The sequence below is a fragment of the Bos javanicus genome, chromosome 5 (assembly GCF_032452875.1).
Source record: "Bos javanicus breed banteng chromosome 5, ARS-OSU_banteng_1.0, whole genome shotgun sequence".
In the NCBI taxonomy this organism is placed as follows: domain Eukaryota; kingdom Metazoa; phylum Chordata; class Mammalia; order Artiodactyla; family Bovidae; genus Bos; species Bos javanicus.
The window spans coordinates 31,458,894-31,743,130 of NC_083872.1; the positions used below are offsets into that span (position 1 = coordinate 31,458,894).

Here is a 284,237-nt window from a genome sequence, read left to right on the forward strand (position 1 = left end):
CGTCTCCAGTCTTGTATTAAAATTGAGGCCCAGGAGAAACCACTCTCTTAGATCAGGCTTCCAAGATCACCTAACCAGATCTGACCTCTCCCTTCTCAGCACTCCTACTGCGCTTGTTTCAGTTACCTGCCAGGCTCTTGTTTTATCTCCTCCTCATAAGCTGTAAACTCCATGAAGATGGGGACTGAGTCTTAAAATCTTGTTTAGCACTCTAGTGAGTGCTCCAGCTAAAAGGCCCCGTCAAAGGGTCAGGTATTCCCATGGCTAGGAGCCAGAGATCCCTGAGATCATGAGAAGTTATGGTTTAGAACTGAGAAGTGGAGCGCCTGAGTTGTATTAAGGAGGGGTGAGTGGGCCTTGCCTTCTAGACTCCTGGGGGACACAGGTGGCAGTGTCCCTGGGAGCTCTTTGTAAGGATCCCTAGGGCAGAGAAAGTCCTGGGTTTGTGTACTCTGTGCTAAGAGTCAGAGTGGATTTGAATTTGCTACCACCCTGAACACCTTGGTGTATTACATCACTGTCCTAGATAAGGACCTTATCAGAGTAATCAGAGTCAAAAAAAGATAGGACAGCCCTGAGCTTTGAAGGTGTGGTACACACACACACACACACACAAACACATACACACACACGCATGCACACGATATCCAGGCTAGTGGCTTTTAAATTGTGTTCCCTGGAGTTTGTCCCCTAGAAGTACCCTGGGAGGCTGAGTGAGTCCCATCCCAAGTCCCTAATTCTGATTTAACCACTGAAGTTTTGTTTTTCATCTTTTTGTGTTTGGGGATACTGCATGAGATGTAATTTGTAAAAGTGTTTAATGTATGTTAACAATACCATGGAGATGCAATCAGCAAAATCCAGAATATGGAAGACACTGTAGAATAAACAATGTGGTTTCTTCATCAGGTAAACTATAGGGGAAAAAAAGGAAATGGAACCTATGAAATAAAAGATGCTTAAGAGCCATACCAATGAAATTCAGTGAGTGGACTTTGTTTAGATTCCAATTTAACTAAATCAATGAATGACACAATTGGGGAAATTTTAGCACTGACTGACTGGTGATTTTTAAGGAATTATTTATTTTTAGTGGGAATAATGGTATTTTGATTATGTTTATGAAGAATCTTTTTATTTTTCAGATAAGTACTGAAATCTCTATGGATTAAATGATATGACATCCAAAATTTGTCTTACAGTTGTCCAGTGAGGAGGTGTACGGGGAGAAGCTGGATGGGGTAGAGATGTAGGGTTGTGAGGATGATTGTTGGAGCTGGGTGATGGTTACAGATGGGTTCGTTGTATTTTTGTATTTCTTTAAATGTTTGAACATCTCCACACAATAAGTTTTTTTTTAAGAAAAAAAACCAAGTTAAAGGAGATTGTAAAGAAAATTTGAAATTATAAACTTACTTATTTATTTTTTAAGTAACCGCTTTGGACTTCCCTGGTGGCTCAGTGGTAAAGAACCTACCTGCCAATGCAGGAGACATGGTTCCAGCCCCGGTCTGGAAAGATCCTACATGCCGAGGAGCAGCTGAGCCCGTGACCACAACTACCGAGCCTGTGCTCTAGAGCCCGTGCTCTGACACGAGGGAAGCCACTGCAATAAGAAGCCTGCTCATCGCAACTAGAGAGCAGCCCGCACAGCAACAGAGACCCAGCACAGCCAAAAATAAATAAATAAATAAAATGTCAGAAAAAGTAACAGCTTTATCAAGATTTAATTCACATACCATACAACTCACCAATTTAAACAATTCAGTGGTTTTTAGTATATTCACAGAGTTGTACAACCATCACCATAATCAAGTTTAGAAGAGTTTTGTCACCTCAGAAAGAAACCTCACACCTATTGGCAGACATTCTACATTCCCCCACAGCTTTTACAGCCCTGCTGCTGCTGCGTCGCTTCAGTCGTGTCCGACTCTGCGACCCCATAGACAGTAGCCAACCAGGCTTCCCGTCCCTGGGATTCTCCAGGCAAGAACACTGGAGTGGGCTGCCATTTCCTTCTCCAAGCCCTAGACAACTACTAATCTCCTTTCTGTGTCTTTGGATTTGTTTTGGATGCTTCATACAAGTGAAATCATATAATATATGGCCTTTTGTGACTAGCTTCTTTTACCTTAGGATAATGTTTTCAAGTATAACCTTGTTTTAAATTTTCCTGCTCTTATAGGAGGGCTTCCTTGGTGGTTCAGTGGTAAAGAATCTGCCTGCCAATGCAGGAGACCTGGATTTGAGTCTTGGGTCAGGAAGATCCCCTGGAGAAGGGAATGGCAACCCACTCTAATATTCTTGCCTAGAGAGTTCCACAGACAGAGGAGCCTGGCGGGCTATAGTCTACATGGTTGCAAAGAGTCGGTCTTATAGGAAAAAACAACAGTATACAATTATTACTCTGGCTTTGGATTTTTAAATAAAGATACATGGAAGAGGTTTAAACAAACTTGGGGGAGGTAGTCTAACTGCTAAAAAAAAAAAAAAAAAAAAAGGCTAAAAACCCCTTCGTTAGTCCAAACCTTTCACCTTACATTCAAGGAATTAGGGGCCCAGAGAGACTAACCCAAACACACATAGTTTGTTAAGGACAGAGCTGGTCCAACATCTAGACCAGCTGAATTTTGGTTCCATCCTCCTTTCATGTTGCCACACTGCCTTCTGAACACACACACCCCCCACATGTCCCACCATAATTCATAAACATGTGACCCACAAAATATCTTCGGAGACACATCTTGACAAGGTGAAGGGACCTAGAGAAGAAGTCTGGAGAGCTCTCCCTTCTGCTCAAGGTCAGTTTTACTTCAGCCCTGATCCCCAGGAGGCCCCATGATGGGGGCTGCTCCGTCTCACGGCTCAGGCTTTCTGCTTTCCTCTCCTGAAATGCAACTGCTCAGGGAAGAAGCAGTGTTAGCACCAGTTCCCCGAATTTCTACCTCAGTGGACCTCAGGAGTGGCAATCTTGTTAGAAGTTAGAGGAAGTTGTTTGCATAGCAAGAACAGTTTTTACTTATTTGAATATTATTTGGAGTGCCTCGGGAGGGGGTCCGTGTAGGGGCAGGCTGGGAGAGAACATGGGGAGAGAGAGGGCTAAAGCCTTTGGGGCTGCCATTGGAGGGAACCCAGTTAAGGGTTAAGAGGCTGTATGGGAACCCCACTGGTGCTTCCAGAACTGAGTTCGGATGAGACGGAGGGAGGGAGACACCAGGAAAAAGTCATGCTGAAGGAGAGGACTCCAGGCTGAGGCAGTCTGTGATCTTACAGCTGTTCCTGGAACATTCCCAAACCATGTTTATGGGCAGCTCAGAGAGGCTGTCAGGCTGCTGCAAAAGGGCAGAAAGAGGACAAATTCTACAGACAGAACATTATCTTAGGGCTGAGGATGAGACCTGGGGAATGGTAGGGGAAAAGAAGCTTCCAGAGAGCCTGCCTGGGAGAGGAGGGTAACCAGCCAATGGTATCACCCTGTAACTGTCTTTCTACCCTGGAGATTCCCTGAAGTGATCCCTGATCCCTGGAAGGGGGGCCTTAGGGCAGAGGACAATGCAGGACTTAGCCCCAGGACCCTCAGCCAGGCAACTTGGACTAGACGCAGGAGACCTAGGTTTGATCCCTAGGTGGGGAAGATCCCCTGGAGAAGGGAGTACTACCAACCCCAGTATTCTTACCTGGGAATTCCATGGACAGAAGAGCCTGTCTGGCTACAGTCCGTGGAGTCTGGGAGGTCCCAAAGAGTTGGACACAACTGATTGACCACCTCTGTTGGGGCTTCCCAGGTGGTGCTAGTGATAAAGAAGCCGCCTGCCAATGCAGGAGACATAAGAGATGCAGTTTCAATCCCTAGGTCAGGAAGATCCCCTAGAGGAAGGCATGGCAGCCCACTCCAGTGTTCTTGCTTGGAGAATGCTATGGACAGAGGAGTTTGGTGGGCTACAGTCCACAGTATTGCAAAGAGTCAGACGCTGAAGACTGAAGCTACTTAGCATGCACGCACATTGATTAGGCCACAGTCTCAAAATACTCTCCATTCTCCGTCTATAGAGGGCGTTGGCAATCCTGTCCGTTTGGGACCAGGGAAGATTTTAAACATCGTATGTAACAGGGAACACACCCCCCTCCCTGCCCCAGGAGGGTAGCAGTGATGGCAAGTCAGAGTAAAGCTCAAAGGGAATACGGCTCAGCCTGTGTCCAGAGGCACTGGGCTTCACAAGGTGAAGGGACCTAGAGAAGAAGTCTGGAGTGCTCCGCTTTTGCCCAGGGTCAGTCTCACTTCAATCCCTGATCCCCCAGGAGGCCTGATCTAGACTGTTTAGGTTCCTGAATAATCAGTAGGTTATTCAAGCTGGTTCTGTCTAGTGGAGAGGCGGTAACATGAAGGGCTCTCAGGGCCAAGGGCTGGCAGGCAGTTACGTAGCTCATCTCAGCCTCATTTTGCCCTTCAGCTTCCGAATCCCAAAGTCCCAGGCCCATTCTTCCCGTCTGGACTTCAACCAGCTGACACACGCAGTACAGCAGCGTCAGTAGGTGTCAACCTGAAACTGGACCTGTGCCTGATTCATCCAGGAAGCTGAACCCAAGAGGTAGAACAAACACCCCTAAAGCAGCTCCTGCTAGGCCTGGGGTGAGAGGTTGTCTGGCCAAACAGACAGCAACTTTGTTTGTTTTGCCCTCTTCATACCCCTCCCCACTTGCCAGACTCCCTCATTCCTTTCTCTGTGCCCATCTCTGGGTCAGAAGCTCTGTGGGTTTTTTCCAGATGACGCAAGAAGGTTGTTTAATTTATGTACTTTTTAGTGAAGGTGATTTCTGAGGAAGAGACTTGGGTGTTGAAAGGGGTCCAACCGAGTTGATAAGGGGGTCCAGCAGGAGCTTCTGTGAAGAGAAGCCAGAAGTGGGAAGTGGTCCGAGTGGGGATTGGATGGAACAAAGGGGTCAGAGATTTCTGGGACCACCCCTTCCCCAGGGAAGTGCCACCAGTCCTCAATTTAGGCAAGTCCTGTTCTCCTGGGACAATTCCAGCTTGACTTCACTATCCACATTCTTGGCTAGTTTGTTGTTTTTGACACTAATTGGTGGACACTCAAGACCATTAAAGTTTGGTTGATTTCCCCCCACCCCAATCCCGATAGAAACGCAAAACAACGTGGGAATTCCCTTTCAGAGGAAGCAAGAAACGGTGCAGCTTTAAGAGAAAGGGAAGGGAAGAAGAGGGTTCTGACTCAGATCCTCCTGCCATTGGCTGCTAGAGGGGATCCCACTTCAGGGATTGGCTGTGACAGAGTCCGCCTTCTCTTGTGATTGGCTCAGCCAGGGCAATATAAGGTGGCCGTACTGGCCTCTTTCTCAGTTGGAGAGAGGCAGGGAATCCGGGTGGTAGTGTGCTGAGACGCACCTGGCATAACCCTCTCCGAGTCCAGCTCCCGCGGAGGCTGCAGCCATGAAGGAGAGACGGGCCCCCCAGCCAGTCGTGGCCAGATGTAAGCTCGTTCTGGTGGGGGATGTGCAATGTGGGAAGACAGCAATGTTACAGGTGTTGGCGAAGGACTGCTATCCCGAGGTGAGTTGCTCGCCCGCCCGCTGGCCACCTTTCCTCTTGACCGCCTGCTGCTGCGGGTAGATTCCCACCTGCCCAGGGGAGCTGTTTCATCCCACCCCACCCTCCCCATCCTCAGCCGCTTTCTGGCTGGAGGACCGCCCTGCCTTAGCTTCCCCTGAGACCTGTTCCACTTCTGCCGCCCAGCTGGCTCCTCCTCACCTCTTCACCCATAGGTCCCTGATCAAATCCCCTCCTACCTCTCTCCATCCTGGAGTCTGCTTTTGGGAGAGGGAACTGGAGGCATTTGAGAGTCAGGGGTTTCTTCTTGACGTAACACCTGCCGTCCCTTCACCCATTCTGTGCGCTTGTCCCCAGGCAGGCTTCTGCCGCCCTGCTGGTCCAAGGGACCTGTGGGGAGAAGAAGAGCTAGAATTGATTTGTGGCTCTGAAATTTGAAGACAGGCAAATCTGGGGACAAGAGGAATCCGTGTGTGTGGTGTCTCCCTGACTGACAATGGGGAGATTGTCCCTGGCAGGAAGTCTTTTACATTTCTCACTTTGATGGAGCCAAGTGCCTGAGCCTCTACACCCGTCTCTCCTGTCCCATGTGGTCCCTCCTGCCCCAGGTATCCTCTCCTTTCCTGCCACGTTAGTGTCTCACTAGGGTGAGTGGCTTCTTGTGTAGCCAGAACTAACTGGAGGGTTCTGAGGGTTGGTACGTCCAAGATGTGAATAGTTCCTCTCTTTTCACAGACGTACGTGCCCACTGTGTTTGAGAATTACACAGCCTGCTTGGAGACAGAGGAACAGAGAGTGGAGCTCAGTCTCTGGGACACTTCAGGTAAGACTGCTGGCCCCAAGTGCCCCTTTCCCACCCCCACTGGTCTGTTGCAGTTACTGTCTCTTAGAAATTGTTTTTCTCTCTGACGGGGAGAAGGAGTATGGTGCTTGCCTGTAAACTGAAAGAAAGAGACCTGAAGATTCTTTGGTGGGGGTGGGGCTTGGCTAACTCAGTTGGCTCATCCAGGGGTGCAGAATGGATGAACCCCAGAAGCTATCACTTTTCTTGGTCTGGCTCCATCCTTTAGAGAGCTGGAATGGGGAGGTGAATGGACCCCAGAAGACTACTGGAGGAGGCAGTTAGGGCTTCTGCATTTCCACACTCTGCCACCCAACACACGCACTCACAGCCTTTACTGCCCCAGAGCAAAGCCAAATAAAAGGCAGGAGGCAGTGGTGGTTGTGGCAGGGAGACAAGTCTGTTTGGGGGGAAATGTTGCTCCTGACTCAGTTTTCTCTTCTGCATTTCATCTCTGGCCACTGCTGCCTGCCTGCCTGCCGCAGCTCAGCCCCACTGTCATACCTCTGCGGCTGAGGGATGAAGCGATGCATCGTCAGTGTTTTGGAGGGTGGGGGCTCAATATGGGTCATGGTCATGTTGTACATAGCAGGGGGGTGTTGGCTCTGACTAGGCTGAGGTAGAAGATGCTCTATCTTTCTGGAACGTGGAAAGCAATGTTTTAAGTCTCTCATTCCTAAACCTTCAGTGCTAGGCTATCGTTTGCTTTTCACTCTGACCCCCTTTCCATTATCTCTTTACCCCAGCCCTTTTAAAATAGACTGAGCTCAGAATCATAATTAAGGACTGAAAGCCAGAAATATGAGAAAGAAAATAAAATCCATTTTTCTTCAAAAATGCTGAGTTTAAAGAGGAACTATAAATCACTAGGGGTTTCCTGTTACATATAAATATGCCATCCTACTCCTCCAAAGATCTATTATTCCCATCATCCAATTTTGAGGATTGGAAAGACTGGAGGTAGGATATGGGTAATCAGAAATGAGACACCCCCTTGCTCCCCACTCCCCAAACCAGGACAGAAATTCCTCCACCTGATATGCTTCCCTCTGTTGCAGTTCCAGGGGTTGGGAGCCAGGATTCTGATTATCTGGACTGTGCTATGCTGGCTGGATTGAGCTGGAATGCAGCTTGGCTGCATGATATATGGTTTTTCATCTGCTGTACTCTGCCCACCTCTCAATCTTCCCAGAATCTTCCTGCAGCTCGTCTCTTTTCACTACCACCGCCCCCAAAAAGCCCCTCCCCCTCTTCCCACAGTCAGAATGCAGTCCTTGAATCCCAGTTCAGATAATGGAAAATCAGCAAGGTGGTCTCTGTTCCCTGTGCCGCATCCCCACCCCCCAAGTTCCAAAAGGATGCCGGCTGTCGTTCAGCCTCAAACTCCCTCTTTCAAATGAGATGCCCGTAAGGAAGGAGGAATGGCAGGGGTGTGTGGGATGGGGCTTCCCAGCACTGGGGCCATTATTCACTTGCTGGTCTTAGAGGAGGGGGATCGCTTAGAGCCAGAAAGGAGGCCTCCTCTCCTCCTTCCCCAGTGCTGCAGTGTTCCTTTTGCTCAGTGATACTGTGATGAGACCCCACTTTATCCCTCAGAGAGGGATGGGGGCTGATTACTGAAGGAGCAGGCAGTTATCCCAACTCCCCTCTACTCCCTTTTTTTGAACCACCACCCCCCTGCCTCAGCTTGGATTCCCCCCAGTTTCCATGGCGATTGCGGTTCAGGGAGAGGGGCTGCTTGCTATTCTGAGCACGGATTGTCTGGGTTCCAAAGCTGCTACTGTTCCTTCTCCAGGGTGGAGGGGGGCAGGTTCAACCCCCAGCCTTCTCCCACATTGCACCACCTGGGTCTGCACTGCCTACTCCCCTCCCAGCCATGGACCCTTATTCGAGAGCCTCTAAATCCCAGCTGTTGGTGCTGCTGTCTTTGAGAATGCCTCCCTGAGATCTTGGGACAGGGGGCTGCAGCTTTCCTTTTGCTCTTTCCAGTGTAAGCTGATTTGGGTGGGAGGACCAGTGGGACCCTGAATTCCTGATGCTCTCCCTCCCCTGCCTGCCTCCTAGAGTTCTGACCCCATGGCAAAGAAGCAGGGCAGCCAGTTATATAACAGGCAGATGTGTTTCTTCACTGGGGAGACCCTGAAGCAGAAGCCAGGAGCAGAGGTTAGACAGCAGGCAGACTCTAGAAAAGAGACCTTAAACAAGGCCTGATCTCTCTGCACGAGTAGGAGCCGCTTCCCCAGGGACTCGGAAAACTGGTGGACCTTCAATGAAGCCCACTGTAGGAGACCCAGATAGGGCCCGATTATACTTCACCTCCCTTTTATTTTGCCCCTTTCCCTTTTTCAGGATTAAGGAAGATGACCTTGCACTGTCTCTTGGCAGGTGGTCAGGTCCCAAGCTTCCCACTGCAGCACGTTCCCCTGGGAGATAGGTGGGGCCCTCTCCCTTAAGGGACCAAGCGTGGTGTCCCAGTGCTCTTTGGGTTTAGGCCTCTAGGGGAGGGAAAGTGCCATGATTTACCATCAGCTCTCTCTTCCCGCTACCAGGGTCTCCCTACTATGACAATGTCCGTCCACTCTGCTACAGTGACTCAGACGCAGTATTACTGTGCTTTGATATCAGCCGTCCAGAGACTGTGGACAGTGCACTCAAGAAGGTAAGACTGAATGAATTCTACCATCTCTAGCTCAGCTGGAGAACAAAAAGGAATCTTGGGACCTTGTCATCTAACCCCTCTTGTGTAGGAAGAAATTGAGGCCAGGGAAGGAAGAGATTTGCCCGAGGCCACACCATTAGCTACAGTTCTGGGACCAGAGGGGCTTCCCAGGTGGTTCAGTGGTAAAGAATCCGCCTACCAATGCAGGGGCATGGGTTCAATTCCTGGATCAGGAAGATTCCCTGGAGGAGGACAGGGCAACCCACTCCAGTATTCTTGACTGGACAGTCCCACTGACACAGGAGCCTGGCAGGCTACAGTCCATGGGGTCACAAAGAGTTAGACACAACTGAGCGACTAAACACTGGAACTAAACCCAGATCTCCAGTCCCTCTTCATCCTGCCTTTGCCCCTATCCTGCACTGATCTGCCAGAGGCCCAGCAGGGGAGGGTGGTGCTGGAGACTCAGGAAGTGAGGGTTGAGAGTAGGGAACTTTCTGGTGATATGGTTTGAGGGTTGGAGAAGGGGCCTTTGGGTGGCAGCTTTACGGACCTTGATCCCAGGCCTTCTGGGACTTAGCCAGGCAGGCGTGAGCTGAACTGTTGGTAGGAAATGCCTCAGTCATGGTAGTAAGGTCTACCCATACTGAGGAGTCCCAGGAAGCCTTGTGTAACTAGCCCAGTTTCCCAGAAGACTCTGGGATTATCTCCTTCCCTTGGAAAGAGACTGGTTGGCTTCTTCCTGGCTTTCTGGACTTGTGCAGCCCTTTGGGTTGAGGGGGTGGACCCATGCCCCATATGCTTGGCGGAGAGTGAGAGATTTGTCCCTGTGCTCTCTTTGGAGACTGGGCCATTGAATTTGGGGACAGGCTCTTGGGTCAGCACTCCTGTGACCCCAAAGGCTGGGCAGGAAGATGATGTAATTAGTGCAGTGGCGATGCTGTGACTCACAGGGAGGGCTGGGCTGGGGATAAGCGGAACGGTGTATGTGATGTTGCCAACTGGGTTCCTCCGGTTGTCTGTCAGCCACTGACTGTCCCTCCTTCCTCCTTCCTATCTTCTTGCGCGGCTCTTCAGTGGAGGACGGAAATCCTTGACTATTGTCCCAGCACCCGTGTCTTGCTTATTGGTTGTAAGACCGACCTGAGAACAGACCTGAGCACTCTGATGGAGCTGTCACACCAGAAGCAGGCACCCATCTCTTATGAGCAGGTAGGTGTGTGTGTGTGTGCACGCGGGCCCATGTGTGGGCTGGGAGTTGAGCTGGGGAAGGCTACAGGAGAGGGCTTGGGAAATGGCTCTTGCTCACACTCTTTCACTATAGCAAGAGAGAATTGGTATTCTGGGGTGCCATCTGTAATCAGCAAACTAGTTACCTGGATGGAGGTAATGGATACCAATTTGCTCAGATTCATACTTCCCAGGTGGTGCTAGTGGTAAAGAACCTGCCTGCCAGTGCAGGAGACATAAGTGATATGGGTTCCATCTCTGAGTCAGGAAGATCCCCTGGAGGAGGGCATGGCTAACCCTCTCCAGTGTTCTTGCCTGGTGAACCCTGTGGACAGAGGAGCCTGGTGGGCTACAATCCAGAGCTGCACAGGGTTGGACACGTCTGAAGTGACTTAGCATGCACGCAGGCACATACTATAGTTTTTCAGGTGAGCCATTCCTGTGTGTGCCAGTGTTTCTCAAGTGGTTTTTTGTGTGTATGTGTGGACCACCTTCATTAGAATCACTAGAGGTGTTTGTTAGAATTCCTGACTCCTTATCTGCAGAGTCATTCTGGGAGAAAAGTATGGAGTTACATTATAAATTAAGTCCCTGGATAATTTCTTATGCACATGGGAAGGTAAAGATCATTTCTTTAAACCAGTCTTTCACATTACAATCATCTGAGGAGTTCTTAAAAATACTAATTCCTAGGTCTACCCCCAGAAATTCTGATTTACTTGTTCTGGCATCAGTATGGTTTAAAAATGTTCCAGATGACTTTAAGGTGCAGTCAGGCTTCACCTTCAGAAAATAATCAATAGAGGGTGGTGGTGGGAGCCTGGCAGTTGGGTCCCTTGGAGCAGCCCTGGGGAGGACCACTACCCTGAGAAACCAGGGTTTCAGAGCCATTTTGGATCACTGCATGGATGACCTCACTCCCCCTGCAGGGCTGTGCCATTGCCAAGCAGCTGGGTGCAGAAATATACCTGGAAGGCTCGGCTTTCACGTCAGAGAAGAGTATCCACAGCATCTTCCGGACAGCATCCATGGTGTGTCTGAACAAACCCAGCCCAATTCCCCCGAAGAGCCCTGTCCGAAGCCTCTCCAAGCGACTTCTCCACCTCCCCAGCCGTTCTGAACTCATCTCTTCCACCTTCAAGAAGGAAAAGGCCAAAAGCTGTTCCATTATGTGAAGTGGGGGTTGGAGAGGGGAGACAACCTCCCACTTCCTCCCTTGGGTTGCAGAGGCACGGGGAGAGGGAGGAGGAGACAATTTAGGACTCTGGACATGAGATTTTCAGATGGCCATGGTGAGGGCTCGGAAGGAGACAGGAACGAGACAAGGAAAGAGCCAGGCCCGGCTTGAGGACCTGACACTGAGAAAGAACCATCACACCCCAAGCCAGGCACTAGGTGGTGGAGGGGGCGGCTGCCCCAGTGCCCTCTGCTCCAGTGGCAGAAAAGGTGTGGGGGTTTGGGGGGCATGCTGGCCTCACGGCTTTGGTTGGGGGGCCTACAGGAGCCTCACTTCAGCATCATGCCTCTTCCACACAGCGTTTCCATGCAGGCCAGGGGATGGGAGGGGTCCCTGAGCCCTTCCCTTCCCCTCTGAGGAGGCTGCAGAGGAGTGGAGAGTGGGGAAGCCAAGAGGCAGCTCCCTTGGGAGCTGAGCCCAGGTGCTTCATAACTGGTAACTGAAATCAGAAGGCAGGAGCTGGTCAGAGCCACTGAGAAGGAAACCTCATCTTTGCATAGCCCATGCCTCATGGAGAGGTGACATCATACATTCGCATGCTTCTCACCTGAGTCCCCAGGGTCCAAGGGAGAAGCCCCAGACCCCCTTCTCTTGCAGTGTGGGGGTGGTGGTGCTGCAGGAGGCAGGGCTGGGTGGGGATCACCAGACTTTTTCTGCCCTTAGGGCAGTATAGCTGGCATTTGTTTTATAGACTCTTGTCTTTGGAATCGGGGGGAGGGGGGAGTGTTTCAATCTGTTATATGTTCTGTGTTTAAAGAAGAAAACCTATTTATTAATTAAATATATAAGACATACAAAGAAGTTGACTCCATTGTCTTGGTTTCTTTCTTGGTTTCCTTTGGTCTCCGATACTGAGGAGAAAGTGGTGCTGGGGTCCTTTCTGTGTGTTGCAGAGGGGCTGCCTCCACTGTTCCCTGGCACCTCCAGCAAGGAACTGCTCCCTCTCCCCACATCCCTGCTTCATCCCTTTCCCCACCCATTTCCTGCTAATTGAGTGATGATCTCCTTACCTCTGGAGCAGGGTTTCTCAACCTGGGAACCAATGACATTTTGGAGTAGCTAATGCTTTGTGGTGGGGGCTCTCTTGTGCACAGGAGGATGTCTAACAACATCCCCGGCCTCTCCCTGCTAGGTGTGTATAGCACCCGAGTTGTCCCAGCCAAAAATGTCCCCTGCGTTGCAGGTAGACTCTTTACCATCTGAGTACCAGGGAAGCCCAAAATGTCTCCAGATGTTGCTAAATGTCTCCCAGGGCAAAGTCATTTGGGGTTGACAACCATTGCTCTAGAGAGTCTAGAGGAGAGAGACAAAATCCAGTGAAAGCATCAGATGGAGAGCCGACCGCACCCCTACAGAAAGTGGACAGGCTGAAGCCAAGGCTGGGAGGTTCCAAGGGTTCAGGTCTCCTCTGAATTCAAGGTGAGGTGATGCCTTTTGCTTTCTTGACCTTCTAATTCCAAGGCCTGTTGATGGCAGCTCAGGGGCCTTATCATCTCTTCTCTTCAGCTGCCTATAGCTCCTTTTTTCTAAGGTTCATACTGTACTGGAAATAAAAATTTACTGTGTATTGCGTACTTACTATGTGCTCAGCATTGTGCTGAGTGCTTTACCTTATCACATTTTTTTTGATTTAGTACTAAAAAAATCTTACGGTAGTTTATTTACAATGTTGTATTCCAGTGTACTGCAAGGTAATTCAGTTATATATTATTTTTCTTGTCCATTATGGTTTATCACAGGATATTAAATATAGTTCCCTGTGCTTTACAATAGGGCCTTGTTGTTTATCCACCCTATGTATAATAGCTTGTATATGCTGATCCCAAATTTACAATTCTTCCCCCTACATTATCACATTTCACCTCATAAATGAAAATAACTAACATTTATTAAATGTTTACTATGGGTCAGGTGTGCTTATAAGTTCTTTATGTTACTTATTCTTGTGATAATCCTATGATGTACTAATGCCATTCTACAGACAGGAATACTGAGGTTCAGAGAGATTAATGTGCTTAAGGCCACACAGCTAGAAAGTATTAGAACCTGGATACAAATCCAGGTAACCTGGCTGTAGAACATGCACTTAAAAAAATGAACCATTTAATTTTTTTTTATTAAAAAAAATTGAATGTCTTTAAATTCTTTAGTGCTGTGCAATTTTTAAGTTTCACACACATGATTTCAAATAATCCCATATTCTTCCCCCCACACCAATATTGCCCCTTCACTCTCCCCACTGGTAACCAGTAGTTTATTCTCTACAGAACATGGACTTTTTACTGGTCTGCTATCCTATGGTTGTAGTGGTGTTAGTTGCTCAGTTGTGTCTGACTCTTTGCGACCCCATGGACTATAGCCCGCCAGGCTTCCCTGTCCATGGGATTTTCCATGCAAGAATACTGCAGTGGGTTGCCATTCCCTTCTCCAGGGGATCTTCCAAACCCAGGGATTGAACCTGGGTCTCCTGCATTGCAGTCAGATTCTTAAGTATCTAAGCCACCAGGGAAGCCCATGCTCTCCTATCCTGTGAGGCAAATGGTCTTATTATCCCTATTTTACAAATGAGGAAATAGAAAAGCCAGAGATGCCATGTAACTTGCACAAGATGGTACTCTAGTAAATAGTGGAGTCAGGATTTAAACCCAGTCTCAGTGTTAAACTAATTCCATGGGTCCTTTACTGCTAGCCATGTGGTACTGAAATAGGAGACTATACTTATGAACCCTAAAAGAATGTAGTCCCTTTGTCTCCATCTCCAAAGATGCATATTTGTGAAAGAGCTAGCAGGGTAGGACAAACCATGCAAGTATCCTTTAAAAAAAAAAATTTTTTTTTTTTTTTGGCTGCACTGCTAGGCATGTGGGGTCTTAATTCCCTGACCAGGGATAGAACCCCTGCCCTTTGCATTGGATATGGAGTCTTAACCACAGGACTGCCAGGGAAGTCCTGTAAGTATTCTTTAATGAACTCAATGTCTCACAAGTATCATGAGAAAGCTATGTGCAAGTACTAGGGAACTCTGCCTCTATGCACTTGGACAAGCTTAATCAGTTTTGTGGGCCTCAATTTATTGATCTTAAAGATGATTGAGAATGGTAGCCTGAACATGGGGACAGCATCTACGCTGAAGTTAAATGAACTTGGAGTTGAATCCTGGCTTCATTCTTTGAACTATGTGGACTTCAAAGGTATAATTAATCTTTCTGGGCCACAAATCTCCTTATCACTAAAATGCAGATAATGCCCATCTTAAAGTGTTAGAACAAGTGAAGTAAGTAAAGTAATTAAGTATCCAGCACAGAGTTGGGCAGTAGAAGGTAACTTAGTAAAGAGCAGCGGCAGCTCTACCCCTTGGTCTGATTGTTAGTTCCAGTCTGTGAGTGGAGAGCCCTCCAGTGTTCACTGGGTGAATTACACCTAACTGATCTTGGACAACTTTTCCCTTCCCTTTTCTGAGGTCCAAGTGGCCAGATACTGTGGGACTTTGTGCAGTGAGGTTCTGAGTTTTAGGTTATTTGGGCTTACTCCAGGCTCTGCTTCAGCAGCACTGAACACATTCAGAGAGAAAAACCAGACCAAGAGCCATGTGGGATTGAAACCCAAAAGCTTGTGATGGGAAAAAAGGAAAGGAAGGAGACATTAGTTACTTCCTGGTCCATGGTGCTGCAAAGAGTCGGGCACGACTGAAGCGACTTAGCATGAACGCACCTATCAAAACCGTCCTAGAAGTTGTCAAGATTTTTGTTTTGGGGAGGAAGGGAGGTAGAATTATTAACCACAAGACCAAAGAGAAACAAAATGAAAGTACAGTTTTTGGGGAAAAAAAGCTCATTGGAGGACTGAAGAGAGGGAACTAGAGAGAGAAAGAATAAAAAGTATTAAGATAACCCAAACAACTGGCGAGATTCCAAAGAGCAAGAATGTGAAAAGGGCAGGTCCTATCTGGGATGTTTTGAAAAGCAGATGCCACAGCCCGGAAGATACTGTCTTTCCAAGAGGTGCAATCCATTGTGTGAGCTCATTTCAAAATGTTCAAAATGTTGTAACAGTAACTACGGTGTTACTGACGGGGCCAAGGTTGTTAATATGTTCTCCCAAAGCTGGGATAGTCTCACACAATGAACTGTCCCACCCTCACTGGTAAATACTAGGCTGCTCCTGTAACTTAAATTTTCATTTGTCCATCTGTAAAATGGGGCTAATAATCTATCTCAAAGATTTTTTTTGTTAAAACCGGCTTTTCCACAAATGGTATTTATTGCTGTTAGTATAGTTGCTAGTTATAACTACGTGCTATTGATGTATAAGTTCAGTCCAGTTCAGTCGCTCAGTCGTGTCCGACTCTTTGCAACCCCATGAATTGCAGCACGCCAGGCCTCCCGGTCCATCACCAACTCCCGGAGTTCGTATGTAAGGAAAGCCTTAAATTTCTCCGTTGTAAGCCACCGGTCATGATGTCGTTAATTACAGTTTCCAGGAAAACCAGCATATTCTAGGAGGGCTGCGCCCACAGAGAGAATAACCTTCTGATGAAAGTCGACCTATGAAAAACTCTTGCTCCCACAGACTCAAATGTTTGACAAACCACATTGCCCAGCGGCCCCCGCGTCCCGGGACCGGCGCTCGCGCCGTGCATTCTGGGATTGGTAGTTCTCGGCCATGCGTTGTTGGCCTGCGCTGCCCAGGACCAGGAACTCGCCTTCCCGGCTTGCCGCGCGGCCGAGGGAGCAGCCCGGCGACCAGGAAACGGGAAAGATGGCGACTACTCGGCGACGTTGAGGCCGCGTTGGGCGGTTTGGGCTCAAGAGTGGTGAGTCTCGGGCGATGGAAGCGGTTTCCACGAGCCTGCAGAGAAGGCGAGAATGAGGGTACAGCGGTCGACCCTGTCTCTGGGACGAGGCGAGGAAGAACGCCATAGGGAAAGGGCACGAGCTTGGAAAGATCTATCCAGCAGGAGGGAAGGGGCGCGGGCCCCAGTGGGAGTGTTGGCTCCGGCGGGGATAGGGCAGGTCCCTGGACGGTGTTACGGGTCAGACCTTTGCCCATGCGCACAGCACCCGTGATATCCTCAGTCCGATCTTACTCCTTCATGTTTGGAGTAGCCCTTGCTCCAGCCAAACTGAAACTTTGGCTTTTCTCCCATAACTAGTCATGCTTTCCCGCCTCTGCGCCTCCTGTATTATTTCTTTTGCCGGGAATGACTTCTTTCCGGCACCCTCAATTACACATCTTCAAATTCTACCTTCATTTTAATACTCAAGAGCCACTTCCTCTACACTCTTTGCAGATTTCCTTTTTCAAGTGAAAGGAAACTTCTTTGAACTCCTGCAATAATTCATCTGAGCCTGCATCTTGGTATGTGCCTCATATCCTCTATTGTTTTGTAAGCTTCCTGTGGACAGGATCTTCCTGATTTCCTTTTGTAACTCACACTGTGCCTAGCACTGTGCCTTGCATATGGTGGTGGTTTGATAAATGCATACTTCATTGAATGAAAAAAAAGACTGTCTCTGTCCTGCAAGCACTGAGGAACTCAAAGATCCGGAGGTTTGTGATGAGTAGAACCTATAATAAAAGTTGCCTGTGTTTACTGTCTGCTTATTTGCACTTCTCATTTTCTTCTAAACTCATTGCACTCGGGCTTTTACTCTCACCATGCCAGCTCTTGTCATCTCTGTTTTTACAAAGGCGAGGGTGACTCCTTTATCTTCCAGTCTTTCTCCCCTTGACACAGATCAGCATTCCCTCCTTGAAACACATTTTTGGCTTCTGTGATGGCATACCTTACTATTTCTTCTTTCCATGGTATACTTTACTATCTTTTCTTCTTTTCCACTGGCTATTGTTTCTTTCTAGTTTTCTTCTGTGGCTTCTACGCCTGACTTCTAAACGTTACAGTGTTTCAGAGCTTAATCCTGTGTCCTCTTTTTTTAAAAAATATATTTATGACTGAGTTGGGTCTTAGTTGCAGTTAGCCTGGCGGGGGGCGGGGGCGGTGTGGTGTAGGTTTTTCTTGCCAGCGCTTGGGCTCTCTAGTTGTGGCCTGTGGGCTTAGTTGCTGTGTAGCATGTGGGATCTTACTTTCCCGACCCGGGATCCAACCTGTGTCCCCTGCATTGAAAGGTGAGTTCTTAACCACTGGGCCACCAGGGAAGTCCCTGGGTCCTCTCCTCTGTTTTGTTCCTAACTAGAATGCCTACTTAGGTAATAATCATTTAGCGTCCTACGGTTTTAAAAGCCATCTGTATATTGATAACTCACATTACTGTCTCCAACTCTCTCCTAAGTTCCAGAATTGCATTTTCAGCTGCCTTCCTGGAATCGCTACTTGGTTTTCTTACTGACATCTTACATTCACCGTGATCAAAATGAAACATTAAATTTCTTCCTACATCTTCTCCTTCCCCAGTCTTCTGCAGTCGCTAACGGCGCTGTGAGCCATTTAAGTTGGTCAGGCCATATAGGAGTTTGAGTGTGTCTCCTCTTTGCTTCCTCCCTTCATCAGTAAGTCCTGTCAGCTCTGTCTTCAGAATCTGCCTTGGGGCTCTCTATTTCGTCCCATCTCCACTCTCACTTTCCTAGAACAAACCACTGTTACCTTTTTAAAAATATCTATTTATTTATTTGGCTGTACCGGTCTTAGTTGCGACACAAGGAATTGTTTAGTTGTGGCATACACACTCTTAGTTGTGGCATGTGGAATCTAGCTCCCTGACCAAGGATCAGAGGGCCCCTTGCACTGGGAGTGCAGATGGTGGTTCTTGGCCACTGAACCACCAGAGAGGTCCCCGCTGTTATCTTTTGTCTGCTGCTGCTAAGTCACTTCAGTCATGTCCGACTCTGTGCGACCCCATAGACAGCAGCCCACCAGGCTCCCCCATCCCTGGGATTCTCCAGGCAAGAACACTGGAGTGGGTTGCCATTTCCTTCTCCAATGCATGAAAGTGAAAAAATAAAGTGAAGTCGCTCAGTCATGTCTGACTCTTTGCGACCCCATGGACTGCAGCCCACCAGGCCCTTCCGTCATGGGATTTTCCAGGCAAGAGTACTGGAGTGGGGTATCTTTTGTCTAGACTACCATAATAGCATTCTCAGTGGTTCCGTGTGCATTCTTGCCTTTTGCAAGTCACCAAAGTGATTCTTTAAAAATGTAAAATAAGACCATATTACTTCCGGTTTAACACCTTTCTAAGGTTCCCACTGCAGTTAAACTAAAATCCAAGTTTTTCTAGCCTGCTCTAAAACACGTTTCCGTGATCTGACTCCTGCCTACCTCCTTGAACGCATCTTGAGCCAGTTTTCCCCTTGGTCATTGCCACTCCTGACCACATGAGTCTGTTTTTTTGGCAGTGCTGCACAGCTTGCAGGATATTGGTTTCCTAACCAAGGAGTGAACCTGGCCCTGGCATTGTGAGGGCCTAACTATTGGACCACCAGGGAATTCCACGCGTGTCTATTGTTAGTTAGCAAACATGCTAAGCTAGCTCTTGCCCCAGTGTCTTGCTGTTCCTTCTACACAATAAATTCTTTTCCTTGATTTTTATGGACTCTCTCTTTCCCATCATTCAAATCTCAGCTTACATGTCATTTAAAAAATTCTTTCCAGAGCCCTCTTGTTCATGCTGCTCCCCATCACACACCCTGCTTTGTTCTCTTTATTAGCACTTACACTGTTTGAAATTCTCTTATTTTCTGCCGAACTGCTGTCGTCTTCACTGGAATTTAAGCATTATGAGTTCAGAGGCTTTGTTTTGTTTCCTGCTGTATCTCTAGTACTGGAATAGTTTCTGGCACCTCTCAGGTACTCAGTGAGTATTTGTTGAAATAATGGTGATGTCCAGGATTGCCTTTCCTCTGATTGTTTTCTGAGGGCTATAAGTGAAAGAGACATAAGTATAATGTCCATGGTCTGTGCATGATGTACTGGCAATTCTGAGGTAAAATAGGTTGTCTCCAACTTTTTTAAAGTGCTACTTGTTCATTTTTCTTTTCTTTACCTATTCTCCCTTCTTAAAGATACATGGCAGGAATTACATGGCAAAGGGGGATTGTAAGCTGTAGCTTAGGGAACTGTTATTGCATGGGAACCATTTGGAGATAAAGTAAATTTTGAGAAATATATCCCGAGGCTTAGGAATGATGATGGTGGTCGTAGAATAGAGGCAGATTCAGACTTGCTGTCTGAATTTAGCACCTCGCTGAAGTAGATTTTGTAGTCTAAAGGGCAGTTGACAGTATGGTATGGTGTTCAGTGTCCCCCAGGCAGGATGGGGACAGAACAATTCCTGCTCAGACCTTTTGTGGGACTGGATCATAATCAAGGCTGTGAAAATCTGAGTATGGAATGTCAGAACGTCTGTGACCTCTGGTTTCTGGTACACTTCTTCCTCCCTCCCTCGCTCCCTCCCTCCCTCCTTGCTCTACTCCATCCCTTCCTCCCTTATTTTTAATTCTAAGATAATCATAGATTCACAGTTCAGTTCAGTCGCTCAGTCGTGTCCAACTCTTTGTGACTGCATGGACTGCAGCATTCCAGGCTTCTTGTCCATCACCAACTCCTGGAGCTTGCTCAGACTCATGTCCATTAAGTCGGTGATGCCATCCAACCATCTCATCCTCTGTCGTCCCCTTCTCTGCCCACCTTCAATCTTTCCCAGCATCAGGGTCTTTTCAAATGAGTCAGTTCGAATCAGGTGGCCAAAGTATTGGAGTTTCAGCTTCAGCATCAGTCTTTCCAATGAATATTCAGGACTGATTTCCTTTAGGATGGATTGGTTTGCTCTCCTTGTAGTCTAAGGGACTCTCAGGAGTCTTCTCCAACACCACAGCTCAAAAGCATCAATTCTTCAGTGCTCAGCTTTCTTTATAGTCCAACTCTCACATCCATACATGACTACTGGAAAAACCATAGTTTTGACTAGATGGACCTTTGTTGTCAAAGTAATGTCTCTGCTTTTTAATATGCTGTCTAGGTTTGTCATAGGTTTTCTTCCAAGGAGCAAGCATCTTTTAATTTCATGGCTGCAGTCACCATCTGCAGTGATTTTGGAGTCCAAAAAATAAAGTCTCTCACTGTTTCCATAAGATACAGATTCACAGGAAAACTTAAAACCAAAGTGCATGGAGGTCCTATGTACCTGTCACCCAAGTTTTTGCCATTCCATAACTAGAAGTACATTTCTTTTAATCTGTGTAAAAGTGAGTTTCTCTTCTCTTTGAACTTAGGTTTTCCTTGAGGTGCTGATCTTAATCCTACATCTCAAAATTAAACTCCTTTTTTCTCTTTTGAGTTTTCTTTATGCGCTCAAGAGAACTTATCTCCCTTAGATGTAGTTTATTGATCCTGGTGGGCTGGCAGATTCAGTAGATTCCTAAGTTAAGTAATATAAGTTATTTCTAGAGATAGTATACTATTCATTTGGTAACATTTTTTTAATACTTTTGCAGTCTAATTATAAAAATTAGGTATGCTTATTGTACACTTTTGGAAATAAATATGTACAAAAAGGAATCCCAGAGAGAGAGTATTAATGAATAAGAATGGGCCTCTGGAGCCAGACTGCCTGAAACTCTGACACTTAACGCCCAGGTGTCCTTAGGCAAGTTACTTTATATATCTGAGCTTCAGTTTCTTTAACCATAAAGCAGGCACACCACTATATCTACTTCAGAGCATTGTTTTGAGATTAAGTAAATTGTTTGTAAAAAGTTCAGAAAAGTATCTAATACATAATAAATACTCGTCTTATGCACGATAGATGGCAGGAGAGCTGGCTGATAAGAAGGACCGTGATGCATCACCTTCCAAGGAGGAAAGGAAGCGATCTCGGACTCCTGACAGAGACCGCGATAGAGACCGAGACCGGAAGTCTTCCCCATCTAAAGATAGGAAACGGCATCGTTCAAGGGATAGGCGTAGAGGAGTCAGCCGTTCTCGCTCCCGTTCCCGATCCAAGTCTACGGAAAGGTAAAGTAACTTGCTGTGTGTTACCTGGAAAGGGAGTGTACATTTCAGACTCCTTTATTCTTGGTTCCTCTGATGCCTCCATATGGGGACATGAGTCTGTAATAGGTTTCTCTACACCTGGGACCCAGTAGCTCTTAAGGGTAAAGAAGAAACTTGTAAGATGAAGGTCCTAGTGATTGAGGAAAATAGTTCATCTCTTCACACAGTCCTATCATTGTCATTAATACTTAGCAGTAACGCTTGGAGCTATAAGACCTTATTAATAGAATTCTCTCATAACTTCTTGGGAAACACATTTTCTAATTTGTAAAATATTACTTTGGGAAGAAAAGGGCATGGGAACCTTCTAAGATAGGGCTGCAGTGCAGGTCCACAGGAAATATCACATGATTTCTTAATTGCTCTGTCTTCAGAGATCGCCGGCACAAAGAGCGAGAGCGGGATAAGGAACGAGATCGGAATAAGAAGGACCGAGACAGGGATAAGGATGGGCACCGAAGGGACAAGGACCGCAAGCGATCCAGGTACCTGACGGGTTGGATTGGGCTTTATGGCGACGCCCTCACTGCTTCCTCTCTGCATCTCAGCTCGCCCAGCTGCATGGGAAAGTGAATTTTCCACAGTGAATCCTGTTGGTAGTTATTGCAGAGTTGTCTTTTAGAAGGCACACATCTTCTTTAGAATGTATAACCAGTTAGTGAAGTCACAGCCCCTTGAGGATCCACTTGTTCTTAGAATTTTGAAGTTAGTTTGAAAAGGTTACCAGCCAACAGAACATTCCTATAGCTTCATCAGACCATTCAGTTTCCTACCCAGAATATACAACATGTACTTGTTGGGTTAGCTTAATGTGACAATATCTTGATGTCTTTGTTCTGGAAACTTTCTGTACAAAGTTTTTATTAGGCCCTGAATATGTAGGTTAGAATTCAGGGTGAAGGATAGCATCCTTATAACAAACACTGTGGTTATTTGAGATCTCTTGTATATTAAGCTTATAGCAGATGTGGGGAAAAGATTGCTGGGACCGATAGGAAGGAGGAATGAGCAAAGGACATATATAGCAGTATCTGGGAAGGGTGTGGGTGGTGGCCATGCTGGCTGAATTCATTGTGCATTACAAAGTAAGGCAGGGTCTTTTTTTTTTCCTTCTGATGTGCATTTGCTATTTGGAGGAATTTTTTTTTAATTGAAATATAGTTGATTTACAATATTGGGTTAGTTTCAGGTGTACAGTGAAGTGATTTCAGTACACACACGTATATATTTTCTAATTCTTTCCATTATAGGTTACTATGAAATATTGAATGTAGTTCCCTGTGCTACAAAGTAAATCCTGTTGTTTATTTTCTATAGAGTAGTGTGTATCTATTAATCCCATACTCCTAATTTAGCCTTCCCTGCCCACTTTCCCCTTTGGTAACCATAAGTTTGCTTGCTGTTTCTGAGTCTGTTTCTGTTTTGTAAATAATTGATTTGATTATTTTTGCAATTCCATGTATAAGTGATATTACCTAGTATTTGTCTTTCTCTGTCTGACTTACTTTACTCAGTATGATAATCTGTGTCCATCCATGTTGCTGCAAATGGTAATATTTCATTGTTTTTTGTGACTAATGTTTGGAGAAAATATTTTTGATATCAGTAGTTAAGACCCACTTCCCAGAGGAGATTGGTTTCAGAAAAGGACATTCAGGTATCATGGGGCCAAGACAGGGCCATCATTCGTTTCAGAGCAGGCAGAGTGACCAGGCCTGCAAAAGGAACTTCAGGACTTGTTGGATGACCATGGGCCAGCCTTGTTGAGTCATGGGAAAACTTCCATTCTCTTTTGGGGGCTCAGTCTGATTCTCATCCAGGGGCTAGAGTAACAGTGATATGGGGAGTTCGCTGGTGGTCCAGTGGTTAAGACTCCTCACTTCCACTGTAGTGGATCCCTGGTTGGGGAACTAAGATCTCACATGCTTCACAGCATAGCCAAAAAATAGTGATGTGGACTGTTCCCCTGTTCCTTTGCTTTAAAGTTTATCTCCTGGCCGAGGAAAAGATTTTAAATCTCGGAAAGACAGAGACTCTAGAAAGGATGAAGAGGATGAACATGGTGATAAGAAGCCTAAGGTAAAAAGAGGAAGAATTTTTTTTTCCCCTTATCATCCTCTTCAGTTTAAGCCTGACTTTGTTGTTCTTCAGAGGGAGAGAGCCTCTATGGACTGAAGTCCTGTGTTTTATCTTCAGGCCCAGCCATTATCCCTGGAGGAACTTCTGGCCAAAAAAAAGGCTGAGGAGGAAGCTGAGGCCAAGGTAAGAGCTTGAGGGTCTGTATTAGTTGCCTAGGATTCCCATGACAGAACATACGGACTGAGTGACTTAAACAACAGAAATTTATCTTCTTACAGTTATGGACGTCAGAAGTTCAAGATCAAATGGGGTTGTTTCTTCTGAGGCTTCTCTCCCTGACTTTTAGGTGGATGGCTTTTCCATCTTCACATGCTCTTCCCTCTGTGTATAGGCCCCTGGTGTCTCTGTGTGTCCAAGTGTTCTTATAAAGATACAGTTAGATCTGTGTGGGGCCTACCTTTGGAGCCTCATTTTACCTTAATCACCTCTCTAAAGGCTCTGTCTCTAAATACAGTCTACTCAGAGGAATGGGAGTTAAGGGCTTCAACATCCAGATTTTGAGAGAGACATAGTTTAGCCTTTAACAGGGTCCCAGGCCTGTTTGTGTTTTCCTCACACATTTAATGCCTGAGCAGGTATTTCTGGGCCCTTTGCCATCTCGCCATCAGTGACGTGAGTCTACCCTGTCCCCAGATCCTTGTTAACAGTTGTAATCTATTTTGTAGCCCAAGTTCCTCTCCAAAGCAGAACGAGAGGCTGAAGCCCTGAAGCGACGACAACAGGAGGTGGAGGAACGGCAGAGGATGCTTGAAGAAGAGAGGAAGAAAAGGAAGCAGTTCCAAGACTTGGGCAGGAAAATGTTGGGTTCGTTTTCTTACCCCGTGGCCCTCGATGGGGGTAGGAAAGGGTGGGACAGGATTGTGGTGTCACTCAGAAGGGCTTGAGACCTGTTTGAGTTTGGAAGAGGGTGGCTGGGGCACGTTCATGAGAGACATCTCTTTCTGTTAGGTCTTCATTCCCCTTGTATCACGAATGTCCCCCCTTCCTTTTTACTCATTTGGTGTCTGTCATTTGGATGATCTCCATGCCTCTTTTTTCTTCCACTGAGTTCTCCTGCAGCTTTGTTCTCTTTGGTCTGCAGAAGACCCTCAGGAACGGGAACGTCGGGAGCGCAGGGAGAGGATGGAGAGGGAGACCAACGGGAATGAGGATGAGGAAGGGCGGCAGAAGATCCGGGAGGAGAAGGATAAGAGCAAGGAGCTACATGCCATTAAGGTTTGGCCCCACCCTCCACACACACAAATGAGGTTTAGCTGTGTGGCTGTTCTGATCTCTGTATGTGAGGTTTGGGCCTCCTGCTTGAAGGGCTTTGTGTTCTGTCCCTGGGCAGGAGCGTTACCTCGGTGGCATCAAGAAGCGGCGCCGGACAAGGCATCTCAATGACCGAAAGTTTGTCTTTGAGTGGGATGCGTCTGAGGACACTTCCATTGACTACAACCCCTTGTGAGTGGTTTCATGCCTCAGTGCTAGGTCTTTTAAACTAGGCAGTTGCTAGAGAGAATCAGTGATACAGAAATAGGAGTGAGATAGGCTGGGATGGGGAGATGGGTAAAACAGTCATCAGCCGGCCCTCTGGGTGGGGAAGACTCTGACCGAAAGGGGAACTGGTACACCTTCAGCCTTGTGCTTAGCAGCTTCTTCTCTTTTCCTCTTCCTCTGTCTCAATCCCAGGTACAAAGAACGGCACCAGGTACAGTTGTTGGGGCGAGGCTTCATTGCAGGCATTGACCTGAAGCAGCAGAAACGAGAGCAGTCGCGTTTCTATGGAGACCTAATGGAGAAGAGGCGGACGCTGGAAGAAAAGGAGCAGGAGGAGTGAGTGATCAGGGCTGTGGGTGTGGGGGCACAGGTGAGTCTACAGGAAGGAGATGGAGGATATGGACCCCATTTATTCCCTGTGTCCTGCTCCAGGGCGAGACTCCGCAAACTTCGAAAGAAGGAAGCCAAGCAACGCTGGGATGATCGGCATTGGTCCCAGAAAAAGTTGGATGAAATGACGGACAGGGACTGGCGGATCTTCCGCGAGGACTACAGCATCACCACCAAAGGTGGCAAGATCCCCAATCCCATCAGATCCTGGAAAGACTCTTCTCTGCCTCCACACATCTTGGAGGTCATCGATAAGTGTGGCTACAAGGTGAGAACAAGCAGACTGGCCCAGAGATCTGACATGTTGCCAGATTCTAGGGGGTACATACTTAATTTGAGAACAGAAAACTTTGTTCCTTGACTGTTTGGTGCCTCCTCTGCCAGTGGGCACCAAGGTGATGTTGTTGTCAGTTTCTGAAGTATTGTTTGTTGATTGTGTTTCTTCTTGGGTCCCATACCTTTTCACTCTGCTTGGTTCCTTCCCATTGTGCCCACCCTGACAGCAGTAGCACAGGTAGCATAACTCTGTACCCATTGTCTGTACCCACTGCTATCTCTGGGTCTCTGCAGGAGCCAACGCCTATCCAGCGTCAGGCAATTCCCATTGGGCTACAGAATCGTGACATCATTGGAGTGGCTGAGACTGGCAGCGGCAAGACAGCAGCCTTCCTCATCCCGTTGCTGGTCTGGATTACCACTCTCCCCAAAATTGACAGGTGAGAGCATCTGACATTGGTTCCACGGGGTGGGAAAGGTGAAAATGGCAGATGAGCATTTGGTCTTCTTTTTAAGTCTATAATCAGAAGGCCCCTTCTTTATTTAGCCTGGGTCAGATATTAGGGAATAATTGGATCATGATATTAAAGAAGCATATGGTTATTTTATTGCTGGTACAGATCACTCCTTGGAGTGCTTGGCTGTCCTGGAGTCTTATTTTTAAGAGCACTTGTTGCATTCTTTTCCCACCACCCTCCCCATTCTCATAGCTGCCCTTAAGAGTGACTTTATCTTGCTCCTGTTTGTGGTTGGATGAGAACCAAAGCTCATGAAACTGCGGGCTGCCCCATTTACCACAGGATCGAAGAGTCCGACCAGGGCCCTTATGCTATCATCCTGGCCCCCACTCGTGAGCTGGCTCAGCAGATTGAGGAAGAGACCATCAAGTTTGGGAAGCCGCTAGGCATCCGCACTGTGGCTGTTATTGGCGGCATCTCCAGAGAAGACCAGGGCTTCAGGCTGCGCATGGGTTGTGAGGTTGGTTCACCTAGCCAGCAGCCAGCCCGCTGTTAGGGGCGGAACTGTTTCTAGTTCTGCCATAGATGTACAGTAAATGAAAAAAGGGGCTGGTTTATAGATATATGCTGTTATTTATGGAGGACTTAGGCACCGGGGATTGTACTTTGCACATCACCGTCACAACCACCTTAAGAGAATGGATAATGGTACTTCCATTTTGCAGATGAAGCTGAGGATCAAGTTAATAACTTGCTCAGAGTCACAGCTGGTGATGGGCAGAACTGAGATTCATGTCTGAAGGCTGTGCTCTTAATCACTCTGCCAGACTGCATCATTGATTTTGCTTTGCATTCTTCTCAGGGTAGGGAAGGAGAGCTTTTTACAAGGAAGTCTGCTTCTGCAGGCTTCCTAATCCTACTATCCAACCCCCTCCCCTGTATCACTTAGTCTCTCTTCCACCTAAGAAGGTTCCTGTTGATGTTCCCTCTTCCATCTAACCCCTGGACCTTACCCAGAGACCCCATTCACTCCTGAGGAAAAAAATCCAAGTGATTTCATGCAGTTCTCTGGAATTTTCACTCGCAAACCTAAGTGGAGTTTGGGGGCCAAGTTTCTTAGCATTGGGGATCTGTTGCCCAAGTAGATGGATATTTGACAGGAGGGGAAGGAAAGGGTACCTGCTGGGGCCACACGTGACTCCCCTGTGCCCCCCAGATAGTGATCGCTACCCCGGGACGTCTGATCGACGTGCTAGAGAACCGCTACTTGGTGCTGAGCCGCTGCACCTATGTGGTTCTGGACGAGGCAGACAGGATGATTGACATGGGCTTTGAGCCAGACGTCCAGAAGATCCTGGAGCACATGCCTGTCAGCAATCAGAAGCCGGACACAGATGAGGCCGAGGACCCTGAGAAGATGCTGGCCAACTTTGAGTCAGGAAAACACAAGTACCGCCAAGTAAGGCTGCTTCCCCAGGCCGGGAGAAGTTGGGCAAGTTGCCAAACCTGCTCCAGGGCCCTTCTTGCCCTTGGTGGGCTAGAGTACATGTTTCCAGAATGGTGAGGCATGGCCGTGTATGATCCTCTCACAGTGCTAGCAGTGTAGCCTCTTAGCCTGGAAAGATGATTCTGGAGAGTCACGCCGCTGCCACTGCAGGTACTAGCAGATCACTCAGCCCTTCCTTCTATCATAAGGTAGAAAGTACTCTGCTGAGTAGCCACTGAGGAAAGAAGTGGGAAGGCGAGGGGCAGTTTTCTGAAACACTGTTTCCTGTCCAGGCTCATTTTCTGTTCTTTAGTTTGGGCTGCGCTGCTTGTGCTGATGGTGGGATGTGTGGTGTGTCTGCCTGAGCTCAGGGCTAGACCTCTTGTTTTCACAGACAGTCATGTTCACGGCCACCATGCCCCCAGCGGTAGAGCGTCTGGCCCGGAGCTATCTTCGGCGACCTGCTGTGGTATACATTGGTTCTGCAGGCAAGCCCCATGAACGTGTGGAACAGAAAGTCTTCCTCATGTCAGAGTCTGAAAAGAGGTATGGGGGCACCTGAGTCAGGGGAAACAGAAGGGAGAAGGGGCTCTTTTTAGTGTGAGTGGTGGCTGGAGGGTGATTGTCTGCCACATTGAAGAGTTCTGTTTTCTTGTACAGAATTCCATGGGCATTGGAGATTCTGGAATTGGTGTTTGTAGATCAGGGTTGGGCATTTCACTTGGAGTGGAGGGGTAGTATGTGTGTCATTTTTCTCATCCTTTTCTCTCCAGGAAAAAGCTGCTGGCAATCTTGGAGCAAGGCTTTGATCCACCCATCATCATTTTTGTCAACCAGAAGAAGGGCTGTGATGTTTTGGCCAAATCCCTGGAGAAGATGGGGGTGTGTCTGGCAGGGGAGGGCAACGCCTCGTCTCTTTGGTGCTGCTTTCTGAAGCTAGTCAGGCCCCCTGGGCTTCTGCTTTCAATGCCGACCCATTCTTGAACCTTTACAGTATTTAACAAGTCAGGGTCAGAGGGAAAGGGGTGGTAGATGGGGATAAAGAGGACTTGGTCAATTGCTATGACTCCCTGTCCGTTCCAGCAGTGCCAGCCACAGCTGCCTTGGGTTTTCCTCCAGGTGGGCTGGGGCCAGGAAGACACATATCCTGGCAGGATCTGAGGGTGTGGAATGGAGTGGTTTGGAGTGTTTTGTTATGAAGTATTTTTGGGAGAGGGGATGGCGTGGTCAGGAGGGAGATGTTAGTGATCAGCGTCCTTTACTCCTGAATCTGGTGTTTGAGGGGAAGGGTGTGTCCTTTCCACTCAATGCTGAAATGGCCTTAAATTTCTTGGTCCCTGCTTTCCACCCTCATCTCGCCCTCATTCTCTCTTCCACTGCTTGTCATCTGTCTGACTCCATATCTCACCCTGATTGCCCTACCCTTAACCTTGTCCTGTCTGTCTGCCGCACCCCCGTCTCTCCCATCCCTTTCCTCAGCTCATCTGCTCCCTTCTTCACTTGCCCTTGTTCTCCCGCCTCCTTCCCCTTCCTTCTCCCTCTCCTGTCTGCAACCCTTCCTCCCTGTCCCCCCCTCCTACCTTCTGCGTCTCTGTGTGATCCCATTGCTCTTTCTTCACCTCACCATTCTTCCAACAGTACAACGCTTGTACGCTGCATGGTGGAAAAGGCCAGGAGCAGCGAGAGTTTGCACTGTCCAACCTCAAGGCTGGGGCCAAGGATATTTTGGTGGCTACAGATGTGGCGGGTCGTGGTATCGACATCCAAGATGTATCTATGGTCGTCAACTATGACATGGCCAAGAACATTGAGGGTGAGTGCAGGGGAAAGAGCTTCACTCCAGGGAAAGGGTGATTCCCTGCCTGCTTCTTCTCAAATATCTCCACCGAGGGGGCCGCTGCCGTCAGCTGTCTTAGCCTCGAGCCTGGGGTTGCTTGTTCCCGTGAGAAGAGCCCCTGCCCTTCATCTCACCTGGGTGTGTTGTCTCAGCACCTGGGACAGCACCCTGGTCTTCTGGGTGTGAAGAGTGGAGCTGGGCCACACTGTCCGAGTGTGAGAGAGTGACCTCCATCAGCAGTGCTGCTGGGGAGAGCACCGTGGGCCCTGCAGGGTCAGGCAGCACGAGCTGCGTTTACTGCCCTGGGTGGGGGTGGCAGGGAAGAGGATGCCTTTAGAAGTGGAGGCTTCAGACACTGCCCACCAGGGCATCTGGCCTGGTGCACTGATGTTTCTTCCCCTCCCCAGATTACATCCACCGCATTGGCCGCACGGGACGAGCAGGCAAGAGTGGTGTGGCCATCACCTTCCTCACCAAAGAGGACTCTGCTGTGTTCTATGAGCTGAAGCAAGCCATTCTGGAGAGCCCGGTGTCCTCCTGCCCCCCAGAGCTGGCCAACCACCCTGATGCCCAGCACAAACCAGGCACCATCCTCACCAAGAAGCGCCGGGAAGAGACCATCTTTGCCTGACACAACACTCGCCCCGGGGTCAAGGCCGTGCTCTGGAGCCTGTTCGTCAGGACCCTCACATCTCTTCCCAGGCCCTCACTCTTCCAGGGGCTTAGGAAGCAGTCAGACTCCCTGGCCTAGGCCCTCAGGTCTGAGGCCTGAGTGCAGGTCTGTCCAAGGGGAGGAAGCTGCTCTAGGAGGCAGGCAGAACAAACTACCAGGGTTTTGGCCCAGCTCTGCCCCTTAGGCGGGCTTTGGGACTGCATCAGGCCATCAGCTCTTGCCAGTTAAAGGGGCAGCCAATTGGCATAGCCTCCGACTGAACAAAAACCTGGCTGCTGGGCTGGGATTTCTTTGGCACAGACTTGACTGCCTAAGCTACGGCACCATCATTGCCCTAGATGACCCAGGGAATCGGGTACTGAGGATTATGGACCTTGGACTCTTATCGTCATTTTGACAGCTGTTTGCCCTTTTGGATTATAAAACAAGTCGAGAGCCTTGTTTAGAGTTGTGCACGGCCCCTGTGCCAAGGGGTGTTGTGCACTTGAGACGTCCCTCACCCAGGGAGTTTTTATAGTAGATGAGGGGACAGAGTGAGCTGGCTGAGTCCATCTTGAAGTCAGTGAAATTTCTGTTTTCTATTCTCTGAGAAGATGAGTTTGTATGTTCTGAGAATAAATACACGAATATGAAGGCTGTGTCTAGTTCTGGCTAAACTCATCTCCCAGGTCCTCCCTAGTACCACAGGAGACGGAAGGACAGCACTGGGCATGGTGGGTTGACTTGGGAGATGAAGGAAAGTCACATCCGGAAAAGATCCTTGGGTCTAGGCTGTTAGCCCTAAGTCTCTAGGAACTACTTGAGGGGAGATGGGAAAGGCAGTGACGGTGAGACTGTCGTGCATCTTCCCTCCTCAGCTCTGGCTTCATAAAAGTTGTAGCTCTGGCCTGGGCAGCCTCCTGGGGTCTTCACACAAGGGTGAGGAAGGAAAGCAGCTGTGAAACTCTGGCAGGAGCAGCACAGTCAGAACCGTTCTCCCACCCTGGAACAGTGTGCTTGACCCCAAGTCTTCAGGACCATTGTTTGTGGCTCCCAGATTGCTGCTCTGGAGGGTGAGGAGATGGGTAGCAGAGACAGCAAGGAGAGAGGAGTTGGGCCCGGCTGAGTCTCCGTGTGGGGAGGGGGCTGCAAGGCCTGGGTCCTCCCCCGTCTTACTCACATGCTCTTCCTTACCCCTCGAAGAGCTGGGCAAGGACGTGGAGTTCGAGTTGCAGCTCCTTCAGGGCCTTTCTGGCCTGAGGCTGGGACAGTGTGAGGCTGTGACTCAGCCTCTTCTCCACCTCCCTGAACAAGTCCCTTCTGTGCTGCTGACGGTCTCCCTCCAGGGGCTGGGCATGAGCGGGTGGGTAAAGGGGCGCCCGGGAGTCTAGTGCCTCCCCCAGCTCTGTCCTTTTCTCTTCCCACTCAGTGGGTCTTTTTTGAGAGAGCACATCGAGGATACATCTTCAACTCCAGACTTGGGCCATGCAGTGAGGGCCTTGGCTCCCTGAGCCAGCAGACAGAACAGGAGCCCAAGGGTCTGCGCATGGTGTTTATTAGTGATGACAGGTGGGGCAGGGGCTTGTGGAGCATGCTCTGTAGGTCACACACGAGAGCCTCTTAAGACAAGGGTAGCCAGGCTGACAGGGCCTCTGGGGGCTGTCCGCTGGGTCCTATCTCCCCCTCTAATCCTAACTTAACGAGCAGCAGCTATAGATCAGGGAATAAAGTCTGAGGCCCATATCCCATGGGCATGGGAGGCATGAAGACCAAGAACAGAAAAGATAGGATGCAAGAGCAAAAGAATGAGTGGGGCAAGGAGGCGCCCGAAGCAAGCCGTCCATATATTCTCTGCTACACTCGCCCTCCCTTCCCCAGCCCCCAGTCCACCGTGTTCCTAGTCCCTGGTCCCTTCAGATGTTAAGCTGCTTCCTGGCAGGTGAGCAGAGCCCTTCCCTTCTGGAGCTTCAGCTGGCCCTAGCCCAGCCGTCCGTGCTCCAGCCTTTGTGTGGATGCCCCACCCCAGCTGATGCCAGGAGTGCCACCTTGCTGGGCTTCGATTGTCTCATGTCTCATGTGTGGCAGTGAGGTGAGTAGAGGCCCTCAGACCCCAAAGCACAACCCCTGAGTCCCTCAGGTTAGGACAGGACTGTACCTGCTCAGGGACCTTGTTTCTTCCTTATGCCATGCTGCCCACGCCCCACCCTCTTGTCACTTTGAGTGGCATTCCTTCCCTGAGTCTGGTGGGAAGGCCCCTGCTAAGGGGGTCCTGGCCTGAGGGCACTGCCCAGTGGGGCAGTTTCTTGTGCAGGAGGAGAGGAAAGGTGCCAGGGTGCAGCACACACAGCTATTTCCTGGAATGGGAGCCTGGGGAGGGGTCACTGTGCCCAGGAGGTGAAGGGGCCCCCTGCTCTTCTCCCAGAACCTCGGGACTGCAGACAGGCCTGGAGCTGGGGCTGGGCAGGGGGTTTCGGGGGCTGAGCCTAGTGCCAGCCTCATGCCAGTCTAACTCCAACCTGCCTGGCGCAGGGGCCCCAGCCAGCCTGTGCCTGCCGGGGCAGGGTGGCAGGAGGCTGTGTCAGTAGCTGTCCTTGGGCCAGGGCCGGTTACGTTGCCAGTTCCGCTCATTGTGGTTGTGCTCCGAGTCCTGGGCCAGGAGGCGGTCTTGGGGGTCGTGCCCGTTTGCACTAGGCAGCCCCGAGGTGTGTTGGCGGTGAGGCTGGTACAGGTCGTGATAGGCATCTGCATAGTCCTCCTCCAGGTGGCGGGAGCTGCGCTGTGAAGATCCCGTCCAGGCTTGGCGGGAGCTCTCGCTGGCCTCATCTGAGGGCATCAGGCTGTCCCGCTCCAGGGGCGAGTGCTCCTCGCCACGCTCCCCTAGCAGCTGCTGGTTCTGGGGACAAGATAGCAGCTCTAAGTGAGGCCATGCGGACCTCGCCTCAGTCTCCCTTCCCACTCTGGCAGCGTGAGGATTCCTGCCCTCAACTCTTGTTCCCTGCGTACAGGAAATGATCCAGAAGGAGAAGCACTCCGGAGCATTCTTCCACTTCAGACAAGGAAAACTGGAACTTTTGACTCCTGCCAAATCCAAACTCTGCCTTCAAGACAGACTAGGAGAAGAGTTTGGAGAGCGTGTTTCTTTGGAATCCTAGGAAAAGTGGCCTCTGATTACCTGTCTCATTGCTTTCTTCCCTCATCAGGAACTGCCTTCACCCACACCCCCTTGCTCTGCTCTCTGATCCTTTGGCCTTCAAATTGGAGGTCAGGAATGATCCGCCAGGTGGGGAGGGGGCATTGCTTTGGCTGGCTCAGCCTGAGCATCAGTGCCCTTGGAAATGGTTACCTGAAGTCCGGGGATGGCACTGGGAGGGCCCAGAAGCCCAGGGCCAGGGGCTGGGTGGTGGGTCGCCCTCCAGTAAACCTCCAGGTACTCAGCCAGGTGCTCGCAGGCATCTTCCAGCTGGTTTTCATCCAGAATCACATCAAATGACTCCTGGAAGGAAGGGAAAGGAGGAATGTTCCGTCTCTATCAGCCCACCCCAGCCCTGGAAAAGCAAGAGTGGGCACAGGAATGGTGCCCCAGCCACTTACGGGTGGGCACTGAACCAGCTTATCGTATGCCATCATCTGTACGGTCAGGTGCTTCATCTGCGACTTCCCCCGGGAGCGGATGAGACGCTGGAGTACCTGAGGGGCAAGGGCAGAGCTGGGCCCAGGAAGCACTGGGCATGTCCCCAACTCATGGCATGGGAGCAGGCAAGGAGGACTCAGAGCGGTGTTAAGCAGCAGCAGGAAAAGTGGCCTGAGGAGCCCCTGGGCAGGGACCAAGCAGAGTTGTACCGCATTCTAAGAGGGCAGCCCTGTAGGCCTCCTCTATCGCCACAGCTGCCTTACCTTCGGTGAGGACACTTTGACAAAGACGATGATGGGGGCCAGCGAGGTCTTGGCCAGCTGTGCCGGGTGGTTGATGGTGTCGGCATCCAACACTACTAGCTGCAGGGATTTGGCCAGCTCGAATATGCGCTCAATCTCACTCTGTACTTCAGCTATGAAGGGAGGGACAGGGGAGCCGCAATGCTCACTGGTGGCTCCACCCCCGTCCGACTCCAACAGGGCTTTGGGGTCTCCCAAATGGTGGATGGGAAGGGATGGTGGAGGGAGAGGATGTTCATCAAGGCCTGGGCAGGCAGAGGCACTGGGGCATTGAGACTAGGGTGGGTTCTTGCCAATCCTGGGGGAGGTGGAGAAGGGGTTGGGCAGGAATGCAAGTTGCCAGGAAAGAGGAAGGTATGAGGAAGGTTTTCACTAATGCATGAGTGGGCAAAGAAGCAGGACTGGTGACTTCTCACCAATGCTGGAGCGGGCAGAGGAGCGCTCGATGATGGTCCTCTTGCCAGGATTGTTGAGCACGGATCGCTTTGCCAGTGAGAGGTCTGCGGTGACTCGGGTGATAGAGATCCTGGCGTGGGCAGGGAGAAGCACAGCCCGCCTCTAAATTTCAAGCCTAGGGCCCTCCCTACCCAGGTCCCACCAACTTTCACTTTAGAGGAGACCTGGCTACAGCACCTGGAAGGAGGCAAGGACTTCTCCCTGATTCTCATGCCTCCCCAGGCCAGAGTAGCTTACCTGCCATCAAACCTATGTTTGAGGAAGTCGAAGAGCGCCTTCTGCATCATGTCTGTGACCTGGGTTGGGGTGGGGGGAGGGTGAAGGGAAAGGCGTGTAATTGACTGGAGCCTTCTTGGAGATGGGCAGCATCCCCAGGTACGGCCATGGAGCTCACCCCCTCCACACAGACCTTGACGGATGGGCAGTAGGGAACATCCCTTCCCACTGTTTTTGTGGCAAGTTTGGTAGAAACAACTCTGGGGTCAGGGACCTCTCACCTCATAACCTTTCAGAGAGGGTCCCACCAGCACCACAGGCCGCATGGAGGGTACCACGTCATATGGAGGAATATGTTCTGCCTGCAGAATTGACCTGAGGTCAGGCAAAGTCATGGCCATGTGGCCTGCCCTTCACTTGAGTGGGGTGGGGCAGATGCAGACATCTGGGCCCCCTCCCCTCTGTGTTTTCTTGCCCGTTCAACAATGACTGCCCAGAAACCTGTCCCCACAGCCAGAAGCCATGAGCCCCCCAAGCCCCAGTCCCTTCCTTGACTCACCTGCTTTTGCTTCTGCTTGGCTTTTTGGAAAAGGAAATAAAAGATTAAAGTTGGTGAAGGGGGAAAGACCCCGAGGGCACGGTGTTCCCGTCCCCAGGGGAAACCCTGGGCTTCTCCCAGCTCCAACCCCTTCCCACACTGTTCACTGGGAGAATCTCCCTTCCCCCTGTGTCTGAGTGGCCCACCTACCCAAGATAGATGGGTGGAGGGGAGGCTACCTAGAGATGGAGGTGGGGAGCGTCGGCTGCCAATGTCACTCAGGCTGGATGGGTTCCCAGATCTCCTGAGAGCAGAGAGGGAGATCAGTGAGAGTCTTTGTGTGTCTGCTCTACACAGTACTCAATAGCTGTATACATCTCATGTTTCTGCTAGTGAGAGAAGTGCATGTGATGTGAGCCTTTGTGTGTGAGCTTCAATACGTGTGCATTTGTACCTGTGCATTGTGAATGTACACGTTAGGTCTGAGTGTGCACACTGCACATTGCGGAGAGGGGGCGGTATGCATGCCTGTGTGGTGATGTGGACTGTGGGTAAAGAGCACACGTGGGGAGGTACTTACTGAGTCTCAGCCCTGCTCTCACCTGGCCTTCTGCTCCTGCTTGAGTCGGATGCTCTCGAGGCGCTGGGGGCTGGGGATGAAGGCGATGTCTCCGCCCTCTTTCACTAGCCGCCCGATCCACCAGTCATTGCTGTATTTCTAGGGGTGGGGTGGGGCAGAAGGGGTGGTAGAGGAGGCGGTCCAGGCCTCAGCGCTGGCTCTTCAACGGAAAAGGAGGCGTTGGGAGAGCCAGGCAGCGCAAGGGGAGGGGGTCAAGAGAAGGTGCCAGAGGGGAGGGCAGCCATGTCTGAGACCCCCAAGATTTGCGTGTGAGGCCTCACACTGGTCACAGGGAGCCACAGAGGCAACTAAGCTAACTGCTCACTTGTACAGATTGGAGCTGAGGCCCAGGTCTCAGGAGGACAGAGACCCTGAGGACTAGGTCTCGGGTATGAGGGGTATGTGTATGTACAGAGGGGTGTTAATGATGAGTTTCGGAGTTTCGGGACTTGTTTATTAAAGAGGACTGAAGCAAGAGGCCTGGGAACTTGGGTAAGAGCAGAGAAACCAAGCAGCTTCTGTTGGGAGGGGGTCAGTCACCTCTTTAATGTGCAGAAAGTCTTTGGCCTCAAAGTTGACTCCAGAGCCCTGGACCGGACACTCCTCATCCAGTACACCACAGTAGCTGACATTGGTCCTCACAGCAAACGCCACAGGTTTGTGCTGGGGAACGCAACAGTTGGCGCAAATGAGGGGAACCTCAAAGCACCCCTTCCAGGCTCAGGGCCCATCCATCCACCCAACCACACACATACTCATTCGCACATCCTGTCTGTTGACCCCTCGAGACTTAGGACCTGGCACCAGTTTCCACCCACCCTGGCCCACTGTGCCCCCAGCCGGCAAGAGGATACCTTGGCCCTTTCCAGCTGCTGCTGAGCCTGGCTCTCCACTTCACGCCGGGCACTCTCCCGGTCCTCCTCCAGGGAGACGTCTGAGTCCAGAGATGGGCGGCTGGTATAGGAGTCGGCTGAACCCTGGTGTGGGGAGACGCGGTGACCTGTGGGCTCAGGAGTGCTGGGCACTAGAAAGGCACCTCCAAACCCCATGAACCTCAGCCTCTCCAGCTCCATGGGGGTGGCTGGCCCTGTCAGTCCCTCCTGTTTCCCCAGGAAAGGCACCAGTGCTTCTGGGGCTGCGGGAAAGCCAGTCCAACCCATATGTGCTGAGATCTGGGCTCTTCCTCCCAAACCTATTAATACTGCAGCCGTGAATAGAGCCTTCATTTCACTCCTTCCTCCCTTTTCTCCCCTTGACCATGTCCTGTGAGGCAGAGGGAGGTGAGATGTACTGAAGATGACATACTAGGGATGATTCGGAATCTTTGGAATCCAGAAGACTCAACCCTCTTTCTTGTTCACATCAGCATGCAAAGCAGCCTGGAAACTATTTCCTTAAAATGCCTGGCAGGAGTATAGCCAGCCAGGAGCAGTCAAGAGACACTGGTTGGCACGGCGCTGGTCCTGAATGTCAGGATATAGCTGCCTACCCCCTTAGATCCCCTCTCTCATCCATGGTGAAGGAGAGGACATGGGGCTCCCAACTTCTGGCAGTTACTCCCTTCCTGCTCTCCCTACCCCTACTTTCTTTCCTCTCACACCTGCTGGGACAACTGGCCAGGTGTGGGCAGCACAGACTGAGGAGGCAACATAAAGCTACCTCCTTGAGCCCAGATGAAGCCTGGCCATGCCTACCACCTGGCCTATATCTCTCCACCCCTTGCCCGGGGGGGATATCAGCCCTGGAGGAAGGCAGTGCTGGTGCCCAGCAACCCAGCCAGGAGCAACCCTGGGGATGGAGGGAGGGGTCTCTGGTAACCTGAGGAAGGAGGGTGTCTGAGTCCTGCTCAGAGGAAGGGCCTCTGAGCAATGAGGGGCCTTAGGAGGGTGGTAGAGCTCACCTTCAAGGCCATGAGGGTGATGAACAAGGGAAGCTGGACCTCAGGGCAGGAGGGAAGAAGTCAGAATGTCTGGGTTTCCCCCTCAGTCTAGGGAAAAGGGAGTCTTTTGTTTCCTGCTTCAGTTTCCCCTCTTTATGAGCAGAAGCCTGAAGGGATACTTGCATCAGTTCTGAGGTCCAGGGGGCAGAGATCAGGCAGGAGCCTAGATAAAGGGACCGTGTGGGAATGTACACATGTGTGCGTGTGTAGTAGAATGTTCTCAGGCTGAGGAACATTCCTTCAGACCCACTGTGCATGACCACCACAGAAGGCAGCGGAGGCCTGATTCTGGGTGGGGAAGACAAACTCACACACCAGCCCACCGTGGGCAAGAGGACTGGTCAGCCTGTGGGCAGCCCAGGTCCTAGTGTGGAAGCTCACGACAACGTCCGTGCTAGACCCAAGGCATGAAGACAGCACGAGGAGGGACGGGCCTCCATTTCACAGAGCACGTTCCCCATCTCCCTTGAGAACTAAATAAGCCTGGCCTGGGAGCAGGATAAAGAGCAGCTGAGCCCCGGGAAGAACCTTAGCTCTATCAGCTGAGGAGGGGACCTCGTCCCAGGGGCCCGGGGCACAGGAGATGCCTCTGTGGGAAACAGCTGTGTGAAGTGAACAGGGGCCAGCAGGCAAGGGGGCAGGTGAGGCAGGATGACCACATGCATTGGTAAGTACACGCCAGATGCTTCCTAGATGGGAGAGGAGCCTGACCCTTCCTCTCTGTTCTCCAGGCTCTCCGCCTAACTGAGTCATTGTGCTCCTGCCTGGGGCACCTGGGTTACCTGACCTCTTGGACTAAGACGGGGATGACGGGGTCTCTCCCTAATGTTCCGTGAGTCATGCTCAGAATGCAATCCCCTCTCCATCTTTCCCAGGTCCTCAGAGCTCACCCATGACTCAGGGAAGCCAGGGCTGCCCCACCAAGCAGACCCTGGGGTCTTGCCTCCCCCACCCCCTGTTATGCCAAAACAGCCAGAGGCTCAGTGCTTTGGAGCTGCCAGGAGTTGGCACTGTGCCCTGGTGGTGCCCCCCTCGCCTGGTGAGTGTGTGGGCAGGCTGCAGCTCTACTCTTGCCTGGCACGGGGGAAGGAGAGGAGGGAGATGAGCCGTTGGATTTATTTAGAGCCTGATTTCCCTCCTACTGCTTCAGAGGGGGCCTCAGGGAGAGCAAGGAGCCAGGCAAGAGAAAGGAAAGTGGGGGAGGGTAATCCAGGAACCAGAGAGGGGTGGGGAACCAGCAATGGGTTAGCAGGCTGCCCCAAACACCATCCCTATGTCAGGCTTTACCTTGAAACAGTCCAAGCCTTCTCAACTAGGGATGGGAAGAACCTTCTAGGGCCCTCCAGCCCCACAGAGGGAGGTTCATTCTCCAGCTCACCTTGGCACCCTGGGCCGTGGCCAGCTGTCCCTTCAACTGTCAGGAAGAGGTGTTCACCAGAGCCTTGAAAATCATCTGCTCTAGCTGCAATGTAATTAGCCCCAGAGGCCCAGTGGGGAATTGGGCCCAGCAGGGGCCCAGTCCCCGAAAAGGACTGATAGATAGGTGTCTTTCCTGAGCCCCAGAACTCATCTATCCTGGGCATGGCAGCAGGAGATGGGAGAAGATGCCAACACTCCCCCTTTGACCCTGGAGCACTCTACCCTTCATATCAGATCAGAGACCCCTCTCAAGCCATCCAGCTGCTTTCATAAGGAGGCCTTCTTGTAGGATGCTGGAGAGAAGGGACTGAGACAGTGCTGCCCATCCTTGCCCCATCTTTCCAGGCACTCTCCCTGCCCTCTTGAGCTCCGGGAATCACTGCCTAATGAGCTGATTTGTCTCAGTGGGTCAGGAGATAAAAGCAAAGAGGAGAATTAAATATTTATCAGTTGCCTGGTTCTCTGAGCAAAGAGCTTTCTCTCCATCCCCAGGCCCTGGGCTTCTCTGGCTTCATCTCCCGGCCTTCCTGCTGAGCAGGTGCTCAGGATGCCCCCCTGCTTGGGGATGCCTCAGCAGGAGGAGTGGGATGGCTGGGGCACAGTCAGCCGGCCCACCCATGTGCTGGGCACCCAGTTTCCAGCCTGGGAGAGAAGCTGGGCTGAGGGGGGAGAGGAGGTAAGGCAGTGCCCGGGGATAGCCAGCTGAAGGCGATAATGGAGGTCCTCAAGTTTTATGATCCTTCTGTCTGAAGGGGCTGGTATGGGATCCTCTGCTCTTCTCCAGGTTCCCTAATCTGTTCTTTACTAAGGCACAGGAGGGCTGGATTGTCCCCCTCTGTAAGAACCCCCGCATCTCCTGTGTCTGCTGAGTTCAGACCCCAGAAACCCTCCCTCGGGGAACTCCAGACGTTGCCCGAGGCCTCTCTAATGCCTCCGTGCCCTCAGTCTCCAGCCCCGCCTCCCTCTACCCTTCTGTCCTGGGCTGTGGAGCCACCTGCTCTGAGCCTCCCCCCACCCGAGCCCCTCTCGGCACACACCGGATGCGCCCTGCTCTAGGACGGGGGCACCGGGAAGCCTCTGGCGTGAACATCCATCGCTCCACTTTGCTGGAGCGCCACCACCCCCCACCCCCCACGACATGCCCTGCCCCGCCACAGAGGCGTTCCTCAAAGTCCTGAACTGGGGGAAGGGTCCGAGGGACAGGAGGTGTCACCCCAACGTCCCCACCCCCACCCTCCCCGTGGGCACTCACCGCCTCCGAGTCCTCAAACCCGGGCACGTAGGAGTCGTCATACATGGGGGAGTCCGGGTGGGGGGAAGCGAGCGGCGCCGGGGGCGGGAGCGGCCCGGAGGCAGGGGCGATGACAGCGGGCCGCGCCCGGGAGATGCCACCGAGCCCCGCAGCCCTGCGGGCGGCGGCGGAAAGCGAGAGAGCGAAGGAGGGAGCGAGCCGCGAAGACCAGCTGCTCCGAGCTCAAATCACCGCTCCCCCCACCCCCCAAAACCCTGCCGGTCCCACCCCGAGCGCGGCTGAGGAAATCTGGCGCCGGCTCCTACAACAATAGCGCCCGCCCACCTGACCCCCCTCCCCGGGAGCGGGCGAGGGGGCGGCGGCGGGGGGCGCCGGCCGCCGGGGGAGCCCGAGGCCCGGCCTCCGGGGGGTGGCCGACGCCAGCGGGGTAGAAGGTGGGTCCCCGAGCACCTACGGGGCAGAGGGGCGGCGGGGAGGAAGGGGAGGAGAGACTGCGGGCGGGGCGGATCCCGGCGTGGAGGAGGCGGGCCGAGGAGGGACGCGGAGACCGAGACGCTCGGCAACCCAGGAAATGTTCCGCCGGGAAACAAAGGGCTGGCGCGGGGGAGGGGCGGGGCGGAGACCGCCGCGGAGCCGAGACCCTGCGAGCGAGGAGCGGGCGCAGGTTAAGGGGAGGCCGGAGAGAGGGAGACAGTGCAGGGGCAGAGGCCGAGAGAGGAAGAGGGGAGGCAGGGTAGTGGGAGCCTGGAGAGACAGAGGAGGCGGGGCGGGGGCGGGGGCGGGGGCGGGCGGCAGGTGAGAGGGCGGCGTGTCTGCGCCCTGGAGGCCCGGGAGACTCCAAAAGCAAACCCGCAGGGGTCCTGGGGGGGAGTGGCTTTAGCGACCCCCGGCCAAATGCCGAAAAGTAGCCCCTGTCCCCCGCCTCCCCAACCCCCTCACGCCAGACGCTCGGCCCCTTTAGTGCTGGGACTCTCTCGCAGCAAAGGGCCTCGGTGGTTGCCCAACCCGGGCGGATTGGGGCCCGGCCACCCTACTACACCTGTTGCGCGGGCAGATTTCATCCTAGTCTGGCCAGGATGGGGGTTCCCTTCCTCACTTCCTTGCCAAGGACTGTGCCAGGCATTGCCAAGGCATCGTGGGAACTGGCGTAGGGAGGGGCTGCTTTAGGAGAACCTAAAGGGAGGGGGAAAGAAGCCAGAGAGTGGAGATAGGGGGACGGTTGTGGCTGGGACTGAAGGAGGGAGCCTGGCCACACCGGGGTTGGCGTGGGGAGCAAGTCTCCTCAGAGTCACTAGTCTAAGGCCAGATACTCTCCTTAGCAAAAGGATGAGGGTGGTCCGGGTGGCCAGTGTGTGGGTTGGAGCCACATTTACCACTCTTCCAGTCAGTCTCCTTCAAAGGGGCACTAAGATTTGAGGTTAGAGATCCGAGGAGCAGCCCTTCTCTTGAGGAAACTTCCTCAAAGATCCACCCATTTGAACTCCAGAGAAAAGTTATTCCTTTGAATTTTGATTGCCTCCCTACCCTTTCCTCCCCTCTCTGCCTCCTCCCAGAGATTGGGGCCGGTGGCGGGGATGAGGAATGTGAGATAGAGGGGTGCTCTTGGACAGCTTCTGGGTCTCAGTCCTTGTCCTCTCCCAGAGTCTCACACCCAGGAGGGTGAATCTGATATTTGCTCATCCCTTTTCTTCCTGGGCTTCAGGGGAGTTAGAAAACCAAAAGTCTGACAGGGTTGGGTGAGATCTGTGGTAGGAAACACTGTGCCTGGGAGAGAGAGGAAGACCACCCAAACCAACTGGCTTCCCACTTAGGTCACTTGTTCGTGTTCCTTAACAAGAAAAAGAGAAGGGGGTCTCATCTTAAGACTGTCTTGGTCTGCCTTTAGTCTCTCACCACCCTGTGAATGGTGCAGTCCAGCCCTGCTCAGCATCTACCTCCCGCAGGGATTTGGCGAACAACTTTCTTGGAGCCCCTGTGGCCCACTATTGGGGGAGGCAGTGTACTTTCACAGCTCCCACTCCTGAGTCCAGCACCATTTGGGGCTTGGTTATATGTTGGATTCTTCTGTATCGGAAGTTCCCAGACACTGTCTTCTCGCTTTGTGCCCTCTCCCAGTTGCTCAGTATTTCTCATAGCCTCTTTTATTCTCTGTCTCTTCTGTCCTTCCAGAGGGGCAGAAAGGGGGCATTAAATGTGACACAATAAGACCTTAAGGTGCTCTTTCCTGGGAGATGGTTCTAATGAAGATGACAGCTACCGGGGCATCTGCTTCTCTCTCCATCCCTAAATTTACTCTCGTGGCCCCTCCTTTTGGGACTCTACCCACTACCGGAGTGTCCAGGGGACTGTAGGTAACAGTGGATCTGCTATCAACCTCACTCTTGTCTTACACACCTTGTCTTCATCCCCATCTGGGACAGTGGTGTCTTAAGTCTGCTCATGAAGCATGAATTGCCATGCCAACCACCCCCAGGAGATGTATTCAAGTTCCTCATACCTGGGCCATCTCCTGGGTCCTGCAGGAGCTTCAGAGCCTCTCCCTGGTTCACTTCTCTCCGAGTTGCTACTCACTGCTCTCTTCCATTTCTCACCTCACCCACACCTGCCTGCTCTAGTTCTCATGCCAGCCTAGTGCTTCCTGTCCTATAACAAGACATGTGCCGGTCACTATCCATGTGGTCCCTTATCCATTTTCTTTTCCCTGGCTAAGCATAAGGAGAGCGAGCTGGGGATTGGGGTGGGAGGAGGATTCATGGACAGGATTCCTCCTGCCTTCCTCTTTCTAGGAGAGCGTCATTAGACTGGCAGCTGGCAGATACCCAAGGCATGGAAGCAGGACATGGGGTCGGGGCTGGGGGGAAGCCTGAATAACCAGGTTTGGGAGTTGGAATTCTTGGCAATCTCCAGAATACATTCTAGCTTCTCCTATAAGTGCACCAGGAACCTGGGTGGATCCCAGTCACAGAGTGTTGAAGAGAGGAAACTGAGGCAGAAGCTAGGACCTCTAGGAAGTCCTTCCCAGCAGTATTTAAGATCTGGAGAAAGCCAAAGCCTCTAGGATTCTAGCTGCTGGGCTGCTCCCAGGGAATGCAGGCAGGAGCACCAGGGGAGCTTTGCAGAGTCCTCCCCTCAGTCCTCACATCTAGACCCCTTTCTGGCCCCCACACTGTCCTCCCCACCCATTCCAGTCCCAGTGCTCAGAGGCTGCCAGCACTGGCGCTCCGTCCTTTCCTACCTGCCACCTCTACCCTTAGCCTCACCTACTCCGCCTCCCTCCCCATCACTGCAGTCTTCCCCCAAATGCCAGCCCTCTCCCTAGCTCGGAGTGGGCTCTCCTCCCACCCACTGGGGAAGGGGCCCTCGCGTTTACCTCATTCAGCAGGAAGGTTGCACTGGAGTCAGAAAAAGACATAGACTGGGCTGGTGGCCTCTCCCCTTCCCCCGGGCCAGGGGCTCCGAGGCGGGAGCAGGACCGGGCAGCTGCTCTGCACACTGGCTCCCGCCTGCACGCCTGGCCTCGCCCCACGCCCGGCTCCCACGGCGCTCTCTTCCCTCTCTCCGGGCTCCCTCCCTCTTCCCTCCTCCCTCCCTCCCTCCCTCCCTCTCTTCCTCCCTTTCTCTTCCTTTCTCGTCGCCTCTGTCACACTCTCCCTCCCCTGTCGCTTTTCAGCCCAGCTTTCTCCATTTCCGTCTCTTACCCCCTCTACGATCCCAGTTCTCTGTTTATCTGGGGGCCTGCCGCTGTCCTTCCATCCACATATCTCGCCTTTCTTCCCTGACCGCCCCCCACACCACCTTCTCTTCCTTAACCCTCTCCCCAGAAAAGGTAGGGGCTCCGGAGCTCCCACTGCCGCAGGCAGAAGGGCAGGAGTAGCCGAAGGGCTGCCCGGACTCCGGACCTTTAGGCGGAAGGTTCCGCTCCCTCCCGACACCTGCTCGGTGCGCCCGGAAAGAAAGGCGCCTCGGTCCCAGAGACGACTCCGACCTGTCCTCAGCAGAGGAAATGATCGGAAAGGAAGAATGCTTGTGTACGGCTCGCTAGCCCCAGCGTCCAGCGCTCTCTCTGGGTTCCGGGGAAGCTCCGTCCATCCACCCGTCCCAGGCCCAGACCCGGTGGCTCCTATGGGATCCAACTGGCGACACCCCAGCGGGGATGCGCCCGGCACCCGGGGCGTCTCTACTGTCACTCTTCTCTCCCGGGTTCCGGGAGCCGTGGGACTCAGCTCGCACTGGCGGAGAGCGAGGTGAGGCGGCTCCTCCCGGCCGGCTGCAGCGCCCCCTGGGCTCGCTCGCCCCGCGGTCGCGGTCGCACACGCCCTCCAGGTGGTGGCACCCGTCCGGGGTCCGCCTGTCGGCCGGCAGGGCTCCGGCCCTGCCAGCAGGAGGCGCTGCCCTGGCTAGAGCAGAGGCAGCGCGTTTCGGAGCCAGACCCTCGCCCGCCAGAAGCCTAACAGGGCCCCCTCATCCGCTCTTCTTTCCAGAAACTGCGATCCCACCTCCAGACCCCTTTGGGATCTGCACTCTACCCCTCCCCCGAGGGGCTTCTTTGAGGTCTTTGGCCCTTCTGGGTCCCTACGCTGCTCCTACCTCCATCCTGCTCTCCGGGGGCGGTCCTGCTGAGTCCGGCGGCGTCCTGGCCCGGCCTGGGTAGCAGGGAGTACGGAGTCGTGGGACCAGTCCTTGGGTCAGTACCCGCTCCCGCCCGCTTAGGCGGGCACGTCAAATAGGACAAGCCCAAGTTCTGGCGGGGGAAGGGGGGAGCAGGGGTGTAGCCCCAGCCAGCTCTCTCCCTGCACCCTTGTGAGCGGATCAGCTTCTCATTGGTCCCTCTAAACCCCCAGTATCCCCAGGCTGGACTCTTCTCCATACCAAAGACCGCTGAGGGAGGGAGGGGGCGGCCGACTCCTACGCAGAGACAGATACACCCTGAAGCCCAGTGACCCGGCGTCTCCAACTTTCCCCTCGGCATCAATTAGAACTCTTTCCTTTCGGATCCAGGGTATTCCACTCTCCTTCTTGGCCCTTCTTCTAACTCCTTTCCTTTGGGGAGTTCCCGCCCCCGCCCCCCCCCCCCCCCATCCTCCTATCCTCTGGGGATCTTGGAAGACTTCTCCCCACTTCCCGTTCAGCTTACCCTGTCCTTGCCCCCATTCTGGAGGGAGCTAATCTGAGGGAGAATCAACTCTCCTCTTTCCACCCCCAGCTCCTCCTCATGCTTAACCTGCAAAGTCCTTTGGGAGAGCACCTCCTCTCTCTGTGGTCTAGTCCCTGCATCCCCTCCCACCCACCTACCCCTCAGTTACTCAGCTTCAACTATTCAGAGGAGATAAAGAGGTTGCATGTGTGCTTTAAAATTGTGCATGGAGGTTTTTATGGGTTTTGTTTTGTTTTGGCTCTAACAGAGGGAGCAGAAGCTTTGCTATCATTTGACAATAAGACCTGGAGGGAGAGAGGCCCCTCCCTACACCCCTGCTGACCACAGCTAATGGACTAGCTCCTCTGGGCCTTGGGGCAGCTTAAGTTTCCATAGGAGAAGGAGAGGGGGGGGGGTGTGCTGGCCAAGGCAAGCAACTGTCCCTAGCTTCCCCCTCCCTCCCTCCTCTTCAAGAACCTACAGCCTCTTCATCCCTTACTTTAAAATAGAAATATCAACGACTTCTCTCTGAGCCTATCAGAGGGAATCTAGGTGCACAGGGACAGCTGGGCACCCTCACTTGTTCTCATTTCCACTCCAGCTGCTGGAGCACACACCCCTCTCTCTTCTGCTACTGGGAAAAGGTAGGACGCTTAGAGCTGGAGCTGGGAGCCCAGCCCCTGGGTCCCCAGAGCAGTCCTCTTCCAGCCCCCTCCATGTGAGTTGACTGCTTAGAGGACCCGCACAGTCTTCCTCCTTGCTTTACCTCCCTTAGTGCCCCCACCTCTGGCCCTGACCTCACAGTGTCTGACACCCTGCTCAGAGGGGCCTCAAAGCCTGGATGCACTCCTGTGTCCCATGCTCTGGGTTGGCCCCTTCCGGGCCCTAGCTCCAGCATCTGCCTCCCACCCCACCCCCGCCCTCCGGGCAGCCTCTCCAGACAGCCTTCATCCCTTCTCCCTGGTGTCACCTCCTCTCTGACCTCTCAGGTTGTCAGGACCTCAGGATATTTGACAGGACTCTGCTAGCCTTTTTGGTTAGCCTTTGTGCAGACACTGCCCTGCACAGGGTGTTGCGCTCCTGACCTAGAGCTAGATTTCAATCCCCACTTGCCTCCTCAGCAAGGCGTAACTCACATAACTGTACTTAGTGGCCCTAACATTTGAAAACCCCTGTACCACAAAGGACAGAGAACAGAGATCACCGTGTCTGTCCCTCTGTGTCTACCGAGAGCTTCTGAGAAAGCTCTGTGGGGTAGTTTCCACAGGGAATCCCTGTTGCCAACTCCAGATATTACTCTGGGGAAGTTCCTCTACCATCAAACCTCAATCCCTCTTGCTGCAATCTCTGTTTTCTTTTTCTGGGCTCTGCCTCTAGAACCGTGGTGATATTTGATGCTTCTGGGCACTTTCAGGCTCCATCCCCTGACGCAGCATTTGCTATAAATATGTCTGAAGAGTTTCTTGCTGACAGTGCCCAGCAAGACTGCACCTTCCTTCCCACACAAGGCCTCTCTAGAGGGACTGGGCTCTCAGCTATGTCTCCCAGACCCAACTCTTGCCAGTTCTGAGGCAAGTGGTGTGGCTGCTCTGTGGACTTGGGGGTTCCTTTTCATCCCTGGGAAGAGGGGAAGCTGAGAAGGCTGAGATGCTTAGCTCTCATTCTCTTTCTCCCTGGAGTCTGGCTCAGAGTAGGTGGCACATAGTAGGTGTTTGACATATGTTTATTTTAGTTTTAGATCCTAGTTTCCATTGAATGTGACTGGTGATTCCAGTTCCACAAAATGGATTGGAGAGAGGAACAAGGCTGGACATAGGAGAGTAACTCTAGTGCTACGCCAGGTGGAGGAAGGGGTACGAGAGGCAGGCTCCCTAGGGTGGCCTGGGGAAGGGGGTGCTGGCCTAGACTTTACCTCCTTTGCCAAACTCTTAACACTTCCAGATACTGTATTACAGCACCACCCAAGGGATCAGGTCAAGTCCTTTCTCCAGTCTCACATATTTACAAGCTTTGTAAACATCAGAGGTTGGGTAGGGAAGCTGGGGTTGAAAAGAGATGCGATGGAGGTGGGGAATTCCTGGGAGGCATGCTGAGGCCTAAGTGGGGGCAGGATTCCCCCAAGTGGAGGCAGTGGAAGCATCCCAGGCCTTCCAAAAGCTGGGACAGAGAGGACTTGGGCATCCTTTAGAAAGGTGGGGCTGCTGATGAGAGGCTGAGGTGGCCTCAAGAAGGCTCAGGGCAATGGGAATAAGGCCAACCCTGATGTACATACAGCTGGAGTGAGAGAGCTGAGACTTGGGTCCTTTCTTTCTGCACCCCTGGGCTTACCACAGGTCCTCGGCTCCTTTATCTCTCATAGGACGCCTGACCTCCACCCAGATCAGTTCCCTTCTCTAAAATAAGAATTAGTGGGGGAAGTGTCTGTGGTGGGGCTGGAGGCTGGGTACTCTTCTACTTGCTTACTCTAGCTCTCTCACCCACCTGTGACTCCCACCACTGTCAATTCAGGATCTGAGCTGTGGTAGCCATCTCCAGCTCAGAATGAGGGCCTGGCGCCCTCAGCCTCCCCGGGAATGAATTATTGAAGAAAACAGAGTGCTAGCTGCTTGGGCGACTGCCCCCTGGGGCTTGCCATTGCCTCTCACTCCACTTCTCACGGCTCCTTCACCAGCTGTGAGGAAGATGAGGTCTGGCTGCCTGGGATGGGACAGGCCTTAGGAGATATTAAGGAGAGGCTGGAACTTTGTAGGGATGTGGAAGTGCTGACTCAGGCCTTGAGGAGAAGCCTTCTGGGGGGGATGGCAGAGGACTGGTGAAGAGTTGTGGCCCCTCATTGTGGATCATGACGGGGTGCTCACCCTGGAGCTGGGTTGGGAAATGAGCCTGGAAGACCCTGACTTGAGGGGCTGCATTGACGAGGGGTGGATTCCTACATGCCTTTCTGAGTAACATAGAGCCAGGAGTCTGGATCCTTCTTTGAATTAGCATCAGGTCACTAGGAGTGCTCTGTACAGAGCTCTCTGTTCCCCTGTGGGGCCCCCCCGCCCAGAAATAAGGCCCTATCAAGATTGCAGGAGAACCACAAAGCGGCTGGAAGCAGGTGCTGGTTTACGGTTGACAGGGAGGAGGGCAACAGTCGAGGGTCAAGGTTCTAGGTAGGCCATTGGTGGAAAGAACACAGGATGTGGAGTCCGAAAACCAGCAGCCAAGTCCTAATTGTATCACTCGCTGGTTCAAGCGAGTCACTTGGAAACAGTTTTCTTACTTTTAAAAGGGACAAGAGCAGTGCTTGCTCAAGAGATTCTGTGAGAATTCAGCAGGAATATTTGCGTTTCATAAAATGTAAATTCCTATGGAAAAGTTAGTTGTTGTTATAAACAGGGAAGCAGTGCAGAGTGGAGAGAACCTGTCCAGAGTCATGATCTGGGTTACCACCCGTGCCCTGTGACTGACCCCTCGTCTTTCCACTTCTGTGCTTACAGGACTTTTCAAAAGGCCACACTCAGTGCTTGGATCTGGATTTAGACTTAGATCTTCAGATTCTATCTCCTGGGTTCTTTCCATTACACCACGTGGGCTGGACACTCTGGTCCACTCTGACCTTTGACCCGTGCTCAGCACAGGGGACTCCCCCGAAAAGTCCCCCACACCCTGATGCCACAGCGCTGAGTACTTCATTCTTTTGTCTCATGTCTGGCCACACCCCTCTCTCCTTCAGAAATAACACAGCAAATACATTTCTTAGCTTTCCCCTGAGAAAGCATAAATGATATTATCAAGCATTTGGAATGTAGTTTAAAAATAACTTTTTATCATTACAGAAGTAGGGGTTATGTATTGGAGAAAGGAAATACAGACAAGCAACAAGATGAGACGAATCAAAACACAGTATTCTCACCGCCCTGTTATTTCCACCATTAATGCTTTTGGTGTAATCCTTCTGGATATTTTTTCCTTAAAAAAACTGGGATATAACTTAGTTGTATATGGCGTACTGGTTTAAATGTACAATTGGGTAATTTTTTTGCATATACGTACCGATACATCAATGTCTGTGTAACCACATCCATGTCAAGGTCTGTGACATCCTCACTCAGGAGCTGTCCTTGTACCCCTTCATGGTCAGGATCCAGACTCTTGTGGTGATGGCTCCTTAGGCTCTTATCACCATAGATTAGGTTTGCCTGTTCTTGAACTTCATATAAAAAGGATTGTGCAGTGTGTACTCTCTCATATCTGGTGTCTTTCCCACAATATTACATTTTTGAGATTCATCTCTGTTGCATTTATCAACAACTTAAAAAATGTCATGTGGTATTCTATTGTTAGAACACACTATAATTTATTTTTCCATTCTCCTGTTGATGAGCACTTAGGATGTTTCCAATTTTGTTGTATACTGAATAAAATTACTATGAACATTCTTGAACATGTGTCTTTTGGTTAGACACATGAACTCATTCCTCTTGGAGGTATATAGCAAGAAATGGAATTGCTGAGTTATAGGTTAGGCTGTATCTTTTTTTTTTTTTTTAATGTACACACACACACACACACACACGCACAGAGAAATGAATGCTTTTTTAACCTGCTTATTTTCATCCAATGTTTTCCATGATTCCACTTCATTAATTTTCATTTTATCTAATCCCAGTCAATATTCAGATCTCCCAATTGGCCCCAAAATGTCTTCTATAGCTGTTGTACCCTAATCAGTATCCCATCAAGAATTCACACTGCATCCTGCAACACCTCGCCTTGGGTCCTTGCTGGTTGGTGGCTGGAGACATGAGTTCCTTGCCACGTGGACCTCTATGCAGGACTGCACACACATGGCAGCTGCTGAGAGAGAGAGAGAGAGAGCGAGAGAGCAACAGAGAGAACAAGAGCAGGTCTTTTTGGAACCTAATTTTGGGAGTGACTTTTCATCTTTCTTGCTGCATTTTATTCCTTAAAAGCAAGTGACTAGATCCAACCTACACTCAGAGGGTAGCGATTAAACAAAGACTTGGATACCAGAAAGTAGGGATCGTGGGGAGCCATTTCAGAGCTGACGGGAAGATATATAATAATTTAAAGGGAACTTTAATGTATACATAAGGACTTCTTCCCTGATAGCTCAGTTGGTAAAGAATCTGCCTGCAATGCAGGAGACCCTGGCTCAATTCCTGGGTCAGGAAGATCTGCTGGAGAAAGGATAGGCTACCCACTCCAGTGGCTTGTGGCTTAGCTGGGAAAGAATCTGCCTGCATTGTGGGAGACCTAGGTTTGATTCCTGGGTTGGGAAGATACCCTGGAGAAGGGAAAGGCTACCCACTCTAGTATTCTGGCCTAGAGAAATTCCGTACACTGTGTAGTCCATGGGGTTGCAATGAGTTGGACATGACTGAGCAACTTTCACTTAATGTATATATGATACACACACACACACACACATATATGTAGACCAATACTTCTATTCACATTTTATGAGTGAGAAGACAGCCTCCTTTTTCATTCTATTTAAAGTAGTCCCTTTGCTCATAGACTTAGAGAACAAACTTACAGTTACCAGGGAGGAAGATGGGAAAAATGAGGAGGGGGAGGGATAGTTAGGAAGTTTGGTATCAACACGTTCACACTGCTATATTTTAAATGGATAACCAACTGTATACCACAGGGAACTCTGCTCAATGTTATGTGGCAGCCTGGATGGGAGGGGAGTTTGAGGGAGAATGGATACATGTGTATGCATGGCTGCCCACTTGAAACTGTCACTGCATTGTTAATCAGCTGTGTGTGTCTGTGGTCTGCTGCTCAGTCGTGTTTGACTCATTGCAACCCCATGGACTATAGCCCATCAGGCTCCTCTGTCCATGGGATTTTCTCAGCAAGAATACTGGAGTGGGTTGGCATTTATTCCTCTAGGGGATCTTCCTGATCAGATCAGATCAGTTGCTCAGTCGTGTCCGACTCTTTGCGACCCCATGAATCGCAGCACGCCTGGCCTCCCTGTCCATCACCAACTCCCGGAGTTCACTCAGACTCATGTCCATCGAATCAGTGATGCCATCCAGCCATCTCATCCTCTGTCTTCCCCTTCTCCTCTTGCCCCCAATCCCTCCCAGCATCAGAGTCTTTTCCAATGACTCAACTCTTCACATGAGGTGGCCAAAGTACTGGAGTTTCAGCTTTAGCATCACTCCTTCCAAAGAAATCCCAGGGCTGATCTCCTTTAGAATGGACTGGTTGGATCTCCTTGCAGTCCAAGGGACTCTCAAGAGTCTTCTCCAACACCACAGTTCAAAAGCATCAATTCTTCGGCAAAATCACTGCAGATGGTGACTGCAGCCATGAAATTAAAAGACACTTACTCCTTGGAAGGAAAGTTATGACCAACCTAGATAGCATATTGAAAAGCAGAGACATTACTTTGCCAACAAAGGTTTGTCTAGTCAAGGCTATGGTTTTTCTTGTGGTCATGTGAGAGTTGTGAGATGTTGAATGTGAGAGTTGGACTGTGAAGAAGACTGAGCGCTGAAGAATTGATCTTCCTGATACTCCAATATAAAATAAAAAGTTAAAAAAGAAAGTAGGTCCCTCCAGTTACCTTTTATTATAATTACCTTTTATGCTAAGTTCTCACAACACCCTTAAAAAATAGACTATTTTTAGAGCAGTTATAAGTTCACAGAAAAATTGAGGGGAAAGTAAATTTCCCATTAACACCCTCCCCCTACACGTGCACAGCCTCTCCCATTATTAATATCCCCCACCAGATTAGTACAGTATGATTTTGTTAAAATCAATAGAGGCTGATTTTGACACATCCTTGTTACCCAAAAGTCCCTAATTTACATCAGGGTTCACTCTTGGTGTTGTACATTTTATTGTTTTTTTTTAATTTATTTATTCTTTAATTGAAGGATAATTGCTTTATAGAATTTTGTTGGTTTCTACCCAACGTCAACATGAATCAGCCATACATTCTATGGGTTTTGACATGTATAATGGAATATGCCCACTATATGGGAATACCAGATCACCTGACCTGCCTCTTGAGAAACCTATATGCAGGTCAGGAAGTAACACTTAGAACTGGACATGGAACAACAGATTGGTTCCAGATAGGAAAAGGAGTACAAGGCTGTATATTGTCACCTTGCTTAAACTTATGTGCAGAGTACATCATGAGAAACTCTGGGCTGGAAGAAGCACAAGCTGGAATCAAGATTGCCGGGAGAAATATCAATAACCTCAGATATGCAGATGACATCACCCTTATGGCAGAAAGTGAAGAGGAACCAAAAAGCCTCTTGATGAAAGTGAAAGAGGAGAGCGAAAAAGTTGGCTTAAAGCTCAACATTCAGAAAACTAAGATCATGGCATCTGGTCCCATCACTTCATGGGAAATAGATGGGGAAACAGTGGAAACAGTGTCAGACTTTATTTTTCTGGGCTCCAAAATCACTGCAGATGATGACTGCAGCCATGAAATTAAAAGACGCTTACTCCTTGGAGGCAAAGTTATGACCAACCTAGACAACATATTGAAAAGCAGAGACGTTACTTTGTCAACAAAGGTCTGTCTAGTCAAGGCTATGGTTTTTCCAGTGGTCATGTATGGATGTGAGAGTTAGACTACAAAGAAAGCTGATGCTTTTGAACTGTGGTGGTGGAGAAGACTCTTGAGAGTCCCTTGGACTGCAAGGAGATCGAACCAGTCCATCCTAAAGGTGATCAGTCTTGGGTGTTCACTGGAAGGACTGATGCTGAAGCTGAAACTCCAATACTTTGGCCACCTGATGCTAAGAGCTGACTCATTTGAAAAGACCCTGATGCTGGGAGGGACTGGGGGCAGGAGGAGAAGGGGATGACAGAGGATGAGATGGCTGGATGGCATCACTGACTCGATGGACATAAGTTTGGGTAAACTCTGGGAGCTGGTGATGGACAGGGAGGCCAGGCGTGCTGCGATTCATGGGGTCGCAAAGAGTCGGACACGACTGAGTGACTGAACTGAACTGAAACTATTCTAGTAGGATGTTATCAGTTCAGTTTAGTCGCTCAGTCATGTCTGACTCTTTGCATCCCCATGAATCACAGCACGCCAGGCCTCCCTGTCCATCACCAACTCCTGGAGTCCACCCAAACCCATGTCCATTGAGTCGGTGATGCCATCCAACCATCTCATCCTCCGTCGTCCTCTTCTCCTCCTGCCCGCAATCTTTCCCAGCATCAGGGTCTTTTCAAATGAGTCAGTTCTTCACATCAGGTGGCCAAAGTATTGGAGTTTCAGCTTCAACATCAGTCCTTCCAGTGAATACTCAGGACTGATCTTTAGGATGAACTGGTTGGATCCATTCTTTGGCGTTCAGCTTTCTTTGTAGTCCAACTCTCACATCCATACATGACCACTGGAAAAACCATAGCCTTGACTAGACAGACCTTTGTTGACAAAGTAACGTCTCTGCTTTTCAATATGTTGTCTAGGTTGGTCATAACTTTGCCTCCAAGGAGTAAGTGTCTTTTAATTTCATGGCTGCAGTCACCGTCTGTAGTGATTTTGGAGCCCAGAAAAATAAAGTCTGACACTGCTTCCACTGTTTCCCCATCTATTTCCCATGAAGTGATGGGACCGGATGCCATGATCATAGTTTTCTGAATGTTGAGCTTTAAGCCAACTTTTTCACTCTCCTCTTTCAGTTTCATCAAGAGGCTCTTCACTGCCCTTAAAATCCTCTGTGCTCTGCCTTTTCATTCCTCTCTCCCCAAACCTTGGCAAACACTGATCTTTTTACAGTTTCCATAGTTTTACCTTTGCTAGAAGCTCATATAGTATTCGTTTTGTTGTTAGCAACTATAGTACAGTTGATAAGTTGTGTCCCCATGGACCACAGCAGCCAGGCTTCCCTGTCCTTCACTATCTCCCGGAGTTTACTCAAACTCATGTCCATTTAGTCGGTGATGCTATGCAACCATCTCATCCTCTGCCAGCTCCTTTCTTTTCCTACGCTCAACCTTTCTCATCTTATTGGGTCTTTTCCAGTGAATCGGCTCTTCAAGTCAGGTGGCCCAAGAATTGGAGTTTCACCTTTGGTGTCAGTCCTTTTAGTGAATATTGAGTGTGGGTTTCCTTTAGGCTGGACTGGTTTGATCTCAATGCTGTCCAAGGGACTCTCAAGAGTCTTCTCCAGCGCCATAGTTCAAAAGCACCAATACTTTGGCATTCAGTCTTCTTTATGGTCCAACTCTCATACCCATACATGACTACTAGAAAAACCATAGCTTTGACTATATGGACCTTTGTCAGCAGAGTGATGTCTCTGCTTTTTAAAATGCTGTTTAGGTTTGTCATAGATTTCTTTCCAAGGAATAAACATCTTTTGATTTAATGGCTACAGTCACTGTCTGCAGTGAAATTGGAGCCCAAGAAAAAAATCTTTCACTGCTTTCACTTTTCCCCCTTCTATTTGCCATGAAGTGATGGGACTGGATGCCATGCTCTTAGTTTTTTGAATGTTGGGTTTTAAGCCAGCTTTTTCACTCTCTTCTTTCACCTTCATCAAGAGGCTCTTTAGTTCCTCTTTGCTTTCTGCCATTAGAGTGGCATCATCTGAGTGTCTAAGGTTGTTGATATTTTTTCTGGCAATTTTGATTCCAGCTTCCGATTCACGCAGCCTGGCATTTTGCATGATGTACTCTGCATATAAGTGAAATAGGCAAGGTGACAGTATACAGCCTTGACATACTCCTTTCCCAATTTGGAACCAGTTCATTTTTCCGTGTCTGGTTATAACTGTTGCTTCTTGACCTGCATACAGGTTTCTCAGGAGACAAGTAAGATGGTCTAGTATTTCCATCTCTGTAAGAATTTTCCAGTTTGTTGTGATCCACACAGTCAAAGGCTTTAACATAGTCAATGAAGCAAAAGTAGATGTTTTTGTGGAATTCCTTTGCTTTCTCTATAATCCAACGAATGTTGGCAATTTGATCTCTGGTTTCTCTGCCTTTTCTAAATCCAGTTTGTACATCTGGAAGTTCTCAGTTCGAGCATTACCTTGCTAGCATGTGAAATGAGCATGGTTGTTCAATAGTTTGAACATACTTTGGCATTGTCCTTCTTTGGGATTGAAATGAAAACTGACTTTTCCAGTCTTGTGGCCACTGCTGAGTTTTCCAAATTTGCTGACATATTGAGTGCAGCACTTTGACAGCATCATCTTTTAGGATTTTAAATAACTCATCTGTAATTCTCCACTTCTACTAGCTTTCTGTGTAATAACACTTCCTAAGGCCCACTTGACTTCACCCTGTAGGATGTCTGGCTCTGGGTGAGTGACCACATCATCATGGCTACCCTGGTTATTAAAACCTTTTATGTATATTTCTTCTGTGTACTCTTGCCACTGCTTCTTAATCTCTTCTGCTTCTCTTAGGCTCTTACCGTTTCTGTCCTTTATCGTGCCCATCCTTGCATGAAATGTTCCCTTGGTATCTCTAATTTTCTTGAAGAGATCTCTAGTCTTTCCCATTCTATTGTTTTCCTCTATTGCTTTGCACTGTTCACTTAAGAAGGTTTTTTTTCATCTCTCCTTGCTCTTCTCTGGAACCTTATATTCAGTTGGATATATCTTTCCCTTTCCCCCTTGCCTTTTGCTTCTCTTCTTTTCTCAGCTATTTGTAAAGCCTCTTCAGAAAACCTCTTTGCCCTCTTGCATTTCTTTTTCTTTGGGATAGTTTTGGTCACCACCTCCTGTTCAGTGTTACAAACTTCCTTCCATAGTTCTTCAGGCACTCTGTCTACCAGATCCAATCCCTTGAATCTATTAATCACCCCTACTATATAATTATAAGGGATTTGATTTAGGTCATACCCGAATGGCCTAGTGGTTTTCCCAACTTTCTTCAATATAAGTCTGAATTTTGCAATAAGGAGTTCATGATCTGAGCCACAGTCAGCTCCTGGTCTTGTTTTTGCTGACTGTATAGAGCTTCTCCATCTTTAGCTGCAAAGAATATAATCAATCTGATTTCAGTATTGACCATCTGGTGATGTCCATGTGTAGAGTCGTCTCTTTTGTTGTTGGAAGAGGGTTTTTGCTATGACCAATGTGCTCTCTAGGCAACTCTGTTAGCCTTTGCCCTGTTTCATTTTGTACTCCAAGGCCAAATTTCCTGTTACTCCAGGTATGTCTTGACTTCCTATTTTTTTAAAAAAGAGATCTTTTTAAAACAGCACTGGGTCTTAGTTGTGGCATGTGGGATTCAGGTCCCTGACCAAAGATAGAACCCAGGCCCCCTGTGGGAGCATGGAGTCCTAGCCACTGAACCACCAGGGCACTCATTGACTTCTTACTTTTGCATTCCAATTCCCTATGATGAAAAGGACTTCTCTTTTTGGTGTTAGTTATAGAAGGTCTTGTACACTTTCATGGAACTGTTCAACTTCAGCTACTTTGGCATTTGTGGTTGGGGCATAGACTTGGATTACTGTGATGTTGAATGCTTTGGAATGCCTTGGAAACCATCAGAGATCATTCTCTTGTTTTTGAGATTGTACCCAAGTACTGCATTTCGGACTCTTTCATTGTCTATGAGGGCTACTCCACTCTTCTAAGGTATTCTTGTCCATAGTAGTAGATATAACAGTCATCTGAATTAAACTCACCCATTCCTGTTCATTTTAGTTCACTGATTCCTAAGATGTCGATGTTCCATTTTGCATCTCCTGCTTGACCGCATCCAATTTACCTTGATTCATGGACCTAACATTCCAGGTTCCTGTGCAATACTGTTTTTTACAGCATCGGACTTTACTTTCACCACCAGATATATCCACAACTGAGCATCGTTTCTGCTTTGGCCCAGCCACTTCACTCTTTCTGGAGCTACTAGTAATTGGCTTCCACTCTTCCTCAGTAGCATATTGGATGCCTTCTGACCTGGGAGACTCATCTAGTGTCATATCTTTTTGCCTTTTCATACTGTTCATGGGGTTCCGAGGTAAGAATAGTGGAGTGGTCTGCCTTTCTCCTCTCCAGTTCTATAGTATATTCATATAATATATAGCTAGATTATGCAATATACTTTTCATGATATATAGTTTTCTATTTCATTTGCCTGTTTGTTTATTATCTGCCTCCTTGGACTCGAATGCAAGTAGTATGAGGCCATGAACCTTGTCTACCTTTTTTACTTCCCATTATATCCCAGTACCTAGAATTGTGCCTGCTACCTAGTAGCATCTCATACGCTAACAAAGTAACGCTCAAAATTCTCCAAGCAAGGCTTCACCAGTACATGAACTGAGAACTTCCAGATGTTCAAGCTAGATTTAGAAAAGGCAGAGGAATCAGAGATCAAATTGCCAACATCCATTGGATCATCGAAAAAGCAAGAGAGTTCCAGAAAAACATCTACTTCTGCTTTATTGACTATACCAAAGCCTTTGACTGTGTGGATCACAACAAACTGGAAAATTCTTCAAGAGATGGGAATACCAGACCACCTAACCTGCCTCCTGAGAAATCTGTTTGCTGGTCAAGAAGCAACCGCTAGAACCAGATGTGGAACAATGGACTGGTTCCAAATTGGGAAAGGAGTATGTCAAGGCTGTATATTGTCACCCTGCTTACATGCAGAGTACGTCATGAGAAATGCCGGGCTGGATGAAGCACAAGCTGGAATCAAGATTTCCAGGAGAAATATCAATAACCTCAGATATGCAGATGACACCACCCTTATGGCAGAAAGCGAAGAACTAAAGAGCCTCTTGATGAAAGTGAAAGAGGAGAGTGAAAAAGTTGGCTTAAAGCTCAGCATTCAGAAAACTAAGATCATGGCATCTGGTCCCATCACTTCATGGCAAATAGATGGGGAAACAATGGAAACAGTAACAAATTTCATTTTCTTGGACTCCAAAATCACTGCAGATGGTGACTGCAGTCATGAACTAAAAGATGCTTGCCTTTTAGAAGAAAAGCTATGACAAATCAAGACAGCATATTTAAAAGCAGAGACATTACTTTGCCAACAAAGGTCCATCTAGTCAAAGCTATGGTTTTTCCAGTGTCATGTATGGATGTGAGAGCTGGACTATAAAGAAAGCTGAGAGCCAAAGAACTGATGCTTTTGAACTGTGGTGTTGGAGAAGACTCTTGAGAGTCCCTTGAACTGCAAGGAGATCAAACCAGTTAATTCTAAAGGAAATCAGTCCTGAATATTCATTGGAAGGACTGATACTGAAGCTGAAGCTCCAATACTTTGGCCACCTGATGAGAAGAACTGACTCACTGGAAAAGACCCTGATGCTGGAAAGATTGAAGGCAGGAGGAGAAAGGGATGAGATGGTTGGATGGCATCACCAACTTGATGGACATGAGTTTGAGCAAGCTCTGGCAGTTGGTGATGGACAGGGAAGCCTGGCATGCTGCAGTCCATGGGGTCACAAAGAGTCAGACACGACTGAGCAACTGAACTGAACCTAGTAGGCAATTAATAAATGTTTGCTGAAAGGATGAATACGTTTTACAGTTTGTCCATGTTACATTCTGATTGGAATTCAGGTCTTCCTGACTTCACAGCCCAGATGGATGGGTGTTCATTACATCACATGCGTGCATGCTCAGTCACGTCCGAGTCTTTGTGACCCCGTGGACTGTAGCCCTCCAGGCTCCTCTGTTGCTAGGATTCTCCAGGCAAGAATACTGCTGGAGTTGCCATTTCCTCCTCCAGGGGATCTTCCCAACACCGAGACTGAATCTGCATCTCCTGCAGTTTCTGCATTGGTAGGCAGATTCTTTACCACTGAGCCACCTGGGAATCCCTCATTACACCTCATTGGGAAGGAAAAAAGATGATGGGAGAGAGAAGGGGATGGGCAGAAGGAGTGAAGGCAAGAAAGGAAAAGGATAGGAGGCAAATAGCTTTTATTTAAGCACACTTAGCCAAGGGAGAAGCTCTGGAAGGCTCTCCTTTCCCCTGAGAGCCCTGCCCCAGCAAGAAAGCTAAGAGTTCACCTGCCTCTGCAACAAAGACTGAAGATCCCAAGTGCTGCAACTAAGACCCGGCACAGGCAAACAAACAAATATATATATATGTGTGTGTGTATATATATATATATATATTAAAGAAAGTTCCCATTCTCACTACAGCTGGCTTTATCCTTGGACATCCAGGCTTGGCTTCTTTATAGATCTTGCCCCCCAGATAACTGCTACCCAATTTAAAAGTTAGTTTCTTTCTTTCTTTCTCTCTCTTTTTTTTTTTAATGACTGCAGTCACCTTATATGCCTGCTGGGTTTCCCTGCCTCCCAGCTCCTAGCCTGTTTGCGCTGGTGGTGGGTGTGAGGACATGATAAGATGCCCTAAGCATGAAAAAGATTATAATGATCCTTGTACAGTGAAAAACAATTCAACCCTCAAGAAATTCAGCTCCAAAAAAATTTTAGAGGTTTAACAAAATTCTGAAAATTTCCATGACAAATTTGACGTGTCGGGGAAAATATCAAATATAAAGTTATTTCTAAATAAATATTTTTCAGTGCCCTGTTTTGCTGACACCTAGCCCTCAGCATGTCTATTGAGTAAACAGTCACACTGTTAAATCCCCAAAACCCCACCTTGGCAGGAGGGAAATGTGAAATTTAGGGGAATTATAGTATATTGGGTCTTTCCTTATTTGGAGTATTTTTCTGAACTGGCATTTCCCCAAAAGTTTGTCTTGAAAATTTCTAAACCTTTCTGTAGATTTAAAGTTGCAAGAATTATATGACTATATATGCCTTTCACTTAGATTCACTGGTTGTTACAGTTTTCCCACATTTGCTGTGTAGACATGTGTTTTTGCTGAACCATTTGAGTTAGTTCCAGATATCAGCTTCATTCCTAAATACTTCATCATGTATTTGCCAAGAACAGAGACATTTCTACATAAGCACAAAATGTTATAACATTCAGAAATTTTAACATTGTTACAATATTATCTACTATATAGTCTGTTGCAAATTCCCCCAATGGTCCCAACAATTTTCCTATGATTAAAAAAAACAAACAATAAACCAAAAAAACCCTCCAACCCCCCGGGATCCAATCAAGCATCATGTATTACATTTAATTATGTCTCTCTGGTTTCCTTAAAACTATAAGATTTCCCTGTTCTATTTTTTTTTCTTGCATAACATTGATATTTTTGAATGGTGCAGGCCAATTATTTTAGAAATATACCTCAATTTGTCTCCTTGGGATCAGATTCAGTTTAAACATTTTTGGTAGGAATACTATAAGTGACTTTGTGTCTTTCCTGCTGCATCCTATGGGGGACAAGTGATGTCAGTTTGTCCCATTTTTGGCGACATTAAATCTGATTACCTGGTTGGACTTCTCTGGTGGCTCAGTGGTAAAGAATCCGCCTGCCAATGCAGGGGACACAGGTTCCATCTGTGGTCCAGGAAGGTTCCACATGCTGCAGAGCAGCAAAGCCCTCGCACCTCAACTGGAAAGGCCACACCCTGGAGCTGGTTATTGCAACCACTGAGCCCACACGCCTGGAGCCCGCGTTCCACACGAGAAGCCACCCCAGTGAGAAGCCCATGTACTACCACCAAGAGGAGCCCCTGCTCGCTGCAACTAGAGAAAGCCCATGCAAAGCAAAGAAGACCTAGAGCAGCCGAAAATAAATAAAAGCATATAAAAATTTAGTCATCTGGTTAAGGTGGCATTCATGGCATTTTTCTTAATTAGGGAGGATGTCACCTCAGAGAGGAAGAGAGGGATGAGAGAGCTGGAGGGAAGAGTGAGAAGACCAGGGAGGAGGGGGAAGGAAGGGCTAAGGTTGGCCATCATTTTTCCTGGGGCCAACACTGCACAAAGTGAAGGGTGCTTCCTGCTCCCTGCCACGGAGCCTTGGAGCCAGCCTGCGCCAAGGCAGCAGCAACTCAATGACTTTCTCTTCTCCCTTCTCTTGCCTGATGCCCAGGTCCTGAACTAGGAGCTGAGATGCACCTGGGTCAAAGCCAAGTTCAAAGAGAATCCTTGTCTTGAGTGTCTGCCACCCACATCTACAGAGTGATAGCTGATTCCTAGTTGCTGGGTCTCCATCCTGGGATTTCTCTAGGATCCTTTCTCTTGATCTTGATCTGTCCTGAAGAACTAAGCACAATACAGATGGGGAAATGCCATATGCTAAACACCATTTTTTTTAATGATAATATCTATAAGCCAATGACAATCATCTCCACCCCACACCCTTCTATTCAGGGTGGATGAAAGCATTTTAGTGAGGTTGTATATATCTATCTATGTATATTTATGTATTTATGGGGGTTCCCAGGTGGCGCTAGCAGTGAAGAACCCACCTGCCAATGCAGAAGACCAGGAGATGCAGGTTTGATCTCTGGGTTTGGAAGATCCCCTGGAGGAGGGCATGGCAACCCACTCCAGTATTCTTGCCTGGAGAATCCCATGGACAGAGGAGCCTGGCAGGCTATAGTCCATAGGGTCGCAAAGAGTCAAACATGACTGAAGCGACTTAGCGCACAGCACACACACACATATATTTACAGCCTTACACACAACCCTCTGAGGCTTATGAGATGAGGAATTCTGATATTTATTAAATATTTTTCCTTTTAGTCCCACTCCCATCTTAAACACATATATAAAGCTGACTTTCTAGACCATTTTTTGGCAAGAGCAAAAGCAACTTTTTCCATGGCAACCACTCAGCCAGGGAGATTGGGAAGCAGTGGGAGAATGGCCTTATGACTCTCTCCTTACTACTCTAAAATATTTTTTTAAAAGTGTGGACATCATAATATTCTACCACTAAAAATTTCAGTAGTATTTCTCAAAAGGACATTTTCTCATAGCACTGAAATTACATTATCCCCCAACACAATTAAAAATAATTCTATGTGACACCCAGTACATCAAGCTTCCTCATTTGTAAGAAAGGTTGATTGGGAGGAGTTTGGGTTGAGGAGGGACTTGACAAGCCCTCAAGAAGGAAGTGGGATTCTGGGGCTTCCCTGGTGGTAGAGTGATTAGGACTCTGCACTTTCACTGCCTCAGGCTAGGGTTCAGTCCCTGGTTGGGGAATTAAGATCCTGCAAGTCGTGGGACATGCCACACCTCCCCCACCCCACCCTCCACCCCCCCAAAGAAGGAAGTGTGATTCTGAACAAGGCCTAGAATGAAAACTAAAAGCTACCTCACTGTGGCAGGCTGACTCCAAGCTGGGCTCCAAAGGAACCCTGTTTCTGGTATCCACTCCTCTGGCATAAGGGCCAGCCTTGTGACTTGCTTCTAGTTCACAGAACATAGCGAAAGGGATGAGATGGCATTTCTTTGATTAGGCTACAGGAGCCTGTGACTTCCATCTTGCTAGCAGACTCTGTCCCTCCAGTTTTGATGAAGTAAGCTGCCATGCTGGAGAGATACATGTAGCAAAGAGCTGAGACCCTCAGTCCAACACCCTTCAGGAACTGTCAACAACCACCTGAACCCGGAATTAGATTCTTCCTCATCCAAGCCTCAGATGAGACTGCAGCCCTGGCTGACACCTTGATTACAGCTCAGAGCACACAACTAAGCCACGCCCCGAGTCCTGATCCATAGAAAATGAGATTGTAAACATGTTTAAGGTGTTAAATGTGTGGTAGTTAGGCAGCAATAGACAACTAATACACTCATTTAGTAAAACAGCCTTGAAAAAAGAATTCACTTTCATCCCTTTTTACCAAAGAGGAAACTAGAGCTAAGAGAGGCTGGATCAATTGTCCAACCAATATATCAGTCATCTTCTTGGTTGTAAAAGCAGAAATAGACCCGACCAATGTGAACAGAAGAGATATTTATTGGAAGGTTATTGGAAGGTTAGGGAATACCTTGAATTTCCCTGATGGCTGATGATAAAACTCCGCCTGTAATGCAGGAGACCTGGGTTCGATCCCTGGGTTGGGAAGATCCCCTGGAGAAGGTAATGGCAACCCACTCCAGTATTCTTGTCTGGGAAATCCCATGGGTAGAAGCGCCTGGCGGGCTACTCTCCATGGGGTCACAAAAGAGTTGGACATGACTGAGCGACTAACAACAGGGAATAACTTGCTCATAGAATTGATGGAAAGGTCAGAGTACCAGGCTTAAAAAACAGGCAGGAACAAAGGGAAATTACTTCCCAGGTGGCTCAGTGCTAAAGAGCCAATGCAGAAGATGCAGGTTGATCCCTAGGTTGGGAAGATCCCCTGGAGGAGGAAATGGCAACCTGCTCTAATATTCTTGCCTGGAAAATTCCATGGACAGAGGAGCCTAGCAGGCTTCAGCCTATGGGGTCATAGAGTCAGACACGACTGAGAGACTGCACGCGTGTGCTCACACACACACACACACACAACCATGGAAGTGTCTGGTTCCCATAGTGTCCCCTGCCCTGCTCCAGCACGGATTGCAGATTGTATGGTGAAAAACTGGAGAGGCTAACTGTGGGCTGCAGTGTCAGGAATATGCCACCAGAGGGCACACAAGACTCAGAAATCAAAGGGAGCTGGAGGGCTTGGGGCAGTAGAACCGGGTGGTAGAGAGAAGTCGGGCTTGGCTGGGGCTCTGATGTGTTGAGGCTGTAGGGACTCAGGAAAGCGCGAGCACTGGTGTGGGCACCATCTGGTTTCTCTTGTCCTCATGGCCCTGACTGCCCCATCTCCCCATTGTTGGAGCTTTGGGCTCTCTCAGTCTTTGCTCTGAGATCTTGGGAGGACTTTGGACTCATTTTTTATGGCATCAATTCTCCAAGTGTAAACACTCCCCCCACCCCCATCCCATTAACTCCAGCTCAGCATTGGAGTATAGTGCAGGGGTGAGTGAGGGTGTGGCCATGGCCCTGAAAATGGGACAGGGCCTGGGGTGGGCAGTCGCTTGCCCAACCTAGAGCTTGATATGGTGGTGGGGCAGGAGAGGGTAGGTTTGTCTTCTCTGGACTGTAACTTCCAGCGCCTAGCACAGTGTCTGGCATACAGTGGCTGCTGAACACATATTTGTCAGTTTGGGATTATTATTTGTTGTGGATCAACCATGCAGAGGGAACCAAGACAGGTCATTAGGGTACTTCAACTCCAAACCTTTCACTTCTCAATAGCCCACTATTATCACCACCCTTGTCTAAGACTGTTTTCCACCTGAACCACTATAATAGCTTCCTAAGTGGTTTCCCTTGCATCTCTTGATCCCTTGATTTATTCTTCGTCTAGCAGCCAACCTGATCTTTTAAAACCATAAATCAGATCATGCTGCTTCTGAGCTTAACATATTCCAAAGGCTTCTCATTACACATTGAATGCAGTCCAAGCTCCTCACCCTGGCCTCCGAGCTTTTGCACTAGCTAGGGCATGCCTCCCTCTCTGACCTCATCTTTACTCTCTTCCTCCAGCACACGGGGCTTCAACCTCATTGACTTGCTTTCTGTTTCTTGAACCCAGTGAGCTTGCTCTTGCCTCCGGACTTTTACATTAGTTGTCCCCTCTGCCTGGATGCTCTTTACTCATATTTTTTGCGTGGCTGATTCCCTGTCATTCAAGTCTCCATGAAAACATTACTTCCTCAGAGAGGAACTTACTTCCTATCTGTTCCCGCTTTTTTTTTTAATATTTATTTTTGGCAGTGTCAGGTCTTAGTTGCAGCACTGGGGAGCTTTCAGTGAATTGCACAGACTCTCTAGTTGTGGCACGTGGGCTCAGTAGTTGCAGAGCATGAGCTTAGTTGCCCCGAGGCATGTGGGATCTTAGTTCCCCACCAGGAATCAAACTTGGGTCCCCTACGTTGCAAGGTGGATTCTTAACCACTGGACCACCAGGGAAGTCCCTGTCCCCATTTCTAATGGTTATCATTGCAACTATCACATCAACATATCTTCTCATCTATTCATTTGTTTCTTGCCTCCTCCCACTAGAAGGAAAGCTCCATGAGAATAAGGACCCAGTCTACTGAGACTGTAGCCCCAGTACCTATGAACAGAACAGGACCCGGCCTTAGTAAGCACTTGATAAGTATTTGTGGAAAGAATGAATGAATGATGGGGAGCTAAGGGATGAGGAAGTTTGTATCCATCTTGGGTTTACAGTTAATCGTTCCATTCCCATAGATGGTAGAGGCTGTGGGACTGGTGGTATCCAAGGGCTCCTCTAATCTGGGCCCTAGAGTAAGCCAAGAGTCTCTGGGGTGGTGACGGTGGCAGTAGCCACGTTCCAGTGGGGTAGTGGACAGGGGATATACGAAAGTGGGTTGTCTTGACACATTTTTCTTACTTTCCAGAAATGAAATACACAAAAATCTGATATTGAAGACAGAAAAGTCAGCGAATGGTTGTTTGCACTGTAAAGGAATCCTTGCCTTGTAAAAGGGAGTAGGCAAAGGCTCGCTTAGCTGTTTTCCAAACAACCCAGGGAAAGCTCAGGGGACCCAAGCTCTACCATTAGTTATGTTCCAGGGTGCTTTCAACACTGGATATTTATAGCATTGTCCAGATACACTTACAGTGATATGGAACTTGCATTTACAGATGATGCACTTTTCTCATAGGAATTTCCTCTTTGTGAAAATGAGGGGTTGAGAATATATCACTCTGTGACTGTGGTCTGTATTAGAAAAAGCCACAGTCATTGACATTAAGCTAGACTTGGACAATAGAAACAGTTCATGCCAGCTGCCTCTCTCTTTTTAATTCTCTTTGTTAGGGTTAAAACTTTCCAACTGATTCCCGACTGGTTTTATTTCCCACCCTGGGATAAGAAGGTCTTTTCTGAATATTTCACTTATTGTAGTGGTTCTCAAACCAGGCTCAGCAGGGCTGGTGTTCCCTCAGCTGGATCAAGGTGTTCTGCCATGAAAATTGAGTAATAGGCATTATGTTCTGGCTCAAGGACTAAAAATTAATAGAATTTTCTCAATTTTAAAGTTTCTCCAATATTTTTTTCTAAAACATTGGTGCTTGTGATTCTAGAGTCTATTAGATCTGGCAAAGCACAACATTATGTATTTTAATATATTAATATTTCATCATGGTCTGCTAAGAGTACCATTTCTTCCAGGGGCTCAGGATTAAGTCTGAGAACCACCATCTCAAAAATTCCATGTTTGCTATGCAAGCTCTTTTAAATAGCCTTGGTGCATTTCAGAGGGAGGTGATTTGACTTAAAAATGTCCCACACGTGGAATCTTCTCTCTCACTGAGGGGCTGGTGAAGGGCCCAGACTCTAACCCGTGGTCTAATCTGGAGTCCCTGGCCCTCTACAGTCAGTCACTAGCAGCAGGTCTCACTCTTCTGGGGTCAGGAAGCTACAGATCAGGGGCCCACTGTCCTTACCCTTCAATGCATTCCCCACAGCCAAAGGGGAGAAAAATGTTGCCATCTGCCAGCAGGAGAATGTCGTGCCTCTGAGGGAACATAGGGAAGGATAACAACTCACGTCTATATGATCTTGGGTTGGCTAAAAGTTCATTTGGGTTTTTCCTTAAGATCGTATGGAAAACCCCAAACTTTTTGGGCCAACCCAGGGAAGCTGAGTGGAAAGGGAAAGGAACCGGGGCCAGGGGCTCTGTGTTCTGGTCCTCCTTCCGTTGCCAATCAGCTGTGTGATCATTTGCTGTTGTTCAGTCCCTAAGTTGGGTCTGACTCTTTGTGACCCGATGGACTGCAGCACGCCAGCCTTCCCTGTCCTTCACTATCTCCCAGAGTTTGCTCAAACTCATGTCCTTTGAGTCAGCGATGCTATTCAACCATCTCATCCTCTGCCACCCGCTTCTCCTGCCCTCAATCTTTCCCAGCATCAGGGTCCTTTCCAATGAGTTGGCTCTTTGCATCAGATGGTCAATGTGTTGGAGCTTTAGCATCAGTCCTTCCAATGAATATTCAGGGTTGATTTCCTGTAGGATTGACTGGTTTGGTCTCCTTGCAGTCCAAGGACTCTCAAAAGTCTTCTCTAGCACCAGAATTCGAAAGCATCAATTCTTCGGCACTCAGTCTTCTTTATGGTCCAACTGTCACATCTGTATACAACTACTGAAAAAACCATCGTGCTGTGCTAAATCACTTCAGTCGTGCCCAGTTCTTTGTGACCCCATGGACTGTAGCCCTCCAGGCTCCTCTGTCCATAGACTCCTCCAGGCAAGTATACTGGAGTGGGTTGCCATGCCCTCCTCCAGGGGATCTTCCCAACCCAGGGATTGTACCTGCGTCTTTTACGTCTCTTGCATTGACAGGCAGGTTCTTTACCACTAGTGCCACCTGGGAAGCCCATAGCTTTGACTATGCGGACTTTTGTCGACAAAGTGATATCTCTGCTTTTTAATATGCTGTCTAGGTTTGGGTGATCATAGGCAAGTCAATTCCCATCTCAGGGGCTGGGTTTTCCAGAGTCAGTAGAGGACAGTGGTGAAACACGCAGACTCTGAAGCCAAGCAGCCCGTGCTCAGAATCTGGACCTACCACTCTTTGACCCTGAGATTACTGAACCTCTCTGTGGCTCATTTTTCATGGGAAAGGTGAGGTACATCCTCACTGCAAGGTGAGCATAGTAATAGCATCATGAACTTAATTATGAAGATTAAATTAATTATTTTAAATCAAGGGCTTAGAAGACTACTCAGTGCACAGTAAATGATATGAATGTGCTTGCTATTTTGTTTATGGAAAGTACGCTGCTGCTGCTGCTGCTGCTAAGTCGATTCAGTCGTGTCCAACTCTGTGCGACTCCTTAGATGGCAGCCCACCAGGCTCCCCCGTCCCCAGGATTCTCTCCAAGCAAGAACACTGGAGTGGGTTGCCATTTCCTTCTCCAATGCATGAAAGTGAAAAGTGAAAGTGAAGTCGCTCAGTCATGTCCGACTCTTAGCGACCCCATGGACTGCAACCCACCAGGCTCCTCCATCCATGGGGTTTTCCAGGCAGGAGTACTGGAGTGGGGTGCCGTTGCCTTCTCCGATGGAAAGTATAGCAGCTGAATTACATAAAGATTTCTTCCTGCTCTAATATCGTATAGATTAAAATGTTTAATGATTGAATATTTCCCACATGCCTAGCACTAGCTCATGTTTCCTATGTGTGAAGTAAAGGGCTGGAATCATTTTTATGGCCCCAATAGCGCTAGAAACAGATCCTCTGTGTAAGGTGCTGATAGTGGGGATCAAAGAAACATGCTGGTGACAGCCTTGGCCTTCAGAACCCAGAAAAGGACTGCAGGAGGCCAGACTGCCCTAGCAGCTCCACAGGAGGCAGAGGAGGCCAGAGATGCGCCCCTAGCATATTTCTTCAGCTTGTTTGGTTGGTGTCCCCCAAATTTTCTTTTTCATTCCAAAATAAAATGAAGGATCAAGGCTTCCATTCTGAAATATAAAATTTCGTAACACACACATTTCTTTCCCTCAATGTCTTTTGTATTTCCCCAATACTGTCTGTAAATGTATTATTCTAAGAGATAAATGGCAGATACTAGATTCAGATTGGAGAGGAAATTTTGACAGTGGTCAGAACACTGGCTACTTGAAGGGAGAAGTCAGGCAGAAAGGCCCCAAAGGTCAAATTACAGGCCAGGCGTGCACCACTGAGACTCATACACGGAAGAATAAACTGTCCCTTTTTTACTTTCAATTTTCAAACATTTAAACCAACATTTTTCTAGCTTATCCTGAAAATTCTGTAAGACAAGACAGATAGTTTTATCCCTATTTTATAGATGAGGCTCCAAGAGAGTAAGTGATGATTAACTGCAGATGAAGAGTTTGCAATTATATATGCCTGATAAGTGACTGAAATAGGCTTTTTTTTTCTTTTTTTAAAAAATATTTATTTGACTGCACCAGGTCTTAGTTGTGGCATGTAGGATCTAGTTCGGTGACCAGGGATGGAACCCAGTCCACTGGCATTGGGAGCGCGGAGTCTCAGCCACTGAACCGTCAGGGAAGCCCCCTGAAAGGGATTTTCTTAATTCTTCCCCTCTCTTTCTGGCCTCAGACTCTGTCCTGGGCTGCGAAATCCTAGTAGGAGTTTGGCAAGGACAAGAGTTGGGCCCTGAAGCACAGGGCAAGGGAGGGCGGGAGGGCAGGAGGGCTGGGTCTGAAGAGCAGCTTCAGATACCCAGGCTGGGACCTCGGGTGGGGAAGGCGCTGCCAAAGGAAGGATGAACTACTGGTCTGGTTGAGGACCCTGCGAGCCGCCTTCAGGGGAAGGCTGACAAGCCGCCCTCTCTCCAGCTCGGGAGGACTGGCACCCGCTCTAAAGCCAGAATCACCGACATCCTGGGTGAGTTCACCCACCCTCTTCTCCTTTCTGGCTACACCGTCTTTCTAACCCTCAAAGGGTTAAAGCGGTTTCCACGTGATTTTCCCATCATCCAGGTTACTCGGGCTGCAGCTCCCAGCTTGAAAACCTGGGAAATAAATAAAAGTCCCAAACAATTTCTCAGTACCCTAGCAATGCACCCTCTCTCCACCCCAACCCCCACTCCACAGAGAAGGACAACCCTTTGGGTAAAAAGTGTGTGTGTGTGTGTGTGTGTGTGAAAGGTGCAGGTGTGTGTCTCCGTATGGGCAGGTGCTGGGGAGCGGCTTCCCAGAGAAAGTGGGGCCACGTGGTGAGTGCCCCTTCCCTCAGTCCCCCTGGGGCTCTGGGTGCAGGAGATTCACGTGGGGCCAACGCTCTGGAGGGAGGAGGAAGAGGAAAAAAGTGGTGTGTGGGGAAGCAGGCCGCACACACCTGGCGCCTTGTGGAATGAAATCTTTATTAATTATTAAACCGAGTTCCCTCGGGAGCGAGCAGAGCCGTGGCAGGCGGGGCGGGAATGGCGGGGTGGAGGCTGGGGTAGGGAGGAGGGGTGACGAGTGGGTGCTGGGCACCCGTTCAGTCCCAGGGTACCCCGACAGGAAGGAAGCTGACCCTCTGGGCGCGGGACGGGGGCGGGAGGGGGATCGGGTAATCGCTGCTAGAGAGTGGGTTTCCCCTGCGCGTGGGGGGACCCCGGGAGTGAGGGTGGGAAGAGAATGCTAGAGGAGGCAGCCCGGGGGTGGAGGGAAGTGGGGAGAGGGCCGGCCGGCCGGCTCCTCCCCGGGGTCTTGATCCCAGAACAGTAGCCGCCTGTTTTCCCAAGACTGGGGGAGGGAGCGGCCGGAGGAGAGGAGGGGGCGTGCGGAGGGAGGGTTTCCATTCTTCTTCGGTCTCGCTCGCCCCTACCCCGTTCCTCCGAAGGGAATCGGGCCGCTCGGCCGGGCGTCCGGGGTGGCGGTGGGGGGGAGGGGGTGCCCAGACAAAAGGAGCTTGTGCCTTTAAGGCGGGGAGTCCGGGAGCCGGCGGGGAGGGGACTTCTGGATCCGGGGTAGAGGGCGGCTGCGCTGGACAACAAGGGAGGGGGCGCGGGCCCGGCGCACAGCGGACGGCGGGCGGCACGGCCGGAACGCCCGGGCACGGAGCAGGACCGCGGGACTGCCGGCCGGCCGGCCGGAGCCCGCGGGGAGGGCGGGGCGGGGGCTCCGGGGAGCCGCCGACCCCGGCCGGCAGGTGAGACCGCGCGGAGGAGCGTCGGGGGAGGCGGCGGCGCCCGGCGCTCGGGTCTCCGCGCGGCGGCGGGCGGACTCCCGCGCGGCCCCCGGAGAGTTCTGTGGTCGCGGAGGAGCGGGGAGCTCCGGGCCCTAGGGACTGGCGGAGGGAAGTCCGGGAGGGGATGGATGGGGGACGGTGGACTCAGGTCCGGGGCTGCAGGCTCTCACCCTCACCCCTCGCCGGGCGCTTCTCTTTCTCCACCCAGAGTGAGTTCCCGGCCGGCGGGGAAGGTGGGGAGAGGCATGTACGGCGGGGAGGGGCTGCCCTGAGGTTTCTGCAGCCGGGCTGTGGGTGCGTCTCCGAGTTTGAGGTAGAGTGTGGTTGTGCTTGGGAAGAAGGGAGGGAGGGGTGCCCTCTGCCTGCAATCACCCACCTCACCCCAGACCTTGGGAACAGAAAGGGTTGGTGTGCTGGCTGGCTGCTAAGGCAGACTTTATTCAGAACAGCTCTGGGGCCCGACTGAAAAGCTCGAATCAGGAGTCAGGCGGTGGACTCTCTTCCCCCAGCCTCCCCTGCCCCGAGTGCCTTGTGACTGGAGGACCCTGATGGGGCTTTTCTGGCTGTGGCGGAGGACGGAGCTCAGTGCCATCTTCAGGGAGACCAGGGGCTACGGAAGGGAGGGGAAGGGTCGCCGGACCTCCTGATACAGGCCCTGGCCGGGCTCATCCACATCTGGATAGGCCTGGAATTGAGGCCCACGTCCCAGCCTGATGGGTGGTGCTGGCACTGAAGTGCCCAGCCTGGGCAGCGCCTTCTGCCATGAACTTTCTGAAGTCCTTTTAAAGTCCCCCCGGAGCCTCCTTTTGCCAAGGAGGGCAGGGGCAGAGGGGTCCTGGGGACAGGAGGTGGCCAGGAAGAGGGTGTAGAGGAAGGGTGTAGGGCGAAGCAGCGACTACAGCCATCCTTGGGGCTGGGGCCTGGCCTGCTTCAGGCTCCAAGTCGCAGACCCACTGGAGGATACAGATTTGGGGTCAGGGGCCCTGGGCCTGGGTCTGCCAGGCTGCATGGACACAGCTCCCAGATGGAGCTGGAGGTGCCTGTATCTGCGTTGGAGCAGAAGATCAGTGAGAGAGAGCAAAGAGACCAGGAGCCTGGGGAGGAGGGGTCTGGGGCATAGGCTCAGGAGCCTGCATCTGGGGAGGAGCGGGTGGTCTGTGGTTCACAGAGTTGGGTTCCTGGACGTGTAGGGGTGGGGGCCCATATAGGGAAGTTTTGTGGCTTTGAACAGTACCCTGCCCTGTTCCCTGCCGTACCAGCCTGGCATGGGGTGCCAGGAGTGAGTTCTCCCAAGTTGGGCAGTGCTTGGAGTGGAGCCCAGGGTGGGATGGTTGAAGTTGGTTGGACAATTACAGATCTCCGAAGCTATCCGCTTGTGGGGTCAGAGTGTTCTTGGGAGGGTCATGCGTTCTGCTGGACAGTGTCTGTCCTTCCTCTGTGAGTACAAGCCACATGCTAGAATGCACTTCCAAGGGGCGGGAACATGGCCAGAAACGGGTCCTGTGGGAACAGAGGTCTGGCCAGTGGTGGGGGGGGTGGTGGTAAGGACAGGTCAGGGGATGGGTGAGGGTGAGGAGACTGAAGCTAAATATCACAGGGAGTGGGCAACCTGCTCACTCTGGGCTGTGTCTCATGCAGCTCTGGAGACTGACAGTTGAGGACATAGCGACACGTGACTGGCTGGCATGCGTGGGGTTTTGCTCATGATTTTTCCTCTCTTTCCATCTCTTGGACATTGACAGGCTTTTGGGTGCAAAGTGGTGGAAGGCGGGGAGAAGAGCTCATGTTTATTAAATGCGTACTACGTGTGTGGCAGGAGCTGTTATTCTTTCCTCGCAACGTTTCTTATTCCCATTTTACAGATGAAGAAAGTGACATAGGGAGGTGATGTAACTTTGTCCAAGGCCGTGAACCTAGCAAATAATCACAGTAAGGTTTGAAGCCTGGTCTCATTCCCAAGACCCCGTTTCCAGGGAAGTGTTTTGAAGTTTTGAAGGCTTTCTTCGGTGACCTTTTCCAAACGCCAGCCTGACCAGAAGTCGTAGGTTTTGGATCTGTTTCTCCAGATGGTGCTGTTGGTGATGTTAAGGGGTTGAAGGACACCGAGGGAACTTGGCAGAGTGTGCTTGGGAATGGGGGTTTCCCATGTGCAGAGAGGTCCCCAGGCTGCCTTTTGCTCTGTGGGTCCCTGGGTGTCAGCTTGAAGCACTGCTTCTGTGGCCACCTGGGGCAAGTGCTGGGTACTCCTCTTGTGAGTACAAATGTCAGTGCTGCTAGCTCTGCAGGTTTAAGTATGAGGAGCCCCTCAGGGTGCCCCGTGGCCATGGAGGAGTGTAGCCCTGGAGGGGACACAGGCATCCATGGTGGCAGGGCTCTCACCCTCACCTTCTGAGCTGGGCTCAGCTGGAGACACGTCCAGGGTTTTGTCAGGGAGTCCTCCCACCCCAGGTCAAGACACTTCCCTCCCAGAGACGTGAGATCTGGGGCTGACTTGATTACTCGTGATCTCTAGAGTCTGGGCCGGCTGTGTAAGACTACAGTGGACCTCAGTTTCGTTTTGTTTTGTTTGGCTGTCACATCTGTCCTGTGCACTGGGTGGCCACAGGACCAGCCTCACAGGGTTTTGGTTCAAAGCAGAGGGAAAGTGCATGGAAGTGTTGTCTATCCATCCATCCCCCAACCCATCTGTCCACTCAGTGAACATTCATTTAGACCCTTCTAGGTGTTGAAGATGTGGCAGTGAGCAAAACCAGCCAAAATCTTTGCCCTCGTGAGGTTGGCATTCCAGTTAGGAGAGACAGACAATGAACAAATAAGAAAAATATATAGAATGGCAGTTGCCGATAAGAGTGGTGGAGAAAAATAAAGCATAAAGCTCGGAAGAGAGATAGGGAGCGCCAGGAAAGGGGGTTGCTATTTTAATAGAGTGGTTAGGGAAAGCTCACTGATAAGGGGGTGTTTGAGCTGTGACCTGGAGGAGCCCTTGTTCTAGGCAAAGGGGACAGCAAGCACCAAGGTCCCAGGCTGACTTGTGCTGGTGTGTTGGGGAACAGCAAAGAGGCTAAGTGAAGCAGAGTGCAGAAAGAGAGATGGAGAATCATAGGATTATCACTATTATTTCACGTTAGCTTCTCTGAACTAGTCCCTTGAGCTTGCTTTTTTTCTATCTTTTCAACATATAAATTGGTTGAATACCTACTATGAGCCAGGCTCAATGCTTAGGGTACTTGGGGCTGGGGATAAAGTGCTGAACAAACTAGGTATCATCCCTCCTTTCATAACACTTGGAGTCTGGGGGCAGAGTCACACAATAAACGAGGGGTGTTGTGGTTGCTGTTCAGTCTTTAAGTCTTGTCTGACTCTTTGCGACTCCAAGGACTGCAGCACACCAGGGTTCCCTGTCCTTCATCATCTCCTGGAGTTTGCTTAAACTCATGTCCACTGAGTCAGTGATGCCATCCAACCATCTTGTCTTCTGTGGCCCCCTTCTCCTCCTGCCCTCAGTCTTTCCCAGCATCAGGGTCTTTTCCAAGGGATGATTTAGTTTCAGTTGTGATCAGTACTACGGAGGGAATGCATGGAGAGTGAATAGGGACCAAACCTAGTCTGGGTGGGGGCGCTGGGACACCTCCCTGAGGAAGTTACGTTTAAGCTGGAACCTGAGGGAGAGTTTGACTTTCACTTGGTGAAGTGTGTGGTGTGTGTGCGTGCGCGCGCACACGTGCAAGATCCCCCCTTGTACAGAGGTCACCAATTGGCAGCTCACAGGCTGAATTCATTCCATAGATGTGATTTATTTGGCTTGCAGTATTGAGAAATGTTGGTTACTTGCCAAAGTTTAATTTTTTTTTTTTAATCTTTTGACCGCACCACATGGCATGTGGGATCTGGTTCCCTGACCAGGGATGGCTCCTGGGCCCCCTGCTTTGGGAGACTGGAGTCTTAACCACTGAAGCACCGGGGAAGTCCCTTGCCAACATGTAAAACCAGGAGATGGCGTGTTAAAGTCTACTTTTTTTTTAAAGCTTCTGTTGAAAAATCAGATGGGATTCCCCTGGGACAGCAGTGGCACCGGTGCCCCAGTGCGGGGTGGTGCTAGCCCCTGTACCGGGTGTGCCCTCTCTCCTGAGCCAGGCGGCTTTTCACACTGAGAGGCGCTCGAGTCTGTGACCACCAGATCAGTGCCTTGTAGGGAAAAGGTGGATGTTTAAGTGAACTGCATCTCAGCTCTTACACTTGTGTGGCTGCTTGACCTTGGGCAGGTGACCCCACCCGTTTGTGCTTCGGTTTCCTCACCTGTTGATTAGGGCTACCCTGGTCTTCCTCAGAGTCATCTTAGGAGGAGGATGTGCCTGAAAGCGCTCAGCTCGGCAGCAGGAAGTGCTCAGGTAGTGAGAGCTGCTGGTGGCCGCGGCTCTCACTAACTGAGCAGGGTATTGACACCGTCTCATTCCCTTCCTCCCCGCAGGATGTCGTGGTTTAGCGGCCTCTTGGTCCCCAAGGTGGATGAACGGAAAACAGCCTGGGGGGAGCGCAATGGGCAGCAGCGGCCGCGCCGTGGGACCCGCACCAGTGGCTTCTGCACGCCCCGCTACATGAGCTGCCTCCAGGGTGCGCAGCCACCCAGTCCGACGCCCGCCACTGCCCCTCGGTGCCCCTGGCAGGATGAGGCCTTCATCCGGAGGGGGGGCCCAGGCAAGGGCCCGGAGCTGGGGCTGCGGGCGGTGGCCCTGGGCTTCGAGGACCCTGAGGTGGCCGGGGCCGTCGGAGCAGCGGAGGTGGCGCCTGCCGTGGCCACCAGGAGCAGGCGGGCCTGCTGGCGCCAGCTGGTGCAGGTGTTCCAGTCGAAGCAGTTCCGCTCGACCAAGCTGGAGCGCCTGTACCAGCGCTACTTCTTCCAGATGAACCAGAGCAGCCTGACGCTGCTCATGGCGGCGCTCGTGCTGCTCACTGCCGTGCTGCTGGCCTTCCACGCAGCGCCTGCCCGCCCTCAGCCCGCCTACGTGGCCCTGCTGGCCTGTGCCGCCACCCTCTTCGTGGCACTCATGGTGGTGTGCAACCGGCACAGCTTCCGCCAGGACTCCATGTGGGTGGTGAGCTACGTGGTGCTGGGCATCCTGGCGGCCGTGCAGGTCGGGGGCGCCCTGGCAGCCGACCCGCGTAGCCCGTCTGCAGGCCTCTGGTGCCCTGTGTTCTTTGTCTACATCACCTACACACTCCTTCCCATCCGCATGCGGGCTGCAGTCTTCAGCGGCCTGGGCCTCTCCACCCTGCACTTGGTCTTGGCCTGGCAGCTCAACCGTGGTGACGCCTTCCTCTGGAAGCAGGTGGGTGGTCAGGGAGGTAGGCCTGGGGGCATCAGGCCAGGAATGAGAAGGGGTCTGGTGATCAGGGCGGTGGCTGAGCCCTGGATGGACACTGGGTGAGGGATGTCTGGCTGGATCTGGAAGGAGGGCTTGGGAGGCCTGGTTTCGGGGGTCAGTCTCCATCTGGGATCTAGGGCAGAAGGCCCTGCTGATGGGGAGGAAGGCTGCAGACCCTGTGCTCTGCTCCCATGGGCCGCCGTCCGCAACTCTTTAGCCTGAGGCTCTTGAAATAGTATCATCTGCAGAGACACCGTGGAGGGCTGGAGGAGGGCAGGTGATGTTTAGCCCCTGGGTGGGGGCAAGTCTGAGAGGGCAGGGGAGTCTACATCCTACCCTGACCCCTGACCCCAGCCTGAGACTCCGAGCTTGGTGCCATCCTTCTAGGCAGTTCTCGGCGGTAATGCGGGGGCATCGAGTAGGTTTTCGATGGAGTTAGCAAGGGAGGAGTCACCTGTCACCTGGACCGAGGCCAGCTCCAAGAGGACAGGGGAAGTGATGGGTGGTCTCTTCTCTCCTGGGCTGGGAGTAGTTTGGGGTGGGACTGTACACAAGAGGGGCATTAGGCTCCGACCTCATCTCGCCTACTTCCCACTGAGCACCAGGGCTCTGGCAACTGCCTTGAGGCTCTCTGCCCATGTGGGCTTCCGCCTCTGGGTTCTGAGTGGTGTGTGAGGTGAGGCTCTCGTAAGCGCTTGGCTGCGGGCAGACCTGGTTGTCCAAGGGGCTGAAATCTTCTCTGTGAGAGTGCAGACAGCACATCTTGCCTCTCCCAGTCTTACTTTCCCTTTCTGTAAAAGGAAGATACAGACGGTGTCCACCTCGTGATGCTGCTGTCAGGGCCCTGCCCTCTGCCAGCGTGGAGTAGAGCCTCATAGGGTGGTGGTCTCACCTGCAGCGAGGTGTGGGGAGGCTGGAGGGGATGGTACCCAGTGAAGGGGCTTCCGGGACGTCCATGGCAGAGAGACGTGAGCCAGTGGAGTCGACTGTCTCGTGTCGTCCCCTGACCAGGCACAGGGGCTTTTGCCCAGCTGAGCCTTTGGGGCTGCTGTCGATACAGCTCCCCAGCACTCCTTGTGATCCCTCCATTGGCCCCTGCTTTAGATGGTGCTGCCCTCTTTCTTGCTCTGCCTTGCCCAGAGCTTGTGGCCTGTAGCCCACCCAGCCCCACCCACAAAGAGGAAGTTGCCTGGGGCTCCCAGGGTGAGAAGCTGGGTGCCCTGGCATGATGCCCTTCCCTGCCTTGCCTGTGGAACAGAATGTACCTTTTTAAGAGTAACCTTATAGCCACTTTGTTTGTGGAGCACATACCCGCAGGGCGCTGTCAGATCTCTTAAAGGGCCAGGGTCCTTCTGCTGTTGCTAGCCCCCCATCTCTCTCCAGGGGAGCTGTCACACTGGGCATTGGAGTTGGACTGCCCTCTTGGGGAAGGAGGAGCTTGGAGGTGGGACCTCCCATCCCCCATCCTTTCTAGGGTAGATGGGTGTCTCTTCCCTCCTCTCTGCTGGCCTGGTGCCCAGAGCCAAGCCCAGGGCCTGACTAGGGAGGCACAGTTCCATGGAGGCCAGGACTGCACCAGTCTCCCGCCTCTCCAGGGTGCCCAGCCAGTGGGGCTCAGTGCACATGTTCCTGGGGCAAGTGGAAGAAGCTGCCCATGGCCCATGCCAGCCCTTGGGGCCAGGGCAGCCCGTACCTCTCTCTGAACTGGGGATTCCCTGCACCCAGTTGGCTTTCAGGTTTCTGGGTGGGGCTCTGGCCTCCTTTCTATGGTCCTTGGGCAGCCCCTTCGCAGATCCAGGCCCTTCATCCTCTGACCCGCTCACCCAGACACACTGAGCGGTTCCACCCAGTGACCCAGTCCAGCCTGGCGTGTCCTGCAGTGTCCTGGCAGCCATTTTTTCTCACAGTCGGATGGGGGTCTGTGTACAGATCTATTTCAGTCTCTTGTCCCCCTTCCCCTTCCCTCCACCATGACTCACATTTTCCTCTTGGGCTCCTGGGGCCAGGAAGGGAAGTTGCCTGTTTTACCCCCCCTTTTCTTCTCCCCCACTGGGGGCTATTCTTAGAAACCCCCGAGGGAGATAGTGTGCCCCCCTTCTTCACCCCTGCTGCTGGGAAGGGGGGGCTCTTGTGAGCTAGACAGAGAAGGGAATCTGGGAAACCAATCCTAGAGGGCGGGAGCTGGGAATGGTGGGGGGTTAGCTGGCCTACCCTCCGTCTTACCCAAGGAACAAGAAGCCGAGGTCCCAGAGACTGAGTGACAGGCCCAATTTTGCAGGATGAGTCCTGGTTCCAGGCAGAGCCCAGAACTCCTGGCTTCCAGTTGGTGCTCTTGCCCTCCCTTCTCCCAAAACCAGAGCCCTGCCCCAGCCAACTCTGGGGTGGAGCCACAAGTGCCAGGTTAACCCCTGAAGTTCCAGAATCACAGAGGCCAGCTTCCCTTAGACTCGCTCTCCAGTCACTGTTGCTGCTGCTGACTGAGGATGGAACACCTTGGGTTGGGGTCCTAGGGTGTAGGGACCTGGCTGGACCAAGTGTTGGGGGTGGCCAGGCATGGTGGCACCCCATCCCAGTTCAGAAGAGTTCTTTGTGTCTGTGGAATTAATGACTCCCAAGCCTGGGTTCTGAGGTGGGCCTCAAGAGCGTTGGTGAGTGGAGTGAGTTGGCATCCTGGGAACGTGGGCTGTAGTGCACGGTAGGGTTAGGACACAGCCTGGAGTCTGACTGTCCTGGACTTGAGTCCCACACCAGCTACTACCAGCGGTGAGATCCTGGGCAGGTATATAACTTCTATGCACCTGAGTCCCTCACCTTTAAAATGAGATCATGCTCCCATCTCATAAGAGTTGTAAGAAATAACATTCATTAATGTATAGAGCACACCTATAGAATCCAGGCACGTTGTAAATAGCCAACAAATTAGCTCCAGTAATAATAATAGTAGTCATTATTATCATATTAATTTATGTCAGGGTAGGGAGGAACCTTGGAGATCTTACTGTCCCTCTCCAGGTTCTAGACAAGCAGACAGGTCCAGAGAGATGAGGTGACTTGTCCTGGGCACGCACAGGAAGATTTGGAGCTCAGATCTCCTGGGTGTCGACCTGTGAGGAGAACCACGTGCTGGAGCCGCAGCATGTGTCTTTTGTTTGGGGTGTTTGTGGGGCAGGGAGTCAGAGTGCTGGGCCCAGGCCCTGTGACCTACCTGGCCCTGGCTGATGCTTCCACTCCCAGGAGCTGTGAGAAGATCATGTTTCTCAACACGGGTGAGCCAGGCAGGGAGCTGGACCCCTATGGGGAATGGAGAGCTGGACTGCAGGGCTGGGGCTGGCTTGGGGAAGACAGGGCACAGGATTCTGGCTTCCTCCCTGAGGCAGTGCGTCTGCCGAGAGCCTAGCTAGTTGCAGCTGTGTGTGGGGGGGGTGGTCACCATTTGCCTCTGCCACCCCTTTGCAGCTTGGAGCCAACATGCTGCTGTTCCTCTGCACCAATGTCATTGGCATCTGCACACACTATCCGGCTGAGGTGTCTCAGCGCCAGGCATTTCAAGAGACCCGCGGTTACATCCAGGCCCGGCTGCACCTGCAGCATGAGAACCGGCAGCAGGTGGGGCTGCTCTCCCTGGTCACGGCCTTCCCCCGCCCCACCTGCCAACAGCTTGCAGGTTGGATCCGCCACCTTGTGCAACTCCATGGAATAGTGTGAATTGTTCCCCCTGACTGTGCAGCGCAGAGGCGCTCTGACTTTGGAGTTGCTGGCCTGTCAGAGGAGGGGAGGGAATAGATGGAGTGCACCTGAGGGGTTGAATGGGCTGTTGTCAGAGAAGACTGGGGTGTGTGTCTACCGAGGGCTCTAACGGAGGAAGGTCAGGCTAGGTCCCAGGAGGGAAGCTCAGGTCTCCAAAGAGGTCAGGGAGGGTTCCAGGGATGTGGAGGGACCAGGAGGGGTTAAAGCATGAGGCCAGGAAGATAGTGGTGCCCTGTTGAAACCACTGGTCTAGGAGCGGCTGCTGCTGTCTGTGTTGCCCCAGCATGTTGCCATGGAGATGAAAGAAGACATCAACACAAAGAAAGAAGACATGATGTTTCATAAGATCTACATCCAGAAGCACGACAATGTCAGGTAGGCTGGGGGTGGGGAGGATACTGGGAGAGGTGGGGGGTGGTCTCTGAGGGCTACACCGTCCTTCCGTCTTCTGCCATCGTCCACAGCATCCTGTTTGCGGACATTGAAGGCTTCACCAGCCTGGCGTCCCAGTGCACAGCGCAGGAGCTGGTCATGACCCTGAACGAGCTCTTTGCCCGGTTCGACAAGCTGGCTGCGGTGAGGGTGCTGGGGCTAGGGGGCAGGGCCGACCGGGTGAGGGCGCACCTTTCTGGCAGCAGCTTGGGGATGAGAGCCCGTGGAGTCTGCACTGAGAGTAGTGGGCTAGGTGGTAAAGGTGTAAAGTAAAGGTGCTGATGCTGCTAAGTCGCTTCAGTCGTGTCCGACCCTGTGTGACCCCACAGACAGCAGCCCACTAGGCTCCTCTGTCCCTGGGACTCTCCAGGCAAGAATACTGGAGTGGGTTGCCATTTCCTTCTCCAATGCATGAACGTCAAAAGTGAAAGTGAAGTCGCTCAGTCTCTCCCCTAACTCTTTCTGCTTCAGGAAAATCACTGCCTGAGGATCAAGATCTTAGGGGACTGTTACTACTGCGTGTCAGGGCTGCCAGAGGCCCGGGCAGACCATGCCCACTGCTGCGTGGAGATGGGGGTGGACATGATCGAGGCTATCTCGTGAGCACCGCCCCCCCGGCCTTCCTGGGACTGAGGGGGGCTCCGCCTGCCCCTCCCTTTCGAGGTGTCCTTAGGACCTTTCCTTAGTCTTGGCTGTCTCTCTGTCTTGGAGATCCACGCCTGGGGAGTGGAAAGGCTTCAGCCCATGTGAAGATCCATGTGCACCTTAGACTCCAGCGGCTGGGATGGGGCAGGGGGAGTCAGGGTGAGGGGGGATTTACGCTGGAGAGAATGCCAGTTGTAGGCCTGCTGGGAGGGTGGTGATTCCTCATCTACTCGCCCAGTCCCATAGGACGCTGCTGGACCCCTGCTGGTGAACAGGGTTCCCAAAGGTTTGTCCTTGAGCCCTGTGCAGCCTCCTACCTGTGTCCCGCCAAGGGTGTGCCATGTGCCCTGTGGCTGGGTCTGTCCTTGGCCACTTGGCTCCAAGGCGAGCTCAAGGCCTGGGCTCTGGGCTGGGAGTGGGGAGGACTACCGAGAGCTAAGCCAGGCCACCTCCTCCCAGGCTGGTGCGCGAGGTGACAGGTGTAAACGTGAACATGCGCGTGGGCATCCACAGTGGGCGTGTGCACTGTGGCGTCCTTGGCTTGCGGAAATGGCAGTTTGATGTGTGGTCCAATGACGTGACTCTGGCCAACCACATGGAGGCCGGGGGCCGGGCCGGGTGAGTGCGGGTCCAGGGGGTAAGGGGTGGTAGCCATCGGGCAAGCTGGGGTCTTACCCGCCTGTCCCACGCAGCCGCATCCACATCACCCGGGCCACGCTGCAGTACCTGAATGGGGACTACGAAGTGGAGCCGGGCCGTGGTGGGGAGCGCAACGCCTACCTCAAGGAGCAGCACATTGAGACCTTCCTCATCCTGGGAGCCAGCCAGAAACGGGTCAGGGTCGGGTTGGGGAAGGTGGCTGGGGGGAGGGGCAGATGGAAGGAGCAAGCAGAGGCCTTCTCTGGGCGCCTCTTCCCAGCCTGTACCTGTGCTATCCACACAGAAAGAAGAGAAGGCCATGCTGGCCAAGCTGCAGCGGGCACGGGCCAACTCCATGGAAGGGCTGATGCCACGCTGGGTGCCTGACCGTGCCTTCTCCCGGACCAAGGACTCCAAGGCTTTCCGCCAGATGGTGAGGGTCCCACCGCGCCTGGGCCGGGCCTTGGTTCTTATTTCCCTGAACACTCAGTATTGCCCTGCCCTCTTCTGCCTCCCTTGTTGAGGCTGTTGTCTCTGCAGTTTCTGGAATTGGGAATGGGAAGGCTGGTTTCATCCCAGGGGTCCCAGGCTCCCCAGAGTCTCTGGGGAAAGCCCTCAGCACAGTGTTGATGGTGGGGAAGGAAGGGACTGTAGAGGTGAAGGTGGCCTGCCCGTCACCTCATTCACACTCTGTCCCTTTCTCCAGGGCATCGATGATTCCAGCAAAGACAAGTAAGTCAAGTTGTTGAGGAGGGCGGGTGGGGGAAGGCACTTGCAGCCTGGGGTGAGGAGGTGGGGAGCTGAGATACCCCTCTTCCCTGGACTTCAGACATGTCGCGTGGGACTGGGTGGCACCTGCCCCGCTCACACTTCTCCTCTGAGTGCTGCCCGTACCCCTCCCTTCTCATCACCTGTCACGTGGCCGTGGTCAGGCGCCTGGTGAAGCCATGTCCTCTGCCCTCAGCCGGGGTGCTCAGGATGCCCTGAACCCTGAGGATGAGGTAGACGAGTTCCTGGGCCGGGCCATTGATGCCCGCAGCATTGATCAGCTGCGCAAGGACCATGTGCGCCGGTTCCTGCTCACCTTCCAGAGAGAGGATCTTGAAAAGAAGGTTTGGGGGATGCAAGGGCAGGAGGAGGAGGTCCTGGCAGGGTGGTCTGAGCACAAGTGAGGGAACAGGAGAAGTTTCTGGGGAGCGGGGGGGTGACCACAGGGCACTGTGGGGATTCACCTCAGCTGGGCCAACTGGCAACACGCGGCCTTCCGAGGGCAGTGGCAGTGCCCAGCTCAGTCTCCTCTCCCTCAGTACTCACGCAAGGTGGACCCCCGCTTTGGAGCCTACGTGGCCTGTGCCCTGCTGGTCTTCTGCTTCATCTGCTTCATCCAGCTTGTTGTCTTCCCACGGTGAGAGCTCTGCCCCTCCTTGCTGGGCTTCTCTTCCCTCTACCACTTCCCAGGCCCTTCTAAAACACCCTTGCAAGCACACAGTCCTGGGGCCTGCCCCCTGCCTGCCCAGGGAGTGGGAAAGGACCCCCAGATCTCCCAGAGTAACATCTTCCCTGGCCCTCTCCCGCCCAGCTCAGCTCTGATGCTTGGGATCCACGCCAGTATCTTCCTGCTGTTACTGGTCACCGTGCTGACTTGTGCCGTGTACTCCTGTGGCTCTGTACGTGGGGGACCTTCCAGGGCTGGTCGGGGAGGCCAGACTGGGAGTGGGGAGGGAGGAGAAGGCGAGGCCTCTGCCACTAGGCTGGCCCTGGGTGGCCTTAACCGTTGGGTGACGTGGTCTGTCTCTGTCTCCTGCCTCCTGACAGCTGTTCCCTGAGGCCCTGCAACGTGTATCTCGCAGTATCGTCCGCTCGAGGGCACATAGCACCGCAGTTGGCATCTTTTCTGTCCTGCTTGTGTTCACCTCCGCCGTTGCCAGCATGGTAAAGGTCCAGGGAGAATTCTCCTGCTCCTCCTCTGTGCCAAGCACTGTTCTGGGTGCTGGGGCTACAAAGAGGAACGAGACACATTTCCTCCCCAAAGCAGGAGTGAGGTTAACCCCTGTCCTCCTGGCTTGCTCCCTTTGCCTCTTGTTATCCCTCAGTGAGAACTTGGGCCTCTGGCATATAAGGTACTTGGGCATGGCCCTGGTAACCCCTCCCCTCCTCAGTTACCCTAATATATACCTCCTCTCCCCCTGTTTTTGCAGTTCACCTGTAACCACACCCCCTTACGAACTTGCGCAGCCCGGATGCTGAATTTAACCCCTGCTGACATTACCGCCTGCCACCTGCAGCAGCTCAATTACTCTCTGGGCCTGGATGCTCCCCTGTGTGAGGGCACCGCACCCACCTGCAGCTTCCCTGAGGTGTCCAGGCAGTGGTCAGGCGGGGTGGAGGGGTCCTGATCAGTACCAGTTCTTGACCTTTCTGTGCCAGGCTTGGTGGTGGGCACTGGGGACCCAGGATCTCACCAGAGTCTCCAACTCCAGGAGCAGCTCTGGCGTGGTGTGGTGTTGGGGTGTGTGGAGGGAGAAGGCGGCTTGGGTTTGAGGTGGTCGAGGGGGGCTCAGGTCAGGTGACGGCGTGCCTCGTGCTCTGCCCTCACCCAGACTTCCTCTGCCTTCGCTCCGCAGTACTTCATTGGGAACGTGTTGCTGAGTCTCTTGGCCAGCTCTGTCTTCCTGCACATCAGTAGTATCGGGAAGTTGGCCATGATCTTTGTCCTGGGGCTCGTTTATCTGGTGCTGCTTCTGCTGGGTCCCCCAGCCACCATCTTTGACAACTATGACCTCCTGCTGGGCGTCCATGGCTTGTGAGTTTATCCTCAACCCCTTTAATCTCCCAGGAGCCTCTTGACCCTGCTAGGTCGTTGAGAGACCTTTGTACCCTGGCGTGCTACCACTCATCCCTCACACGCGGGGAAAGGAGGTAGCACCTGACCCCCAACAGTCTCCTCAAGGAAACCCCAGACCTGGGAAACCCCTTTGTCTTTAGGCTAGACATTAAAAATAAAAACTCCCTCTTGCATTTGCGTGTTGCTTTCATATCCACTCTTAACTACTTGTAGGTCACATAGCTGCTTGGGGTAGAGCCCCGGCTAGGAAAGGAACCAAAACTCGGGCTCCTGCTTCAGGGCTCTGCCTGGGACAACACTGGCTTTTCCTCTGTAAAAGCCCACACCTTATATGGCAGAAACATATGGTGTGGTAGAAAAAGCCTCTGCAGCCTGCTGAGTTTGAATCCCTACTCTGCCACTTATTAGCCGTGTGACCTTAGATCGGTGAGTTAACTTCTCCGAGCCTCAGTTTCCTCATCTGTAAAATGACAGTGCCATCTATATCACAGGGTAGCTGTAAAGATTATAGTAACTGACATTTATCGAAGACTTGCTGATGCCAAGCACTGTGCTAAGTCTTTTTTTTTAATTAAAAGCATTTTTTAAGAATTTAGACTGTGCTGTGTCTTTATTGTGCTACTTGGGCTTTCTATAGCTGTGGATTTGCTAAGCCTTTTGCTCACATTGTTTAGATCTGATCACTCTTGTATTGATGAGGAAACTGAGGCTTACAGAGTTAAACAGCCAGGTCACATAGTTGGTGGGTAGAGGAGCCAGGAGTGGAATCTCTGCTCTTAATATAAGCAAATGCCTTGGCCTGGTCCCTGATCTGTGGTGCTCAGTAAATGCAGTTTCTGTCTCCTCTTCCGTGCCCTGACCTGGCGACCCAGAAAGAACCAATGACTTTGTCTCTTCTATCTTCTTGCCAGGGCTTCTTCCAATGAGACCTTTGATGGGCTGGACTGGTGAGTGAGGGCTCCAGGGCAGCAAAGGGCTGGGCTGCCAGACGCCTCTTTCAGCCACTGAGCCCGCCTCTGCTTCCCTCAGCCCAGCGGCCGGGAGGGTGGCACTCAAATACATGACCCCCGTGATTCTGCTGGTGTTTGCACTGGCGCTGTACCTGCATGCCCAGCAGGTGGAGTCCACCGCCCGCCTGGACTTCCTCTGGAAGCTGCAGGTGACAGGGCAGGCCTCTGGGGTGGGTGGGTGGTTCCTGGGGGCGGAGCCTGGGCCGTGTCAGGCATCTCTTAGGTTGGTCAAGGTTTAGCCTGCCCTGAGCCCACCCTGGCTCCATGCTTTTTCCCTGTGCCCACCCCCATCCCCCGCCTCATTCTGTCCCTGCCCCCTCCGCCCCTCTGCCTGTTCTTTGGCCTCATCTCTCCCTGGTTTTCTTCTCCCATGCGGTTCCCTTAGATACCCTTCTCCAGGTGTTGGCTGCTGTACCCACGCCTTGTGGATGTTGGGCAGTGGGTGATGGGTGTGGTGTCCACAGGCAACAGGGGAGAAGGAAGAGATGGAGGAGCTCCAGGCCTACAACCGGCGCCTGCTACATAACATTCTGCCCAAGGACGTGGCCGCCCACTTCCTGGCCCGGGAGCGCCGGAACGACGAGCTCTACTATCAGTCCTGTGAATGTGTGGCCGTCATGTTTGCCTCCATTGCCAACTTCTCTGAGTTCTACGTGGAGCTGGAGGCCAACAACGAGGGTGTTGAGTGCCTGCGACTGCTCAATGAGATCATTGCTGATTTCGATGAGGTACTTGTCCCTTAGGTTGGTGCTGGCAGAGGGTGGGGGAATGTGGGGACCAGAGAAGTGGGAGAACTTTGGATAAGAAGGCAAGGATTGGAGGGGCTCATCTGATGAGACCCAGAGATGTGAAGGGCAGGAGTAAAGGTAGGCACAGTGGAGTTGGGGACAGATATGAGTGTGTCACAGGCAGCAGGGTCAGCTCCAGTGGGGCAGGGTCATTGTTACTGGGGAGCAAAGGAGGATGTGAAGATCTGTGGAGGGGCCAGTAGAGTTAGCAAGTGGATGTCATTGAAGAAGGAGCTGGTAATCTGTAGACTACGGCCTCATGAGGCCAAGTAATCAAGATGATCCCCTGAATAGAGAAAATGGAAGTAAAATACGAGAAAGCGTCCTGAACATCCAGGTCAGGTCTGGAGAGAAGGCACTTCCTCAGTCTGGGACTCTTTCCCCCAAAGTGAGGGCTGGAATCATTAATGCCTGATATCCCTTCTGTGGTTCTGGGTTCTGTAGCGGGCTGTCAAAGTTGTCCTGGAGTTGTGTGCTCAAGTTCCTGCTTGGGTTTTGACGGCTGCCTAGTAAGGGAAACGTTTTCCGGGTTCCTAGCCCAGCACCAAGAGCAGTAGTTGGAAGCGGGGCTCACTTACTGGAGGGAAGTATTGAGACAGGGAAGTGGGGCAGGGGGCCAGAGCATGGGCAGGAAGGAGCCTTGGGGCAGGACTGGGTCTGGCCTTTCTGCCTTGACAGCCAGGTCCCCCTATGCTGTCCAGATCATCAGTGAGGAGCGCTTCCGGCAGCTGGAGAAGATCAAGACAATTGGTAGCACGTACATGGCTGCCTCTGGGCTGAACGCCAGCACCTATGATCAGGCGGGCCGCTCCCACATCACTGCCCTCGCCGACTATGCCATGCGGCTCATGGAGCAGATGAAGCACATCAATGAGCACTCCTTCAACAATTTCCAGATGAAGATCGGTAAGAAGGCCTGGATCATGGCACGTTTTCCCAGGGCTGTTTTTGGGGTGAAGCTGAGGCAGCAGGCTGGGGATGGTGTATCAGGAGTCCTGTGGGGGTTTCCTTTTCTCCTGCTCCCTATATCATCTGATGTTAAGAATAGATACCATTTATTAAGGGCCTCCTATGTGCTAAGCATTGTCTCAGATTTTTTTTTTTTTAAACATATATCAATTCTCACATTATTATCCCCTTTTACAGAAAAGAGTTAGATTTTCAGAATGGGTAGATAACTCAGCCAAGGTCACACAACTAGTTATGGCTGAACCGGGATTCAAGACCAGGTTTATGTAGATACCAGTACCTATGTCCCCATCTGTGGCTGGTCTGATAAGAGGAACTTGCTCCCAGATGAGCCGGTGGATGGGAGTTGTTAATAGCGTGGGTTCTCGAGTCAGAATGTCTGGTTTGAATTCTGGCTCTTCCACTTATGGGCTTATTTAGCAAGTCACCTAACTTCTGTAAGCTTCAGGTACCTTTTCTATAAAATGGGGATGATGAGCCCTACCTTGTAGGGCTGTTGAGAGGCTGAGATAGTATAGAATGCTTATAGAGCGGTTGGCACAGCATGAACCTTTGTTGGATTAGCTGCTGTTTTGGCATAGCCCTTCTGACTCAGGGGAGCTCCTTGGCATTCTTTACAACCAGGAGACTTGTCCCTTTTCCATTCTTCTCTGGGTCCTTCTAAAGGTGCCAGGAGGTGGTGCCTCCCTGGGCTGACTGGGGAACATCCACTGCTCTCAATTTCTTACTTTTACCCACCCCAGGACTGAACATGGGCCCAGTTGTGGCAGGCGTCATTGGGGCTCGGAAGCCACAGTATGACATCTGGGGGAACACAGTGAATGTCTCGAGTCGAATGGACAGCACCGGGGTCCCCGACCGAATCCAGGTGAGGGGGTTGTAAGCGGAAGCTGGGGGGGGTCTGGTGTGGGGAGCTTCCACAGGGCCCCCTCTGCAGTCAGCCAGGACAGGGGTAGGGTGGCGATATTCTGTGTTTGGTGGAGGGGGTTATGCGGGCAGATAGTAGCATGACCAGAGAACCCCTGGGACCCTGCAAATGCAGCAGGAAGGATCCTGGCCTAAGCAGGTTCCCCCCCCCCACCCCGCCCCCCCAGGTGACCACGGACCTGTACCAGGTTCTAGCGGCCAAGGGCTACCAGCTGGAATGTCGAGGGGTGGTCAAGGTGAAGGGCAAGGGGGAGATGACCACCTACTTCCTCAATGGGGGCCCCAGGAGTTAGCAGGGCCCAGCTACAGATCAACTGAAAGGACCAAGGTGGGCATTTGTGTGGACTCTGGGCTCGCTGGGGGAAGCTGTGGCAGGGGGCACTGAGCCTCCAGACCCTGCTGATCACAAAGGGAACACCCCAGCAGGCTGCGTTCAACTACGTCCTCAGGCTGGTGAACGAGGGGATACCAAGAGGATTATGCAAGTAACTTTTTAAAACTAGGGTAGGGTTGTTTTCCCTCCTTTCTTCCAGCTTTTGGGAGCAGGGGAGGGGGCAGCAGCAAAGGTGGGGGATCCTTCCTACCTGAGAGATTAAAATGGCAGCTTGTCACACCTCCCCTTTCCCTGTCCGTCTGGGCAACCGGCTCAGGGCTGGGCCCTTCCTTTCCCTTTTTCCTGGGAATCTTTTGTACAAAGACTGGGGCAGGCTTGAAGAGTGCCTGTTCCACGCTTGCCTTTGCTGTGCCTGCATCCCCAGCATGGGTCCTGGGCCCTCCCCACCCGGTCAGGTCTCCCTCAGGGACACAGGGCCAAGGAGGGAGAGGCTCGGGAGACCCAGCTCTGTCCATATTTCAGGGGAACGTTTCCATTTGCCAAATCCTAGTCCCACGATCTGTCCCCAAAGGGGAACAAAGGGACTTCTGACAGCTCAGATTAGCCCCAGTTCCTGCACAGCTCCAGGGAGAGGGGCATCTGGTCTCATTGGTACTGTGAAAACACCCAGGAGGGAGCAGGAATGTGCATGAGGGCATTAGAAGACTGGAAGGTGGATGTTCGCCTGCAGGTGCCAAAGAGAGCAGGCCAGCCAGGGATGGGGGTGGTGCCAGACTCCGAAGGTCAGGATCAGGCTGCTCTGCCCCCGCGCACTCTTGCTGTCTGCTGCAAGGGACACAGAGCGTCTCTACCCCTTCTGTTGCCAAATAGAACAGGGCCAGGGCCTGGAGGAAGACGACCCTGATCCTAGACCCGTCCTCCCAGACCTGGCACTGGGGAGGGCCTGTGTGTCTGTGTACTGTGTGTGCACGGTGGTCTGTGTGTGTGTCTGTTTTCCAGGTCTGTGTGTCCTTGCGCTCCTGCTCCTCGACTCTCCACCCTGGGTTGCCTCTTTCCTGTGGGCTTCTGTCTTCTGGGAATTAAGGCAGGATGTCTGATTTCAAGGGATGGAGACAGATGCCCAGTTTGCACAGGAGTGGGATGGGGTGTGGTAACAAAAGGAGGGTGACTGGGGAGAGGACTTTTGTGCCAAATCCCTAATTGCCTCGTGGGGACCACGTGTGCAGCATGACACTCTCTCTGCTAGGGCAGGGACCCAAGCGCCTGCTGGAGCCCCCGTGCTCCTTGCACTTGAACTCTATGGGGTTTGGTGGGCAGAGGCTCAGGAGTCCCCTGGATTTCCCCAGCTGGTATCCTGGGACGTGGTAAGCCTTGGGGCTGGGGTAGCTTGGGATCCCCCGAGGACCCAGATTCTGGTACTAGGGGCAAGGGGAGGGGAACCCGGACCTCAGCCGTCCCCAGTCTACAGCCTGAGCCCAGTGTGCTCCAGGCTCCCCAGTCCCCATGAAGCCTGCGGGGGCTGGCAGGAGGGTTAGGAGGGCTGGGCCTTCGATTCCCTTCCTGTCCGCGCCTGCCTTTCACCCGCTTCCCTGCAGCCTTGCCTCTGGCCTGAATGAGTCGGTGCTTTGGTTTCTCTGTACCTGTTTAAGCTGAGGCATTGGCCACAGTTTTGCTTGAAGATCGCTTTGTCTCAGAGGTGTTAGAGGCAGAGGGGAGAGGGTCCCAGAGTTGCTGACTTTGGGGACTGGAAGGGGCAGGTGGTACTCTTGCCCTTCCTCATGCCCTTTCTGACTCTAGTTCCTTGCAGACATTGTTTCTGGCTCGTACTGACTGCTCTGGGGGATCTCCATGTATCAGCCAAGTGGGCCATCAGTCACTTCATTAGCCAAGGCAGGAGAAGAGAAAAGACTAGGTGGTCCAGATGAAGTCAGCTCCCCTTCCCTCAGCCACAGCCCTGGACAGGAAGGTTCTGCATGGGGTCCTGGGGTGGGGATGAGGCTGTAAGGAGACCAGAGTGGAAGACCGCTTCCCTTACAGCAAAAGTGAGTGACTTGTGTCTGCTTCTTGCCAGTGGAGGGGCCTGTCTGCACCCTGGCTCCCCGCACCACAGTGCCAGCCATGCATTTCCCCTGGGTTGATATTGCCCCCTTCCTTGCCAGTTGGTGGGGGAGTCAGTGGATGGGAGGCCCATGGACTTTGGTTTTATAATGTAACCAGCGTGGGGCGGGGGGAGGGTGGCATACCATTGTATTTCAGTGAAATATTTAATATATTTAAATATCAATAAAAATCAAACTTTGTAAAATTCCCTGTTCTCTGCAGCTGTTCTGGGCCCTGGGTTGGGTCTGAAGTGGCAGAGCCTGGTGGAGGGCAGTCCCCTGCCGGGGTTCTGTAGACCTCTCTCATCTGCTAAGATAAAGCTGCAGTGTGCAGAGAACGTGACCACTCTGAGGCCTGGCAGCATTTGTTACTCTAACTCCTGCCATGCATGAGCTCAGGACCCCTTGTAGTGGTCTGTCCTGGCCCCTCCCAAACTAAGCACCAAGCTCTGACTCCTTCAGGAATCTCTCACAATCCTGATCTCACAGGAATTGGGGAATAATTTCCCACTCCCTCATTTCCTGTGTACACAAGTTACTTCTAGATCAGTCTGTTTATTGCACTTTCTCAGTCCCCTCTTCCCATTAGTCAGCCACTGGAACCAGGATCCCACCCTCTTCACCGCTCCATCTGCAGTACTATCTTGTTCTTCTGCAAACACGTCCTGCTCAATACAGACTGAAGTTTCTGTCATTGAGAATAGAGTGATCCATAAACCTGGAAAAGAAACAGCCTCAGATTCAGCCACGTTAGGCTGGACTGGGGGTGGGGGGGCACTTAAACCTTGAATGGGCAGGGGTAGTGATGAAGAAGTGGAGCTGCTGCCAATGGGTGGTGCTTAGAGGGGTGGGAGGTGGCAGCGAAGGGAGCAGAAACATTCCAGGCCTCCCACAGGAATGCTGTAGATTCTTGAGTCTGTTCAGAAGTCATAGCCATAAGGTGAAACACAAAGACACGGATAAATCTTTAGCTCCTTTGAATAGCCACTACTGCCCAGATTCTGGGGCCAGTTTTCCCTGGTCCAAATAGGAGCAAATAGGTTTTGATCCAAATAGGACCAAAACCTCCTATTCCATTTTCCAACTCTGAATAGAATGGAAAACATCTCCAGGATTTAAGTGATCTCCCCACCGTTACCCCTCCCAGCCTAACCTGGTCATTGTGCTTTTGATGAGGCAGTGGCGGGGGTTCTGGATCCATGGCATGGTCTCTTCTGGGCGCGCTCCTGCAGCGTTGGACCGCCAGAAGCTGAAGTTCTGAGCATCAGTCAGGGGGACCCTGAAGACCTGATTAGGGACTGAATGGTTGGGCAGGTTATTAGATTTCTTAGAGTTGGGTGCCCCCTTTTGTGCCTCAGGGCACCGCAAGCCCAACCTAGCAACTAGGCTTGACCAGACGCCGAGAAGTCCTGGAAATGTAGTCACCACACCCAGCTCCACTTCTGGATGTCAGCGTCTTACACCCTTCATGGTCAGTGGAATCAGTCTTGGTTCTTCCTGTGTTTGCCACAAGTCAGTCTCCAAGAGCGCTTTCCCCAGGTGCTAAGGTGGTGCCAAAACAAGTGGTCCACCTACTTGGTTTCTTTTCTGTTTGGCCGTGCCACATGGTTGTGGGATCTTAGTTCCCCAACCAGGGATTGAACCCAGGTCCTCAGCAATAAGAGTGCAGAATCCTAACCACACAACTCACTTGGAAAATGTGCAAGATGGATCTACTGGTTCTTCCTCCCCTCCCCCTTTGGTTATTTCAGGAAATTCTTTGAAATTTAGCAGTGATACTGCCTTATATTTAGGTATTGCTAACATATAATTTATCAAGTGAAAGTGAAGTCGCTCAGTCCTGTCTGACTCTTTTCAACCCCATGGACTGTAGCCTACCAGGCTCCTCCATTCATGGAATTTTCCAGGCAAGAATACTGGAATGGATTGCCATTTCCTTCTCCAGGAGATCTTCCCTACCCAGGGATTGAATCCGGGTCTCCCACATTGTAGGCAGACGCTTTACCGTCTGAGCCACTAGGGAAGTCCTATAATTTATCCAGTACCTGTTAAATTCTAAATTTTGTATTAGATATTTAAAAAATTTTGAATATCAGACTTACCTAGATTTTTTTTTTTTGGATTTTCACTCTTAATTTATTGTATAAATCTAATTATATTATACCAGTGTATAAAATTTGTATATGTTTTAAAACTTAGAATTATAGCCTAATATTCTGGCTATCTAGTCTTTATTATTAAAAAAAAAAAAAACCCTACTGTACTATTGGGGCCTTCCAGGTGGCTTAACGGCAAAGAATCTGCCTGCCAATGCAGGAGACTCGGGTTTGATTCCTGGGTTGGGAAGCCCCTCTGAGGAAGGAAGTGGCAATGCACTCCGGTATTCTTGCCTGGGAAATCTCATGGATAGAGGAGCCTGGGGGGCTACATACAGTCCATGGGGTTGCAAAAAGTCCAATAGGATTAAGCAAAAAAAAAAAACAAACCACACTTCCACTTTTCACTGTTACAACTAGGCTATTAACATATTGATACAGTTCTGTCACCACAGGATCCCAGAGTTGCCCTTTTATAGTCACATACTCCTCCCCAGACTCCTTGGTAATTAGTAATGTGTTCTTCAGTTCTGTTATTTTGTCAGTTTAAGAATGTTGTATAAATGGCATCATACAGGGGACTGGCTTTCTTTACATAATAGAATTTCCTGGAGATTCCTGCAAGTATCTGCCTATATCAGTAGCTTGTCCTAGGTACTTTTTTAAATGTAAGTTTCTCTTTCACAGAAAACACTAGAGTGTTAATCCAGTTTTCAGATGGTCCAGAGAGGTTAAGTGATCAAAGGATTTTGCCCAAGGTCACACAGCTTGTTTGGAGTTGAAACTCAGTTCAAATTCCAAAGCTTTGATCCTCATAACAATCCTGTAAGATTGGTGGAGTTGGCATTTTCTGCCCTTTTTTTTTTAAATGAATGAGGAAACAAGTTAAAAAAGGATAAGTGACTTATCCACGGTGAGACACTAGAAAGAGACAGAAAGTACTCACAGAGACAGAGCAGAACTCACAAAGTTCTGCTGTCAATTCTGATTCAGTTTTTATCTTATCTTGTTTACCTCACTACTGGAGCCTATTTCTCCCTCTTCTCAGTCTCTTCTTGGCTCTTTCTGACCTTGCTGCCTGCTCTAAAACAGCGCCCCACCACATCCCAGCCACTTTAGCAACACAGACGCACCTTTTCTGCCCCTAGAATGGTGACAAATCCAAGACACTTACATGTCTTTAACGATACCTTCCGAACAGCTTCGTGGTACTTTGTGTGGCTATTTTGGTGCACAGAATAATTCCCATCTTCTGAGAAAATAGGGGGAAGCCTAGTGGGTACTGGATCCTTCTGGTCTGAAATGAGAGCAGACTTGTTCTGAGTACCTAGCAAATGGGATTATTCGACTTTCTCAGTCTCTGGTCTCCATGCTAACCAGGTACAGGGCAGGGATCCCTCCAAGCCCCTCACAAGCCAAGTGTTGCAGGGTAAGAAGGGGTTCATGGGACACAGTAGTATCAGGAAGAGCATTTTGGGCAGCAGGTATCAAGTGTGTTAGGAGCATTAGAGAGGTATTAGCTTGCTTTTGGTTTAGAGCTGGACTGGTGCTGGGTCAAGTGGAGAGGGACAGGGCCAGGAGCTGGAAAGGCAGTATAGAGTGGGATAGTGTAGTCTTAGGTTTAGGAATCTTATCAGATGCAAAATCTGTATCTTCTTATAGTGACTGAAAAGATGAGATTTTCCTTACCCCAGTGCTGTGGTCTGAATGTTTGAATTCCCTCCACTCCCCGCCCCCCGCCCCCAACCAAATCCATATGTTGAAAACCTAATGCCGAAGGTAATAGCATTTGGAGGCGGGGCTCTTGGGGTGTGATTCATGAGATGAATCCCCCATGAATGGAACAAGTGCCCTTATAAAAAGAGGTCTGAGAGAGCTTCCTGGCCCCGTCTGCCATGTGAGGGAACAACAGGAAGTCTGCAACCTGGAAGAGAGCCCTCACCTGGCTTCCTGATCCTGGACTGCCAGCCTCCTCTGAGAAATAAATCTCTGTTGTTTATAAGCCACCCAGTCTATGGTATTTTGTTACAGGAGCCTGCATGGACTAAGATACCCAGCCTCTCTTGTAGCAAGGCCAAGGGCCAAGAGTTTTGGCTAGGCCAATCAACATGTCTTCTTCAGATTTTGAATCAAAGATTGGGGTTGCAAAGAAGCTGGGACCATGTGAAGCCTTTTTCTGTTGATGGAGGTTGGGGCAGTGAAGCTGCCTCTTGTCTCCAGCAGCATTGTCTGGGGCCCAGTGTCCTCGGCGCCAGCAGTGTCCACCACAGCACTGAATGCACTGGTGTCTCTGCACAGCCAGGTCTATGGCATGATTGTGAACCTTGTTCCTGGTTACTATCTGCCAAACTTGGTTCTCTGTCCCTTCTACAGTTTTTCTGTGCCTCCTAATATTTTTTAAACAACTACTTCAAGGACTTGCCTGGTGGTCTAGTGGTTAAGAATTTGCCTTGCAATGCAGGGGGCTTGGGTTTGATCCCTGGTCAGGGAACTATGTCCCACACGCCACAGAGCACCTGAGCCCATGTACCACAACTAGAGGGTCTGTGGGCTGCAGTGAAAGATCTCACATGTTGCAACTAAGACCTGAAACACCTGAATAATTATTTTTTAAAATAAAAAATTACTTATTGTATAACACACACACAAAAAGTTATATATATATAATTTATACAACTTAATGAGTTTGGAGATAAGTATACACCTGTGAAACCATCACTAAAATCTATGCCACAAACATATCTGTCTCCTCCAAAAACTTCCTCTCACCTTTATTATTATTTTGTAACAAGAACATCTAACATAAACTCTCGTCTCTTTGCAGAGTTAAACTTCCTCTCACCTTCTTTATTATTATTTTGTAACAAGAACATCTAACATAAACTCTCGTCTCTTTGCAGAGTTAAACTTCCTCTCACCTTCTTTATTATTTTGTAACAAGAACATCTAACATGAACTCTAGTCTCTTTGCAGAGTTTTAGTATATAGTATAGTATTTACTATGCTGTACAGTAGATCTCTAGGATTTATTCTTCTTGCATAGCTGAAACTTTGTACCCTTTGATTATTGCCCTCCTGTTTTTTCCTCCCCTGAGCCTCTGGAAAACACTATTGTATTCTTTGGTTCTATTGAGTTTAATTATTTTAGATTCCTCATATAAGTGGTATCGTGTAATATGTGTCTTCTGTCTGGCTTATTTCACTTGGCATATCTTCCAGGTTCATCCATGTTGTTGCAAATGCCAGGATTTCCCTAGGTTTTTTTTTAAGGCCAACTAATATTCCATTGTATGCATTTACCACATTAAAAAAATCCATCCAAGCCCTAATGGACATTTCTGTTACTTCCATGTCTTGGATAGTGTGCATAATGCTGCAACAAATATGAAAGTGCAGATATCCCTTTGAGATCATGATTTCAATTTCTTTGGGGATATATATACCAGAAGTGAGATTGCTGGATCATATGGTAGTTCTATTTTAATTTCTTGAGAAATTGCCCTGTTTTCTACAGTGGCTGTATCCATTTGCTTACCTACCACAATGCATGTGGGTTCCCTTTTCTTCTCACCAATGCTGTTAACTTTTGTGGATTTTGTTTTTTATTATACCCACTTTAAGAGGTGTGAGGTGATATATCATTGTGGTTTTAATTTGCATTTCCCTAATGATTAGATGTTGAGCATCTTTTCATATACCTGTTGGCCATTTGTGTGTCTTCTTTGGAGAAGTCTGTTCAGATCCTCTGCCCATTTAATTGGATTTTCTTTATTTTTTGCTGTTGAGTTATAGGAATTCATTATGTGTTTTGGTTATTAACCCTTTATCATATATATGGTTTTCAAGTATTTTCTCCCATACTGTAGGTTGTCTTTTCAATTTGTTTCTTTTGCCATATGGAAGCTTTTAAGTTTGGTGTAATCTCACCACCATCTTTAAAAAAAATTCATGTTCTGCTTAAATAGGCTAGATTTGGCTTGCATCTCAGAACTGAGCTTGTCGTGAACTGGATCAAAGTTTGCCATTCTCTCTGGAAATCGTTTGTTGAGATTGCTGCCTCATCTTGGGTGGGTGGTGGGGATGCCCGCTGTTCTGTAGTTCTTCCGCAGTTCCTGCTTTCCCCTTTATTCTGCTTGGCCCCACACGTTCATCATCTCTGTCCCTCCACCCTCCCTTTTGCCCTCCCATGGACATCCTTAACATTCTCTGCGACAGTGACACCACCAGAGTGGGGCAAAGTTTGAGTCCCCTCCATTGACAGTTGAGGGCCGGGACAGGTGGAACCCTGGACTGAACCAGGGGTTGGCTTTGTACTTCATCGCAGGTTACATTTCCTAGAAACAGTGTCATCTGAGTTTGGTTGTTTGACTTTGGGCTAAGTGAGGGTGGCGGAATGTCCATGGCCAAGTAAGTGCAGACTGAGGAAGAGCAAGAGCATATTCCTAGTGAGCAATGGGACCTGGACTGCAGGTAAGTACTAACTAGGGTGCAGGTGACAGTGGGAACTCTTTCTCTGGTCCTGAGGCCTCAGGCTGATTGTTCTTTAAAGTATAGCCATATGAGTATTATCAGATGACTGTTATGTCAGTTTCTGAGTAGTAGGTGCCCAGCTTCCTGTATGGGTTACCATGTGCTTGGAGGTATCTTAGACAGTATCACCCACTTGGATGCCTTCTTCTTGAATCAAGCACCAGTTGGCCTACTCCTCGGATCAGTATTTGGCAAGCTGGAAGATATTTTTGGTAACCCATAACTTTGCCAAGTTTTGGAAGCCATCTGAGGTGAAGGGTGGTGAGGGGTAGGTAAGAATCATGTCACAGCTACTGTGAAAGGGCATGTTCTGGATAGCGTGATGCAATGAACTCTTTATAAGCAAATTCCACTGTGGCAAGGGAGAAAATTTCATCATTTTTTTGGCAGATGGTATAAGAGAGGTTCTTCATCCACTTGGTTAATACTATACTGCATATGGTTTTTTGTGGTAAATAGATAGGAAGGGCCCTGACAGCTGCTTCTAGAACCAGGCCATAAGTTAGGAATTGCCACATGACCAGATTTAATGCTTTGAATGGACTGTGAAGGATATATGGGATAATGCAAAAATAGTTGGCTGGATCTTCTACTTTTCCAAATATATGTTGCAGATTTCTCAGTAGTATAAGGGCCCCTAAGAAGGTCACAAAATCTTAGTTTCCCACTGCTTTGCCCACTGTTTCTGTTAGTTGGAACTGGGGCTGATTGGCCACAATGTTTTCAGGCTGAAAACTCTTTAGAATGGGTCTACCTATGATGGTTCAGATGGTAAAGAATCTTCCAGCGATGCAGGAGACCTGGGTTTAATCCCTGGGTCAGGAAGATCCCCTGGAAAAGGGCGTAGTTACCCACCCCAGTATTCTTGCCTGGAAAATTTCATGGACAGAGGAGCCTGGTGGGCTATAGCCCATGGGGTCACAAAGAGTTGGACGTGACTGAGCGACTAAGCATGTACGCTACCTCAGTGGCTCCCAGAATTCTGAATTTTAGGTTAAGGTATTTGCCTGTCTGTTCCAGATTCTTAGTACATAGTGATGATAATATCTAACAGATATTACTTGAAGTTGGTGTCACTGTAAGCAGAGTAATACCACCCAGACTAGAAATGCATGCAAGATATTTGTAGAACATACTTGTAGAAATGCAAACAACATTTCCAGATGTTGTGGTATTGTACATAAAATATGACTCCTATCTAAGAGGTTATATCAGATACGAGGCAAGTTGACTAGAGTATTAACACAGACTGAAACTGGTTGGAGTATTTTTGGGAGCTATCTTGCACTTAGTCTTTCCTGATATCAGGAAATTGTCAGTGATTTGGGAGAAAGTGAACAAGAACATAAACCCAGGGAACCAGACCAATTCACAGGGCACATTTTACACTTGGAGGCAGTGCCTTTACCTCCAAAAATATCTTCCTTAAAGTGGTGCAGTTCTTCAGAATTCTGAACACAGGAAAAGTGTGTGTGGGGGGGGCGGGGCGGCAGCCATGAGATAAGAGAGAGACAGTGCTGGTTGCAGACTGCTGATATAAAATGGACTGCATGGATCTTCTAGCGATAACAACAATAAGAGCTGATATGCAATGAATGTGCTTGGCACAACTGTAAATACAACGTGGGTACTATTACCTTATTTTATAAATGGAGAAATGGAGGCCCAAAGAAGTTTAGTGATTTGCCAAGATCACATGACTAGCATATGGCCAAGACATGATTTAACCCAGCACTCTGGCTCTACTGCCCATGCTCTTAACCACCACATTAAATTGGCTTTTGAAATATCATCAGGGTTTCCAGGAAAGACCAAGGGCTAAGGAAAAATATGAACTGACAGAACTACCCTCTTAGTGGGCTCTCTTGTGTATAGCTCAATGACGGCCCTGTTAAGGGTGTCTTCTCACCCTAAAGAAGCCTTGTGTTGGGTAAGGGACTTTGTAATGATATTACCTTGTTCCAGAAGCAGATCTCTGCCTCCCTGAGCGTCACTTAAATGCAGAACATCATTTCCTATGACTAGCATCGAGGGAACAGAGAAGACTGGAACCTGGTGGGTCACTCTTCAGTGGATTAGACCAGTCTCAGCGGGGAGAACCGGTAGGGAAAGACCAAGCCCCTGTGGAAAAAGTGGTCTACCTGCTGCAATACAGACAAAGGCACCTACCTTGGAGGTGCCCATTCCTGAGGCTTTGGCAGGGTGGTATTACTCTGCTCGCAGTTATACCAACTTCAAGACAACTGCAAGTAATGTCTATTAGATGTTATCTAACTGTGAGTAGCTTGAGTATCTTCTCCCTCTAGTTTCAGGTGGATGAGGATGACGGTCTGTAGCAGCTATGAGATGTATGAGTGTTTCCAAAAATTCACTTCTATAATTTCAGTATGTTTATCCATTTAGAAAGGTGGAGGAGCTCAGACTTTGGCCAGTTCACTCTTGGCTGCATTGTGCCATTCACGCTCCTGTTCTAAAAGCCAGAACTACAGTGCCCTCTGCTGGAGTCTAAGAATGGCATATCCAGCTGTCTTCTCATAGCGGGTCATCAAACAGGCAGCTAGGAGAGGTCAACAGAACTAGGAGACTGAGCAGAGTACTTTCCAGCAAGGGTGGGGAAAACCACCTATGGGATCCCTTTGACAAGATCCAGAAAATGAGAATACAAGTGATACATACTCAGCTTTTACCAAAGATTTACTTTTTCTTTGAAGAGATTCATTTGGAAGTAAGAGCAACTAGGAGGACTCGTTATGGAATTCCTCTGGGAGGAGGAATGATAAGGCTGCAGTGGAGGAAGATGGAGTGAGGCCCTTTGGATATGCAGAGCTCAGAGGTCACTGTGTCTGTGGCTGGAGGGCAGTCACTAGAGAGTCTGGCAGGCAGACTCTGTCATTTGTTTCCAATTAAGAACAAGTATGAGCACTCTTTACCGCCAATCCCCATCAGTCTGCCTCTGAGACGCCTGTCAGTGGGCAATGCCCTGAGTGGAGATGTGCGTTGGGATGATGTCTAGCTTGACCTAGGTTTTTCATATAACAAGGCAAGGGAGTTGTCTTAGCAAAGGGCCACATAAGGGAATTTTTCTGAAATTCTAAGACACTTCTGAACCAAGAAAAGAGTCCACATGTGATGCTAAAAGAAGATGGGAGAACAAGATTCAAAGCAACTTGTGAGACAGATTCAGCAAAGGAAAGGACAGATATGTGGCCAGGCTCTCCTGGGGATAGGGAAGGGAAAGCTTAGGCACTCGAGGTGAATGAACTCAGGAAGCTGGGCTGAACCTGCAGGGGCAACTAGTAGAATTAGGATCAGTAAGGTGAGTCTGGGAGGGGTAGGAATTACTGATTGGTGGACAAGAGAGTTCTGGTCACTGGTCAGGGATGCTCTTCTGTGAGCAACTGCAATTGACCAGGCTCTTTCAGGGTCTGGATGAGCTATCCTTTGATGCCAGCTAGCATTTGTTGCTTCTCAAGAAATCTTATGGTTAAAAATATTGCTTTCCATGGGAACTCCCTGGTGGTCTGATGGTTAGGACTCGGCGCTTTCACTGCCAAAGGGCCCAGGTTCAATCCCTGGTTGAGGAACTAAGATCCAAATATATATACTGCTTTTCAGGTTCTCTACCCCTGGCAGGTATGTTTTGAGTAGCAAATATATTCTAGTCAGAGGAAAGGTATATATTCCCTATGTAAATAAAATTATGGTTTTTAACTTTTCTTCCAATCATCTGTCATACAGTTTTATGTGCTAGGTCTTAGGTGTATTACATACATTGAATATTTAATTTACTCTCCAAAACAGATCAGTAAGGAAGGCATTATCATCTCCATTTACAGGTGAGGAAAATGGGGCACTCTGAATTTGCTTAGTGTGAGATAGCTTTGAGTACCTGAGAAAAATGAGTTTCTGAAGTCAAGGATAAACCAAAATATGCTCTCCACACCCAGTTTTCCTCTTTGGCTTTTCTATTTTGGTTCTTTATCAGGAGGAAAAGAAAGGAAGGGGGCAGAGACTGGCAGAATATTTAGTTACCTGTGTTGTCTCACTTCTACAAGTTTTCATTATAACAAGGAAAGCTTGAGTGGGCCCTCATATCTACCAGAAGTGAAAAAAAACTTTCTTCAAAGAAAAATCGTGAATAACTTAAAAATATCATTATAGTATGTGTTAAGAATGTGAAGTGTTAATAGGTTCATTTTAATGTTGCTGTTAAAGCCCTCACTGAAGAGCCAGGTAAGAGTGGCTGATCTGAGCATGGAGAACAGGTTGAAGTGCTAGTACAGGCAGTCAGAAAAAGGTCAAGCCTCTTGAGTGAATGTATTAACAAGGTGAAATCAGTCAGAAAGCGAGCAGAGCCAGAGACTCATTCTGAAGACAAGTGTGGGTTACAACTCACAGTCCTGTAAGATCACTTGTGTTGTGGAACTAAGGGTGAGCAGTCAGGAACTGTGTGTTCCTTAAATTAATGAATGTAGAAATTGAGATTAGAAAGACCTGGTTAAGCATGGTGGATGGATGTGGTTTTGTAAGAGCCAAACAGAATGCAGAACGCAGTATTTTCTCCACACATACTTTTTCCAAACCAGTTCTGAAGTAACAGAAAGGTATGAAGTAAGTTCCCCATTATGGTGGTCCACATTCCCAATCCTCTACCAGCTGACATATTGTAAGCAACATTAGCCCCATCCGGATTCAGAACCAGGTGAGCTCTGTTGCTCTTTCTTGTTAATGTGTTAAATAAGATGAAAGCTAAGAGTTTACCATTTAATTTAGCAACATCACCATGGATAGGAGCACTGGTGACTAGGTATGTTTCAGTGGACTGGTGGGGGCAAGAGCCCGATTGATGCAGGTTCAAGAGAGACTGGCAGGACATTTGGAGACAGAAAGACCCGACAATTCTTTTAAGAAGCTTTTGACAGAAAGACCCGACAATTCTTTTGAGAAGCTTTTCTGTATAGGGGGTAGGCAGGGAAATAGGATGTAAGGTTTTAAGGTGGAAGAAATTATAGCATGTATGTATGTAGATAGGAATGGTTAGACACAGAAAAACTGATGCAACAGTTGGAGTAGTATTGGAGTAGTATCTTTGAATAGTCAAAGATCTGATGCACAAGTGGAGGGGTTGGTCTTAAGTGTGTAGAACATTCACTTGTTATTATAAGACATATATGGGCACAGATGCAGGTAGATAGATAGATATGGTTTGTGAGGGGTTATATAAATTATCTTCCAGTTGCTTCCATTTTCACTGTGAAATAGAAGGAAAGTCATTATCTGAGAGTGAGGATAGGGGAGGAAGTGGTGGAGGTTTGAGGGAAGAGAAGGTATGAAGAGGCCTTCAGAAGAGTGCATAGAACAAAGAAATGTAGTCTGACATTTGGGCAGCCATGAAGACCCATTTAAGTTTAGTGATCAGGAATTTTAAAGTGAGGTCAATCAGCATGGTTGTTTTTCTCCTGTTGATGAGTCTAAACTACTTTTCCTAGGAATTTTGGTATAATCACAAGTGGGAGGGGGGAGAGTGGTGGAGAAAGAAATGGGGACAACAGCTTGAGGGGACCATATGATCGGAGAGGATTCCTTTTTTTCCCAGATGGTAGAGATTACAGCATATTTGTATACTTATGGGAATGATCTGGGAAGAGGGAAAAAACTGAGGGAAAGGGGATAATTACAGGAGCAAAATCCTTGAGGTTAAGAGTGGATTAGATCCATGACTTCCCTGGTGGTCCAGTAGTTAAGAATCCGCCTGCCAATGCAGGGATGCAGGTTCAGTCTCTGTTCCAGGAAGATCCCACGTGCCACAGAGCAACTAAGCCTATGTGCCACAACTACTGAGCCTGCGCTGCAGAGCCCATGCTTCATAACAAGACATGCCACCACAATGAGAAGCCCATTGCGCTGCAACAAAGAGTAGCCTCCACTTGCCACAACTAGAGAAAGCCCACTTACAGCAACAAAGATCCAGTGCAGCCAAAAATAAATAAACCTAAAAAAAGTGGATGAGATATAATAGACAAATGGAGTTAGTTCATTCATTGTAGCAGAGGGAAGATAGAAATGCAGTGGAATGTTAGATGTGATGATGGAAAGTGTCTTCTGATTACTCCTACTTAGTTAAATAAGGAACAAGGAAGTTACTACCTCAGAGTGAGGATGGGAGAGGGCATTTTAGAGATTTGAGGAGAGAATAGATGTGAAGTTGCCTTGAGGAGCAGGAGAGTGGCTAGGGAAATATAATAGGATTATCAGGAAGTCCCAAGTGCTCACTTGAGATTTGCGGTTATTGTTCCTAATCATTCTAGGAAGACTAGATGTCCAGGAGGACAGCCATACACACATACCTTTGTCTTGACAGATTGCCCTGGAGTTCAACACTCCAACTCCCTTGAGTTTCATAGCCTTATCCTGAGCTTCTAGAGTCAGCCTATGTACCCCAGAGCTTGGTCACATGAGCCCAGACTTCAGTTCTGGGGCAGCTGAAGTGGCTTCAAGGGAATACTAGAAACAGAACATAATTGCTATTGAGTGGAATTTTTACATAGAAGTCTGAATAATACAACTGAAACCAAACTTCGCAGAGGGTAGTCAAGTTCCCTGAATGTCTTTGTGCATAGATATTTCAGGATGTGCACAATTAAAATGACTGGTGAAGAACATACAATATGCTGCCACTTTATCGCAAAAGACACACATGGATTGAAAGTGAGGGATGGAAAAAGATACTTCATGCAAATGGAAACAGTAAGAAATCAGGGGTAGCAATAGTCTTATTAGACAAAATAGACTTTAAAACAAAGTCCATGAAGAAAGACAAAGAAGGACACTATATAATGATAAAGGAATCATTATATTACAAAAAGAGGATATTACATGTGTTATTAATAACATATATACACCCAATACATACCCAACAAGACAAAATGGTTCTCTGAAGAGGTATTACAAAATAGCTGAAAAAAGAAGAGAAACAAAAGGCAAAGGAGGAAAGGAAAGATATACCCATCTGAATGCAGAGTTCCAAAGAATAGCAAGGAGAGATGAGAAAGCCTTCCTAAGTGAACAATGCAAAGAAATAGAGGAAAACAATAGAGTAGGAATGACTAGAGATCTCTTCAAGAAAATTAGAGATACCAAGGGAACATGTCATGCAAAATGGGCACAGTAAAGGACAGAAACAGTATGGACCTAACAGAAACAGAAGATACTAAGAAGAGGTGGCAAGAATACATGGAAGAACTGTACAAAAAAGGTCTTAATGAGCCGGATAACCACCATGGTATGTTCACTCACCTAGAATCAGACATCCTGGAGTGTGAAGTCAAGTGGGCCTTAAAAAGCATCACTACAAACAAAACTAGTGGAGGTGATGGAATTCCAGTTGAGCTATTTCAAATCCTAAAGGATGATGATGCTGTTAAAGTGTTGTACTCAATATGCCAGCAAATTTGGAAAACTCATCAGTGACCACAGCCCTGGAAAAGGTCAGTTTTCATTCCAATTCCAAAGAAGGGCAATGCCGAAGAATGTTCAAATTATTGTACAATTGTGCTCATTTCACATGCTAGCAAGGTAATGCTCAAAATCCAAGCTAGGCTTCAACAGTATGTTAACTGAGAACTTCCAGATGTACAAGGTAGATTTAGAAAAGGCAGAGGAACAGAGATCAAATGGTCAACATCTGTTGGATCACAGAAAACCCAAAGGAATTCCAGAAAAATATCTACTTCTGCTTCACTGACTAATCTAAAGCCTTCGACTGTGTGGATCACAACAAACTGTGAAAAATTCTTAGAGAGATGGGAATATCAGACCACCTTACCTGCCTCCTGAGAAATCTGTATGCAGGTCAAGAAGCAACAGCTAGAGCCAGACATGGAACAATGGACTTGTTCAAAGTTGAGAAAGGAGGCTGTATATTGTCACCCTGCTTATTTATGCAGTGTACATCATGTGAAATGCTGGACTGAATGACTTGCAAGCTGGAATCAAGATTGCTGGGAGCAATATCAGTAACCTCAGATATGCAGATGACACCGCCCTAATGGAAGAAAGCAAAGAGAAACTAAAGAGGCTCTTGATGAGGTGAAAGAGGAGAGTGAAAAAGCTGGCTTAAAACTCAACATTGAAAAAACTAAGATCAATAGCATCTAGTCCCATCACTTCATGGCAAATAGGTGGGGTAACAATGGAAACAGTGAGAGACTTTATTTTCTTGAGTTCCAAAATCACTGCAGATGGTGACTGCAGCTAAGAAACTAAAAGACACTTGCTCCTTGGAAGAAAAGCTATGACAAACTTAGTGTATTAAAAAGCAGAGACATCATTTTGCCAACAAAGGTCCATCTAGTTAAAGCTATGGTTTTTCCAGTAGCCATTTACTGATACGAGAGTTGGACCATAAAGAAGGCTGAACACCAAAGAATTGGTGCTTTCAAACTGTGGTGGTGGAGAAAACTCTTAAGAGTCCCTTGGACAGCAAGGAGATCAAACAGGTCAATCCTAAAGGAAATTTCCTGAATATTAATTGGAAGGACTGAGGCTGAAGCTGAAGCATCAGTACTTTGGCCACCTGATTCGAAGAACTGACTCATTGGAAATGGCCCTAATGCTGGGAAAGACTGAGGGCAGGAGAGGAGAGTGACAGAGAATGGGATGGTTGGATGGCATCACTGACTCAATGGACATGAGTTTGAGCAAACTCCAAGAGATTAGTAAAGGACAGGGAAGCCTGGCGAGCTGCAGTCCATGGGGTTGCAAAGAGTCAGACGTGACTGAGTAACTGAACAACAATAATGGAAATACACCCAATATGGGAGCACCTAATACATAAAACAAATACTAACAGATATAAAGGGAGAAATTGACATGAGTTATGTGTACATATGACGTATGTGTATATATGTAAATATATGTGCATATATACATACACACCTATATATGGCAAATATTTCAGTAATAGTAGAAGACAGCAACGGCACCCCACACCAGTACTCTTGCCTGGAAAATCCCATGGATGGAGGAGCCTGGTGGGCTGCAGTCCATGGGGTTGCTAAGAGTCGGACACGACTGAGCGACTTCACTGTCACTTTTCACTTTCATGCATTGGAGAAGGAGATGGCAACCCATTCCATTGTTCTTGCCTGGAGAATCCCAGGGACGGGGGAGCCTGGTGGGCTGCTGTCTATGGGGTCGCACAGAGTCGGACATGACTGAAGTGACTTAGCAGCAGCAGCAGCAGGAGACTTTAACACCTCACTGACATCAAAGGACAGATTTTCCAGACAGAAAATCAGTAAAGCAACAGAAATCCTAAAGAACACAATAAAACAGCTGGACTTATATCTACAAGACACTACATCCAAACAAAACAAACAAAACAAAGAACCAGGACTTCCCTGGTGGTGCAATGGATAAGGATCTGCCTGTCAATGCAGGGGGCACATGGGTTTGATCCCTGGTTTGGGAAGATTCCACATGCTGAGGAGCAACTAAGCCCATGCACCACAACTACTGAGCCCATGCTCTAGAGCCCACAAGCTGCAACTACTGAAGCCCACGTGCCTAAAGCCTGCACCACAACAAGAGAAGCCATCACAACGAGAAGCCCACGCACCAGAATAGAGTAGACCCTGCTCGCCACAACTAGAGAAAGTCTGTACAAAGTAACGAAGACCTAGCACAGTCCAAAGTAAAAATAGATAAATAATTTTTTTAAAAAGAACCAGAGTACACATTCTTTTCAAGTCTCAAGGAACATTTTCTAGAATAGACCACATAATTTCACACAAAACAAGACTCAACAAAGTTAAGAGGAGAGAAATAATTTCAAGCATCTTTTCTGACCATAGCAGTATGAAACTAGAAATCAACCACAGGAGAAAAAAATGCATGTTACAAATGGGAGATGAGCCACAGGTTTCTGACTGGGATACAGTGAAAGTAGTCTGTGATCAAAGTGGGAGTTGGAAGTGCTTTGCTATAGTTTGGCCTTGAATTGCTTCTAGATTTTGAAATTCGCTCTTAGGAAGTTCTTGCCTTACCTCTACACATGGCTGGTTCATTCTCATTCTTCATGAAGTTGCTCAAACATTACTTCCTTGATTATTGTCTAAAGTGGACCTCTCCAAGTTACTTTCCATCATGGGATCTATGAACTCAGTTGCTTCCAAGAGTCAGGCAGATAATGAATGAAACAAACTGAGCAAGAAACTTGTCCAATCAAAATGGTCAGCTGCTACTTTGGCCTTTCGTGCTCATGTGGGAACTTAGGGCCAGTGCGGCCAGTTCTAATCTTTAAGAGAAGTCAGAAATGTGGAATTTACATAAAATCTCCTGAGTTTTAGATGTTGGTCCAAATTTTTTCAAGAAATCACTCTGCAGGCTGAGTCTCGCCCTCTGGCCAGCAGTTTATAACTCCTGAGCCACTGGATCAACTCTCCCACCCTTATATCCTTTCCATACTTGTTATACTTGTTATAATCTGTGAAATCTTGTTTATTTATTTATCGTCTGTGTTAGTCACTTTTGTATTCCCAGTGTCTAACACTGTGCCTGGCTCAGTCAGTTACCAAAAAATAAATATCTGATCTTGAATGAGAAGGGGAGTCTGGATTGATGCCATACTTGGGGTTTTTCTATGTACTCTGAATATTATATATATGAATTATAAATGTGTTTTATATGTATGTGTGAATTATAAATTTGTGTTTATATAGAGGTCTGTGTATATATATAAATATGTGTATACACACATACACATCTATAAATAGCAAATATTTTCTCTTAGTCTTTCTTTTATTTATTAAATTTTGGCCATGCTGCATGGCTTGTGGGTTCTTAGTTCCCAGACCAGGGATCAAACCCAGGTCCTTGGCAATGAAAGTGTGGAGTCCTGACCATATAGACTAACAGGGAATTCCCCTCTTAGTTGCTTTCTTACCTTTAACTTTATGATGTCTTTTGATACAGAATTATAATTTTTTATTTAGGAAAGATTGTCAATCTTTAATTTTAGGCTTCTGGGTCTTATGTCCTATAAGAAAGCTTTCTGAAATCATCCTAGGATTGTGAAAATATTTTACATTTTCCTCTAATATTTCTATAGTTTTGTCTTATATGCTTAGGTCTTTACATCATCAAGAATTTATTTTTGTGTATAAATATGAGGTAGATATCATATTATGCTAATGATTTCCTTTTTTACTTAATTTACAAAGTGTTTTCTAAAAGTATCAAATGCCTTTTTAGTTCCTAGTGATAGTTGGATATAACTTTTGGACATACAGGTGTGATGTATTTATATTTATCTATTTCCTAATAGTAAATCCTCATTGCATTTCTGGAATAAATCCTACTTGATGGTATATGATTGTCTTTATTCTTGAACTTAGTCTATTAGTGAATTTGTCCATTTATTGGTCTATGGGTTCCTCTTTTGTACTGTATTCTGTATTGTTTTATGTTATTTTATCAGTTTGTGTTAGTATTATAAAATTAATCGGTTATTTTCATTTTTTTCTATAAAGAATGGAATTATCTGTTAACATTTTGAAAATATTTCCTGTCAAAATTGTCTGAGCCCACATTTTATTCTACACACTGTAATAACTTTCATTTTCTCTTATGATTATTGATTTAATAAGTTTATACTTATTTATTTTTAAATGTGTCTTATAATCCAAACATTTACAAAAACACATAAGCCTCTTTTTACTTACTTGACAGTGTTCTTTGAAAGACAAAAGTTAATTTTTATGAAATCCAAGCTGTCGATCTTTTCTTCTGTCATTTATGCTTTTGCTGTCATTTATTACAAAACATTGCCTAATCCAAGGTCATGAAGATTTTTCTTCTAAAAGTTTTAAAGTTTTAGGTCTTACATTTATGTCTGTGATCCATTTTGAGTTTATTTTTGCATGTGGTGTGAGGTGGAGCCCAATTTCGTTCTTTTGCATGTGATTATCCAGTTTTTGCAACACCATTTGTTGAAAAAACTATTCTCTCCCATTGAATTGTCTTGGCACCTTTGTTGTAAATCAGTTGACCATGAATATAAGGGTTTATTTCTAGACTCTCAGTTCTATTTCACTGATCTAATATGGCAATTCTTAGGCCAACATCACCATGGTCTTGATTATAGAAGCTTTGTAGAAGAATTGAAATTGGGAAGTATGTCCTCCATCATTCTTATTCTTCAAGATTGCTTTGGTTATTCTGGATACCCTACTTTTTCATATGAATTTTAGAGTATCTTGTCAATTTCTATCAGATATCATTATTTTTGGGTAATATTTCTTTTTTTTTTCTTAACTGAAGTATAGTTGACATACAATATTACATTAGTCTCATTTGGGTGATATTTCACCACAAGGAATTCTAAGCTTCTAAAATATGTCTGGAAAGGGACCTCACATTTATCGCCACACCCCCATATCCTAACTTACATATAGAATTTGGCAAATATTCAGGAATCTCTAGCTTGGTCCAGGACAAGCTTATCTAAGTTTTTATCAATAATTCTTTTCAATGTCCTAGTTCCTTGATGTATTTTAGAATATTAAATGTGAATAGCTCAATATTATAAATATTAGGAGCTCTTCTAAAGAAGCTCCATTGAATAGGTTTGCTAGACTAATTAATGTTCTGCATTTCCTCTGAAAAGTATATTAAAAGATGCCTATAACACTCCAGTTGCAGCCAAGAGCTACTCTCTAGCATACCTGCATACTTATGCTCCCACCAGTTGAACTGTATGCATACCAAGAGTCAGCTGTGATTTTTCTCCCTGCAAAATTTACTCCAGTTTTACTTTGTAATTACAATTTAATGATATATTACTTAAACTAATGGAATATGTATTTTTAAAAAAGGATCAGTGGGTGCCTCCGTGAGGTTTACTGCTGCTGCTGCTGCTGCTAAGTCTCTTCAGTCGTGTCCGACTCTGTGCGACCCCACAGACGGCAGCCCACTAGGCTCCGCCGTCCCTGGGATTCTCCAGGCAAGAACACTGGAGTGGGTTGCCATTTCCTTCTCCAATGCATGAAAGTGAAAAGTGAAACTGAGGTTTACTAGGGGCACCCAAAGCAAATAGTCCCAACCTTTCTCTATAAAATGTATCAAGCAAGAATTAAATAAACTTCTGGGATATTAAAAAAAAGAGCAGTGATTTTGTATAAAAATGAAATTGAATGCTTTGGAAAAACTCATGCCTAAATTTCACACTTGGAGGTAAAATGGATGTGAGTTAGAAAATTACCATTTTGCAACTATCATAGAGATAACCGAATCATCAGTATAAGCTAAAATTAGTAAGAAAAAGTTTGATGTAAAATAGGGTATTTACATTTTTTCAAAAAATCTTCCTGGAAATCACTACTAATTACAAAATAAAAATAGCAACTTTGAAACTGTTTGGGTTTCTGTCTCAGGGGCTCTGAAGAGCTCTGATACTGTAGTACTTTATGTCTCAGTGCAGAAAAGAATTCAACAAGAGACAAAATGATAGATAAGAAGTAGCTGATTAGAAAAGGACACTTGGAGGCTTACAAGTAGGTGGACAAGGGGATGCCATGCTCCGAGAACTTACTGGGCTAGTTTTATAATCATAGGAAAAGTGGGGAGAGGGAGAAGGACATCTTTGTCTTTCTTGAGTAGACGTCATGCTTCCATCATCAGCTCCTCCTCCAGGTTGGGCAAGGGAGTTTTCTTGTCCCTACATGGTCAAGCTAGGTGCACAAATTATTGTTTTTTATGTGTGCAGAGAGCATGTCCTAGGGATCATTAACTTACTGACCTCAATGGGCAGGATGTGCGTCTCATGCCACCATTGTTTTATTGTTTTGGGGCATGTCTTCTGCCGCTGTGTGGTTCTGTTGCTAAGCTAGTCTGCTTGGTTTCGTGGTTAAGCAAACCTGCTTTCTTAAGTAATCATTAAATTACAGGGTCTCCCATACTGTTTCGTACAATCTCCCAGTGGGATTAACTACTTATTTACCTATTTTGTCCCTTTACTCTGTCGCTATCAACTTGGCAGTGAATAAGACTGGAAAACACCATCTTAATCAAATGGTCAAAGTTAACATCACCAATAATGGGACAAAATGACATCGCAAGCCTCTTGATGTGATGTATTAAAGACGTAATATTGCTTATTCATGCCAAAAACATTTAAACCTGATCTAGAGAAAGGAAGTGTTAGTTGCTCAGTCGTGTCCAACTCTTGGCAACCCCGTGGACTGTAGCCCACCAGGCTCCTATGTCTATGGCATTTTCCAGGCAAGAATACTGGAGTGGGTTACCATTCCCTTCTCCAGGGGATCTTCCCGACCCAGGGATTGAACTTGGGTCTCTCACATTGCAGGCAGATTCTTTACCATTTGAGCCATAAGGGAAGTCCTTAATCTTAATAAACATCAGATAAACCCAAATTAAGAAAAACTGTATAAAATATCTTGCCTGTACTCTTAAAATTGTCAACGTCATGGAACAAAGGAGCAGAGGAATTTTTCCAGATAGAAGGAAACTAAAGAGGCATGCCAACTAAATGCAATGACTGATCCTTCAGTTCAGTTCAGTCGCTCAATTGTGTCTGACTCTTTGCAACCCCATGAATCACAGCATGCCAGGCCTCCCTGTCCATCACCAACTCCCGAAGTTCACCCAGACTCACGTCAATCGAGTCAGTGATGCCATCCAGCCATCTCATCCTCTGTTGGCCCCTTCTCCTCCTGCCCCCAATCCCTCCCAGCATCAGTCTTTTCCAATAAGTCAACTCTTCACATGAGGTGGCCAAAGTACTGGAGTTTCAGCTTTAGCATCATTCCTTCCAAAGAAGTCCCAGGGCTGATCTCCTTCAGCATGGACTGGTTGGATCTCCTTGCAGTCCAAGGGACTCTCAAGAGTCTTCTCCAACACCACAGTTCAAAAGCATCAATTCTTCGGGGCTCAGCCTTCTTCACAGTCCAACTCTCACATCCATACACGACCACAGGAAAAACCACAGCCTTGACTAGACGAACCTTTGTTGGCAAAGTAATGTCTCTGCTTTTGAATATGCTATCTAGGTTGGTCATAACTTTCCTTCCAAGGAGTAAGCGTCTTTTAATTTCATGGCTGCAGTCACCATTTGCAGTGATCTTGGAGCCCAAAAAAATAAAGTCTGACACTGTTTCCCCATCTATTTCCCATAGAGTGATGGGACCAGATGTCATGATCTTAGTTTTCTGAATGTTGAGCTTTAAGCCAACTTTTTCACTCTCCTCTTTCACTTTCATCAAGAGGCTTTTTAGTTCTTCTTCACTTTCTGCCATAAGGGTGGTGTCATCTGCATATCTGAGGTGATTGATATTTCTCCCGGCAATCTTGACTCCAGCTTGTGTTTCTTCCAGTCCAGCGTTTCTCATGATGTACTGTGCATATAAGTTAAATAAGCAGGGTGACTATATACAACCTTGACATACTCCTTTTCCTATTTGGAACCAGTCTGTTGTTCCATGTCCAGTTCTAACTGTTGCTTCCTGACCTGCATACAAATTTCTCAAGAGGCAGGTCAGGTGGTCTGGTATTCCCATCTCTTGAAGAATTTTCCACAGTTTATTGTGATCCACACAGTCAAAGGCTTTGGCATAGTCAATAAAGCAGAAATAGATGTTTTTCTGGAACTCTCTTCCTTTTTCCATGACCCAGCAGATGTTGGCAATTTGATCTCTGGTTCGTCTGCCTTTTCTAAAACCAGCTTGAACATCAGGAAGTTCACGGTTCACATATTGCGGAAGCCTGGCTTGGAGAATTTTGAGCATTACTTTCCTAGCGTGTGAGATGAGTGCAATTGTGCGGTAGTTTGAGCATTCTTTGGCATTGCCTTTCTTTGGGATTGGGATGAAAACTGACCTTTTCCAGTCCTGTGGCCACTGCTGAGTTTTCCAGATTTGCTTGCATATTGAGTGCAGCACTTTCACAGCATCATCTTTCAGGACTTGAAATAGCTCAACTGGAATTCCATCACCTCCACTAGCTTTGTTTGTAGTGATGCTTTCTAAGGCCCACTTGACTTCACATTCCAGGATGTCTGGTTCTCGGTCAGTGATCACACCATCATGATTATCTGGGTCGTGAAGAGGTTTTTTGTACAGTTCTTCCGTGTATTCTTGCCACCTCTTAATATCTTCTGATCCTTAATTGGATCCTAAAAGGGAAAATTTTGTTCTAAAGGACATTAACAGGGCAACTGGAAAAATTGGAATACAGACTGTAGGTAATTAGATAATAGTATTGTATCAGTGTTAAAATTGCTGAGTTTGAGAACTTATACTGTGGGTTATCTAGAAAAATGTTATTCTTTTAAAAAAATAATTTTATTTATTTGTTTGTGGCTGTGCTGGGTCTTTGATGCTGCTCGGGCTTTTGTCTAGTTGCAGCGAGCAGGGGCTACTCTCTAGTTGCAGTGTGCAGGTTTCTCTTTCTGGTGGCTTCTGTTGTTGCAGAGCATGGGATCTAGGGCATGTGAGCTTTAGTAGCTGCGGCTCCCAGGCTCTAGGGCACACGCTCAATAGTTGTGGCACACTGGCTTAGTTGCTCTGTGGCATCTTCCCAGATCACGGATTGAACCCATGTTCCCTGCATTGGCAGGTGGATTCTTTACCACTAAGCCACCAGGGCAGCCCCTAAAAAAGTGTTCTTATTTTTAAGAAATATTAACTGAAATATTTGAGAGTAAAGGACATAATATGAACTACTGATTCTCAACTAGCTGAGAAAAAAATAGATGTTTATATATAGATATGCTAATATAAATTATATATATACGAGGGGAGAGAGAACAAGCAAATATGGCCAAATATTAACAATTGACTAATTTGGGTAAAGGGTATAGGGAATTTCTTTGTACCAGTCTTATAAATTTTTATAATTTTGGAAATACATCACAAAAATCAGTTTTAAAAATGATTAACCATAAAGTTTATTTTCTTTCCCTCCGAAATGTCTTAAAATGACATCAAAATAGCAACAATAAGGACTTCCTTGGTGGTCCTGTGGTTGCGAATCTGCCTGCCAATGCAGGGGACACAGGTTCCATTCCTGGCCTGGGAAGATTTCACATGCCACGGGGCAACTGAGCCCATGCACCACGACTACTGACACCAGTGTGCCTAGAGCCCGTGTTCCACAAGAGAAGCCACTGCAGTGAGAAGCCCACACACTGCAACCAGAGAGTAGCCCCTGCTGGCTGCAACTAGAGAAAGCCTGTGCACAGCAATGAAGACCCAGTGCTGCCCCCCAAAACAAACAAACAAACAAACAAACACAAGAACAACAATGATAAAAATGGCATTAACCTTCAGGAGCAGAGAGAGAGTAAGGATACAGAAGCAAGATGATATATTTCACTGGAAACATCTTTTGAAGAATGGAAAGTGGATAAAGGGGTAGCAACTAACTTACCAGAATGTGCATGCATGAGAGCTACATCACTTCAGTCCTGTCTGACTCTTTGAAACCCTATGGACTGCAGTCCACCAGGCTCATCTATCCATGAGATTCTCCAGGCAAGAATACTGGAGTGGGTCATCATACCCTCCTCCAGGGGATCTTCCCAACCCAGGGATAGGACCCACATTTCCTGCATTGGCAAATGGGTTCTTTACTATTAACACTACCTGGGAAGCCCCAGTTTATCAGAATAGGAAAAGTTTTAACTAAGTTTCTGCAACGGAGGATATATCTAGAATTGACCTAATCTGCTTGAGAAACTCAAACTTTAGTATATAGCAGGTACCACAGAAGGTAGGAGTAAAAAAATAGGTCTGAGAACAGGGAGGTATTCACTGAAACTCTCTCTACAGAGCACACGGCACAACCAGGCTCATCATATTCACCATGCCCTAGCAAGGGGATAAAAGATTTCTCTGTCCAGAAGCCCCATTTCTGGCTATATAGCCAAAGGCAATAAAAACAGGATCTTGATGAGAAATCTTCATTTTCATGTTCACTGCAGCATTATTCACAATAGGCATTTACAGAAGCTTAAGTGTCTGCCAATGAATGAATGGATAAAGAAGATGCAGTATAAATACATATACAATGAAATATTATTCAGTCATGGGAAAAAAGGAAATCCTGTTATTTGCAACCACATGAACGAACCTTCAGGGCATGATGCTAAGTAAGATAAGTAAGTGAGTCAGACAGAAGAAGACAAATACTGTACCATCTCACTTACATGTGGAATCTATGAAAGTAGAACTCAGAAAGTAGAATGGTGGTCACCAGGAGCTGGAGGTGAGGGGATGAGATGTTGGCCAAAGGGTATAAACTTCCATTTATAAGATGAATAAGTTACGGGGATCTAACGTACAGCATGGTGATTATAGGTAATTAAATGGTATTATATATAATTGAAAGGTACTGAGAGAGTAGATCCTAAATGTTATTACCACAAGAAAGAAATGGCAATTATGTGATGTCATGGAGGTATTACAGCTAATGCTACAGTGGTTAACATTTTGCAATATATTTAAAATGTATCAAATCAACATATTGTACACCTTAAACTTACACAATTTGCTTGTTGTTGTTTAGTAGCTAAGTTGTGTCCAACTCTTTGCGACCCCATGGACTGTAGCCCACCAGACTCCTCTGTCCATGGGATTTCCCAGGCAAGACTACTGGAGTGGGTTGCCATTTCTTTCTCCAGGGGATGTTCCTGACCAGGGATTGAACTCATGTCTCCTGCTTGGCAGGTGGAGTCTTTACTGCTGCGCTACCAGGGAAGCCCATACTTACACAATGTTGTATGTCAATTATATCTCGATAAAAATGGGGATAAAAGAGAAAGATGTCTTTGGAGGAACTGAATCTTGGAGGCACTGCACTCTGATCACCAGCTCTGAGGAAAGTTAGCTGCCAGGTTAGAACACTCAAGCAGCTTATGTGGAGGCTCATGTGGTGAGAAACTGAGGTGTCGTGTCAAGAGCCAGAGATGCCCGGTTGTTGATAAGGACTGAGGCCTCCAGCCATGAGATGACTGGAGCCCCTGTTGACACCCTGTCTGAAAACACACGAGAAACCCTGAGCTAGAACCACCTACCTAAACTCCTTCTGGATTCCTGATTCACAGAGACTATAAGGTAATATGTGTTTTGTTGGTTTAAGCCTCTATGTTTTAGGGTAATTTCTTACACAGCAAAAGAAAATTAACCCAGAAGGTTGGAAGATAAAATTGAGGAGGCTCCCAAAGAGTAAATTTTTTAAAACCCAAAGGAAATATAGAGAAATATGAATAAAGTTAGAGGATCACCTCAGGTTTTACAGCTGATAAATGGAAGTTCCAAAAAGAGAGAAGAGAGAAAATAGAGAATAAATTAATAAACAAGTAATACAGGAAAATTTGTCAGAAATGAAGGGTACAAATGTCCAGGTTAAAAAAGCTCATGGAAAGTCTATCACAGTGAATGAAAAAAGACCTATACAGCAAGTTCCAAAATTATGAAATTTTGAACACTTAGGGAACAAGAAAGAAAACAAAAAGCTTCTGGAGACAAATACATCCTACACAAAATAATACAGCTGGAAGTTAGAGGACAATAAAGTATACCTTCAAAGTTTTCAGAAAATGATTTTCAACCTAGAATTCCATATCTGGAAAAGCTGACAATCAAGTGTGATGGTAGTCTAAAACCATTCTTCACTCAAAAATATATCTCCGGTACATTCATAGAAAGCTAGTCAAGAATATATTCCAGGAAAAGGAGAGAGTAAAACCAAGAAAGAAAGAATCCAGGAAATGGGGAATAAAATCTTGGAGAGAGGCAAAAGCAAGTTTTAGGAAAGATCTATGTGCCAGGAATAGAAGGCAGAATGTAGGAGTAGGAGAGAGAAGTTTGGGAAAAAAGGAATTGGTAGATTACTTGTTGTGTTTTGAATGACTGGAAAAAATATCACTGGGCATTGGATAGAGTTGTTGAAGTAATAGCAGAGAACCAAGCAAATGGGGGGAAAAAACAATGGTGGCAGTTCTTAACTCTAGGAATAAACAAAAAATTGAACAAAAAAGTTATTATAGTCAAATTAATTGCCTTAGAAGTAAACAATTTTTACATATTTTAAGACTACAAGACTATAGATATAAGCTTGTATTAGGGTTTCTACTGCTACATCTCAAATGACCACAAGTTTAGTGGCTTAAAACAATACCCTGGTGGTCCAAGTGGCTAAAACCCTGCTCTCCCAATGCAGCTGGCCAGGGTTCAATCCCTGGTCAGGGAACTGGATCCCATATGCTGCAACTAGAAGAGGATTCCCATGAGCACCAACGAAAGATCCCACATGCTGCAACTAAGATGGGAGAGCCCATCTGCCGCAACTGAGACCAGACACAGCCAAAATAAATAAATACTGAAAACAACAACATCATTCACTCACTATCTGACACTTCTATAAGTCAGAAGTCTGGCAGTCTCTACTTAGTCTCACAAGGCTGAAATCTAAGTCTTGGCTGGGCTGGGGTCTTATCTGGAGTCTCTAGGAAGAGTCTATTTTCAGGTTCATTCAGGTTATTGACAGAATTCAGGTTTTTGTTGTTATAGGACATTGCTGACTGTCAGCTGGGACACTTTCAGCTCCTAACTGCCACCCACATTCCTTGGCATGCAGCCCCCCTCCATCTTCAGAGCCCTACATGCTTCCAATCTCCAAATTCCTCTTTTTCTGTTAACTGGAAAAAAACCACTCAGATTTTAAAGGGCTTGTGTGATTAGATTAGGCCCACTCACATAATCTCCTTTTTTTCTATGTAAAGTAACAATCACCAGAGTGTTTTCCATCATATTCAGAGGTTCCACCCACATTCAAAGGGGAGGGGATGATATAAGGCCAAGATTCATTGAGGGTCATTCTTAGAATTTTTCTTACCATAAACCTAAAATTGTGACATAACAATACTAGAAGAACTAGGATGGGAGAGGGGAAGCTAAATTCTCAACTATCATTACAGGAGGGCAATATATAAACCAAAATGGAACATGGGAAATTAGTGAGTTAGGCCAAGTGTTTTTCTATGAGAGAGGGTGATGAACTGAGAGAGGGTGATGAACTAATTTGGAGACAAAACTATCCTCACCAGGGCACAATGCTGTGACCCAGCTGGGTAGGGGCAAGTAGAGTGTAGAGCTATTAAGGGATTCCTGGGGTCTATTCGGAGAAGGCAATGGCACCCCACTCCAGTACTCTTGCCTGGAAAATATTATGGACAGAGGAGCCTGGAAGGCTGCAGTCCATGGGGTCACTGAGGGTAGGACACGACTGAGTGACTTCACTTTCACTTTTCACTTTCATGCATTGGAGAAGGAAATTGCAACCCACTCCAGTGTTCTTGCCTGGAGAATCCCAGGGACGGGGGAGCCTGGTGGGCTGCCGTCTATGGGGTCGCACAGAGTCGGACATGACTGAAGTGACTTAGCAGCAGCAGCAGCAGCAGCAGCAGCAGCAGGGTCTATTAGTGGGACCCTTTGTACAAATCTTACCTGAATGCTAAATACGTGAAACAGAGCTTCTTTGATAGGATTAGAGAACAGAGAGTGCCCAAGGAGTCCTACACAAGCTCAGTCCTTCTCAGCCTTAACTTTGTGCTTTATCCTTCCCCAGTTATCTCCTCCCTTTACCCCAATACCACTTTTGCAACAGTTCCTGCCCACGCTTAATTTCCTTCACATGTGTTCTTCATTCTGCCTGGAATACCCTTTCTCTTTTATTTTCAAGCAATTCATCTTTTACTATCTTAATCTTGTCACATCTCCTGTAAATCCTCCCTTTAGAATTAGTCATTCAGTATCACTTATTCATTCACCCTACAAATACATTTATTAGACCTCTATTAGATATGAGGCACTGCTAGGTATTGCAGATATAATATGGGTCTGATTATTTACTCACTGCCTACTAAAATTCCTTCAATAGTTCCTATAAAGTTAAAAGGTTAGCATGGATAACATAATCCTCAATTATCTGGCCCCTGCCTAGTTTTCAACACCTGCTTCTTAGCTCCTGTCTACCACTGATCTGTACTCAAGGACTTGGAGCTCATTTAATAAGACTCTCAATTCTCTGTTCCTTTGTCTGTGCTTTATTCCCTTCTTGTCTCCTTGGTTAATTCCAATCATCCTTTAATATTGAGTTCTAGAAGCATTTCCTGTGGGAGTTCTTCTCTAAAGGATCCTTGTATTCTCATTTCAATCTAATAGCATTAGGTACTTCCTCTTTAGTGGTTCTACAACATTCCATATTTAACTGAATCATACACCATATTGCAAATTTTTTTGTTTGCATACTTATCTTCATTGGATAGTCGGCCACTTTATGGCAGAGAGAGGTCTAATCCTATCTATCTTTGTAACCCTAGTCACCAACATAAAGTCTGACACATAGTTGGTGCTTAATAAATATTGATTAAATGAGCAAATGAATTCATTCAGTTGAACAAACTGGGTGTCTTAACAAGGATATTAAATGACAGGAGAGGGAATGGATACTGTCTCTACTCCATAATTTTAACTAGCGTAGTGGTTAATCTCAGGGGATAAAACTCTAACCCAAGGTAGGAAAAGAAATGACTAAGAAGTGGCCCTTCTAACCCTCTATTCTATGTTTCCCTTACTTGTTTCTTCAGTTTTGTCCCTCTTCTTGCTCCGAAAGGAATTTTGATATCCTAACAGATGTAAGTTGAAGAAGGCCATCTCAGGTACTCCCTGCCTTCTTCTAGAATGTTCAGGCTGGAGCAGTGGAGTCTGTATGGTAACCATGGTAATGTGATGAAAAGGACATCTTTTTTTTGGGTGTTAGTTCTAGAAGGTCTTGTAGGTCTTTATAGAACCATTCAACTTCGGCTTCTTCAGCATTACTGGTTGGGACATAGGCTTGGATTACTGTGATATTGAATGGTTTGCCTTGGAAACAGAGATTATTCTGTTGCTCTTGAGATTGCATCCAAGTACTGCATTTCGGACTCTTTTGTTGACTATGATGGCTACTCCATTTCTTCTAAGGGATTCTTGCTCACCATAGTAGATAAATGGTCATCTGAGTTAAATTCACCCATTCCAGTCCATTTTAGTTCGCTGATTCCTAAAATGTCAACGTTCACTCTTGCCATCTCCTGTTTGACCACTTCCAATTTGCCTTGATTCATGGATCTAAGATTCCAGGTTCCTATGTAATACTGCTCTTTACAGCATCGGCATTTACTTCCATCACCAGTCACACCACAACTGGGTGTCGTTTTTGCTTTGGCTCCATCTCTTCTTTCTGGAGTTATTTCTCCACTGATGTTGGGCACCTATTGACCTGGGGAGTTCATTTTTCAGTGTCCTGTCTTTTTGCCTTTTCATACTGTTTATTGATTTGCAAGGCAGGAATACTGAAGTGGTTTGCCATTCCCTTCTACAGTGACCCACATTGACCTCCACCATGACCCATCCGTCTTGGATGCCCTACATGTCATGGCTCATAATTTCATTGAGTTAGACAAGGCTGTGGTCCATGTGATCAGATTGGTTAGTTTTCTGTGACTGTGATTTTCATTCTGTCTGCCCTCTGATGGAGGATTAAGAGGCTTATGGAAGCTTGGGGGAAACTGGGTCTTGTTCTGATGGGCAGGGCTATGCTCAGTAAATCTTTAATCCAATTTTCAGTTGATGGGCAGGGCTATGTTCCCTCCCTGTTGTTTGACCTGAAGCCAAACTATAGTGGAGGTAATGAAGATAATGGTGACCTCCTTCCAAAGGTCCCATGCAGGCACTGCTGCACTCAGTGCCCCCAACCCTGCAGCAGGCCACCACTGACCCACCCCTCTGCCAGAGACTCCTGGACACTCACGGGCAAGTCTGGGTCAGTCTCTTGTGGGGTCACTGCTCCTTCCTCCTGGGTCCTGGTGTGCACAAGGTTCTGCTTGTGCCCTCCAAGAATCTGTTTCCCCAGTCCTGTGGAAATTCTGGTGGCTCTATGGTGGGGTTAAAGGCAACCTCCTCCAAGAGGGCTTATGCCATACCCAGGTCTACTGCACCCAGAGCCCCTGCCCCTGCAGCAGGTCAAAGGCTAACCGAGTTTTGCCAAGAGAACGCACTGGTCATAGCAAACACCCTCTTCCAACAACACAAGAGAAGACTCTACACATGGAAATCACCAGATGGTCAATACCAAAATCAGACTGATTATATTCTTTGCAGCCAAAGATGGAGAAGCTCTGTACAGTCAGCAAAAACAAGACCGGGAGCTGACTGTGGCTCAGATCATGAACTCCTTACTGCCAAATTCAGACTTAAATTGAAGAAAGTAGGGAAAATCACTAAACCATTCAGGTATGACCTAAATCAAATCCCTTATGATTGTACAGTGGCAGTAACAAATAGATTCAAGGGATTAAATCTGATAGAGTGCCTGAAAAACTATGGATGGAGGTTCATGACATTGTACAAGAGGCAGTGATCAAGACCATCCCTAAGAAAAAGAAATGCAAAAAGGCACAGTAGTTGTCTGAGGAGGCCTTACAAATAGCTGAGAAAAGAAAAGAAACCAGAGGCAAAGGAGAAAAGGAAAGATATACCCATGGGAATGCAGAGTTCCAAAGAATAGCAAGGAGAGATAAGAAAGCCTTCCTCAGTGATCAATGTAAAGAAACAGAGGAAAACCACAGAATGGGAAAGACTAGAGATCTCTTCAAGAAAATTAGAGATACCAAGGGAACATTTCATACAAAGATGGGTACCATAAAGGACAGAAATGGTATGGACCTAACAGAAGCAGAAGATATTAAGAAGAGGTGGCAAGAATACACAGAAGAACTGTACAAAAAAGCTCTTCACAACCCAGATAATCACGATGGTGTGATCACTCACCTAGAGCCAGATATCCTGGAATGTGAAGTGAAGTGGGCCTTAGGAAGCATCACTATGAACAAAGCTAGTGTAGGTGATGGAATTCCAGTTGAGTTATTTCAAATCCTAAAAGATGATGCTGTGAAAGTGCTGCACTCAATATGCAAGCAAATCTGGAAAACTCAGCAGTGGCCACAGGACTGGAAAAGGTCAGTTTTCATCCCAATCCCAAAGAAAGGCAATGCCAAAGAATGCTCAAACTACCGCACAACTGTACTCATCTCTCATGCTAGCAAAGTAATGCTCAAAATTCTCCAAGCCAGGCTTCAACAGTATGTGAATTGTGAACTTCCAGATGTTCAAGATGGATTTAGAAAAGGCAGAGGAACCAGAGATCAAATTGCCAACATCTGCTGGATCATCAAAAAAGCAAGAGAGTTTCAGAAAAACATCTACTTTTGCTTTATTGACTATGCCAAAGCCTTTGACTGTGTGGATCACAACAAACTGGAAAATTCTTCAAGAGATGGGAATACCAGACCACCTGACCTGCCTCCTAAGAAATCTGTTTGCCGGTCAAGAAGCAACCGCTAGAACCAGATGTGGAACAATGGACTGGTTCCAAACTGAGAAAGGAGTATGTCAAGGCTGTATATTGTCACCCTACTTGTTTAACTTACATGCAGAGTACATAATGAGAAATGCCGGGCTGGATGAAGCACAAGCTGGAATCAAGATTGCCAGGAGAAATGTCAATAACCTCAGATATGCAGATGACACTACCCTTATGGCAGAAGAACTAAAGAGTCTCTTGATGAAAGTGAAAGAGGAGAGTGAAAATGTTGGCTTAAAACTCAACATTCAGAAATCTAAGATCATGGCATCCGGTCCTGTCACTTCATGGCAAACAGATGGGGAAACAATGGAAACAGTGAGAGACTTTATTTTGGGGGGGCAAAGCTATGACCAACCTAGACAGCATATTAAAAGGCAGAGACAGTACTTTGCCAGCAAAGGTCAATCTAGTCAAAACTATGGATTTTCCAATAGTCATGTGTGGATGTGAGAGTTGGACTATAAAAAAGCTGAGCACCAAAGAATTGATGCTTTTGAACTGTGGTGTTGGAGAAGACTCTTGAGAGTCCCTTGGACTGCAAGGAGATCCAACCAGTCCATCCTAAAGGAAATCAGTCCTGAATATTCATTGGAAGGACTGATGCTGAAGCTGAAACTCCAATACTTGGGCCACCTGATGCGAAGAACCAACTCATTGGAAAAGACCTTGATGCTGGGAAAGATTGAAGGCAGGAGGAGGAGGGGACAACAGAGGATGAGATGGTTGGATGGCATCACTGAAGCGATAGACATGAGTTTGAGTAGGCTCCAGGAGTTGGTGATGGACAGGGAAGCTCGGCGTGCTGCAGTCTTTGGGGTTCCAAAGAGCTGGACACGACTGAGTGACTGAACCGAACTGAACTGAATGTCCTGAAGAACTACTATGACTGAAACTCCCATTGTCTGAGGAGGCACAGGATTTATGGGTTCACAGTAGGGATGGAATGGCAGTGGACAAAGTAACTTCACAAAAATTGATGAACCAAGTGCTTGTTACCCTTTTTCTTATCCTAGTCTTCTTTATACTGTAAGCTTCAGAAAGCAGTGAGTAGAAAGAGTGCTGAAAAAAGTGAAGTGAAAAGTGTTAGTCGCTCAGTTGTGTCCAACTCTTTGTGATCCCATGAACTGTATAGCCTGCAAGGCTCCTCTGTCCATGGAATTCTCCAGGCAAGAAGAGTAGAGTGGTTTGCCATTCCCTTCTCCAGGGGATCTTCCTGACCCAGGGATCAAACCCGGGTCTCTTGTATTGCAGGCAGATTCTTTACTGTCTGATCCACCAGGGAAGCCACTGATGTGGGCTCAAATTTTTGCCACATTCTAGGTGTCTTTGAACTGATTAAAAAGGGCTATGATATCTACTCATAGTTAACAGAATTAAATCATGTATGCAAACTTCCTCAGCATATAAGCATATAATAGGACCTTATATATGTATATAGTGCATTAATAAATCTGAATATGGTACTTTCAATAAGTCTTTAAGTTATTTCAAGAGTAATGTGCTGCGCCAGTTCATACTGACTTTTGAGAACTACTTGCTAAGTTTCCAGGAATTTTGTGAGCTGGTTGTTAACCTATTATTATTATTGTTGTTGTTATTACAGATAATCTACAGGTTATCTAGACTTACAATTGAATAAAATATACTTATTAAAAATAAGGGTGGTGGTTGTTCAGTTGCCCAGTCATGTCTGACTCTTTGCAACTCCATGGATTGCAGCATGCCGGTAGTGAATCCTAAAAATTCATCTTTTCCTAATTATTTTATTACATTTTACTATGATCTATGTTCATGAAGTTATTTACATCTACTGTATTTAGATATTCTGTTCTGTTGTTTTCATTACTTTTCCTCTTTGCTTTTCAGTTTGGGAAGTTTCTACTGACATATCTTCAAACTCCCTGATTCTTTCCTTGGTCATGTCCAGAGTAGTGATTAGCCCATCAAGGCATTTCTTATTTCTGCTATCGTGCTTTTGAATTCTAGCCTTTTGATTCTTTCTTAAGAGTTTTCATCTCTCTGCTTATATCACTCACTGATTCTTTCATGGTGTCCATTTTTTCCATTAGAGTTCTTAGGATATTAATGTTACATTTCCAGTTTCTGCCATATATGAGTCTGATTCTAATGCTTGCTTTATGTGTACATATATTTATGTATCTCGAATGCCCTGGGCATGGCCAAATATATATTTGTCCAGTTGTCCAATATGTATTTGTATATATGGCCATGCCCCAGGGCATGTGGAATCCTAGTTCTTTGACTAAGTGTTGAGCCTGGGCCCCTCTGCAGTGGAAGCATGGAGCCTAACCACAGGACTGCCAGGGAAATACCGACTGTATTTTTTGCATTTTAGCATGCCTTGTAAACTTTTTATAGAAAGTAAGACGTGATATATTTGGTAAAAGGAACTGAGGTACTATGTTTGTCTGGCTGGGAGTTAGGCTATGTTTCCTGTTTGTTAAAGCTGTAGGTGTCAAATTTCCTCTGATGTCCTTGTTTCCTCTGATGTCTTTGGGTTTCCCTAGAAATTCCTTCTTAATAGGGTCTGAGTTTATAGTTCTTTTAGACCGAATCACCTGTTAATGTTACAGGAACTCAACTGATGTGTTGGTAAAGGGCGGGGAGGGGAAGTGTCCTGTAGGTCTCATTCTTTTAGTGAGATTGTGTCCCTGTACTCTGACCTTCATAGATGCTTTTTGTCTGTTTTCCCTCTTACATGAAACAATACAGCTACAGGAAACTGGAGTTGGCTTATTCTCCTTCTCCCACATTGGTCAGGCTCTGTTGAATAGTTTCCTTGAGGGAAGGGCTTTTTTAAGGAGAACTGAATGCTCTAGTATATTTCAAAATGGCTACTTTTCACTCTCCCCATTGGAAGGATGAAAGGATTTTTCTCCTATCTTCATAGTAAGACCTGTGGGGCTCTGAGAGGTAAAACTCATGAAAATGTGGATACCTACTTAGGCTGGGCACCAAGGAACTTTGTTTCTGGAAATCTTTCAATCAAGTTCATGTTCAGTCTCCAGTAGTTAATCAATTGTCCTTAAAATATTTACATCAATTACTGGTTCCATGATTTTGCTCCTAGTAAGCCACGATTCTGTGTTCTGCCTGTTCTGATTCTTCTTTTTTTGTGGTAGAGGTTTGCCCTGTCACCTTGATTCTCTGATGGATCTAAGAAGGGTTACTGATTTTCAGTTTGTTCAACTTTTTTGTTGTGAGAACAGGAGTGATAACTTCTAAGCTCTTTATATGTCATACTGGAAACCAGAATCCCTGTCTATTACACCTGAATGGAGGAAATACTATGTGATGGTATGTTCATCTCTTCCCCATTTCATGATCAGTGATGTCACACTGGTAGTTTGAAATTAACTATGGTGAAAGAATTACACTACAGAAATTGGCAAATACTACAGTCAATTTATTTGCTTTGTCAACTGTTTATACTTAAAAAAGTGATCAAGAAAATGTTAATAATGTACATTAAGTTTAAAAATGTATATTTGCAGCCATTAAATATTGTCAAAAGCACAAAAAATTGAAATATTTTTCCAGTATTCAAAAACTATTATCCAATTCAGCAAAGATGTTGCTCAAGTCACTGACAAATAAGTGAAGTTCCAACATGTCTCTTTGCTTCACTTTCACTTTATTAACGTATGTGAAAATGTCAACCAGCAATCAAAGCTATACAGGCATCCCTCATTTTATTGCCCTTTACTTTTTTGCACTTTGCAGATACTGTGCTTTTTAAAAACTCAAGGTTGGAGTGAGTCTACCAGCATAAACTTTTTTCCAACCACATTTGCTCACTTTGTGTTTCTGTGTCACATTTTGGTAGTTCTCACAATGTTTTGTCATTACTATTATTTGTTATAGTGATCTGTGGTCAGTGATCTTTCATGCTACTATTGCAAAAAGATTACAACTCACTGAAGGCTCAGATGGTGGTTAGCATTTTTAAGCAACAAAATATTTTTTAATTAAGGTATGTATTATTGTTTTTTAGATATAATGCTACTGCACACTTAAGAACCAAAACATTCATGACTTGCTTTATTGCAATATTTGCTTTATCGTGGTGGTCTGAAACCGAGCCCACAATATCTCCAAGGTATGCCTGTATTTGTCTGTCAAATGTCACCAAACATTTGGTTCTTGATTCAAGATTTGGGAAAATTCAATGCAAGCATTTCATGAGGATCAGCTGGCTATACAAAATTTACAATAAAGAAAATTATATATTTTAGTTTTATAAATTGCATGCTATATATCCTATCAGTAAATTTTGTAATAAACTTATGTAAATATACACATCACTCAACTTGGAGCTGGGGATAGTTATGAATAGCACACCATCTTTTCATATTTTTGTTTGGAAACTACATGAATGTGTGGAGAAATTGTTGTAAAAGCAGTAAATGGTAATGTGTGACACGACTTAAATATGACATTCATAAGCACAATGCAAAATAAGATCAAAGCATGAAATATCATCCTATACCCAGAATGAATAGCCTTGTAAGTGTGACAGGAAACAGAGTCCTATTTAAAATGTAAAAAAAAAAAAAAAAGAGGGAAATTTCTCTGGTCTAAGATTTTGTCAGTTGTTCTTTAAGGGCCATGTGTCTGAAAGTTAACACTATTCTGACAATAAGCATATGGTGAACACCTACCGTGTGCCAAATGGTGTTCTGTTCAGGATGACATTTAAGATCACAGCTAACAGCAACCAGTGAAGAAAAATAAGTAAAGGGAATCCAAACCGGAAAAGAAGAAATTAAACCAACACTGCTTGCAGATGACATGAGAGTATACATAGAAGATCCTAAAGACGCTACCAGAAAACTACTGGAACTCATTAATGAATTTGGTAAAGTTGCAGGTTACAAAATCAATACACAGAAATCTGTTGCGTTTCTATACACCAGCAATGAAAGATCAGAAAGAGAAGTTCAAGAAGCAATTCCATTTACCATCACATCAAAAAGAATAGAATCAGTTCAGTTCAGTTGCTCAGTCATGTGCGACTCTTTGTGACCCCAAAGACTGCAGCACGCCAAGCTTCCCTGTCCATCACCAACTCCTGGAGCCTACTCAAACTCATGTCTATCGCTTCAGTGATGCCATCCAACCATCTCATCCTCTGTTGTCCCCTCCTCCTCCTGCCTTCAATCTTCTCCAGCATCAGGGTTTTTTTCCATTGAGTTGGTTCTTCACATCAGGTGGCCAAAATATTGGAGTTTCAGCGTTAGCATCATTCCTTCCAAAGAAATCCCAGGGCTGATCTCCTTCAGAATGGACTGGTTGGATTTCCTTGCAGTCCAAGGGACTCCCAAGAGTCTTCTCCAACACCACAGTTCAAAATCATCAATTCTTCAGCAACCAGCTTTCTTCACAGTCCAACTCTCACATCCATATATGACTACTGGAAAAACCATAGGTTTGACTAGACGGACCTTTGTTGGTAAAGTAATGTCTCTGCTTTTTAATATGCTGTTTAGGTTGGTCATAGCTTTTCTTCCAAGGAGCAAGTGTCTTTTAATTTCATGACAGCAGTCACCATCTGCAGTGATTTTGAAGCCCCCCAAAATAAAGTCTTTCACTGTTTCCATTGTTTCCCTATCTATTTGCCATGAAGTGATGGGACTGGATGCCATGATCTTAGTTTTCTGAATGTTGAGTTTTAAGCCAACTTTTTCACTCTCCTTTTTCACTTTCATTAAGAGGCTCTCTAGTTCTTGTTCACTTTCTGCCATAAGGATGGTGTCATCTGCATATGTGAGGTTATTTATATGGAATATTATTGAGCCATAAAAAGGAACACATTTGAGTCAATTCTAATGAAGTGGATGAACATAGAGCCTATTATAGAGAGTGAAGTCAGAAAGAGAAAAACAAGTATCATATACTAATGCATATATATGGAATCTAGAAAAATAGTACTGATAAAATTATTTGCAGGGCAGGAGTAGAGACACAGACATAGTGAACAGACTTATGGACACAGTGCGGCAGGCAGTGGGGGCGGGGGAGGGGGCAAGGAGAGGGTGGGATGTATGGAGAGTAACATGGAAACTTACATTACCATATGTAAAATAGATAGCCAATGGGAATTTTCTGTATGACTCAGGCAACTCAAACCAGGACTCTGTAACAACCTAGAAGGGTGGTATAGGGAGGAAGATTCAGGAGGGAGGTATACGTATGGCTGACTCACATTGACAGTTGGCAGAAACCAACACAATTATGTAATTACCTTAAATTAAAAAATATAAAATTTAAAAAAGGAGAGGATTAAAAACAACAAAAAAAAGATTCTATCACTCAGGGATGAGCCTTAGAGAGCATCACTGGCTGCCCTTGGCCTTTGTAAGGCTTAGTAAAATTGGCCTGGTGTAGGGATGGAGAAGCCTTTAGTGGCCAGAGGACTGCCAGAAATTGTGATGAGGAGGCAATGGAGCAGAAGATGCTGAGGCTGAGCTGGGAATGAGGGGAATGGGTGTAAATGGTTGACACTGTGGACTCTGGCAAGGAACACTAGACTCTCACTCTCAAAAAAAAAACGAGACAGCAAAAGAGACACTGATGTACAGAGCAGTCTTGTGGACTCTATGCGAGAGGGAGAGGGTGGGAAGATATGGGAGAATGGCATTGAAACATGTAAAATATCATGTATGAAACGAGATGCCAGTCCAGGTTCGATGCACGATACTGGATGCTTGGGGCTAGTGCACTGGGACAACCCAGAGGGATGGTATGGGGAGGGAGGAGGGAGGAGGGTTCAGGATGGGGAACACATGTATACCTGTGGCGGATTCATTTTGATGTTTGGCAAAACTAATACAATTATATAAAGTTTATTTTTTTTTGGTTTATAAAATGTAATTTTATGTTACTCTCCTGTTACATAGGGCGTAACATTTTCACAAGGCTTTTTTGGGACTACAGTCAATGATTAGCAACATACAATAGTGGTCCAACTCTCTAAATAACAATCACTAGACAAACTGGACACCCTCTCACATGTGCACAAATCTGCATGGAAAAGTACTAATGTTTTAGACTGGACTGTGTGCTTTTTTCCCCCTTTCTAGTGTATTAAGAAATGACATGCACTTTAATTTGCCAAAAGCAATGGTTGTATTCTGGCAGCAACATGCTACTTCTATTACATAGTAAAGTGAATACCAGAACTACAAAGGCAGAAGGTGTAAGTGAGTTTTTATTGGGAAGGGAAGTTGTCAACTTAAACAGCAACAAATGAGAGTGAATAAGGAAACTCCCTGTTGTCACAGATACACAAGACCTCCATCACATATGATACAGGAGGCATTTAATCTGTGATTCCCCCAGCCCCAAAATGTTGAATGCTTTTCCATTCAATCTAATACTTCTGGATTCCTACTAAAAAGGAATACATTAAGAGGATGGAAAAGTTGCTCACTGAAAGGAAATCTCTGAAGAAGAGTAAAGGAGGGAATGTAGAAATTAAGAAGTTATGTAGAACACTCTTTAAACTGTAATTAGCTACATTTTCATATCTTCACAGTAATACAAAACACAGTCACTTGCAGAACTGGTTCAGATTACTTAAATACATTTTTAGTCTTCTACATAAGTGTTTGGAAGTTACTTATGTTTGTATGAAATGAAGCTATTAATACTTTTCTACAGCAGTAACTGCACACCAGGAAGGCTAAGACAAACACAAATCAAGGAATGGAGTTTTCCCAAAGCTGCAGTGTGAAAAGACTATAAACAGTTGATTCCATACACATGAATGGGTTTCTTTGCTATAGGAAATCCAAATGGAATAAGGAATGGAGATGAGTACAAAGGTTTCAAGGGGAAGAAAGATGACACCCTGTATGCACTTAGTTTTCTGCCCCTTCTTCCGCATCACATTCTTCTCCTGCACTGTCTGATGTCCATAATGTGAGGTTGTCTCTCAGCAGCTGCATGATGAGGGTGCTGTCTTTGTACGAGTCTTCATTCAGTGTGTCGAGTTCTGCAATAGCCTCATGTAAAGTTTAAAAAAAAAAAAAAAAGGCAAAAATGTGAGATAGAAGTACTGTACCTGTGCAGAACAAGTTCACGGAACAGAACAGACCAGACCAGACCATTCGTACAGAGGATACTGGATTATTTATAGATTCTACCTCCTCAGCACGAACACTAGGTCATATTAGCTACATTCTTCCATATACTCTGACAACAGTTTTACAAGGAGAAAGGGAAGGATAATACAGTTTGAAATACTGAAAAGAGACTGTTAAACCAGAAGAAACTGAACTATCTTAATGAAATAATTAAACTATTGGATCTAAAATTTTACCAGATTAGATTAACATTTATTTTCTCCTCTATTAATGGGTAGTACAGGTGTGTATGTGTAGAAAAAATTGGAGAATGAGAACACAGGGAATATAGCCAGTATTTTATGATAATTATTAATGGAGTATAACTTTTAAAAGTTGTGAACCACTATATTATATATCTGTAGCTTATATAATATTATATATCAACTAAACATACATATAATATTTTTAATTAAAATAAAAAATAAATAGGAGCTTTCTTTCAAGAAAAAAAATGTGATACATATATACAATAGAATATTACTCAGCCAAAGAAATGAGGCCATTTTCAGCAACATGATGGACCCAGAGATTGTCATACTGAGTGAAGTTAAGACAGAAGGAGAAATATCCTATGACATCCTTTATATATGGAATCTAAAAAGAAATGATACAAATGAACTTACTTACAAAACAGAAAGAGACTCATAGACTTAGAAAATAAGCTTATTGTTGCAGGGGGGAGGGACATTTAGGGAGTTTGGGAAGGTCATGTACACAATACTATATTCAAAATGGATAACCAACAAGGACCTATTGTATAGCACATGGAACTCCACTCAAAGTTTTCGTGCCAGCCTGGATGGGAGAGGGCTTTGGGGGAGAATGGATACATGTATATGCACAGCTGAGTCCCTTCAGGGTTCACCTGAATCCACTGAACACTGTTTACTGGCTTTACCCATATACAAAATAAGAAGTTTAAAGTTAGAAAAAAAATAACAAGTATTTTTTAAAAAAAGATCACACAGCTAGTCAATACATAACTGGCAATTTTTAGAACATTATACTAAATGAAACATTATACTAAGTGAACATTATCCAGTCACAGAAAGACAATCCTGTGAGACTGTCTCATATGACATATATGAAATACCTGTCCACTAATATGAATAAATACCTTTCCACTTATATGAAATATCTAAAGCATTCAAATTCAACAGAAAGCAGAATGGGAGTTGTCAAGGTTAGGGGAGGGGGAACTGGGAAGTTTTTCAGTGGATAAAGAGTTGTAGTTATGCAAAAAGAAAAATCTGTAGATACCTGCTGCATAACAATGCAGTTGACACTGAACTATACACTTCAAAGTGGTTAAGACAGTTTTAAAATAACTGGGATTTGAAATCAGTCCTGAATCAAAAAGTTATGTTTAGCAATTATGTAGTCACTGCTGCTTACTTTCAATTATTTTATCTTCAGTCAAAGAACATTTCCTTTCTCTGATTTACACAGGTCCTCCTCTTCCGTATGACAGGGTAGTAAACCATTGGCTAGCATTTGCTTTGCCTGAAGCCTGTCAAACACAAGAACTTTTTCTTGGAGGACTGGTGCACAGCTACGGTAGCAAATTCAAAATGGAGTCATCAATCCAACAGATTTAGTGGAAAACAAACACTGGTCAGAGAAATAGGCAAGAGGGATCTGGGAGAAATAATTTTGGCTGTTTAAAAGACAAAATTCATGATGACATGACTGAAAAGTGCTTTTGCTATTAACAGAAAAAGTCTGCCATGGAAAAAAGTTTGAAAGAAAAAATGTTTAATGTTATAATTTGAAATTAAGTATTTTTGAAACCATTTGGTGTCATTTCAGGGGCTCTGAAGAGCTCTGGTACCAGTCCTTTATATCTCAGCAGAGAAAAAGAATTCAGCAAGAGACAAAGTGATAGATAAGAAGTGATTTATTAAAATTGAATGCTTGTGAGGCTTATGAGCAGATGGAAAAAAGGATGCCAGGCCCCAAGAGCTTACTGGGCTAGTTTTATAATTAAAGGAAAAGTGGGCAGGAAGAGCAGAACTTCGTTGTCTTTGAGTAGACATCACGCTTCCATCATCAGCTTCAGCTCCAGGTTGAGCAGGGGGGTTTTCTTGTCCCTACATGGTCAAGTTAGGTGCACAAATTAATGTTTTTTATGTGTGCAGAGAGCATGTCCTAGGGATCATTAACTTACTGAGTTCACTGGGCAGCATGTGAGTCTGATGTCACCACTGTTTTATTATTTTGGGGCATATCTCTTGCTTCTGTTGCATGATTCTGTTGCTAAACAAGCCTGCTTGGTTTTGTGGTTAAGTAAACCTGCTTTCTTAAGTAATTATTAACTTACAAGGGTCTCTCATACTACTTCTACTTACAATCCCCTAATGGGATTAACTATTTCAATCATCTACTTTATCCTTTTACTCCGTACCTATCATCTTTTCCTCAATTTTTCTGGAGTAAAATGGAGCTAATGGTAGCTCAGATGGTAAAGAATCTGTCTACAATGCAGGAGATCTGAGTTCGAATCCTGGGTCGGGATGATCCCCCGGAGAAGGGAATGCCAATCCACTCCAGTATTCTTGCCTGGAAAATCCCATGGACAAAGGAGCCTGGCAGACAGAGTCAGACAGAACTGAGTGACTAACACTTCAGTTAGTTCAGTTCAGTCGCTCAGTCGTGTCCGACTCTTTGTGACCCCATGAATCGCAGCACGCCAGGCCTCCCTGTCCATCACCAACTCCCGGAGTTCACTCAAACTCACGTCCATGGAGTTGGTGATGCCATCCAGCCATCTCATCCTCTGTCATCCCCTTTTCCTTCTGCCCCCAATCCCTCCCAGCATCAGAGTCCTTTCCAATGAGTCAACTCTTCACATGAGGTGGCCAAAGTACTGGAGTTTCAGCTTTAGCATCGTTCCTTCCAAAGAACACCCAGGGCTGATCTCCTTTAGAATGGACTGGTTGGATCTCCTTGCAGTCCAAGGGACTCTCAAGAGTCTTCTCCAACACCACAGTTCAAAAGCATTAATTCTTTGGTGCTCAGCTTTCTTCACAGTCCAACTCTCACATCCATACATGACCACTGGAAAAACCATAGTCTTGACTAGATGGACCTTTGTTGGTAACGTAATGTCTCTGCATTTCAATATGCTGTCTAGGTTGGTCACAACTTTCCTTCCAAGGAGTAAGCGTCTTTTAATTTCATGGCTATAGTCACCATCTGCAGTGATTTTGGAGCCCCCAAAAATAAAGGCTGACACTGTTTCCCCATCTATTTCCCATGAAGTGATGGGACTAGATGCCATGATCTTAGTTTTCTGAATGTTGAGCTTTAAGCCAACGTTTTCACTCTCCTCTTTCACTTAATGCTAATTATAGGCAGTATATGGCAGAGGAAGGCTTGCAGTAAAAGAAAATACTTCTGAGAATGAAGTAGAATCAAAGTGGGAAAAGCCGTGTCTAAAAATGACAAAACTCAAAATATTTTTTATAAAAGACAAAAGGTTCTAATATTACTCAAATATAATCAAGGTGAATTGACTGTTCCAGGAGAGCAAGAACAATGAAATATATTTGATTTTAAAATGTACATTTACAAGTGGTGTAGTGTAGGACAAACTACCTAATCTCCCAAGCCTCAGTTTCTTTATTATAGGTTGTAGTGACCATTTGTTTGACAAACACTCATTTACTAGGGCCAGGACTACAGTATGTAGGTGCGAAGGATACAAAAAGCATAGACGGTATTGTTCCTACCCTCAACTTCACATAATGTAATAAATATTATGAGGAAACCTACTGAATGTTTTCTATGTGCCCGGTACTACTATAACTGCTTATAACTTACCAAATCACTTAATCCTTTTCAGAAACTAAAACGTATGTACTGCACACCATTTATAACAGGTACAGAGAAGTTAAGTATCTTGCCTGCTAAGTTGCTTCAGTCGTGTCCGACTCTGTGCGACCCCACAGACGGCAGCCCACTAGGCTCCTGAGTCCCTGGGATTCTCCAGGCAACCCACACTAGGAACAAAGAATCCTCAAACTTGGAGTAGGGATATAGCTTGACAGTGGACAGGAATTTAAAAATCTGTGCATGCGCAGGATGGTAGTGGAAGTTTTCCACACGGAAGGAGCAGTTTTAGTTCATCCGGTCATACAATGGGGTTAAGATAGTACCACTTTTTCTGGTTGTGCCGATTGAATAGTGTAGTTAAGAGTCAGCGATGTGGTAAGCACTAAATTATTAATAAAATGAAATTATTAATTTATTTTATTCCTTTAAATTGGTTCAGCGTGGCGAATCATTAGTGTTTTCGAGGATTTAGCTACGCGTTTAAGCTTTTCAAATGGGTAAATTATACTACTACCAACGAATTCAAGAGCTTCCGGTGGCTGTATGTTACGATATACGATAGGGCTACTCGCTTTGATTACTTTTTTCGGTTTTTCACACTCTTACCCATTTTCTCTGTCAAGTTCTCTATCCGCCTCGTTTTGTACAGCTACCACCTTCACAAGCGAAATTCTCCGAGAAACCGCCGCGCGGCGCGAGGGCGGGAGCCCCATCCACCCACAGCCTTTGCCTCGCTCCCTCGCTCATGGCGCGAAGGCTCAAAATAGTTCTCGCGAGAGGAGACACTTTTTTTTTTTTTTTAAAGCGGAGCTCCTAACCCCACCTTGCCTCTCCAGGGTCACATGACTGGCGCCTGCGTCCTAGAACCAAGGTTTTTCTGATCGCCTACTGGCTGTTAACTCGGAGGCAGGCTGACCAGGGGTCCATTCCGGAAGTAGATCCTTTAACTAGCACTTCCTCCCCGGAAGCGTGTCACAACCTAGCCGTCCGGCCTTTGCGGAAGTTCGTCACGTCGCAGTTGCCCCCGCTCAGCGGATGTGTGTCGCCGCTTAGGTGACGCTGAGAAGTGCTTGCAGCCGCCGCCGCTGCCTTCTGGTTGAAGCACTATGGAGGGAGAGAGGAAGAACAACAATAAACGGTGGTATTTTACTCGAGAACAACTGGAAAATAGCCCGTCTCGTCGTTTTGGCTTGGATCCAGATAAAGAACTTTCTAATCGCCAGCAGGCGGCCAATCTGCTCCAGGACATGGGCCAACGTCTCAACGTGTATCCTTGCGGCCTAGGCCTTCGGCCTCGGAGTCAGTCCCGCCCTGCTCTGCTTCCAGTCTTCAAGGTCTGTTAGACGAGAAGAGGGTGGGCAAGGACTGGGGGTCTAGTTAGGAGAGCCTACGATGGGCAAAAGTTAAGTGTTCGCGAGAGGGAAGCGAGGCGGAGTTAATTTCCCGCTCGCTCACCCGTGCCACCAGCCTTGGTGGGAATGCGTTTCCTTCCCACTTTGTATTTTAAAGTAGTAGTAGTACCATTTCGGTGTGTTGTGATCTCCTGTTCTGGTGACTTTGAGATTCTGCTTTTCTGTTACGCCCAAAGTGTCTAGTGGAGGTTTCACTGTTGACGGCTGCCTTCTTAAACTTACTGTGTAAAGAGAGTTTTGAGAAATTTCAGTGCCTGAAGGTCTTATTAAAAGGGTGGCCTAGAATTAATACCCCAGCTTTGGCTTAAAATCCATTCCTTCCCCTTACTGGTTGTTTAAGACTGGTTTATAAAATGAGATGATACCTCTTGAATTTGATTTCTATGCCCAGCAAAATATTTGGCACTTATATGTTCAAAAAGTAGTTACTGTTGAGAGTTTTACAGTATTTCAGAGAAAGGAACGATGTCAGTTTAGTTTGTAGGCAGGTAGACTTACAGATCTAATGTTCTGAAAAATCCTTTATGAAATTCTGGGGTTTTAAGTTACTCAAAATGCTAATGTATATTCGTTTTTCTCATATTTAAACGATTTAGTGGGATTTTTTTTTCCCTTTAAGTGTTTTGGTCAGAAAGCCTACTCATTTTGTAGCAGAGAAAGCTGTAGAGTTTTGAAGTTCTTTCCACTTAGGAAGTAAAAATTTGTTTTTGGGCGCAACTTCCATTTAAATGTGTTGCTGGCTGTATATTTAAGGTTGTCCTCACTTGAAAAAAGGTGTCTTTGGTGCCCATATTCAGTTTGTTTCCTAAGCATCCAGTCAGTACTGAGTTAGAAAATTTTTTTTTAATTCTGTTTTAGTGTATCCTAGTATTTTCCTTATGTGTGTATTATTGTGGTACTGTCTCAACTCTGTGTGCTCAGTCGTGTTCCACTCTTTGTGGCCCCATGGACTGTAGCCTACCAGGCTCCTCTGCCCATAAAAATTTCCAGGCTAGAATACTGGAGAGGGGTGCTATTTCCTACGGGGAGAGGGGAGGGGGAGAATCTTCCTGACCCAGGGATTGTTCTTGTGTCTATTGCGTCTCCTGCATTGACAGGCAGTTTCTTTACCACTAGGGCCACCTGGGAAGCCCCCATCTCTGTATATCCCACATTGTTTTCTGAGGTCTTTTTAAGTAAGGCATTCAGAAATTTCCCTTTTCAAGAGAACCCTTGGACAGTGTTGGTGGTAGTGTATATTGGTGCAGTCATTGTGGAAAACCAAATAGAGGTTTCTCAAAAAGCTAAAAATTGAATTACTATATGACCCAGCAATTCCACGCCTAGGTATATATCTGAAAAAACAAAGACACTCATTTGGAAATATATGAGCACCCAGTTGTTCATAGCAGCATTGCTTATAGTTGCCACGATATGGTAGCAAACTGAATGTTCATGGACAGATGAATGGGTAAAGAATAGGTGGTATATATAGGCAATGGAATACTGTTTAGCTATAAAAAAAGTATGAAGTAATGCCGTTTACAGCAACGTGGATGGACCTAGAGGTTATCATACTCAGTGAAATAGAAAGGAAAAGACAAATATATGTTATTTACATGTGGAACCTAAGGAATACAACTGGTGGAAACAAAAAGGTAGACTCACAGATCTAGAGAACCAACTAATGGTTAGCAGTGGGGAGAGGTGAGGGGGCAATGTAAGGGTGGGGAGCGGGAGGTACAAACTACTGGGTGTGAGGTAGACTCCAAGGGTGTATTTTACAACAAGAGGAATATAGCCAGTATTCTGTAGAAATTGGAAATGGAACATAATCTTTAAAAATTGTGTTAAAAATTAAAATAGAAATTTTTCTTTTCCGTGAATATCAAATAATTCATTAAATACCAAGGTGTTTCTGGTCCCAGGGATCACCTTATGAGAAGGTTTTGTTGCCAGAGGGAAGTAGAACTGAAAAGTTAATTGCTGGAGCTTAGAAGATGAGGAGATTAGTGGAAACATACCTAGGAGGAAATCAGTCCTGAATGTTCATTAGAAGGACTGGTGCTGAAGTTGAAGCTCCAATACTTTGGTCACCTGATGCGAAGAACTGACTCATTTGAAAAGACCCTGATGCTGGGAAAGATTGAAGGCAGGAGGAGAGGGGACGACAGAGGATGAGATGGCTAGATGGCATCACTGACTCAGTGGACATGAGTGTGAGCAAGCTCCAGGAGATGGTAAAAGGGAAGCCTGGTGACACAACTGAACAGCAACCTAGGGGGCAGATCAGGGAGGGCGAGGACAGATCAGGGCAGGGTGTTGTAAATCAGTGTGAAGAGAGATTCTGTGATAATGGATCACCTTGGCAGGATTTTCAGTAGACAGGTGACAGGTTTAGGTCTTAAATAGTTTTGTTTGTATTCCTTCTTGATCCACACATATTGAGACCTTGTTTATTAATTCAGCAAGTTTATAGTGAATACCTGTATCATAGAAGGCATTGTGTTAAGTGTCAATAGTTTGATGAAAACATTTGCTTTTTAATTCTGAGAGGCAAGTATGATATCTTTTTTTAAAATTGAAGAATTACAATGATTGATTTCCAACATTGTCTTAGTTTCTGGTGTACAGCAAAGTGATTTAGTTATATGTATATATAAATATCCTTTTCCATTATGGTTTTTTACAGGATATTGAATATAGTTCCCTATGCTGTTATCTGTTTGGTTATATATATATATATAGTTGTTTGTATACTAATGCCAGGCTCCTAATTTATTCTCTCCTGCCCTCTTTCTTCTTTGCTAACTATAGTTTGTTTTGTATGTCTGTGAGTCTGTTTCTGTTTCATAAATAAGTTCATTTGTGTCATTTTAGGTTCCACATAAAAGTGGTATCATATGGTATTTGTCTTTCTCTTTCTGACTTCACTAAGTATGATAATCTCTAGGTCCATCCATGTGGCTACAAAGGGCATTATTTCATTCTTTTTTATGGCTGAGTAATACTCCATTGTGTATATGCACCACATCTTCTTTATCCATTCATCTGTCCATGGACCTTTAGGTTGTTTCCATGCCTTGGCTTTTGTAAATAGTGCTGCTGTGAACATTAGGGTGCATGTATCTTTTTGAATTAGAAGAATTTTCTATGAATATATGCCTAGGAGTGGGATTGCTTGATCATATGGCAACTCTGTGTTTAGTTTTTTTGAGGAACCTCCATACTGTTTTTCATAGTGGCAGCATCAGTTTACATTCCCCCCAATAGGGTAGAGAATTCCCTTTCTCCACACCCCAAAGAGGTAAGTATGATTTTCATTTAAGAGCATCTACTGTGCTTGGCTGCATGGTCCTTTTGGGGACATGTAGAGATTGTATTTTGGGGATTGTACTGTCTGTTTTGGGACCTTAACTTGAACGTTTTAGCTCACAATTGACCATCAACACTGCTATAGTGTACATGCATCGATTCTACATGATTCAGTCCTTTACACAGTTCCATCGAAATGTAAGTATAATTTTTTTATATGGTATAATTCTTTTGTGATTAATTTCAGCTTCATATTTCTTTTGTGGTTGATCTTTGCTGCTGAACTGGGGTTTGAAGTTTAGAATTTAGTATTGATCGCTTTCATTGTAATCACACTGCTATTCTGAATCCAGCCTTCTAGTTTTCCTGTTTAGTGTCTAGCTACTTGTTTAGCTTTAGTGCATTCTTAGAGTAGGTGGATTCTCTAATAGATCATTGAACACTTAGAGTTAACATTTTTGGTTTGGGAGAGTAGTGTTAAAGGGGAAACTAACTTAAGTGTAACTTTTGAACTGGTTAATAATACAGGCACAGGAAAACAAGTGAATGTTAGTCATTTACATTTTCTAAAAATATTTGAAAAGAGTCCAATCAGTGTCTGGTTGGAAGGGGAAGGTACATTATGTGATGACTGGGTGATGACTTTTAAGAGGAGAAAAATAAAATAATAGTAATAAAGGGATTTTTTTTTTCTGGACAGAATTGTAAATAATGCTATTTTCAGTTTTGCTACCTGAAATGGTCCTATTTAACATTATTGTAAATGACTTGGAAGCAAGTGCATAGTGATATTCCAATTGCAGGTAAGAATATATTTGTTTAATAAAATCACAAGATAATAGGGCTGAACTTGATGAATACTTCATGTGGATTTATGAGTCAAATATTTCATTTTTTTTTTTTTTTAAGAAAAAGTTATGTTTTGAGGTAAGGTGTTTCAGACTTACCCTTAGGATAATAGGGTTTAAATTCTCTTTTTTATGCCATAGAAAAAGAAATTGAAAAGCAAGATATTAGTGGACTCATTATTGGGAATAATTGTACAGGAAACCCTTGAGATTTATGGATTAAATATTCCCAATTTTTGCAGATTGTTCAGTCATTTTGGCTGTTTCCTATCTTTAACCCCTCTACCTCCTCTGATTGCCAGGAACACATTCTTCTTAAGAGAGAGAAGCATTTATTGAGGCTGTCTGATAGCTCTAGAAGAGAAAGTAGTGGATAAAAAATGGTATATGAAGAGGAAGTCTATTGCTGTCTTGCCCATTCTAAAAGTTTTCTACATTTCTTTTATTATGGTAAAGATTTGAAATCCAGGGTGAAATACATCTCACATCAATTTGTCCACTCTATGCATGAGTGTGTATTTATATATATATATGTATGTGTGTGTGTGTGTGTATGTATGTATGTATGGGCTTCCCTGATGGCTCAGTGGTAAGGAATCCACCTGCCAGTGCAGGAGATGCGGTTTCAGTCCCTGGGTCAGGAAGATCCCCTGGAGAAGGAAATGGCAACCCATTCCAGTATTCTTGCCTGGGAAATCTCATGGACAGAGGAGCCTGGCTGGCTACAGTCCATGGGGTCAGGAAAGAGTCGGACACTACTCAGTGACTAAACAGTAATGTGTGTGGGTGTGTTTCCCCTGCTTTACCTTTTAAATTACATCTTGTCTTATTTTCTATGTATTTATCTTAGCAAGGACAGAGACTCACTTTTCTGTGTATCCTCTAAAGCATCTTCAGTAAACTTAATGAATGAATGATCTGGTAATTATCCAATATAGAGATATTCTTTTGGATTTCAGTACCTTTTCGAGAATCCATTGATTCTTTTAATTTGGGGTTATTGATCCTCTTCAGAGAACTGATTTTAGGAACATTCTGGAATTAATGGATGAAAAATATGACTCCTGTAGGATGTTAATTCTAAGGGTTTAGCTGTGGTAAGTCCAAATTCAAATTTAAGGGGATTTAGTACATTGTGGCATTGATATATAGTATGTCCTGTAAAGTGCTCATACATTTTTCTTGTTAATTTTTTCTTATTACAAAGGTAATAAATGGTTGTGGTAAAAATTAATACAAGCGTGTGTAATGTAGAAAGTAAAAGCTCATCTGTAATCCCATCCTCCAAAAGTAACTTTTGATAAACATTTCGACAGTAGTGTCTTAGGCCTTTTTTTGTGCCTGTAGTACCAGCATTTATGTATTTCTATAAAAATCACTTGTTACTATACTACTCTTATGCAATTGCCTTTTATCACTTAACAGTATATGTACTGGGCATTTTCTTGTTATTTTAAATGGCCACATAGTATTTGAGTAGTTCCTATAATTTATTTTACCAGCTTTTGATTGGTGGATGTTTGGGTGGTTTATAGTTTATTGTATTATAAATAATTTATATAAGATAGTCTGGTAAACATGACTGTTTTATAAGTTCCAATAGATGGAATTGTGTCCAAGGGTATGCATTTAAAATATTTTTGTTGTGTCTATTTGCTCTACTGAAAGATTATACCAGCATACATTGTTTCCAGCACTGTGGAAGACTGTTCTTTTCTCTCCATCCTCACTAATAACAAATACTCATTCTTTCAGGAAATACTATTTGTCAAGTACTACAGCAGGGATAGAGTGGTGAGCAAGATAGTGGGAGTCCTATTTTCTGAATTTACATTTCTTCAGTTAGTGAAGTTGAACGTCTTATGCCTGTTGGTCATTGTTCTTCTTATGAAATTGAAGAATTGACTTAAAAATTTTAATGAGGTGGATGAAACTGGAGCCTATTATACAGAGTGAAGTAAGCCAGAAAGAAAAACACCAATACAGTATACTAACGCATATATATGGAATTTAGAAAGACGGTAACAATAACCCTGTATACGAGACAGCAAAAGAGACACTGATGTATAGAACAGTCTTTTGGACTCTGTGGGAGAGGGAGAGGGTGGGATGATTTGGGAGAATGGCATTGAAACATGTATAATATATATGAAACAAGTCGCCAGTCCAGGTTCAATGCACAATACTGGATGCTTGGGGCTGGTGCACTGGGACGACGCAGAGGGATGGTATGGGGAGGGAGGAGGGAGGAGGGTTCAGGAAAAAAAAAAAAATTCTCTGTTGATTCTTTATACCCCTATTTTATTTTGATTTTCTCATCTATCAAAGCTGTGTGCCATGTGCCGTGAATACTTTTCTTGTTTTGTTGTAACTCTTTTATAGTGTTTCGGAGCCTATAGCTCTTGCCTTTTTAAAAAAAAATTTAAAAATCTTTATTGAGGTATAACGTAAAGCATGGGCTTCCCTGGTGGCTCAGTAGTAAAGAATCCACCTGCCAATGCAGGAGATGTGGGTTCAATCCCTGGGTCAGGAAGATCCCCTGGAGAAGGAAATGGCAACCCACTCCAGTATTCTTGCCTGGAAAATCCCATGGACAGAGGAGCTTTGCAGGCTACAGTCCATGGGGTCACAGAAGAGTCAGACAGGACTTAGCAACTAAACAACAATAGCAGCAACATAAAGCACTCAAGTCTGAGGTGCAGCACAATTGTTTTTTGCATTTTATTTATACATAACCTCCACTCAGAACAAGATACAGTGTATTTCCAATACCTTTGAAGAGAACTTACCTTTTGATTGTATAAATTGCATTCTTTTAGTGGACATGATTAAATGACTGGTTTATTTTTACTTAAATCCTGGCATTGCATTCTTTTTTTGAGAAGAAATTAAGCCTCACTATAGTCCATGGGGTCGCAAAGAGTTGGACACGACTGAGCGACTGAATTGAACTGAATTGAATTTCTATATATATACTATCTTAAATGTTTTCAAGTGGGGGAATGTAAAAGTAAAGGTGAGCAACTTGATGTGTGTGTATTTATGTTGCATTTTCTAACATTTGATTCACAGGTGTTGTAATAGCTGACAAATTTGGGTGTATATTACTCTCATTAACTGACTCTTAAAAGGTCAAGTTTAGTATTTCAAATCCTGATGCTGTGAAAGTGCTGCACTCAATATGTCAGCAAATTTGAAACACTCAGCAGTGGCCACAGGACTGGCAAAGGTCAGTTTTCATTCCAATCCCAAAGAAAGGCAATGCCAAAGAATGCTCAAACTCCTGCACAATTGTACTCATCTCACATGCTAGTAAAGTAATGCTCAGAATTCTCTAAGCCAGGCTTCAGCAATATGTGAACCATGAACTTCCAGATGTTCAAGCTGGTTTTCGAAAAGGCAGAGGAACCAGAGATCAAATTGCCAACATCCACTGGATCATTGAAAAAGCAAGAGAGTTCCAGAAAAACATCTATTTCTGCTTTATTGACTATGCCAAAACCTTTGACTGTGTGGATCACAATAAACTGGAAAATTCTGAATGAGATGGGAATACCAGACCACCTGACCTGCCTCTTGAGAAACCTGTATGCAGGCCAGGAAGCAACAGTTAGAACTGGACATGGAACAACAGACTGGTTCCAAATAGGAAAAGGAATATGTCAAGGCTGTATATTGTCACCCTGCTTATTTAACTTATATGCAGAGTACATCATGAGAAGTGCCAGGCTGGAGGAAGCACAAGCTGGAATCAAGATTGCCAGGAGAAGTATCAATAACCTCAGATATGCAGATGATGCTACCCTTATGGCAGAAAGTGAAGAAGAACTAAAGAGCCTTTTGATGAAAGTGAAAGAGGAGAGTGAAAAAGTTGGCTTAAATTTAGAAAACTAAGATCATGGCATCTGGTCGCATCACTTCATGGCAAATAGATGGGGAAACAGTACCTGACTTTATTTTTTTGGACATCCGATCTCATCATTTCATGGCAAATAGATGGGGAAACAGTGGCTGACTTTATATTTTTGGGCTCCAAAATCACTGCAGATGGTGATTGCAGCCATGAAATTGAAAGACTCTTATTCCTTGGAAGGAAATATGCTGTCCAACCTAGACAGCATATTAAAAAGCAGAGACATTACTTTGCCAACAAAGGTCCGTCTAGTCAAGGCTATACTTTTTCCAGTAGTCATGTATGGGTGTGAGAGTTGGACTATAAAGAAAGCTGAGCGCAGAAGAATTGATACTTTTGAACTGTGGTGTTGGAGAAGACTCTTGAGAGTCCCTTGGACTGCAGGGAGATCCAACCAGTCCATCCTAAAGGAAATCAGTCCTGAATATTCATTGGAAGGACTGATGTTGAAGCTGAAACTCCAATATTTTGGCCACCTGATGCAAAGATCTGACTCATTTGAAAAGACCATGATGTTGGGAACGATTGAAGGCAGGAGGAGAAGGGGACAGCGGGATGAGATGGTTGGATGCCATCACCGACTCAATGGACATGAGTTTGGGTAAACTCCGGGAATTGGTGATGGACAGGGAGGCCTGGCGTGCTGTGGTTCATGGGGTTGCAAAGAGTTGGACATGACTGAGTGACTGAACTGAATTGAGTGGTTAAGAGGATGATCTCTTGAGTCAGACACATCTCAATTTGGATCCTTGCTGCACTGCCTACAGCTCTTTGGCCTTGGGCAAGTTACCTTGGGCCTCAGTTTTCTCATCTCTTTGGAGTCAAAAATGGTGCCTACCTCATAGGATATAGGTGAATTAATTTGCAGAATGCCTGCACATAGCAAGTATTAGCTGGCATTATTACTGTTTATAATATGGACAAAATCTTACACTCTTAACTTGGCGTAAGAATTCCTTTTGAAACTACTTTTGATAGGAAAATACTTTGATAAACTAGCTTGGTGTATGATTGCATGAGGAGCAATGAGTATATGGTTGATTGCACAAAAATTAGGTTGAAATTTATCTGTTGCAGTCTTTCACTTAGATAGTGCCTTGTTAGACATTGCTTTTATTATATATATACATATATATATGTTAGATTCTTTCAAGTGTATTTTTAGATCCTTGAAGGCAAAGTTGTAGGCTTAATATCTTAGTATTGCCTTTGAGTTACCTTTTTCCTTCTCCCCTTTGTCCAATCAGTTATAAAGTCCTATTAATTTATATAATGGTACTGTTCTGTTTTTCTCACCCTATAAACATGTATTTTTATCATAAAATTAAAGAGGACAAATTAAAGGAGGTAATTATTTCTCTGTAACTCTGGTCTTCAGAGATAATCCTATTAACCTTTTGGCATGTATTTCCACTAGAACTTTTTTCTCTTCATGCAGTTACACACACACACACACACACACACACACACACACACACACACATATATTTACTGAAAACCTATTCATTTTTCCAAGGTGAAAACTGTATCTCTTTTTTCCTTTATTTCTACTGCTAGTGCCTATTCTAAACTTTGTTTCTTAGTGCTTGTATTAGTAAAATTTTCTCTTAGAAAAAGTAACTTAATGTATCTATCCTTTTTTCCTTTTAGTCCCATCTACCACTGGATTAATCTGTATAATTATTTCTTAAACTCTACATTTTTTTCCCCCAAAATGTTTAATGTCACTCTCTTCTTAAAAATCTTTTGTAGCCCACTCCAGTATTCTTGCCTGGAAAATCCCACGGACAGAGGAGCCTGGTGGGCTACAGTCCAAAGGGTCACAAAGAGTCAGACATGACTGAGCACGCACACACTCAATGGATGTTCAGAAATATATCAGAACTAGTCTTCCTGAACAAAAACTCTAAATAATTTTCAAATCTTTATTAGTTTAAAATATAACACTGTAAAAGATAAAGTCCATATTCTAAACTTTGGCACATGAACTTGTACGGTACCACAATTCTGGTGTAAAACGTTTTGCTTTAAAGTCAGTAGGGCCTAAAATCCTTAGATTTCTAAATGGTTAAAGGAAATCATAGGTTCTTAAATGTTTAATGAAAAATTTTATGTACAACAATTGTATTTGCTTGCTTGACCTTTTGCATTCAGTTTTTTGTGAGCCATTAAGGCGATCTCAAGCAATGTTCTCAACAACTCTAAATGCTGTTAGTACCATAACTTAGATCATTATTTATTATTATATCTTCCCGTTGAGAAATCTTTGTAATAAGCTGAGCTCTTAAATACTGACAGCTGGCCCAGAAATAAAGCATTTAGGATACATCAAAAGAAAAAAAAATCTTTTGTGACCTATATCCTTTTATTTATATCCTTTACTCAATGTACTGTTCACAATGTGCTTGATGCCCTAATTTCTCATGTCTTTGTTCACACCCATTTTCCTCTGGTTTTTCTTTGTTTTAAGGTCTAGTAGAATATTTGTAGCAAGCTCGATATACAACTGCAACAGATAAAAAGGAAGAGGATTATTATTCTGAATTGAATTTGTGGAGAAAAATATTTTCACAAAGTAATACAAATAAATATTAGAATTCTTATCAGTTATACTCAGTAAATAAATATTTCACTTCTATAAAATTATTTATTGTTTTCTTTAACTTCTGGTGAATTCTGTCTAGTTCATGCCATTGCCGTGTTTGATTCGCTGACATATTCTTATTAAGATTCTAGAGAAGTTCTGCTTCCTGAGATTTCCCAAATCACCAGGGTATGTTTATGTCCTATTCTGATTTCTTTTTTAGCATCTGAGTTTTCTGTCTTCTTGTGTATCGGCTTGACTTTTTTTTTGGCCTCACAGCATGGCTTGTGGGATCTTAGTTCCCCGAACAGGGATTGAACCTGGGGTCCCAGCAGTGAGAGCACTAATTAAAGTTTTGTGCTCTTCTCCATATGTAAGTATAATTGAGATAATATGCATACGATAGAATTCCTTCTTTTGATTTACAATTCACTGGTTCTTGGTATATTCAGAGGTCAGCAACCATCACCATGATCTAATTTCAGAACATGTACATCACCCCAGAAAGAAACCCCTCATACTTCAGCAGTCACTTCCATTTCTCTTTTCCCAGCCCCTGGCAACACTTGCTGATTCTGGACATTTCAATTTACTCCTTGTTTTGCCGAGAGTTTTACTTTCGTTTTAGATTTGAAGAATTCGTTAACAAAAGAAACCACTCTTTACCACAAATAAATTCAATTTTCTTATAGAAGGGTATTTGACCTAATTTAAATATACAATATTAAAAAACAACAACAACAACAACAGTAGAGAGAAGTAACAGAACTGGGCCGACAGCCTATATCCAGACTTGAACAGCACTGGCCAGTCTCTTGTTAACAGCAGTCTGGATCCCCAGTTGGAAGGATCCTGGGTCGTACGTCCACCCCACAGGTGAGACTTCAAATTGCAATTTTGGGGGCTCCTGTTTGTAATCTCAGGCTGCAAACTGATATCAGTTTGTGTGCAAAAAATGAGCTCTTGTGAGAATGTAACATTGTAAATATCATCTCCACATAGTTTTTGGTGACTGATAATAAAAATAATTTTAAAAGATTACTTCAAAAAGATGCAGCTCTAGTTTTACTTTAATTTTACAATGCTGTTTGTTTTATCTTCCTGAGTCTTAAGAATTTTTAGATGGGGAAGAGAGGCTGGCCAGGCCCTCAGGGGCTTAGGGATTTCAAGTCCTATTCCCTTTCTTCTCTAAAGTGCCGACTGACCTGATGGTAACACTTGATGTGCTTGTAGGCAGGCATGTAGTCCAGGCAGTGTCTGGGCAAGGTCAGAAGTGGGTCAGAGGCCTGCTCCCCTATTTCTGAACCCTGAACAAGACTCATCCTTACCAGTTGACCTCAGAATTGTTGAGGCTGAAGAGCATAGGAATAAGGCAGAGTAACATGAACAGTCTCTTTAATTCTGTAAGTCAAATAACAGTTCCAGATAGTCAATAGAAATAAAGTGATCATAGAAATATATAATGGGTTAAGCAGTGCAGAAAAGAATCTTTGAGCAGTAGGGGATTTAGTAAAGAAAAAGACCCACCATGAATGAGAAGTACGTTTTTGTACATCAACTCCTACATCCATTAAGTTACTGGCAGTTACAGTAGTAACAACAAAATGCTCTATTAAGGTATGATTATATTTATCTATGAAATTTTATAACTCTTTGATTCCTCGCAAAATCTTTCATAAAGGTTTTAAGGGGAAGCTAATACTGGGAACAGAGAGAGTAAGGAATAGGATTTGAGTCCACTATACCTAAGTTCTCATGGAGGAAAAGTAATAGGTGGTCCCCTTCCAATATAAATGATCAATATGTTAGGCATCTGGAAAAAGGGGTTCCTAGCTGAAACGTAGAAGTTAGTTTCTACATAACTGGTTACATACATACATACATACAAGTTGAGGGGCTATTTAAAAAAACATGGGATTTAGGGAAGATAGTCCATTCACAATACTTCATGAAGTTCTGTGATAAGTAGTGTTCCCAAATGTGAGATGTTGGTCCATTTAGCAGTCTCTTGGTAGCCTTATTATAGTCTGTCAGTAAGTGGTGCGATTATTAAAGTCCAAACAATTCCCAGTAAAATGCCACAACTAATACTCTCCCCCAGATACAATGAGTAACACATGAAATTGGTGTAATGTAACAGACAGATAAATTTTGTCCATAGAAAGTCAAAGTTAAGAAAGAACAGGCCTTGTTTGCAAGGCAGGTTATCCTGAGTTTGGGTCTGGCTCGTAATTCTCCATCTGAAGATTCCCCAACATTTTTCGTCATGTTCTTTTCTTAACTGTAGCAGATAATCAGGAGTTGAGGTATGAATAACAATCCACATTACAGTAAGGCTCCAAGAAGAGTCTTTTCTTGAGAATAACAGTATGTTAATGGCACATATTTCCATTTTTCCTGTCCGGAGATTATATGACAGTGTCCTTCCCCTATGCAGTCATATCAGCAGCAGGTATGGGAGGACGGTTAGGCTGCTTCACCCAGATTTTAGCTTCAATAGTATGTATTTCATTTGTGGACCCAAACCCTCTATCACCTCTGACCGTTAGTAAGGTGGGAGGTTCTCCATTTTGTACTTTGTCAGTTACAAATGGAAGAATCAGCAACTGACAACTTGATTATGTTTATTAATAAGTAGATCATCCTTTTCCTCATTCTAGTTACAGTCTAGGTCTGTGACTCCCCCACAGACACAAATCCATGTTAATGCTAAACTGAAGCATTCTTGGATTAATTCAAAGTGTCTGGGAGACATTTTAATTGCAATACCAGTTGAAATAGCACATACCAATCCTTTAGTAAGTTTGTGTTCAGATGTAGGTGACAAATCCAGTCTGGAGGCCTCAGGAGTAGCTCAGTAAGGAGCTAGTGCTCCTGGGCTGATTTTCTAATTCTAGCTGTCTCAGGATGGAAGTCTGTTTTATGAATCTGTACGTTCAGAATAGTCATCTTCATCAAAGGAGTTTCTAATTCTCCTATAGGTCTATTATTTAAAATATTGAGGGCAGTATTTAAATTAGTCCTTCAGTTTTTATAAGAACCCTCTCCAAGTTTAATTAATTGCTATTTAAACAGATCATTCATTCTTTCAGTCAAGCCAGCATCTTGAGGATAATAAAATATGAAAAATCCATTGTACATTATGTTCCTGGACAAACTCTTGTATTAACTTACTTTAAAGTGTGACCCATTGTCACTCTGAATTTGAAGTGGAACACCGTAATATAGATGAATTATCTCTAGTGTTTTAATAGTATTACTCTGGCTTTCCCCAAGGGAATGGTCACTAAATACTCAGAATAGGTGTCCACAGCAGCACACACACTGGCACCCTTCTTCCCAAATTAATGGACCAATATAATCAGTTTGCTGTATTTGCCCAGGCAGCTTGCCATGTGCCACTTGTCCTTTACTGGTTGTGGCAAGCTTCTATGCTTAATTGTTGACAAATTGGACATTGTAAAATAACATTTAATGAGATCTATAGTGAAAGAAATAGCTCGATCCTGAGCCCACCTGTATGTTGTTGTTTCTCCCAAATGGCCACATTTTTGGTGTGCGCATGAAGTCGAACATTTTAAGTTGCTGGAGTCTGGATCAACTTCTGCTGCTTGAATTCAGGTTTGTTCATTTCTAATAGAGTTATACCATTATTTCCTAGAATTTGGGACACTGTGAGCATCTACATGAAAGACTGAAACAGTAGTAGTTTGAACAGTTTCCCAAATGTCAGACCATAATTCCTTTCCCCATAGCTCTTTGGAGTGAATTCGCCAGTTATTCTTTACGCTTAGGGGAAGCCAAGTGGCCAATCTGTTCGTTGGCTACTGGCCAAGAGTCTGTATAAATATGACATTCTGTTAAATTGTCTTGTTTTCGAGCCTGATATACTGTGTATAATTCAGCAAATTGACTGTTCTTAGTATGACTGTTTCCAGCCTCTGGAAATTTCCTGTTCTAGAAACCCAAGGGCTCTATTTTGTTTTTTCCATAAGCTCCAATTGGCATATAGTTCATTGATTGATACAGGTTATTTTATGTCACAGGGTATCTGCTCTCCATCCAAAGATAGATTACTGAGATAAGCTTTAGAAAAATTAAGTTAAATGTCTTAGCAATATAACAGCAAGGAGCTATCTGGGAAGTAAGTCTTGGTCAACATAGATCTCAGTTAACAAAACTAGAATTTACTATTAAGTGAAACAATTTTTTGTGAAGGCATTAACCCTCTAGTGAGGGTTAATGGTTAGTCCCATCAAACAAAAAATGAGGTTTATCAGGGAGCCGGGAAAAGTCAAGCAGCCATCTTGGATTTCCCAGTCCCCTGACTGATTTATAGCCTTTGTTTACCTGTTTTAAATTCCTTGATTTAGAAGTAGACAGTTGCCATGTTCTAAGAACATCAGGATAGCAAAAGTCTGACAATGAAAGATTAATTATTTGTAGAAGCAAAACGAGCTTATCTCTGTGTGCCACAGTCTTCATAGATCATTGTGAAATATTCATTTACTTTACCAAAGTTGCAAAAGATTTTAGAAACAAAGGCGATGAAATTCTCACAGTCTTGTTATCAAAAGCCACATCCCAAGAAAGCTGTTCTCTTAACGAGAAAACCAAGTTCCAGTCTGATACAAGCTTACTGTTAATAACAAAATTTGTTTATCTATTAATAGTTAATTTAATCTTCAAGATTTCTGTAAATCTTGAAGAGGTGATATTTTTACAAAGTTGTTATTCAGTCGCTAAGTCATGCAGCATGCCAGACTTCACTGTCCTTCACTATCTCCCTGAGTTTGCTCAGACTCATGTCCATTGAGTCAGTGATGCCATCCAACCACCTCATCCTCTGTCTCACCCTTCTCCTCTTGCCGTCAGTCTTTCCCAGCATCAGGGTCTTTTACAGTGAGTTGGCTCTTCACATCAAGTGGCCAAAGTATTGGAGTTTCAGCTTCAGTATCAGTCCTTCCAGTGAATATTCAGGGTTGATTTCCTTTAGGATTGACTGGTTTGGTTTTGTTGTCTAAAGGACTCTGAAGAGTTTTCTCCAGCACCAGTTCGAAAGCATCAGTTCTTCGGTGCTCAGCCTTCTCTATGGTCCAACTCTCACATCCCTACATGACTCCTGGAAAAACCATGGTGTGTGTGTTAGTCACTCAGTTGTGTCCAACTCTGCAACCCCATGGACTGTAGCCCACCAGCCTCCTCTGTCCATGGCATTCTCCAGGCAAGAATACTGAAGTGCGTTGCCATTCCCTTTTCCAGCGGATCTTCCCAACCCAGGAATCAAACTCAGGTCTCCTGCATTGCGGGCAGATTCTTTACCATGAGCACCACCAGACCTACTATGGAAAAACCATAGCTTTGACCGTACAGACCTTTGTTGGTAAAATGATGTCTCTGCTTTTTAATACACTGTCTAGGTTTATCATACCTGTTCTTCCAAGGAGCAAGCGTCTTTTAATTGTTTTTACAAAGCCATCAGAATAAAGCCATAACTAAAATGACAAAAGACTTTACTTAATAATTTTATTTATTTATTTTTTGGCTGTGCTGGGTCTTCATTGCCGTGTGGGCTTTATATAGTTGCGGCGAGTGGGGGCTGCTCACTAGTTGCGGTGCACAGGCTTCTCATTGTGGTGGCTTCTCTTGTTGTGAAGCAAGGGCTCTAGAGCCTGCTGGCTTCAGCAGTTGCAGCGCTAGCGCTCAGTAGTTGCCATTCCAACTCTAGAGCACAGGCTCGATGGCTGTGGTGCACGGGCTTAGTTGCTGTGTGGCACGTGGGATCTTCCAGACCAGAGGTGGAATTCAAGTCTCCTGCTTTGGTAGGTGGATTCTTTACCACTGAGTCACCAGCAAAGCCCTATTATGTTAGGGAGACTTTGCTAAAGCATAATTATTCTTAATAAAATTTGATTTAAAAGCTCTTATCTCATTTACATTTTCTTTCCTTAAAAATTTCTTCACATTGAGTTACTTTCCTTGCTGACAGATTTGTAAAGGAAACAGCAAGATTTTATTTAGCTTTACATTAAGCCTAGGCACAGTGAACATATTCTACTGATTATTATACGATGATTCTAAGACAGACATATAAGACATATTAAGAATCTATACTGATTAACTCAACAGACTTAAACCATCTTCAATAGCAGATATCGACTTCGTACTAAATATTTCCCAGATCCTGTGGTCCTAAACTTTATCTTGGCCAGTTTTCTAGATATTTAGCTTTCATTTGTAAGCACTTACTTTTTAAGTCAGTTAAATAGAGCTCATTTACAAGTAAACCTTAGCAGTGTTATCCAAGGACAAAGACATACTGAGACAGACACATATATCCAGACAGGCGGTGGTTTCAGTTTCTGTTTGAGATTTAAAATGTCTCTTGGTCTCTTTTCCCCCTGTCATTTCCTGAGACTGAACTTCTTTTTGTTAACCTTGCCGTGCTCCTTTCGATATTTAACTCGTGCAGCCTTTACAGCAGCTTTTTCAGCTACCAACTGGAAAATGGACACTTGGTCAGCTAAAATGTAGTTTTGACATTATAACGTGAACAATCAACCTTGCAGGTCGCATAATTCTTTCTCCAGTTTTGACTTCTTTTCAACCAGTTTTAGTTTGGCTTCTTCAACCTTATGGTAGGCAGAGAGGATCCAGCCTCTCTGATCCATCATGGTACATTCTTGTTCTTTCTCACTTGGCAAGAGCCACAAACATTCAATAACTTTTAAAGGTTCAGCCCTCTTTAATTTGGGGTCCCAATTGGGGTTCCAATTCTCATACAGTCCAGTGGATATGTCCCATTCAGTAGCCAACAAGAAGTAAGGCACATCTTCCCATCTGGAAATAAAGACTTATTTAATCTTAATGTCTTTCTTCTTAAAGAGTGGCATTTTGCTTCACGAATCCTGCTCACAGTGCCAATTTATGTTTTGCCAAAAGTTTTACTTTCGTTTTAGGTTCGAAGGATTCATTAACAAAAGAAACCACTCGTTACACACAAATAAACAATTTCATTTTTTTATAGAAGATTATTTGACTTAATTTCAATATACAGTCATTAAAAGAAAAGAAATAGAAGTGTAACAGTGTATACATCACCAAATTGGGCTGACAACCTACATCCAGACTTGAACAGCCGTGAGAAGTTAACAGCAATCTGGAGGCCCAGTTGGAAAAGATCAGGGTGGTACATCTACCCCACGGGTGAGACTTCAGATTGCAGTTTTGGGGGCTCCTGCTTATTATAGTCCTATGCTGTAAACTGATGTCTTCATCAGTTTGCTAGCAAAAAAGAGGCTCTGGTTTTACTTTACAATGCTGTTGATTTCATCTTGTTAGTCATAAGACTTCTTAGACCCTGGAGGTGGGACCGGGCTGGCCAGGTCCTTAGGGGCTTAGAGATTTCAAGTCACATTCCCTTTCTCTAAAGTGCCTCTTGACTTGCTGGTAATGGTTGGTGTCCTTGCCAGGCAGACATGTAGTCCAGGCAGAGTCCGGGCAAGGTCAGAAGTCACTCAGAGGCCTGCTGCCCTACTTGTGAAGTCTGAACAAGACTGGTGGTGGTGGTTTAGCTGCTAAGTCATGTCTGACTGAGCCCGCCAGGCTCCTCTGTCCATGGGATTTCCCAGGCATGAATCCTGGAGTGGGTTGCCATTTCCTTCTCCAGAACAAGAGAACAAGGTTACCCTATTTTAATTTCCCTAACAGTCCTTTAAAAAAAAGTATATAGAGTGCTTTGATAAAACTTAATCTCATTTTAAATAGAAAGCTGTCTACTTAACGTCTAGTGGCTACTTAAAAGTAGCTTTTAATGAGGGTTCATTGAAGGATTGATTTAGGAAGTGGGCTTGGGTTAATGGATAGAGGAGAAGATATTGTAAATAGAAGGGAAAGCATAACAGGAGGTGATGAAAATTGAGGTAAGCAAAGAAGTTGGTTTAAAACTTAGTTCTTTTTTAGAACTACCTTGCTCTAGAAATAAATAATAAAAGTGATTTATTTTCTCTTCATCCAGTCTGTGGCTCCAGCAGCCTTATTTTTAGCAGCCAAAGTAGAGGAGCAGCCAAAAAAATTGGAACACGTCATCAAGGTAGCACACACTTGTCTCCATCCACAGGAATCACTTCCTGATACCAGGAGTGAGGTAGGGGGTTGATTAATTGCATACATCTGTTTTTCTTAATTTATTTTGATCATAACTTAGTTTTACAACTTTGATTTACTGAAATCTCAATGGGGACTGTTAAATGAACTTTTAGTGTTTGTTTTTTCCTTAAAACATAGAAATTTTATGGTAAAAGTTAATTGTATTTTTTCTGGTAAAATTGGAAAGTGCATAAAAAGAAGAAAATATATTAACTAGATATAATTTGTACCACAGATATATAAATGAACCAGTATTTCCAGCTTCTTTTCTATAAGTAGTTGTACATGTATATATTTTATACCTACTTTTTTCACTTACTGTATGTCAAATATTTCCCCGTCAGTTCTCCACTTTCTTTAAATATTGATACAGAATTTCATCATGTACATACATATATTTTAACCATTATCTCTTAAGATAATTTCCAGCTTTTTACTGGAAATATCTCTATGGAGAACATTATTTTTGTTAATGAATTTTTAAAAAATGGATCCTGTCATTTATATGTTTAAGTTTTTAACAAATTCAAGTATGCTCATCTCCCCTTCTCCTAGGAGAATACTGTTGATTATAATTCAGATATATATCCTTCTACCCCTTTATCCTTTGTGTCTACATATAGCTTCCCCTGCCTCCCCCCTTCCATCTTTCCTTGACCTTATGAAGAAGGGAAACTCTCCTGGCTTTAGAATTCAGTGACTGGGGAGCAATGAGTTTGAAGAAAAACTACAGATTTCTGTACCAGGTTATTTGTTTGTTGCAGTGGATGCACTTCAGAGAGAAGTGGAATTGTGGAATCACAGCTCCTAGTTATATGAGTCAAGTGTTTAAAATAGCAGTGTCTTGACTTCATTTTCTTTCTGGGCTGCACCAGAGTAGTTTTGTTGAAAAGTTGTTGGTCTGAACTTTTATTTATGTTTAAGACTACTAACTGCCATTGGTCCGTAGAATTGACCAAATAACAAAATTTTATTGAAATAAAAAGTAAAATCCCAACTTTTTTTTCTTTAAAGTATATTTACATGACTTCTCACCTGAGTCTGTCTTATGAGGTGAATCGGAGAAGATACTTTCTTCATTATATGGAAAGGAGAGCTACCGTAGGTTAAGTCCTTATTGGACTCACTAGAGATCATAAAGTTCAGTGGAAAGTTAGCAGCAACATAAGTCTCTTAACTCTTGGCTCAAGCTTCATTCTCCTAGAGCTCTATACCAGTGCTGTCCGATAAAAATATAAGGGAAGTCACATATGTAATTAAAATGTTTAAGGTTTTCATTAAGCTTTTATTTTAAATTTTTATTTAAATTTAAAATTAATTTAACATATTTTATATAGCATTTTGTTTAACTCCAAAATATAGTCATTTCAGCATAGAGTCAATTTTAAAACATTATTAATGAAGTGTTTTTTAACATTATTATTTTTTAACTAAGTCTTTAGAATTCATTGTGTATTCTACATTCATAGCACATTTCAGGTGCTTGATGGCCATGTATGAATAGTGGCTACTGTAATGGCTGTACAAATCTGAAGGATTTTTGTTTGTTCCATTTTCTTGTGAACTCCTCTGTGAATTTTAAAAATCTAGCATTACTCTAAAAGGAAAGTTTAACAGGAATCAAATGTTTGAGATTGCGTACAGTACTGTGGGAAGGCTGTGCAGTGTGTTTTGATGATGTTAAAAAAAAGGCATGTTAATATTTTAATTTTAAAAAAGGTTTTAATCTGTATCATATGAACATTATAACCTAAAATGTCAGTCTGAAAATGAACCAGATATCTGGTGTTTATTCTGTAGCCCTTTATAAATAAAGTGACATCTTTTGCTGTACCACTTATTTATCTATTTCTTTTTTTAAAGGAGAATCTGTTAGGGATAAGGATTAATTTCAGTTCCTACTTTCCCTCATAACTGCACCCTTGCCTTTTGTGGCTTTGGTTTCCTTTGGAGGTTGTTATGATAGAATTGTCTACACTTTATGTTATATACTGTGTCTTTTTGGGGAATAATTTATGTGTCTTCTCACACCTGCAGGCTTACCTGCAGCAAGTTCAAGATCTGGTGATACTAGAAAGCATAATTCTGCAGACTTTAGGTAAGTTTATTTTCCTTTAAAACACTAAAGAAATATGTATGCAATATAATGTTTTTCTAATTTGCAAAATAGGAAACAGGAAGAATTTCTTGGGAAGGTTTTTGTACTTTGTAGAGATTGCTTAACCCTGCCACAGAGAGAATGAAGACACCACTGACCTTTGAGATAGCCATTAGCAGGTTTTTTCTGCTTGTTTTTATTCTAGGATTCATGATTTGCTTGATAAGATTTGGGAGTTTTTAACTTTCTGATAAATAATGGCAGAAACTATCTAAATAACTTTTTTCCTTCCAGGAGTTTTCATAGTCTGTCCTTATATTTAGATAATTTTAAAATTGGTAATTAGCGTTCAAAACAGTAGAGTGGAGATGGAGGAATTCAAGCTAAATTGAATTGATGGGCTAAATAACTGATGATGTTCTGTTATTATCTATTATTATTTTCATCAGACTGCCTTTAAAAGCTTAGCAAATATGGAAAATAAAGATTTTCTAGTTCTTTTGGGCTCTCATTTGTCTCTTTAGACAGAGTATTTCATGAGTCATGTTGGAAAGTTGCTGATCAGCCTGTATTTTTTGCATATACACCTATACACACAATGAATTCTTCAAAGTTTATCTCTGAAATTAGTTTCTGCTAATTTTTACTTTAAATTAGTTATCTTCAAGGTAACCATACTTTAAGGGACAATGATGTTTTTCTGCTGGGATACATTTTAATATTTTACTGTGAAAATCTGTAAAATCTAACTTGTGAGAATCAGTTGTGCTTTTAGAATAATTTGCATCAAGTAAATTTTGCAATAGAATTTTCTTCTTTTTTTTAGTCAGTTTGCCTCAGACTTTATTTTTAGTTTTTGGGCGTGCTGCACATAGCTTGTGGGGTCTTAGTTGCCTGACAGGGATTGAACCCCGGCTCTTGGCAGTGCAAGTGTGGAGTCCTAACCACTGGACCGCCGGGGAATTGCCTAGAATTTCTTTACTCGTACTAGATAATTTTATTTACATACACAAAAAGAAATTTCTTCGAAAATTTTTATAGACATACTACATTTTGGTTAAGATCATTTAGAGTTAGATAAAATGATTGGTACTAATGATGATTGAGATGATGAAAAGGAAGAAGACTAAGGTAAGAGAGGAGTAGGTTTTAAAAATATTTTCTAAAGGTTAAGCTTTCACAAATAATCATTATGTAACTGCTTCTTTTCCAATCATATATTCTGTTGTCCCTAAGAACATGCTTTGTATTCAGATGTTATTGATAGTTCAGGGATCTTGAGACTCTATTAACTTCATTATCTGAGTGGTGCCTTTGAAGATAATCTTAAGAGTGTGCTGCATACTTTATGTGACTCTCAGCCTCTCAATAGGCAGTTTTGGGACCAGAAAATGAGAGAAGCTTTCAATGATGACTCAGATAAAAGCAGTATAAAATATTTTGAGTATCTTTAGGTTTTTTAACCAGTTACTTTTTTTTAGGCTTTGAACTAACAATTGATCACCCACATACACATGTGGTAAAGTGCACTCAGCTTGTTCGAGGTAAGGAATCCCAATCCCAACCTGAGATGCTATCCTAAATTGTTTTACCATTTAGATGCTAAGATTTATTGTGGGTTAATACATAATACAGCTGCTTTGGCCAAAATTTAAATTAAAAAACCTACCTGGCTTTTAAATTTCAAAGTGAGTGGTTGGAGCTTTTCTCTTGAGTTCTTGTAGTGTTTTTAGGTGATCTCCAGATAAAAGTGAGTGAGTTTCTTGTTTGTCAAAGCTGGAGGCAGATTTTGAAAAGTCACTAAAATCAAAGTATCCAATAGCAGTTTTAAGGATGTCTTGGGAATGAAAGGTGAAGTCTCTCAGTCGTGTCTGACTCTTTTTGACCCCGTGGACTGTAGCCTACCAGGCTCCTCTGTCCATGGGATTTTCTAGGCAAGAGTACTGGAGTGGGTTGCCATTGCCTTCTCCAGGGGATCTTCCCAACCCAGGTCTCCCATGTTGTAGGCAGATGCTTTATGGTCTGAGCCACCAGGGAAGTGATCTTAATTTGATTCTAGGGTTGATTGTCCTGGACACTGTTAAAGGCTACCCAGAAGGCCATGTAGAATTGATTTGAACTTACTTTCATCATTGTTAATTCATTGGCAGACTTGCTTTTTATTCTAATTTAACTTTAGTAGCCATGATTGCATTAAACCTAGTTCTTCTTTTTATTCAAATAGTAATATCAAGAAAGAAAATCTAGATACCATTGTGCATTTAAACGTAATTTCTTGTTTTGCAGATTTTCACTAATAATTGGCCTTATCATGTATTTCATCTGAAAATTCAAGTTTTTTGAGTTCTTTATATTTTGAGAGCATAAAAGGTTTACATTGAGCAAACATAGTGTTAAACAGAAATGGGTTAAATATGTTAATATTTCATCTAAGGAAGATTAAAATTTACTTTGTCACCCAGACAAATTTTTTTGAAGGAGGAATTTTTTTATTGTAATATGCTTAAATAATTTATGTCATTTGCTGATTTTTTCCAAATATATAAAGGTCTTCTGATCTTGCCTCCAGATTAGTTCATCCCCTAGCTTAGAATTTCTTAGTTCTTAGTGGACTCTTGTATCAGGATCTCTGAGTTACTTGTTAAAAATGCTCATTGTTACTACATCCTTCTCCAAAAGTGTTGAGTTAGACTCTAGGGAGGATGCCCAGGAATTGGATTTTAAATATCTAATCCTTATACCTGGTGTGCAGAATAAAGCTTAAGTCCCTAAGTCTGGAAGCAGCATAATTGTTACTGTAGTTAAAAATCACTTAAACTGTTTCATTTGACAGTGGAATGTAAGCATCAGGTGGTCAGAGACCATGTCTGTCTCATTTGCCATTGTATTCTCTGCCTTGCAAATAGTAAATGCTTACTAAATAATTATTGAGAATGAATGGAACTAATAATCTCCCCCCCCCTTTTTTTTTTAGCAAGCAAGGACTTAGCACAAACTTCTTACTTCATGGCAACCAACAGGTTTATATTTTAATATTTTTCTCTTCTCTTTTTGGGATAGTACTTTACTTGGGTTGGAATTGTCACTTTTTGTTGGGTATATGGAAAGATGATAGGTCTGGCACTTAGTAAACTAGGAGCCAAAGATCTAGTCAAGGATCTCTGATATTAATAGACTGTGTTATAGACAAGTCCATGGTAAATGTTGATTTTTCTGCACAGTTGTCATGCGTGCCTTAAAATTTCCATGCTGCTTTTTAAATTTGTTAAGGTGATAAAATATTTTTGTTGCTGATTGATAGCCAATTTAATTCTGCATTTGTTACTTTGCATTTAAATATCCAAGAGCATAGTTTTGAAAGTTTATTTAAACTTGGATTTCATTGCCAGTTGGTGACTAAAATGTAGTTTGGAGGATTCTGCTGTAATTGTGGTATTTTAAAAGGTACTTTTTGTCTTCACTCACTCCCAGATAAATGGGCACATATATGTGCTAAGAGTTGTGATACTTTTTCTTTCTTGTTCCCTTTTTAAAGAAAAAAATTAACACATAACTTGTATTACCAAATGATTTGCACATTCTCATCTCCAATCTACTATGTAGTTCTTGGAAACCAAAGATACTCCTAATGACCGTCAAGGCTAAGCAGTTCATTTTTATAGCCTGATGGGAGAGATTTTAAAAATAAACTATCAAGTATATTCACACTTGAGAGAGTGATTATCTATTCATTATTTAAAAGAGACCAGACCTATGACTGGCAAGAAATAAGATAATTTTTAGGATAGTTCCTTAAGTATTTGATTTAGGGATTGTACATCTTAAAAATGTTAAAATTTTTCTTATGTTCTGACCTTATTCTTAGGATGATTAATCCTTATTTAAAAAAACTTGAGTACTCAGTCTTTTATTTTTGTTTTTATTTTTTCCGGTCCTTCATCAGTGTGTGGATTAAATGATGTATAGTCAAAAAAATTAGACAAGTTGTTACCTGAGCAGATGGGTTAATGGAAAGATTGGGTTGGGTGTTGGATCAGAGCACTGGCTATTTCTTGCCTTTCTTGCTCTCCAGTGTTTTTTTCTTTTTCTTTTTTTTACTTTTTTTTTTTTTTTTTTAATAATGGAGAGTTTTTTAACTTTGGGTTCAGAATTGAGAGCTCATGACACTCTCTTGTTTCCTTCCCTCTGATGTCAGCCTGCATTTGACCACATTTAGCCTGCAGTACACACCTCCTGTGGTGGCCTGTGTCTGCATTCATCTGGCTTGCAAGTGGTCCAACTGGGAGATCCCAGTCTCAACTGATGGGAAGCACTGGTGGGAGTATGTTGACGCCACTGTGACCTTGGAACTTTTAGATGGTAAGTTTTAGAGGAAGGGACCTTGAAAAGCACTTGCTCTTGATCTGTCACATACCTGGCCAAAGGTGACTTGATTCAGATGAATACAGTTAGTTGAGGTTATCCTTGTTTCATTACTTCTGCCTCTCTGAGTTTTTCTTAAATGTTCTAATTTCATTTGTAGAACTGACACATGAATTTCTACAGATTCTGGAGAAAACCCCCAACAGGCTCAAACGAATTTGGAATTGGAGGGTAAGAATTATTGCTGTCACTTTCTTTTGACTGTACCAGTGAGATACCAGATACGGATATGTACCCTAGGTTTGGAATTTCCACTTTTTATAGTTATGCAACAGTTATGATTTCAACTTCATAGCTGGGATACTGGCTCAGAAATCCATTGATGTAGGTAACAGCAGGATTTATTTTGTGTTTTGCAACTCTTCGTGGTTTAGTCATTTGGTCAGCAACGTTGGTTGAGTATTTTTTTGTGTGTAGAGAGTGGGAAGGGGGAAAATTTGGCTTTTCGGAGACATAGAATGTTGGCTTCTTATATAGGAAAGATACAGAGTTAGGAGGTTAGAGCTGGTATTGTAATTTTATCTTTGACATTACTTGCTTTTAAATGGATTTTCGAATTTTGTTTTTATATAGATCACAGTTCAAAGTTATGTTTCAAGTATTCTTGAAAGTCTTATTTATGATTAACGAAATAATTCTCTCTTTTTTTTTTTTTCAGTGTCAGAAAACTTAAAAGTATTCCTTGCATTTCTGAGAATTCTAGACTGAGGATGCTTAATTTTCTTAATTTTCTTTCTCCTAAGTTGAGTTATAGAAAATGAGTTTGCCTAGGGTTCAAAGGAGATTTGAGAGGACACAAGTCTTATCCTTTACTTTTGTGTAAAACTTTACCAAAATTTCTAGAGTTCTAGACTAACTGTAATCGTAAGATAAGGATGTTCATGAATGAATACAACTTCATTATTTTTATTGCCTTGTAGCGGGATCTTAGTTTCGTGTGTGTGTATATGTGTGTGTGTGTATGTGTGTGTGTGATCAGTTGTTTCTGACTCTTTGCGACCCCATGGACTGTAGCCCACCAGCCTCCTCTGTCCATGGAATTTTCCAGGCAAGAATACTGGTGTGGGTTGCCATTTCCTCCTCCAGGGGATCTTCCCAACCCTGGGACTGAACCCACGTCTCTTGCGTCTCCTGCAGTAGAAGGTGGATTCTTTACCACTGCACCAGTTGGGAAGCCCCTAGTTTCATGACCAGGGTTAGAACCTGGGACCCTGGCAGTGGTAGCACCGAGTCCTAATCACTGGACTACCAGAGGATTCCCACAATATTATGTTTCACTGTAGGTACTATGTTGTACAGAGGATCTCTCGGGTATATTCATCTTATGTAACTGAAACTTTTTGCCCTTTGACTAACATGTCCTTGTTTCCTCCTTCCCTCAGTCTCTGGAAACCACTATTCTACTCTCTACAAGTTTGACTATTTTAGATTCCTTACATAAGTAAGATCACATAGTACTTGTCTTTCTGTGTCTGGCTTGTTTTACTTAGCAAAAGGTCCTCCAGGTTCATTTATGTTTGTTGCAAATGGCAGAATTTCCCTCTTTTTAAATTTTTAAAAAAATTTTAAATTGTGGTAAAATACAAATAACATAAAATTGACTGTCTTAGCCATTTTTAAGTATACAGGTATTACATGGATTTATACTGTACTCCAGTGTTCTTGCCTGGAGAAACCCAGGGACGGGGGAGCCTGATGGGCTGCCGTCTATGGAGTCGCACAGAGTTGGACACGACTGATGTGACTTAGCAGCAGCAGCATACTGTTCTGCAGTCATTATTACCATCTATCCCCATAACTTTTCATTTTATAAAACTAAAACTCTATAACCATTAAACAATGACTGTCTATTCCCTGACTCTGGCAGCCACGATTATATTTCATTATTTAGACTATTGTTAGTACCTGTAAACCTCATGTAAGTGGAATCATACATTATTTGTTTTTTTGTGACTGACTTATTTCAATTAGCACATCCTCAAGGTTTGTCCATGTTGTAGCATATGGTGGAATTTTAATTGTTCTCTTAAAAGGCTGAATAATCTTTTGTGTGTTTGTACCACATTTTATTTATCCATTCTTCCATCGATAGACATTTGGTTTGTGTCTGCATTTTACCTTTTGTATGTAATGCTGCAATGAATATTGGTGTATAGTATCTCTTTTGAGACCCTGCTTTCTATTCTTCTGGTATATACCCAGAAGTGGAATTGCTGGGTCATATGCTAGTTCTATTTTTATTTTGTTGAGGAACTGTTTTCCATACTGGTGTACCGTTTTACATTCCTACCAAACAGTTCACAGAGTTCCAATTTCTTTATATCTTTGTTAACACTTGCTGTTAATTTTTTTTTTGGCAGTAGCTGTCTAAAGGATGTGAAGTGGTCTTTGATTTGCAGTTCCCTAATAATTAGTGATGTTAAGCATTTTTCATATTCTTATTGGCCATTTGTGTATCTTCTTTGGAGAAATGTCTACTCCAGTCCTTTGTCCATTTTCAGATTGGGTTGTTTGGTTTTTGTTGTTGAGTTTTAGGAGTTCTTTGCACATTCTGGATACTAATCCCTCATCAGATATATAATTTACAAATATTTTCTCCTATGTGTGTTGCCTTTTACTCCAGATAGTGGCTTTTGATGCACAAAATTTAAATATTCCCATGGAGTTCTTTTTGGGGAGGGGTGTGGTCACCTGGCCTTTTCTATCATATCTAAGAAGTCATTGCTAAATGCAATGTTGTGAACCTTTTATTCTTTGCTTTCTTCTAAGAGTTGAATATATGTATTTTTAATTGGAGGATAATTGCTTTACAGTGTTGTGTTGGTTTCTGCCTTACAATAAGTGAACCAGCCATTGTTGTTCAGTTACAAAGTCATGTCTGACTCTTTGCAACCCCACGGACTGCAGCATGCCAGGCTTCCTTGTCCTTCACTATCTCCTGGAGTTTGCTCAAACTTGTGTCCGTTCATGCCATCCAGCCATCTCATCCTCTGTCGTCCCCTTGTGCCTTCAATCTTTCCTAGCATTGGTCTTTTCCTTTGAGTTGGCTCTTTGCATCAGGTGGCTAAAGTTTTGGAGCTTCAGCATCAGCATCAGTCCTTCTAATGTATATTCAGGGTTGATTTTCTTTAGGATTGACAGCTTTGATCTCCTTGCCGTCCAAGGGACTCTGAAGAATCTTCTGTAGCACCACAATTCAAAAGCATCAATTCTTTGGTACTCAGCCTTCTTTATGGTCCAACTCTCAGATCTGTACCTGACTACTGGGAAAACCATAGCTTTGACTATACAGACCTTTGTTGACAAAGTGATGTCTCTTCTTTTTAATACACTATCTAGGTTTGTCCATAGCTTTTTTCCAAGGAGCCAAGCATCTTTTAATTTCATGGCTACAGTCACCAACTGCAGTGATATTGGAGCCCAAGAAAATAAAATCTGTCACTGTTTCTACGTGGTAATGTATATATTTCAGTGCTACTCTCAATTCATCCTACCTTCTCCTTCCCCCACAAGGGGAAGTTCTCTGTGTTCACAAGTCTGTACTCTGTGTCTGTTCCTGCCCTGGAAATAGGATCATCAATACTATTTTTCTAGATTCCATACATATGCGTTCATATATGATATTTGTTTTTCTCTTTCTGACTTATTCTGTATAACAGGTTCTACGTTCATCTACCACAGTTTAACTGCCTCCAATTCATTCCTTTTTGTGGCTAAGTAACATTCCATTGTATATAGGTATCACAATTTCTTTTATCCATTCATCTGTCGATGGACACCTAGGTTGCTTCCATGTCCTGGATATTGTAAATAAATAGTGCTGCATTGAACATTGGGGTACATACGTCTTTTAGGATTATGGTTTTCTGAGGTATATGAGTTTTACTGTTTTGGATCTCAGTTTGGATCCTTTATCTGTGTTAATTTTTGTATATGGTATTAGGTAAGGGTCCAGTCTCATTCTTTTGCATGTGGATGTGTAGTTTTCCTAGCACCATTTGTTGAAAAAACTGTCCTTTCCCCATTGAATGGTCTTGGCACCCTCGTCAAAAATCATTTGACCATGTATGACAACGTTTTTTTCTGGACTTCTGTTTCATTCATCTATATGTCATTACCCCACTGTTCTGATTACTGTGGCTTTGTAGTAAGTTTGGGAATCAGGAAGTGTGAGTCTTCCTGCTTGGTTTTTCATTTTTGAGATTGTTTTGTCTATTCAGGGTCCTTTGAGATTCCATATAAATTATAGGATGGATTTTTTATTTCTGCAAAAAATGTCGTTGGAATTTTGATAGTGATTGCAGAAGTCTATACATTGCTTTGAGTATGCACATTTTAACAATATTAATGTTTGAGTTAATGTTTGGATCGAGTACGCCGGATGAGTTTCTGGTTATGTTTTCCATAATACCTTTCACCAGTGTTCTGCAGTTGTCACTGTGCAAGTCTTTGTGTGTTAGTCACTGAGTCGTGTCTGACTCTTTGTGACCCCATGGATTGTACAGCCCACCAGCCTCTTCTGTCCATGGGATTTTCCAGTCAAGGATACTGGAATGGGTTGCCATTTCTTTCTCCAGGGGGTCTTCCCAACCCAGGGATTGAACCCGGGTCTCCTGCATTGCAGTCAGATGCTTTACCGTCTGAGCTACTAGGGAAGCCCATGCAAGTTTTTACTTGGTAATTTCTAAGTATTCTTTTTGATGCTGTTGTAAATGGGATTGTTTTCATATAATTTCCTTTTCAGATTGTTTACTGTTCATTCAGGGAATTGTAACTGAATTTTATTTATCTTGCTACTTTGCCTAATTCATTGATTAATTCTAATAGAATTATAGAAAATAATTTTTTGATGGAATCTTTGGGGTTTTCTGCATATAAGCTCATGTCATCTGCAGACCAGTAATATTACTTCTTCTTTTCCAATTTGATGCCTTTTCTTTCTTTTTCTTGCCTGATTGCTGTGGCTAGGACTTCCAGAAGTGTATTGAAAGTGAGCATCCTTTCCTTATTCTTGATATTAAGGAAAGTTTTGAGACTTTAACCATTGAATATGATATTCACTGGGTTTTTTATATATGGCTTTTATTATGTTTAGATAGTTTGCTTATATCCCTAGTTTGTTGAGTATTTTTATGTTGAAAATGTGTTGAATTTTGTCAAATGCTTTTTCTTCATGAATTGAGACGATCATGTATTGTTTTTTTTCCCCCTTCATTCTGCTTATGTGATGTGCTTGTGTACGTGCTCAGTCGTGTCTCACTTTTTGTGACATAGCATATCAATTGATTTCCGTATGTTGAACTGTCTTTATATTCCAGGAATAAATCCCACTTGGTCATGATATGTAGTTTTTAAAATAGGCTGTCAAATTCATTTTGCTAGTATTTCGTTGAAGATTTTTTATCTATGTTTTTAAGGGATATTGGCCTGTAGTTTTCCCTTCTTACAGTGTTTTAGTCTGATTTTGGTTATCAGGGTGGTGCTCACCTCATAGAATCAGTTGGGAAGTATTCATCCTCTTATTTTTTGGAGTGTTTGAAAAGGATTGGTGTTCCTTCTTGTGGTGGCTTCTCTTGTCACGGAGCACGGGCTCTACGTGTGCAGGCTTCAGGAATTGGAACTCACAGGCTGAGTAGTTACAGGTCAAGGGCTCTAGAGCCCGAGCTTAGTAGTTGTTGTGCATGGGCTTAATCCCATGTCATGTGGGATCTTTCTGGACCAGGGACTGAACCTGTGTCCCCTACATTGACAGGCAGATTCTTAACTACGTGACCACCAGGGAAGTCCCCAAATTTTATTTTGATTTTTCTCTATTTTTCTTTTCTCCATTTTATTCTCTGCTCTAATCTTTATTGCATCTTTCTCTCTGCTACCTTTGTTCTTTTTCTAGTTCCTTAAATTGTAAGTTTGTTATTTTGAGATGTTTGTTGATTTGTTTTTGTGTTTCACAGCTTGTGGGATTTTAGTTTCCTGATTTTAGTGTGTTTATATCTGTAAATTTCTCCCTTAGCACCACTTTTGCTACATCCCTTAAGTTTTGAAATGTTGTACTTTTGTTTTCCTTTTTCTCTTAAGTATTTTCTCATTTCCCTTTTGATTTCTTTGATCCATTGTGATTTTTTCCCCCCAGTTTTCACTAACTTTTATCTCATTTTGATTTTTAGTATGATATGTGTCTTTTAAAATCTGTTGACTTAAGTTTGCGGCCTAACATATGGTCTGTCCTGGAAAATGTCTCATATGCACTTAAAGAATGTATGCTGCTCATTTGGGGAGAGTGTTCTGTATATGTTTGTTGGATCTAGTTAGTTTATTTAAGTCCTATTTCCTCATCCTCTTGTCTGATCTATCAATCATTGTGAAGGGGGTATTGAAGTCTTCAACTATTACTGTAAAGCTGTCTATTTTTCTTGAATTCTTTTAGGTTTTGGCCTCATATATTTTGATGGCCTGTCACTAGGTATGTAAATGTTTATAACTGGTGTGTCTTATTTCTGTACCTAGCCTTTTAACATATATAATGTCCCTTCTTTGTCTCTTAAAACCTTTTTTGATTTAAAGTCTATTTTGTCTGCTCTTAGAATAGCCATGCATGTTCTCATGGTTACTGTTTGCATTGTGTTTCTTTTTCCATCCTTTCATTTTGCTTGTTTGGGTCTTTGGATCTCAGTGGCATATAGATAACTGTAAGTTGGAGTTCAAGCATATGTTTTTACCCATTCTACAAATCTGTCTTTTCCTTAAGAGTTTAGTCCACTTACACTTAAAGTAATTAGAGATAAGGAGAGACTTACTTCTTTTACTTATGGTATTTTTTATATAGGCATACCTAGTTTCATTGCACTTCGCAGATAATTGCACTCTTTATAAGGAAGGTTTGTGGCAATGAAAAGGTCTGTTTGTGCCATTTTCCCAACAGTATTTGCTCACTTTGTGTCTGTTACATTTTGGAAATTCCTGTTATGGTGATATGTAATAATATTACTACTACAACTCAAATGATGGTTAGCATTTTTTACCAATAAGGTATTTTAAATAAATGTATGTGTTTTTTTTTGTTTTTGTTTTTTTAAGAAATAATGCATTGCATATTTAATAAACAACATAAGGATAATTTTTATATGCACTGGGTAATGAGAAGTTTTTTGTGGCTTGCTTTATTGTGGTGGTGGTGGTTTAGTTGCTCAGTCTGTCTGACCCTTGCTACCCTGTGGACTATAGCCCACCAGGCTCCTCTGTCCATGGGATTTCCAGGCAAGAATACTGGAGTGGGTTGCCATTTCCTTCTCCTGGGTATCTTCCCAAGCTGGGGACTGAACCCGGGTCTCCTGTACTGCAGGCAGATTCTTTACCGACTGAGCTACCAGAGAATTCCCTGACTTTATTGTGATTAGCTTCATTGAGATGGTGTGAAACTGAACCCACAGCATCTCCACAAGTATGCCTGTGTGCCTTAGAGCTTTTTGTTCATTTCCTGCATTACTGTTTTTTGTACTTAGTTGATTTTTCATAGTGAAAAATGTTAAACTTTCTTGCTCGTTTTTTGTATTCTAGGCTGTTTTCTTTGAATTTATCATGGGATTATCTTTGACATCCTAAAGTTATAGTACTCTGATTTTTTTTTTCGTTTGGTTCCTCAGACTTGATATAATTTCCATTGTGCTGTCTTCAAGTTTGCTGATTTTTCTGCCTCATCTGTCTTTTAAATCCTCCAGTGCATTTTTCATTTCAGTTATTGTACTTTTCAGCTCCAAGATTTCTTTCTAGTTTCTTTAAACATTTTTATTTTCTTTTTAAATCTCTTTATCTCATTTTGTTAACATGTTGTTTTCTTAACTTTCAACTTCGTTTCCTTAAGTGTCTTTAAGGCAGTTATTTTAACATCTTTGCCTAGTAGATTTGCCATTGGGTCTTTTTCAGGACAGTTTCTGTTGATTTTTTTTTTTTTTCCTTTCGAATGGGCTATACTTCTTGCTTCTTTATATGCCTTGTGATTTTTCGTTGTTGAAGATTGAATATTTGAATCTAATAACACGGTAACTCTGGAAATCAGATTCCCTCACTTTCCTGGGGTTTGTTATTTTTTATTTTTGTATATTTGGGCTGGTGGCTTGATTTTTCAGGGATATCTCTGTGCTGAAGATTAGCCTGATGTGTAAAATTATGGACTTCTCTTTTCTGAGCCTTCTCCTAGACATTTCTGTATATGTAGTTTTTAAATTTTCTACCATAATATCTGGCTCCCAAAGAGGGAAAAGGAAAAAATGAAGTGGGGAAGGAAAGGTGTTGGCCCTTTGTATCTGGGGAATTCACTTCAGCCAGAGGAGGAGGGGATCACAACAATGGAGGGAGGTGCAACAGTGGTCTCCTGCCTGTTTGTACCTCTGTGATTGAAAGCAACAGTCAGCGATCAGAGCACAGATCTCCAATATTTGCCAGTCAGGCTTCCCCAAGCTGTGAGAAAGGTACTATAGGAACAGATGCACAGCTACCTGGGGCTGAGAGCTGAAACTGAGGGAAATTAAACCCAATTATTTGTCCATGGCTTACTTACCCTGGAAATTACAAGCCTTCAGCAGACTGCAGTGTTCCAAAATAGTTATATCAAAAAGATCCTGCCTGTGAAGTTGTTGTTTAGGTGGGAGACAGATTTTTGGGGCTTCCTACTCTGCTGTCTTCACAGAATTGCCCTCCTCTTTTAAGGCTAAATGATACTTCATTGTATGTACAGGCCACATTTTTAAAATCTGTTCTTTTTTGTTGTTGGACACTTGGCTTGCTTTCATACCTTAGGTATTGTGCCTCTTTGCGATCTTGTGATTCTTGATTGAAGTTTAAAAAATTTTAAATCTCCTGATGGTAATAATTATCAGTCTCATGTTAGAGTAGCCTTCTGGTTATGGGCTAGCCCAATTCCCAATGCCACAGCAGACACAGTCTACTCATTTCAGTGTTTTTTTCCCATATGATGAATTACTTAAATTGAAAAAAATGCTATTTGCTCTATTCTAGGCATGGCAGGCTGACAGGAAAACAAAAGCAGATGACCGAGGAGCAGATGAAAACTCTTCGGAGCAGACAATCCTTAATATGATTTCCCAGAGCTCTTCAGATACAACTATCGCAGGTTTAATGAGCATGTCAGCTTCTTCTACCACAAGTGCAGTGCCTTCCCTTCCAGCCACTGAAGACTCAAAGAGCAACTTAAGCAACGTGGAGATGTTGTCAAGTGAGCGTTGGCTGTCCTCCCACCCTCCTTTCAAGGTAGAACCTGCTCAGGGTTATCGGAAGAGTGAGAATTTAGCACTTGTAGGAGCTGATCATTCCTTACAACAGGATGGTTCAAATGCGTTTGTTTCCCAGAAACAGAATAGTAAGAGTGTGCCGTCAGCTAAAGTATCACTGAAAGAATACCGTGCAAAGCATGCAGAAGAGTTGGCTGCCCAGAAGAGGCAACTGGAGAACATGGAGGCCAATGTGAAGTCACAGTATGCGTATGCTGCCCAGAATCTTCTGTCTCACCATGATAGCCATTCTTCGGTCATTCTGAAAATGCCCATAGAGGGCTCAGAAAACCCTGAGCGGCCTTTTCTGGAAAAAACTGACAAAACAGCTCTCAAAATGAGAATCCCAATGACAGGTGGAGATAAAGCTGCCTCTATAAAACCAGAGGAGATAAAAATGCGCATTAAAGTTCACACTGCAGCTGATAAGCACAATTCTGTAGATGATAGTGTCACAAAGAACCGAGAGCACAAAGAAAAGCACAAAACTCACCCATCTAATCATCATCATCATCATAATCACCACTCACACAAACACTCTCACTCACAGCTTCCAGCTGGTACTGGGAACAAACGTCTGGGTGATCCAAAACATAGTAGCCAGACAAGCACCTTAGCACACAAACCCTACAGCTTGTCTAGCTCTTTCTCCTCTTCCAGTTCTTCTCGTAAAAGGCCCCTCCCTGAAGAGACTGGAGGGGTGGCGTATGATCATTCAACCAAGACCGCCAAGAGTGCTAAATCCTCTTCCATAAATTTCTCCTTCCCACCTCTTCCTACAATGGCCCAGTTGCCTGGGCATAGCTCAGACACAAGTGGCCTTCATTTTTCACAGCCCAGCTGTAAAACTCGAGTTCCTCACATGAAATTGGATAAAAGCTCCACTGGGGCCAATAGTCACAATACACCCCAGACCACAGACTATCAAGATACTGTGAATATGCTTAACTCCCTTCTCAATGCCCAGGGTGTTCAGCCCACTCAGCCCCCGGCGTTTGAATACGTTCATTCTTATGGAGAATATATGAATCCACGGGCTGGTGGAATGTCCTCCAGATCTGGCAACACAGACAAACCCCGGCCGCCACCTCTACCATCAGAACCTCCTCCACCGCTTCCACCCCTTCCCAAGTGAAAAAGAAGAAGAGAAAAAAGCTTCTTTAAAAACGCATTTGTTTTTAAACTACTGATTCTGGACTAAGAAAAGGACTTCTCATATGAAATATGTCACCCTTGTTGGACTAGGGAATAAATTAATATTGAGACATAGGTGGGAGGATGGTTGAGGGCCTTGGTTGTTAATGTCTCCTGCCTCAGAAATTTAACTATTTTATTATAGTTTTTACTGGTATTGGAGAGGTGAGAATGTGTTAAAGCTGTGAATGATTCAGAATACTTTCTCTCTTCTTGGCCTCTCCACCTCCTAATTAGGTTGATTAGAGTTGATATCTTCCCTCTTCTTGCCAGGACTGAAATATGGAGGGTTTGTTTTATCAAACAGTTGTGGATCCTTTTGGTGTTTAATATATAAGAAGAGAGGAAGTATTTAAACATCAAAATCTTTTAAGAGACTTTTAAAAAATAATTTAAAGAAAGTAAGTTATCTGTTTAGTTTTTTTTTTTTATATAATTGGGGAAGGGGTAGGGATTTTGCTGTGTGTATGAGATGCACAGTAATGAGTCCTTCCGGGTGGGATTGGAGGGTTGGGGGTGTGTGTAGGTGGGTTGGGAAGATAGGATTTTGGCCATGAGTGCTGAGACAGGCTCTGGCCACTTGAAGTGTTTCGACCTGTAAGTGTGTATATAAGTGTGGGTATGTGTGATATTAAGTGTGTGTGTGTTTAAAAATCATGTTTTATCTTTCCCTCCCTGTCCTTCACCATTTCTACTTCTCGACAGTCTACTAGGGAGAACACGGTGTGGCCTTTTTGAGCATAAAGGGAGGAAGAGGCATATATTTGGTGTGATATTTTCCCCTATTCTTTATGTTGTAATTGAAGGTAGCCTTCTAAATTCTAGTTTGGGCAGGTGCAGCCAATAGTCTGATATTGGACTCTTATACAGACTTCCTTTTTTACCCTCTTTTTCCTTTTGATAGAGAACAAAGATGGGATTGAGGAAGAAGGCTGGAGAGCTAGGCTGGCTTCGGCCCTACAGAATTGTATTGTGTTTTTTTTCCCCCCATGTTGGGCTTTTGGAAAGTGTTCAAGTGAGAGCAGTCTCAGGGTCCCTGAATGGAAGTGGGGTGTGCTATCCTTTCAGTGAAGCCCAGACCATATGTGAGCATAGTTCTGGGAGAAGCCATGGAGCTAGAGGATACTGAAAACAATGAAAATTGTGATTGGGAATTTTTAGGACATTATATTTTAAATTATATTATGAATGTAAGACTTTCTGTATGTCTGAAGGGAAGCAGCTGCATCCTCAATTTTTGCAGTCTATATGACTTCAGAGATCGAAACTTACGAATTTAACAGTGCTGATGCCATGAGGGTGAGCAAGCCTAGCCTACAGATAACTGTTATGTTTAGATTGTCCATCTTTGGTGGCTTTAATTCTAGGCAGAAGTTCTTCTGGAGATTTCTAAAAGTCCTTTAGAAAAATGGATCAGGAGTCCTGTTCTTATGGGTACTTAATTGTCCCATATTTTAGGAGTGAATGTTTTTGTTGAAAGAAATCTTTCAGGGGGCTAGAAAGAATTCTAAGCCAAGTTGTCCAGCTGAAAATGCCACCAAGTCACAGATCATTTCATGTGATATTCTTCAGTCTTCATGGTGTTTTTTGCTATGGAAAAGGTGATGCAATTTGAATTTGTCTTCTTGATTTTAATGCAGCTTTTTTCACACCAAATATTCTTTATGGATAAATTGAATTTTTTCATTGAAAGTCATAGGGAGATAGGAGTTTTGTGTGTGCTGCTGCTTGCCAGGAACAGGTTGGGGAGAAAACTGAGGCAGTTGGAATTGCTGATGCACTGGCCTAATACAGGAGGGAATTTGTACAATAAACCTTAACCGAAGATGAGTTAGTGTCCTTCGTCTCTGCATATTTTAACTGTCTAGAGTGCCTGCTATTGCTGTGTAAAGTGAGCTCTCTGCTGATCGATACACCAGTAATACTTTTGACTTGGAATGTCACTTTACTTTTACAGATGACATTTTCCTCTTTTTCCTTGATATTTTCTGTGTTATGTTTGGTAATTGGTAGATGCGTGATGTGTTTACTAAATTTAGGCTGTTCGTTTAGATTTTGTTTGGTGGAGTCAGCTTTCTTCCCTGACCTTTAAAGGTTATTTAGTTTGCTTTTGTATCTTTGTGGAAGTGATGATCACTGATTTGATTATGAAAATGTCTCTTACAGCTTTAAGTTTTTCTCATGAAATGTCACATATTTTCTAATCACATTCACTTCCTCACCACAGACATACATATCCACTTGGCCTCAGCAGTTCTTCATGGCAGTCTGTAGTTAGTTCCTTAGAACTTTGTCAGGAGTGACCTTGAAAAAAATGCTTACTAGAGCCTAAAAGCTGCTTTCTGCTGTATAGTCTGGCCTTTGCACTAGTAGATCATTGCTGATATAGGTCAGTTTAGAGACTTTTCTATATTAGTGCCTCCTGATACTGTTTTAAGATACCTGCAGTGTCTGCTTTTGTATCTCTGCATATGTTATGAGCCTCCTTATGGGCTCTGCATGAAGTGTTTGCTGCATTGTCTTTGGGTTAGCAGATGTCCCTGTCAACTAGCATGCATGTTGTCCAAATTCCATAAACTTAGGCTTCATGAGGTTGTGTGGTTTCTAAACACTGTGTCGTCTTTTACCCTCACCACTTCAAAGGGTGAAAAACAGGATTTATACATCCAAAGTTAGTCTAGTAAACATGGCTTTCCCCCCCTCTTTTAACCTAGACTATCAAGGATAAGTGGTGATAAGCAGGCCTGGAGCCTCAAGTTCTATAAATCTCATTCCTGAAACTTTGCTTGAATCTCATGTTGGCAAAAACGATTATCTGTGAATTGTTCGTAGGACTTTTAATCAGATAACCTGTGTTGCTGTTTGCTTACCTTTAGTGAAGCATTAATCTAAAGCTACGTTGGTCTTCTGAAGTATCAGTTATGCTTTTGGGGTTTAGAAAATACATAGGAATTAGTCTGGTCTTTTTACTTGAATCAGTGTGTTTCCATATCTGAGACCCTCAGCTTCCCCCCCCCCTTTTTTTATGATTTTAGTGTTTTCATTTAATGTATCCTTTTACATAGTTCTGTATTATTGGCTTCACCAGTATTGATAGAAAAATTAAATCTCCAGGTGGAACAGCAATGGATTAGAATATAAAAATAAAATCCTGGTAACATCAGTGCTGGATTTACTTTCACCTCTGCTACCTAATTCCCCATATTGAAAATCCATTCCCCTCTTTGTTCCTGGACAAAAGCCGATTATAGTTGGATTCTAAACATACCTGTGTTTCCCACAGAAACAGGGGACTGTGGGAACTTGGGAACTGATTTAACTTTTAAAAGGATTATTCCTTTGTTGATAATCTGTTTTGATCTTAATGCCAGGGAAAAAGGATTCTCCAACATCTTTAAGTTGGAATATAAATGTTATTGTCTTGGGGTTGGGAGAATTTAAGCAGCCTATGCAACCCTTCACATGGTGAGAAGTAAGCCCTCTGCAGTCCCACTAAACGTTTAGTGACTGATGCCTCCCCAGATTTCTTGTGTTGCTGCTTGTCAACACCCAGCTTTTAACTGAGTATCTGTTCCTGGTGGTTTAAAGAATGTTCATGTTGTATCACACTGTCAGTTTTATCTCTCTATCCCTATGTGGGATAAAAAGCCTGGTACTATAATCCTGCCTGATAGAGTGGTCTTGAGTGAGAATTATTTTTAAGTGGGAGACCCTTCCATTTTAATGTCTCTAAAGGAATGTTTACTGAAAAGTGGTGTCTACTCTTCCTGTTTTTAAGTGTGTATTCATGGTGAATGAAAAGAGAAAGACTTGGGTTTTCTGTTGCCATATTAAGCATGGAGAGGGATGCTTGACAGCATGCTAATTGAAGCCAGAGCAAGTATGTCTCCATCAGGTTATCAGGAACTGTTCAGTTGAAAGCTGAGGCCTTAACTGATTAGTGGTTGATCACATTGGATTTGGTTACAAGATGGAAGTGCTGGCTGGGTTAAGCACACAAAAGAATGCAGCTGACTTGACTTAGTGTTAACTTAGGTTCTGGATTTGAAACTGACCACCTCCTCACCCTACTCCCCACACCTAAAACTTTTCTTATCAGACCAAAGAGCAAAGAAGGAAAAAAAAAATGAAACACTTTACCAATCTGTGTCACTCAGGTACAATTTTGTGGTGATATTTTTGTCTTTTTTTTTTTTTGTATTACTCTTAAGAGTCCTTTCTCAGCATATTATTCTGCTCTTGCCTCTGTCTTCCTCGGGGCACCTCAGTTCTGGATGCTACTCCTGGGATCTCTACTGTTGTTATGTGAATGATAAGATGTAAGTGACCATTACAGTAAGGGCTCTTTGTAAAAAATTTTAAAAAATGTTTTTAAAAATTTAAAAAGTACATTGTATACATTTTATAGTCTGGCTATCAATTTGATATTTTGCTGTCAAGTATGTTTCTCAATCTGTATTTATCCATCCCATCAATAAATGTTAAACACTCATCTGATGATCATTTATGTGTGCTGAGTCTTCAAGTTAGTCTTTAACTGTCATTTCATTGATACGATAATAGTTGTCTTAGTTTTGGTAGTATAGTATGTACTTTCTTACTGCACAGGATCCTGTGGGAATTGAGTTCAGTGGGAATACCTAAGATTTGATCATCACAGTGAAGCTGACAGTGTAAGTATGATGTGGCTGAGGGGAGAAACCCCTCATTCTACACTGTCACATGGGTACCTGGAAGGATGCCTGGCACACAGAGAAACAGACAGCTCTAACAGAAGATAGCAACATGTACTGCTTATCTAGTGAGTGCTCTCAGTGATTCATACTTGTATATTTGGTTCTTTGAAAAAATCTGAAATGTTGGTATAGACAGCAGTGCTTTTATAAGAAAAAAGTTAATAGCCTCTGATAGTGAATACTCACCCTTTTCCTGGGAAATAAAATCACATATACAAGGTAATTCTTGTAAATTACACATTTAAATGGAAAGAATTTTTATGCTATAATGATTAAATTATTTTTTAAAAAGTTAGGAGTAGCTATAGTTTAAAAGCCCTAAAAGGAAAGAAAGATAAATTTAACAGTGTTAAACACTTCTGAAAAAAAAATCGAGTTCTGTGCATTTCTTCTTCCATTTTCTGAAATACTACAAGAACATTTTTGTTGGCGGTGCCCCTCCTGAAACTTGAGTGATAAAGTTGCTGATATTTTAGGAATATTGGTCTGACTTAAATGGAAGAATAGAGAAGTACTAAATGAACAGTGTGAGAATGGATGATATAAATTTATTACAAAGTCATACATTTAGTGATTTGCTTTTGTTAAAAGAGGTATCAACTGTATCATTGTTGGGAATAGGTGAGGTATAAATCAATACAAACTTCCAAACAGCTGGATCCCTAGTTACAGAGGTTTGTTTTAACTGGCATAGCGTTACATTTCATCTTACCATCAGTGCCTAAAGCATCCCGGTCTCTGACAGTTTTGAAAACCAGTAAGATTGGCTTGATCTCTATCATTCAACATTCTGTAGAAAGTTTGAAGCCCTCTCTATGACTTCTGTGGATTCCCTTAGAGGCTTGTATTTATTGTAATCTCTAGCTCTGGGGCCTACTTCTGTTGAATTCATTCAGTTTGTGGATTTTCACTTGTCTTGTGCTACCTTTTTTGCACTGTGGAATCTTAACCCCTTTTCTTGATTCACGTAACACTCAAAACCAAAGAACCCTAGTCATGAAAACAAGTTAAAACTGAAAGCTAGATACATCTTTTCTGGAAAGTAGTTTTAGGCACTCCCTTGCCTTTCATTTATTCCTTAGTTAGAATATAGTATTTACTAAGTACTATATACCATTTACTGATGGCAGTAAACAAGCATCTTGGCCTCATACAACTTACATTCTAGTTGTAGAAGAGACAAAACATGCTAGATGATAAGTACTTTGGAGAATGTAAAGCAGGGAAGGAGAGGGATTTCGTGTGTGTGTGTAAGATTGTTGAAATTACAGTTCATCAAAGACCTGAAAGAGGTGAGAGAGCAAGCCATGGGAATATTTGTGAGTAAGATGATTCTAGGTTGCCAAGTTTGTGAGGTGAGAAGATACTGGCATGTTTGAGAAAGAGCAAAGAGGCCAGTGGGGCTAGTTACAGAATTGACTGAGGAAGATGGTAAGTAGTAGGATAATGTGGTTATAGAAGCAGCAGAAGGCTAGATAAAGTAGGGGCTTGTAAGCCATTATAAAGACAGTGAAATGGAGCACCAGTGACAAGTGTTGAGAAGTGACATGATCTAGCTTGGGGTTTAAAATATTCATTTGGTGGGGAATTCCCTGGTGGTGCAATGGTTAGGATTTTCACTGCCGAGGGTCCAGGTTCAATCTCAGGTCAGGGAACTAAGATTGCGAGCTGCTGGAAGCTGTGAGGCATAGACCCCCACTCCACCCCCCAAAATATTCATTTGGCTGTTGTGTTGAAAGTGGACTACAGGAAGTCAAAGGTAAGGACACAGTAATTAAGCTACCAGATAAAATTGGCTTGGACCAGGTTATAAGTGCTGAAGGTAACAAGAAGTACATATTTTGAAGTTGGAGCTGGTAGGATCTGCTGTATGGAGAAGGAAATGGCAACCCACTCCACTGTTCTTGCCTGGAGAATCCCAGGGACGGGGGAGCCTGGTGGGCTGCCCAGTGACTCTGTGCTGGGGTTGCACAGAGTCGAACACGACTGAAGTGACATCAGGATCTGCTGTAAGGTTCGAAGAGAAATCAAGGATGACTCCCAGTGTTTGGCCTGATAAGCTGGAAGGAAAATAGATGAAGATGACTATAGAAAGTACAGGATTTTAGCATTCATTTATCCCCCTCCCCCTCCAACACTCACTTCCTGTAGGACTAGCCCCCCAAACTCCAAAATTAAAAATGTCCTTCAATTCATCTTTCCTAACCTCTACGAACAGCCTCAGGTCTGCTTTAACCTGTTCAGTAGCTAACAAAGTGTTCCTCGGATTAAAAACAGCCATCTACTTTGATAAAAAGCAGAAAGAATTTGCCAGTATCTTGACCGTTTAATAATCTCTACCTCTCCTCAACTTAGAAGTGGTTCTAAATAGCATTTTTTGTCTTCTCAAGCTCAGCAGGATTTCACAGCCCCCCCCGCAACTAAGGCCTTCTCTAGACTCCCTAGTTAAAGCCTTTGTTGCATCTCTACCTAGTCCCTAATGCCTCTTTACATTGTTCCCTCTAGTAGTTTTAATTTTCCTTTTTGATATCACTGCATTTGGTTGAAGATTCCCGTGTTTTCTGTAATGTGACTGCCTCCCCTAGTTTTGAGTTATAGGATGTTTATAACAAATCTCGCTACATCTGAGGGTTGGAATGTTTGCTTATGTATGTAACACAGTTGCTATTTAATGGTTGTATTGCATCCACAATTCTAAACTACTCTAGAATGTGTACTCCAGAGGAGCAGAGTTACCATTCTCATTCTCTGAAAATGCCTTATAGGATTGCCCTCATCTTTGGGAAAAGGCACCTGTAAGCCTTCCTTTCCCCATTTTGGTTTTAATCACTTCTTGTGCCTAAACTGCTGTTCTGGAGCTTTGTACATTCTCTACCATGCTCACCGGCTTATTGGTAGTGGAGAAATAGCTAACTTAAATGAAACTGACAGCAGATATGAGAGTTTGGGAAGGTTGGGATGCAAAAAAGATCAAGGGTTATGGAGAGCCACTCCAGTACTCTTGCTTGGAAAATCCCATGGGCAGAGGAGCCTGGTGGGCTGCAGTCCATGGGGTCGCTAAGAGTCAGACACGACTGAGTGACTTCACTTTCACCTTTCACTTTTCATGCATTGGAGAAGGAAATGGCAACCCACCCCCGTGTTCTTGCCTGGAGAATCCCAGGGATGGCTGAGCCTGGCGGGCTGCCGTCTATGGGGTCGCACAGAGTTGGACACTGACTGAAGAGACTTAGCAGCAGCAGCAGCAGCAGCAGCAGCAGCAGCAGCAGCAGCATGTCTACAAAAGTCCTGGTGAGATGAAATGCTTTTAACTAAAAAATCCTTAAAGGATTATAAGATTGGGATTTATCTGCCATTCTATGTACCTGCGTTATTTAGCATGGAATTGTAGAATATTTTAGAGAAGCAAGGCCTCAACTAGAACTCATTTACTCAATTTTCTCAGAACTCAATTTTCTGAGTCCAAAAAGTGAAAAAAAGTGAAAGTGACTCCCTCAGTCGTGTCAGACTCTTTGAGACCCCATGGTCTACAGCCTACCAGGCTCCTCTGTCCATGGAATTTTCCAGGCAAGAATACTGGAGTGGATTGCCATTCCTTCTCCAGGGGATCTTCCCGACCCAAGGATCCAACCCGGGCCTCCTGCATTGCTGGCAGACACTTTTACCATCTGAGCCATCTGGGAAGCCCTCTCAGTCCAATGCACTTCACTATAGAAGAGAGAAGAAAGGGATAAAGAATAAGTGTTAGTCACTCAGTCGTGTGCCACTCTTTGCTACCCCTCTCCGCCAGGCTCCTCTTGTCCATGGGATTCTCCAGGCAAGAATACTGAAGTGGCTTGGCTTTCCCTTCTCCAGAGGATCTTCCGGACCCAGGGATAGAATCCGGATATCCTGCACTTAAAGTGGATTCTCTACCGTCTGAGCCACTGGGGAAACTCAGAATAAGGGCTGGGTTCAAATTCACCTCCTCGCCCTATTTACTAGATATGGGCCCGTTCTATTCATAGTTTCTACTTCTTAGGGTTCTGAAAATTAAAAGTTTGTATGTGTAATTTCCCAGGCTCAGTAAATACTTGAAAAAATGTTTCCATAAATGAACTGTTCACAAAAGAAAACAAAAGCCTTTTCTTGTATAGACAATGAGAGTCAAATGTACAGTGATTCTTTGGCCTCTACATGTTGATTTTGTTGTACCCACTGTGTAGGGGTGGTGAAATAGCTGCGGCCTAAGATCACACACAGAGCGCCCCCAATCCGCCTGGACATCAGCCACGATCGGAAATGTAAAGAGCAGTCTCCACCGAGCAGGTCCCACAACCCACGCTCCCTCCGTCTCACTCTCTCCGGCGCTGAGTCGCTGACAGACACCTCTTCTAGCCACCCAGCCGCGCCTTTTCCCAGCGCCCCGCCCCCTGAGCTCGATAGGTAGCCAATGGTGACACAGAGTCGTAGGCTCAGTATCCAATCAGTGGCTGGGAGCCCGGAAAGGCATGGTTAGAAGTGGCTGGCGCTGCCAGAAAGCGAGTGGCGCGGCGCAGCGGCAGAGGTAAGATGGCTGCTGTGCTTGCTCTTCGCCTTTGGAGTTAGGCTGCTGCTTCGCCCCTTCTGTTTGTTTCGAGCTGCTACTCTGTCTCAATCAGCGTCAGGGTCGCTTTACTCCTCTAGGCTTCCAGGACCCAGATTCGCCGGTGCTCGGAGTCTTAGGACAAAATGGCGCTTGCACGGGGCCTCCGAGGATGGGCAGGGCCCAGCCTTCAGCTTTGAGGCAGGCCGGGACAAAGGCGGCATGCGGGGAGGCGGAGGCCAGGGGTGGGGCGGGTGGCTCTGCGGCGTTGCGGCGCGGCGTTGGGCAGGAGCTGGCGCTTCCGCCTCTTGCTGCTTCTCCCTCGTGTGGCGACCGTGCGAGCCCTTGAGATACTTTCAATGTGGCTGTGGTCGGAGTTGGGGGAGGGCTTGGACAGAGAAGTTGAGATGAGGCAAATTCAGTAACATCTTGGTAGACCTGGGCGGAAGGGAGTTAAGGAGCGTGACTTCCGCCTGGCGTTTTAGAAGCCGCGTGCAGTCTGCCCGGTATTGTGGAGCTGGGGTTTTCGGGAGGGTAAGGGCTTTTTGATCTTTGTGCGACCCTGCAGGTTTTGGTATGAACAGGATTCGGATTCACGTCTTGCCGACCAATCGGGGGAGGATCACCCCAGTGCCCAGATCTCAGGAGCCCCTGTCTTGTTCGTTTACTCATCGTCCATGTTCGCAACCTCGTCTGGAGGGGCAGGAATTTTGCATTAAGCATATCCTTGAAGACAAGAATGCGCCTTTCAAGCAGTGTAGTTATGTATCGACGAAGAACGGGAAAAGATGTCCCAGTGCTGCCCCAAAGCCTGAGAAGAAAGATGGGTATGTGTGTGTATACATATGTATATAGAGAGAGAGAGAGACAGTTAGATACCTGTCGTATGTACTTTTAGTTTTTAAGTGAGAGGAAGATGTGGCAGGATGTGGCCTTGGAAACAGCCGCCAAGTTTTTTAGGCCACGTGTTTGTAAAATTGAAGTTATGGGTATATCCTTGGAAAATGTTTTTTAATGGTGAAAACGAGGAGACATCTCCTGGTTGGGCCATTTTATTATCTCTTTGGCTATTTTACCTTACCTGTAAAATAAAGATTGTTCTTAAGCCTAGGTTCCATGGCTCTTGTGGCTGTCCTTGAATCTTAGGTAATGCAAAATTGTATACATGTGTATTTTTCTAGGAAAAATTTTCATCATTTAAGCAAAGTATCCATGCAGAAATTGGCTAGATAATTCTGCATTGTGTCCCACATCTTACTACCTACAGTGGATTGATTTTGAAGTGTTATAAAATGTAAAATTGCTTTCCAGAACCAATTTTGAGAGATGAAAGTGGATCAGTGTGGTTTGTTGCAAAATGATAACCAGCATTTTTATAGTTGGAATATTTCCTTAGATGGATAGATCACTAGGGTATGTTAACCTGCATTTCCCTTCAGTAATACCAAATGAGTTGACCTTGCCTGTTAAATTATTCTGCCTCACTAGCATTTTTAATCTACAAATGAAGATAATAGTCATTTTAATTTCCTGAAAATGATCTAAAGATCACTGTCTATGGAAATCATTGAGCTCTTGTAAGAGGGAGCATGAGTATGAAACGTTAATATTTTGTCTCCTTAGGGCATCCTTCTGTGCTGAACACGCTCGTAGGAACGCCCTGGCACTTCATGCGCAAATGAAAAAGACCAGTCCAGGGCCTGTGGGTGAAACACTCTTGTGCCAGCTGAGCTCATACGCTAAGACAGAGCTGGGGTCTCAGACTCCAGAAAGTAGCCGCAGTGAAGCCAGCCGAATTCTGGGTAAGAATCTTCTCTCTCATAATGAAAAAACAGGAAGAAAGTTAACAAAGAACTTTGGTTTATCTCAGTGCCTTGAACATATGTGGCACTTGAAAGTACAATATTATTATTAATTCATTGCCAGTTTGGGAGAATTCAGGACTGCTGCTGTTCACCAGTCTTTTTGGTTTTAAGTAGTGTGTGCTTAGGTTTACTTTCCTGAGTTAATGACTCTTTCAGTGATGTTTTTATACTTAACTTTGTTAGGTAAGATAATTTCAGGAAACAGAATAATTTTGAGTTGACCTTTCTGTCCTTTTGAGGCTATGGTTAACTCATTTGTGACTCAGAAAGTATATTTCTTAAGCCATTTTTATTTGCTGGTGCTTCTGTATTAAGCATTTTTAATTATAAGATTTGGATTGGTGTGTTAAGTAATCTAGTTTTGTGTGGTGGAGTTACAGAGGTGGGAAGTCTTAATGGCTGCTCTCCCTTCCTTGCCTCAGATGAAGACAGCTGGAGTGATGGGGACCAGGAACCCATTACTGTGGATCAGACATGGAGAGGTGACCCTGACAGTGAAGCTGATAGCATAGACAGTGATCAAGAAGATCCCCTAAAGTAAGTTGTAACTCCACATAGGGCTTTAAAATATTTTAGAAGGTAGTATGTGGAATGTAGTACTGCATGCTGTTAATAGGTTAATAAGCTAGGAGGGTTGAAGATAGCTTAGCTATTTGTGAGCAGTAATAGCTTCTGTATTTAAAAGTGTCATTGTTCATCACCATCTTGCCTCAGAGTAGGATTCGATTCTTTTTTAGAAGTCTTGTAATTTGGGAAAATTTTTGGACATCAAATTCTACATGTGAGAAAGTGCAGGGGGTAAATAGATTTCTTGGACATAGGAGTTGAGAGGTGGGTGGAGATCAGAGAAGAGAAAAGTGATGAGAATTTGCTCTTGACTTAAACCTCAGGAATAAAAAACTAATTATATTTGAATAACAACTTTTCCCCCTCAAAGTTCTGATTAATTTATATTTTATTTAACTTTATATGTTTAAGAAAAATTAAAAGGTGTTTAAGAGCTTCCTTTGGTTTCATGCCTAAGAAAGAGAAACTGATTAGAAACCCAGGAGTAATCGTCCTAATTATATCTTACTAAGGTTCTGCTCTTTACTTAACCCACGATCGCTTTGGAGTTATGGAACATTGCCACTCAAAAGTCTAATGTTGCTGTGTCTCATAGTTTGGGTTTAGTTTTTGTTTTTTCCTAACTTCTATCTCTTGATACTTCCCACTGACAGTTTAGGTGGAAGAACTCTTAAATAGTGGGAGGGGTAATACATTTCTAGACTTGACTGTGTTTGACAAATTCTAAGAATAGCATCTTCTTCATTCCTTGGATTCTGAAGTTTATAAGAAGTCATTTAGGGTTCTATTTTCTGAGTAGAGTAGTTTCATCTATTTTAAGTAATCTGAATATAGAGGGCTATTCAGGAACTACGTGTTTGGAAAGTCCATGTAAGTAGTTTGAGAAGAAATGCTTGTTTCTAGCAGGATATTTTCACAGTAGAAACTTTATACTAAGCCATAGATAGATAGATAGATATAGATATTATATATAGGTATATATATATAGATGTAGATATAGATATAGATTTAATTTACATAGTTATATTACATTGTGCATCTGGAAATGCCATACTTGATTGAGGTGTACATGCTGTAGGATCACAAAGTGATTGTCTTTGGTGTGGTAAACACTCAGTTTGTAAGGTCCAGAAACTTTATTTTCTCTCTACTAATCTAGAGTGGGTCAATCTTCACTGATCCACGTTTATGCTAACCTGACTTACATACAAGAGATTTGGTGGTTTAGTCGCTAAATCATGTCCAATTCTTGCGACCCCGTGGACTGTAGCCTGCCAAGTTCCTCTGTCCATGGAATTCTCCAGGCACGAATACTGGAGTGGGTTGCCATTTCCTTCTCCAGGGGATCTTCCCAACCCAGGAATTCTTCCCAGGATTCTTAACCCAGGATTTGAACCTGGATCTCCTGCATTGCAGCCAGATTCTTGACCGACTGAGCTAGGAAAGAAGCCCTTAAAGGAGATTGTTACGTGAAACAAAATACCAGTTAATTTTATGAGAAATATAAGTGTTAAAAGGGTTAGATGTCAGTTTCCCCTGAAAGGAACATTCAAGGGGAAAAAACAATTTAACACGATATAAAAAGTGATTCCCTTTTTTGAAATTGGTCTAATAATAAACCTAGACTTACATTTGTGCATATCAGAGCAAGAGTTAGTACATGATTTTTTAAATTAAAACTAGCTGTGAATATTTGTGGCTCCATCTTTAAATAAATGACTCATTTGTCACATGAACTAGGCATTTACCTTAGTTAGGATGCTCATCTGCCTCCCCAAATGATTTGTTGTAAATTCTAATTGTAGTCCCCAGTTAAGTCCTCTTCTGACAGGGTACAATGAAATTAATTTCATTTTAACAAATGATGTTAGGTTAAGGCCTCAGTATTTTAGGGATACAGGCATTAATGCAGACATGCCCCATTTTCCTGAATATGAATAACCTCATCACCTTGTTTAAACATTAGATATTTTTGAAATTTTCACATTTTCTGAGTCTTAGATTTTGCCATTTTTATAATTTCAGAGTACTTTGTAGTTGTAATTTTCTAATGCACAGGTATTATCTCCTGTTTATATTTAAGAAAAGTTTTTGGCAGAGATTATTTGCTCTCAGTCCTAAAGTTAATAGTTTTATTCTGTGTATTTCAGTGATTTAAGAGTTAAATTTTAAAGAGCACATATTTTTTGGATTTAAAATTAGTATATAGTTCCTGTATATTTTGCCTTTTAAATAATAGAAATAATTTTTACTAGGTCAAAATACAAGAGTATCAAGTCAGGGTATATATCTAACTTTTTTTTTTTTCCCCCTAGAATAAGGGTTTTTTAAATAAAGTTTTGTTAATTCATAGTTGGTGGCAAAGCTTAATAAAGTTGATGTGGATCTAGATCTTTGGCAATTAAGGGTTTCTCCAGGGTACTATATTTTGAGAATATTGTGAAGAGAATGAACTGAGGACATTGACTAGCCATTGGGATCAGTGTTTTGAGGGCTGGTATAAACTCCAAAATATAAGTGTAGCTTATTTTTATTTATTTATTTTTGGCTATGCTTTGTGGCTTATGGGATCTTAGTTGCCTGAACAGGGATTGAATCCAGGCCTTTCAGCAGTGAGAGCGTAGAATCCTAACTACTGGACCACCAATTAAAAGTGCACTTTTAAATTAGAAGTTGTAATTGTTTGTGATCTTTTGTACTTTAATTAAAATATATTGAGATACATGCTCTTAAATTAACACTGTAATTTACTGGTAGGTGATTTTTTCTGTATTAAATTATTAAAGGGAACAAGACTGTAGATTAATAAAAGTTTTGAGTGTTCTGTAGCTTTACTCTTGTTTAAACATAATGCAAATAACTAGGGAGCATAATGAAACGTTTTTCCTTCTCCACATTTTGAGATCATACATTAGTATCCATTCTTGGGTATTTTGTTTTTTTATTACAATAGTAAAATGCTGTGAAAACATTCTTATTTAGTAAGGTGATTATCTCAGCACTGACTGCTTGTTGAATAGCAACCCTAAGTCTAACCTTTACTCTTTGCTCCTTTTAAGCTTGGGTCTTATTGTTGTGCCTTCTTATCCTTTTTGAATCATCTTACTCTAGACATGCTGGTGTCTACACGGCAGAAGAAGTGGCCCTGATTATGCGTGAGAAGCTTATTCGTTTGCAATCTTTGTACATTGATCAGTTTAAACGACTTCAGCATCTGCTCAAAGAGAAGAAGCGACGTTACTTACACAATCGCAAAGTGGAACATGAAGCTCTAGGCAAGTTTTATGCCAGTTCCGACAACCTGTCATGGGTTTAATCAACATGTGAATTCGGTAGTTAGACTTATTTCTTTTTTGTTACCTGGACTGGAGAAGGATTTGCTTTTGAAACTGTTTGAAGATGCATCCTTGGTTGCTTGGCAAATAACATCTTGACTGTTTTGACTTTCCAGGTAGTAGTCTCCTGACTGGCCCAGAGGGACTTCTGGCCAAAGAACGAGAAAACTTAAAGCGTCTAAAATGTCTTCGTCGGTATCGTCAGCGCTATGGAGTGGAAGCCTTACTACACAGGCAGCTGAAGGAGCGCAGAATGCTGGCCACAGATGGTGCCGCCCAACAGGTAATTTGTGTATATACCTCTAAGATGTATACATTTGCTTTTACAGAGTTATGGTGAACACTGCTGTACAGTTTTGGTTCTAAAATCTCACTTACTAGGCTTACAGGGCTTCTCTGATGGCTCAGATAGTAAAGAATCTGCTTGCAACATGGAAGACCTGGGTTCGATCCCTGGTTTGGGAAGATTTCCTGGAAAAGGAAATAGCTACGCACTCCAGTATTATTGCCTGGAGAATCCATGGACAGAGGAGCCCGGTGGGCTACAGTCTATGGGGTTGCAAAGGGTTGGATGTGACTGAACGATTAACTCTCACTTGCAAAATTTTTGTTCTGAAATCTAACTTACTGGACATGGGGTATATTGAGCATTTACCTGGGAGTCCAGAGACATGAGTTTTAGTTCCCTTCTGATTAATTCTGTGCCTGCTCTGATAAATGAACCTCTCTGTACTCTTATTTTCATCTGCATATTGAAGGATTGCTATAGATTTCTAAGTTATTTGGTTCAGAAATCTTCATTTCAGAAATAGGCACAGAACACTTAACAGTTTGTGACTCTTGTTTTAGAAAGCAGAGAAATAAGTAGAATAATAAGAACAATGAATGTCAGTAAGTTTGATGAACCACGTTAAGTGATCATTTTTAAACTTGTTTAAAACGATTTTTAAACAAAACATCAGAGTAATTCCATTTTTCTCATATTTTTTGAGGCTCAGCATAAGACTACAATTTAAGATAAGTAAAAGATGGGTAGTTTGAAAAACTCTAGGCCTGTGTATCACACTTTTGTAATATGGAGGAGTTGTATTTCAAATTATGGTTGGCTCGATATTTGCACATGAGGTTTAAGTTTTTTTTCCTTTTGCATAGCATCGGTGAATAAATTGTTAAACGATAGATAATTTATTTTGACTAACATGTTTTCTCATTTTAGGCCCATACCACTCGTTCCAGTCAGAGATGCTTGGCCTTTGTGGATGATGTTCGTTGTTCCAATCAGTCTCTTCCAATGACCAGACACTGCCTTACCCGTATCTTTTTTGCTCTGTTTTTAGTTTGCTAGCTAATCTGAAGACTAGTGGGGATCTGTGATAGTTTAGTTAATTGAAGGTCTTTGTATTCTTTTGGCCCTGAATCAAGGCCAGCAGTTTGCTGAAGCTGTTGGTTTCAAACAGGAGCCTAAAGAAGTCTCTTTCTATGGTCTGTTGGCCATTTCAGATCTTGGAAATGTAATGGTCAATTCATTAGAAAGAAACATCTCAAGTCATTGGTGATAGGGGCTAATACTTATTTGTAGTTGATTAATACTAGGATTCCAAAATTTAGAGATCCCTGGTTTAACTTTTTCATTAAAAATATAATGTTAAGTCCAGTTACTATAAAAGAAAATTGTTGTGTATCCAAAAACAGTGGGATGATTCTGAACTGTGAGCTGTCTTTGAATATTATCCTTTTGTGTGGTCAGGGCCATGACTTATGTATTTTAGTTTTCATTCAAATAGGAAACTTACATTTGTAATTCGGTTGTAAAATTTTTTGAGTTGTGTATTAGATTGTGAAAGTGCATCTACATTATGAACATTGAGAAAAGTCACTTTCATAGTTAATGCACTTTTAAAATATAATCTTTATTATATGAAAGGCATAAATCTTGCTGGATTTCATTTGCCTGGCAAAATACACAAATATTTGGAAAGTAAAATGTATTTTCTTTGGTAAGAAGGGAAGGAAAACTTTCTTTTTTGAAAGGAAAACTGACTTTTTTTCTATTCTGTTTATTAAATACTTTACAAGTTTATTAATTATTGTAACAAATGTTTGATAAAGGATTTTGTCCTTGATATCATTAAAAACTAAAGATAAATACTGAAAACATAATTGGGCAAAGGCTATATCTACGGACAGATTAAAAGAAGTGGCTGATAGTTGAAAAGTATTCATCTTCACTATAAATAAATAAGAAAACAAGGAAGTTTTTTTAATTATGCATTTTGTTTTTCTTTTTGGCTGTACTGCCACAGACTGTGAAATCTTAGTTCCCTGACCAGGGATTGAACCCAAGTCCTGGCGGTGAAAGTGCTGAGTCCTAACCACTGGACCACCTGGGAATCCCCTAATCTAGAAATTTGATACTTATCTATGTATGAAATATAATTAGTAAGTTTCAAAAGTTTCTGAGGAAATAGTGAAATGGGCCCTTCTAAACATTGCCAGTGAGACTGTAAAGTGGTATAGGCTTTTTAGAAAGCAGTTTGACAATATTCATATATTTTTTTTTTCTTTTTTAATGTTCATGTTCTTTGATGTCATCTCTGGGAATTTAAGATATCAAATACGGATCACTATTTTTACATAAAATTCTTCTAACTAGAGACAGCCTTAACATTTTCAGGGATGGAAAATAGGAAAATTTTGATAAAATGTAATATGGAATATGTTCAGGAATTAAACATATTTAAAGTTTATGAATGACAAGAAAATGATAGTGACAAAAATAGAATATGGAATTCAGTAGAGTATGGTTTTAACTACATGGAACTAATACTGGGAGGGAATATAACAGAAATGTGACTATTATTGGATGGTGGGGTTATGAATGTCCTTTTTCCCTCTGCCTTGTACTTTAAGGTTTTCTTCAGTGGCCTTGAATTACTTTATAAGGCAAAAAACCCAACTTATGGATATTAAAGAGTATTCTAGATTTTTTCTTACTGCACTATTCTCAGTTTGTTAGAATTTTAATATTTTAAAAAAGCAAAGTTGAACATAAAATGTATTTGAAAAGAGAAGGGAAGTTATTATTTTTCTCTTTTATGCTCTTTTCCTTTCCACTCCATGGTTGCCTAAGTCACTTACCCTTCCTTAAGTCCTTATCCCAGAGAAAGATGCGACTGCCATTGGTGACCTGTTAACTCTTTACTCTGGTCTAATGGAGAGAGCCCTGGACTGAAAGTGAAGGACCCAGTCTCTAGTTGTAGGTCAACCATTCCCTTCTTTTGTCTGTTGTCCCCATCTGAAAGGAAAGGGGTGGAGGAGGGGGGTAAAAGGGTTTTCAGGGATACTGTGATAGTAAATAAGAGGCTTGTGAAAGTCCTTTGAATTACATGAAAAAGGTTCTAATTAAAACATTTAATGGATTAACATTTAAGATTTTGATAATTTAAACAAGATTGGGCTTCTTAAGCACACAGAGATTGCAGTTTGTTAACTTGAGCATTGGTTTTCATTTCAATAGTTATTTGTTTACAGTAAGCTGTATACTGTACCTTGAGAGCAGTTGTTCTCAGCAGGGGCCATTGACCCCCATTTGGCAATGTGTGGAGATATCTTTGTCCGTCATAGCTCTGGTGGGGGTGCTGCTGACATCTAGTGGGCAGAGGCTGGGAATGCTGCTAATAAACATTCCACAGCACACAGATAGCCGTAATGCTGATGCTGGTAGTGGCAGTGCTGTGTAACTCTGTTTTAGAGAGTTTGGCAAGTTCTAAGAATGGATTAAAAAAAATAACTTTCTTCAAGAGGTTTTATTTGGCTTAAAAATTATAATGTACATTAGATTTTTTACCTGTAAAAACGTAACCTTAAAATTTGGAGGATTAAAAATTACCCATACTTGCATAATCAGTTTATAGAAAATTGGGTACAATCAATTTATAGAAAATTGTACTTTCTGGTTTTAAAAATGAGCCCAAATTTGAAATGACCATTGTCTATTAATTTAGGGAAAACAACTGTGTAGTTAGGATATCAGGAAATGCTAAAACTTGAGGAAAATGTATTTTGTAGACTGACTTCTGAAATTTTGCTATCTAATCATGATTTCAATGTTCGTTCATCCTACAGCGCTTCTTTGCCAATTTGGAAATATAGCCCCTTTCTGTTTCTACCCATAATAGAAGTTGTTAGGGCTCCTGGAGTGTTCTTGGAGTACTTCTTTCCATGGGTCCTGATTAAAGCAAAGTATTTCCTGTTAGAGTATGATAGCTAATTACATTGCTAGAGCTTCTGTTTTCCCCAGTACCCTGCTTCTTTTAAACAAATTTATGTAATAAACATTTTGGAAACAAAGTTCAAAATGTGTTTTTAAAAAAATAAAAACAACTTTCTGCCTATCGGCTTAACAGCAGAAACAACGTTGTATCTTTTGACTCTTGGAAGGAGTCTTGCAGAGATAGGGGCCTCTGCAAGGTATTTGCTTTTGCTGTGACATGTTTCTTCTGGATAGGTAGGGATTTCTAGGATCATTACTGTTGACACTTAGCACTGTGTTTTTAAATGTTTCATATTTGACCCTCATGGAGAGAATGAGATTAGTGTCTATTCTAAAGTATAGATCCTGAAATGAAGGTTGGGGACTAGTTTTACACTACTTGTAGAGCTAGAATTACTCTAGTAAATGAAAATTTGAGAAATAACTTTAAAAATTGTTACCTGCATTTGATTCTGTATCAAATGTAACTAATAATCTTATGTAGTCCAGACCTTGAATTTTACATGGCAGACAACTTTTTTATGCCTCGGACAGATCCATTTTATTTCCCTTGACCATTTTTCTACAGATATTTGTCAGGACACGAATCAGGTTCTCTTCAAATGCTGCCAGGGGTCTGAAGAGGTACCCTGCAACAAACCAGTTCCTGTAAGCCTTTCTGAGGATCCTTGCTGCCCACTGCATTTCCAGTTACCTCCTCAGATGTATAAGCCCGAGCAGGTACTGTCTGTGCCAGACGATCTGGAAGCCGGCCCCATGGATCTGTACTTGAGTGCTGCCGAGCTTCAGCCCACTGAGAGTTTACCTCTGGAGTTCAGTGATGTAAGTTAGAGAAGCTCTGCTCTGGTTGGCCCTTGAGGCAAGGCCTTGTTTATTAATGGTGAGACTAGGTTAGTCATTTGTGGTTTAAAAAAGAAAAAAACTGATAAATTTTTTGAAATGATATGTATGGTCGTATTTGTATGTTAACACATTCGTTTAGAGACAGTTTAAATTTACAGAAGTTTTTCTGAGGGCATGATAAGGGATATTATAAACTAAAAGAAGTTGGAGGAAAGTCTCTGTGATTGGATTTACGTAGCTGGGAAATTTGGTGCCCATTCACAAGGTAATTCACTAGAATCTTAACAATACAAATGATTTCCAATATCTACTCAGCAGTGCAAAGTGTTTTGATTGTGTATTCAGGGTTATCATTTTTAGATTAATGTGTCCCCCCCAAAAAACAGCTCTAAACTTAGCTCTGCCTACTGTTTTTCATTTTTGATAGTTATTAAAGATTCTTTTGTGAACAGACTTGGATATCACTGACCTCTCTAAATTTTACTGTGACAACCTTCTAAGTATATACACTTCATTGCCTTTTTCAGCCTGCTTCTCGCTCTTAAACGCATCTCTCATTGTATTTGCTTCCCTAATTAGCACTACCCTACTATGTCATTCACTTTAGGGATCAGTTGATGTTCCCTCTCTCTTTTTAGCACTTGGCTTAATCTTTAGCTTTCTAATAAAGGTTTTCATTATTTATTATGAAATCTTCTGAATTTAATATGTCTTGTATATAACCATGGCATATTTAAAGTGACAAATCTAAATAGAAAATTTAGTAAAGTTTGCAGTATTGTTTGTGTAGGGGTAGAAGCAGGATTTGGATGGCCTACAGTATTGCTCACTAAAAAGATAAATCAGGAAAGGCTAATATCTTAAAAAGTGGTACTGATTCAGTAAGCTGATTCCAAGGAATTCCCTAGAGGTCCAGTGGTTCGGACTGGGTGCTTTCACTGCTGTGGCCTGGGTTCATTCCCTGGTTGGGGAGCTAAGTTCGCACAAGCCAAGTGGTGTGGCCCAAAAAGAAGAGTGGACTGAATAAATTTCCTTACCTCTTTTTTGACTGTATACTGTCTTTAGGCTTAGTATATTAATGTTTGTCACTTTATGATAATAAAATTATACTTTTGGTTATAATCTTGATTATGATTGCTTTTTAAAACATTTCTTTCTGGACTTCCCTGGTAGTTCAGTGGTTTGCACGCCCCACTTCCACTGCAGGGGCATTGGTTTGATCCCTGATGGGGAAACTACAATCTGGCAAGGTGCATGGCACAACTAAAAAAATTAAAAATAATTAAAAAATTTTTTTCTTTCAAACAGATTCATAGAATATGAGAATCTTAGAGATTATATACTCCAGTGCTTTCTAAAGTTTTCCAGTGAGATTGTGTTGAAGAGAGTAAATGAATAGATAGCCCTAGATTGATGGGCAAATTTTTGTCCACTTTCTTCATTTTTACATGTGAAGAAAACCCAAGAAAACCCAAAGAGGTACTATCTTTCCTTTTTTTTTTAAACTTAGTAACGTGAACAGATTTATCTGTTTTAAAAACAACCTGATCAAGTACTATGTTGCCAGATTCCCTTCACATAGTAATGTATATATGTAGAAGTTAACACGTGTTTTATTTAGATGTACTAGATTATTGTTAATTTTTATTTCATATGATTGTTAATTTCTAGAGCCATTTCTGTTTTGTCCCTTTTGTTTCCCCTTTGACTTGTTTTTGTCATTAATTTTAAAGAGTGTTCTCAAACTTTTGATGATTTAGATCTGAGAAAATATGACTCTTTGTTGAAGATTGTATTCTTGTCTTCAGAGAATAATGACACAAAATGTTAGTGATTATGAGATGTGAAAGAATGTACGAGAAGTAACTTTATTTTTGAGAATCTAATGGGTTTTTAAGAGGGACCTATGTTGTTAGAGGCTTAAAAGTGATAATTAACTATTTGTACTTGATCATCTATTATGTCTGTATTAATGTACTTTAGATGAACCACATTGGTCGTTTAAAAAGTAGTTTTATTCTTTGGAGGTAAAAATTCTCCAGAAAATGTTGAAACACATTCAAATTCAGTTTTATAAAAGAATTTTTGTCCTCCCATAAATTCTGAATATCCTAGTCTTGCTGGAAAAAAATAGTTTCTAATTTAATACCTTAATCCTATTACTTTGAGCTTGCTCTCTTTTTGTGTTTGTTTGTTTTTTGAGTTCCGTTTTTGACATCAGAACAAAATGTGGATTCTATCCTATGTTCTGGTATGTCTCTACATATTCCTCTTATGTTAGGCATTTCTGCTGATCCTTTCTTCCTCTTATTTTAGGTTCCTGTTCCCAATTTTAATTCTCATAACAGACAACACTCAATATGTGAAGAAAGTGCTTTTAGTATCTATTTTTCTTTGAAAACTTTCTATGCCATTGTCATTTCGAGACTTTGAAACGTTTTGCCACATTACTTACATGGGTTCTTTTAAGTTTCACCTTAGTTAATTATGCAGTTGACTCTTGAACAACATGGGCTTGAGCTTGTGTGGGTTCACTTACTACGCAGATTTTTTTTTCCAGTGAATACTTTTTACAGTCTCCATGATCTGCAGTTGATTGAATCTGAGGGTACAGAACCATGGACACAAGGCTGCCTTGAAGTTATGCCCTGATTTCTGACTGGACACTGTTGCCCCTAGCCACTGCATTGTGCAAGGATCAAGTGCATGATAATTGTGCATACTAAAAGAATTGGATAGAACAGTTCACAGTCTTTTTTTTTTTTTCCCCTTCTGTCTGCAGCATGCAAGATCTTAGTTCCTTGAAACCAGTGCAGGGATCAAACCGGCACCCCCTATAGTGGAAGCATGAAGTCTTAACCACTGGGGTGCCAGGGAGTCCCAATAGTTAATAGTCTTAACGGTATGAGAACACTGGTTTCTGTGTACAGAAGTTTCTAACACATCTGAAATAGATGTTAGGTAGCCAGCTATATCCTTTTCCTTATGTTTCTGCTTAGATTGAGCAGCTTTTTAAGTCTAGCACATTCTTTATTAGTTCAATTAAGTCACTCAGTCGTGTCCGACTCTGCAACCATGGATTGCAGCGTGCCAGGCTTCCCTGTCCATCACCAACTCCCGGAGCTTACTCAAACCCATGTCCATTGAGTCAATGATGTCATCCAACCATTTCATCCTCTGTCGTCCCCTTTTCCTCTCGCCTTCATGAAGTCTTTCCCAGCATCAGGGTCTTTTCAGATGAGTCAGTTCTTAACATCAGATGGCCAAAGTATTGGAATTTCAGCTTTAGCATCAGTCCTTCCAATGAATATTCAGGACTGATTTCCTTTAGGATGGACTGGTTGGATCTCCTTGCTGTCCAAGGGACTCTCAAGAGTCTTCTCCAACACCACAGTTCAAAAGCATCAATTCCTCAGCGCTCAGCTTTCTTTATAGTCCAACTCACATCCATACATGACTACCGGAAAAATCATAGCTTTGACTAGACGGACCTTTGTTGGCAAAGTAATGTCTCTGCTTTTTAATATGCTGTTGAGGTTGTTCATAACTTTTCTTCCAAGGGGCAAGTGTCTCAATTTCATGGCTGCAGTCACCATCTGCAGTGATTTTGGAGCCACCAAAAATAAAGTTTCTCACTTTTCTACTGGAGAAGGAAATGGCAACCCACTCCAGTATTCTTGCCTGGAGAATGCTGTGGACAGAGGAGCCTGGCAGGTCACAGTTCATGGGGTCTCAAAGAGTCGGACACAACTGAGCAACAAAACACCCACCCACACACACAGTTTCCATTGTTTCCCCATCTATTTGCCATGAAGTGATGGGACCAGATGCCATAATCTTAAGTTTTCTGAATGTTGAGTTTTAAGCCAACTTTTTTTACTCTGTTTACTTTCATCAAGAGGCTCTTTAGTTCTTCGCTTTCTGCCATGAGGGTGGTGTCATCTGCGTATCTTAGGTTATTGATATTTCTCCCAGTGATCTTGATTCCAGCTTGTGCTTCATCCAGTCCAGCATTTCGCATGATGTACTTTGCATATAAGTTATATAAGCAGGGTGACAGTATACAGCCTTGACGTACTCCTTTCCTAATTTGGAACCAGTCTGTTGTTCCACGTCCAGTTCTAACTTGCTTCCTGACCTGCATACAGATTTCTCAGAAGGCAGATTAGGTGCTCTGGTATTCCCATCTCTCAAAGAATTTTCCAGTTTGTTGTGATCCACACAGTCACAGGCTTGAAAGTTATATTCCTTCCTTTACCTTAAGGATATGATTCTTTGTTTTGGTGATCAAAACCAAGGGAAAGTATTTCGAATTCTTAAGACTTATTTTTAAAGCATAGAACTTCGCTTTTCTCAAGAAGCTGAATTACTGGAGACATGGATCCTCTGTAAAGTGCCTTGAACACAGGACAGTTTAAACCCTTGGATAGTTTTCACTCTTGGGAGGCAGAGTTTGGCAGTAATGCTTAGAAAGCAGAGGCATGAAAGTGAGTTTGACACATTGTCTGAGCTTTTATAGTGCTTTAGGCCCTGAATCAAGACCAGTGGTTTGCTGTAGCTATTGGTTTCAGACAGGAGCCGAGAGCATTGTCTTCCTATGGTCTGTTGGCTTCAGCCCTCCAGTGGGAATAGCCAGTTCAATTGGAAGAAACATAGTCTGTAGAATATAATGTCATGTGTGTGTATTTTAAAGGGCAGTTGGATTATGTTAGGTTTAAAAATCAGGAACTTATTCTCTGTAGGCATAATGACTTAACCAGAATATTTCCTGGCCATTCAGAAGGACTTGGAGTTTCTTTGTCTTCCTTCTTTCTTCCCTATACCTCTTCCTGTTTTACTCACTGGCTGGCTTTGGGGCTGTTAGAATATTTATCAAGTGGTCTCATATTGTCCAATCTATTAAGGCAGTATTTCATTTTAGTTTATAATTATGCTGCTCTCCATTTTAGATGCATCACTCATGAACTTAGAGGTCGCCTACAGCTAGTCTTAGAAGTATATGCCTGTTCTGGGGAGGGAGGGGTGCGGCACAGGTCTAGTTCCCCAACCAGAGGTTGAACCTCCACCCTTGGCAGTGAAACAAAGCATGGAGTCCTAACCACTGGACTGCCTGGGAATTCCCAGTATATGCTTCTTTAAAATATTTTTTATTGTGGTAAGATATTTATAATGTAAGAGTTGCCATTTTAAAACATACTGTTCAGTGGTATTAAGTACATTTAAACTATATTACAACCATCACCACAGTCAATTTCCATTGAACTTTCCACAGAACTTTTCTCAGTGCAGACAGAGACTGTATCCTTTAAACTGTAACTCCCACGTCTCTGTCTCTAGCTCTTGGTAGCTACTATTCTACTTTCTGTCCCTGAATTTTCCTGTTTAAAAAATACTCTTAAAGCTACTATAGTGGTCTGCACTTTATATTTGGCAGCAAGAATCAGTACTTTTCCATCTTGTCCCATTTGTTGCACGCACATGTGTTTTTGTTTAAAGGTAGACAAGGGGTGAGGGAATGATGGGAGAACTGCTGTGAGAGTTGCTAAAAGTGGGCAAACTTTAGCTTGTTGGTTCACTTGGTGTTGCTGATAGGTTTTTTTCTTCTCTTCTCTTAGGATTTGGATGTTGTGGGTGACGGTATGCAGTGCCCTCCTTCACCCTTGCTTTTTGATCCTTCACTAACCCTTGAAGATCATCCGGTCAAAGAAATTGCCGAAGGCCCAGTGGATATTTTGGCAAGTGAAGAATAATTTCAGCCAGGCAGAGAGCTCCATGCTGGCTCTGGCTGGCATGTACTCCCCAGGGTTGAGGTTGTCATCACTGTCTGTATAGGTGCCCGTGGTTGGAGTTTTCCAGCTGGGCCTTAGAACATTTACTAGCCCCTGATCCCCATATCTGGGAGAGCAGGACATAAGTTTATTTGGTTAACTAGGAAAGGTTGAGGCAAGAAATGTAGGTTGATTTAAGGGAGAATTCAGTATTGGAATTGTTTTCATCATAAAGTTAAGCACAAGCAGTGTGATTTGGTTTCTTTGAGCTTTGGCTGGGACATTCATGGCCCTGACTGAAGACCTGCAGTTACACTATAGCTGCTGGTTTCAAACAGAGGCCCAGAGCACTGTCTTCCTGTGTGATCTGTCGGTTGTTCTGTAACCTCAGCAGGGAATGGCTGTTTCATTTGGAAGAAACAACCCACAGCTTTCCTTTGCATTGGAAAGCCTCGGGAATGCTACCAGTAATGATTTGTGACTCCAGGGGTCAGGAATAGTCAAGTATGGGGAAGAGCAACTACATAGTTACTTTATATCTGCTGTCTTGTTCTGGTTGCTTACTGTACATGGGCTTTATGTAAGTCAGATTCATGCTGCAGGCCACAACGAATGAGTTTGTAACCAAACTGACTTTGTTTTAACAGGGCCAGATGCAGATGGCTGGAGATGGGTGCAGATCACAGGGACCTCGAAATTCTGAGAAAGCCCCTGCACCATTGCCTCAGAGTGGAATAGCTACTGCAAATGGGAAGCCGGAACCCACTTCTGTTAGTTGATAGCTTGTTCTGGGAACCAGTTGACTTTGGAGGATTTGTATTTCCCATTCTTTAAATAAGTATTTCTGACCCATCTCTCACTATAAAGGACAGTCCAGACTACCTTGTTTTTCTTTTGGGTTATCGAGTGCTCTAGTCAAACAAATGTTGGGGGCAGGGACCAATAGTGTCTACAAGCTGTGGATGTCTTCCCACTCCATGCAGGGGGGAGAGGTAGGTGATTCCCATCAGAGCTGCTGGGACTGAGAGTCCTGGAGACTGTGCCTAAGGGAAGAGAGGTTTTTGTAATGCTGTTTCCCAAGTCTTGGGATGTTGAGGGACCCAGTGGTTGGTTATCTCTGTCTAGCAGCCTATATTTTAGCCTTTCCTCACCTCCCATCCTTATTGGGTACTCTGAAGCTCCTCCTCAGTGAACTCTGACCCATAGTCTTTGAAAAAATAGCCCACAGGATTGGGCCTTCCTAAACAATCCATCTTGCTTCTAACCTATGTAAATTTCTGTAGTGGCTATCTTATGTAAGATAAAATAAAAAATTATTGTACATAGTTTCTATTAAATGTTAAAGTGTTATGAAAATATAAAACAATGAGTTGAATGCATGTTTTGTGTTTGAGAGTGTGGTGTCTATATGTTGGGGGGTGGATTGGGAGCTGTCTGATGAGAAAGGGAAAACAAGACAGATACACTTAAAAGATTTAAAAACCTGTAATAAGTAAATGGAAAGGGCTCCCTTACTAAAACCTACTTGCCTAGTTATGGTATTTCTGCATATTCCTCCCAAATGTGTTTTTCACCTCTGTGCTCCTTCCTCCCACTCAAATTTTTTTCTCACAATTAATGGCTGATTGTTGTCTCAAAATCCTCTAAGGCTAGGATTATGTGTGTGTATTTGTGTGATCTCCAGCGTTCTCTAAGGCTAGGAGTGTGTGTGTGTGTGTGTGTGTGTGTGTGTGTGTGTAAAGCTGGGAGTGTGTGATCTCACCATAATGTAATATGACAAGGAGGCCAAAAAGTTACCCTTTGTGAAAACGGAATAGAGAAAAGTTATATAGTTACATTATCACCTTGGCTTTAGTTTATTTCTTGGGAATGGTTAGGAAGTGACTCAGAAGACATGTCAGATGAATCCTGAGATCACCTTTAATAGGGCTTGCTGTATACTCCAGTTATTTGTTCCCACTGCTTTCTTGTCTAGTACTTTTTACAGTATTCATGAACATCTCTTATGCAGATTGAAAAACTTCTGCAACAAGATTAGGGATTAAAATATCTTCTTCCCATTGTTTTTTTTTTTTTTTACTCCACCACACAGCATGTAAGATCTTAGTTTCCCATTGAGACCACCCCTGGTGGGGTGGTAGTGCAGAGTGCTAACCACTGAATTGCCAGGGAAGTCCCATCTTTCCATTGTTTTAAAAAGTTATTGGCAAACTGCCAGCATCCATGTCACTCAGTCTGGTGGTTTTGTAAATTAACAGGTTCAGATACCTTTGAGGGGGGTACGGAGTAGAGGCCATGGAACCTGTATCCTAGCACCCAGAGATTCTGATGGCCACTTGTCTGGAAATGCAAAGTGAAGAGTTTGGAAAAGGCCACCCCTAGTTACTACTCTCCTCCAAGGTTTTATCCTCTGTAATTAAGATGTGGTAGGAAGAGACTAATATTTGGGCTGCATTATAGCTCAGGAAGTGCGGGAGTCCCTAAGCAAAGGTTACCTATTAGAAGACGTGGCCTGCCTGTAGTGGCAGCATCCTGAGGGAGCTATGGCCTCAGTGTAGATCTAAAGATGGAGCTGGAGCCCTACGTTCAGCTGGTCAGTTATCCTGCTGAAATGGAGCTCCTTTCCTGGACAGCATTTGAAGTTCCCTGGTGGTACTTCAGAGAAGATGGTTGGGGGTGTGATTGAGTCAATGAAGAGGAGTTTGAGCAAACTCCAGGAAATAGTGAAGGACAGGGAAGCCTGGCATGCTGCTGTCCATGGGGTCGCAGAGTTGGACATGACTGAGTGAACAACAAATAGATCCTATCTTCACCAGTAAGAATGCCTTTGGGATCAGGACCTGTAACCTTGCAGAGCCTAAAATCGGGTGGAAATACCCCAGCAGGTCATGGGTCCCAAGCCCATTTTTTAATTCCCAGGGGAACATAACAGTTTATTGAGATCTCTTATTTAGTGCATGTTGTGCGTGCTGAAGAAGAGGGCCTCCCCAGAGGCCCAACACCTGCAATGCAGGAGACCTGGGTTAGATTCCTGGGTTGCAAAGATCCCCTGGAGATGGAAATGGCAACCCCCTCCAGTAATCTTGCCTGAGAAATCCCATGGACAGAGGAGCCTGGTGGGTTACAGTCCATGGGGTCACAATAAGAATTGGACACAACTTAGCGACTAAAATAATGAACAACTGTGTCCTGAAGGATAGCACCCATCCTTGAATTTCCTCCATGCTCCATGCTGGTGTTTTTCAACTGTACCTTCAGTAGGCTGTTCCAGGGCTGTCTAAGGCCAGCTGCTTCTGGATGGTGCAGTGTGTGATATGATCAATTGATTCTCCTTTGCTGTGCAGTGGATTCCTTAGGTGCTATGTCATGTGGAATTTCATCCCTGCAGTGCTGCCTGAAGCCTTGTGAACAGGAAAGGCAAAAACCGTACCTGAAATAGGCATCCCTGTGAGGATGTATCACTTGCTCTTGAAGGACTGAAAGGGCCTGGTGTGTTCTACTTACTACCAAGAAGGTGGTGTGGTTGAGGGATAGTGCATAACAGGGGCTCAGGGTTGCCTCTGTTGGCTGCTTAGACGTTCGGAGGGGACAGTAACCAGATGATAACTAGGAGTCCATTTCAGTATAACCTCCATCTTTGTCTACTTCGTTTATGTATCTGTCCTAGTTCTAGGGTGAAGATGAAGGATAGCTAACGTCAGCTAATCAAGTCACTTTGTCTACTTGGTTTTTCAGTGCCATTTTTAAGTGGAGAGTGCTTTCTGGTGGTTGTTAACAAGTGATAGGAAACATTTTCATGTTTCACTCATATTCTCATGTCTTGTCATGTATCTTTACCTCACTCTCTTTGTGTCTTCTAGTCCCTTTTCTTCCAATTTCCTGACCAGTCAGCCAGATCCTTGGTCGCTGCTTAAGAATCTGTGTATATTCTCACCTCCGGCCATGTCTCCTTCCTCAAAAAGTGGATGGCCAAGTGCACTGCTCATGTCTTCATCTACTGAGATGTTTTTTTCTTTTCACTGAAGGCTGAATTAAAGCATATAGGAAGATGTCCCTAGGTTATATGCAAATACTATGCAGATTTAGGTATGCCCAAGTGTCCTTGAATCAACTCTCCACAGATACGAAGGGATAACTGTTAAATGCTCCAATAAAACATGGGGATAAATCTTCATGATTTTGGATTTAGCCACAGTTTTGTAGATCTGACAGCAAAGCACAAACAGTGAAAAAGTAAATTGGATTTCCTCAAAATTAAAAATCTGTTTGCATCAAAAGATATAATTCAAAAAGTGAAAATATAGCCCATAGAATTAAAGAAAATATTTGCACATTAAATGTATGATGAAACGTTATCCAGAGTATGCCAACATAAAGACAAACCCCCAATTTTAAAATGGATAAATGACCTCAATAGACCATTCTCCACACAAGAAATACAAATGGTCAGCAAATAGAAAAAAAAGATGTCAAGTATCATTAGTCATGATGAAAGTGCAAATTAAAATCACAATTCAACAACTTCTCATATTCTGAAATGGTTATAATCAAGAAAATGAAAAATAACAAATGTTAGCAACAATGTAGAGAAATTGGAAACTTTAAAAATTGTGGAAATGGGAAAAGGCACAACCTATGCTTACAACATAAATGTACAATTAGCATGTGGTTCAACAACTCTGCTCTTAGATACATACCCCAAAGAAAACAGCTGTACACATGTTTATGGATAGCAGCACTGTTCACAAGAGCCCAGAGGCAGAAACAATGCAGATATCCATCAGTGGGTAAATAGATCAGCAAAACGGAGTAGATCCAGAGGGTAAGAATCCTGATGGTCCAGTGGTTAAGACTCCACACTTCCAGTGCAGGGGTGCAGGCTTAATCCTTGATGGGGAATGAAGATACCACATGCTGCACAGTGTGGCCAAAAAATAACAAAAATGGGGTAGATTACATACACATCATTATTATCTGTCATAGGAGGAATAAAGTAAAATGGTTCAGCTTCTGTGGAAAACAGTATGATAGTTCTTTAAAAACTTAAACAGAATTAATGTATGATCAATTTCACATGAGGATATATACCAAAAAGACTGAAAGCAGGGACTGGAACAGATACGGGTACAGTCATATTCATAGCAGCATTAACCACAAGAGCAAATGGTAGAAGCAACCCAAGTGTCCACTGATGAAAAGAATGGGTAAACTAAATGTGGCATATACACAAAGTAATGTAATTCAGTCTTCAAAACTAAGGAAATATCAGCACATGCTACAATGCGTATGAGCCTTGAAGTCATGATGATGAGTGAGATAACTCTGTCACAAAAAGACAAAAATGTGATTTCACATGTATGTGGTATCCAGAAAAGTTAAATTCAAATTCAGAACATAGAATGTGGTTGGTTGCCAGGAGCTGAGGAAAAGTAGAGCTTAATGGCTACAGAGTTTCATTATTGAAAAGTTCTGAATATGGATGGTGAGGATATTTGTAAAACAATGTGAATATTGTTAATGCCATTGAATTTAAAGCATAGTTAAAATGGTTTGAATGGTAAATGTTATGTATATTTAAGCACAATTAAAAAAATGAAGTACTGATACATGTTACCACATGGATGAACATCCCAAGTGAAAGAAGCCACACAGAAAAGAGTAGCTTGATCATACTCATCTAGGGGACTTTAAATCCATCAAGATGGTGAAACTGAGGTACAGTGTCAGTAATGGTTCCAGAAAAAGAAAAGTGGATCAGTTTTAGTCTGGTGACAAAGTGAAGAATCAGAGGCCACGGTAGATCCCCTCGATGGAAGAGTGAATAGACACTCCTCTGAAAGAATAGTGTGCAGGACCCATCAAAGTCCCACAGTGCATTTTTGTACAGCAGTGCTGATCCTTAGAATTGGCCCCACTAAAATTCTTGCTCAATTTTTCAAAGATCCATCACAGTACTGGTTGAAATAGTAGGAAATTGGCAACAACACTGATGTTCATGGAGATGGGGATGGGATCCATCAGTTTTAGTCCACATGGATGGACGAATTCTGTGCAGCTAAGAAAGTGGGTGTAGGGTCTCTATCTGATGACAAGGAGACCTCAGGGTTCTCTTTGTGTATGTACATGGACCAACTGCATCCAGGATCCTATCTATAAGACCACATTTATGTGACATTCACATAGAGGTAAATGAATCTGCTTGTGTGTAAGAGAGAGAGAGACAGAAGAGAGAAGCAGAGCCTGAGAGATATGAGCAAAAACATTCACAACGATCACTTCTGGGGATGGGACTTACAAATCTCTTCTCCTTTAGGTGAAATTTCATTTTTCAATAATGTGTATGTGATATTTTAATAATTAAAAAATAAAATCGTGTGTTAAATGTGGTCCATTCATCACTCATCTATGGTGGCACTAATGGTAAAGAATCTGCCTGCTAATGCAGGAGATACAAGAGACACTGATTCAATTCTTATATTGGGAAGATACCCTAGAGAAGGAAATGGCAACCCACTCCAGCATTCTTGCCTGGAAAATTCCACGGACAGAGGAGCCTGGTGGGCTACAGTCCATGGGGTCACAAAAAGTCGGACACAAAAGCATAGCAGCAGCACAGCATAAAGAATTACAACTTAACAGCAAAAAAAAAAAAAAAAATCTGTTTCAAAATTGGGGAGAGGAACTGAATAGATGTTTTTTCCAAAGAAAACATACAGAGGGGCAACAGACACATGAAAAGATGCTCAACATCACTCATCATCAAGGAAATGCAAATCCAAACCACAATGAGGTATCGCCTCACACCTGTCAGGATGACTATCATCAAAAATACCGAGGATGTGGGGAAAAGGGAAAGTCATTGTTGGTGGGAATGCAAATTTGTGCAGTAGCTGTGGAAAATAGTATGAAACTTCTTCAAAAAATTAAAAGTAGAATGACAATGTGATTCAGCATTTCCACTCCTGGGGATATATCCAAAGGAAGTGAAATCACTATGTCAAAAGATGATGCTGTTAAAATGCTGCACTCAATATGTCAGCAAATTTGGAAAATTCAGTAGTGGCCACAGGACTGGAAAAGGTCAGTCTTCATTCCAATACCAAAGAAAGGTAATCCCAAAGATTGTTCAAACTATCATACAATTGCCCTCATTTCACATGCTAGCAAGGTAATGCTCAAAATCCTTCATGGGAGGCTTCAACAGTATATGAACTGAGAACTTTCAGATGTACAAACTGGATTTAGAAAAGGCAGAGCAACAAGAGATCAAACTGCCAACATCTGTTGGATCATAGAAAAAGCAAGGGGATTAGAAAACAAAACATCGCTTTATTGACTACGCTAAAACCTTTGAGTGTGTGGATCACAACAAACTGTGGGAAACTCTTACAGAGATGGGAATACCAGACCACCTAACCTGCCTCCTGAGAAATCTGTATGCAGGTCAAGAAGCAACAGTTAGAACTGGACATGGAACAACAGATTGGTTCAAAATTGGGAAAGGAGTATGTCAAGGCTGTATGTTGTCATCTTGTTTATTTAACTTATATGCAAAGTACATCATACGAAATGCTAGGCTAGATGAATCACAAGCTGGACTCAAGATTGCCAGAAGAAATATCAACAACCTCAGATATGCAGATGATACCACTCTAATGTCAGAAAGTGAAGAGGAACTAAAGAGCCTCTTGATGAGGGTGAAAGAGGAGAGCAAAAAAATCTGGCTTAAAAACTCAACTTTCAAAAAACTAAGATCATGGCATCTGGTCCCATCACTTCGTGACAAATAGAAGGGGAAAAAGTGGAAACAGTGACAGATTTTGTTTTCTTGGGCTCCAAAATTACTGTGGACGGTGACTGCAGCCATGAAATGAAAAGATGCTTGCTACTTGGAAGGACAGCATATTAAAAAGCAGAGACTTCACTTTGTTGAAATGAAGGACAGGGAAGCCTGGCGTGCTGCAGTTTCAAGGTTGAAAAAAGTTGGACACAACTTAGTGACAACAAAAACAATGTCAAAGAAATACCTGCACCATATTCACTGCAGCATTATTTACAATAACCAAGATATGTAAACAGCCTAAGTGTCCATCGACAGATGAATGAAGAAAATTCAGTATGTAGATACAATGGAATCTCATTGAGTCATAAAGAAAAAAAAGCAAATCTTGTTATTTGCAACAACATAGATGGACCTCAAGGGCATTATGATAAATGAAATAAGTCAGACAGAGAAAGACAAATATTTATGATCTTAATTATGTGTGGAATCTACAAAATAAACTGAACTCATAGAAACAAAGAACAAGTTGATGGTTGTCAGACGCAGGGTGTTGAGGTGAATGGGTGAAATGCGTGCAGATGGTCAAAAGGTGCAAGCTTCCAGCTATATGATAAATCCTGGGGATGTAATGTACATCAGGGTGACTAGCTAACAACCCAGTGTTGTGTGTTTGAAAGTTGCTGGGTTTGATCCCTGGGTCGGGAAGATCCCCTGGAGAAGGGAATGGCTACCCACTCCAGTATTCTTGCCTGGAGAATTCCATGGACGGAGGAGATTGGCAGGCAATTGCAAAGAGTTGGATATGACTGAGCGACTTTCACTTTTAATTCTCTTCCCCACCCTCAGAGGGGGCTTCCCAGGTGGGGCCAGTGGTAAAGAACCCGCCGGCCAATGTAAGAGACCTAAGAGACAGTCCATGGGGTCGCAAAGAGACATGACTGAAGTGACTTAGCACACACACCCTGAGAGAAGTTTCAGTGTTCCCATTTTACACATGAGAAAACAGGCTCATTTTGCTTTTAATAAGCCATCCAAGTGGTGGAGCAGCTTTGAACCCCAGTGTTCTGATTCCAAAGCCCCAATTTCTATATGGTGGGAGTCCAGGCACTAGAGACTATCCCTTCCACACTGATGGTTTGCTGTAGGGCCAGCCATACCAGAGGCTGCTGGATTAACCATTTAATCCACTTACTCTGCATCCCCTCAGCCCTTTGGCGGCTGCCCTCCGGCTGCTGCCCGATACTTCAGCCGACTGAGGTTTTACAGGTGAATCATCACCATCCCCCTGCTCTCCCTGCCACGTGGGGCAGGCCCCTCCTATCCTCATTATTCTAAATCTTTAGCTCACAAATCTGCAGAACTGTGTTAATAAAGCCCTGTTCACCGCGTGTGTACAGGCTTTGAAAAGGGAATCTGAGAGGGAGTTTGGGGTATGAAAGGGACAGTATTTATATCCATAATGGGACTTAATCTGAAGCTAAAAACTAGGTCTCAGAGAGAAGAAAAAAAAAAAAAAGCTGAGGCTGAGGGCTACAAGCTGCTGAAAAGGGGGCTTGACTACTGGATTGTAAATGTGTAATTTAATTAAAAAAATCAACACCTGGATGATCGCCAGATTGGCCACCTGACACTTGGGCATTCCTCAATTCTGGGATGTGATTGTCTCTCAGCTTTGGGGGGCCTTGACTGGGGGTGCTTTCCTCTCAGTCATGGGCACACCCGCCCACATGTGGACCCATGACTGCAGTTCCTACAGGGCAGGGTGCTCCTCATGCCTGGCCCTAGGTCATAAGGAAGGAATGGCATGTCTGTGCAGTCACACGTGTGCCCTCTGCAGGAATGAGCATCACATGGAGCAGAGGCCTCCCCACTCAGCAAGCAGCCTGGCTGGGGGTAGAGGAGCTGCCCTGCTCTGAAGTCATAAAGTGGATGGTAGATTGGGGTCCCTCCGCCCCAGACTCACCAGCAAGCCCCTCACCCACATCCACCTTCTGCTCCCTCCTCTGTAAAGTGGTTGACCACTATGTAAATTATAACGCAAAGTACTGGGTGTTTTGGGCACCTTGGGTTGTGTGGGTCCCACAGCTGGGCAGAGGGCAGATGGAAGAGGAAAGATGTGGGTGTAGCAGGCATGACAGCAGAGCTAAGAACTGGCCAAGCATGTGGATTTTAATATCCAGAAACAGGTAGTTGCCACAAGCAAAGCCATTAAGGCCATGTTTACTCTCTCATCAGTTACAATCATCTGTTTGAACAGAAGCCTCTGGAGTTTATTAACGACATTATTGCCTATCACAGAATGACTCTGCTCAGCTCCTAGGCACTGGGGCCTCCACGCACCACAATTTCCCATGTGCTATGCACTCACTTTCTTGGTTAGTGCCTCTCAGTAGCTCCCTGTTGCCTAGGGCCTGTCCTGCTCCAAGCAGAAACCACTTGGAGGTCCTGCCCACCTTCCCCACCTGTGCTGTTTGCCTGCAGCAGTGAATCACCTGCTGACTTAAAGAATAGTCACAACCTAAAACCTGAGAGTTATGCTTCATTTGGTGGGAATTTTTAGGACTTCAAGCCCGGGAGACAGCATCTCAAGTAACCCTTGAGAGAACTGCACTGAGGAGGTGAGGGGAGGAGCCAGATTATATAGAAGTTTCACAACAAAGGGCAGGTAATCTTAATATTAAAAGGTCATTGTTAATCAAAGAATACTAGTTATCCAAAGTTAGGGAGTTTAATGCTTTTCTATGTATGGGAAGATACAAGAGTCTGGGCTCACTGAAATTCATTTTGTATGCATGTCAGCTATCCTGGGCCAGTATCCTCTGTTCTTTCACATCTTGAGCTCCCTTGGGGCTCACCGTAGGGAGTGGCTGCAGTCCTGATGGCTGTCGGATCACAGGTATTCTTCCTGAGTGCACTTAGGGCTTGCCAGCTCACATTGGAGGGCTGAAATTGCTAATGATTGTGACTTCCTTGTTTACTGACAAGGCAGGAAGTGCTCCATTTCTCACACCAGTGATCCCCAAGCATTCAGGTCAGGTCACTGCCTGTATCTCTACACCTTTGCATGTGCCTCTCCTCCTGCTCTCCTGTTCCCTTGTCTTTGAACCCTCAGCTCCCTTGTCATTTCCCCTTTATAGCAAGACGGTGTTGGTTGCTCACCTGGAAATCTTTGCCCAACCCATCCTGCCTTCTTCCTGTGGTTGTTAAATACGGAGGAATCATTATTGGTCCAAGCCAGCCATGACAACCACTTCCCCCACTGGTGATTAGTCAGGACAAGGACTCATGATCCAGTTCTGGCAAATGAGATACGAGAGGAAGTCTGCAGGGGTTTCTGTGAGAGCTTTTCCTTCCTGAAAAGAAAGAGATGGGCAAAGAAGAAGATGCCTCCTTGTTTTGGGCTTGAGCACTCTGCCGCACACTATGTGGTCCTGAGGAATTCCTCCCCCTCTCTGGGCTTCTGCTTTTTCATCTGCAAAACAAGGCAGTAGGGAAAAAGAGGGTCTGGAGCCTCCTCAGCTCTGACATATTGTGGTTGGTGACTTAAAAATGTCTCTCCAGCTGTAAGTCAGCCTATGAGCACCATGGACAGTGACCACTATTTTCCCAGGACAGGGCTGGGCTGAAATGAGTCCACAATCACATCTAAATCCTTCCCTTGCATGGCTGCTGAGGGCACCCGGGATGGATGAGGGTCAGGGTTTCCTGTGCCTGTGAGGACTCTGGGCTCTAGGTGCCTATGTGATTCCCCAGTGCTGCTGCTACAGAAAATCTCCCTTGGGGCATTTGTGAATCTCAAGCCCTCCCACTGAAAGGCAAGTCTGGAGCTCTGAAAGGGAAGCAGAGGGAGCCCACATGGAGTGGGGGAGGATGATGCAGAGGTTCCAGAGCCTATCTATCATCTCCTTCTCTCTTCCTCCCATCCTCCTCTTGCCACAGATGAAACTTTTTGTGGCTCCTTGAAAGAATAGAGATCCCTGGTGTGGGTCCCTCTGAGGCAGGCCCAGTGGAGAGACTTTTTTCTTCTGGATAAGTCAAGTTTCTCTTCATTCTTTGAACTTTTGGGGACATGAACTAATTTTCTTGGCCAATCTGTCGTTTATTGTTGATTCACTCAGGCTCTCATCACCTTGTTAATTCATGTGTTCCCTCCTTTATTTAGCTCTTACTTTTTTTTTTTTTTTTAAGCAAGAAGGGAGTTTTATTAGAAGAAATCTAAGAATAAATTATGGAACCATAAAAGACTCAGAATTGCCAAAGCAATCCTGAGGGGGAAAAAACAAAGCAGGAGGCATAACTCTCCCAGACTTCAGACTATACTACAAAGCTACAGTAATCAAAACAGTGTGATATTGGCACAAAAACAGACTTACAGATCAACGGAACAGAATAGAGAGCCCAAATAAACCCACACACTTCTGGTCGGTTAATCTTTGACAAAGGAGGCGAGGATATAAAATGGGAAGAAGTCTTTTCAGTAAGTGGTTCTGGGAAAGTTGGACAGCTGCATGTAGATCAGTGAAGTTAGAATACACCCTAACACCATGCAAAAAGTAAACTCAGAATGGCTTAAAAAGTTAAATATAAGACATGACACCATAAAACTCCTAGAGGAGAGCATAGCAAAATATTCTCTGCCATAAATCATACCAGTGCTTTCTTAGGTCAGTCTCCCAAGTCAATAGAAATAAAACCAAAAATAAACAAATAAGACCTTGCTTTTGCACAGCAAAGGAAACCACTAAAAAATGAAAAGTAAACCTATGGAATGGGAGACAATATTTGCAAATGATGCAACAGACAAGGGCTTAATCTCTAAAATATACAAACAGCTCATACAACTCAACAACAAAAAATGGACAGGGGACCTTAATAGACATTTCTCTAAAGAAGACATACAGATAGCCAGTAGGCACATGAAGTTGCTCAACATCACTATTAGAGAAATGCAAATCAAAAATAGAGTGCAGTACCATCTTGCACCAGTCAGACTGGCCATCACTAAAAGGTCTAAAAATAACAAATGCTGGAGAGGGTATGGAGAAAAGGGAACTCTCCTACACTGTCGGTGGGAATGTAAATTGGTGCAGCCACTATGGAAAACATTGTGGAAGTTCTGCAGAAAAATAAAAATAGAATTACCATATGACCCAGCAATCCCACTCCTGGGCATATACCTGGACAAAACTATAATTCAAAAAGATACATTCATGCCTATGTTTACAGCAGCACCACTCACCATAGCCAAGACATGGAGACAACCTAAATGTCCATCATGAGATGAATCGATAAAGAAGATACGGCTTATATACAAGGGACTACTGCTTACCTATAAAAAAGAATGAAATATGCCATTTGCAGCAACATGGGTGCAACTAGAGATTATCATACTAAGTGAAGTAAGTCAGAAAGAGAAAGACAAATGGCATATGTTGTAACTTACATGTGGAATCCAAAATATGGCACACATGAACTTACCTACAAAACTGAAACAGACAGACAGACGGGGAGAACAGACTTGTGGCTGCCAAGGGGGGTTGGGGGTGGGGGAGGAAAAGACTGGGAGTTCGAGATTAGCAGGTGTAAACTATTATGTATAGGATGGATAAGCATCCTATATAGAGGGTGTATAGCACAGGGAACTGTGTTGACTATCCTGTGATAAACAGAAAGGAAAAGAACATTAAAAAAAGAATATCTATAGATGTGTAACTGAGTCACTTTCCTTTACAGCAGAGATTGGCACAACATGTAACTCAACTATACTTCAATAAAAAAATAAAAATAAAAGGTAGCATCATCATGGGTTCATAGTGTTAGGTAGTTAGAATAGGGAAAAGGAGTCCAGAATGGCGCTGGCTAAAAGATAAGGAAGAGAAAAGCCCACGAAAATAGAACAAAGGAAGGTCTGAGGACCAGAGTGAGGACCTCAGGTAAACAAACAACACTCCTGGCTGGCCCAGTTTACATAGGACAGGCCCAGGGGGAAAAAAAAAACAAACACAAAAAAGAGGAGCCAAAGCTAGCTCTCTCTCGTCTCTCTCTCTCTCCGGCGTGCTGGGGCGCTGTTCTCTTCACATCTTTGGGTCGACATGCCCTCGCGCCTTGAAGATGGATTTTCCTGCTATTATCTAAATAAAATAGAGCTGTAACACTGAGCTGTAACACTGATTTGTCTAAGAGCTATAACACGGTCCGCTTGAGACCTGACAGCTATAACACGGTCTGTCCAAGACCCGAGAGCTGTGACACGCCGAGGGGGCTTTAATTTCTGTCACTCCAAATCTTTGTTGTGATGAGACAAAACCTGAGGAGCATACACTTGCATGACAATAGTGATGCTTCTAATTCAAATGCAGAACTTTATAGGATTTTAATTTAACCCCACCAATCTTATATGTGCTTCTTCTTTCCACACATTGGAATTTTCAGGGTGCAAAACAACAAGATAATTATTTATTTGCAACATCCCACCCATGTAGAGCATTTCAATAACAGAACATGCAGTTTCTAATTTTATCTGAAAGCTCAGCTGTAAAGAACATTTGTTGACAAGATGATGAAGCATATTCTGATTAGAACAAACAGCATGTGCAAAGATCCAGAGGCTTGGGAGCATATAGTTCACTTAGGAAGGAGCAATATTCTTCTATAGGAGGAGTGAGGGGTTACAGAGTTGGAAAGGCATTGGAACACAAGGAGCCTCACATTCAATGCTGGTATGTTACAGTATCAACCAGATACTTATTTGATACAAGTTGATACAAGTATCAACCAGATACTTGTTTTCCTTTTCAGGAGGAAACTTGCTTTTGTTTTTCCCATCCAAGTACTAACCAGGTTCAACTCTGCTTAGCTGCAGAGATAAACAAGATCAGGCATATTCAGGGTGGTATGGCTGTAAACTTGCATTTGTTTTTAATAAAAATACTGCTTTTGTACTTTGTCCATATAAGCAGAAAAAGGGTAGGGGTTATTTTAAGGATTACTATCCTTGCTTTCCAGGTGGTGCAGTGGTAAAGAATCTGTCTGCCAATGCAGGAAACACAAGAGACCTGAGTTTGATCTCTGGTCCGGAAAGATCCCCTGGAGTAGGAAATGGCAACCCATTCCAGTATTCTTGCCTGGAAAAGAGTCAGACGCGACTATGCAGGCACGCACACATACACAGCAGTTCAGGGAAAACATCAGTGAGAGTGTAACTCACTTATTTTCTGACATTTGAAGATGCATTTGCATATTAAGGCCCCATTGTTGTGGCATTTTTCTCCCCACAGAGGACGAAGTATGTACCACAGTGTCTCAAGATTTGCAGATGCAGATGACCTTGGTGGGCTACAACCCAGAAAAATACACAGGGACCCAGCTCATTTACATCACTTCCATGGACCAGACCAGCACCATCACTAACAGCGCCAAGTACTATGAGCAGTACATCTCCTATTTCTGAAAGATGTTGAGGTTGTTGAACACCCCAGGTAGGCTGAGAATTAAAATTAGAATTAAAATTACTATCTCAACTGGTGCTTGGAATGACCTAAACCGTGTCTTTTTTCAGTCAAATAAGGATCATAATACCTATTTTGGAGTGATTGTGAGAATTTAATGAAGTAATGCACTAAGTGCTTATTATAGGATTTAATAAATTATAGATAGTATATTATTTTTTAATATCAAGAAGCTTTAGAAGTGGCATTATGTCAGAGACCAATGGGGCTGTTTGATGTCCCAAATCAGCGCTGTATTGGAATCAGTGTTGTAGGGAGTCACTTACAGAGGAGAGTTATAAGCAAGACAGTATATAATATTTTGAAGACTAAGTACTTTTTATGTGCAAAGTCTTGTGCTAAAATTACAGATGAGTGTAACCTATGAACTCTGAGAAAGTAAAACCTGTAAAATATGAAAATGATAAGTTCAGACAATTAGGGCTTCTGCTATCTGGAGAAAGAAGACATGACTGTGGCTGAGATGTTAAAGTGATGCTTTAATGAAAGAGGTCGAAAGACAACTTGAGGTTGGTTAAAGAGTGTAAACAAGAGTCTAGAAGACAGAGTACAAATGATCTTTCAGGCCATGGTGAGAAATAGTTTAGCAGAAGCAGAGTTCGTGGCCAAGAGCAGTAAGAAATAAGGTTGGAAAGTAAAAATGGGAAAACCTATGGAGAAAATGAAATGCAAGGCTGGGAATTTTCCTGAAGGCTTGTGCTTCTCAGGCCTTAATATGCATGCAAATCACCAGGAGAGATTAATAAGACACGAAGTGCAGGACTCCATTTCCTGAATTTCTGATTTGATAGATCTGAGGCGGGGCTCCAGAATTTTCATTTGTAACGAGTGTTGTGGGCTGAACTGTGTCCTCCCAAATTTGTGTGTTGAAGTCCTTATCCCCAAAGTATTTGAAACGAGGCTTTTAGAAGGTTATTAAGGTTATATGAGGTTCCTAAACTGATTGGATTGGTGGCTTATAAAAAAAGGAAGAGCCAGGAAGAGACCTCTCACTGGAAACCAAACTGGCTAGAACATTGATCTGGGAGTTCCAGTCTCCAAAATTATAAGAAAACAAATGTTTACTGTTGACTCCACCCAACCAGCCATATTTTGTTATGGTAGCCTAAGCATTCTAGTACAATGAGTTCCCAGGTGCTGCTGCTGCTGCTGGTCTAGAGACCACTTTGAGAAACATGGTTGTGGGCAATGGAAATCTGTTAAGGTCCCTGCTGTTTTTCTGTCCACTTTCATTATCACAGATACTTTTTTTTTTCTTAGTGGATCCCGTTTCCAGTGCCAGGAAAGGTCAACCAAGGATTATAGAAAAGCCGGGGCACTCGGCACAATGAGTGAGTCCCGTTAGCTTGTCTTGCACTCAGTTTCACGAGTTTCACTTTGCTCCTTGTTGAAGTTAATTCCAAAGATTTCAGTCAATCAGTCTCCAGTCCTGGAGGTGTTAGGGGTGAGGGCAAATTGCTGGCCAGAAAAAGTAATTTCAAGACATGTATTGTGGAGAGACCAATACCACAAAAGGTTTATGGCTTCTGTTTACATAAAATATGTGTTAATCGCTCGGTTGTAAGTCTGACTCTTTGCAATCCCATGGACTGTAGCCCCCCAGTAGGCAAGGTTAATATGATGGAAGTTCTGGTTTATTTTTTCTCTCAGTCTGTAATAGGCATTTTATAGGCATCTTAGATTGCTAAAAGCAACCTGGTCAGAAAGGTGCTGCCTTTGGTTTTCAGTTGTGTTTCTTACATGAAGTGCTATCCTGGAATTACTAGTTTGTATACTCTTGGTATGTATAAGCACAAAGGAGTTTAGCTTTTAAAACTCTTTATTACTAAATGTAGACTTGTTAATTTATTTACCCATTCATCCATCCTGTAATTCATTAATTCTCTGTACCAACATTCGCTGAATATCTTCACTATGTAAATTAACTTTCTAAGTCCCGTGGAGAATAAAAATAAAGTCCAGTTTTCTGTGTAGCAAAATCCGTTTAACACTAAGACATTACGAAACTAATATAAACTTTCCATCTTAAGGGATGGAAATACATAGTTGTGAAATAATTTAAAACAGGAAAGGTTTTGTGCAATCACATATATACATAGGGCTTCTCAGGTGGCAATAATGGTTAAGAACCTACCTGCCAGTTCAGAGATGTAAGACTTTGATCTCTGGGTTGGGAAGATCTGCTAGAGGAGGGCATGGGAATCCACTCCAGTATTCTTGCCTGGAGAATTTCATGGACAGAGGAGCCTGGCGGGCTACAGTCCTTAGAGTCTCAAAGAGTTGGACACGACTGAAGCAACTTAGCAGGCTTGCATGCGCATGTACGGGTTTCCCAGGTACTGCTAGCGGTAAAGAAACCACCTGCCAAGGCAGGAGACATAAGAGATGTGGGTTTGATCCCTGTGTTGGGAAGATACACTGGTGGAGGGCACAGCAACCCACTCCAGTATTCTTGCCTGGAGAATCCCATGGACAGAGGAGCTTGGCGAGTTATAGTCCACAGGTATGCAGAATCGGACATGACTGAAGTTACTTAGCATACATACACAAATATATAATTCATGTATAAGTATATATACATGCATATGTATATATAGTTTTATATATAGTTACAATTTTAGAAGTAATAAACATGATTTTCCATAGTTACTTCTTTAAGATAACAAATACAAGTCTTAATGCTTATATATGATTCAGAAGATATCCACTCACAGAACAGTCAAGAAGAGTAACTATTCATTTTTGGCATACGAGAACAGCCGTAACAAGTTACCTTAAGCTTTAGGTTGGGGCTTCCTAGCCTTTTTGGGATTGAGAATGTTAGCTTCATAAAGACACGGCTGCTGTCTTTGTATCACCAGTATTTAGAACTGTGCCCAGCGCATAGCAATACACAGGAACACAGTTAACATTAGTTGAATGGTTGAAGGACAGAATGCAAAACCCTTTCAATGATCGGCAAAGATACATGAAGCATTTCCACAGAAAAATGACCCAAATCCACACACCATTTTGTGTACATTTCAGGGAAGCTTTGGTATCCCCTAATCCTTACCCACAACTGCCAGGTTAAGAACGCCAGCCTCAGCTGAAAGAAAAGAAAAAGACAGGAGATGTACAAAAGAGCATCAGCCCAAAGCACAGAGTGTGGCTTCTGTCAGGGGCCAGGCCATTCCTGAAATGTCCACGTGATACTAGGAGGGAATTTCCATATAGTAGATTTCGTGTTAGGTAACTTATCTTTTAAACCAGTTGTGCTATTCCAAGATTATCTCAAATATACCAAATATATCTCTACTAGTCAACTTCATGTCATCTGTTTTTTTTTGTTATCTGTTTTATCATTCAAAGAATGTTGCTCCTGCTAAGTCACTTCAGTCGTGTCCGACTCTGTGCAACCCCAGAGATGGCCTCCTACCAGGCTTCTCTGTCCCTGGGTTTCTCCAGGCAAGAACACTGGAGTGGGTTGCCATTTCCTTCTCCATTGCATGAAAGTGAAAAGTGAAAGTGAAGTCTCTCAGTCGTGTCTGACTCTTAGGGACCTCATGGACTGCAGCCTACCAGGCTCCTCCATCCATGGGATTTTCCAGGCAAGAGTGCTGGAGTAGGGTGCCATTGCCTTCTCCGAAAAGAATGTTAGGAGGTAGATATAGTATGTGATACTACATGGATAAGAAAAAAGAGGTTCTGGTGGTTTTAGAATGTGCTAGTAGTGTCCTTCAGATACTGACTGGCAAATCTAGTCATATTTGGACTCCTGACCCCCACTCTCTTTTGGACACCTCACTGGTAATTTTTCTGGGTCATCATGTTCTAATGTATATCTGTTGCTTGTTAAAAGAGAGATTGGAGTGTTAGTTGTCACTTAGTTTTAATATGTGACGTAATGACACTGGAAATGTAAAAGCAGGTTTTCTTTTTTATCTGTGATGACACAAAAAAATTAACGTTTTCATTTTTTTTCCTCATGGAGAAACACAGAAAGTGAAAGTGTTAGTCATTCAGTCGTGTCTGACACTTTGTGACCCCATGGACTGTAGCCTGCCAGTCTCTGGAATTTTCCAGGCAAGAGTACTGAAGTGGGTAGCCATTCTCTTCTCCAGCAGATCTTCCCAACCGAGGAATCGAACCCAGGTTTCCTACACTGCAGGTGGATTCTGTTACCGTCTGAGCCACCAGGGAAGCCATACCCAGAAATTAATGTTTAAAAAAATGTGACTCATAGGATCCATTCTTCTATTTGTATTAAAAGGTCAGAGGACATGTAGTCAAGACTAATTGATTAAATTGTTCACCTTGCCCCTAAGATTTAATAGATGACCAGTTTAAAAAAGTTAGTTTAGCACAAAACAATTTTTAACAGAGAAAAGACACAGGTTTAGCATATTTTATCAGTTTATACTCTTATATACTTCACAGTTACGCTAAGAATATTGTGTAATTGTTTGTTTATCATATTCTCTAAGAACAAAAATTGCCTGCTTATAAATCATAGGTGTAGAACCAAATGGATATTGTTCAAGTTCTTACAATTTTTCCTTCTTAGCACATATTTCAAAGTTCCCAGAAATCAACATAATGGTTGGTTTTCTTTTGAGGTAATGCAAGCACAGCTCTAATTTCATTTCTCTGGAAAAATCCTTTATATATTTGAGGAATTTTCAAAAAGATATAGCAGTACTAATATTATTGGATAAAATTTCTCAATCCATCTTATTCATTCTCCCTTTATACTGTGATCTCTCAATGTATTCTAATATCTACAATTGTTGAATGATGGTACCAATTTTAAACTGAGTCAAATTCTGTTTTTCATTTTATACTTTTAAATTGCCATCCTCATTGTTAGTCTCAACTAGTTATTATTTTCTTAGTGCCTTTTTCTTTCAAAGTAAACTGTTTACTAGGTTTTGGGAGGTTTTATTTCATTTTACAAGTATTTCAATTACCATGGTTATCAGTATAAAAATCCTATTTATTTTTAAGTAAGCATGATCAAGTAAGAACCTTATATTTCTATTAAATGCATAGCTGTCAAAGGAATAATGCTAATTGATTTAGGGCATCTGCCAGCTGGAGAAGAGAATATTTCATGTGGATATTTGTCTATGGTAATAGTGATAGGACAGGGAGACAGTTTTTAAAAAAAGTTTTTTCTTTTCTTTGTGAGGGGATGGACAGAAAGCAGTCTCTGACTGACTTGAAGTGAAAGGAATTTCCTTTCACCCCTCAAATAAAATTTCGTTCTTGCGTGCTAAGTCGCTTCAGTTGTGTCCGACTCTTTGTGACCCCAAGGACTAGGGATTCCTCTGTCCATGGGATTCTCCAGGCCAGAATACTGGAGTGGGTTGCCATTTCCTCCTCCAGGGGGTCTTCCCAACCCAGGGGTTGAACCCCTGTCTCATACTTCTCCTGCACTGGCAGGGGGTTCTTTACCACTAGCACCACCCGAGTTCATCTACTTCCAAACCTGCTACTGGCTGTGCAAGCTCTTACATGTTGTGAAGAATCTGTGTCAAGATTGTGTAGTCTTGCTTTCTCTGTCCCCTTCTGGTTTTTCTACCACGATTTTAAGATTTATTTTCAGAATTCGGTTCAGTCTTTTTTCTCCTTCATGATAAAGATGTGTACTGCATTGAACATGAAGCATTTTGAGATTTTGTTGTTGTCTCTCTACCTAAGCTAAGAATGAAAACCAAAACCCTTATCTTGACTTTACAGAATCTTTCACGGTCTGTCCCCTGACTGTTTCTCTGGCCTAACCCTTCGCTCTTCTTGTTGCTTACATAGCCTGAAGCCTCAAAATGGGGATTCAAATCCAGTTCTATCCGGCTCTGAACCTCATTCTCTTAGCCATGCCCTACACTACAAGCACCTCACCTCTCTCCCACAGAGTGTAGGTGCCACAGAGTGTAGGTGGTCCACAGGTCTAACTCCAACTCCTGTCTCCACCTCAAAACAGTTCTTTTCTTGAAGTCAAATTTTGTTTAAGTATAACATCCATTGAGGTATATGTAAAAATCATAGCTATAAAGCTTGATTACTTTTCAGGAATAAATATATTCAGGCAACCAGGAACTAGACCAAGAAGTGAAATAAATACTACTGTGTCCCAGCAGAGCTCATGACCACCCCTGCAGAACCGGCTTCCCCCAGGGCAACCACTTTCCTGAAATCTGAAACCACTGGTGTTTCCCTGTGGTTGAACTTTACAGGTCCTCTTTTGTGTCTAGCTTCCCTTACTCTCAATAGTGAAAACTAGCTCTTCAGCTATAATCACATACCCAAGAGCTCCATTTCTCAAATTATATCTCAAGAAAGGTTAGTGTCCAAAGATGTTCATTTGAGAGTTACAAGTTGATTTACTTTAACAAGCATTTTGAATTCCTAAGAGTAGAATGCGGTATGGAGAATGTCCTGCAATGTTTCCACAGCACAGTTAATAACACGTGGGACACATTATATGATGGGTAAAGCTCGAGTCTGGGGGTTTTCTGTGGGGTTCTCAAGAGTTCATCCTCACAGTCTATGCCCTTCTCCATTAATTAGTTCCTCTGGCAGTGACCCATTCCCTGCTAAAGAGGATAAGCTAACTTGAATGGGATGGCCCCAAGTTAATGGACAAGTGCATGCTTGTCCCAGGATACTGGCCATACCTGCTTACACGATTGGTGATTCAATCTTCAGTTCATTCACCATAGTGGATAGTATGAAGGACCATTCAAAGGGGGCTGTTGTGTTTCCCCACTTTAAGGGAAGCCCACTGGGCATCTCTGTCTTCTTTTTGTAGAGAATTCATTAGAGAACCAGATACTGATCTTAGGCAAATGTTGGTTTGGATACTCAAAAGATTTTTTTTTTTCCTGTAATTGAAAATCTTAGAAAAAATTTAAAAAATTGAAGTATAGTTGATTTACAATATCATGTTAGTTTCAGGTATAAAACATAGTGATCCAGTTATATATATATATACTTTACAGATGGTGCTAGTGATAAAGAACCTGCCTTCAATGCAGGAGACATGAGACATGGGTTTGATCCCTGGATCAGGAAGATCCCCTGGAAAAGGGCCTGGCAACCCACTCCAGTACTCTTGCCTGGAGAATCCCATGGACAGAGGAGCCTGGCAAGTTATAGTCCATAGGGTTGCAAAGAGTTGGATATGAAAGAAGCGACTTCGTGTGTATATATATATATATATATATATATTCCTTTTCAGATTCTTTTCCGTTATAGGTTATTACAAAGTACAAAGTAGAATTTCCTGTGCTATACAGTAGGTCCTTATTGGTTATCTATATTATTCATAGTAGTGTGTATTGTTAATCCCAACTTTCTAATTTATCCCTTACCTACCCCCCTTTTCCCTTTGATAACAATATCTGTGGTTGTGAGTCTGTTTCTGTTTTATAAATAAGTTCATTTGTATCATTTTATAGATTCAACATAGAAGCAATATCATATATTGGCTTACTTAGTATGATAATCTCTGGGTCTGTCTCTGTTGGTGCAAACAGCATTATTTAATTCTTTTTTATGGCTGAGTAATATCCCATCATATATATATATATATATATATATATATATATATATATATGTATGTATGTATCACATCTTCTTTCTTTATCCATTCACCCATCGATGGACATTTATGTTGCTTCCATGTTTTGTAAATAGTACTGTAAATAATGCTGCTATGAACATTAGGGTCACTTCCACCTGGCAGGGGTGTGGGGACAGGAGGAAGAGGCTCAGATGGAGAGGGAAGAGGGAGGTCTGGGGAGAAATCTCCAGAAAGAGGGCACAAGGAAGAACTCTCCACTCGCCAAAATACCACCACTTTCACACACTCCACATTCATGGCCACCATGCCAGTTTTCCACATGCCACCACCCACGCAGCCTGCAGCTTGAAAACTGAAAGCTTAAGAGTCAACGTATTTCTGGGTCCCAAGTCCTATCTCTCGAGACACAAAAGGCAGTCAGACTGCAGACGGCTGCCCACTGGGTTGGAAGACCAGGCTGGAAGTACCCCATCAGATGCTGAAGGCAGACCTCTCTCTGTCCTTCTGTGACGCAAGGGAATGTGGGCCAGAGAGTCAGAGGCCTTCGGTAACCAACCCCTCCTCTCTGGGCTCTGAGTGGGCTGACCCCATCTCCAAGGCTGCAACTCTGGCCCTAGAGCCTCAGAGCTTCCGCGCCCTCTAGCGGCCTCTCTCCGTAACGCCCACACCCAGGCCTTCCACCCTCTTCAGGACTTCTTCCTCTGTCTTTCCGGCAGCATCCGGACCACAAGAGCTCCTGCAGATGTGTCGCTCCCTAGAGGTGCTGTTGGGTTGGGCCAGGCTCCTGAGGCCGCCCCCGGGGTGGTCCCAAGCTTTTAGTCACTTTTCTTTTGTTCATATCTCTAGCCAGCTACCTGCCATTGGCCAGTACAGACTTCTGCTCTGAGGTGGGCCCACATGCGGATTGCCCCGGGGGAGGCCCACCTGAGGGAGGAGGGTCCGGTCTGCCCCGCCCTCCGAGGGGCCTGAGGCTCCAGATGGGAAGCCCTGTCAGTGTCTGATCACAGGGGACAGCATTCTCCAGGTAAACCTGTGGAGTTACCTCCATAACGTTTTTTAAATAGATCTCCCACTCCTCATATTTACAAGATAAAGAATTTCCCCTATTAAATTTGGGAAATATATTATTATTAAAAGGAACAGGAAGACACAGGATGCTCCTAAACGAGCTATTACTTGGAAGATTCAACAATTCTAATGAGAGAACACCCATGCTCTTCACCCCCTGGGACATCAGCACAAGTTGGGAGTTGGTTGCAGTCTTTATTAATTCCTCTGATTTCTCCAGAACCTTTCCTTCAGGGAGAAATCTCTGGGCTCTGCAGGGACTGTGGGTGGTGACAGGTAACTCTGAGACTGAAAAGCTGGAGGAAAAGAGACAGGGGACAGAGATGAGAAGTGGTGATAAGGAGCAGCAGGAACGTCATGTTTAGTCTCAGGCTTAGAGTCTCAGTTCATCTCCAGCGAAGGTAACGACCACCAGGAGCTGGCCCCACTGGCCTTGTCACGTCGTGTGGGAATGGAGGACAGCCAAACCACTGTGGCCACTTTCAGAGAAATAAAGAAGAGTGAGAGGGCATCTCCGGGAGACGGTTTGACATGGTAATTGTTGTGAAATGATGAACTTTTCAGAAAAGTGAAGACTGTTCTTTTGATTTTCAAGGACTTGCAGTTTTATGGTTGAAAGGAAAACTTGACATGGAGAACATCTAATGATTAAGAAAGAAGAGAAAGGAAAAATGTTAGACAGCAAGAAAAGGAGAGAGGGGGAAAGATACAAGGAGGAAGAGTACAGTTGATAACAACATCAGGTGCCTGGGTGTCAAAGATGGTAACAGTGGGGAGAAATATGGCCAGGCTGTCAAGAAGCACTGGGCTTTTAGACAAAAATATCACTCATCAACAAGAGACTTCAGAATTAGAACGATCCAACTAATACCAACTGATACTCTTGATGAAAGTGAAAAAGGAGAGTGAAAAGTTGGCTTACATTCAGAAAACTAAGATCATGGCATCTGGTCCCATCACTTCATGGCAAATAGATGGGGAAACAGTGGAAACAGTGGCTGACTTTATTTTTGGGGGGCTCCAAAATCACTGCAGATGGTGATTGCAGCCATGAAATTAAAAGATGCTTGCTCCTTGGAAGAAAAGTTAAGACCAACGTAGACAGCATATTAAAAAGCAGAGACATTACTTTGCCAACAAAAGTCTATCTACTCAAAGGAATGATTTTTCCAGTAGTCATGGATGGATGTGAGAGTTGAACTATAAAGAAAGCTGAGTGCTGAAGAATTGATGCTTTTGAACTGTGGTGTTGGAGAAGACTCTTGAGAGTCTCTTGGACTGCAAGGAGATCCAACCAGTCCATCCTAAAGGAAATCAGTCCTGAATATTCATTGGAAGGACTGATGCTGAAGCTGAAACTCCAATACTTTGGCTGCCTGTTATGAAGAACTGACTCATTTGAAAAGACCCCAATGCTGGGAAAGATTGGAGGCAGGAGGAGAAGGGGATGACAGAGGATGAGATAGCTGGAAGACATCACTGACTCAATGGACATGAGTTTGAGTAAACTCCACGAGTTGGTGATGGACAGGGAGGCCTGGCGTGCTGCTATTCATGGGGTCGCAAAGAGTTGGACATGACTGAGGGACTGAACTGAACTGAACTGAACATTTCAATAGCTAACTTGCAGCTTCCTTTCATTACCTAGGAATTTTAACAGCCACTCTATATTATTAGTGATAAATGGAACCAAGGCAAACAAAAATAACCCACACCGGATGACCTACTAGCAATAGGAACAAAGACAAGACTGAGAACCTAATTTCCCAATGTAAGTCTTTACTGGGAACTGATCCTTATGCTAAAAAATGTAAGTTACTCTGAACTTAAATTAAAAGTGGAAGAGGAATTAGACAATAAATATATTTTTATCACTCCTGGCCAACTCTTTTATATTCCATTCTGATGATATTATAGTTTATAATTTATATTCATTGTTTTATTATACCCATGATATTCCCAGCAAAAACAAGACCAGGAGCTGAGTGTGGCTCAGATCAGGAACTCCTTATTGCAAAATTCAGACTTAAATTGAAGAAAGTAGGGAAAACTGCTAGGTTATTCAGGTATGACCTAAAGCAAATCATTTATGATTATACAGTAGAAGTGACAAATAGATTCAAGGGATTAGTTCTGTTAGAGTGCCCGAAGAACTATGGATGGAGATTCGTAACATTGTGCAAGAGGCAGTGTTCAAAACCATCCCCAAGAAAAAGAAATGCAAAAAGGCAAAATGGCTGTCAGAGGAGGCCTCACAAATAGCTGAGAAAAGAAGAGAAGTGAAAGGCAAAGGAGAATAGGAAAGATATACCCATCTGAATTTGTAGAGTTCCAAAGAATAGCAAGGAGAGATAAGAAAGCCTTCCTAACTGAATGGTGCAAAGAAATAGAGGAAAACAATAGAATGGGAAAGACTAGAGATCTCTTCAAGAAAATTAGAGATACCAAGGGAACATTTCATGCAAAAATAGGCACAATAAAGGACAGAAATGGTATGGACCTAACAGAAGCAGAAGATATTAAAAAGAGGTGGCAAGAATACACAGAAGAACTATACAAAAAAGATCTTAATGATGGATAACATGATGGTGTGGTCATTCACCTAGAGCCAGACATCCTGGAGCGTGAAGTCAAGAGTGCCTTAGGAAGCATCACTATGAACAAAGCTAGTAGAGGTGATAGGATTCCAGTTGAGCTATTTCAAATCCTAAAAGATGATCCTGTTAAAGTAATGCACTCAATATGCCAGCAAATTTGGAAAACTCAGCAGTGGCCACAGGACTGGAAACGATCAATTTTCATTCCAGTCCCAAAGAAGGGCAATGCCAAAGATTGTTCAAACTATTGCACAATTGCACTCATTTTACATGCTAGCAAGGTCATGCTCAAAATCCTCCAAGCTAGGCTTCAACAGTACATGAATCGAGAACTTCTAGATATACAAGTTGGATTTAGAAAAGGCAGAGAAACCAGAGATCAAATTGCCAACATCTGTTGGATCATAGAAAAAGTAAGAGAATTCCAGAAAAACATCTACTTCTGCTCTATTGACTATGCTAAAACCTTTGAATGTGTGGATCACAACAAACTATAGAAAATTTTTACAGAGATGGCAATACCAGACCACCTTAGCTGTCTCCTGAGGAACCTATATGCAGGTCAAGAAGCAACAGTTAGAACCAAACATGAAACAATAAACAGGTTCAAAATTAGCAAAGGAGTGCGTCAAGGCTGTGTATCGTCACCCTGTTTATTTAACTTATATGCAGAGTACATCATGCGAAATGCCAGGCTGGAAGAATCACAAGCAGGGATCAAGATTGCTGGCAGAAATATCAATAACCTCAGATATGCAGATGACACCACCCTATGGCAGAAAGCAAAAAGGAACTAAAGAGCCTCTTGATGAAGGTGAAAGAAGAGACTGAAAAAGCTGGCTTGAAACTCAACATTCAAAAAACTAAGATCATGGCCTCTGGTCCCATCACTTTGAGGGTGTTAATGGTAGTCTTGGTAGGGAGGCCAGAAGACCCCAAGTGGCAGGAGGAAATAAAACTGCTAGTGGCAGACTTTTTTTTCTTTTCTCTTCTAATCTATGTTGTCATGGTGACACCTGATTCTGCCTGAGCTTTATCTCAAACCTTGAGCTAACCAATGCATTTTTCTCATGGAAATATCTTTCTTCAGTTCAGTTCAGTTCAGTTGCTCAGTCGTGTCCGACTCTTTGCGACCCCATGAATCCCAGCATGCCAGGCCTCCCTGTCCATCACCAACTCCTAGAGTTCACACAAACTCATGTCCATCAAGTCAGTGATGCCATCCAGCCATCTCATCCTCTGTCATCCCCTTCTCCTCCTGCCCCCAATCCCTCTCAGCATCAGAGGCTTTTCCAATGAGTCAACTCTTCGCATGAGGTGGCCAAAGTACTGGAGTTTCAGCTTCAGCATCATTCCTTCCAAAGAAATCCCAGGGCTGATCTCCTTTAGAATGGACTGGTTGGATCTCCTTGCAATCCATGGGACTCTCAAGAGTCTTCTCCAACACCACAGTTCAAAAGCATCAATTCTTCGGCGCTCAGCCTTCTTCACAGTCCAACTCTTATATCCATACATGACCACTGGAAAAACCATAGCTTTGACTAGACGGAACTTTGTTGGCAAAATAATGTCTCTGCTTTTCAATATGCTATCTAGGTTGGTCATAACTTTCCTTCCAAGGAGTAAGCATCTTTTAATATCATGGCTGCAGTCACTATCTGCAGTGATTTTGGAGCCCCAAAAATAAAGTCTGACACTGTTTCCACCGTTTCTCCATCTATTTCCCATAAAGTGATGGGACCAGATGCCATGATCTTAGTTTTCTGAATGTTGAGCTTTAAGCCAACTTTTCCACTCTCCTTTTTCACTTTCATCAAGAGGCTTTTGAGTTCCTCTTCACTTTCTGCCATAAGGGTGGTGTCATCTGCATATCTGAGGTTATTGATATTTCTCCCGGCAATCTTGATTCCAGCTTGTGCTTCTTCCAGCCCAGCATTTCTCATGATGTACCCTGCATATTAGTTAAATAAGCAGGGTGAGAATATATAGCCTTGATGTACTCCTTTTCTTATTTGGAACCAGTCTGTTGTTCCATGTCCAGTTCTAACTGTTGCTTCCTGACCTGCATATAAGCTATATTAATTTGCTATGTATTTGCTTGGAAATCTGCCTTTCTTTACAATTCATGTCAATTGCTTTATGCCTGGGGATGACTCATCTTGTGCCAATGCTATCTCAAAATGCATGTTGTGGGTGAGGGGCATGGTGCAACTCTCAATTTTGAGGTGTTTCCTTTCTCTAATTAGCAGTTTGCTAATAGATATATTACTCATAGCTAAAGACTAGTGATGGGGGACTCTTTCTGTCCCCTTCTGATGTCTATGTCAGAAGATTTCTCTATCTATTTTATACTTTAATAAAACTTTATTAAACAAAAAGCTCTGTACCATCAAGCTCATCACTGGCTCACGATCAAATTCTTTTCCTCCGGAGGCCAAGAATCCTGACATTGTTCATGGCTCATGGCAGCAAACTTTCAACTTCATGACATAGTTGGGGAAACAATGAAAACAGTGACAGACTTTATTTTATTTTATTTTGGGCTGCAAAGTCACTACAGACAGTGACTGTAGCCATGAAATTAAAAGACACTTGCTCCTTGGAAGAAAAGCTGTGACAAACCTAGACAGCGTACTGAAAAGCAGAGACATTACTTTGCCAACAAAGATCCATAGAGTTAAAGCTCTGGTTTTTCCATTCATCATGTATGGATGTGAGAGTTGGACTATAAAGAAAGCTGAGCACTGAAGAATTGATGCTTTTGAACTGTGGTGTTGGAGAAGACTCTTGCGAGTCCCTTGGACTGCAAGAAGATCCAACCAGCCAATCCTAAAGGAAATCAACCATGAATAGTCAGGAAATCAACCAGTCCTTCATTGGAAGGACTGATGCTGAAGCTGAAGCTGCAATACTTTGGCCACCTCATGTGAAGAGCTGACTCATTGAAAAAGACTCTAATGTTGGGAAAGATTGAGGGCAGGAGGAGAAGGGGATGATAGAGGACTAGGTGGCTGGATGGCATCACTGACTCAATGGACATGAGTTTGAACAAACTCTGGGAGATGGTGATGGACAGGGAAGGCTGGCATGCTGCAGTCCATGGTGTCACAATGAGTCAGACACAACTTAGTGACTGAACAACACCAACAACCAGAAGTCCTGATATTATAGGTCAGCATAATCTTAGTGTGCCCATGGTTTACTGGGGAAGAAAAAAGCAGAGATATATCTATCTAAGACATAATTTTTCAATATTCACTAAAATTTTTTTCCCAATCAAGTACCTACCCTCTGGCAGACACTGGCATGGGGACTAGGTAAATGTTATAGAGATAAGCAGGGCATTTCCACCCTCCTACCTTGCCATTCTTTGTCATAGATATGGTGTAAATTCTGAAGTCCCTAACCTTCAGCCCTGTGTTTTTAAGAGAAACCTGTGTAGAATAGGGAGGTGGATGTGTTGTTGCTGTAGCTGCTTTTCATTAATGTAAGTAATGTTACAGAAGAACTGAAAAATAGAGAAAAGAATAATATCCACCATCCCACCATACTAAAGCAACTACTACTACCAATTTTACGTAATTTACTCTAGACTTTTGACAATTTTTTTGATTATCCAGGAATACATAACTTTGCATTCTGTTTCTATGGAGCTATGTTTTATAACCATCATTTTATTAATTCTAGAATAATACAACAAGAGGTTATCAGTATTTACTTGTGTCATCATTGGACAGCTATTAAGTAGTAGAGCTGGGCAGGGCTGTGAACCCACATGTGCTGCCCTCCAAAGATCTGAAATCACATGACACAGCTCCCTTCTCCAACCCCATCTCGTACCACTCTCTACTTTCTACACGGCTGATCTTCTTTGAGCTCTTCAAACATACTACACTCTCTAGTTAGGAATTATAGGAATAGAAACCAGACAGAGTGACAGAAATAGAAAAATGACAGCTCTTACGAATCAAGTGAAAATTTTATGGTTAAAAATATTCTTTAGTCACAACTGGTTTAACGATTTCATGTAAATTGTGTCATAAACTGAAGACAGATTACTACGTGCTCTTTTGGGTCCTTTCTCTTCTGAGCATTAGCCCCACCTTGACCACCCCTGCCTCCTCCCAGACTTACCAAATAAATCACAAAGCTCAGATAAGCTACACTGACCACTGCAGCCACCACGTACAATGCCACGTGCCCTAGACCCTGCACATAAACCATGACAAAGTACATATTGATGAAACAGATAAGGACCATGATACTGCCTACGATCCTCCAGCCTCTGTCAAAAGAATCAGCACAGTTATTGGTGGAATAGTCCAACCTCTCCACAAACAGAAAAAGACACTGTGTTTTTTGGGATTACAGGACAGGAGTAAGCAGCATTTCAAAATAATCTGAAAATTGCTTCTTATGTCACAAATTAGGTTAAATGAGCCAAAGTTACACAATGATAGGGAGAAAGAGGAAAAGAAAAACACTATCAAATAATCTCTATTATTTAAGTCCTTACAAAGGCAACAAGCCTACAACTGAAAAAGTAATGAGTCCCCAGAGATCCAACAATTCGTTTCAAATATCCCACATCCTTTAGCTAATAAAAGGTATTAGCTTATGCCTCTCTCATCGAGATCATTTAACATGGAATTAAGATGCTTTAACTTTCAGTGGCTGAAGTTGAAGAGTTAAAGCCCTAAAAGCTGAAAAACTTCTCCCAGAAATAAAAAATTGTGCTTTCCTTCCTTTGGTACATTCACTATCTCTATTTTCTTTTCTTTAATTTTTAAAAAATAGACATATAGTTGATTTACAATGTTGTGTTTATTTATTTTGAATTTTTGGTCACACCCTGTTGGTCCCTGTGGGATCTTAGTCCCCTGACCTGGGATTGAACCGTCACCCCCTGCACTGGAAGGCAGAGTCTCAACCACTGGACCATGAGGGAAGCCCCCAGCAGTCTCTGTTTTCTAAGTCAGAGATTAAAGGGGCAGCTCTAGCAGTCGCCTCTTCAAGCATATAGTTCCCCTAAGATGGATTTTCTGACTGGCCTGTTTGATGAAGATACCATTTCCCCCCACATCTCTGGGAACTAAAAGAAGTGCACTCACAATCCATTGGCAAATTTGCTCATCACCGGCTGCAAGCTCGTAAACGTGAGGATGGATATGAGAGCAAAAGGAAGCTGCAAAAGAAAAAACTAAGATCACATAGGGCTACTGGGAGTCCTGTAACACCCCAGAGGGCAGCACTTTAGCAAAAGGGAACCACAGACCCTGCCTCATCTACTCTGTGAGAAATGATTCCTGTCATCGCAACATGCTGGAGGGTTATGTGGAAATGTGTAGCATGAACCTAGCATCAATTATGCTCACAATGTCTAGAAAATTTATATCTGCCTTGTCTTCTTAATCTCCATAATACCCAACAGTCTCCTTTACATTATTTAATGTTTGCTTGGATTAATGAATAATAATTTTGTGTTCTATATGTAATTACAGTTTATAATTCCCATTCAACAGGCTTAGGAAAAAAACAAGCCACTTCTAAAAGCCTTTTAGATTCCAGAGACTTCATATGCATTCACCATAGACCAAGACTGTGCCTCTTTCTTCCTCTGAATTTTCCCCACACCCACACTAGGCTTGGTACCTAAGGGCAATACAGAATGCCTCCTGACTCAATGGGATGTGAGTTTCCCCAGCTCCCTCCTCACCTGTAAGCTCTGAAGAACATTCAGGATGTCATTCATCCCTGTTAGATGCTCCACATCTTGGAAGATGGCCACAAGCCCAATGGGGATGATGGCAATAGAGCGGGTCAGACTCACTCAGGCAAAGCATGACCATTTTAGGTTTAGGAATCCCTGGAAGAAAACACAGAAGCAGGATGAATGTCTGGAAGAGGAAACAGAAAAAGGTCTGGGGAGGTTCAGGAAAATCTTAGAGGCATGGAATTAAGAAGGGACAAAAGGGCAACGTCTCCTTCCTCTTGTCCATCCCAGTCACAGCAGCACGTACCTCCATGACAAACTGGCCGGAATAGGTTCCTGTCATGGTGGAGCTCTGCCCCGCAGCCAGGATCCCCACCACCCAGATGCAGAGAGCAGAAGGCCCGAAGTAACACCCCAGCACAACACCCTGGAGAGGCAAGGGAGAGAGATCACCTGAGATAACACCCCAAACATATCCTTGGTGTCACTTCTCCCCATTCCTGGCTATGCACCCATCTCTACCAAGCGCTGTGCTGGCACTGTCCCAGAAGCTAGACTTGGGTCCTGACCTCATTCTAGAGGCTTTCAACCTAAATTCTGCTGGATGGGCCCCCATTCCTCCTCAGCCTAGTCCCTTCTCTTCTCTAGGCTCCTAAAGCCTTTATCCTCAGCTCATATGTTAACTATTAAAAAAAAGTTTACAACACATTTCCCAAATCATATTCCTTAACACAGTATTCTTGAAGATGGTCATAGGAATGGAGAGAAAGTGCAAATGAATTCTGGAGATGCTACATACTATATATTCTACTCTTGGAGGTTTACAGTGTAACCAGGATAAAAGGGACAAAGAGATCCCAATAAAGACCACTTTACTGGGACTTTCTTGGTAGTCCACTGGTTAAGACTTCATGCCCCCAATGTAGGAGGTAGGGGGTGTTCAAACCCTGGTCAGGGAACTCAATCCCACATGCCACACAGTGTGGCCAAAATAAATAAATAAATGAAGTCTCCAGCCACTGTGGCTGGGTGGGGAATACATATTAAAAAAAAAGAATACTAAGAGCGCTTTCTTTACTCACCCCAATTAAAACCTAGAGAACAGTGTACTATCAACACAAGTTTGGGAATTGCTGATACAATCGATTCATCTTTTTGGCTGATCCTCTAATCCCTTCCACGTAATCCAAAATCCTGTTTGGCATCCGAATCTCTGAAAACAGATACTCCAGAGAAGATATGCTGAGCTCTGAAGTGAACCCATGGAAAAGACCAGATACTAGGCTAAGAATATTGATCCAGGAGCAAAGATCAGAAATTTGAACAGGTTTATGCCTTTGTAGATGTCCACAGCTAGTGTTGGGTTATCATCAGGGAAAAGGTGAGTGTGGGGACTGCTGCTGTTTTTACAGACTGCAATCTGGTACCAAAGCAGTTTAGGAACAGCTTTTAATTTTGAATCCAGGACTCAGAGAAGAAGACCTCTCCTATAGATCACATACCGGTCATCTAAGAGATGGATGCTGGAGGTGAGACACTGGACACGCATTGATGACAGAAGAGACTGGCAGCAGTGTCACTGAGGTCTTCCTCCGTAATTTTTCTATACCCTCACGTCATCAAAAACTTCCTGAGTTAGAATGTGCATGGTAATACATGAATGCTGGGTCATTTTAAATGATGACAGGAGCTGAGGGCCCTTAGAAGGCTTCAGATATGAGAGGGCACCCAGAATAGGGAGTCCTTAGTCAGAGCAGAGCCAGGAGTCAGAGGTCCTATGATGGAAGACTAAAGAGCGAGCAAAACTAGATTGGCAATCAGGAGTCAGGAGGACAGAGAATTCAGTGTGATAAAACAGCCTGTCTAGCCACAGATTCTATTTCCTGTGTGTTGGCTCCTCCCAACCTGTCACCAAAAGGCAGGACTGGAAAGCAACCAGTATTTAGAAGGGAAAGGGGATGAGAAAGAGTCAAACAGACATAAAGCCACTAACAACAGCTTGAGACAGTCCTTGTCTGAGGAAAACTCCTTTCCCAGTCCAAAGCTGGGAATGATGGGTCTGGACTTGGCCACAGCCCCAGACTGTAAACACAGCTAGTGCAGTGACTTAGGGGCAGCACTGACATCTATTCCTGAGCTCTAAGTCACTGTCACATTTTCCTGCCCCAAGGCGGCCTCTTCTTTACCCTCACATTCATTACTACCCAGTTGGTTTTCTCAAAAAATGCTTCGGCAAATACTGAGGTAACAAAGATGGTGATAAAGGAAACAGAGCAATGCAGGATTCAGTGAAGAAGTACTTATAGGCTTATCGAACTTCCTGCTTATTGGCTCAGTCTACCTGTCTGTACTAGAGAGATAATAGTGACGGTCATTTTTTGACTAGTTGGAACAAGTTTCCTTGTGATATTTCATGAGTTGGAGTCAGCTGAAAGTCTTAGAGGGCAAACAACCGATCACGTGAAATGTGGGACTCCACTTATATCCTGGTTCACTGAGTAAGAAGTCATGACCCTTTGATGACATCACATATCCAAAATAGGAAAAAAGAGACTGAATGACTGCCCTCTGTTACTGTGGCTGGAAGAACCACTGACCTACATAAACAACCTGATTTCAGGGGGAAATGACCTTAATTAAACAAGTCTCTGAAATCTCCCAGCAAATGATTGTGTTGGACTGACTGGTAAAAGCCAAGTTGGGCTCTTTCCTCCTGACCTCCACAAGGCCACTTAGATTTCTGAGATTTAAGGAAAAATGACATGGTGCCCCACAGATTTTTTAAGAAGGACTTTAGTCCTTTCTGTATGGGGTCAGTTATCTCTGATCACCTTGGTGGTAAAAACAGAGTCCAAGTATGTCGAGTCCAACTGTGGAAAAACGCCATGCTCCTCCAGGGCTCCAACAATTGTAAACTAAGGGTGTGTCCCTTGTAACGAAAGGAAGAGAGGCCATGAACTACATAAGTCACTGAGATAAGATAGGTCTTGCTCACCTTAACTAAGGCAGAATGCAGGTGGAGGTTGCGTGTCGTGATCATGGTGCCCACGGTGGCCACAGCCTGCATGATCTGTGGGGTGCGACAGCCTGAACAGGATGGCAGGAATAGACCTTGGAGACCTTGGAGGACCTGGGTCTGGCTGGGTTTGACTGTAGCATACTACATACAAACAACAGCTATTAGCTTTTTCTGGAACATGAGACCAGGGAGTAACACAGTACTAGTGAATGCTGAATTCTTTACTTCATCAATTCCCCCTTCATCAACAACTACATAGGAAATGAGGAAGACAGAACCATCCAAAGAAACCAAGCAGCACAAGGTCAGAGAGTTTAGGACTCGGGTATCCAGACATTTCACATTATATTTTAGATATACAAAATAGATGTGTAGAGAATTTAATTAATATTCTAAAAAAATAAAATGGCTGCTAACGGCTTTATTGATATTAGTGTCACAATAACTCCAGTGAGACACACCTTAGAATATAGTCAATTTTTGATTACCCACACTAATCATGCTTCTGTGCTCACCTATGTATAGAAAAATCACTTGCGCTTGCCACTAGCATCTACTGAGACTCACTCAGAGGCACTTCTCATACACCCTTTTTCCTGGTTCAGCATTTCTCTTGGAAGCCTTAGACATTGCTGTATCATCTACTCACAGAGTAGACACATTTTCAAAAGCTTAACTAGGCCAATAAACAGAAATCAGTTTATAATAATTAGACTTAGAACGGTGCTGGGTTTCACCTCACTGCATGACATCTAATAGAGTGTCACGACTGGGGCACAAACCAGGAAACACACCCTATATTCCCTCTAGTTCATTAACTGCTATAATACAAAGACCAAGCTGCAATTACTGTCAACCAGGATGAGCAAAACAGAACCCATCAACGTGACAGCCAAGAATGACCTTGCAGCTTCTCTCCTAACCCTTTCTAAGGCTGTTCTGTTGTTGGGCTATTCTTTATTGTCTCCTGTTTATAAAAGAGAAACTTAGACTCGGTGAGTTTTAAGTCAGTTACTCAAGGTCATTATGGTGGAGTCATGATTTGAACCCAAGTCTGCTTGACTCCAAACCTCCTGCATCGTTTACTGTCTCACAGTGCTTTCCCAAATACTTTCTGAGTGAACTGTTTATCTGACAATCTTGGCTGAGCATCAACAGGAGAACTATCCCTGGTAAACTCTTCTGGAACAGTAGGAGAGGGCTCAGGACTTCTTGGGGAAATGGTTGTACTCTGAGGTCATGCACATTCCTGAAGCAGTCCCTCATGTCAGACTATTTTCACTGTCCAAGAAAAGGAGACTTGGAAATCCTAATAAGCAATGTACATCATCTACTCTATGAGAGACGCCATAGAGAAAGATCTGAATTAACTCAGATCCCACTCTCCTGGGAAGTCATTCTTTTGACTTCCTTGGACAAGTGGCCTGGTGACTGTTAGTAAAGCCATTTTTAAACTTTGCCCAGTCTCTGATCAGTTTGTTGGAAACTGAGGATACTTTCTTTTTCTTGTTTCTCCTGCATTATGTTCCCTATATAGGTCAAATGCCCCATTTACCTCATGTAACTCTAGATTCTTTAGAAACATCTACCCTTGCATAGGATTATTTTTCTCTCAGTTATTGCAGAAAGATAATACCAAATAGACAGGAAAACCTCCATAAGTACTTGCAGAATAAATAAATAAATAAGTTATAATAATAACTTTCCAACAATAAATTGCCATGGAAAATTTTAGCAACTGAAATTAATGCTTGGGATAGAGAATGAGACATTTAAATGATTCCTAAAAGGAAGAAAGCATCTCTGGTTCCTCCCCTAACTGAGGGAGTATTGAAATATTGCTATTCAGAGCTTGAGATGGAACCATGATTAAGATTGGAGGTGGAAGTCAAAGAGGGGTGTGTGTGTGTGTTTGTGTGTGTGTGTGTCTCTGTTAGTCTGGAGAAACCAGAAGGCCCAACATAATGTAGAGTTTTCTCAGTTTTGAAGTTAAGAAAGGTGACATTCCACATTAGTGGCTGGCAGCAGGAATGCAGGGTGTTTGTGTTCTTTTCCTGGTCCTACCTCTCCTTCTGGTCTTGAGCTGACATCATGCAGACCCCCTGGTCGCAGGGGATGTATAGGCATAGAGCAAATAGAGTACTTTCATATGTTTTTGAACATATTTTGTCTTCTATGTACTAGTGACATCTTTTTTAAACATTTATTTATTTTTAATTGAAGGATAATTGCTTTACAATATGGCTTTGGTTCCTGTCATACATCAACATGAATTAGCCATGGGTATACATATGTCCCCTCCCTTGTGAACCTCCCTCCCACTTCCGACCTTTTCCCACCCCTCTAGGTTGTTACAGAGCCTCCGTTTGAGTTCCCTGATTCATACGGCAAATTTCCATTGGCTACTAGTGACGTCTTAAAAAGCTAGGGAGGTACTTGAAATGAGAGTGAAATAGGACTCTATGTTTAGCAAAGAGATGGAGCAAGAGAAGAAGCCAGTAAAACTAACCAAATCAACAAACCAGTCCACTGACTCAAAACTTTTCAAGTCTGGACTCTGAATCAATGCTTATGATCAGAAAATTATCATTGCTCTTGTTAACCAGTGAATTTGACCTTGATCCCTGGTAAAATTCTTAAATAGATGTTTTGCAGAACATTTGGAATTCTCAAAGGACGTATCATCAGGAGCTATATAAAGCAAATCACAGTGTGAAACTTCACATAATGTCTTCTATTGATAGTATTAATAATAATTTAGTAGATCAAAACCAATCTAGTAAATCAGGAGAAAGGAGTAGAAAAAGGGGATATCAGTTCCAGTAAGCGTCATATAAAGGATGATGACTATGAGGTTAAAGAGAATACTCTTAGTTTGGCTACTATAAGCAAAATTATTCATTAATAACCCTTTGAAAGTCTGAGAAAGACTTCTAGTGAAAAGGAGAAGGCTTTATAGATCTTGTCTTCTCCTGTTTTATCAGTGTCTTTGATAGCCATAGCAAACATGCATGGCTTATCAAACTTCAGATGATGTGAATCAAAGAAGGAAAGCAATATTATAGATAATAAAATTATAATTCAAAATATTCTTGTCTTTTGGAACACTAGACTAAAAAACAAGATGAAATTTAGCAAGGGCGCATATACAATCCACATGTAGACTTCAACAGTCAGCTGAAAAAATACAGGAAGGTTAAGACCTGATTTGGTAGCCATTCATGTGGAAAAGATTTGAGGCTTTTTTCAAGAATTTTTGGATTATCATGAATTAGGATTTAGTAGGTATAAAGTACGGGCTTCCCAGATGGCTTAGTGGTAAAGAATCTGCCTGCCAATGCAGGAGACGTGAGTTCGATCCCTGGGTCAGGAAGATCCCCTGGAGGAGGAAATGGCAACCCACTCCAGTATTCTTGCCTGGGAAATTCTACGGACAGAGGAGCATGGCAGGCTTTAGCCTGTGGGGTTGGAAAGAGCTGGACACGACTGAGCACACAGGCACACACGTATAAAGTATGAGGAATATCTGAAGAATGTGGAGATATTTAATCAGGAAAAGACAAAACAAATGGAAGATGTGATAGCTGTCTTAATACTGTTGTTCAGTTCCTCAGTCATGTCTGACTCTTAGAGATCCCATGTACTGCAGCACACCAAGCTTCCCTGTCCTTCACCATCTCCTGGAGTTTGCTCAAACTCATGTCCATTGAGTCTGTGATGCCATCCAACCATCTCATCCTCTGTTGTCCCCTTCTCGTCCTGCCTTAAGTCTTTCCCAGCTTCAGGGTCTTTTCCAATGAGTCTTCAGTATTGGAGGGATTCTTATGAAGAAGAGGGATTATAGGACTAAGGGGGTGTTTGTGGTGGAAAATCCAAACCCACCTACCTGTGCTGGTTTTATAGAGGTGATTCCTATCGGGTTAACAGTTGTTATTTACAGCATGGTTTCTGAGTATGAAAATAAACTAAGGCTCCCTGAAGAGGGTCAGATTGGGGTAAATGAAGTTTCTTCCTAGAGCCTCCAGAAGAATGTTGGCAAATATGGGCCCCATTCATTGGAATTTCCTGGAACTAACACAGACATTAGAAAAATATGGCAAGCTTCCAGATTTGTTTAGGTTGGGTCACAGGTGGTTCTGTCTGTAGGTAGAGAGTAGTGTGGGTCCAGATGACTTCTAGGTACTCAGATTCAGTAGAGAAGGAAACCTGACCTGCTTTGGGCTTGGAGTCAACATCTTCTCTCCTGATTGTCTTACCCCTGGACTAAATTCTTCTGCCAGCTTACAGGTCTGTGGACGTTCTTCTCTTCTATGAGCCTTATTCTCTCCTATGAAGGCTCCATGTATTGGCTTCTCCCCAGCCCTGGATACTCACAGAAGACTGTTGACTCTATTCTATATATGCTGCTATCGACAAGACAGACTCCTTTTCTTGTAGGGGTTGAAGAAAAGCCTCCCTAGGGAGGAGATGTATCTTGGAGTCAACCAGATCAGCTGCAGCTATGTTTTTGTTCCAGGGGAATGTTTTGGTTCATTAGGGAACACATCTAGGTGTTTCACTCAAATGTAATGACCTTTTCCTTATTAGACAGAGAAAGACTAGAAAGAATAGCCAACATTAAACCCAATATTTATCTAATAGTTTATAATTCACAAAGCAAATATTCACTTATTTAATAACTATCTGATACTCTGAATGAACCCCAAGGTGAAATGTGAGTATGCTGTGATTTGTTCTTGCATCACTGGGATGGATTACCCCTAAGGTCAATAGTAGTCTTTCTACTCTGGAAGGGGTTAGGACCTGGGTCCTGCTTTAGTCTCTTAGCAGAGAGGAGGAAGGAGAAGATGGCTATATAATTCTGTAGATTATTTAGTTCTGTTTAGTTTTTAGCATTCAGTTCAGTTCAGTTGCTCAGTCGTGTCCGATTCTTTGTGACCCCATGAACCGCAGCACACCAGGCCTCTCTGTCCATCACCAACTCCCGGAGTTCACTCAGCCTCACATTCATCAAATCAGTGATGCCATCCAGCCATCTCATCCTCTGTTGTCCCCTTCTCCTCCTGCCCCCAATCCCTCCCAGCATCAGAGTCTTTTCCAATGAGTCAGCTCTTCACATGAGGTGGCCAAAGTACTGGAGTTTCAGCTTTAGCATCATTCCTTCCAAAGAAATCCCAGGCCTGATCTTCAGAATGGGCTGGTTGGATCTCCTTGCAGTCCAAGGGACTCTCAAGAGTCTTCTCCAACACCACAGTTCAAAAGCATCAATTCTTCAGAGCTCAGCTTTCTTCACAATCCAACTCTCACATCCATACATGACCACTGGAAAAACCATAGCCTTGACTAGACCGACCTTTGTTGGCAAACTAATGTCTCTGCTTTTGAATATGCTATCTAGGTTTGTCATAACTTTCTTCCAAGGAGTAAGCGTCTTTTAATTTCATGGCTGCAATCACCATCTGCAGTGATTTTGGAGCCCCCCAAAATAAAGTCTGACACTGTTTCCACTGTTTCTCCATCTATTTCCCATAAAGTGATGGGACCAGATGCCATGATCTTCTTTTTCTGAATGTTGAGCTTTAAGCCAACTTTTTCACTCTCCACTTTCACTTTCATCAAGAGGCTTTTTAATTCCTCTTCACTTTCTGCCATAAGGGTGGTGTCATCTGCATATCTGAGGTTATTGATATTTCTCCCGGCAATCTGGATTTCCAGCTTGTGCTTCTTCCAGCCCAGCGTTTCTCATGATGTACTCTGCATATAAGTTAAATAAGCAGGGTGACAATGTACAGTCTTGACGTACTCCTTTTCCTATTTGGAACCAGTCTGTTGTTCCATGTCCAGTTCTAACTGTTGCTTCCTGACCTGCATATAGGTTTCTCAAGAGGCAGGTCAGGTGGTCTGGTATTCCCATCTCTTTCAGAATTTTCCACAGTTTAGTGTGATCCACACAGGCAAAGGCTTTGGCATAGTCAATAAAGCAGAAATAGATGTTTTTATGGAACTCTTTTGCTTTTTTGATGATCCAGCAGATGTTGGCAATTTGATCTCTGGTTCCACTGCCTTTCCTAAAACCAGCTTGAACATTAGGAAGTTCATGGTTCACATATTGCTGAAGCCTGGCTTGGAGAATTTTGACCATTACTTTACTAGCATGTAAGGTGAGTGCAATTGTGCGGTAGTTTGAGCATTCTTTGGCATTGCCTTTCTTTGGGATTGGAGTGAAAACTGACCTTTTCTAGTCCTGTGGCCCCTGCTGAGTTTTCCAGATTTGCTGGCATATTGAGTGCAGCACTTTCACAGCATCATCTTTCAGCATTTGGAATAGCTCAACTGGAATTCCATCACCTCCACTAGCTTTGTTCGTAGTGATGCTTTCTAAGGCCCACTTGACTTCACATTCCAGGATGTCTGGCTAGAGGTCAGTGATCACACCGTCGTGATTATGTAGGTCATGAAGATCTTTTTGTATATTTCTTCTGTGTATTCCTGCCACCTCTTCTTAATATCTTCTGCTTCTGTTAGGTCCATACCATTTCTGTCCTTTATTGAGCCCATCTTCGCATGAAATGTTCCCTTGGTATCTCTAATTTTCTGGAAGAGATCTCTAGTCTTTCCCATTCTATTGTTTTCCTCTATTCCTTTGCATTGATCACTGAGGAAGGCTTTCTTATCTCTTCTTGCTGTTCTTTGGAACTCTGCATTCAGATGCTTATATCTTTCCTTTTCTCCTTTGCTTTTTGCTTCTCTTCTTTTCACAGCTATTTGTAAGGCCTCCTCAGACAGCCATTTTACTTTTTTGCATTTCTTTTCCATGGGGATGGTCTTGATCCCTGTCTCCTGTACAATGTCATGAACCTCATTCCATAGTTCATCAGGCACTCTATCTATCAGATCTAGTCCCTTAAATCTATTTCTCAGTTCCACTGTATAATCATAAGGGATTTGATTTAGGTCATACCTGAATGGTCTAGTGGTTTTCCTTACTTTCTTCAATTTCAGTCTGAATTTGGCAATAACAGATGTTTTGTAATGTTTTTAACATTAGAGATTTATATAAACCATTTCGGTCCCCTTAAAAAGAATACAAGTAAATAGTAGAATGAAGCTAAATGACAGATGTAAAGAAGAGAGCCTGCTGTAGAAATACAGCACTGAGTTCCTTCTACATAAAAGCAGAGAATAAAGGTTGGCCAGTAGGAGGACAGCACAGGGTCACAGCAGAGGTTGAATTTCCCTATTAACAGATTAGGATGGCTCCTCCTGGAATAAATTGGGTAAGTGTCTTACTTTGACAGGTCAAAGGCAGAGTGGAAAGACTTGAACAAGGAAAAGGTAACCTGCAAGGAAGTTCCTAACATATTGTCTTTCAGAAAATATTAATAGCTTAGAATAAAGTATGACTGCCTAGGTTTTGGGTTGTGAAGAGCCTGAGAGAGATGCCAGATTACAAAGAAAAGAGTAAGAGACTTTTCTAAGTACAGAGGAAATCCAATATTTTAAACTTAGGATTTATTATATAGTAATAATAGTAATAAAAAATCCACCTTGTGTTTAAAAGTTTAATTTCAGCATTTTTTCCTGAGGTGCTTTTTTTCATCAAGTTTTTATTTTTAAAATTTTTATCTTATATTAAACTATAGTTGATTTACAATGCTGTGTAAATTTCAGAAAAGTGATTCAGTTATACAGATACATATATTTATTCTTTTTCAAATTCATTTCCCATTTATTATAGAATATTGAGCAGGGTTCCCTATGCTTTACCTTAGGTCCTTTTTGGTTATCTATGTTAAATACAGTATTGTGTATATAGCAACCACAAACTCCCAATTGACTCATTGGAAAAGATCCTGGTGCTGGGAAAGATTGAAGGCAGGAGGCGAAGGGGACAACAGAGGAAGAGCTGGTTGGATGGCATCATCGACTTGATTGACATGAGATTGAGCAAACTCCGGGAGTTGGTGATGGACAGGGAGGCCTGGCGTGCCGCAGTCCATGGGGTTGCAAAGAATCAGACGTGACTGAGTGACTGAACTGAGACTCCCAGTTTATCCCTCCTCCCATACCTGTCCTCTTTGGTAATCATAAGTTTGTTTTCTGAGTCTGTTTCAGTTTTGTAAATAAGTTAATGTGTATCAATTTTTGAAGCACCGTCTGTAAGTGGAAATGAAGGGTCTAAATGCGGTTTTCTAGGTATTAGCTTATATTTTTGTATAAAACCATGCCACACATTAATTAATTCAAGAAATACCAAGTATTTGTGACCTGTTGGGTGCTGTTCTAGACTCTAGGTATTAATATAAAGCAGCAAACAAGTGGTTAGCGGAGTTACCTGAACTCCTTTCAGTTTCCTGTGCCTTGATGACGGGTCCATATTACTCTCATGGGTCACTTCTTTCATCCAGAGCTGGCATTCCTGAATTCAGAAATCCTGCTGGCAGAAAAATTCATCTCCATAGGGCTAGCTTCCTGTATCCCGTATCCTGACTAAATACTATAAGCATCAAGAATGAGTGGAGAGAATATAAAGAGGATCATGTGGCAAGATGTTGTAGCAAAATAATGATACCAAAAGTGTTCATTTAGTGACTATCTCTGTGTGCTAGGCACTATGATAAGAGTCTTACAAAATTATCTCATTGAAGCCTCACATGAATCAGGGGAAGTAGTTATTATCATTATCTATAATTTAAATATATCCGGTGAGCCAGGCAGTCAGGCAAGAAAAGGAAATTTATTAGAGGGAAAATAAGAGTGTGACTGGCCCTTGAGAAGAACCGGTGTCCTCCTTTTCTGATGGGGTCTTTCTTATACTCTACCAATGAAAAATTCTCTGAAGAGATGGTTAAGTTTTAGCCTGTAGCCGAGTCCTGTGGTCACGTAGCGGGAGGTCTGGAATCTGGTGGTCTTGTAGCCTTAAGAAGGTAGGGGCCAGTGGGAAAACAAAATGTCATTTGGGCAATTTTTTAAGTCTCAAGGGTCACTGTGACTTTATTCTTTGTTTGCGAGGTCAACATAATGAGACATTTTAACAATGAGCCCCATGTAGTACCCATCAATAGAGAGATCAGTACATTGTTCAGGACCATACAATTAGGAAGTGGTGAAGCCTCAACTCAAATCTAACATCCCACAGTCTAGCCTCTGGATAATGAGGAAAGGTAAACAGAAGATATTAAGAAAAAGAAGAAAATTGTGATGGCCTGAAAATATGATTAAATTGGTCCATAAAAGTTATATTCAGATATTGCTGCCTCCTAAATATTGTGGAACAGACACACAGATCTACAGATATACATAAAATGTATCCTAAGTTGGTTCCTATTGATTGCCAGAAGTTTATCCTGGAAAAAATAAAGTGGATGTTATCAAACAATGGCCTCAGTCATTAACAAAGTCTTAATGAAGCCACTCTAACAAAACTACACTTTGAACAGTAGAACTTCCTGGTGAACTCTGCAGGATAAACTTGTCACAACTACCTATTTTTCTCAGTAAGACTGTTAGTTTAATCCAGTAAGATGTTGGAAGATATGTAATAAAAGTAAAGTTTGGCTTTTGTAATAAATGTCATCTCATGCCATCCTTCATGAAGGTAGTTCGATAGCCAGGCCAATTGTCTTTCAAGATTAATTTTAGATCATGGCAATAAGAACGTGAACAGCACACACACCTTAAAATAACTCCATTACTCCAAAGTATTTTCCTTCCAGTTTTTTATATGCATTTTATAAATAGTTATAATTATTATCATACATACAATTTTAATCCTAGTATTTCACCTAACATTTTATTTTAAACATTTTATATTGCTTCATTTAAAAAATCATATAATATTCATTACATATAATAGCTATAACACCATTTGCTTAACTATTTTTTCATTGGAGCTTTGTGTCTATATATAAACCATATATATACACACACACACACACACACACATCATATATATCCCAACCTTCCACTAAGTGGGAAGGTTATTTATCCTTTGCTATGTGTTTCTACTGATACTGCTGCTGCTTGCTGCTAAGTCGCTTCAGTCATGTCCGACTCTGTGCGACCCCATAGACGGCAGCCCACCAGGCTCCCCCGTCCCTGGGATTCTCCAGGCAAGAACACTGGAGTGGGTTGCCATTTCCTTCTCCAATGCATGAAAGGGAAAAGTGAAAGTGAAGTCGCTCAGTCGTGTCTTCTACTGATAAGAAGACAATATATTTTGGGGAATCTCACTTAATAAATGTATTTTTGAACCCTACAACATGTAGGGCATTATGGGATGGTCAAGACATAGAATTTTCCTGTAGATAACTATGGCACAATATGGAATGGGATAACTGCCACAAAAGAGCTACACAGTTTACTGAAATTATAGAGAAAGGAGTAGGGAAATGAATGGGTAAGGTGGAATATGAACTAGAATTTAAAGGACAGTAAAGACTTCAGAAAGTTAACAATGAGGTTGTGTCTTCAGCTTCCACCTATTAAGGAGTAGACTGGCACCAGGTTAGCTCTCCTAATGTAAACAATTACATAATTGACACAATATGTGAAGTATCTGTTAATAGCTACTGGAAAACATAACACAGGAGTGTAACCCCCAAGAGAAACAGTAAGAGACTATTTTTCTGGGCTCCAAAATCATTGCAGATGGTGACTGCAGCCATGAAATTAAAAGATGCTTGCTCCTTGGGAGAAAAGCTATGACCAACCTAGACAGCATATTAAAAAGAAGATCAATCCTGAATATTCGTTGGAAGGACTGATGCTGAAGCTGAAGCGCCAATACTTTGGCCACCTGATGTGAAAAACCTAGTCTTTGGAAAAGATCCTGACGCTGGGAAATACTGAGGGCAAAAGGAGAAGGGGACGGCAGGATGAGATGTCTAGATAGCATCACTGACTCAGTGGACATGAATTTGAGCAAACTCTTGGAGATGGTGGAGGACAGAGGAACCTGGTGTGTTGCAGTCCATGGGGTCACAAAGAGTCAGATATGACTTCGTGACTGAAAAACAACAGAGCAGGTAAAGATTTAACCTTTATTCTTGGGCTAATTTTATCCTATTTCTAAAGTGTAGTCTTTCTGAGGTTCTATTGAATGCTCCCAGTTTTCAATAAGATGTCTCCACTCTGGTTGATTGGACCTTAAATATCTCCAACTCTGTATGAATTCCAGTAGTTACTCAATCTATACTTCTAATAATACTCAGCTAAAGTCTTGTGGCTATCCATATACAGGTTTCTAGAATTCTTTTTCTGCATGTCTCCCTCCTCTTCTGCCTACAAATTCAGACAATTTCTGCTTCCCCCAATGCTGATCTCTGTCTCTTCAACTCAGTGAGATAATCATGCCTTGCCCCTTCTTTGATCTTGAGTCTGGAAAGGCAGAAAGTCATGGTGGTCGTATAGTTCACTTCAATCATTTCCCTTCTCTCAGGGGTTCAGTTCAGTCACTTGGTCGTGTCTGACTCTGCGACCTCATGGACTGCAGTACGCCAGGCCTCCCTGCCCATCATCAACTTCTGGAGCTTGCTCAAACTCGTGTCCATCTAGTTGGTGATGCCATCCAACCATCTCATCTTCTGTAGTCCCCTTCTCCTCCTGCCTTCAATCTTTCCCAGCATCAGGGTCTTTTCAAATGAGTCAGTTCTTTGCATCAGGTGGCCAAAGTATTGGAGTTTTAGCTTCAACATCAGTCCTTCCAATGAATATTCGGGACTGATTTCCTTTAGGATGGACTGGTTGGATCTCCTTGCAGTCCAAGGGACTCTCAAGAGTCTTCTCCAACACCACAGTTCAAAAGCATCAATTCTTCAGCGCTCAGGTTTCTTTATAGTCCAACTCTCACATCCATACATGACTACTGGAAAAACCATAGCTTTGATTAAATGGACCTTTGCTGGCAAAGTGATATCTCTGCTTTTTAATATGCTGTTTAGGTTTGTCATAGGTTTTCTTCCAAAGAGCAAGCATTTTTTAATTTTTTGGCTGCAGTCAACATCTCTTTTGGAGACCAAGAAAATAAAGTCTGTTCCTGCTTCCACTTTTTCCCCCTTCTATTTGCCATGAAGTGATGGGACCAGATGCCATGATCTGAGTTTTTTTTTAATGTTAAGTTTAATGTTTAATTTCTTTTAATGTTGAGCCAGCTTTTCTCTCTCCTCTTTCACCCTCATCAAGAGGCTCTTTAATTCCTCTTCACTTTCTGCTATTAGAATGGTATCATCTGCATATCTGAAGTTATTTCTTCCAGCAATCTTGATTCCAACTTGTGATTCATCCAGTATTCTGCATATAAATTAAATAGACAAGGTGACAATATACAGCCTTGTCATACTGTTTTCCTAAGTTTGAACCAGTCTGTTGTTCCATGTTTGGTTCTAACTGTTGCTTCTCGACCTGCATACGGGTTTCTCAGGAGATAGGTAAGGTGGTCTGGTTTTCCTATTTCTAAGAATTTTTCACAGTTTGTTGTGATCCACATAGTCCAAGACTTCAGCATAGTCAATGAAGCAGAAGTAGATGTTTTTCTGGAACTCTCTTGCTTTCTCCATGATCCAGTGAATGTTGGCAGTTTGATCTCTGATTCCTCTGCCTTTTCTAAATTCAGCTTATACATTTGGAAGTTCTTGGTTCACATACTGCTAAAGCCTACCTTGAAGGATTTTGAGCATAATCTTGGTAGTATGTGAAGTGAGTGCAACTGACCTGTTCTAACAAAACATAAAAACAAATCTCAATAGATTAAACTGAATCTTAAGTATCCTCACTGTCTAGCAGTACAAAGCCAAAACTCTTTAAAGGAAGGCAATACAATTCAGATGCTCAATAACAGAACACCCTTAACATCCAGCATCTAATAAAACAATTATTAGAAATGCAAAGAAGCAGAGAAATGTGACCATTAGGCAGAGAAAAATGAGGCAATAAAAGACATTAGCAAGATGGCCTAACAGGAAACTTCAGAAACTCCTTTGCCCCTGGAGACAAGGATTTAACAACATATAACCAATTGCCTCTGTGAGAAATCTAGAATCCAGTTAAGAAATTCCTGGGAGAGAGATCTTCCTGTTAGATTTTGGGAGTTCAGATTCTTCTTTCAGCTTCAGCTACTAACTGGCTGTCCTCTTCCTCTTTCAATAAAATGGCAAATTGAAGCAATGTAAACAGGGACAATCCAGTGCTTTACTTCATTAAAGCGTGGCAGGCTCCAATGCGATGGGACACCCTGGTACTCCTAAGGTTTGTTAAGTGGGTAAAATATCCTTCCTCAGCTCTCCTCCAGGTGATTCCATGAGACTAGCTGGCAGGCTTTCAGTCACAGCTGGAGACAAAATTGCCCTGAGTTGGGACAGTGGCACCAAACTGCTCTCCAAATGGTTACGAAGAAATGTATCTTCCATTCTTCATTTCTTGTATCAGAGGAAGAATTGTGGATGTCTGTAGAAATAAGCCATTTGTAATTTTGTGAAAGTGAAATCCTCAGATTTGAAAGGTTATGCCATTTAGATGTGCCCATTCCTAAAATTGGGTACAAACTGTTGTCTCTCATCTTTTGAGGCCAGCAGGCCCGAAACAGGAGTAAAAGAAAATACATACTTCTATTTTTGGCCTGAACGTGGTAAAGGCAATTTTGTGTTTAAAAAAAGAGAGAAAGAGGGAGAGAGAGAAAGATTTCTGCTCCCAGTGCAAGCATGAAGCCTGGCAGGAAGATTCTTTGCATTCATTCACCAGAGCACTTTCCCTCAGCATGGCTTGGCATAATTAAGGAAATTTCTAACTCCTGAATTCTTCCTTGGGAAGGAATGAAGTGAAATGTATATAATATTCTGAGTTTTTGTGGTGCTGCCAAGGGACTTGTTTCTGTCTTGTCTGAATCTAAGCACTGAGAAGAATGGGATATCAGATTGGAGGGTCATCGAGAACAGAGGCAAACAAGGTGGCTTGGTCTAGCACCAGTTTGCAGTGCCACAGAGAGACACTAGGTGGAACTCCAGTACCGCAACTTTCTACAGTGTCAGAGACGCTGCTGCTGCTGCTGCTGCTAAGTCGATTCAGTCGCGTCCGACTCTATGCGACCCCATAGACGGCCTCCCCCCAGGCTCCTCCGTCCCTGGGATTCTCCAGGCAAGAACACCGGAGTGGGTTGCCATTTCCCTCTCCAATGCATCAAAGTGAAAAGCGAAAGTGTAGTCGCTCAGTCGTGTCCGACTCTTAGCGACCCCATGGACTGCAGCCTACCAGGCTCCTCCATCCATGGGATTTTCCAGGCAAGAGTACTGGAGTGGGGTGCCATCGCCTTCTCCTTCAGAGAAACTAGAGTCTTGCAAACACAAAGAGGAGATCTTAGGGAGAACTGGTAAACTTCTTAATTAGGAGGTGACATGTGTCCAGAAAAGTCTTGAGAGGTCTCCAGATTCTCCAGCTTATTGGAGAAAGTCCTCCCTGAGGAAACCAGATCACAAAAACTAAGAGAGGTAGCTGAGTTCTCAAATGCTGAAGTCCTAACAGAAAACAACACACACAAAGAAACAGAAAAATATCGCTTATTTAAAGGAACAGATTAAAACTCCAGAAACCAACCCTAAAGAAATGACAATATATGAATGACCAAAGAATTCAAAATAATTATCATAAGATGTTCATGAATTAAAAGAGAACACAGAGAGACAATTAAAATGAAAGCAGGAAAATGATACATGAACAAAACACAAATATCAACAAAGAGAAATTGTAAGGAAGAACCATTTAGAAAATTTATGAATTTTTGCCTAGTTAAAAAAATTTATGACATTTTGATTCTTACTTGCTTGACTTAGTATGAAGAAAATGCCTGATTTCTAACATATATTCATTCAAAACTTTGATATAATTCCTTGTATTTTGACATCTATTATTACTGCTAAAAGTCTAGAAAATTTATTATCTTAGTGATTTAAAAAAAAATTATTTATTTGGCTGTGCCAGTTCTTAGTTGCAGCATGTGGGATTTAATTTCCTGACCAGGGATCAAACCCAGGGCCCCTGCATTGGGAACCTGGAGTCTTAACCACTGGACGGACCACCAGGGAATCCCTTGTTTTTTAATTAATTAATTTTTTAATTGAATGATAATTGTTTTTTTTCTGTTCTGGAAGATTTTCTTTTCTTTTTTTTTTTTCTTTTGGCCACTTTATTTATTTATACAATGTGATTTTTCTTATTTTAATTTGAAATACATATGTATATTATTTTAAATTTATTTAATTAAAGGATAATTGCTTTAAAAAATTTCATTTTTGTCTGTCAAACATCAACAAGAATCAGCCATAGGTACAGCCATGTCCCTTCCCTCCGGAGCCTCCCTCCCATCTGCATCCCCATCCCACCTCTCTAGGTTGATATAGAGCCCCTGTTTGAGTTCCCTGAGGCATACAGCAAATTCCCACTGGCCATCTATTTTACATGTGGTCGTGTAAGTTCCCATGTTACTGTCTCCGTACATCTCACCCTCTCGTCCCCTCTCCCCACCGTGTCCATAAGTCTGTTCTTTATGTCTGTGTCTCCATTGCTGCCCTGCAAATAATTTCCTCAGTACCATCTTTCTAGATTCCAAATGTATGTGTTGGTATATGATATTTCTCTTTCTCTTTCTGACGTACTTCACTCTGTATAATAGGTTCTAGGTTCATGCATCTCTTTAGAACTGACTCAAATGCATTCCTTTTTATGGCTAAGTAATATTCCATTGTATATACGTGCCACAACTTCTTTATCCATTCATCTTTCAATGGACATCTAGGTTGCTTCCATGTTCTAGCTATTGTAAATAGTGCTGAAATGAACACTGGGGTACATATGTCTTTTTCAATTTTGGTTTCCTCAGGATATATGCCTAGGAGTGGGATTGCTGGGTCATATGGTGGTTTTATTCCTAGTTTTTCAAGGAATCTCCATATCGTCTTCCATAGTGGCGGTATCAATTTATACTCCCACCAACAGTGCAAGAGGTTTCCATTTCCTTCACACCCTCTCGAGCATTTATTGTTTGTAGATTTTTGATAATGGCCATTCTGACCAGTGTGAGGTGATATCTCATTGTAGTTTTGATTTGCATTACTCTAATAATGAGCAATGTTGAGCATCTTTTCAGGTGTTTGTTATCCATCTGTATGTCTTCTTCATATAGCTAGTGGAGGTGATGGAATTCTAGTTGAGCTATTTCAAATCCTAAAAGATGATGCTGTGAAAGTGCTGCACTCAATATGTCAGCAAATTTGGAAAACTCAGCAGTGGCCATAGGACTGGAAAAAATCAGTTTTCATTCCAACCTGGGAAAGGCAATGCCAAAGAATGTTCAAACTACTGCACAATTGCACTCATCTCAATGGCAACCCACTCCAGTACTCTTGCCTGGAAAATCCCATGGATGGAGGAGCCTGGTGGATTGCAGTTCATGGGGTCACGAAGAGTTGGACAGGACTGAGTGACTTCACTTTCACTTTTCACTTTCAAGCATTGGAGAAGGAAATGGAAACCCACTTCAGTATTCTTGCCTGGAGAATCCCAGGGACGGGAGAACCTGATGGGCTGCCATCTATGGGGTCGCACAGAGTCGGACACGACTGAAGTGACTTAGCAGTAGCAGCAGCAACACAGGCTAGCAAAGTAATGCTCAAAATTCTCCAAGCAAGGCTTCAACAGTACATGAACTGTGAACTTCCAGATGTTCAAGCTGGATTTAGAAAAGACAGAGGAACCAGAGATCAAATTGCCAACATCCATTGGATCATCAAAAAAGCAAGAGAGTTCTATTAAAATATCTACTTTTGCTTTATTGACTATGCCAAAGCCTTTGACTGTGTGGATCGCAACAAACTGTGGAAAATTCTGAAAGAGATGGGAATACCAGACCACCTGACCTGCCTCCTGAAAAATCTGTATGGAGGTCAAGAAGCAACAGTTAGAACCGGGCATGAAACAACAGACTGGTTCCAAATAGGGAAAGAAGCACATCAAGGCTGTTTATTGTCACCCTGCTTATTTAACTTATATGCAGAGTACATCATGAGAAGTGCTGGGCTGGATGAAGCACAAACTGGAATAAAGATTGCTGGGAGAAATATCAAATACCTCAGATACACAGATGACACCACCCTTATGGTAAAGTATCTTTAATATTAATTTATTATTAATTTCTCATTTAAATGCTTTCTTCTCTGCAATCACCTTCTATGCTTTTTTCAGTCTAACTGTATAGAGGCTTTTGATGGCCAAGTCGAAAATCTCTCTTGGTAAATGTCACATTGCACTGAAAAATATGTGGGTTATTTTCAGATATATTTTTATATTGATTTCTAACTTAATTCCACTGTGATAAGAGAATGGACTGTGCATGATTTCAATACCTTTAGACAATGAATTTTTTCATCTTGTTTTATGTCCCTGGATATGTTTCAGTGTCTACTAGTTTATAGTCTATGGGAACATGAATGGAATTTGTATCCTACTATTGTGTGAAAATTGTATAAATCTTAATTATGCTGAATTGGTCATACTGCTTTTCAGGTCTAGTATATCCTCCTACTTCTCTGTATATTCATTCTATTAATTTTTGAGAGTTTGATATTGAAACTTCAACTAAAAATCTTAATTTCAGTTCAGTTCAGTTCAGTCGCTCAGTCATGTCCGACTCTTTGCGACCCCATGAATTGCAGCATGCCAGGCCTCCCTGTCCATCACCAACTCCTAGAGTTTACTCAGACTCATGTCCCTTGAGTCAGTGATGCCATCCAGCCATCTCATCCTCTGTTGAGCTACTTAAAAAATAATTGTAATATATAGTGGAACTATATATAACCTTGTTTTGTATTTTCCATGTCTTCTATAAATGAGTATCATACTTTCAAAATTAAAAAAAAATACATATATATATAAAGAAGAAAAACCAAACCAAAATTCTGCAACTGAAAAATGTAATAACTGGATTGACTAATGTAATATAGGGCATCAACAGCAGACTTTACCAGGCAGAAGAATGATTCAGCAAATTTAGGATTTTTGAAACTACTGGGGCAGAGGAGCTGAAAGAAAAAGGAGAGAAGAAACATGAAGATAGCCTCATGGGATGCCATCATGCAAAGAAACATATGCATTATGGGAGTCACAGAAGGAGGAAAAAGAGAGAAAGGGGCAGAGAGCATATATGAAGAAATAATAGGTGAAAACTTTCTAGATCTGAGGAGAGATTTGGACATACAACTTCAAGAAGCTCAAAAAAACTCCCGTAGGATCAAACTAAAGAGACCTACATTAAAATACACTATAATCAAACTGTCAAAAGTCACAAAGAGAGTATCTTAAAACTAGTTTGAGGAAAGTGACTTGTCACTTACAAGGGGGCTCTTAGTAGATTATCATCCAATTTCTCAGCAGACACCTTGCAGGACAGAGGAAGTGGGATGATATATTTCAAGTGTTAAAAGAAAAAACCTGCTAACCAGAATACCGTATCAAGCAAAAATGTCCTTCAAAAATGGAGAAATTAAGAGTTCCCCAGATAAACAAAAACTGAAGAAATTCATTACCACTAGACCTGCCCTACCAGAGAAGGTGATGGCACCCCACTCCAGTACTCTTGCCTGGAAAATCCCATGGACAGAGGAGCCTGGTGGGCTGCAGTCCATGGGGTCGTGAAGAGTCGGACACGACTGAGTGACTTTCACTTTCACTTTTCACTTTCATGCATTGGAGAAGGAAATGGCAACCCACTTCAGTGTTCTTGCCTGGAGAGTCCCAGGGACGGGGGAGCCCGCTGGGCTGCCGTCTATGGGGTCGCACAGAGTTGGAAACAACTGAAGCGACTTAGCAGCAGCAGCAGCAGCAGACCTGCCCTACAAGAAATACTGAAGAAGTTCCTTCAAGTTGAAACAAAAGGATGATAAACAGCAATACAAGACCATTCCAAAGTATAAAACACTCTGGTAAAGGTAAATATATGGACAAACATAGAATCCTACAGTATTGTAATGTAGGCATGTAAATCACATTCAAAGTTGGTATAGAACTTAAAGTACAAAAGCATAAAACGTAATTATAAATCTATGTTACTGGATATACAATATAAAAGATACCTTTTCTTTGACCACAGGGAATGTAAATTAACAAATCAATAGGGTTAAAATATCTAGAAACAGCTCTAAATATTGAGAATTTAAACAACATACTTAAAAATTTGAGATATAATTGGCATATAGCATTATATTAGTTTCAGGTGTTCAACATAATAATTTGACATTTGAATATATTGCAAAATGAGCACCATGGTAATCTAGTTAACATCCATCACCAAACACAATTGCAGAATTTTTTTGTGTCATGAGAACTTTTATTTTATTTATTTATTACAATTAAGTTTCTTTCTTTCTTTCTTTGTCTTTGGCTGCGCTGGTTCTTTGTTGTGGACTTTCTCTAGTTGTGGGGAGCAGGGGTTGCTGTTCATTGTGGTGCGTGGGCTTCTCCTTGTGGTGGCTTCTCTTGCTGGGGACCACAGGCTCTTAGTCACCCAGGCTTCAGTAGTTGCAGTGCGTGGGCTCAGTAGTTGTGACTTGTGGGCTCCAGAGCATAGGCTCAGTAGTCGGAGCACTCGTGCTTAGTTGCTCCACAGCATGTGTAGCTCCCTGGACCAGGGATCAAACTGGTGTCCCTTGTAAGGCAGGTTCTTAACCACTGGATCACCAGGGAGTCCCCAGGAGAATTTTTAATATCTATTCTCTTAGCAACTTTCAAGTATTCAATACAGTATTATTAATTACAGCAACATACTGTTCAACAACTGAAATGTAAAGGAAGAAATCACAAGGAAAATTAGAATATATAAAAATTTGTGTGATACAGCTAAAGCAGTGCTTAGAAGAAAATTTATATCTTTAAATGGCTATATGAAAAGTGAAAGTGTTAGTTTCTCAGTCATGTCTAACTCTTTGCAACCTCGTGGACTGTAGCCTGAGAGATTCCTCTGTCCATGGAATTCTCCAGGCAAGAATACTGGAGTGGGTAGCCATTCTCTTCTCCAGGGGATCTTCCTGACCCAGGGATTGAACCTGAATCTCCTGCATTGCAGGCTGATTCTTTGCCACCTGAGCCACCATAGAAGGAACTTTATATTTTTAAATGGCTATATAGGAAAATATAAAATTTTAAAATCAGTAATCTAAGCTTCCACCTTGAGAAGCTAGATAAAGAAGAGCAAGGTAATCTCAAAGAAACAGAACAAAGGAAATAATGGAATACAAAATGAAATAATGGAAAACAATGAAATATAAAAAGAACCAATAATACCAAAAAAACAAATAAAACCAAATTACATCTTTGACAAACCAATAAAATTGATAAATATTCTTTTAGATGATTAAAAAACAGATTAAGCACAAATTATTAATATGAGGTGGCACTAGTGATAAAGAATTTACCTGTAAATGCAGGAGATGCAAGAGACACAGATTCGATCCCTGGGTCAGGAAGATGCCCTGGAATAGGAAGTGGCAACCCACTCCAGTATACTTGCCTGGAAACTTCCATGGACACAGGAGCCTGGTGGGCTATGGTCCATGGGACTGCAAAGAGTTGGACATGACTGAGCAACTGAGCACAAACACACATTGATGTGAAAGAAGAGATATCACTGCCGACCCTACAAATATTAACAGAGTAAAAAGACAGTATTATGAACAAACGTGCCAATAAACTTGACAAATGAAATAGGCAAATTATTTGAAAGATACCAATTACCAAAATTGGCACAAGAATTAATTTTGTTGTTCAGTTGCTCAGTCATGTCTGACTCTTTGTGACCCCATGGACTGCAGCATGTCCATTGAGTTGGTGATGCCATCCAACCATCTTATCCTCTGTCATCCCCTTCTCCTCCACCCTCAATCACCAACTCAATGGACAATGAGTTCGAGCAAGCTCTGGGAGAAGGTGAAGGAGAGGGAAGCCAGATGTGCTGCAGTGAATTCTATAAAACTTTAAGAAACTCTCTCAGAAACTAGAGGAGGAGGGAACATTTTATAACTTGTTTTGTGGGACCAGAATAATCCTAACATCAAAACCCAATAGAGATATTATAAAAGAAGAAAATCACAGATCAATGAGATCTTGGATGGCCTCAGCCTGCAGCAGCTTAAAGCAGGGTTTTGATTCTGGCCAGAGATTGAGGTCAGGTTGTAGCAGTGAGAGAGCTGAATCCAAACTCCTAGACTTGTGGCCAGTGACAAGGCCCTGGCCCTGCAGAAAAAAATTCCCACAAAGATGGAAAGTAGTTCCATTGATCTATATTTCTGTCTTTGTGCCAGTACCATACTGTCTTGATAACTGTGGCTTTGTAGTAGAGCCTGAAGTCAGGTAGGTTGATTCCTCCAGTTCCATTCTTCTTTCTCAAGATCGCTTTGGCTATTTGAGGTTTTTTGTATTTCCATACAAATTGTGAAATTATTTGTTCTAGCTCTGTGAAGAATACTGTTGGTAGCTTGATAGGGATTGCATTGAATCTATAAATTGCTTTGGGTAGTATACTCATTTTCACTATATTGATTCTTCCAATCCATGAACATGGTATATTTCTCCATCTATTAGTGTCCTCTTTGATTTCTTTCACCAGTGTTTTATAGTTTTCTATATATAGATCTTTAGTTTCTTTGGTAGATATATTCCTAAGTATTTTATTCTTTCTGTTGCAATGGTGAATGGAATTGTTTCCTTAATTTCTCTTTCTTTCTGTTTTCTCATTATTAGTGTATAGGAATGTAAGGGATTTCTGTGTGTTGATTTTATATCCTGCAACTTTACTATAGTCATTGATTAGTTCTAGTAATTTTCTGGTGGAGTCTTTAGGGTTTTCTATGTAGAGGATCATGTCATCTGCAAATAGTGAGAGTTTTACTTCTTTTCCAATTTGGATTCCTTTTATTTCTTTTTCTGCTCTGATTGCTGTGGCCAAAACTTCCAAAACTATGTTGAATAGTAATGGTGAAAGTGGGAACCCTTGTCTTGTTCCTGACTTTAGAGGAAATGCTTTCAATTTTTCACCATTGAGGATAATGTTTGCTGTGGGTTTGTCATATATAGCTTTTATTATGTTGAGGCATGTTCCTTCTATTCCCGCTTTCTGGAGAGTTTTTATCATAAATGGGTGTTGAATTTTGTCAAAGGCTTTCTCTGCATCTATTGAGATAATCATATGGTTTTTGTTTTTCAATTTGTTAATGTGGTGTATAACATTGATTGATTTGCGGATATTGAAGAATCCTTGCATCCCTGGGATAAAGCCCACTTGGTCATGGTGTATGATCTTTTTAATGTGTTGTTGGATTCTGATTGCTAGAATTTTGTTAAGGATTTTTTGCATCTATGTTCATCAGTGATATTGGCCTGTAGTTTTCTTTTTTTGTGGGATCTTTGTCAGGTTTTGGTATTAGGGTGCTGGTGGCCTCATAGAATGAGTCTGGAAGTTTACCTTCCTCTGCAATTTTCTGGAAGAGTTTGAACAGGATAGGTGTTAGCTCTTCTCTAAATTTTTGGTAGAATTCAGCTGTGAAGCCGTCTGGACCTGGGCTTTTTTTTGCTGGAAGATTTTTGATTACAGTTTCAATTTCCGTGCTTGTGATGGGTCTGTTAAGATTCTCTACTTCTTCCTGGTCCAGTTTTGGAAAGTTGTACTTTTCTAAGAATTTGTCCATTTCTTCCTCATTGTCCATTTTATTGGCATATAATTGTTGATAGTAGTCTCTTATGATCCTTTGTATTTCTGTGTTGTCTGTTGTGATCTCTCCATTTTCATTTCTAATTTTATTGATTTGATTTTTCTCCCCATAGATCAATGGAACAAAATAGAAAGCCCAGAGATAAATCCACGCACATATGGACACCTTATCTTTGACAAAGGAGGCAAGAATATACAATAGATTAAAGACAATCTCTTTAAAAAGTGGTGCTGGGAAATCTGGTCAACCACTTGTAAAAGAATGAAACTAGAACACTTTCTAACACCATACACAAAAATAAACTCAAAATGGATTAAAGATCTAAACGTAAGACCAGAAACTATAGAACTCCTAGAGGAGAACATAGGCAAAACACTCTCTGACATACATCACAGCAGGATCCTCTATGACCCACCTTCCAGAATATTGGAAATAAAAGCAAAAATAAACAAATGGGACCTAATTAACCTTAAAAGCTTCTGCACATCAAAGGAAACTATTAGCAAGGTGAAAAGACAGCCTTCAGAATGGGAGAAAATAATAGCAAATGAAGCAACTGACGAACAACTAATCTCAAAAATATACAAGCAACTCCTACAGCTCAACTCCAGAAAAATAAATGACCCAATCAAAAAATGGGCCCAAGAACTAAATAGACATTTCTCCAAAGAAGACATACAGATGGCTAACAAACACATGAAAAGATGCTCAACATCACTCATTATCAGAGAAATGCAAATCAAAACCACTATGAGGTACCATTTCACACCAGTCAGAATGGCTGCGATCCAAAAGTCTACAAATAATAAATGCTGGAGAGGGTGTGGAGAAAAGGGAACCCTCTTACACTGTTGGTGGGAATGCAAACTAGTACAGCCACTATGGAGAACAGTGTGGAGATTCCTTAAAAAACTGGAAATAGAACTGCCTTATGATCCAGCAATCCCACTGCTGGGCATACACACTGAGGAAACCAGAAGGGAAAGAGACACGTGTAGCCCAATGTTCATCGCAGCACTGTTTATAATAGCCAGGACATGGAAGCAACCTAGATGTCCATCAGCAGATGAATGGATAAGAAAGCTGTGGTACATATACACAATGGAGTATTACTCAGCCATTAAAAAGAATACATTTGAATCAGTTCTAATGAGGTGGATGAAACTGGAGCCTATTATACAGAGTGAAGTAAGCCAGAAAGAAAAACACCAGTACAGTATACTAACGCATATATGGAATTTAGAAAGATGCTAACAATAACGCTGTGTACAAGACAACAAAAGAGACACTGATGTATAGATCAGTCTTATGGACTCTGTGGGAGAGGGAGAGGGTGGGAAGATTTGGGAGAATGGCATTGAAACATGTAAAATATCATGTATGAAACGAGATGCCAGTCCAGGTTTGATGCACAATACTGGATGCTTGGGGCTAGTGAACTGGGACGACCCAGAGGGATGGTATGGGGAGGGAGGAGGGAGGAGGGTTCAGGATGGGGAACACATGTATACCTGTGGCGGATTCATTTTGATATTTGGCAAAACTAATTATGTAAAGTTTAAAAAATAAAATAAAATTAAAAAAAAAAGATGGAAAGTAGTGAAACAGGTAAAGTGCTTACTAGAAGGAAAAGAGCATAGTATGTGTGGGTAGACACGCAGGTAGGCTCAGAGAATCATGCCTTGTGGTAGCTTTAATCACTTTTATGGGGCATTTCTGTTGAGTTTCCTTTGGCTATCATTTTGATTTGCTTGTATTTGGTATATCTCAGGATCTTCCCATATGTGCATGTGCGTCTCTCAACCAAGATGGCCTATGAGTAGCTTTGACCTCACTCCCAATTTGACCTCCAAGAAACTCTCTAGTTGAGAAGGTTTTCTTGACTTCAAGAGTGAGAAATATGTGGTCTCTTATCTTTTATCTGGTCAAGGTCCAGCCTCCTCTCTCAATTGTTTTTTTTTTTTTTAATTTAAATTTATTTATTTTAATTGGAGGCTAATTACTTTACAATATTGTATTGGTTCTGCCACACATCAACATGCATCTGCCACGGGTGTACATGTGTTCCCCATCCTGAACCCCCCTCCCACCTCCCTTCCCATACCATCCCTCCGGGTCATCCCAGTGCACCAGCCCAAGCATCCTGTATCGAACCTGGACTGGCGATTTGTTTCTTATATGATATTATACATGTTTCAATGCCATTCCCCCAAATCATCAAAACCTCTCCCTCTCCCACAGAGTCCAAAAGACTGTTCTATACATCTCTGTCTGTTTTGCTGTCTCGCATACAGGGTTATCATTACCATCTTTTAAAATTCTATATATATGCATTAGTATACTGTATTGGTGTTCCTCTCTCAGTTGTTCTGCTATTGATGTTTTGGAATTTCTGTCCATAGGGAATGAATTAAAGTTACTTGCCCTGGGGCTGGGCGCAGATCTACCTCTTGCCTCAAATGTATATTGTGAACATAGACAAAAAAGTCCTTAACAGAATTTTAGCAAACTAATTCTAGCAATATTCAAATATGCTTATATGCTATGACCAACTGTGGTTTATTTCAGGAATGCAAGATTGGTTTAATACTCAAAAATTAGTGTTATTCACCACATTAAAAAATGGAAGGGGAGGGAATTCCCTGATGGTCCAGTGGTTAGGACTCTGTGCATCCACTGCAAGGGGTCTGGATTTGATCCCTAGTTGGGAAACTAGATTGTGTGAAATTACAAAAGATCTTGAATAACAAAAGCTATCCAGTGAAAGAACAAAGCTGGAGGTGTCACACTTCCTTATCTCGAACTACGTTACAAGGCTACAGTAATCAAAACAGTATGGTACTGGCATAAAAACATACAGGTTGATGGGACAGAATAGAGAACTCAAATATAAACCAATGCATACACAACTAATCTTTGAGAAGGGAGTCAAGATTACTCAATGGAGAAACAATAGTATCTTAATAAATGGTGCTGAGAAAACTGGATATTCACATGCAAAACAATGTGAATTGGACTATCTTATACCACTCACAAATATTAACTCAAAATAGATTAAAGAGTTAAATGTAAGACTTGAAATGATAAAAATTCTAAAGGAAATTTATTTTAAAAATAGTTTTCAGAATATAAACTTGCATAACTTATTAGAATAAAAAAATAATGTTGCTATAGCATCAGGTACACAATGGGATATTATTCAGCTTTAAAAAAGAAGAGATCCTGCCAGTCCAACAATATGGATGGAACTTGATTATGCTAAAGGAACTAAGTCAGAAAAAACACTCACTCCCCAAATTTTATTTGCTTTAAATAACTAATTCATTTAGGAATTTGTCTAAATTTGGGTTTCAATTCTAAAATCTAACTTTGTTTTTCACCTAGTGATAACTTACCTTAATTATAGGAGGAAGCAGGAAAAGGTGAGGATATTAATGGTAAGGTGTGAGTGTTAGTCGCTCAGTCTTATCTGACTTTTTGCGACCCCATGGACGGTAGCTCGCAAGGCTCCTCTGTCCATGGAATTCTTCAGGCAAGAATACTAGAGTGGGTTGTCATTCCCTTCTCTGGGGGATCTTCCCCACCCAGGGATCGAACATGGGTCTCCTGCATAGCAGTCAGATTCTTTCTGTCTGGGCCACCAGGGAAGCCCCCATAAGGAGTAAGGAGTAATGGTCAATATTATTATGGCTCTCAGGGTGTTCCCTCCAAGTGGTGGCCGAGGTCTCTATCAATTACTAATCATCTACAAACCACAGTGTCAGATGGCTGCTGCCAAATGTGTTTTGAAGAAGGTGCTTCTGATTCCTCAATCTCTGGAAGTCCTTCATAGGACTGGTTTGAGAAACTTTGATTTTTGCCATCAAAATTTTACCCTCAAAAGCATCCAAGGGAATGAGCATAGCTTCCTAACATATTTCTGAAAAATCCAGCATCTTGTAAATATCTCTTCACTTGCTTGAGCCAGATCTTGGCCTGCACAGAGAGCACCCTGTGTCTCTGGAGAGATTTTGGCAGAGGCTTTCCTTCATCAGCAATGCTCACGTCTTTCCATACACTTCCTGAATGCTGAGATTGTTGTTTGTTCTTCTTCTTTGATCCATCTCTAAGAACTGACATCTTTCTCTGAAAAGTTTGTAATTGTTTCCGAAAGATACCTATCTTCTTTATCAGACAACCCAGATATGCTATTTTATAAACATTTCTAAGGAAATAATGGTTCCTCTTGCCTGGGGTATATTTCTTTTCTTTTTTGCATTTAGTTGTGATTCCTTGCCTAGTATGCTGCTTCTTGGAAGGGCAGAAGCATATAAACTACCGAATTATAGGCAAATAGGCCACTGCCATAAACCTTGACTTGGCTGAAAGTGTAAGAAAGCCCCTGTGATTCATGACACATGGCCCATCATTTTATTCTATTACAGATACTTTTAGTCCACAGCCCTGGGCAGGAGACATTTTACACCAAGTACCTCTGTTGAAAAGACTATTCTTTAGGACTAGATTTTCTCATCTATCCCTCTTCCACATGGTTCAAGGTCATCCTCTCACTCCCAGCCATATTTTCAATCATACTTGCTTAGGGTGATAGAATTTCTATTCCTACTCTCCATGTACTCTTAGAATTTCTATTCCTATTCTCCATGTACTCTTCCAATGCCTCTGAATGGAATGGAGGAGAAATGCAGTTGAAGCACTTCTGATATTAGGACTTTCTGCTCATCTCTCTTGGAACACCAAGACCCTCTACACTCATTTCACTCATGGTGCTGATGCCAAAAACTTGGTCTCTGTGCACTGAATTGAATCTTGGAGACAGAGTTTTGGGTGAAGTAGAAGATAATAGCTGTATTGCTTTTCAAAGCAAAGGAAGGACACAATGGGCTCATGCCCCTCAAAACTGTATGTCTCAACCTGGGAAGATTTGGTGAGGGGTTTTTTTGCAATGGTTCAAGGGTGGGGTTGTTGATAAGAGTAGGATGTGTTCAGGGCCTTCACTTTGAGCATTCTTTGGCATTGCCTTTCTTTGGGATTGGAATGAAAACTGACCTTTTCCAGTCCTGTGGCCACTGCTGAGTTTTCCAAATATGCTGGCATATTGAGTGCAGCACTTTCACAGCATCATCTTTCAGCATTTGGAATAGCTCAACTGGAATTCCATCACCTCCACTAGCTTTGTTCGTAGTGATGCTTTCTAAGGCCCACTTGACTTCACATTCCAGGATGTCTGGCTCTAGGTCAGTGATCACACCATCGTGATTATCTTGGTTGTGAAGATCGTTTTTGTACAGTTCTTCCGTGTATTCTTGCCACCTCTTCCTAATATCTTCTGCTTCTGTTAGGTCCATACCATTTCTGTCCTTTATCGAGCCCATCTTTGCATGAAATGTCCCCTTGGTATCTCTAATTTTCTTGAAGAGATCTCTAGTCTTTCCCATTCTGTTGTTTTCCTCTATTTCTTTGCATTGATCGCTGAGGAAGGCTTTCTTATCTCTTCTTGCTATTCTTTGGAACTCAGCATTCAGATGCTCATATCTTTCCTTTTCTCCTTTGCTTTTTGCTTCTCTTTTTTCACAGCTATTTGTAAGGCCTCTTCAGACAGCCATTTTGCTTTTTTGCATTTCTTTTCCATGGGGATGGTCTTGATCCCTGTCTCCTGTACAATGTCATGAACCTCATTCCATAGTTCTTCAGGCACTCTATCTATCAGATTTAGGTCCTTAAATCTATTTCTCACTTCCACTGTATAATCATAAGGGATTTGATTTAGGTCATACCTGAATGGTCTAGTGGTTTTCCCTACTTTCTTCAATTTAAGTCTGAATTTGGCAATAAGGAGTTCATGATCTGAGCCACAGTCAGCTCCTGGTCTTGTTTTTGTTGACTGTATAGAGCTTCTCCTTCTTTGGCTGCAAAGAATATAATCAATCTGATTTCAGTGTTGACCATCTGGTGATGTCCATGTGTAGAGTCTTCTCTTGTGTTGTTGGAAGAGGGTGTTTGCTACGACCAGTGCATTTTCTTGGCAAAACTCTATTAGTCCTTGCCCTGCTTCGTTCCGTATTCCAAGGCCTAATTTGCCTGTTACTCCAGGTGTTTCTTGATTGCCTACTTTTGCATTCCAGTCCCCTATAATGAAAAGGACCTCTTTTTTGGGTGTTAATTCTAAAAGGTCTGTAGGTCTTCATAGAACCGTTCAACTTCAGCTTCTTCAGCGTTACTGGTTGGGGCATAGACTTGGATTACTGTGATACTGAATGGTTTGTCTTGGAAATGAACAGAGATCATTCTGTCGTTTTTGAGATTGCATCCAAGTACTGGATTTCGGACTCTTTTGTTGACGATAATGGCTACTCCATTTCTTCTAAGGGATTCCTGCCCACAGTATTAGATATAATGGTCATCTGAGTTAAATTCACCCATTCCAGTCCATTTTAGTTCGCTGATTCCTAGAATGTCGACATTCACTCTTGCCATCTCTTGTTTGACCACTTTCAATTTGCCTTGATTCATGGACCTGACATTCCAGGTTCCTATGCAATATTGCTCTTTACAGCATTGGACCTTGCTTCTATCACCAGTCACATCCACAGCACAATTGCACTCATCTCACACGCTAGTAAAGTAATGCTCAAAATTCTCCAAGCCAGGCTTTAGCAATATGTGAACCATGAACTTCCAGATGTTCAAGCTGGTTTTAGGAAAGACAGTGGAACCAGAGATCAAATTGCCAACATCCACTGGATCATCGAAAAAGCAAGAGAGTTCCAGAAAAACATCTATTTTTGCTTTATTGACTATGCCAAAGCCTTTGCCTGTGTGGATCACAATAAACTGGGGAAAATTCTGAAAGAGATGGGAATACCAGACCACCTGACCTGCCTCTTGAGAAACCTATATGCAGGTCAGGAAGCAACAGTTAGAATTGGACATGGAACAACAGTCTGGTTCCAAATAGGAAAAGGAGTACGTCAAGGCTGTATATTGTCACCCTGCTTATTTAACTTCTATGCAGAGTACATCATGAGAAACTCTGGGCTGGAAGAAACACAAGCTGGAATCAAGATTGCCGGGAGAAATATCAATAACCTCAGATATGCAGATGACACCACCCTTATGGCAGAAAGTGAAGAGGAACTCAAAAGCCTCTTGATGAAAGTGAAAGTGGAGAGTGAAAAAGTTGGCTTAAAGCTCACCATTCAGAAAACGAAGATCATGGCATCTGGTCCCATCACTTTATGGGAAATAGATGGGGAAACAGTGGAAACAGTGTCAGACTTTATTGTTTTGGGCTCCAAAATCACTGCAGATGGTGACTGCAGCCAAGAAATTAAAAGATGCTTACTCCTTGGAAGAAAAGTTATGACCAACCTAGATAGCATATTCAAAAGCAGAGACATTACTTTGCCAACAAAGGTCCGTCTAGTCAAGGCTATGGTTTTTCCAGTAGTCATGTATGGATGTAAAAATTAGACTATAAAGAAAGCTGAGCGCGGAAGAATTTATGCTTTTGAACTGTGGTGTTGGAGAAGACTCTTGAGAGTCCCTTGGACTGCAAGGAGATCCAACCAGTCCATCTTAAAGGAGATCAGTCCTGGGTGGTCATTGAAAGGACTGATGCTGAAGTTGAAGCTCCAATACTTTGGCCACCTGATGCGAAGAACTGACTCATGTGATAAGCCCCTGATACTGGGAAAGATTGAAGGCAGGAGGAGAAGGGATGACAGAGGATGGAAGAGTTGGATGGAATCACCAACTCGATGGACATGAGTTTGAGCAAGCTTCCAGGAGTTGGTAATGGGCAGGGAAGCCTGGCGTGCTGCAGTCCATGGGGTTGCAAAGAGTTGGACACTACTGAGTGACTGAACTGAACTGATAGTGTAATCCATGGTACAGAATATAGGATAAAAAAGAGGAAGAGTTTGCCCTGATTCTGAAGAGTTGTAGGATATAAAAGTTTAGAATACCTTTAGTTTGGAAGTCTTAAATTATTTACTTAGGATGGGTACCCACTGCAATATAAGAAATCAGGCTTTAGAGACTGATGTAGAGAGAATGAGCCCTGGCATACAAGAAGCTAACAGCTATTGGTTATAGCTGTTATAACCAATATATAACCAATATATTGGTTATATAGCATGAAGCTTGATGCCAGCAATTTGAAGGAACCATTTAGAACTAGTATCCTAAACTCTACATGTTCCAGGACACTGATCTTAAAGCTCAGGTTCAGAATCTTGTTTTATAGGCTCTAGGTGTATATTGTGGGGCTTCCCTGGTGGCTCAGATGGTAAAGTGTCTGCCTGAAATGTGGGTGATCTGGGTTCGATCCCTGGCTTGGGAAGAACCCCTGGAGAAGGAAATGGCAACCCACTCTAGTACTCTTACCTGGAAAATTCCATGGACAGAGGAGCCTTGTAAGCTACAGTCCATGGGATTGCAAAGAGTCGAACACAACTGAGCAACTAAGCACAGCACAGTACAGTATACACCTGTGAGGTGAAGTGAAGTGAAGGTTCAATGCAGGGTCTCCTGCATTGCAGAAAGATTCTTTACCATCTGAGCCACCAGGGAAGCCCAAGAATACTGGAGTGGGTAGCCTATTCCTTCTCCAGGGGATCTTCCCATCCCAGGAATTGAACTGGAGTCTCCTGCATTTCAGGTGGATTCTTCACCAGCTGAACTACCAGGTGGATACTACTCCAATATTAAAGTGCTTAAAGTCCAGTTTTCCCACCTTTCCCAACAAGGTTGGGTCACTCTTTTTTAACCTTCTGTGGCCTACTCTGAGGCTGTCTACAAGCTTATATATTTATGAACACATTTATTGCAAGTTGTTAGTTTTAGATTTACAATGTGGTATCAGGCTATTTAGTGGTATTGGTGGTTGGGGACGGGGAGGCTGATAGCATCTCAGAGGGCAGCTAGATACTGTCATACACACTTTTCAAGTTCTCCATTTTTGTGAAATAGAAAGTCTCTGGATCTAAGTTATATGTGATTCTCAGTCTCTGTGGTCATATTCTATTTCTACTCCTGACCACTCAACAAGGAACCAAGATATCAAGGGACACTTCTTTTGTTTCATGCCTGGGTTGAGTGGGCCATGACATATGATGATGTACAGTCCTTTCCCATATTCTGTGTGTCTCTAAGGGGAAGGAGGAGTTGGCCGTGGACCCTTTGTGCATTTTCTGATTGCTTCACTTGTATTACCCCTGAGGCCCCCTTTGTTCCTGAAATAGGTTGGGCACATCTTGCTTCCTAGAACCAACACTACCAGAAACAGCATAAATAAAGCCAAATGGGAAACAGGATCATGTTTGTAACACTCTTTGGGCAGGTAACAATACCTAGTATGGACTAGAGATTCTGGGGAGGAAAGGAAAAGTGGGGTGAAATTACTGAAGGAAGCTCAATGTTTCTTTGTTGGTTTTACTGGCCTCTCTCGTCATCCTCTTCCTGGATGTAAGGCTTGATGCCAGGGCCCCTGAGGCTTTTTCCACAAATAAAAGGAGGTGAGCAGTGTGGTGACCCCATTTCAGAATCTTGGGGGGTAACCAAAATGATGTCCTTTGTCTCTCTGCTCCTGGTAGGCATCCTATTCCATGCCACCCAGGCTGAACAGTTAACAAAATGTGAGGTGTTCCGGGAGCTGAAAGACTTGAAGGGCTACGGAGGTGTCAGTTTGCCTGAATGTGAGTTCCCTGCTATTTTGCTTTGTCCCATAATTCATCCTCTTCACTCTTTCCCTCCATTCTCTTCATCCTCTTTTTCCCCTCTACTTTTAATTATCAAACAATTCTCTTATTTGTTTACTCTTTTATTACATTTATTTATCTATCTCTCCTTTTTCCCATTGTCTGATCCTTTGGAACTCTTTTCACCTTATCAAGATACTCTGTGGTCTGCCATATTTGGAGATTGGTTGGAGAGCCTTCTTCGGTCTGGGAATACAGGTCCTCATTTATGCTATACATGAACATCCTTGTGAAATCTCTTTTTCATCTTTCTTTCAGGGGTCTGTACCACGTTTCATACCAGTGGTTATGACACACAAGCCATAGTACAAAACAATGACAGCACAGAATATGGACTCTTCCAGATAAATAATAAAATTTGGTGCAAAGACAATCAGAACCCTCACTCAAGCAACATCTGTAACATCTCCTGTGACAGTGAGTAACTTCTTTTTACTCTGTTCCTGTGTTTTTCTGAAACCTACTCCTGGGATAACCTCCTTTTTTTTTGGTATGAAGCACACCTCTGGCTTCACTGCCTTGGACTCCAAATTAACTGTGGGACTTGATAATACCGAGTAAGAGGCTCTTAGAATTTTTCATTAACACTAAATCCCCAGACAGTTTCTTAAAGTTCATGGGTAGGTGACCTGAGCTGTTTGGGGATCTTAATGTATAATACCCTGTATTTTCAGACTAAGTTGGTTGATGAAGTTGATAATTCCTAAGGAGCTGCCCCAGAGAAGAGAAGGGAGTCCTTACCTAGGGATAGGCATTACTGTATTAAATTTCTCACCCAGAAGGCAACAGGCATAAGCCTCTAGTTCAGAGAAAACCAGAGAAGAGGGAAATTCATTATCCTTCTGGGTAATACTTAGCTCTCTCATTTTTTCCACCTATAACTCCTGCCAGAGTTCTTGGATGATGATCTTACTGATGACATTATGTGTGTCAAGAAGATTCTGGATAAAGTAGGAATTAACTACTGGTGAGTCACCTCTCTATTTTTCACTTAATCTTCCCTCTCTTTCTTCTCAGTCCTTTCGTCCCAGCACTATACTCCTTTCTCTCTATTTCCTGGTCTTTTAAGCTAGAATGTAATCTTAAAAACAAAAATCATCAAGCAGACTCCGGTTTCCAATTTTGAAGCTTCACTTACTTCACTCCCGTTAGCAATTTTCCTACCTAGGGTTCCCTAATAGAGGGCTGAGATCCAGGATTTCCTTCACCAGGACTTGAACATCTAATTCTACTTGTTCAGTCCCACATCCTAAGGCACGCCCTTTGACCACTGCCCCGCAATTTTCTTGGAGTTTTAAAAAATGGACCTTACTCCACTAAGTGGCTCAGTGTCTCTAGCCATGTGGCTAGGAAAGTCTGTCTGTAATTTTCACCCACAGTCTTCCACCTCAGCCTTCCTGGGGATAAAGCTAGATGTAAATCTAACCAAGATCCCATCAGTAATTTGCCTTGTCTCCTTCTTCATGATCAGGTTGGCCCATAAAGCACTCTGTTCTGAGAAGCTGGATCAGTGGCTCTGTGAGAAGTTGTGAACACCTGCTGTCTTTGCTGCTTCTGTCCTCTTTCTGTTCCCGGAACTCCTCTGCCCCATGGCTACCTCGTTTTGCTTCTTTGTACCCCCTTGAAGCTAACTCGTCTCTGAGCCCTGGGCCCTGTAGTGACAATGGACATGTAAGGACTAATCTCCAGGGGTGCATGAATGGCGCTCTGGACTTTTGACCCTTGCTCAATGTCCCTGATGGCGCTTTTAATGCAACAGTACATATTCCACTTTTGTCCTGAATAAAAAGCCTGATTTTGAGTGGCTGGCTGTATTTTCTTCCTGGTGGGAGAGGGAGGAAATAGGGTGAGTAGGTAGACCTGGCCATGGGTCACAGACCCCTTCATCTCTACTAAAGAGGATAGAGAGGCTGAACTTATAACAACTCAAAGATGGAGATTACTTTCTGTATTAATTCAATTCAACAGAGTTTTATTGATCACCTAGCATAATTTAAAGAGCTATGGAGGGGATCTAAAGTTGACTAAAAGCATCTCTTACCTAAACTGCTGCTAAGTCACTTCAGTTGTGTCCGACTCTGTGTGACCCCATAGACGGTAGCCCACAAGGCTCCCATGTCCCTGGAATTCTCCAGGCAAGAACAATGGAGTGGGTTGCCATTTCCTTCTCCAGTGCATGAAAGTGAAAAGTGAAAGTGAAGTCGCTCAGTCGTGTCTGACTCAGCGACCCCATGGACTGCAGCCTACCAGGCTCTTCCATCCATGGGATTTTCCAGGCAAGAGTACTGGAGTGGGGTGCCATTGCCTTCTCTGCTTACCTAAACTAGTATACTACAAACATTAATAAATAGTTATAATACAAGATTCAATGGACATGGACTTGGGCAAACACTGGGAGATGGTGGGGGACAGGGAGTCCTGGTGGGCTGCAGTCCATGGGGTCACAAAGACTCAGACATGACATAGTGACTGAGCAGCAACAACAACAGCAACATAATACAAGATATAGTGTCACAAGTATCATTAGAGAGGTTAGAAAACTGTCAATATCTTCTAATTCCCTCCTCTTACCTCTATACCCACTGGGCCTTTTGGCATTCAGACTATATTTGTCTTGTCTCAGAGACGAGCAGCTCCCAAATGAAGCTGCCATAATCTGTTTAGGGACATATAGGCCCTGTCGAGCAGTGAACAGGACATCCCTCTCTTACACTTATGAAAACAAACTCTCAGGAAATAACTTGGTATTCATCATATGATTTTAGTCTGAATTTGAACACAATGTGACACATCTCCCAGGGGTACTGTATGCTATTCCTTCCCTAATTATGGGACAAAATGTTTTTCCCCAAGTCTACAAGGTTTTAGAATAATCGCTGTTCACAGTTGTATATGGGAGGGTAGGATTGAATGACCATTCCACCAACTAAACGCACACATCTCCTTATTATATGCTTCAGTTACAGTCTCAGGAAGGCATCACTTCAGTTCAGTTCAGTCACTCAGTCATGTCCAACTCTTTGCAACCCCATGAACCGCAGCGCGCAAGACCCACCTGCCCATCACCAACTCCAAACTCATGTCCATTGAGTCAGTGACGCCATCCAACCATTTCATTCTCTATCGTCCCCTTCTCCTCCTGCCCTCAATCTTTCCCAGCATCAGGGTCTTTTCAAATGAGTCAGCTCTTCGTATCAGGTGGCCAAAGTACTGGAGTATCAGTTTCAACATTAGTCCTTCTAATGAACACCCAGGACTGATCTTTAGGATGGACTGGTTGGATCTCCTTGCAGTCCAAGGGACTCTCAAGAGTCTTCTCCAACACCACAGTTCAAAAGCATCAATTCTTCAGCGCTCAGCTTTCTTTGTAGTCCAACTCTCACATCCATACATGACTACTGGAAAAACCATAGCCTTGACTAAATGGACCTTTGTTGGCAAAGTAATGTCTCTGCTTTTTAACATGCTACCTAGGTTGGTCATAACTTTCCTTCCAAGGAGTAATTGACTTTTAATTTCATGGCTGCAATCACCATCTGCAGTGATTTTGAGCCCTCAAAAGTAAAATCTCTAACTGTTTCCATTGTTTCCCCATCTATTTCCCATGAAGTGATGGGACTGGATGCCATGATCTTCGTTTTCTGAATGTTGAGCTTTAAGCCAACTTTTTCACTCTCCTCTTTCACTTTCATCAAGAGGCTTTTGAGTTCCTCTTCACTTTCTGCCATAAGGGTGGTGTCATCTGCATATCGGAGGTTATTGATATTTCTCCCAGCAACCTTGACTCCAGCCTGTGCTTCTTTCAGCCCAGTGTTTCTCATGATGTACTCTGCATAGAAGTTAAATAAGCAGTATACAGCCACAATATACACAATATACATCCTTGACGTACTCCTTTTCCTATTTGGAACCAGTCGACTATTCCATGTCCAGTTCTAACTGTTGCTTCCTGACCCGCATATAGGTTTCTAAAGAGGCAGGTCAGGTGCTCTGGTATTCCCATCTCTTTCAGAATTTTCTACAGTTTATTGTGATCCACACAGTCAAAGGCTTTGGCATAGTCAGTAAAGCAGAAATAGATGTTTTTCTGGAACTCTTTCTTTTTGATGATCCAGCAGATGTTGGCAATTTGATCTCTGGTTCCTCTGCCTTTTCTAAAACCAGCTTGAACATCTGGAAGTTCACGGTTCACATATTGCTAAAGCCTGGCTTGGAGAATTTTGAGCATTACTTTACTAGTGTGTGAGATGAGTGCAATTGTGTGGTAGTTTGAGCATTCTTTGGCATTGCCTTTCTTTGGGACTGGAATGAAAACTGACCTTTTCCAGTCCTGTGGCCACTGCTGAATTTTCCAAATTTGCTGGTATATTGAGTGCAGCACTTTCACAGCATCATCTTTTAGGATTTGAAATAGCTCAACTGGAATTCCATCACCTCCACTAGCTTTGTTCATAGTGATGCTTTCTAAGGCCCACTTGACTTCACATTCCAGGATGTCTGGCTCTAGGTGAGAGATCATATCATCGTGATTATCTGGGTTGTGAAGATCTTTTTTGCACAGTTCTTCTGTGTATTCTTGCCACCTCTTCCTAATATCTTCTGCTTCTGTTAGGTCCATACCATTTCTGTCCTTTATCGAGCCCATCTTTGCATGAAATGTTCCCTTGGTATCTCTAATTTTCTTGAAGAGATCGCTAGTCTTTCCCATTCTATTGTTTTCCTCTATTTCTTTGCACTGATCACTGAGGAAGGCTTTCTTGTCTCTCCTTGCTATACTTTGGAACTCTGAATTCAGATGCTTATGTCTTTCCTTTTCTCCTTTGCTTTTCACTTCTCTTCTTTTCACAGCTATTTGTAAGGCTTCCTCAGACAGCCATTTTGCCTTTTTGCATTTCTTATTCTTGGGGATGGTCTTGATCCTGTACAGTGTCACGAACCTCCGTTCATAGTTCATCAGGCACTCTGTCTGTCAGATCTAGTCCCTTAAATCTATTTCTCAGTTCCACTGTATAATCATAAGGGATTTGATTTAGGTCATACCTGAATGGTCTAGTGGTTTTCCCCACTTCTTCAATTTAAGTCTGAATTTGGTAGTAAGGAGTTCATGATCTGAGCCACAGTCAGCTCGCAGTCTTGTTTTTGCTGACTGTATAGAGCTTCTCCATCGTTGGCTGTAAAGAGTATAATCAATCTGATTTCGGTGTTGGCCATCTGATGATGTCCTTGTGTAGAGTCTTCTCTTGTGTTTTTGGAAGAGGGTGTTTGTTATGACCAGTGCATTCTCTTCGCAAAACTCTATTATCCTTTTCCCTGCTTCATTCTGTACTCCAAGGCCAAATTTGCCTTTTACTCCTGGTGTTTCTTGACTTCCTACTTTTGCATTCCAGTCCCCTATAATGAAAAGGACATCTTTTTTGGGTGTTAATTCTAAAAGGTCTTGTAGGTCTTCATAGAACCATTCAACCTCAGCTTCTTCAGCCTTACTGGTTGGGGCACAGGCTTGGATTACCATGATATTGAATGGTTTGCCTTGGAAATGAGCAGAGATCATTCTGTCGTTTTTGAGATTGCATCCAAGTACTGCATTTCGGACTCTTTTGTTGACTATGATGGCTACTCCCTTTCTTCTAAGGGATTCCTGCCCACAGTATTAGATATAATGGTCATCTGAGTTAAATTCGTCTGGAAAAGGTGAAGGACCAGCTTCAACAGATGGGCAGACCAGAAATTTAACTAAAGTTGGGACTGTTTCATTTAGTTCCATATCCCTGGCCTTCAATATTTTCATCTTGGAAATCTCACTTGTGAGTGTACTGTATATGAGGCCATGATTTTCAGAGGGCTTTGCCAAAGGAAATTGACAATTGCAGAGAGGATCTTAGCCTAGGCTCAACGGATTGAGAATAGATAGAAACCAGGGAGCCCGCGTGGAAGTGGTCTTGACTGCTGCAGGCTTGTCAGCCTTTGAGTAGAGCAATTGCTATTGTTCTCTTTTTGAGAACTCTCTTCGGAGCTGAATGAGAGATTGAGGTGGCAGCCGAGTCATTTTTTCTGCATTCTCCAACTACTTCTTCCTCTAGGCCTGGAACAAGTCTCCCCCCCCCCCCCGCCCCCAATTTTAGACTTTTTATTTTGTATTTAGGTATAGCTGATTAGCAATGTTGTGGTAGTTTCAGGTGAGCAGTGAAGGGACTCAGCTATATGTATACATGCATCCATTCTCCCCCAAACCCTGCTTCCATCCAGGCTGGCACATAACATTGAGTATAGTTCCGTGTGCTGTATAATAGCTCCTTCTTGGTCATCCATTTTGAATATAGCAGTGTGTACATGACCTCCCCAAACTCCCTAACTATCCCTTCCCCCTGAGCAACTGTAAGTTTGTTTTCTAAGTCTATGAATCTCTTTCTGATTTGTATCACTTATTTTTAGATTCCACATATAAAGGATTTCATATGATATTTCTCTTTGTCTGACTTACTTCACTCAGTATGACACTCTCTAGGTCTATCCATGTTATTGCAAACAGCATTGTTTCAGTCTATTTAATGCCTGAGTAATATTCCATTCTATATATGTACCACGTCTTCTTTATCCATTCCTCTGATGGGGGGCATCTATGTTGGCTCCATGTCTTGGCCATTGCAAACAGTGCTGCAGTAAACACCGGGGTGCATGCATCTTTTTGGATGATGTTTTTTTCATGGTATATGCCCAGGAGTGGGATTGCAGGGTCATATGGTAGCTCTATTTTTAGTTTTTTTTTTAAAAATTTATTATTATTATTTTTGCTTTACAATATTGTATTGGTTTTGCCATATATCAACATGCATCTGCCATGGGTATACACATGTTCCCCATCCTGAACCCCCTTCCCACCTCCCTCCCCATACCATCCCTCTGGGTCATCCCAGTGCACCAGCCCCAAGCTTCCTGTATCCTGCATCAAACCTGGACTGGCGATTCATTTCTTATATGATATTATACATGTTTTAATGCCATTCTCCTAAATCATCCCCCCCACCGACAGAGTCCAAAAGACTGTTCTATACATCTGTGTCTCTTTTGCTGTCTTGGATACAGGGTTGTCGTTACCATCTTTCTAAATTCCATATATATGCGTTAGTATACTGTATTGGTGTTTTAGGAACCTCCATATTGTATTTCCTAGTGGCTGTACTGATTTATATTCCCACCAACAGTGTAGGAGGTTTCCCTTTTCTCTCCACCGTCTCCAGCATTTGTTGTTTGTGGATTTTTTGGTGATAGCCATTCTGACCAGTGTGAGGTGATATGTCATTGTAGTTTTAATTTGCATTTCTCTACTAACTAGTGACATTGAACATCTTTTCACGTACCCATTGGCCACCTGTATGTCCTCTTTGGAGAAACGTCAGTTCAGGTCTTCTGCCCATCACAAGCTGGAATCAAGATTGCCAGGAGAAATATCAATAACCTCAGATATGCAGATGACACCACCCTTATGGCAGAAAGTGAAGAGGAACTCAAAAGCCTCTTGATGAAAGTGAAAGTGGAGAGTGAAAAAGTTGGCTTAAAGCTCAACATTCAGAAAATGAAGATCATGGCATCTGGTCCCATCACCTCATGGGAAATAGATGGGGAAACGGTGGAAACAGTGTCAGACTTTATTTTTTGGGCTCCAAAATCACTGCAGATGGTGACTGCAGCCATGAAATTAAAAGACACTTACTCCTTGGAAGGAAAGTTATGACCAACCTAGATAGCATATTGAAAAGCAGAGACATTACTTTGCCAACAAAGGTCTGTCTAGTCAAGGCTATGGTTTTTCCAGTGGTCATGTATGGATGTGAGAGTTGGACTGTGAAGAAGGCTGAGTGCCGAATAATTGATCCTTTTGAACTGTGGTGTTGGAGAAGACTCTTGAGAGTTCCTTGGCCTGCAAGGAGATCCAACCAGTCCATTCTGAAGGAGATCAGCCCTGGGATTTCTTTGGAAGGAATGATGCTAAAGCTGAAGCTCCAGTACTTTGGCCTCCTTATGCGAAGAGTTAAGACTCTGATGCTTGGAGGGATTGGGGGCAGGAGGAGAAGGGGATGACAGAGGATGAGATGGCTGGATGGAATCACTGACTCGATGGACGTGAGTCTGAGTGAACTCCGGGAGTTGGTGATGGACAGGGAGGCCTGGCGTGCTGCAATTCATGGGGTCGCAAAGAGTCAGACACGACTGAGCGACTGAACTGAATTGAACTGAAGCATCATAAGCTGTTTGTACATTTTAGAAACTCATCCCTTATTAGTCACATCATTTGCAAATATTTTCTCCCAGTCTGTGGGTTGTCTTTTTGTTCTGTTTATTGTTTTCTTTGCTGTGCAAAACCTTTTGAGTTTAAGTAGGTCCCATTTGTGTATTTTTGTTGTTATTTCTGTTGTTCCAGGAAATGGATCAAAAAATCTCTTGCTGTGATTTATGTCAAACAGTGTTCTGCCTGTGTTTTCCTCCAAGAGTTAATTGTGTCTGGTCTCACCTTTAGCTCTTTAATCCATTTTGAGCTTATTTTTGTGTATGGAGTTAAAGAATAATTTAATTTAATTTTTTTTTTTTACATGTGGCTGTCCAGTTTCCCCAGCACCATTTGTTGAAGAGACTGTCTTTCTAACATTGTGTAGTCTTGCCTCCTTTGTCATAGATTAATTGGCCATAGGTTCATGGGCTTATTTCTGGGTTTTCTATCCTGTGGAACAGATCTTGAAGCAGACAGAGATCTGAAGTGGTCTGGGCTCAGGTGGGTGGTAGTTCTTATGCTCAGCTTTTTTTTCTTATACTCAGGGCAGGGTGGCCAGACTGCACACAATTCAGTGAGCTCTGTGAGGATGACCCAGGTTGGCGTCCCAAAATATGGACTTTTTTCTCCCTTCCTGTCCTGATCTCTCCTCCATGCTACTTTTCTCTGACATCTATATTGTCATGAAGGCAGGAATTTTACAGGACAAAATTAAATGATTTTTTCATATATTCCTTCTCTCACTTCCTTCAATCTCATTCATTCTTTTTTATTTTGCACACTAATTGAGAGTCAATTAAGTGATAGGATCTACTAGACACTGGGGATACAGAATCTGTTAGCCTGGGCTTTGCTGTCAAGACTTACACTTTATTTTAAAATTTTATTTATTTATTTAGGTGAATGTGTTTATTTTAAACTTCAACTTCAGTGTATATTAACTTTCTGAATATTAGTTCCTTGTTTAAAATGGATGTGATGAGCCAGAACTCAATAAGACCTTTTAAGTCCTGTGTTTCTGTGTGATTGCTAAATATCACAGCTCTGTCTTCCATTTCCCAAGACTTACACTTTAAATGTGGATAGTTCCTTCTGTTTTCTAGGATCATGTAAGAGACAGGACTGCTCAGACAGATCCACCATTCATTCCATCACTCACTCCATAATCAACAAATAGTTACTGAGGATTTGCTATTTGCTATGTTCTACTTTAGGTGTTGATAGTTAAGGACAAAGACAGGAGGAGATATACTGATTTTCATTTCTTTCCAAGTTACTCTGGACCTCTAGATTTTGTCAGGCAGTATTTGGTATGGGAACACAGGGGGAGCTGGGTCTCAGTACTAAGATGGGACTCTTCCAGAATGAAGTGGTAAATTTGCTAGTGGTCAGATTTCTACTTTGTGCATAGACAAAAGTAAAAGATTGAGGGAGAGGCAAAAGGGGACAGGTCAAAAGGGTAAGCAATGAAAAGGAAAAGCAATAGTTGTGGAAATGGCTGGTAGAGCTGTGAAGATATTCTTTATTTCCCCACCCACCTCTAGATTATTGGAGAGACAGTTGACATACATTACTGCATAAATCTGTATAAGTGCAAGGTGTAGAGCAGGATGGTTAGATATACATATATAAATGAGTATTGCAACAGGTTCAGTCAATATTCTTCATCTCAAAACTCCTAATTGAGAAAATCCTGAAAGTTCCCTCTAATGGAGAAAATTTTCACACACTGAGGTATGGGAAAGTCATTTTGGCTCATACGCGGTTCAACCTGAATTTTGTGTGAACCTGAACAGCTTGTAAACACGTACAGCATGTCTGCTTCAATCATTAAGGTAAAGGACGTCTGTTTTGAAGATAGGGATAAAGAAACTCCATTCTCATGACATCCATGTTAACATTCCCTGAAAGATTGTGTTCCATTCCTAGACACTAGGGTCCTGCTGTTAAAAAGAGTCCAAGCTTGCTCTGCTCGCTGCACAATAGGCCAATGAATCTGAGAGATGAGGTGTTAAGGCAAGGAAAACAACTTCATTCAGAAAGCTGGCTGACCAAGAGGATGACTTGGTAGAATAATGTCTCAAAATAACCATATTGTTGGGGTCTGGATGCCAAGTTCTTTTATGGATCAGAGATGGGGGGAGATGAGGAAACAAACTGAAAAGGCCATTTAACCTTGTAAGTACCTCCTAGATTGGCAAGCCTCAGGCAGGGACGTGTATTAATTTCTCCCTTCCTGTCATCTAAGGTGGACAGGGTTTTGAATAAAGGCACTTGAGCTGAACAGTCAGGTTGAGGGGCAGGATTTTCTGAGGCTGGCCATTATGTGTGATTATAATAATAAAAGTGGCCAAGGAAACAGATACAGCATGGAAGAATCAAAACTGACTCTTCCCTGTTAACACTGCTGTGTCGCTGTCTATATACTTAACCTGTGTCTTTTGGAAACTGGATGGAATACACCCCGTCACATTTGATGTATGTTCTGTGTTCTGATAATGTAAATGACTGTGTAAAAAATAATGGTTCAACGGAGCAGTTTCTCAGAGTTATCTGAGAGGCTGTCTTCTGGGCTATAGTTCTCAATGTGACTCAAATATAACTCTTTTCTATATCTAAAAAAATCATTTATCTTATAAAAATAAGTATAAAGAAACAAAGAAGTAAAAAAAGGGAAAACTTTACTCCTAGTGATGTAAATCCCTAATATTTACTCTCTTAACAGATTTCCTATATATCATACAATGGTGTTAACTAGAGTCACATTGTCCATCACATCCCTAGTGCTTATGTTACACTGGAAATTTTATGATCACCTTATGATCACCTTCCTCCAAACCCCCTTCTTCCCACCCCTCTACCTCTGATGACCATTTGTTTTCTATGAGTTTGATTTTTCCCCATGTTCTGCAAATAAGGGAGATTATATTGCATTTGTCTGACATTTCACCCAGCATAATGTTTTCTTTTCTTTTTTTAAATTAAATTTAATTTAATTTTTAAACTTTACAATATTGTATTGGTTTTGCCATATATCAAAATGAATCTGCCACAGGTATACATGTGTTCCCCCTCCTGAACCCTCCTCCCTCTTCCCTCCCCATACCCTCCCTTTGGGTCGTCCCAGTGCACCAGCCCCAAGCATCCAGTATCGTGCATTGAACATGGACTGGCGACTTGTTTCATATATGATATTATACATGTTTCAATGCATTCTCGCAAATCATCCCACCCTCTCCCTCTCCCACAGAGTCCAAAAGACGGTTCTATACATCAGTGTCTCTTTTGCTGTCTCGTATACAGGGTTATTGTTACCATCTTTCTAAATTCCATATATATGCATTAGTATACTGTATTGGTGTCTTTCTTTCTGGCTTACTTCATTCTGTATAATAGGCTCCAGTTTCATTCACCTCATTAGAACTGATTCAAATGTATTCTTTTTAATGGCTGAGTAATACTCCATTGTGTATATGTACCACAGCTTTCTTATCCATTCATCTGCTGATGGACATCTAGGTTGCTTCCATGTCCTGGATATTATAAACAGTGTTGTGATGAACATTGGGGTACACGTGTCTCCTTCAGTTCTGGTTTCCTCAGTGTGTATGCCCAGCAGTGGGATTGCTGGATCATAAGGCAGTTCTATTTCCAGTTTTTTAAGAAATCTCCACACTGTTCTCCATAGTGGCTGTACTAGTTTGCATTCCCACTAACAGTGTAAGAGGGTTCCCTTTTCTCCACACCCTCTCCAGCATTTATTGCTTGTAGACTTTTGGATTGCAGCCATTCTGACTGGTGTGAAATGGTACCTCATAGTGGTTTTGATTTGCATTTCTCTGATAATGAGTGATGTTGAGCATCTTTTCATGTGTTTGTTAGCCATGTGTATGTCTTCTTTGGAAAAATGTCTGTTTAGTTCTTTGGCCCATTTTTTGATTGGGTCATTTATTTTTCTGGAATTGAGCTGTAGGAGTTGCTTGTATATTTTTGAGATTAGTTGTTTGTCAGTTGCTTCACTTGCTATTATTTTCTCCCATTCTGAAGGCTGTCTTTTCACCTTGCTTATAGTTTCCTTTGTTGTGCAGAAGCTTTTAAGTTTAATTAGGTCCCATTTGTTTATTTTTGCTTTTATTTCCAATATTCTGGGAGGTGCCAAAAGCTGGTTCTTTGAAAGGATAAATAAAATTGACAAACCAGCATAATGTTTTCAATGTCAATCCATGTTATCATGAATGGTAGAATTACCTCATTTTTATGGGTGAATAATATTCCACTGCTTTATCCATGCCTTCTTTATCCATTCATCCATTAAGAAAACATAGGATCTTTCCATGTGGTGGCTATTGTAGATAATGCTACTATGAACATGGGTGGTTGTAGATATCTTTTTGAGTTAATGTTTTCATTTACTTTGGATATGCTCCCAGAAGTAGAATTGCTGGATCATATGTTGGTTCTATTTTTAGTTTCTCAAAGATCCTCCATATGTTTATTGAGAAGATTTTCTTGTGCAGTGACTGGGTGCCCTGTGGATGGGTGCCATTAGTTCTCTAGAGGTTTCCCCATCTTGCTTGACTTGGGGAGGGCACAGGGATCAGACTAACAAAGACTTCTGTTGTGGAGAAGAATTCATGCTGAGATAGCTTAGGAGTGAAGTCTTTCTGTCTCCTCTTCTTTCCCATGACTTTTCCTGCTATTTTCCTCCTATTATGAGGAGGCAGTAGAGCCTGGCTTAGAAGGTAAGCCTGGGCTTCCTGGCCAGCATCCTCCTTAGAGCTGCCTTCACCTCCTGGTTCTTCAGACTGTAGATAAGGGGGTCCAGTTATGGGGTCACCACAATGTACTGTAAGGATAGGACTTGCTCCAGGACTGAGACGGAAGCTGGAGTCATGTACCTTGAAGGGAATTGCACAAAGGAATAAAATGAGGTCCAGACAAAGGCCACAATGCTGTTGGGCAGTCAGGGTCCATCCCATCCCAGATTCTGCAAGGATGGTCCTCTGGACTGTCAGCTATCAGTGGTAGAAGCATCTAGAAATGACTATTATCGGTGAGAAGTCAGTCATTTCTGCTTTCAAATGCCTCTAACATGAGTGATCATATGCAAGACATTAGAGAAACTTCCCTGGAGAAAAAGGAAGTTCCGCAGCATATTAAGTGCTACAGGTTAGAATAAAACTAAAAAAAAAAAAAAATCATGCATTTCTATAGCACTTCACAGTTTTCAAAGTGTCTTTCCTTAGTAGTTATGATGATAATCTGAGGATTTTTGCCTCTTCTTTTTCCTATATATACAACTGCATGCTCTTATCTTGTGATGATTGTTCCTAACAAAACTATATGATAGTCTAATAAAGTTGTCATTTTTTTCCTACCATTTATGGCTTTGGGAATAACCTCAGAATCACAGCCCATTATTTTTATAATGCTTAGTGGACCAAAATTTTGTCCTTTTTAGCACATTTGTCTTTGACTTGGGAAAGAAGCCAAGCTTTGTAAATAAAGTGAAAGATACAAATGTATCTAGCATGAGATACAAATCCAATATAGTAAGATTAAAATTGTGGGTGTATGTTGCTGCTGCTGCTGTTAAGTCGCTTCAGTCGTGTCTGACTCCGTGCGACCCCATAGACGGCAGCCCACCAGGCTCCCCCGTCCCTGGGATTCTCCAGGCAAGAATCCTGGAGTGGGTTGCCATTTCCTTCTCCAACGCATTAAACTGAAAAGTGAAAGTGAAGTCACTCAGTCGTGTCCAACTCTTAGTGACCCCAGAGACTGTAGCCTACCAGGCTCCTCTGTCCATGGGATTTGCCAGGCAAGAGTACTGGTGTGGGGTGCCATTGTCTTCTCCTCATGGGTATACATTGTTAAGTGTCATTGTGAGTATTTTTGAAAGAAGCATTCAAATTTTATTTTTGCAATTGTGTCATTATCACTGGAATGATCTTCATGGGTTTTATGTACTTGGTTAAAAAAGATACTAATTTTACTGTCATTTTTATTTTTAAATTTATCCCTCCTAACATTTTTGCGAAGTGGTTGGAAGAAGTCTTATCATTCCCCTTATGGCAAACGAGGAAACTGAGGAAAAGAGAGCTGAAGAGTTTTGTCTTCAGGACAGGTGAGCTCTCTTGGACCTTATCATTTCCCATCCCTTACTTCGCACCGAGAAACAACCAGGTGAGGAAAGTTCAGGGCAATTTGTGCAAATACATCTCCAGTTCACTAGTAGAGAGCACAGGCCGTTAGTTACTCTGTTTCCTGGGAGCAAGGACCCATCAACTAGAGCTGTTTGTGTCTGAGAGAAACACGGTAGAAAAGAGCTTGAGGTTCCAAGTCAGTGAGCCTTAGTTTATATTTTGGCTCCATTCCTAGGTTGTTCTGGCAGCTTTTGTAAGGTACCTGGTTACTCCTGAAACTCGGTGTTCTTTTGGAAAATGAGGTTAATAGTGTTTATATTGTGGTGTGATACATACTGAAATTGATCTTGATTGTGTAAAGCAGCTGTAGTATAGTAACTAGCTAATCAATAGTTACAGTACAAATAAGCTTTGGAAACATCATCTTCCAGTAGGAAAGAGAAATGGCATGTTTTAAGGATGATGTATTTAATTTTTTTGTCCAACACTGAATAAAAGTCTACTAAAGACTTTCATTTTCCCCTTTGATGACTCCCAAATAATGCTCAAAATTCTCCAAGCCAGGCTTCAGCAATATGTGAACCGTGAACTCCCAGATGTTCAAGCTAGTTTTAGAAAAGGCAGAGGAACCAGAGATCAAATTGCCAAACATCCACTGGATCATTGAAAAAGCAAGAGAGTTCCAGAAAAACATCTATTTCTGCTTTATTGACTATGCCAAAGCCTTTGACTTTGTGGATCACAATAAACTGGGGAAAATTCTAAAAGAGATGGGAATACCAGACCACCTGACCTGCTTCTTGAGAAACCTATATGCAGGTCAGGAAGTGACAGTTAGAACTGGACATGGAACAACAGACTGGTTCCAAATAGGAAAAGGAGTATGTCAAGGCTGTATATTGTCACCCTGCTTATTTAACTTATGTGCAGAGTACATCATGAGAAACGCTGGGCTGGAAGAAGCACAAGCTGGAATCAAGATTGCTGGGAGAAATATCAATAACCTCAGATATGCAGATGACATCACCCTTATGGTAGAAAGTGAAGAAGAACTAAAAAGCCTCTTGATGAAAGTGAAAGAGGAGAGTGAAAAAGTTGGCTTAAAGCTCAACATTCAGAAAACGAAGATCATGGCATCCGGTTCCATCACTTCATGGGAAATAGATGGGGAAACAATGGAAACAGTGACAGACTTTACTTTTGGGGCTCCAAAATCACTGCAGATGGTGACTGCAGCCATGAAATTAAAAGATGCTTACTCCTTGGAAGGAAAGTTACGACCAACCTAGATAGCATATTGAAAAGCAGAGACATTACTTTGCCAACAAAGGTCTGTCTAGTCAAGGCTATGGTTTTTCCAGTGGTCATGTATGGATGTGAGAGTTGGACTGTGAAGAAAGCTGAGTGCCGAAGAATTGATGCTTTTGAACTGTGATATTGGAGAAGACTCTTGAGAGTCCCTTGGACTGCAAGGAGATCCAACCAGTCCATTCTAAAGGAGATCAGTCCTGGGTGTTCTTTGGAAGGAATGATGCTAAAGTTGAAACTCCAGTACTTTGGCCACCTCATGGGAAGAGTTGACTCATTGGAAAAGACTCTGATGCTGGGAGCTATTGGGGGCAGGAGGAAAAGGGGACAACAGAGGATGAGATGGCTGGATGGCATCACTGACTCAATGGATGTGGGTTTGGGTGAACTCTGGGAGTTGGTGATGGACAGGGAGGCCTGGCGTGCTGCGATTCATGGGTTCGCAAAGTGTCGGACACGACTGAGTGACTGAACTGAACTGAACTGAACTGAAATCATGGTTTAATGGAAACAAGAAAAACCTCAGTCTTTGTATAAGCTTATTTTTCAGAATTAGACAATTGAGACCTCAGAAAGAAAATGATTTTTTTTTTTAATAATTCACACATCTAGTCCACAGCCGAGGTGGAACTGGAGCCCAGGCCTTCTGAGTTCCAATAAAATTTTTTTCCTGCTACTTTGCAATGTTTTGATCTATAGACCAAGGTTACTTTAGAGTGGAAAATATTGTACATTATATTCAAAGGTTCAGCAATGATATACCTCAATGTTCATGAACCATAAAGGATGGTGATCACAATAAAATGAGATGAGCAGATAGAGAAGATCTTGTTCCAACCTGTGGCAGAGTTGATTCCCAAGGCTGTCTTGATGATACAGGTATAAGAAACCAGCACTAGGACAAACCTGCTGAGGCCCAGGACCATTATGGTGGTCTGAACGGAGGCAACGCTCATGTAGAGGTCAGAACAGGCCAACAGGAGCACTGGAGGAAACCCACAGGCAAAACTGGGGACAAGGTTGGGGCCATAGAAGTGCTGCTGAGACAGGAGGATGGAGTTAAGCAGGCCAGTCCCCATTCCTATGACCCAGGGGGCTCCCGCCAGGCCAGCACACACCTTCTTGTTCACGGTCACCACATATGACAGCGGGTGGCACACAGCCTGGTACTGGTCACAGGCCATGACTGAAAGGAGGCGGGTTTCAGTGCCCCCTGAAAATATGATCAAGGAGATCTGGGTGAAACATTCAAGGAAGGAGATAGTCTTCCACTTGGAAAGTAGATTATCTAGCAGCTTAGGCACAATGACTGAGGAACAGAAAGCATCTGGAAAGGAGAGTTGACTGAGGAAGAAGTACATGGGGGTGTGGAGGTGCGAGTCAGTCCTGATCACCAGCAGCATCAGCAGGTTCACTGTGAGGATCAGGAGGTAAATCACCAGGAATGTTACAAAGAGTACTACCTGAATGTGAGTGTTATTGGATAGTCCTTGGGGAATAGAGAAAATGACTGTGGTTGTGTTCCCAACTTTCATGGAGCATTGGAGTTTCCCTTTAGAAGGACAAGAACAGAAATAATTCTCCAACGTGTTATGAGTCTCAGAGCATGGCTGGGGATGAGGTGTCAGCTTCAGGACTGACCCTGGACAGATCGTGTAGCAGAGGCAACCTTGCCATGTCAGATCTCATCAACCCTTCCCAGCTCAGGGCAATAATCTATTGGTTTATTGGCTAAGGTAGAGATGGTGGGGAGGAAGATATAGAGAACCAAACTTAGAAAGGAAGATTATTCAGACTGGAGAAGGAAAGGAAGGGATTTGTAAACAGCCTCCAGAGCACCGCGAAGTCCTGTTCTTGGTTCCAAAAAGAATGGAGTTCAAACCACAGAAAGGTTCCCTGACATAGTGAATAAGCCATAAAGATGTTGACTGACCATCCTGCTTGACGGTCCGTGATGCGTGTTTGAATGATTGCTGGAGGGATTGTGACAGCTGATGATGCCACAAGACCTTTCGGTGTCACTATAAGTTCATGAATAATTTCCTTGGGTTTCTCATTAAGAAAAAAATTCTGGGAAAAACAAATGGTTCCTAAAATCCATTCCAGCTTAGAAATTCTAAGGTCTAGTGGCCGAGACTCAGCAATCCCAATGCAGGCAGCCTGGGTTTAACCCCTATTCAGGGAACTAGATCCCACATGCTGTAACTAAAGATCTGAAATGTCACAAAACAAAGGTTGAAGATCCTGCTTGCTGCAACTGAGACCCAGTGCAGCCAAATAAATAAACAATAATAAATATTTAAAAAAAATTTGGGAACAACATTCCTTGGGTTTCTCTGTTACTAAATGGAAACCCTCTCCCTTTCTGTGTCAACACAAGCAGAACTGGCACAGGAGTAGT

The 284,237-nt window shown here is 43.6% G+C and overlaps 9 protein-coding genes, 1 long non-coding RNA gene, 3 other non-coding genes and 1 pseudogene across 32 annotated transcripts; 9 read left to right on the top strand and 5 right to left on the bottom strand.

Annotated features, from left to right (window-relative positions):
* Positions 1 to 5,231: 5,231 nt before the first annotated feature.
* RND1 (Rho family GTPase 1) lies at positions 5,232 to 12,336 on the top strand. The gene is made up of 5 exons (XM_061416283.1): positions 5,232 to 5,566; positions 6,299 to 6,386; positions 8,954 to 9,063; positions 10,141 to 10,275; positions 11,223 to 12,336. Exons 1-5 carry the CDS (start codon positions 5,447 to 5,449, stop codon positions 11,466 to 11,468), a joined length of 699 nt encoding a protein of 232 aa, XP_061272267.1. The 5' UTR covers positions 5,232 to 5,446; the 3' UTR covers positions 11,469 to 12,336.
* Positions 12,337 to 16,259: 3,923 nt separating this feature from the next.
* On the top strand, positions 16,260 to 30,910 carry DDX23 (DEAD-box helicase 23). 2 transcript variants are annotated; one of them, XM_061416275.1, is made up of 18 exons: positions 16,260 to 16,343; positions 16,821 to 16,888; positions 21,292 to 21,500; positions 21,914 to 22,024; positions 23,525 to 23,618; positions 23,736 to 23,801; positions 24,344 to 24,482; positions 24,760 to 24,893; positions 25,009 to 25,121; positions 25,350 to 25,493; positions 25,590 to 25,815; positions 26,118 to 26,263; positions 26,624 to 26,801; positions 27,498 to 27,740; positions 28,162 to 28,313; positions 28,541 to 28,649; positions 29,406 to 29,580; positions 30,012 to 30,910. In XM_061416275.1, the coding sequence occupies exons 3-18, from the start codon at positions 21,292 to 21,294 to the stop codon at positions 30,233 to 30,235; spliced, it is 2,463 nt and encodes an 820-aa protein (XP_061272259.1). In that variant the 5' UTR covers positions 16,260 to 16,343; positions 16,821 to 16,888; the 3' UTR covers positions 30,236 to 30,910. The 2 variants fall into 2 exon arrangements, with proteins under 2 accessions (XP_061272259.1, XP_061272258.1); XM_061416274.1 differs by lacking the exon at positions 16,821 to 16,888 and having other exon boundaries at positions 16,263 to 16,343.
* Positions 30,911 to 31,795: 885 nt separating this feature from the next.
* Positions 31,796 to 45,346, bottom strand: CACNB3 (calcium voltage-gated channel auxiliary subunit beta 3). 5 transcript variants are annotated; one of them, XM_061416278.1, is made up of 15 exons: positions 41,668 to 43,764; positions 40,629 to 41,269; positions 39,336 to 39,371; positions 36,873 to 36,995; positions 36,559 to 36,681; positions 36,002 to 36,117; positions 35,639 to 35,703; positions 35,421 to 35,440; positions 35,143 to 35,223; positions 34,883 to 34,941; positions 34,606 to 34,715; positions 34,151 to 34,302; positions 33,848 to 33,943; positions 33,600 to 33,749; positions 31,796 to 33,149 (listed from the first exon to the last, which is right to left on the bottom strand). In XM_061416278.1, exons 2-15 carry the CDS (start codon positions 40,671 to 40,673, stop codon positions 32,835 to 32,837), a joined length of 1,491 nt encoding a protein of 496 aa, XP_061272262.1. In that variant the 5' UTR covers positions 40,674 to 41,269; positions 41,668 to 43,764; the 3' UTR covers positions 31,796 to 32,834. The 5 variants fall into 5 exon arrangements, with proteins under 5 accessions (XP_061272262.1, XP_061272266.1, XP_061272264.1 ...); XM_061416282.1 differs by lacking the exons at positions 39,336 to 39,371; positions 40,629 to 41,269; positions 41,668 to 43,764 and adding an exon at positions 45,216 to 45,346; XM_061416280.1 differs by lacking the exons at positions 39,336 to 39,371; positions 40,629 to 41,269; positions 41,668 to 43,764 and adding an exon at positions 43,999 to 44,153.
* A 24,542-nt stretch (positions 45,347 to 69,888) lies between these two features.
* On the top strand, positions 69,889 to 91,326 carry ADCY6 (adenylate cyclase 6). Of its 6 annotated transcripts, none has more exons than XM_061416287.1 (22): positions 69,889 to 70,030; positions 75,789 to 76,647; positions 80,140 to 80,289; positions 80,684 to 80,805; positions 80,895 to 81,006; positions 81,334 to 81,461; positions 81,967 to 82,125; positions 82,200 to 82,341; positions 82,451 to 82,579; positions 82,853 to 82,878; positions 83,111 to 83,258; positions 83,454 to 83,551; positions 83,726 to 83,813; positions 83,962 to 84,078; positions 84,345 to 84,503; positions 84,771 to 84,949; positions 85,903 to 85,938; positions 86,021 to 86,150; positions 86,466 to 86,729; positions 87,491 to 87,695; positions 88,502 to 88,626; positions 88,853 to 91,326. In XM_061416287.1, the coding sequence occupies exons 2-22, from the start codon at positions 75,790 to 75,792 to the stop codon at positions 88,976 to 88,978; spliced, it is 3,501 nt and encodes a 1,166-aa protein (XP_061272271.1). In that variant the 5' UTR covers positions 69,889 to 70,030; position 75,789; the 3' UTR covers positions 88,979 to 91,326. The 6 variants fall into 6 exon arrangements, with proteins under 6 accessions (XP_061272271.1, XP_061272272.1, XP_061272270.1 ...); XM_061416288.1 differs by lacking the exon at positions 69,889 to 70,030 and adding an exon at positions 70,341 to 70,361; XM_061416286.1 differs by lacking the exon at positions 69,889 to 70,030 and adding an exon at positions 71,197 to 71,281.
* Positions 76,479 to 79,103, bottom strand: LOC133247459 (uncharacterized). The gene is made up of 2 exons (XR_009736387.1): positions 78,907 to 79,103; positions 76,479 to 77,474 (listed from the first exon to the last, which is right to left on the bottom strand). It is a non-coding gene; the product is annotated as an uncharacterized LOC133247459 (long non-coding RNA).
* Positions 91,327 to 91,653: 327 nt separating the features above from the next.
* SPMIP11 (sperm microtubule inner protein 11) lies at positions 91,654 to 136,008 on the bottom strand. Of its 3 annotated transcripts, none has more exons than XM_061416300.1 (4): positions 135,820 to 136,008; positions 94,389 to 94,511; positions 92,272 to 92,416; positions 91,654 to 91,836 (listed from the first exon to the last, which is right to left on the bottom strand). In XM_061416300.1, the coding sequence occupies exons 1-4, from the start codon at positions 135,821 to 135,823 to the stop codon at positions 91,788 to 91,790; spliced, it is 321 nt and encodes a 106-aa protein (XP_061272284.1). In that variant the 5' UTR covers positions 135,824 to 136,008; the 3' UTR covers positions 91,654 to 91,787. The 3 variants fall into 3 exon arrangements, 2 of the variants coding, with proteins under 2 accessions (XP_061272284.1, XP_061272283.1); XM_061416299.1 differs by lacking the exon at positions 135,820 to 136,008 and adding an exon at positions 120,399 to 120,534; XR_009736386.1 differs by lacking the exons at positions 91,654 to 91,836; positions 92,272 to 92,416; positions 94,389 to 94,511 and adding an exon at positions 130,443 to 133,469.
* A 180-nt stretch (positions 136,009 to 136,188) lies between these two features.
* Positions 136,189 to 176,913, top strand: CCNT1 (cyclin T1). Of its 4 annotated transcripts, XM_061416290.1 has the most exons (9): positions 136,190 to 136,480; positions 140,036 to 140,117; positions 155,282 to 155,410; positions 157,450 to 157,510; positions 158,992 to 159,054; positions 160,485 to 160,530; positions 161,706 to 161,869; positions 162,033 to 162,103; positions 170,945 to 176,913. In XM_061416290.1, the coding sequence occupies exons 1-9, from the start codon at positions 136,320 to 136,322 to the stop codon at positions 172,349 to 172,351; spliced, it is 2,184 nt and encodes a 727-aa protein (XP_061272274.1). In that variant the 5' UTR covers positions 136,190 to 136,319; the 3' UTR covers positions 172,352 to 176,913. The 4 variants fall into 4 exon arrangements, 3 of the variants coding, with proteins under 3 accessions (XP_061272275.1, XP_061272274.1, XP_061272277.1); XM_061416291.1 differs by lacking the exon at positions 155,282 to 155,410 and having other exon boundaries at positions 136,189 to 136,480; XR_009736385.1 differs by lacking the exon at positions 161,706 to 161,869 and having other exon boundaries at positions 170,945 to 171,034.
* A 4,419-nt stretch (positions 176,914 to 181,332) lies between these two features.
* KANSL2 (KAT8 regulatory NSL complex subunit 2) lies at positions 181,333 to 199,687 on the top strand. 5 transcript variants are annotated; one of them, XM_061416296.1, is made up of 10 exons: positions 181,336 to 181,692; positions 182,279 to 182,537; positions 183,334 to 183,512; positions 183,998 to 184,112; positions 187,254 to 187,421; positions 187,598 to 187,760; positions 188,694 to 188,790; positions 192,319 to 192,470; positions 198,209 to 198,328; positions 199,009 to 199,687. In XM_061416296.1, exons 2-10 carry the CDS (start codon positions 182,287 to 182,289, stop codon positions 199,138 to 199,140), a joined length of 1,377 nt encoding a protein of 458 aa, XP_061272280.1. In that variant the 5' UTR covers positions 181,336 to 181,692; positions 182,279 to 182,286; the 3' UTR covers positions 199,141 to 199,687. The 5 variants fall into 5 exon arrangements, with proteins under 5 accessions (XP_061272281.1, XP_061272282.1, XP_061272280.1 ...); XM_061416294.1 differs by having other exon boundaries at positions 181,342 to 181,692; positions 192,319 to 192,572; XM_061416295.1 differs by lacking the exon at positions 181,336 to 181,692 and adding an exon at positions 181,699 to 181,911 and having other exon boundaries at positions 192,319 to 192,572.
* On the top strand, positions 188,884 to 189,019 carry LOC133248997 (small nucleolar RNA SNORA2/SNORA34 family). Its single transcript, XR_009736815.1, has one exon. It is a non-coding gene; the product is annotated as a small nucleolar RNA SNORA2/SNORA34 family (small nucleolar RNA).
* Positions 197,118 to 197,249, top strand: LOC133248998 (small nucleolar RNA SNORA2/SNORA34 family). Its single transcript, XR_009736816.1, has one exon. It is a non-coding gene; the product is annotated as a small nucleolar RNA SNORA2/SNORA34 family (small nucleolar RNA).
* LOC133248999 (small nucleolar RNA SNORA2/SNORA34 family) lies at positions 198,648 to 198,786 on the top strand. The gene has a single exon (XR_009736817.1). It is a non-coding gene; the product is annotated as a small nucleolar RNA SNORA2/SNORA34 family (small nucleolar RNA).
* Positions 199,688 to 228,512: 28,825 nt separating the features above from the next.
* Positions 228,513 to 234,692, bottom strand: LOC133248659 (natural resistance-associated macrophage protein 2-like; annotated as a pseudogene).
* Positions 234,693 to 265,858: 31,166 nt separating this feature from the next.
* Positions 265,859 to 267,920, top strand: LALBA (lactalbumin alpha). Its single transcript, XM_061416302.1, has 4 exons — positions 265,859 to 266,056; positions 266,378 to 266,536; positions 267,011 to 267,086; positions 267,591 to 267,920. Exons 1-4 carry the CDS (start codon positions 265,924 to 265,926, stop codon positions 267,649 to 267,651), a joined length of 429 nt encoding a protein of 142 aa, XP_061272286.1. The 5' UTR covers positions 265,859 to 265,923; the 3' UTR covers positions 267,652 to 267,920.
* Positions 267,921 to 282,606: 14,686 nt separating this feature from the next.
* LOC133248811 (olfactory receptor 8S1-like) lies at positions 282,607 to 283,371 on the bottom strand. The gene has a single exon (XM_061419116.1). The coding sequence runs from the start codon at positions 283,369 to 283,371 to the stop codon at positions 282,607 to 282,609; it is 765 nt and encodes a 254-aa protein (XP_061275100.1).
* Positions 283,372 to 284,237: the final 866 nt, after the last annotated feature.

Excerpts from the sequence above, each read along its gene's own strand:
- KANSL2 (XM_061416294.1), top strand. The coding sequence starts at position 182,287 with ATGAACAGGATTCGGATTCACGTCTTGCCGACCAATCGGGGGAGGATC. Across the intron at positions 182,538-183,333 it reads AAGCCTGAGAAGAAAGATGG|GGCATCCTTCTGTGCTGAAC; the intron begins GTATGTGTGTGT and ends TTGTCTCCTTAG. Across the intron at positions 188,791-192,318 it reads GACCAGACACTGCCTTACCC|ATATTTGTCAGGACACGAAT; the intron begins GTATCTTTTTTG and ends ATTTTTCTACAG.
- LOC133248811 (XM_061419116.1), bottom strand. The coding sequence starts at position 283,371 with ATGAAAGTTGGGAACACAACCACAGTCATTTTCTCTATTCCCCAAGGA.
- RND1 (XM_061416283.1), top strand. The coding sequence starts at position 5,447 with ATGAAGGAGAGACGGGCCCCCCAGCCAGTCGTGGCCAGATGTAAGCTC. Across the intron at positions 6,387-8,953 it reads CAGTCTCTGGGACACTTCAG|GGTCTCCCTACTATGACAAT; the intron begins GTAAGACTGCTG and ends TCCCGCTACCAG. Across the intron at positions 10,276-11,222 it reads CACCCATCTCTTATGAGCAG|GGCTGTGCCATTGCCAAGCA; the intron begins GTAGGTGTGTGT and ends CTCCCCCTGCAG.
- DDX23 (XM_061416275.1), top strand. The coding sequence starts at position 21,292 with ATGGCAGGAGAGCTGGCTGATAAGAAGGACCGTGATGCATCACCTTCC. Across the intron at positions 21,501-21,913 it reads CGATCCAAGTCTACGGAAAG|AGATCGCCGGCACAAAGAGC; the intron begins GTAAAGTAACTT and ends CTCTGTCTTCAG. Across the intron at positions 23,619-23,735 it reads ATGGTGATAAGAAGCCTAAG|GCCCAGCCATTATCCCTGGA; the intron begins GTAAAAAGAGGA and ends TTTTATCTTCAG.
- CCNT1 (XM_061416290.1), top strand. The coding sequence starts at position 136,320 with ATGGAGGGAGAGAGGAAGAACAACAATAAACGGTGGTATTTTACTCGA. Across the intron at positions 160,531-161,705 it reads TACTTCATGGCAACCAACAG|CCTGCATTTGACCACATTTA; the intron begins GTTTATATTTTA and ends CTCTGATGTCAG. Across the intron at positions 162,104-170,944 it reads AACGAATTTGGAATTGGAGG|GCATGGCAGGCTGACAGGAA; the intron begins GTAAGAATTATT and ends GCTCTATTCTAG.
- CACNB3 (XM_061416278.1), bottom strand. The coding sequence starts at position 40,673 with ATGTATGACGACTCCTACGTGCCCGGGTTTGAGGACTCGGAGGCG. Across the intron at positions 34,303-34,605 it reads CTCTGCCCGCTCCAGCATTG|CTGAAGTACAGAGTGAGATT; the intron begins GTGAGAAGTCAC and ends CTCCCTTCATAG. Across the intron at positions 33,750-33,847 it reads AGCTGGTTCAGTGCCCACCC|GAGTCATTTGATGTGATTCT; the intron begins GTAAGTGGCTGG and ends CCTTCCTTCCAG.
- ADCY6 (XM_061416287.1), top strand. The coding sequence starts at position 75,790 with ATGTCGTGGTTTAGCGGCCTCTTGGTCCCCAAGGTGGATGAACGGAAA. Across the intron at positions 82,879-83,110 it reads GATGATTCCAGCAAAGACAA|CCGGGGTGCTCAGGATGCCC; the intron begins GTAAGTCAAGTT and ends CTCTGCCCTCAG. Across the intron at positions 86,151-86,465 it reads ACTTCCTCTGGAAGCTGCAG|GCAACAGGGGAGAAGGAAGA; the intron begins GTGACAGGGCAG and ends TGGTGTCCACAG.
- LALBA (XM_061416302.1), top strand. The coding sequence starts at position 265,924 with ATGATGTCCTTTGTCTCTCTGCTCCTGGTAGGCATCCTATTCCATGCC. Across the intron at positions 266,057-266,377 it reads AGGTGTCAGTTTGCCTGAAT|GGGTCTGTACCACGTTTCAT; the intron begins GTGAGTTCCCTG and ends TCTTTCTTTCAG. Across the intron at positions 267,087-267,590 it reads AAAGTAGGAATTAACTACTG|GTTGGCCCATAAAGCACTCT; the intron begins GTGAGTCACCTC and ends CTTCATGATCAG.
- SPMIP11 (XM_061416299.1), bottom strand. The coding sequence starts at position 120,477 with ATGGCCTTCTTCAACTTACATCTGTTAGGATATCAAAATTCCTTTCGG. Across the intron at positions 92,417-94,388 it reads GAAGGTATCGTTAAAGACAT|TCCCTAATCAGGTCTTCAGG; the intron begins GTAAGTGTCTTG and ends CCAACCATTCAG. Across the intron at positions 91,837-92,271 it reads ATCAAAAGCACAATGACCAG|GTTTATGGATCACTCTATTC; the intron begins GTTAGGCTGGGA and ends TTTCTTTTCCAG.